At 44.9% G+C, this 226357-nt stretch overlaps 4 protein-coding genes across 25 annotated transcripts; 1 reads left to right on the top strand and 3 right to left on the bottom strand.

Moving 5' to 3' along the window:
- Nucleotides 1–4251: 4251 nt before the first annotated feature.
- Nucleotides 4252–145942, bottom strand: HOMER2 (homer scaffold protein 2). 16 transcript variants are annotated; one of them, XM_084968545.1, is made up of 15 exons: nt 145737–145942; nt 122224–122617; nt 117449–117492; nt 110322–110486; nt 106747–106816; nt 100347–101384; nt 99894–100050; nt 44110–44266; nt 32017–32148; nt 16428–16520; nt 12484–12590; nt 9354–9510; nt 7059–7169; nt 6316–6396; nt 4252–5144 (listed from the first exon to the last, which is right to left on the bottom strand). In XM_084968545.1, the coding sequence occupies exons 9-15, from the start codon at nt 32116–32118 to the stop codon at nt 4956–4958; spliced, it is 840 nt and encodes a 279-aa protein (XP_084824671.1). In that variant the 5' UTR covers nt 32119–32148; nt 44110–44266; nt 99894–100050; nt 100347–101384; nt 106747–106816; nt 110322–110486; nt 117449–117492; nt 122224–122617; nt 145737–145942; the 3' UTR covers nt 4252–4955. The 16 variants fall into 16 exon arrangements, with proteins under 16 accessions (XP_084824671.1, XP_084824674.1, XP_084824672.1 ...); XM_084968548.1 differs by having other exon boundaries at nt 101046–101384; XM_084968546.1 differs by having other exon boundaries at nt 101255–101384.
- Nucleotides 145943–145972: 30 nt separating this feature from the next.
- RAMAC (RNA guanine-7 methyltransferase activating subunit) lies at nt 145973–151513 on the top strand. 6 transcript variants are annotated; one of them, XM_084968563.1, is made up of 6 exons: nt 145973–146032; nt 146224–146439; nt 146836–146884; nt 147607–147722; nt 150061–150239; nt 150972–151513. In XM_084968563.1, exons 4-6 carry the CDS (start codon nt 147717–147719, stop codon nt 151156–151158), a joined length of 372 nt encoding a protein of 123 aa, XP_084824689.1. In that variant the 5' UTR covers nt 145973–146032; nt 146224–146439; nt 146836–146884; nt 147607–147716; the 3' UTR covers nt 151159–151513. The 6 variants fall into 6 exon arrangements, with proteins under 6 accessions (XP_084824689.1, XP_084824688.1, XP_084824690.1 ...); XM_084968562.1 differs by having other exon boundaries at nt 146224–146455; XM_084968564.1 differs by lacking the exon at nt 146224–146439.
- A 12265-nt stretch (nt 151514–163778) lies between these two features.
- C7H15orf40 (chromosome 7 C15orf40 homolog) lies at nt 163779–170129 on the bottom strand. The gene is made up of 4 exons (XM_001929182.6): nt 169989–170129; nt 168772–168898; nt 165587–165714; nt 163779–165144 (listed from the first exon to the last, which is right to left on the bottom strand). The coding sequence occupies exons 1-4, from the start codon at nt 170100–170102 to the stop codon at nt 165049–165051; spliced, it is 465 nt and encodes a 154-aa protein (XP_001929217.2). The 5' UTR covers nt 170103–170129; the 3' UTR covers nt 163779–165048.
- A 3497-nt stretch (nt 170130–173626) lies between these two features.
- On the bottom strand, nt 173627–222887 carry BTBD1 (BTB domain containing 1). Of its 2 annotated transcripts, XR_014810411.1 has the most exons (9): nt 222406–222887; nt 210696–210852; nt 205122–205227; nt 196789–196986; nt 186881–187073; nt 184898–185006; nt 179725–179812; nt 176217–176363; nt 173627–175733 (listed from the first exon to the last, which is right to left on the bottom strand). XR_014810411.1 is itself a non-coding variant. In XM_001929165.6 (8 exons), exons 1-8 carry the CDS (start codon nt 222810–222812, stop codon nt 175575–175577), a joined length of 1455 nt encoding a protein of 484 aa, XP_001929200.1. In that variant the 5' UTR covers nt 222813–222887; the 3' UTR covers nt 173627–175574. The 2 variants fall into 2 exon arrangements, 1 of the variants encoding a protein (XP_001929200.1); XM_001929165.6 differs by lacking the exon at nt 184898–185006.
- Nucleotides 222888–226357: the final 3470 nt, after the last annotated feature.

The following is a 226357-nucleotide window of genomic DNA, read 5'->3' as shown; positions in this document are numbered from 1 at the left end:
AAAGGTAGTAAAACAAATACAGCTGCATAGAAAAAAGTCTGAAAAGAGATATACCAAAATGTTAACAGTGGTTATAATCAGATGGTGTAATAACAGGTGATGTTTTTCCTTTTCACGCATGTGCAGTTTCTTTTTTTTTTTTTTAAAAAAAGCATATATTAGTTATGTACCAAAAAGGCATTTTAAAAAGGAAAAAAAGAAACAAAAGAGTGTTCTTCAGAGAGTCCACTTATCCACCTCATACAGATCATTCAGGTCTTAAATTTGATGCAAGAAATGCCTACTTGTCAGTCACAACATAAGACATTGCTACACCTATTTAAAAGTCAGGACTTTGTACGAAAAGTGGTACAACAGGGTAAGAACAGTGACACATTCCCCACAGCTGCATATCATCAGACCTGTCAATCATCTGCTGAAACGTTCCCCACCCCCGTCTGGGCTCCGCCATGGCTTCTCTGGGCTCCTGCCAGGTACACTAGGGCCGGTGGCCCAGGGGCCACTCTTCACAAGGCTCTGCATTTGTCAGAGAGAGTAGGGCACTGGATGAACTCCACTCAAAAGATCCACAGGAGCTTCTCAAAGATGGATTCCAGAACATACAACATCACTACCTGGATGATTGCAGACTCCTCGTAGCTGTACATATTTTTTTATTAACATCCTCTCTTTGTTGTTTCTCCTGCATCTCTCTGCTGCTTCCTCTCCTAACACACACACACTCTTCAAAGTTCACTAGACTGTTTCATCCAGCTGCCAAATTCTTACCAGAGTCATCTGTTGCCTGGCTGGTGTTTAAAGCGGAACTGGAAAAACCCATATTCTTGAGATAGGAGCATGAAAAAAGACAGAGAAAACAACACACATTCCTATACGGGATTCCCCTCCATGCCGTCACCCCCACCAGCCCCAGAATATGTAATATTTCTTTAGGGGAGAAACCATGTACTCAGAAATCAGGGTCCTTTAAAACCATGCAAGTCACTTAAAAGTATATATGGACGTTGATTTGCAAGCTTTTCATTTAAATCATCTGTGCTTCAAAAGCCAGTGCCGTTTCAAGTGAGTAAAAGAATCCCAGCCTTCTGAAGAGCATGCAGCTACTTTCCGGGATGAGCAGAGCACCATGGCCGGCTCTGTCTTAAAGGGCAGCCTCTGCTCAATGCCATCCCGGCTGCCTGCCTTCTAAGGCGCACTCAGCCACACCAGACGTCCCACAATAAGGTCCCTGGCACGCCCTGTGGTTGGCTCTGGCTCTCACCCAAAGGCGCCCCAATTTCTACAGACAGCAATCTTTTCTATAGAAGGGGAGTCCTTTAAAAATGGGCAGGTCCGAATGCCTCTGGGCAGCACATTCACCACATCCCAGCCTTTCCTTGATGGTTTCTGTCAAATGCACTGCATACCAGTGAGGCATCAGTCAACCACCATCCAGGCTGTGTCTGTGGGCTGCTTGAGTCTAGAGACATCCATGGGGAGCTGGCGGGACAGGGACCAACTGCCCGCTGTGGACGGTCTTCCTAGGGGCTGGTCAGGTCCCACTCAACCTGCTCTAACCACTGGCTGGCCTGCTCCTTCCCAGAAAGGGGGTGGCAGGGACCTGTGATCTCTCGGCCAGCACTCTGTTGACCATCTTGAGGCCTCTCGCTTGTTTGGAACAAACTGCTCTGCCTCCACAAGAGCCATCCACGAAGACCTCAAAATGTGTCTCATTTCTCTGGCCTCTCACAGCACCCACAGCATTTTAACCAACAGTCTCTTGGAAAGATCCCTGTGAAACCAGAACCTTTGGAAAGTGGAACTTCCCGCAGTCATCAAAGTAATTCTGATTCACTCATTTCTAAGCTGTCATTTGCTGTGGACACACGGCAAGATGGGATAATTATGATGTGCTCTTAAACAGACATGAGATTTTTTTCCCTTGGCACCTAAAGGTCAGAGAAGAGCGCATGGCTCACGGAAAGACACTGGACCAGGGTCTAGAAGACCTGGGTCTGGCCCACGTCGCTGCTTCTACCAGGCTACCTCTGGGGCGTGTCACTTGTCTCTGTGGCCTCTGTAAAGTGAGTTCTGCTCTCTCACCAAAGTGAGATCCAAAGTGACAGCGTGCAGGAGAGTGTGGAACAGAAGGAGCACACAAGTTCCAGGCGCATGTGGATGTGGGCTCTCTTTTAAGGCCTGACCACACTGTCCCAGCCTGTCACTTGAGTGGCTCTCTGTGCCCCGGACTTCCCCTCGCTGCACCCAGCAGGTCTTGATTAGGAAGAAAAATTACTTTTAAGGGTTATTATGATTAAAGGACTCCAAATTTCACTTTGCTTCCTTTAGCCTCAGGTGTCACGGACACAGGGACAAAAAGCTAATCAAGGCTGAGGCAGCCAGTCTCGGAGATGTCGGCTTAGGAAATGTCACGTGGAAATGACAACACAGCCCTGGCCCTAAATCCTCCAACCACACAACGTGGCTGGGGTGTTTGTGAGTGACAGGTTTATGCTCTGCCTGCACTTGGCTTAAGATAATGACAACCAGAGGGCATAGTGCTGAGACTGGAGCAGGACTTCTGAGAAACGAGAGCGTCGGAAACTGGCTCAAGGGAGACGAGGATGAATTCAGAGGGTCATTCTCATTGCAGCCCCTGCAGTGCCAGAAGCTGTCAGACAGGACCAGTCTCTCAAATGTCTAGGTTGTCCTGGGCCTTTTTTTTTTTTTTTTAAGAAAGAAAATGAAGAAAAGCAGGAGGAACTGAAGGTCCAGGGCTTTTGTAAAGGTGCACTCTCCCTGCTGAGCCCAACTTAGCTTCCCCTTTAGAGGCTCCCCTACTGCTCCTAGTCCCTGGGCTGCAGAGTTTCGGGCCAGCCAAGGCCAGGGAATGTGGGGCTCTCAGCTCCTCACCTGCTACCCACAAGGGCTCCCCAAACTCTGCAAGGGTCGGTGAGTGGGGGTCACAGCTCTCGATCACACAGGGACTCAGCAGCCCACCGCAGTAATGGCTCTCCTGCTGCCACCGTTGTCTACAGCCACAGCTACGGCACGTGCAAGTGGCTTTGGCAACTCTATCCTCGAGGAATAGGTCCCCTGAGTCGGTTAAGATGGCCCCTTCTGGATGAAGAAGCCACCTGACAGGGGTGCTGGGCATCAAAAGACCCAAGGTGAGGTTTCAGAATCCCAGTGTCCACTGCTCCTGGGCAGCAACTTGCCCAGTGTGCTGACGGGTGGACTGGCCTGGCCGGAGAAGACTCCCCATTAGACCGACTCCTCCCAGCCGGCCCAGCTCTCTGGTCTCGTGGTCAGCAGGGAGCTGCTAACCACTGTCCTGAGAACCATCTGGAGCTCTGGGGAAAGGGCAGGGCCAGCGGTGCCCAATCTCAAATCACCAGGAGGGCTGGCCAGGCTTTCCATTTCAGCGTGCGGGTCTCCCCTACATGCCCCTGTGCTCCAGATCAGCAGCCTTCCCTCCTTCCCATCCTCCCAGAAAGACCTCCCTGCTCAGGGGGTGGTCTCAGCCAGACAAAGGAGGGCAGCAGGACTTGTAAAGTCCACCCAGGGCCTGGGTCATATCCCCAGGCTACTTTATTGTCTATGGAAAACCAGCAGAGAGAAATCCTAATGTGTGAGAGGTCTCGAAGCCAGGAAGGGGTACCAAAGCCTCCCCCCACCTCCTCCAAAAGCATTTAGAAATGCCCACAGCCAGGGATTCAGACCTTCTGGCCATGCACAGGGCAAACCAAATGGCCACTGGCCCCACTGAGAAACTTGGTGACAGAGGAGAAGTGTAGGGCTCTGGTTTCTTCAGAGCAGGAGGCAGACCTGGGCAGAACACCTTCCTCTCAGGCTGAGGCTCAGCCACGTGGAGCCAACTCTCTCCCTCGTGGGCCTGTGTGATTTCATTTTCAACTGACTAAATCCAACAGAGGATCCCACTTTAGATCTCAAGCCCTGGGTAGCCCCTGGGTCAGGGCCCGTCAGTGGTCCTGGAATCCCCAGGCCACAGGCGCCCACCTGGAGAGGAAGGGTGGCTCCAGTGTCAGGGGTCCCCAGGGACAGAGCACCAGGGATGGGCTCCTGAGGGGGCCTCAGACCAGCTCCTGCTGCTTCCACTGCCATGTTCCCAGCCTCAGGGCCACCTGAGCCAGTCCGTGAGGTGGACCACAAAGTCACATTCATGCCTGATAATGACCCAGGGCACCAGAGCAGTGGACTGTTCACCAGGAGCTTGATGGGGGGGGGGGTTGATTAAAACACTAAATTCTGTTTATATGTTTAATTGAACAAATATTTATTAAGCACCTACTTTGTGCCAAGCACTGTGCTAGGTACCCTTACCACGTGCTGTCCCCACAGCAGGGTCATCTGCTCAGAAATGAAAACCCAGAAAAGGAACATTGTTGCAACCCTACAAACCGGGGTGGGGGACAGGGGGGAGGGAGTGGATGCAGGTGATTCCTGCGCCAGAAATCGCACTCATCAGAAACTTGTTTTCCTTCTCTGGACAAACCTCTCCTAAGTGGTGGCTGTAAAGCATCTCTACACACAGAGGGAAGCTTCTCTCGCCTCGCCCCACACACGCGTGCCTGGCGGACGTTCGCATACTCTGGACGCTACTCAAAAGGAGCTGGAAAGGGTATTCATATTTGGATTAGAAAATACTTTTTTTTTTTTTTTTTCAGTTCTTATGGTTGCAACAGCCCTTAAGAAAGATAGAAACATCCCTGCCCTGACTGCGTAAACGTTTTAAGGTAGACCTAGTTCTGGATTCCTGAGTCAGCATCGTCCAGGCGTCCACAACCCCGCCAGGCCAGAGAAGCGAGGGCGGATTTCGATTCTGGGGAGGAGAGAGTGGACGGCGTCCCCCGGTTTGGAAACACGACAAACGGCGCCTGCGTTTACAGAAGCCACGCGAACAGGAGGAGGTCCTAGTGCTACCAGCTCACGCGCACCCCAGGGACTCCCGAGCCCTAGTTGTCGGCGCCCAGCTTGGAGAGGCCCCGGCGGAAGTCGTGCAGGTCGTCGATCTTCCCGTCTAGCACCTCCAGGAAGCTCTTGAGCTCCACCTTCAGGTGGCGCTGTCGGTACCTGCTCTCCTCGATGTCTGTCTTCAGAGACCGCACTTTGTCCTCCAGGTTCTGATTGTCTCTCTCGGCCGCCTGAGCAAAGCGAGAGAGAAGGGGCTGGGCTACCGAGCGGTAGGAGCCCCGCTGAGACCCAGGACAGCCGGACTGTGCGTCCCCGCGGGCCCGCCTCCACGGAGGTGTGACATCCCCGGGCAGCAAGCCTATGCTCTCTGGTCCCCGCTGTTCTCCCCCGCGGCCGGTGCCAATGGGCGGGGCGCATTGCCCAACATCTGGCCTAAAAATCGATGTTCCCCGCTCCTGGCCTCAAACGGAAGGCAGAACTGCCTAAAGGACGCCTCCTGCCCAAAGGAGCCTGCTGCTAAGCGACACTGTCCCAAGTGCCCAGCAGAGGAATTCTGAAAGCCTAGCACACCGGCTTTTCAGCCCCAGCCCCAGGCTGGTCAGCAGAGGGCCCCCTTTGGGTTCTGATCTGAGACAGGGAGAAGCAGCACAAAGAGGAGAGTGACTTGATGCTAGGGGTCACACAGGGAAGGCGAGGCCTCCTCTGCCCCAGGCCAGCCCCAGCCCCAGCAAGGGAGGACTGGCCCGGCCAGACACAGGGACAGTGGGTCTGTGCACTGGCTGTCCTGCGGGTGCCGTGGAGACGTTCAAGCTCCCGGGGGCCGGACTGCTGTGCGTCCTTCCATGAGGCTCAAGCCCTACTCTTCATACCAACCAAGAGCTTCCATCTTTTGGGTACAAGACGAGATTTTGTGAACATGTGTAAAGGAACCAGTACTAATACTGAATTGGGAACCTGAACAAAGTGCTCTTTGAAGCAAGGAGACCCTCCAAGGTGAAAATGGAGCTGAAGAGACTCCTTTCCTTTTATGGTCAGAAATCTGATGCTTGCAAATGGGGGGCCTGCCTAAGGACATGTCCAAGGTCACCGGGTGGGGAGATGGAATAGCCCTCGGGTCTCATGCCCTCAGCCCTCCCTTCTGTCATTTGCTTCTCACCCTTCTGTGGTTCTGTAGGGACGTCTATGGGTGGGAAACAATCACCCACACCACGTTATACACAGGATACCTTCGTGCAAGGGGATGAGCCAAGAGACAAACGCCAGGGGGCAGAGCACACAATCACCCTGGCTTTTTAGGAACACAAAGTCACTTGTCCTTAGCCAGCAAGGCGTGAAAGGGAGGGGCCTCAAAGAACGGGGTAACCCGACAGATGCCAAGGGGGATGTGTTCCCCGTCCTTACCTCTAACTTCTCAGAGACGTACTCACACTCTGACATGAGCTGAGGTATGATTTCACTTTGTTTTCGGAGGTCTTTCAATTCCTGCAGGAGACGGAAATTTGAAAAGAATGTGAAAGCACGTCAGATAAACACGTATTCTTGAAAATCCCCAACCTGTGCAGCTTTTGGAACCAGTGTTGTCTGCGTAAATGATAAGATGACAGTGCTTAACACACATCAGGTAATTCCAGAGGCTGAGTAGGTTACGTGCGTTCATGCCCCAACTCTGTACCCCGCCAGGCATGGCGAGGTCTTGGTATGATTCTTGCTCTGCAGATGGGGAAACCAAGGCTGAGAGAGGACCGGCTCCTTGCCCTGGGTCTCCATCCTCTGTGTACTGAGCTGCCCAGAAAATAAATGACTGTGTGACTGGGGGTTCGGGCAGCACCGGAGAGCAGATTTCAAATTCTGATGAGAGACCATCTACAAAAAGTCTCCAAGTGTTTTTGCAAAAGTTCCACTGCCTCTTGGATCTGAGTGACTGACTATATACGTACAATGAGGAGGCTGCAGAGGGTCGTCAGGCCTTTGTCTGGACTACGTGTGCCTTGGTGTGACTCTCGGCTTTGTCTGTGTGCTGATGTCCTGGCAGCTGCCAGGGCCGGTCACATGCGCCACAGCCATCTGCCGTGTCCTTGGGCGGAGATCAACCCCCAAAGGCCCCGGGGACACCGAGTGGCACTGCTCAGCGCTGCTCCACTCACCGTCTCCTTTTCTCGGAGTTCCGACTCCAGGTCCTCAATTCTTCTCTTCAGCTGGGTGTTCTTCTCCTTCTCTCTGTTGATCTCACTGCACTGCTCTTCCAGCTCGTCGATCTTTATCACATGTTAAAGCAGGGATTTAGTCATTAAACAAAAACATCACCGCAGCTCTGTTGGTACTTTCTTTTAAAATCAACCATAAATTAACACTTAGAAATTCTTCCTTGTGGCTATGAACAAACTCTCTGAGGCTCCCCTGAGCTGCTTGCCCCTGCGGGCAGATAGCTTATTTAATACCAACTGAGTATAAGTCATAAAACCTGGCTTCAGGATGCTCTGGGCTTCTGGTCTGCTCTCAGTCACAGGACAAAAGCTTCAGGTTTGCTTTAAGGATCCGTCACAAACAGGGGCCAGGTGTCCCATGAATCCAAATGCTTCTCCCCAGAATGATTTTCACATCATTTGAATCATGCCCTGAATGATTCTGTTGCATCTCAAGGGTTTTTACGCCAGCAGGGTAGAGAACTGAGCAGCTCTGTGAGACAGGGGCCACCAGATGGGGCGCAAGGACATTTCAAACGTTTTAAATCAAGATGACCTTTCCCCACTGACGCACGCAGGAGTCTGGCCTGTGGGCCTCTTCCTAGAGAGATGATGCGACCACAGGCTGACTTGGCAAATCCCCAGAGCGTGTCTTTCTCTCCTTCCCAAGCCTGACCCCCTAGAAGGGATCAAAGGCCTGAAAACCTTGGCACGGCTGTCAGACGCCAGGCATTTCCCAGGGGCCAAGGTGCGGGTGCCGAGTGGATGTCAGGACCAGAACCAACAAGTAACACAAGAGCATCACAGTGATGGGGTCACCCCATGCAGGTGGCAGCCCTCGCTCAGGGTGAAGGGCCCTGGGCTGGTACCACGAGGATAATTCTCAGAGGTGACCTGCACCAACCCTCAGGGTCTGAACCCCCGGCTGTAGGAGCTGTGGGAGGTCCCGCCCACTTCCACCTCCCCCTGGAAATGACGTTTTCAGTTCTTCCCATCCAGGGAAGCTGATGCTCCTCTCAGGGATCAAGCGCCATGAGATGCACTTCCTCCACTACCCCCGCTCCACTCTTGGGTTCTTAGACACAAAGCAAGAAACCCAGCTCTCTGCTCAGAAAAAGAAAGAAAGGGCAATGGATCCCTCTGGCAGGCGGATCAGCCGGGCCTCCAGAAGGGAACCCGCAGAGTCAGCTCTTGGCCTGTGCCCCTTCCTGTCAGCACTTTCTGCAGAATCGACACGAGGCAGTTTTACGTGCCATCTGCACCAAAGTAACACGTGAAACAGGGGCGTGGTTTCCAGAGGCTCCACTCAGGACATGGGGAGCAAGTACCAATCTCAGCAGGACATGGACCCTGAAATCCTGCACCTGCAAAGCAGACTGTGCACCAACTGGGGGGATAAACGTGCCGGCCACCAGACGTTCTCTCGTGGCTCCGCGGGTTAAGGATCCAGTGTTATCGATGCAGAGGCTTGGGTCACTGCTGGGGTGTGGGTTCGATCCCTGGCCCCAGAACTTCCACATGCCGGCAGGCATGGCTGACGACCGAAATGGCACAGCAACCTCAGGACCTCACTTGGGGATTTTGTGGTCACCCCAAAACTTCCTCATCAACTCGGCCCAACACCAGAATGTGAGTGACTAATTACAGGAAAGGGAGCAGGTGAATTCTGAACCAATCGAAAAGCTCAGGTGTGAAGGTGAGAGGGCAGAGGGCACATGACGGCAGTTGGCACCCACCCACTACCCACCTCACACCTCAAGTGCTAGGTTCCTTTCCGCACTGCCAGATTCACGTTTGTAGAAATAGCGAACTACACATGGAAGCGAGGGTTCTGACCCATCACTCCTCACCATTTCCTGAATCTGTTCTCCTCACTCACCCTCTGGCTCCCTTTCCTCTACTGAAAATCACTGGACCACAGAAAATGCCGGGGGAGGCCGCCCACAAAAGGCCAGCCCATAGCCGGCATCAGAGGGAGCTTGTGGTACAAGGCCAAGCTGAAATCTCCCACCAATCTGTCTTCTTTGCAATAGGAATTATAAAACTTGGTTCAATGTGTGTACTAAGTCAGTTCTGTACGTGGTTGTGTTCCTACTAAGGCGGGCAGGAGGTGGGGGGGGGGTTGGTCAAAGGGAGACGGCAGGGGTCATCCTCCTGCCCAGGGGCCAAGGGCCAAGTGGAGGCAGTGGGGAGAGGAAGACTGGGGTGCTCCCACCCCCTGACCAGGCTGCCATCCCCATGGCTCCCCGCGCCCACCTTGTTCCGGAGCCGGTCATTCTCATCCCGGCAGAGGGAGAACTGCCTCTTCCACTGCTCCACACTGGCCGCCGACTCCTGCAGCGCTGTGGTCAGCCGGGCGTTGCTCTCCCGCAGGGTCTGCAGTTCGATCTCCCATTTCTTCACGTTGGCAGCACTGCGGAGCGGGGGACAGGCGGTGACGGGGATGGCAGGCACTGCCACCCCACTGGGAAGGGGGAACCCAGCCGCCCCGTCCACCCGTCTCCTGGGGCCACAGCCTCTCCCACCGGTGGCCTGGCTCTGAAGACCACGTGCCACGCGGGACCAGCGCTTCCCTTCAGGGGGAGCGTGTCACCTTGCTGGGCCACTTTCTCATGGCACTGCTCTAGAAGAGAGCAGCACTCAGAGAGGGAAGACATGAAACGAAGAATGAAGCCCCAGACGGCGGTGGAGACCCCCGGCCGCAGGACGCTTCTCTCCTGCTGCATGTCCGGTTCCGTCCTGAGATGCGCCTCAGGGACAGAGGCTCTGAAGTGCCAGGGGTACCTCTGAGACCCTCGTGAAGGCTGAGGACCCATTCAGCAAGCTCTGACACCCTCTCCCCGGAGCCCAGTGAACTGGATTGTCCCAGCCTGACCCCAGGTGGCAACAGTCTCAGCACAGCTTGTGCCTCCTCAGGTCTTTCAAGGAACCCAGGTTTGAGAGCCGAGGACTTGAGGACAGAGGAGGCAGTGGCTGGGAGTCCTGTGGGCAGAACTGGGGTTCCAAGCATCCCTGGTGCCGAGCGTGACCTGCATCACAGCTCATAGCAACGCAGGATCCTTAACCCATTGGCGGGACAGGGCAGAGCTGCACAGCACAAGCCCATCGGAAAGTAGCTGGCCTCTCATCAATATTGCCTGGCCAAGGAGAGTTCTGACTCTAAAGGCTTCTTCTTTTTCTCTTTATGGAAATACAACTGTATTTGAAGAATCTGTGTTATCTTCTATCACTGGAAAGTCACTAGGAATGTGACTGGAAAATACATACTTTGGGTTTCAAACACGCCAGACTGAAAAGATAGAAAAATACTATTATGTGATGAATTTCAGAATTGACTGAGAATTTGAGCTAATTTCGGGAAACGGCTTGCACACTGCTTTCTGTACTTCACTGGTCCATTAAACTGGGACTTCTTTTTTTTAATTTTAAACATTTATTTTTAGGAGTGAAACGTTTTCATCCAGGCAGCCCACTGTGAGTTAAACAACCAAAAATAGTCCTCACAAGCATCTGATGAGTAAGAAACAAGACCAGCCACAGCTTTGTCCTGTGAAGTGCCTGACAAAACCCACAGATCAAAGAAGGTGGCTGGATCTCAGGGTCCCATGTTCTTCCTGGAATTCCTAGGTTAGGGCCCAGGAATGAAGCTCCAAGCACTGGTAAGGCCCGCTGGTTGCAGAGGTAGGTGCCAACCCTTTGGTGTCGCCAGCTGTGGGATGAGACTGGCTGCCTCTGGGAAGGTTCTGAAAGAGACTGCAGCTGCAGCTCTGAGGAAAGGTAGGCAGTGGGGGCCAGTGGGAAATTTACCAGCCATGTGACCTTCGGCAAGGACTCACTGTACCACCTGGGACTCAGTTTCTTCCTGTGTAAATGGGGAAAGTGATACGATAGAGCTCTTAAACAAGGCAACTCTTAGGAAAACAGCTTCTCAGTCACAGAGAGGCCGGGGGAGTGGCTGAGTCCCCTGCCAGGTGAGCAGCTTGACCCCAAAAGACAGTGGCTCTGAGGGTACTCATGGACCAGTCTACACCATGAGGTCCAGACCAGCTTTTGGGAAAGGGGCCATGCTCTCAAGACATGAAAACACAAGCACAGCTAGAGTAGTCATTAAAAATTAAAATCTTGGAGTTCCTGTTGTGGCTCAGCGGTAATGAACCCAACTAGTATCCGTGAGGACGTGCGTTCGACCCCTGGCCTCACTGAGGGGGTTAAGGATCTGGCACTGCCACAAGCTGTGGTGCAGGTCACAGATGCGGCTCAGATCTGGTGTGGCTGTGGCTGTGGCATAGGCCGGCAGCTGTAGCTCTGTTTCGACCCCTAGCCTGGGAACTTCCAAATGCCTCAAGGTGCGGACCTAAAAAAAATTTTTTTTAATTAAAATATTGTTGCCATCAGGGAGTTCCCATCGTGGCGCAGTGGTTAACGAATCCGACTAGGAACCATGAGGTTGCGGGTTCGGTCCCTGCCCTTGCTCAGTGGGTTAAGGATCCGGCGTTGCCGTGAGCTGTGGTGTAGGTTGCAGATGCGGCTCGGATCCCGCGTTGCTGTGGCTCTGGTGTAGGCTGGTGGCTACAGCTCTGATTGGACCCGTAGCCTGGGAACCTCCATATGCCGTGGGAGCGGCCCAAAGAAATAGCAAAAAGACAAAAATTAAAAAATAAATAAATAAATAATAAATAAATAAATAAATAAAATCTTGTTGCCATCAGTAGAGGAATTGTGTGACATTTATAGGTCAATTTAAGGGAAATTGATATGTTTTTAAAATATCAAAGCTTCCTACCACTTCCCAGCAGATTTCATCTGTTAAATTATTCACTATGGTCCGCAGAATCCCTGAGTTTTCTGCGCAAAGATCATGTAACTTTTTATGTTTTTTATAATGACTTTTATTTTTTCCATTATAGCTGTTTTACAGTGTTCCGTCAATCAGATCTTGTAACCTCCTTAAATTTATGGTTCTAGTCCATATTGTAAAGAAAATCTCTTTGAATATATATCCTATGTGAGGTTTGTGTGTATATAGAAAAGCTGTGGATTTTGTGAGACTTTGTATTATTTTAAATAGTTTCTTTGGTTTTTATAGTTTTCTTGGATGTTCAAGATGCAGTCTTATTATATATAAATAAATGATAAATCTGGCTTCTCCAAAAACAAAACATAAGCACAGGGACATAGCTCTCTTACACACACACACACACACACACACACACACTGGTGTGGACAGAGAGCAGCCATGAAGGCAGCTAGCCAGGAGTCAAGACTGGATGCTCCTTCTCGCACCCCAGCTTCTTCTCCCAATTTCCCGAAACCTGCCCAGCGGGAAAGGCCGCCGGGACACGCAGACCTTGGAGAAAAACCGGCACCTGGATCTTAACACCCTCACCTCTGCGTCAAAGCGATCTTCAGCTTGTCATTCTCCGACTTGAGGTGTGTGTCGGCAGGACCCGCACAGGAGGCCTTTTCATCGTCCGTCCCGTTGACACTGGATGGCTGAGTGGAAGATGGGAATGACCTTCATGAGTTACCGCTGGCTGTCTGGGCGGCAGCAAGTCAGGTGGAATGAAGACCTGGGTGTGCGTGAGTGCGGGAGAACCGCACGTCCAACCACAGCGCAGCAAAGACTAATACCCAGGTGTGCCCTGGGCAGAAAGTCTGTGCTTTTCACTCCCAAGACAGCCCCTGGGGCCACTGTGCAGAGCCTTTGGTACTCAGGCTTTACAGATAAACTTAACAAGCCCAGCCAGATAGCTGGTTTCCTTTAATAACACAGAAGCCACGGAGGAAACGAGGAGGAGGGGTTTATAGTAAGAAACAGTGAATGAGGAAAAGAGAAGGATCGGGAGCTGCGATGACTTAAAAACCCAGGGGCTACAGAGAGGTCAACACATTTGAAAAAGCAGGAGTTGGATACGGATGTCTGCTGTCCCCGTTACTATTCAGCTTTGTTGTGAACATTCTGAGACATCTTCTACAATAAGGCATGTCACTCGGAGGTGATATCGCATCGGGTCTTGGATAAGATCTTAGAAAGATCTTATTTAGCCTCCAATAAGTATAAAGGCACAGGAAGGAATCATGAAGGGAATGACGTATGACTAAATTTCTACATTGAAAAAAAAAAAAAGCCACCCATTGTATTAGAATGCAAACAATGTAGGGAAACCATTTCTGCAGTAGATATGGGGAAAAAATGCTAACACCTATCCTAGATTAAAAAAAAATCTCATTAGAATCCTCAACTTTTAGAGCTCCACACTGAAACAGTTGGGGATGAAATGATAAGATGTCTTAGATTTGCCTTAAAGATGGAGGGAGAGGAGGGCGTTAAAGAAACAATTGGTCATAGGTTGCTAATTGCTAAAGTTGATCTCTGGGTCCATGGGGGGTTCATTTACACAATTCTGCCTAGTGTTGTGTATGTTCAAATTATCCATGTTAAAAAAATAAAGTTCTTGGCAATAACACACACACACACACACACACACACAAAGGGGGAAAGAATACGCCACTGACATTTAGAGAAGAAGAAATGCAAAGACTCAATCACCAAAAAAATGTCATTTCACTTATAAAGAAATACAAAACTTAAAAAGCCAATAAAATACATTTGTCTTCTGTCAAATCAACAAGGCTTTGTTGGGGAGGGTGTGGGAGGAAAAACTGTTCTCACGCTCTGCTGGTGGGAGTCAGAACTGTGCATTTCTGTAGGGATGTTTGCAATACGTGGCAACAGCTTTTACAATATCCCTACCTTTAACCCAATGTGCCGTTTCAAGAATTTACCCTGCAGAAACCATCAAATGCACAAAAGGTGTGCAGGAATGAGAAACAACACAGATGTCCCAAATGACAGCAGGTTAATGCGCTAAGGTGTGATACCAACAAACACGAGGATACTATCTAGCCATTAAAATAGTTTTGAAAACATGAGGAAATGATCATAACATGTAAGTTTTTTTTTTTAAAGGGTTAAAAAAATTACAAAAATTAGGAAAAAAGTTAGAAAACTATACTAGGAAGAAACACACCAAAATACTAACAAAATATCTTTGGTAGGAAAATAGGTAATTCTTATTCCCTTCTTTAGAGTATGGTATACTTTTTATTTTTGCAACAAATATGTATAGCTTTTATAATCAGAAAAAACCTGTATTAAATGTTTTTGTAATTAGGTTGTTTAAAATCTTCAAGTATTTGGAAAATTTGGCCAAAGTATTCATTCTCAGGGATTTTTTAAAAATCAACCAATGGTATGATTTCAACTAAAAAGAAAAAAGGACAGTGATCTCCATTATCTGGGGAAATATCAATAAGGGTAAATAAAAATGAAAACTTAGGGACAAAAAGCCATTTATAAATAATTAATACACATAAATAAAATAATATCTGAGTATACTTGACTTTTTTAAGGTTTTTAAATACTTTTGGGGACAAATGTAAAACAAAAACCTTAGGTAAAGAAATTCAGGGAGTTCCCATCGTGCCTCAGTGGGAACGAACCCAACTAAGATCCATGAGGCTATGGGTTCGATCCCTGGCCCCACTCAGTGGGTTAAGGATCCAGTGTTGCTATGAGCTGTGGTGTAAGTCACAGAGGTGGCTTGGATCTGGTATTGCTGTGGCTGTGGCGTAAGCAGGCAGCTGAAGCTTCCATTCGACCCCTAGCCTGGGAACCTCCATATGCCACAGGTATGGCCCTAAAAAGCAAAAAAAAAACGAAAGAAATTCAGACATTAGAGATATCACTATAAATGTGGTATTCTGAAAAAGATGGTACATTAGAAACTTTTTCGATCATGGACCATTTCAAGTACCCAATTTTATATATCCTCTGAGATTACTAAGTACTGTAATTAGTACAGTAAATTAACAGTATCATTTAGATAATATTAGAGATTACTTATAAAGATTCAGGGAAGTTCCTGTCCACCTGAAGTCTAATATTCATTCATTTCCATAAACCCACAGGGGCATTTGTTTATGCGATTCAGTTTCAGCTGCTGCTGACAGTCAGGTCTGGAGGGTTGATCTTTACCGCTCACGATGCCCAGGCCTCCTGGGTCTCTCCCCACGAACTGCCCTGACACCTATCCCTCCCTCTTTACCCCCATGGCTGTCCTGGCCTGGCCATTCTCCACCCACAGTCTCCTCGCCCATCTCCCCGCCCTCAGCTGCTCCCTGACCGCCTCACCACCCACACGCAACCTCCGTATCAATTCTTGATCAGTACCCATAAAATATCTCCAGGGTCTTGCAACTATCCAATGATAAATAATAAGAAACAATGCACCAATGAAGAATTCTAGGTCCCTCACAGTGCCTGAGTGCATCTCTGTTCCTCCCACAGGACACCTGACCCCCAGCCAGTTAGAGTCCTGGATGTTGGGCTATTACCTCATATTTTTTTTCTTTTTTGCTTTTTAGGGCCGTACCCCCAGCATATGGAAGTTCCAAGGCTAGGGAGTCGACTTGGAGCTGGAGCTGCCGGCCTGCACCACAACCACAGCAATGCAGGATACGAGCCTTGTCTGCAACCTACACCACAGCTCATGGCAATGGTGGATCTTTAACCCACTGAGCAAGGCCAGGGATCGAACCTGCGTCCTCATGGATGCCAGTCAGATTTGTTAACTGCTGAGCACGACAGGAACTCCACCTTCATGCTTCTTCTAACCCCAGATCCCTGCTCCTCAAGTCTCCCTTTTTCTGTTGTTCTACATAAAACTCTGTTGGGAGGTCAAGGCTTCTGCCTACCACTCCCTATTACCAATCTGGATGTCAGGAATGCAGGTGTTTTTATTTCAGGTTAAAATAGGTCCCTTTGAGTCATTAATCAGTTCTTGGCAAAGCCATATTTCCTTTGGCTGAACCAGAGCTGCTGTGATCCTGCCCCCCACCCCCGTCTTTGTTATAATAGGAAGACAGACGAGGACTCGCCGACGTTGATCAAGTTTCCCATCATGGGCACAGGTGCCCGCGTTTGTCCATGAGCATCCTTCCTGCAGACTTCACCACCCGACACAGAAAGAAAACACGTTACCCTGGCACTGGGATTTAAACAGTGGCCAGAGAACATCCCAGCCCAGGGACCTGCATTAACTCGCATCTCATCAAATGTTTTCCATCCAACACACATCACCACATCCTGAAAAATTCAAGAGTCTCATAAAAACATGTCACATTCATCTCACTGCAAGCAGGCTAATCGTTGAAAAAGCCTTCAAAATGCCCTACTGTGAAAATGTCTTACTTCTGTCAAAAGTAACAGGGAACAAAGAGGCTCAATCACGGGTCACACTCATTTATTTTACAGGCAAAATGACTTACCTGGGAATGATTACTTGAGGTCTCGATTTTCTCCTGGGATTTGTCTCTGGCTAGTTTGGCAGCTTCTTTCACCTCCAGGAATTTCTCTGCAAACTGAACATGAAGAAGAGTTATTAGAGATTTCCTTACCACTATACTTGGCTGATTCTCAGAACCCACTATTATTATTCTGCATTTGTTTTAAGACAATAAATTCTGTATAAATCCAGAAGAAGGACTTTATTTGAGATGAAAACGAAATAACTATAAGGAATCCTTTTCCAAAAAGAAACCCCACTATTGGCCCAGGTTAGATCTGAACGAATTTCTCAAACACTGAAGCTGGATTTGATGGTGAAATATTAAAAACACATACTTCTGATTAACAGTACCGAATACAAATGCAACAAAAGAAATTCACTTATAGCACAGAAGGAAAAACTTCACAATCCCTATTAAAAGATCCAAGAACTCTTACAAGCCAATGTCATGAAAAACAAAAACATCTAGAAAGTGGTGGTGAAGAAACTGTCCTAGATTTTAAAAGCCTAAGATATAAAACAGCGAAATGCAATGTCTAGCCTAGGACTGGATCCTGTTTTGAACAGACCAATTAAATAAGAGTTCTGGCAAGTTCCCGTTGCAGCTCAGCAGTAATGAGCTTGACTAGTACCTATGAGGATGCGGGTTCGATCCCTGGCCCTGCTCAGTGAGTTTAAGAATCCGGTGTTGCCATGAGCTGTGGTGTAGGTCGAAGACGCCGCTCGGATCCCACATGCTGTGGTTGTGGTGCAGGCCGGCAGCTGCAGCTTCGATTTGACCCCTAGCTTGGGAACTTCATATGCCACAGGCGCAGCCCTAAAAAGAAAAAAAGGGCGAGTTCTGAGCAACAACTAGGGAACATGGACTGGATTCGATGACATCAGGAGTTGCTATTAATTTTGTCAGAAGTGCTAATGATGTTGTTATGTTAGAAAACGTCCTTATTTAGACATACTGAAGTATGTAGGTGTGAAATGTCTTGATGTCTGTGATTTCTTTTAAAGTACCTCCACAACAATAAAACAGATGAAGAAATGGGGCAAAGTGTTGGCCGTTTAATCTATGTGAACATGTGGCTGTTCATTATACTGTGCTCTCTGCTTTAAAAACTATTTTAAAAAATCCTTAAAATTCCAGAAAATCACATCGATCACTGTTTAAGAGTCATTGACAAGGCAACCGATTCTTTTTGGTAAGTGTCTTTTTAGGGCCACATCCGCGGCATATGGAGGTTCCCAGGCTAGGGATCCAATCGGAGCTGTAGCCGCTGGCCTGCACCACAGCCACAGCAATACAGGATCTGAGCTGCATCTGTGACCTATACCACAGCTCACGGTAATGCCGGATCCTTAACCCACTGGGTGAGGCCAGGGATCAAACCTGCGTCCTCATGGATGCTAGTCAGATGCTTTCCAATGAGCCACGCCAGGAACTTGGGCAGCTGAGAACAGAGACCATTCTGTGGTCGCTAACACTGACATCGCACGGCAAGACAGACCAAACGTGGCTGCCGAGAAACAAAAAAAAGCTGGTGAGTGGCAAGCCTGCCAACAGTTCTGTGACTTTTGCTGAGAACTTGATTTCTGAGCACAGGCCACTCTCAGAGTGCTGCACGGTGCCAACAACAGTGGCCTGCTTTGGGAAACCCTGCCTGTGATCGTCGCTGGTGAACCAGGCAACTCGATGGAAGCAGAAAAGGTCAGCTTTGCGGTTCTGGCCTCTTTTGCTCCTGCAGGTCTGTAAATAAAACCACAGCCACAGGGCTTCACTTAACCAATCCAGAGCTCTCCGAGAATAACCACATTACCTGTTGCTTAAAACACATGAGGTCCAGCAGGGATGGACAAGGCACGCCCCCCTCCCCCTTTCGGAGGCCCCCTAAGTTAAAAGGGCCTGTCATGAACTTTGTGATAGAACGGTCCATGCTTCTCCTCTTTGCACCCTCCCCCATCCCAGCAGAAAGCAGGCACAATTAAGTTTGTTTAGTGAATGAACGAACTCTGGGTTCCAGATTTGCATACTGCCACTTACTTGGGGAAAAAAACTACAGCAAAGTGCAGGCTGATGCAGTGCCCTTGTGATGCAGTGGGTTAAGGTACTGGCGTTGTCACTGCAGCGGCTCAGGTCGCTGCTGTGGCATGGGTTCAAACTGGCCCGAGAATTTCTATACACCGCAGGTGCAGCCAAACAAAAGGTACAGGCTGAACCTAAGGACCTGGGGAGGTCTTGTGTCTAGGAGTATCCTGCTCCGTCTTTTTGATTCCTAAGCGTACCTGACTGGATCAACCGAGGAACTAGAGAAAGCATCACCTGGAACATGAACATTATCCCAGAAGAGACTTCATGCAGGCACCATGAGAGGCCTTTAAAGCTTATTAACATATTACAAGATGCAGCTTTTATTCCCTATGTATTTTTACTGATTTTTATTTTTTTCCATCATAGTTGGTTTACCGTGTTCTGCCAGTTTCCACTGTACAGCAAAGTGACGCAGTCATACATATATATACATACACATTCTTTTTCTCCCATTATCCTCCATCACGTGCCATCATGAGTTACTAGATATAGTTCCCTGGGCTATACAGCAGCATCTCATTGCTTCAAAAGATGCAACTTTTAAAAGGTATTATCTTGAAAGTTTTTGTGCCTCAGTGTTCATTAAAAGCCAAATATGATTGGAAGAAAATAGTAATGCTTGTGGTTCTCAACAGACATCCCGGCTCATGGAGTCCACCGGAACCGTGCTCAGGAAGGTGGGGGCTGGCGGGCTCCCCACAAGCATCTCAATCCTTTACCAGGCTCCCAAACCAAAAGCACTGTTTCATTTCATTTTGTTTTGACAGATCCTTCTTATCCCTATCAGGGACTTTGTCTCTCACGGGTTTTATTCAAAGTCGCTTGTCAACTAGATTAGAAATGTCATCAGCCAGAGTCATGCTCCTTCATTCGACAAACATGGTCTGGGCACCACTCACTCCTCCAGTGAGCACGTGTTTTCACTGTGAGCTGGGCTGTGCCCTCAGCTGGCTGCTGGCATGTTCTTGCCTCCCACGAGGCCCAGAGTTGGGTGGCAGGAGACAGTGGAAATGAGTCAATAAATAAAGCTCCACCACGACGGGACAGAACAAGCTACTTCTGGCTGCAGCCTGGGGCCTCTATTCTGTGGGTCTCCTCCTACCTGGCCCCGAACATCCCCCAAGGGATGACCCTTAGCTCAACTCTTGGAGACTCCTAGCCCAGAGCACAAATCTTCCATTCCAATGGGCCCTTCTCTCTTTGTCCTCTGACACCTGCCATGACACCCATCACCCTTCAGGTGTCCCACACTTTTGCCCTTGGGGGGCACACTCACCACCCTCTTCCCCGAGACCCTCAGCAGGGCCACATCTACATGGTAAGCTTGACGGCTTCTGAATACACATCTTCTCATTTGCTCCTCACCACCCTCTGAAGGCTGGAAATTTTTAGGATATCATTTCCAGAAAAGAAAATGGAGCCTTTGGAGTTCCCGTTGTGGCATGGCAGAAAAGAATCTGACTAGTAATCACGAAGATGCAGTTTTGATCCCTGGCCTCTCTCAGTGGGTTAAGGATCTGGCGTTGTCATGAGCTGTGGTGTAGGTCACAGATGCGGCTCGGATCCTGTGTTGCTGTGGCTGTGGTGTAGGCCGGCAGCTACAGCTCCTATTCGACCCCTAGCCTGGGAACCTCCATATGCCGCAAGTGCAGCCCTAAAAAGACAAAAAAGAAAAAAAGAAAGAAAAGAAAAGAAAATGGAGTCTTAGGTCAAAATTTGCCCAAAGTGCCGTGCATAGGAAACAGTAAGCCTGAGCCCAGATCTGATCTCCACACGATCATCTACACACCAGTTACTCTCTTGTGCCAACAGGAATGCCTAGAGTCTTGCCCACAGCAGGTGCTAAATATTTAGTGACTGGATTTTCCATGTGCAAAGAGATGCCCTTTACCTTAAAGGAGAATTGTACTCAGTTCCTCTAGAAGAAAATTATCGATAAAAGATTTAACGCCAAAACAGGCCACGGGAAACCTGAAGGCAAAGACGAGGCCTGAGGATTAGAGCGTCCGACATGGAGTGAGGGGCCTGGAGACAAGGTCTGACTGCTGAGCTCTCCTCCTTCTCAAGGCAGGAGGCAGGCAGTGAGCACCTGTCACACATATGACGAAACACGCGTCCTTACAGGACCTCAGGGTAACAACGCTATTACACAGCCATACCTCACTTTAGGGCGTTCCACAGATACTGTGTTTTTGTTTTTTAACCAATAAAAGGTTTGTGGCAACCCTGCAATGAGCAAGTCATGGCTGGAAAATTTCTCCAGCAGCATTTGTTCACTTCATGCCTCTGTACCACATTTTGGTAATTCTTGTAAGATTTCAAACTTTTCTTTTTTTTTCTTTTTAAGGCTACACCCGCAGCACATGGAAGTTCCCAGGCTAGGGGTTGAATCAAGGCTGCAGCTGTTGGCCTACCCCTCAGCCACAGGAATCTTCGACTTGCACCACAGCTCACAGCAACACTGGATCTTTAACCCACTGAGTGAGGCCAGGGATCAAACCTGAGTCCTCATGTTACTAGTTGGGTTTGTTTCTGCTGAGCCACAACAGTCACTCCTAAAGACATTTTTTTTGTTTGTTTGTTTGTTTTTTGTTTTGTTTTGTTTTTTTGCTTTTTAGGGCCACACCCGCAGCATGTGGAGGTTCCCAGGCTAAGGGTCGAATAGGAGCTATAGCTGCCAGCCTACACCACAGCCACAGCAACACCAGATCCAAGTGGTGTCTTCGACCTACACTACAGCTCACGGCAACACTGGATCCTTAACCCACTGAGCGAGGACAGGGATCAAACTTGCAACCTCATGGTCCCTAATCAGATTCATTCCTGCTGTGCCACCAAGGGAACTCTCCCTAAAGTATTTTAAAATTAAGGTATGTACATTATTATTTTAGACATAATGCTGTTGCATGCTTAATGGACTACAGTGTGGTGTAAACATAAATTTTATAGGCACTAGGAAGCCAAAAAGATTTGTGTGACTTGTTTTATTGTGATATTTGCTTTATTTCAGTGGTCTGTAATCAAAGCCACAATACCTTGGAGGTATGCCTATCAACAATAACAGCCTAGAACCCTAAAAAGGGGGGAGAAAAAGGAACATGTATTCCTTTTTTGTTTTGTTTTTTGTCTTTTTAGGGCTGCACCCACGACATATGGAGGTTCCTAGGCTAGGGGTTGAGTCAGAGCTATAGCTGCTGGTCTATACCACAGCCACAGCAATGCCAGAACTGAGCCATGTCTGCGACCTACACCATAGCTCACAGCAACACTGGATCCTTAATCTACTGAGCAAGGCCAGGGACTGAACCTGTGTCCTCATGGATACTAGTCAGATTTGTTTCCGATGAGCTGCCACAGGAACTCCCCAGAACACATATTCTTGAGTGCTAGGGATGAGTTTAAGATAAGTGGTGACAAGATATAGTCTTACCCTGCACCCACGGCTACCCCTGGGTCCTCTTACCACTGTCACTATACAAATGGGGTATAGATGGGTTCCTAACTGGCCAAGGTCACACTGGGACCGAATACAGGCCATCTGACACCCATGCTGGACACTACAGAATCCTATGATTTACCTGCTTTACTGCTACCTTAGCTAAGATGCCCAACTCTGACCTTTATCAGCCTTTCAAATGCAGGCAAATGAACCACTGTGGACCTTGGTTTCATCGTCTATAAAATGTGGATAATACTACAACCTCCATGGATTGTTGGAGGAGGAGAGATGGGGCCTTGCTGGGTATATGATAGGGGTTCGACAAAGGGAAGCACAGCTTCTCTGGCCTTGATTTGACTTAAAATCATGGACTTAAGGAGTTCCCGTCATGGCGCAGGGGAAACGAATCCAACTAGGAACCATGAGGTTGTGGGTTTGATCCCTGGCCCCACTCAGTGGGTTACGGTTCCAGTGTTGCTGTGAGCTGTGATATAGGCCACAGATGCAGCTTGGACCTGGTGTGGCTGTGGTTGTGGTGTAGGCCGGCAGCTGTAACTCCGATTCGACCCCTAGCCTGGGAACCTCCATATGCCACAGGTATGGCCCTAAAAAGCAAAAAAAAACCAAAAAACACCATGGACTTTAGTAAACGAGCTCCACAGAAGGGTGAATGCATGTATTTAAATATATTAACTAATTATCTATATGTTAGGGAGTGTGCTGCATACACTGAAATACTTAAGAAAGACTTGGTTCCTGTCCTCAAAGGAGGAATTCTGTTTTATAGAGGATTGTTTTATATTCACATGGGTGAGAATCACAAGGATTTTTTTTTTTTCCCAGAAAATAAGCTTAATGGAGTTCCCACTGTGGCTCGGCAGTAAAGAACCCAACTAGTATTCATGAGGATGTGGGTTTGATCCTTGCCTCTGCTCAGTGGGTTAAGTATCCAGTGAGCTGCGGTGTAGGTCACAGATGTGGCTTGGATCTGGCGTTGCTGTGGCTGTTGTGTAGGCCAGCAGCTGCAGCTCCAATTCTAGCCTGGGAACCTCCATATGCTACATGTGTGGCCCTAAAAAAAAGCACAAAGAAAAGAAATTCAGCTTAAAATGTAATGAAGTAGGATAAGCCCTATCAGATAAATTTTAGGTAAATAAATAATCATTTTAAGAGAAGTAGTGTCAGTAGATGCATGATGGGAATAGATCCCACCATTTATATAAAAATTAGCTACGACAAAGGAGGAATCATAAATTAATGGGGAAGATCATTCAAAACATAATGATGGAGATCATTTTAGTAAACTGAGGGGAAATGGATTTTCCTTACCACAATCCAGTAGCATGATAAATTATGGATGCATTCGTTAAAGGGGTATTTCTTAAAAATCTGGATGCAAACAATTGAACATTCATCAAATTTCTGCATGAGGGGTGAGAGGATAATTTTCTAAACTTGGAAGAAATCAAAGAAAATCACAAAAGTGACAGACTTGACTGCCTAATTTAAAGCTTTTGAATATTAAAAAAAAAAAAACCCACCTAAATCATAAGGGAGACAACAGCCTGGGGGAAATATCCACAGCTAGGCTAGAACAACAGAAAAAGGGCCATTATTTAGCACAGAAAGGGTTTATACAAATTGAAAAGGAAAATATGAAAACCCCAATAGATAAGTGGCAAAACCCACGAATAAAAAAATACAATAGGCAACATATAGAAAAGATTGTTCAGCCTTGCTGGGAAGGCAAATCGAAATAATGAGGGAGCATTCTTCGCCTGCTAAATTAGCAAACGCTAAATACAATGCTCATACCTGATGCGAGCAAGGTATTCCCGGTAGCGCTGTGCACTGGTACAGCCCCACGGAGAAGCAATTTGGAGATACACAGCATAAGTGCAAAACAAATAAAAAATGCTCACACCCACTGCCCTAGTGATAGCACTTCTGGGAAACTATTCTACAAAAAATAATTGAGAAGATGAAAAAAATGGCCTTAGATACAAAGATGTTAATCATAGCCGAGTCTACCATGATGAAAAGCTGGAAGCCATCCAGGAACACTGGCAGAGGATGGGAGAATGATCCCCAGCCTCCTACCTGTTAGGGGAAAGGCACTCCTCACCCAGACGTGCCGGGTGATGGTCCTTGGGTGGAACATCCCCTCTCTCCAAGACTTAAGCTTTCTACTCTTCCCCACGTAGTATAAAAAAGCACATAAACTTGCCCATTTAGTAAGTATAGCTTAGGAAAAACAAATTTGTTTTAAACCCATCACTCAGAGATTAGGTACTAACCACCTCAACTTTTTCTTTCTTTCTTTTTAGGGCCATACCCGCAGCATATGGAAGTTCCCAGGCTAGGGTCCATTAGGAGCTACAGCTGCTGGCTTACACCACAGCCACAGCCACGCCAGATCCCTAACCCCTGAGCGAGGCCAGGGATCGAACCTGCATCCTCGTGGATACTTGTTACCGCTGCACCACCACGGGAACTCAACGTTTGATTTTTTTTTCTACCTGTATATATGTACCCACTACACATATGCCTTTTTAAAAACAGAATGACGCTGTGCGTCTCATTTTAAGGCTACTTTTGACATTAACAATGTGACTATATTTTCATGCAATTATGTGATCTTCTATTACATCCTCTGAATTGTAGCCCAATATTACCCTGAAGGATATACTGGAGTTTATATTTAACTAATTTTCTACTGCTGGACATTTAGGCTGGTGTTTCTGTCGCTTTGTTTTTGCTGTTACAGATGACGCTGTGAGGAAAACTCTTGTAGCTAATTCTCTGTACGCAAGTTTCAATTATTTCCTTAGAATAGATTCCTATAAATAAAACCCAGGGATCAAAGGACATTCAAACCATAAAGATTTCTAAGTATGTGCCAAATTCTCATGTCTTGACTTATTAGGATCCTTTTTGTAGTTTTTAAATGTGTGATAATAATTTTAATCAAAATAAAAATCATTATCATATGACGGAAAAATCAAAGATTACTGTTCTCTTTTATCTGTGTTGTTGTTGTTGTTGTTGTTGCTGTTTTGCCTTGGCCATTGAAGACCCTGCGGCAGATACCACCTATTTGTTTTTTCAAGATTCATTTCTTCTTCTTCCTTAGCATAACAGAATCTGAAATTTGTCTGGAGCAGAACATTTCCTAGGTGGCAGAGAATGAGAACTGATCTAAGCTGATCATGGCATTCCCCGCTTCCTGCCTTTTTTTTTCTGCCTGTGGGAGGGTGGCCTAGGGACCCACAATTCACAATGGAACCCTCCCCTCAAAAAGGGAGCTTACAGGGACCCTGTTATAGTACCACCCTTCTGTCTCTTCCCTCTTGAATCTGTCACAAATGCAGATGTGATGGACAGAACTTGTGCAGCCACCTTATCACCATGAGGGAAAAGGCCACTCAGAACACACAGAGCCCTACACCCAACATCATGCAGCCAAGGGACTAATGTTGGCAACCACCTGCCTCAGGACTTCCTTTTTGTATGAAAAGAATAAGCACTGTGATGTTGTTACTTTGTTTTGTTTGGAGTGTTTTGTTACTTTGTTACTTGCAGCCCGAAGCATTCTAACTAAACCATATCAAAAGGATGATCCACATGCCCTACTGAAAGAAAAATTGGCCTTTTAAATCAGAAAGATAACAGACAGGGCAATATTCTTACAACTACACTGAGTTAATGAAATGAGCATAAGGATAGGGATTCGAATTAGGGGCAAAATAACTGAAATGGGTCAAAGCAAATGCCATGTACGGGTCAGGGTGTAGACAGATCAAGCACAGGGCACTAGCAACTCCATCCTGGGCCACTCTCCCTCCCGGCAGACTGTGTTTCCTTCTGAATGCAATGAGTGAGCTGGAGCCAAACATCTCAAGGTCAGAGGCCAGAAACAATCTGAACCTTAACAGCTGGCTCATCCCTCCACTGGGTCCTCCTTCCTTTTGTCAAAACAGGCAAGTCCTTTTCTAACATTCTTGAGGAGGCTGAGTCTGATGGCCTTTCCAGTGGGTGTCCAGAGTCCCAGCTGACCTCTGGGAACATGCAGCTCCTGTTGTTCTGGAAAGCCTGCAGAAAGAGCAGGAACTATCCCTGTAATACCTTCTGGATTGGGGTGTAAAGGGGTTCTTATAATGGGACCAGCAGAGACCCAGATATCTATTTTCCTTCTGAGGGGGGGTTGATGGGTAAGAACAGACGTGTGCATAAAGCGTTCTGAAATGCAAGTACCTGCCCTGGTGCTCCTTTTTGTAGCTTCATTATAGTGTGTCATTACCCATTCCCCTTTCAGGTGGTGGGGGGGTTGCTCTGTGCAGAATACTGAGCCACAGCTGTCCCCTCAGCCACACACCCTGGGAACCCATTAGGCCCAAGTTCCTCTTAGCTGGCTGATTGCCACTTGTCAAGACTGCTAGCCTCCCTCCACGGTATAATTTATCAGTGTGTGGTTAATCGTGCCCTTCAAAGAGAAGGGGAGACATTGATGGGCAACGTTCTGAACAAAGAAGACATCTGAGGGCTTATTTGATACATCTTTGTGACAATGGCAGGTTACAGGCACAGAGTGGGACTCCAGCACTGCTGCCGGAGGAGGCCGAGTGGCTTGGAAGACGGGCGCTCCTCCCTCATGCTAGGACATTTGCTTCCGTCTGGGAAAAATGAGAAGCGGCCACGCATGGAAGCAGGTGCAAAGCTCAAGGCTTCTCCAGTTCTCAGAGGCACAGAGGACGAACTCCAACAACTTGTTCTCATTTTTGTTTCTGAGTTCTCCTTTCTTCCAATTCTTTTCTGTGCAACATTCCCCCGGCATCCTTCCCACCTTCTCTGGCTCCTCCAAAGACCGAAGCAATTGTTCCAGGCAGCTGAGAGTAACCCTCAAACCATCCAGCGCTTCCACGAAGAACGCCAGCCACGGATGGGGTCCGGGCGAGGACCCTGTCTCTGACAGAACGCCCCTACCTCGCCCTTCCGAGGCTGCCAGCCCTTTCAGTCTGGACGTGGGACACTTGGCAGAGGGGGCCCTGATCCCATCACCCTTCTTCTCCCCACCGGGCACTTTTTCAGAGGGAAAAATACCTGCAATCCCTACCAGCCCCTTCAGAGATTCTGGTGAATTCTTCTTTCAACAAATCACCATCACACTTGATTCCACTTTACCGAAATTCTCTCTGGTCCTCACAGCACCTCTTCCTCATTTCAGCAAATGGCATCACACCATCCATCCATCACCACCCCAAAGCCTCTGCCTCCCACACCTACTCACCAAGTTCTGCCAATTTAGCTCCTCAATATTTCTTAAAGCTCTCCAACTCTTATGCAAGCCCTCATCATCTCTGATCTGGACTGAAACAAGCTAATCTGTCTTGATGCCAGAAAAAAAAAATCAACCTAAAATGCAAATCTGATCATTTCCTTTCTTGGCTTAAAATCCTTCACAGGCCATAGGATAAATTCCAGAAACTCTGGCATGCCAGTACACGGCTTTCCAAGAGCTAGGCTCTATCAGCCTGACTCACCCCAGAAACCTTGGTGCCCTGCTCAGAGAGAACGGTTTGCAGCTTCCCTCATACAGTGTCAGGGTTTTGCTCGTGCTCCTGCTTTCTGGAGAACAATGGAAGAAGGAAATCCTCCCTGTGGCATGACTTGGAACATCTCATTGTCTGGTGTGCATGGGGGAGGTGGCCTGGAGCTGGGATCCACGATGAACCATGGGAGAAATGTCTAAGGGCCTAGCTGTGCAGGAGGGACTGGGAGGGGACTGGGAGGAAACCGGGTTGGAGGGGTTAGTGACAAAGAGGTCTGGGAAATGGCTACAACAATGGGCCCAAATGGAAGCAGAGCCGAGAGACATGCACATTCCCCATGAGACCTGCAATGGACTGCAAGTCTGAAAACGGAAATGACACCGCAAGTCTGTGTCTCCCTCAAACTCACATGTGGACATCTCAGCCCTCAATGTGATGGACTGGGAAGTGAGGCCTTTGGGAGGTGACTGGGTCCTGAGGGGGAAGCCCTCATACGTCGGCACAGTGCTCTTATAAAACAGACCCCAGACAGCAATGGTGCCCTCTCTCCGCCACGTGAGGACACAACGAGAAGTTGGAACATGCAAGCTGGAAGAGGGCCTTCAACTGAATGTGACCATGCTGGCACCCTGATCTGATTCCAGCCTCCAGAACTCTGAGTGGCTGTTGTTTATTAATGTAATTATCTGTGTGCTTTTTAGGGCTGCACCCGTGGCATATGGAAGTTCCCAGGCTAGGGGTCGAATCAGAGCTACAGCTGCCAGCCTACACCACAGCCACAGCAACGAAAGATCTGAGCCTCGTCTGCCACCTACACCACAGCTCGCGGCAATGCCAGATCCTTAACCCATTGAGTGAGGCCAGGCATTGAACCTGCATCCTCATGGATACTAGTTGGATTCACTTCCACTGCACCACAGTGGGAACTCTGAGTGGCTGTTGTTTCAATACCCATCTATGGTATTTCACTGTAACAGCCTCCAGCAACTAACATACTGCTTTTCTGAAGTCTCCACCCTTGAGCAAAGAGACTTCTTAGAACCAGGGCCAAGAAGGCTGCTCTATGGATACCCAGTCATTTTCTTTCCCCCGGCAGCCGGGCACTTGCTCAAAAGGCTTATGGACACACTGGCCCTGGTGCCAGGGAGAGAAGGGTGGCATGGCCTTGGCCACACCTCCTCCTGTTCCCCAGGGCCACCCTGACTTCTGGCCCTGCTGAGTGTCAAATGCCACCAACAGTGACCCACCCTGGGGCCCTGATTCTGCATCATGCCTTTAAGTGACCCGCCAGCTCCCCGGTGGAAATCTGTTTACACCGGGCCCTTCTCCCAGAGCACAGTGATTTACTCTCAGCAGACCAGACATGCGCCGTGGATCGTCAGGCCCCCTGGGCCCACAAGCCACAGGCTTACTAAGGCCTTCCGTACCACACAGTGCTGCCTCAGGTCAACCAACCTCTCTGCAAAGGAGACGAAGCAAGGGTCTAGTTGCCACAGGATTCCCAGTCCTCCCAGGGACCTCAGCAGCAGGCCTTCCAGAGCTCTGCTGGGCTGCCTGCTGGCACACTGCATCTTTCGGACCTGTGGGATGTGACGCTTCTCCTCAGAGCCACAGTCCAGGGACTGAGGGACCAGGGCTGGAGAGGTCGTCTCTCATGCTCATACCTAGTGAACTGCCCTTAAGGTTTCTGCCTCCTGCCCCATGCTTCTGAACCCCGGTGACCTGGGGAATTTCGTACCCAGGAAAGGATGCTTCTATGAGCAGGGGCATAAGAAGCTGTGCAGAGGGCCACCAGGCCACCTTGGGTTCCCTGGGCTTTTAGGGAGCAGCATCCACAGTACCTGGGGATGCAGAGGAGGAGAGTCTGTGGGGTACCCTTCACTGGGGGGTTCATTTGTGGCTGGTGCAGGTTGGCTGGGTCTGTGGGTGGGAGGCCTCCTTAGAAATAGGGGTGTGCGTGTGTGAGAGAGAGAGAGTGTGTGTGTGTACTGGTGCACACACCCAGGTGCACACACTCTGGACAAATGAAAGGTACATTAAGCAAGTCCCTGCCACGGCAGCCACCTGCCTCCATCTCCCTCTGGGAACCTTGTCCTCAGTGCACCCAGGGAACCCAAGCAACCAAGTCTGTACTGGGCAGCTCTGTCCACCTCCCAGGCATGTGGAGCTCTGTAAGGCCCTCCAGGGACGGGACCGCGTCTCTGCATCCTCGGGGCCCGGCACAGCAGGAGCTCAATACACACCGGCCCAGCAGTCGGTCGGACACTCAAGGGAATGGTCAAAAAACAGCTCCCTTAGCCGAGCTTCCCAAAACCAACCTGGCTGCAGCTCTTCCCAAGGCCTGGATTTTCAACTCCCACTTGGATTCCCTGAGACATTCTGATATTCTTCCAATAAGTTTTTTGTTGTTGTTGTTGTTTGTTTGCTTGCTTTTTTAGGGCCACACCTGCAGCATATGGAAGTTCCCAGGCTAGGGCTCCAATTGGAGCTGCAGCTGCTGGCCTCCACCACAGGCACAACAATGCAGGATCTGAGCCATATCTTCGACCTGCACCACAGCTCATGGCAATGCTGGAGTCTTAACCCACTGCAAGACCAGGGATCGAACCCACATCCTCATGGACACTAGTCGGGATCGCTTCCACTGAGCCGTGTGGGGGAACTCCCCCACGAGTTCTTGTGTCGCATAAACTAGCCAGTCTTGCTTGTACCCAGTACATTCTCAATACCTACAGAGGGCTCTCCATCATCCCAAAAGGAAACCTATTCTCCTAAAACAAGCTTCTGGCTCCTCAGTCAGCTGTGTGAGGCCTCTCAGAGGGGTCAGTTTGACCTCTCCGTCCCTGGGCTTCTCCAAGTCTGTGGTCACTCTCCTTCTCAACACTTTTCTATCCATCCATAGAGGGCATCCCCAGTGCCTTTAAGAATCAAAGCAAAGCTATGAGTCCTCTCCCTAGAAAAAAGGCAACATGCACACAAAACACTGTGTAACATTTTAAGGGTTGTGGGGACTCCAGGTTGAGAACCTGTAATAGTGTGACATGTAAGAAATAAAGAGTTTCTATTGTAGCTCAGCAGGTTAAGAACCCAACAAGTGTCTCTGAGGATGCAGGTTCGATCCCTGGCCTTGTTCAGTGGGTTAAGGAGCTGGTGTTGCTGCAAGCTGCAGTGTAGGCTCCAGATGCAGCTCAGATCCCGCGTTGCTGTGGCTGTGGTGTAGGCTGGCAGCTGCGCTCCGATTCCACCCTTAGCCTAGGAACTTCCATGTGCCTCAGGTGTGGCCCTAAACAAACAAACAAACAAACAAAAAGACATATATACCTGGTCTTCTTCCATGCTTCCTGGCTCACAGCTCCTGAGTGATGAGAGTGAAGGGAGCATCTTTTATCATAATATTGGGTCTCCTGTCCTCAGTTCTGAGTTCAGAGCCATAAAGATGAAATGGGTGTCCTGTTAGTCATAACAAGCCCCTTTCCATCAAAAAATGGGTTTACGTCCATGAGGTGACTTGGAAAAGACCAAGGATGGGGGCTGGTTGCCAGGGGAACCAATCATGATGAGAGGGCTGGAACTTCCAGTCCCCCTGGGGAGGAGAGTGGGCGTGGATTAATCAACCATGCCTCACCAATAACACCTCCCTAAAACCCCCAAAGCATGGGGTTTGGAGAGCCTCCAGGTTGATGAACATGTAGAGATTTGGGGAGAGTGAGAGACTCAGAGAGGACACGAAGCTCCATCCTTTTCCCACACTCTGCCCATACGGCTGTTCCTGCACTGTACGTACCCTTTTATAATACACTGGTGGTCTAATAAGTAAAATGTTTCTCTGAGTTCTGTAAACAGCTGTAAATAGCAAATTAACTGACTGTTCAGAGGGGAGTCATTGGAATGTCTGATCTGCATCTGGTGGGTCAGAAGCACAGGGGACCCCCGGGCTTGCGATTGCCTTGGAAGTGGGGAGGATCTGAACTCTTCCCCTGCAGGATCTGATGCCACCTCCAAGCAGATCAGAACTGAGTTGCAGGACATCCAGCTGGGGTCGGAGAACCCCCCAAGCCCCGCCTGCATGAATGCTGGAAAGGGGGAACAGACCCCTCTTTAAACTCCTACTGAGCATCACCTTACGCCCCCTCTCTGAGGGCTCCACCCAGACAGTCACCAACATTGATGGCCGTCAGAGACACGTGGGGCCCAAGGAACAGGGTGGTCCCCTGGGGAAGGAGCACCGGCAAAGCCACGTCGAGAGGCTGTGCCCTCAGGCTCTGAGCAGCATTATTCGAGATGTTTTCCTTCTCCAAACAACAGCTCCATTTTCAAGCCACCTGGTATTTCTAAAAGGTCCACTGGTCTGGCAGCCCTGCCGTGCCAGAAGGCGAGAAACTGAAGGATCGAGAGGAATCTGTACACCCACGGCAGCGCGTGGCCCCTCGGCGGGCAGGTACCGAAGGAGGGGAGCATGGGGCGCGCGCCTCACCATACAATGTGGGAAGGACCACGTTACCTTTGTCAGCTGCTGCTCCGAGGAGAACCCCAAACCAAACACCGTGTTGGCCCTGCTGTCGGCCCACTGCCCAAACTTCTGCGACGTTTTGGTGAAAGTCATATTGGGTGTGATCGTGCTGTTGATGATCACCTGCGGCCAAACAGCCCAAAGAGCAGACATTCAAACACTGAATTAGACACCAAAGTAACTCCTGGCTAGTAAAGAGAGCCTGCATCCCCACCGCCGTTCTAGCTGGCCTGGCGTGCTTCCTCTTCCGGCTCATCCCACGCTGAGTCATACATGCAACCATGAAAAGGGGCAATTTCAGAGACTTAAAAACAGCCAGCCAGCCTAAAATAGGATCTCACCAGTTATCAGTGGGAGAAAGCCTCTCCCAAGCAGAGAATAGTTTCCAAAACTGCTATTTATTTCCCCAAAGCTGCCGCACATCCAATTGTCCTTAACGGCCGGTCACGTCATACATCCTCTGAAGAAACGCGCTGCACACCTTTTTAAGTACCTGGAGCCCCAGTGTCCAGCTCAGACCATTCATTCACTCATTCATTCATTTGTCTTTTGTCCTTTTTAGGGCCACTCCTGTGGCATATGGAGGTTCCCAGGCAAGGGGTCCCATCAGAGCTGTAGCCACGGGCCTACACCAGAGCCACAGTAACACCAGATCTGAGCCGTGTCTGGACCTACACAGCTCACGGCAACACCGGATCCTTATCCCACTGAGTGATGCCAAGGAATCGAACCCGAAACCCCATGGTTCCTAGCTGGATTTGTTTCTGCTGTGCCACAATGGGAACTCCAGCTCAGACCATTTAAAATCTCCATGAGCAAGGGGGGCTTGCTGCTTCCCCAGAGGAAAGAAAAGGTACACTCCAAGTGGGATACCTGGTGGAGGTCCATTTACAAACAGACTAATCAGGCAGGTGTGAGCTGAGCGCAGGGACCCTGTAAGGGACAATGCAGGGACCTGGTGCTAGCTGCTGCCACCACACCTCGGCTTTAGAGGATGAGGGGACAAGAGGCTGTGGGACGTGGGAGGAGAGGGCTCTAGAGTACAGGCTGCCTTAACGAGAAAAGGGAACTTCTATGGAGGGACACACCAGCACATGGTGACCTCATAGGAGGGGCAGCCAGCAGAACAAATGCCCTCACCCTCTGTCCCTCTGGTCTCCTGCCATTGGCCAAACCCAACCAGAAGGCAGAGGTCTCACGAGCCCACTGACGTCATCTATAGGTCAGCCTCTCAGGGACCAGAGGAGGGTGAGGAGGAGCAGAGAATGAATCTGGAGGGATACATGGATGATGCCCAGCACATGGTGCATTCATTCATTCAACAAACATTTACTGAACATTCCCTATATGCCTGGCATTCTGCTAATCAAAGACACAAAGATGAAGGAGTCAAGATTTCTGGTCTTCATGGTGCAGACAGTCAGGAAGAGGGCAGAGACCTGTAAGTAAGTAGTCACTACACAATTGAAAAGTGTTATAAAGTATCAACACTAGGTTCACTCGGCAGAAATTGCTGGAAGCCTGAACACTAAATACTAAATTACTGGGAGTTCCTGCTGTGGCTCAGCAGAACGAGCCTCACTAGCATCCACGGGGACGTGGGTTCAGTCCCTGGCCTTGCTTAGTGGGTTGGGGATCTGGCGCTGTTGTGAGCTGTTGGCGTGGGTCGCAGACGAGGCTCAGATCTGGTGTTGCTGTGGCTGTGGTGTAGGCGAGTGGCTGTGGCTCCAACTCGACCCCCAATCTGGGAACTTGCATATGCTGCGGGTGCGGCCCTAAAAAAATAAAAAAATAAATACTAAATTACCAAAGACTAAAAAACCACTTATATCAGTTCACAGAAACCTCATAACAAACCTATGAGGGAGTTCCCATCATGGCGCAGGAGAAACAAATCCAACCAGGAACCATAAAGTTACGGGTTCGATTCCTGGCCTTGCTCAGTGGGTTAAGGATCCGGCGTTGCCATGAGCTGTGGTGTAGGTCACAGACATGGCTTGGATCTGGCATTGCTGTGGCTGTGGCATAGACTGGCAGCTCCATTAGACCCCTAACCTGGGAACCTCCATATGCCACTAAAAAAAAATTAAAAAAAAACCCAAAAACCTGTGAAGTATGACTACTGCCTTCATTTCATAGAAGAAATTGAGCTGGCCGGTGGCAGAGCCTAGAGATAAAATCCAGGTTGTCTGACTCAAATCTCTGTGTTCTGAACTTCTTTATGACGTGCTTCCCATGTTACACTGGATGACTCCTGTTCCCGCCCTAGCTATGAAATGCTAATGCTCTCACCGCACGCCAGGCTGATTTTTCGGCCCCGGGTGAGCTCCTCTGATACCCAAGTCCATGTGAATAAAGACACGTTATCAAAATTAATAATAATTCAGTTATTCAGGAGTTCCCGTTGTGGTGCAGCAGAAAGGAATCCAACTAGGAACCATGAGGTTGAGGGTTCGATCCCCAGCCTCGCTCAGTAGGTTAAGGATCCAGCATGGCCAGGAGCTGTGGTGTAGGTCACAGACACAGTTCAGATCCTGTGTTGCTGTGGCTGTGGCGGAGGCCGGCAGCTATAGCTCTGATTGGCCCCCTAGCCTGGGAACATCCATATGCCGTGGGTGCGGCCCTAAAAAGACAAAAGACCAAATAATAATAATGATGATAATAATAATAATAATAATGCAGTTATTCAGATAACTGAATGCAAGAGTAGAGAGTTCTGCCCGATCTCACCAGACACTATCAAGAAATGGGGGCGTGAGGTATGGAAAATGCAGATCTAAACCAGAGGGAAGTACAGAGGGAGGCTTCTGGGACCTGGAAGGGTGGCTGGGGTCTGATAGAGCCCCAGGCAGGACCAATACAGTGGAACCAAGGCAGGCTGAGGGAGCTGGATCAGAGTGGATCACTTGATCCAGCGTTGCTTTAGCTGCAGTGTAGGTGGCAGCTGTGGCTCAGATTCAATCCCTGGTCTGGGAACTTCCATATATGCCACTGGTGTGGCTTTAAAAAAAAGAAGAAGAAGAAGAAGACAACTAAACTTCAACATGCCAATAGAGTTTATCAGTATAACTTCAAATGGGTAGCTGAGATTAATTAGCTGCAGTCATTGCCCCAGTCCTCAGATCCCCCCGTGTTCACTCTAAGCAGTGATTCCAGAGTGACTGCTCATCTCTCCTCCCCTCCCGTATCACATGTGTGTTGGTGGCGGGTAGAAGGTAGGTCGGAACACCCAGCCTGGAATTCAGTCTGTCAAACCCACCCTCCTTCATGTTCTCCTGTCTCACAAGAGAAAGGTCCATTCACCTGCCCCGAACTAAGCCTCCCTCCATCCCCTAGGTCCCACCTTCTCACTCCCATGCCCAGAATGGCCCTCCTACCCATACAAATGCATGAGGTGCTCACCACCCCCAGACCCAGAGCAGGCAAAAGGTCTATTCACTTCCAGAACAAAAACTCCCAGTCCTGCAGAACCTCTTCATCAGAACTTGGCCGTGGGAGTGCCTCTGTCCTCTTCATTCTCTACTGACATGCCTGCTCTGCAGGGGGATGGCTTTGATTCTGGTTCAACGCAGCTACCTCTCACTCTGCCACTGGCATCAAGGTGCCTGGGCATTTACCAAACACAACCTATGGGATCCCACAGGCTGCAGGTCAGCCAGGAGGAAGAACAAAGAAAGCCTGCTCCCTTGCCTGGGCTGCTTCTGCAACCCCTCTACAGACTTGGCGATGCCCCGGCTGCTCCTGCAACCCCCCAGGCTGCTTCTCTGCAGACCTGGCAATGCCCTGGCTGCCTCCTAATGATTCACCAAAGGCTCTGGGACATCTGGAACCTTCAAGATCCAGAAGGGAGGAAGTAAGGGGAGGAGAGAGAAGAAAGGGGCAAGAAACGCCATTATCCACTCCTACAATGTCCTTTTCACGCCATGACTCACCAGAGGTCACTGGTCTGCACAATCTCAAGGTCATAACAGTAAACCCATCTCTACGATTAGTGAGATGACTGACTGCCTGGCTGTTCTCCCAAGAAATCCAGGGCACTGACCTTCTCAAAAGCAGCAAGACCGACAGCTGGGCAACCAAGCTGTCAAAAAAAAGCCATCACTTCCAGGAGCTTCTCCCTTCATTTCCCAGTAACATGGGAACTCTGCCCTGTGCTACTGTCGGCTCAGCCCACCAAGACCAAGTCCCCCGAGAAGCTGGGCAGACGGAAGCTGCTAAGGACACATGTCCCTTCTGTGTCTGTTCCTCTTGGTACCCAAATCAGTCCTGGCTAACTGCTCTTGCACCTGGAATCCACCTTCTTGCCTCTGTTTTTCTTTGAGGCTCTGGCTCATTGCTGACCTTCACCCCCCTCAGGCATGCATGAAGGACAGAAAGGAAGTGGACACATCTGAGAAGACCTCCGGTCTCCGCTGAGTCTGCTATGGTGAGTGCCCAGTGCAGCTGTGTGAGCAGGAGGGACATTCTCAGGGGTGGGGGTGAAGGGATGGGGCCCCAGGGAGGCTTAGTTCTGGGCAGGTACATGGACCCCTGTCTTGGGAGACTGGAAAGAATGAGGTCGGTTGAACTGGATGGACCTGAGCCACAATTTCTCCAGTAATGTGGAGACTGCATCACCATTATGTACTCGCCAAATTCGAAACACGTATGGAAATACCAGGGGCGGCAGTGATGATCCACAGCAATGAGGGCAAAATAACTTTGGAAACCCATGTGGGGAGTTCCCGTCATGGAGTAGCGGAAACGAATCTGACTAGCATCCACGGGGACCCAGGTTCGATCCCTGGCCTAGCTCAGTGGGTTAAGGATTCTGTGTTGCCATGAGCTGTGGTGTAGGTCACAGACACGGCTCGGATCTGGCGTTGCTGTGGCTGAGGTGTATGTCAGCAGTTAGAGCTCTGATTTGACCCCTTGCCTGAGAACTTCCATATGCCATGGGTACAGCCCTAAAAAGACAAAAAAAAACAAAAACAAAAAAACAATGTGGCTCTCTCTGATAAAGTTTCAAATGCACACTCCTTACCACCCAGTAGTTCTACTCCTAAGTATATTATCTGAAGAAACCTTTGCACAGGTATACCGGGAGAAAGGTACAAGAATATAAGAATATTTGTAGTAGCAGTGTTTGTAAAAAATAAATGTCCATCACTAGCAGAAAGGATAAACTGTGCTTTCTTCATATAATAAAATAACTCATGCAATGAAATGACTTTCACAGCTGGACAGCCAAAGCTATAGGTATCAGCATGGATGACCACAAAACCTTAAAGTTTAAAAAGTCACAAAAGAAGACTTCCAGGATGGGTCTCTGGTGTGATTCTATTTATGTAAAAGAATCAAAGCCAGGCATAACTGAATAATACATTTAGGGCAAGGGCCAACAAACTAGAGCCCTCCGGTCAAGTCCAGCCTGTTTTTGTAAATCAAGTTTCATTGGCACAGAGCCACACCCATGCTGTACAATACTGGTCTCGGGCTGTTTTCGTGCTACCAGACAAGAGTTGAATAGCTGTGAAAGAGAATGTACAGCTCAGAAGACAATGACTCTCAGGCCCTTTAGAGAAAAAGTTTGCCAGCCTCTGGTTTAGGAACATACATACACAGGTGGCAAAAGTACAAAGACAAGCAAGGGAATGCTTAATACAAATTTCAAGAGCAGTGTAACCTTTTGTGGCAGGTGTGTATATTCAGGAGAGGCCCAGCAAGGGACTCGTGAAGGACTAGCAGAGGGCAGACCTCCTCCCCTGGGTGGTGGGCACATGAGTGTCTGCTTTATTATCAGACATGAAACGGCACAGGTAAACAGTTAAACATAAAGCACATACGACTACAACGAAGCTATCAGGGAGACTCATCCGCAGGGCGAGCAGAAGCTTAAGAAAGAGAAGGTGGTGCCCTGAGCCTGGCGACGCCAGAAACCTGTGCTGAGGGTGGGGGGAGGGGCTGCACCTGTGGGCTCTGGCCTCTGGGGAGGGGGGTGCTCAGCAGACCCTGGGGTCACAGAAGTGGAGGATGTCACCCAGCAGGAGGGGACAGATGTTCAAGAGAAGAGGCCTGGGTAGGAGATGACTTTAGGCGGCCCCAAGAAGGGCCAGAGAAGGGATGCAGAAATGCAAGGAGGCGGTCAGCCAGTCAGGAGGAACAAGGAAGACTGAGGTCCTGGAGTGGGGAGAGGGCATGGGTGGGGGCTAAATGTGGCAGACTGACTCAGCAGGACCACAAGTGGTGCCTCCCTGGGGACAGGGGACAGCTGGGGGGGGGGGGGAGTGGCGGGGGGGAGTGTCTTCAGAAAGTGAAACCCAGGAGTTCCTGCTGTGGCTCAGCGGTAACGAATCCGACTAGCATCCATGAGGATGCAGGTTCGATCTCTGCCCTCGCTCAGTGGGTTAAGGATCCAGTGTTGCTGTGAGCTGCAGAGTAGATCACAGACGCACCTCAGATCCCGAATTGCTGTGGCTGTGGTGTAGGCCATCAGCTGTAGCTTGGATTCGACCCCTAGCCTGGGAACTTCCATATGCTGCAGGTGCGGCCCGAAAGGAGAGGGAGAGGGAGAAAGAGGGAGAGAGAGGGAGAGAGAAAGAAAGAGAGAAAGAAAGAAAGAAAGAAAGAGAAAGTCAAGTCCAAAAGGGCGAAGCGGCTGCTTGAAAGCCCAAATTTTAATATGGGCTTCCCATCCCCTTCCTCTTTTTTGTAAATTCTGAGATTTTTGTGCAGAGAAAAAATACTCTCTAGTAAAAGACTCAGTTCCTGCAGATCACTGGGACCAAGTTTTTTAAAAATGCACAAAACATATGCAATCAAGAGGTATTTGGAAGAAGCAAAAAGCTAATAATCTTCTGCAGGCTCCAGTCTGGCCCTGGACGTGAGAGAAACCTGCCTATCCAGAGACAGGCCCCCCAGATGCCTCTTCAAGGCAAATTTTCCCAAATCCAGGGAGATAGAAGTTGGAAAAACTTGGAAGTTTTCTACAAAAGAGGCTGGGAATGAGTTAACAGCAATTAAAAAGACTTGTTGCCTGCTTCCAGAGTAGGTATTAATAGATGCATTTAGTCTCTTTTTTTTTTTTTAATACCACAGTCAGGGAAGGAAAAAAAGGGAGCCTACTATGTGCTGAGAACCTTCCAAGTGTTTTCTCCCTGCACAGAAGGTGCTCTGTATTGCTCCCAAAGAGGAAACTCTGACGCTGGGGCGGAGGGACCCCTGACCGTGTTCTTGAGAGCAAGCTCACATTCCCAGAAGCAAAGGGCACGCACGTCAGGGTTTCAGAGGCTTCCATCCTCCGAATCATCGGAGGCAGGCAGTACCCAGTGGGTGCTGCTAAATATTTGTAGAATACATGGTCTCGAAGGTCTCGCCCAATATAGGTTCCTGTGATCCTATAAATAACTGAGCACCAAGGGCAGGAGAGCCATCCAGAGCGCCGGGGAGAAACACCTGCTCCAGGCAGGTCTCGTCCACAGGCGAGGGCCACTTCTCCCAAGGACGGCAGTGATGAACATGGCCTGTGAAGAGTGCCAAGAGCGCGATGACATCCAGTGCTGCGATGGCTCAATTAACAAATGCTCTGGAAATGGAGTGCCTGTGTAGGGGAAAGGGCTGCCCTGCCCCCAGACTCGCCATCAATCACACGGCAGTTGGCTGCGGCTGTCAGTGATATGCTGGTTCACATCAGGGCTCCGGGAAGCTGGGAGGTGGGAGGGTCCCTCGTGTGGCTGCCATCTGTCTGTGAGCGGGGTCGACCCTGGGTGACTTTCTGAGGTTTCTGTCCTGGTGCCCTCGTGGTAAGGACTCCACCCTTGTCCTTCTGTGGACCTGGCATACCTACTACAGGCCTGAACACATCACTCACTCCTTCCCTACCCCTGCCCCGGCGTCTGTGGTGCCGCCTACCCTGGCTTGGTGCTGGGACACCAAAGATGAGCCCAGTCCCCAGTCCTCAAAGGGCACAGTCTCCTAGTAGCCACATGCACACAGAAATGGCTGCAAGGAACCCCCAGGCAGTGCTGGAGCTACGCACCACAGCATTCCTACCCACTGTGTCTTTAGCAGGGGCTGGGACTGACATGTGAAATACTTTCCCAGAGAAGAAGGAAATGCCTGCGTGTTTCAGGAAGACTGAACAAAAGGTCTGAGCACAGATTTTCCCTACGATGAGCAGCGCTGATGGCTCCTGAGGGCAGGAGAGGGCTTGCCTGCACCCTTGCTCCCAGGAAAGCATGATGGCAGGGCTTGGACAGGGCAGAGGACCTCGCTGCGCTGGGTGTGGAATGACAGCTGCTAAAGCTTCCTCCCCCTTCACGGGAGCCTGGGCTCTGCCGGCTGCCCCTGGTTGACTCGGCGGCTGAGTCTGCTATTGGCCTTTGCTTGCAACCACCTCCGAATCCCTTCCACGCCGGCAACTTGTTCTGAAGCACATCCACTCCTCCATTTGGGAAGGGAGGAGCAGACTTCACCTTCCAGGCTGTAACAGCCTCCTGCCTTGGGAGGAACAGCTAGCTCAGAAGCACCAAGCAGAAGCTCAAGGTCGTGCACTTGATGTGGCCAGACCAAGAGAAAGAGGCAGGACCCAGAGTTGCTCAAGGTCAGAGGTGCAGCCCATGGGCCAAGACATGGCTCCAAAGGCTAAAAGCATCAGATAACATTGGGCTCAAGGGCCTAAAACAAGATTTTTAGGTGGCACACAACGATGGGAGGCAGGGGTGGGGTGAAGGGGCAAGAGGCCTGCAACAGGGCGGCTTTGGCATCAGCCCAGCACACTGCACCCTGCCCCGGGCCCTAGCAGCTGGGGCTGGAGAGATGAGGAACTCAGTGTGGGGGGTGGGGGGGAGGTGCATGAGATCAGGGGGTGGCAACAGCTACTACCACCCTGGGGAAGTCATTGTCCTGGGGTCCTTCTCCATGTCCCACCCAACCTGCAAAGCAGACAGAGGCACAGGATCTGACCTGGACCTGGCCTGCTGGTTTGCACGTTGCTGCTCACCAGCTGGCGGAAAGGTCCAGCAGGACTGAGATGGCCTTGGGACCACTGCCTGGTATTCTGCGCTCCAGTTCTCAGAGCAGGACACCTGCCCCCGCCCTCAGCCTCAAGCGCCAGCCACAGTAACTAAATGACTAAGGCCCCTCTCTACCTCCCCACTCCCCTGGGCCTTCTGCTCCATCACAGGACGTTCCCTTCTGCAGAACAAGGCCCTGTTCCTGTGCCCTGCTGGCAAGGCGGGACCTCTGGGGGAGCTCCTGGAACACCAAGTGGCCTGGTGCCATAGGAGGGGTGGCCAGAGATCCTCAGCTCCATCTCTGGATTCCAGCAGCACCCCACAGCCTAAGGTCCAATTCCCACTTTTTTTTTTTTTTTTTGTCGTTTTAGGGCTGCACCCGCAGCCTATGGAGGTTCCCAGACTAGGCGTCAAATCAGAACTACAGCTGCCAGCCTGCACCACAGCCACAGCAACACAGGGTCCGAGCTGAATCTGTAACTTAGATGCCACAGCTCACAGCAACGCTGGATCCCTAACCCACTGAGCGAGACCAGGGATCGAACCTGGGTCCTCATGGATACTAGTCAGATTCATTTCTGCTGAGCCATGACAGGAACTGCCCCAATTCCTATGTTTTAGGTGACCACATAACTTGACAGATCCTCACACTTAGCCTGAACTAACTCTATTCTGCAGCTGGGAGCTGGCCCACCCTCCTACACCCTTCTGACTTCTTAGAGCCGGCTCATCTGCCTTGGACCCCACTGCTGTAAGCCTTCGGGAACTGGGGGGCCCTGCAATACAGTGGCTGACACGCTGACAAATCACTAAAAGCCCAGCTAATAGGACTAAAGCACTTTCTCCAAGAGAGTCATTTTATCTCTACTTAAGTCCCCTGCATCCTTGGATAACTCAACTGACAAAAATGCCAGCCCATCTCAAGGATGGCAGATGAACTGACAGCACCTCTAGATAAAAGAAAGCAGGTCAGTTTGATTTACCGCCCTGGCAGCATCCTCGCAAGACCTGAGGAGAGTCTAGCTCAAAAGCACAGAGAAAGAAAGCGTTACTACAATTGCAGTGTCACCACGTCTCCCAGAAGATAAATAAATCAATCAATAAAGGCACCTGGGAGTTCCCGTTGTGGCTCAGCGGTAATGAACCCAACTAGTATCCATGAGGATGCAGGTTCGACCCCTGGCCTCGCCCAGTGGGTTAAGGATTCAGCATTGCCGTGAGCTTCGGTGTAGGTCACAGACACAGCTCGGATCTGTGGTATAGGCCGGCAGCTACAGCTCCGATTCGACCCCTAGCCTGGGAACATCCATACGCTGCAGGTACGGCCCTAAAGAGACACAAAATAAGAAAAAAATAAAGGCACCTTTCAGATCATCAATCCTCAAACACAAAGTGCCGACCTATTATGTGCCAGGCACTTTCCTACTTCCTGCACACCTCCAGAACCCTGCCATGCCTGAGCATGCTGCTGGTAGGGGAAGCCCGCCCCAATCCAGAGAGTTAGGAGCTGGTGTCCGGGGAAGTGGGTTGCAGGCACCTGACCAGCGGAGTGTACTCAGCCAGGCACCATCTCTCTTTGACCCCTGCTATAAAATAAGGGCTTCTAGACTGCCTTCCTAGGTAGGAGGAAGGGTTGTGGCAACTGGAAGGGAGAGAAAGAGGACCAGAAGGCCAAGCTTCTTCATCTGCAAGCCTCCACGGCGCTGAGAGTACAGAGGAGGCCCTTGGAGAACATAGGCTGAAGGGAGAATTTTGCCTTCAGACAGGGGGCTCATCATGGGATCTGGAGGTACCACAGGCTCTCATGCCTTTCCTGGGGGGTCTTCAATGGAGGCTTCCCATGCCTTCTGCTCTGTGGTTGTGGGGGTTGTGGAGGGAGAAGCCTACAGCCAGGCCCCATTCTACTACTCAGCACACCCCACAACTCTCCTGCTTCTGACTGCCTAGGAACGCTGACCTAGAGAGAGTGGGCAGCACAGACCGGAGAGGAGGAGGCTACTGCAACAGTCTAAGCAAGATGTACCAGGATGGGAGTCGTGGCCCCAAAACAAAGCATTTAGTATAAATACGAGACACTTCAAAGGCAGACTCTTTTGACCAACTCAAGTGGGAATGACTGTGCTTTTTCATTTTCTTTCTTTGAGACCAAATGACTGGGAAATGAAAATGGAAAGGTGGTTTAGAGGGCAAATGGGGAATTCAGCTTCAATACGCTGAATTTCAGGTGACAGCCGATAATCCGTGGAACGATGTCCAGCAGGATGAACACAGACTGAAGACAAAAAAGCAATTATAGAGCATCAGGTCTACCTTTTTTTTTTTCCTTTTGTAAATCCGGTGTCTGTCTATTGATATCCCTTCTTTATTCTGCTCTCATAATAACGTGGCAAAAACACTGACGAAGACAGTCGAATAATGAAAGCACTAGGAAAAAATTATTTTAAGAAACACTCCAAAATCATTTAATAAAATTCGACTCCCAGGCCTAATAACACCAAAATGAGACTAGAACTAATGCCCGAAGCTGGTGAGAGAGAGTACAATAAACTGGTATCTTCATTCGTGCTGGAAGAAAGAACTCTTTGGAAAGCCATTTGGCAACATCCTAAGGAGCCATAAAGCGTTACTCTCTTGACCTGTAACTATTCTTCTAGGAATCTATCCCAAGGAAATATCCAAAAGGAAGCAGCAGGCATGGTCAACACGAGGGTTATCTGCTTTATGAAGGTGCTCTGGATCTCCGTAGTCAAAAACTGGAAACCTCTTCCGTATCTAACCATAAGGGGAGAGACGAACAAATTCGAGGCCCCGATGGAATTATTAAAATGGCATTAAAATGCTAGTTATGAAGACAACATGCTAGTAGGGAAAGCTTTTTTTTTTTTTTTTCTTTTCATTTGCCATAATTTTAAACAAAAAAAGAAAAAAGCAGGATCTGTGGTTATAAAGGCATTAATTATAACAATAACATCTCTGTGGAGGTGGCAGGATTTGGGGTGCACTCTTTCTCCTCCACTTTTCAAACGTATCGTATTCCTTTTGAGGGGAAATAAGTGACCAGAAACGCGAAAGTGAGCCCGAGGGACGGTACCTTGGCTCCATCCACACTGATGATCCGATAGCTGTTCCTTGTGACATCGTAGAAGTAGGAGACGGTGACGGCCTGCTTGCTTGCAGGCACCCAGTTCTTCTTGGTGCTGGGGTCGATCTGGAACACATGCGCTCGGGTGGTGAAGATGGGCTGCTCTCTGCAAGGGGAGAGGGAAGGATGCGCGTGTAAGTTGACGGAACCCGTCTTTACGTGTTAACTGATGATTTCTGCGCCACCTAAGAGTCTAATTTTTATGGGAAAAGATCCACATGCATGAAAACAGTTAAAATAAGAAAAAGGAAGACAGGCGAAGAAAAGACACACCAGCGGAGTAGTTACTGAAACCCAACACCCTGAGGCTGCTGGGGGCCCTTGGCCTAATGAGCCATTTGCTTAAAAGGCAACTTGCTGTGTGCAGTGTGTCTGCAGCGAGTCAAGGGTCCTGTTCTTTTTCTGAAATCCTGGTGGCTCTTTTAGGATTTTTGCAATGAATTTATTTTGGGGGGATTCTGCAACAGTTTTTGGATTCTGCACACCATTTGTGACTTCCTATTAGATTTCTATTAAATACTTCTCAAATTCACAGCATTTTATGAATAACACATTCATTCATAATGGACCGAGTACTAGTGTTATGTTTCCAATGTACAAACCCTTGGGTTTTATGTAACATTCATCAAATCTATCTCTTTCGCTATTCTTGCCTCTGTATTGTTCTTGCTTTTTCACTCCACATGCCTGTAAATTCTTAATGTGATTATGAACCAAATTAGCATAGTATCTGTGTTTCTTTCTCTTGAGTGGGGAATTAATTAGATCTTGACAATAAGCATTAAGAAATAAGGCAGATGGATAAAAATTGTAATAGATTTCACTGCATTTTTCACAGTTTAAATGTCCTTCACAAAGTAATACAAAAGGAATTACAGACTCATTACAGAATATAATTATTTCTGAAGAAAGGTTATTCAGGCAAACTGGCTCAAAAATCCTTTTTTGGGTTCAAATAAGACAAAACGGGGGCAAAAAAGCCACCAGAATAAAATAATCCCATCATTCATAAAATGCTATTGACTTAATAAGAACTTGTTAGAGATAAAAAATCAAAATTAGAAACATTAATTTTTTGGAGTTCCCATCATGGCTCAGGGGAAACAAATCTGAGTAGTATCCATGAGGACACATGTTCGATCCCTGGCTTTGCTCAGTGGGTTAGGATTCTGGCGTCGCTGTGAGCTGTGGTTGTGGTGTAGACCAGCGGCTACAGCTCCAATTCAACCCCTAGCCTGGGAACCCTCCATATGCTGCAGGTGTGGACCTGAAAAAAAAAAAATGAAAAAATGAAAAACTACTCTTTTAAGCCTCACAATGAGAAGGAGATGACATAAAAGAATAGGACTCAAGTGGATACAAAATAATAAAAAGGGAAAGGCAATTTTAAGTGTTCTAGTCTTTGCATGGAGAGGTTTTAGGCAAAGCCATCTTTGAACCCATCCTGATCATAGAAGGCTCATTAGTGAAAGAAAGTGCTGTCTTAGGAGAGCAACTTTTTCTTAGAAATGCAATTTACTATGTATTTGAGCCTCACTCAAGAGATACTGAATAACACCATGAATATCAGCATTAACCATTGATATTGGTTGTGGATAAATGCAGAAATTTCTTCATGGCTACTTCTCCGAATGAATAAAAGCCAAAGGCATGCCTTTCATGCAACCTTGATGCACCTGTTCTAGAGTCCAGCCTTTCCAGAAGAATGGACAGAGCCCAGCATTCCTAGCCCCCTGAATCTTTCACTTTATGTCCTAGGAGCAGAGCAAGAGCCCCTGGGATGTTCATGACCGGTACGTTTGTCTTTGCTCAATAGCGACCAAGTTCTTCCTCCCACTCAACGCTAAACTGACACTCTTCCAGCCACAGGGTGACAGCCATAGAAACAAAAGGAATATTCTCACTGCAATTTCCTGCATGTGTTGTCAAGAGGGGCCAGCCTGTGGGGGAGCGTGTGAATTGGAGCCCTCCTAATCAAGCCACGTGGGGAAGCCTGACATCTGCGTCCCACAGCTGTGCCACTGCAGCCCAGGAGCCACGTTCTGCTAATCATCTAAGAACACCACCATCAGGGCAAACACTTGCTCACATGGCATTCTCCTGCCTCTGTAAGAGGAGGAAGCAACTGACAGGGCAGTCAGACAGAAAAGGTTTTCAAAAGAATCGAGTTATGCAATGTAGACAAATATCAAGTCATCAAGTTGTACAACTGAAGCTAACATCATGTTATTTGTAAATGACGCCTCCTAAAAAAAAAAAAAAAATGAATTGTGCTAAAATCTCTGCCTCCCTTGCACAGAGCACTCCCAAGCTGGGCAGGGGACATCGGTCAGGCAGGAGCCCTCCCAGCGGAAGGGACCAGGCTTTTGGGTCTTCCCTCGTATACTCTGTGCCAAGGAAGAGGGACTAGGTCTGGGTTTTAGGACCTGAGACCAGCGTTTACTAAACCTCTTGATAGGAATTAGCTGGGGCACTTAGTAAAAACACAAGTTCCCAGGCCCCATCCTTGCCCCACAGGAACCTGGATCCAAGAAAGGGTTCTGGGTAGCTCTACTTTTAACAAGAGCTACAGATGATTTTGACCTCAAGGAAGCTGGAGAGAGACGCACGTCAACGCCATCATATGACCCAGCAATAAGGGAAGAAGTCACCCCTATAATTGGCATCTCTCCTGCAGAATGACACAGAAATGACTCCAAACACCCCTCCACTGCTCAAAGGGGCAAGAACAGAGGGACCAAGAATAGGCTTTTGGGTGCAAAGGAACAGGGAGGCAGAGGTGCTCCGGTCAGGACAGAAGGCAGCCCGTGGTGGCCAAGCAGTGACCTCCTGGAAGCACTGTGTGTCCCTGAGGCCTCCGGGAGTGAGGAAGTGAGGAAAGCAAGGTGGAGAGACACAAGAAGGAGGTAGAGCTATCTGGCCAGAGATGAACACAAGCCACAAGTCATCAGCCTGGCATGATTCAGGTCAAGGTGAGCATGCAGACAAGAAGGGCCCATCCCACAAATATCCAGACAAAACTGTAATTCAAAAAGATACATGGGCCCCTGTGTTCACAGCAGCACTAGTCACAATAGCCAAGACATGGAAACAACCTAAATGTCCATCGACAGAGGAACAGATTAAGAAGATGTGGACATATGCACAATGGAATACGACTCAGCCATAAAAAAGAACAAAATAGTGCCATTTACAGCAACATAGATGCAACGAGAGATTCTCCTATTAAGTGAAGTAAGTCAGAAGGAGAAAGACTAAGACCACATGATATTTTATGTATGTGGAGTCTAAAATATGGCACAAATGAACCTATCTATAAAACAGAAACAGATTCACAAACATGGACAACAGACTTGTGACTGCCAAGGGGGAGAGGGAGGGAGTGGGAAGGACTGGAGTTTGGGGTTAGCAGATCAAACTATTACATTTAGAATGGACAGACAGTAAGGTCCTACTGTATAGCACAGGGAACTATATCCAATCTCCTGGGATAGACCATGATGGAAAATAATATTTTTTTTAAAAGTGTGTTTGTGTGTGTGTATATATATATATGCATGTATGACTGAATCACTCTGCTGTAGAGCAGAAGTTGGCACAACACTGTAAATCAACTATACTTTAAAAATAACTTTTAAAAAAGAAGGGCTCATCTCAAATCTGTCTGCTCAGCTCTGGGGGTGGACTGATGCCATGGTGGGACCCTGATCAGAAATACAAGGATGCTGGGAGGGCACTATGGGATCACTGGCCACATCCTCAGTGGCTGCAGTCCTGGTCTCTGGGGTCAGGCCCCAGAAGGGGAAGGGGCTGCTCCAGCATGGAGAGAGCATGGAGACCCAGGGAGGGAGCCACATGCAGGGAGTCCCACGGACCCCGGTCTGAGGGTGGGTACCACGGGAGGAGCCACGGCTCTGCTGGTGTGTGTTCCTCAGGCCTGGGGCCCTGGGCCAGCCTGGCACAGATTTGAGCCCAGGAAACTACCCATAGTACTGGGATTTCCACCTGAATAACCAAGTCTGAGGCCACTGGAGAGAGTACTATTTTATTCTTCTAAAATTCAAAAATAGAACAGTATTTTTTTTAAAGGCAAAAAAAAATGGTAAAAAAAAGCCAGTTAATATTTAGTTAATATTTATTAGCTAATATTTATTAATAGTCAGCTAATATTTAATGACTTTACCATCTATAAGGCTTTTTTTTTTTTTTTTTTTGTATTTTTGTCTTTTGAAAGCCACACCCATGGCACACGCAAGTTCCCAGGTTAGGGGTCAAATCGGAGCTGTAGCTGCCAGCCTACACCACAGCCACAGCAACACCAGATCCGAGCTGCGTCTGCAACCTACACCGCAGCTCACAGCAACGCTGGATCCTTAACCCACTGAGCAAGGCCAGGGATCGAACCCGCAACCTCATCGTTCCTAGTCGGATTCGTTTCTGCTGTGCCACGATGGGAACTCCCCCATCTATCAGGCTTTACATACGAGCTCTCATTTAGGATCTCCAGCAGTCCTAAGGGGAAGGTGCCATACAGGTGAGGAAACAGAGGCTAGAGAGGACCTGCCTTGGGTTACACAGTTAGTAAGTGGCAGATCTGAGACGTGAAGTCGGTTCTAATTGGCATGGACACCCTCCCTCTTAATCTTACACTCTTTTTCTAAAATAAAAGCCATATGTAGGGAGTCCCCATTGTGGCACAGCAGAAATGAATCTGGCTAGGAACCATGAGGTTGTGGGTTCAATCCCTGGCGGTTCGATCCCTCAGTGCGTTAAGGATCAGGTGTTGCTGTGAGCCGTGGTGTAGGCTGCAGATGTGGCTTGGATCTGATGTTGCTGTGGCTGTGGTGTAGGCTGGCAGCTGTAGCTTGGATTAGACCGCTAGCCTGGGAACCTCCATATGCCATGGGTGTGGCCCTAAAAAGAAAAAAAGCCGTCTGTAGTAGGCAGCTTCTGATGGGACTCCCTGTGATCTCCACCTCTGTGTAACCCCTCCCTGTGGGCATGGCTGGGACCTGTGACTTGCTTTTAACCAACAGAATATGGTGAAGGTAATGGGATGTCACTTGGGAGAGCAGGTTACAAAGGACTGTGACTTCAGTCCTGCTAGCAGACTCCCTCAACTATCTTCTCTTGCTCACTTTGATGGAGCAAGTTGCCATGTTGGGGAGGACTCACCCCAAAAGAACTGGGGGTGGCTTCCAGCCAGAGGAACAGAGACTCTTAGTCCAATATCCTTGAGGAGCCGAAATCCTGCCAACAACAGCTTAGAAGCTTATCTTTCCACATTCAAGCCTATGGATGAGACCTCAGTCCTGGCTGACACCCTCTAAGGGACCTTGAAGGAAAGGACCCAGTTAAGCCATCCCCAGACTCTGGTACCACAGAAATGTGGTTTAAAACAAAAACAAACAAACAAACAAACAAAAAAAGGAGTTCCCGATGTGGCTCAGCAGAAACAAATCTGACTAGCATCCAGAAGGATGCAAGTTCGATCCCTGGCCTCACTCAATAGGCTAAGGATCCGCTGTTGCCATGAACTGTGGTGTAGGTTGCAGACACAGCTCTGATCCCGAGTGGCTGTGGCGTAGGCCAGCAGCTGCAGATCCAATTACACCCCTCGCCTGGGAACCTCCATATGCTGCAGGTGTGGCCCTAAAAAGACAAAAGACAAGGAAGGAGGGGGAAAGGAAGGAAGGGAGGAAGAGAGAAAGAAAGGAAGGAAGGTGTTTTAAGCTACTAATAAATCTGTGGCACTTTATAACATAGTGTTAGGTAACTAACATATTCACCTTCACAGAAAATTTACCGCACTCCAAGTAGATTGTATATATTCTCATTTAACCCTCTGGACAGAGCTGTGAGTGGGCGCAATTCACCACATAGAAAACCGAGGGTCACAGAATGACTTCAAAGAACCTGGACAACAAATCATTACTTTTTTTTTTTTTTTTAATGGGTCACACCTAGCCTAGCTCCCAGGCGAGGGTCAAATTGGAGCTGCAGCTGCCAACCTATGCCCACCGCCACACCGGATCTGAGCCGCATCTGCAACCTACACCCCAGCTCACAACAATGCCGGATCCTTAACCCACTGACTGGGGCCAGGGATCAAACCCACGTCCTCATGGATACTAGTTGGGTTTATAACTTGCTGAGCCACGATGGGAACTTCCACAAATCTTTACATTTTTATGGGCAAAAGCAGAGTACAAACCTCAGCACAAAATCCAGACAGCAGACCCCAACTCTGAAAGAACACCCTGCCCTACCTGACAAAGTAAAAGAGCTGGAACTAGGACACAGAAGTCAGTTCCTATAAGTGTGCAAATCAATATAAATAGAAAAATTCAAGAGAAGCAGAACTTTCTAAGCCAGGAGGCCACGTTTCCTTCCCAGCAGGGAGAAGCTGCAGAGAGTTTATATCAGAGAACAGAAACTACCTTCATACCCAATTTTATTCTCCTTTCTTTGGTGTTTGATGCTTGGGGAGTACATTTCAAAAATACTCCCATTCCTTCTTCAGTGCTTTAAATAGAAAGCAGATGTTTTCCGGATGGCAAAACGTTTCTTTAAGCAGACAATATAACCTACCGTTCCCTTGTACGGTCTTTTTAGAGCTGAATAAACACCAATTGCTGCTCATTGAACACATTTGGGAACCTGACAGTAATTGTCCCCAAGAATAATTAGACACTTTGTGCAACATATGTATGTTTGGAATCTGAAAACTACTCGGCAGAGACCACTCCCGCTTTGAATGATTTCTGGCTCCATGTGAAATGATTCTGCAAAGAACTGGCATGACTACTATTTGCAAGGGAAAAAAAAAAAAAAGAAAGAAAATGATAATTTATCGTAATCCTTGCAGTGCTCACCAGGCTCTTCCTGATACGAACCTATAAAACCTCAGCATTCTTCTTATTCCTATTTCTATCTGATTTGAACGAAAACAAAGCATTCAGACATTATTTTATAGCCACTTAAAACAGTGTTGCAAAGTCTCACAGGATGCCCTAATTAGTTTCTCGGCCTTGAGTCCTGAATCCTTCCACATGGCACTCGGACAGCACCAGGAGAGAGGTCTGGCCCCAACCTTGATGAGCCCGGCACTGCTCGCCTGGCCTCAAAGGCCTTGCCTGGCTCTTAGCCCAGAGGACCAGCTCCAGGTGCACCAGCATGATCCTCAGGCCCCTGCCCACCTGGCCCTGCCCTCTCCCCAGACAGGCTCTGCTACTTCTCTGCTGGCACTTCCAAAGCACCTGCATTTTCACATGACCCTGCCCATGGCTTTCACTGGGCCTAAAATGCCCGTCCCCCTTGGCTGGCCAGAAGGGCTCTCATTGGTCCTCTGAGTCCTACCATAGCACCTTGAGTCATCGAATCCATGTCCTCGGGATACAGGCCCGGGACTGAGCCCCAGTCATGAGGAAATGGAAGCATGAGCTCACCAGGCTCTTAGCCTTTGGTCCAGGTGGTCCAGAGGCCTCTGGCTGGCAGGGTCAGATCCCCAGAGCCTAGGACAAAGATCTGGTGGGGGGTGGGGGTGAAGGATACAATGGAAAACAGATTCTAGCACATTCTTTCTTGCAAAGAACCTAACTCGTGAATACAGTGTAATTCTACTTTCATACAAAATCTCCATTAAAAAGTTATCATTATTTGCAGATAATAGGATTGCACATCTAGAACACCCAAGAAAATCCACTGAAAAAGTGAATATGAATAATAAAATCCAGTAAGGTGGCTACATATAAAATTACTAATAAAAAATAAAATCAGTAGCCTTTTCATATATACAAACAACCAGAGAGAGAATTTTTTTTTGGTTATTTTATTTATTGTTATTTCCCTCAACACAATTTTTTTCCCCACTGTACAGCATGGGGACCCAGTTACACATAGACATTTACATAATTTTTTTCTCCCATTGTCATGCTGCGTTGTAAGTGTCTAGACATAGTTCTCAGTGCTACACAGCAGGATCTCATTGTTAATCCATTCCAAAAGCAATAGTTTGCACCCATTAACCCTGAGCTCCCAATCCCTCCCCCTTCCCTGGGCAACCACAAGTCTATTCTCCAAGTCCATGATTTTCTTTTCTGTGGAAAGGTTCATTTGTGCCGTATATTAGATACCAGATATGAGTGATACCATACAGCATTTGTCTTTCTCTTTCTGACTTACTTCTTTCAGTATGAGAGTCTCTAGTTCCATCCATGTTGCTGCAAATGGCATTATTTCATTCGTTTTTATGGCTGAGTAGTATTCCATTGTGTATATATACCACATCTTCCGAATCCAATCATCTGTCAATGGACATTTGGGTTGTTTCCATGTCTTGGCTATTGTGAATAGAGCTATAATGAACATGCGGGTGGCATGTATCTTTTTTAAGGAAAGCTTTGTCCGGATATATGCCCAAGAGTGGGATTGCTGGGTCATATGGTAGTTCTATGTATAGTTTTCTAAGGTACCTCCATACTGTTCTCCATAGTGGCTGTACCAGCTTACATTCCCACCAACAGTGCACACCCCCTCCAGCAATTGCTGTTTGTGGACTTATTAATGATGGCCATTCTGACTGGTGTGAGGTGGTATCCAATGGTGGTTTTGATTTGCATTTCTCTAATAATCTGTGATGTTGAGCATTTTTTTCATGTGCTTATTGGCCATCTGTATATCTTCCTTGAGAGAATATTCTGAAAGATCCCACTTATAGTAGCAGCCCAAAAGACACAACTTCTAGGAATCTATTTAAGAAGTAAGCAAGATCTGTACTAAAAAAGAAAAATAACGTCACAGACGTTATCAAAAGAAAACTTTAATAAGACATCCTGTTCTTAAATGGGTAAAGATGTCAATTATCCCTAAATTAATACATACATTTAACAAAATACAAATATCAGCAGAATTATTTTTAGAATTAGCCAAGGTTATTCATGCAGAAAACCCTCCAAGAGAGGCTAGCCAAGAAAATTCTGAAAATGAAGAGCAATGCAGAGGTTTAGCCGTATCAGATATTGAAATATATTATTATCAAATACAGCCAATGGAACAAGGAGGTATTAGCAAATAGACAGGCTAATGGAACAGAAGAGAGTCTAGAAATAGAAGCCAAAGGAATTAAGTGTACGATGTAGCAGTAATACCCATCCAGGGGGACACAGAGATCATTCCATTAGAACAATGGGCCAGTAACTCCCTGGGCAAAACCTGGACCTTAACCAGAAGTCTGTCTCCTTGCCTGGTCTGAGCCCCTTCAAGTGGGTCACTGCAGACCCATGCCATCAAAGTTATTTCCACCTGCCCCCAAACTGCCCAGACTGACAAACCTGATAAATGAGAGATCTCACTGAAGTCACACTTGTCACGAATCTTCCTACTCCACTGCCCGGGGAGTCCCTTTTTGGGTCACATTTACATCAAGGAATAGAATGAGGCGAGCACCCCTGATGAAGGCCGACAGGCGTTCTTGATGACCGCCACCTGGTATCGTAGAGGGCTTGCTTGGCAGCTTTTCAGGAGCTCTCAGCCCACATTCTCCTGAGCGTCCCCTGTGACGTGGGTTCGCTTAAGTTCTGGGACTGGTTCTCAGGCTGAGGGCTGCCTCAGAGGGTCCGTCTGGCCCGCTGCTGCCTGTGTCTACACTCTGAAAGGGGTGATGAGTCCAGAGCAGTGGGTGAGGATCCCACCAGCCAGGAATGGGGAAAGCAGAATTCCAGAAGAGTGAATCTGTGCTGGAAGATACACATTTGCATGGTGGGGGGGGAGGTACTTGGGGGCATCTCCGAGGATGCGGGAGAGGTAAACAGATGATGGGAGGATGAGACCAAGAACAGGATCGAGGGAGAAAATAAAACAAAACTCACCAGCAACATGGCACTGCCATCTCGTGTTCAAATGGCACCCTTGACACCTGCACAGAAACCCCTCTCCCTCCTCCATCCAGCCCCCCTGCCCCAGCCCAAAGCCCAACAAATCTGCTGGGTTTATCAGCAGGTGAGGGGAAATGACTCCAGAGTGAGAGGTGTGCTCAGGGACCAGCCAGTGCAACTCGTGGCTACAGGAGACAGGTGGCAAGAGACGAAGCCTGAAGGTGGGCTAAAGCCAGAGAGCCATGGACTCTGAATGGCACGCTACGGAAACTGGGCTTTATCTTAGGGGCCAGCATCTCCCACTGTGAAAATTTATGTCAAAGCTATTTTCTCTTCCAAATACATTCCAAGAAATATCTATGCAAGCAAAATGTTAAATGCACCTGGACAGTTGTGCTCATAATTATGTGATACGACTGCTAAGAAACCGTGTTCTCTACCCAAGACCGCTGGGAAATCACGTGTGACCGCATCAACGTCTGTCATCTGAGCCGCACGTGGGCAAATAAAGTGTGACCCGCACTTACAAACTCGGCCACCGCATCAACAGGCACTTTCTGTGCCTGGATGTTTCATCTATGGAAGGTATCTTGTCTTAAGATTTCAACATGTAACGAATCCGACTAGGAACCATGAGGTTGCGGGTTTGGTCCCTGCCCTTGCTCAGTGGGTTAACGATCCGGCATTGCCGTGAGCTGTGGTGTAGGTTGCAGACGCGGCTCGGATCCCGCGTTGCTGTGGCTCTGGCGTAGGCCAGTGGCTACAGCTCCGTTTAGACCCCTAGCCTGGGAACTTCCATATACCGAGGGAGCGGCCCAAGAAATAGTAATAAGACAAAAAAAAAAAAAAAGATTTCAACATATATTTGTGATGTTATTCCATATGTGGCATGTTGAACATTTATGCTGAAAACTCATTCCACCTGAATTTATGGTGAAAAATAGGAGTTTCAAACAACAACAACAACAAGCAGAGCTCAATGATTCACGTGCTGTGAACACCAAAAGCCAAAAATCATCCAAATGATTTCTAAAAAGCCTTGTGGCAAGCCGCCAAGTCATAACGATTAATGATTCCTGGGACAGCTAATTCAAGAGAACGCAAAATATTGCCGAAGGAGCAGTTTGCATCCTTCCTTTTGCTGTAACACATCTGTGCACAGAGATTTTCCTGTTACACTGCAATGAAAACAAAATACAGAAGATTTTCTGCCATAACAGCTATGAGGATACGGCTTGGCAACCTCATTCCTAATATTAAGCAGATACGATTTTCTCACAGGACTGGAAAAATAACGTTCTCAGTTTTAACTGCTGAAGGCTTTTGTAGTCATCGACAGAAAGAATGAAATGGGGAAAATGGGGAGTGACCGTCTACAGGTTCTGGGTTTCTCCGAGGAGGGAAATGTTCTAAAATTAGATCGCGCTCTGAAGAAAGAAAATCAATGAACTGCATGTTTGATATGCGTAAATTGTACGGTACTTGAGTTCTATCTCAGTAGAGCTAGTTAGGTTTAGGTTTTGGGTTTTTTTTAAGAGATCAAATGTGGAAGAGAATAAGAGGAGAAAAAAGACCCAAGCTTTTTGGCTGGCAGTTGAGAGGACGTGTGAGTCATGGCGAGTGAACCTTGCCTATAGACCGTCTGGGAGAGTTGCTAGACCCGCTTTGGGGGTGACTCTGCAGGGTTACAAGACTAGACTGGGGAACCCACTGCGGCAGCTGAATAGGAATCACCGGTGGACCAAACTGCTCAGGCGGAGTCCACAGGGACAGAGGAGGAGAGGGACAAACTAAGGGGCACGCAGGACATGGGCAGGAAGAGAAGCCCCCTCAAGGATGAGGGACAGGACCACGAAGGCAGCACTGGAATTCACGAGCCCTCGGCTTCAGGGCTGGTTGAGCTTTCCAAAAAGCCACCTGGATCCAGATCCTATGGAATGCCTACCCTTAGCAGAAAAGGAAAACCATGCGATGGATATCTGAGGTTTAGACCAAAATGAACTGACTGTCCTCATTTCGTCTCAGGAACATAAGAGGGTTTGGTTTTTTTACTTTTGTCAGAGCTGTTTCTACCTGTCAGAGACAACGCTGAAGAAGAGGGGGCTGCTCCACAGAATCATGTTACTTCTCTTCTTTAAGAGTAAGAGGGAAGTTCCCATCGTGGCACAGCGGTTAACAAATCCGACTAGGAACGACGAGGTTGTGGGTTCCAGCCCTGGCCTCGCTCAGTGGGTTAAGGACCCAGCGTTGCCGTGAGCTGTGGTGTAGGTTGCAGACCGGGCTCAGTTCCCATGTTGCTGTGGCTCTGGTGTAGGCCGGTGGCTACAGCTCCAATTCAACCCCCAGCCTGGAAACCTCCACATGCCGCAGGAGCGGCCCTAGAAAAGGAAAAAAGACAAAAAAAAAAAAAAAAAAAAAAGAGTAAGAGGGACTGAGGTCCCACTGTGGCTCAGCGGATCAAGGACCCAACATAGTGTCTGTGACGTTGTGCGTTCGATCCCTAGGCTCGTTCAGTGGGTTAAGGATCCAGCAATGCCATGAGCTGTGGTGTTGGTCACAGACGTGGCTCAGATCCCAAGTTGCTGAGGCTCTGGTGGAGGCCGGCAGCTACAGCTCTGATTAGACCCTGAGCCTGGGAACCTCCATCTGCCTCAGGTGCAGCTGTTTAAAAAAAAGAAAAGAAAGAAGAATCTGACTGCAGTGGCTCAGGTTGCTGGGGAGGCGCTGAGCTTAACCCCCAACTCCGCAGCTACAGCTCGGATTCAATCCCTGGCCCCGGGAACTTCCATATGTCATGGGTGTGTCCATTAAAAAAAAAATAAATGTGATAATGTGTACCAAATGCTTTTTCATTATTAATAGCAACCCCTTCAAGGAATATTACAATTCATTATTTACAGGCCTGAGACGCCACTGCAGGAAAGACAATGCCCTTTTCCAGCTCAGACAGCTCAACATGCCCAGAGAGATTTCGCTCTCCCTTGTCACCATCAGCAAAGGAACCAAACATCTTCAAAAAGAATAACTGGGCAATTTAAAAAATTTTTTCATAGTTTAAAAAATTTAGAAGCCTGGGACTTATTTGGTCCTCTCCTGGCAAATTAGTCCTAGTTATGGAAAATCGGTTTCGTGGTTCATTTTTCTCTTTTGGGTTCCTGGGGAGCAGCAAGGAGGATGCTGGCACCAGTTCTAGAAGCCAACCCTGGTTCAACATGTAGTTCACCACTCTCAAATTTGGGTTAAGGGGGAAAAGCTCTTTTTGTTTTCCTAGGAACCACTCGTTTAAAATTAGAAGCCCGCGGTGTGAAGAGGCTGATAACTTGCCAAGTCAATTACAAAAGGTGTAAAACACAAAACCAAAGGTGCAGACATACCTCAGAAGAGTGACTGTGATGTTTTCATTTACACTATCTATCAGTTGGTCTCTTGGGCTAATAGGCATTTTATGTGTGTATTACAATCAAACTATCGACAAAAAATAGGTGGCAAGTATAGAGTTGCCAGATTCGGCATCACACACACACACACACAGAGTCAGAACTTCTGGCTAAATTTCATATAAACAATGGATAATTTTATATTATTTCTATTGTGCTATAACTCAGATACCATAAAATTCATCCTCTTAAAGTGTACAGTTCAGTGGTTTTTTAGTTTATTCACAGATTTGCACAACCCTCACCCCCCCCCATCTAACTGCAGAGTATTTTCCTGGCCTCCTAAACCCAATACTCCTCAGCAGTCACTCCCATTCTCTCCCCACCCCAGGCAACCTCTGCTCTCCTTTCTGTGTCTATGGATTTGCCTGTTCTGGACACTTCATAGAAATGGAATCATACAATATGTGGCTTTACTGTGTCTGACTTTGTTCACTAGGCACAATGTTTTCAAGGTTTATCCATGATGTAGCATATTATCAGAACTTCATTCCTTTTTATGGCTGAATATTAGTCCACTGAATGGCTAAATCACATTTTGTTTCTCCACCCAACAGTTGATGGACACGTACTGTTTGCACCTTTTGGCGATTATAAAATAATGCTGCTACAAATATCTGGGCACTAGATTTACATGGACATATGTCTTCTTGGCTCTTGGGTTTGCACTTAGGAGTGGAATTGTCATATGGTTATATGGTAACTCAATGTTTAATTTTTGAGGAACTGCCAGGTTTATTTCCAAAGAGGCTGCACCATTCTGCATTCCCAGCACCGTGTGAGAGTCCCACCTTGTCCGCATCCTTGTCCAAACTTATTATCTTTTTTTTTTTTTGTCTTTTTAGGGCCGCACCCACCCCATATGGAGGTCCCCAGGCTAGGGGTCCAAGTGGAGCTGTACCTGTTGGCCTATGCCACAGTCACAGGAACACCAGATCCAAGCCAAGTCTGCGACCTACACCACAGCTCACGGCAACGCCAGATCCTTAACCCACTTAGTGAGGCCAGGGATCGAACCCATGCCCTCATGGATGTTAGTCGGGTTTGTTAACTGCTGAGCCATGACAGGAATTCCAACAGCAGAATTTTTTAAATGCTTGTAGAAATACTAAAACTTCAGACAACTGGGGATTAGTAAGAGGCAAGAAGAAGTTTAGTAAATACCAAAGCAAGTGGTTTTTATGTAGGGAAACCTTGGGAGATACAAGCAAACCTGTAGATTGCAGGCGGGTCATACTGCAGGAAAATGCCCTATTGGGCTCTGCCATTCTCTGCTTGTCTGGAGGGGCCTGGACAGAGTGCCTGAGGATGGGGGTAAGAGAAGGCTCCAGAGCCTCAAGAGCACGTCCGTGTTCTTACTTTGCCTCCAAATTACTCTGACCCCGACTCACTGAGGTTGACTCACAAGAAGAGAGCTCTAGATCCTTCTGAAGCTGAAAGCCCCTTGGCTTCCCCCTGGCAATGGTGCCTACTGGTAGGGCCTGAGAGTCTGACCTGGGACCTACAGCCCAGAGCACACCGCCTTCCTGCCCCTTGTCTTGGCCACTGTCCTTGCCTCTGTGGTCTCGTCCCTCAGGCCACCTTCCTTAAAGCCACAGAAGCCACTGCTCAGAAGAGTCAACCATGACAGGCAGACAGCGGATTACACAGTCGAGCTCTGCACGCCTTAGGAACCAGCTCCCATCCCAGGCCCTCTGCCTAAACCCTTTCCTCTGGACTCTCAGGTCCAGGCTCCCCGCAGGCCAGAGTCCCTTAGCCTGGCTCTCTGGGGAGTCACAGGTGCCATCTCTTCTGCTCACTTGTTCAAAAAGTGTGCTAACTGTGGAAGACAGTTAAACACAGAATTACTATATGATCCAGCTATTCCACTTCTAGGTACATCCCCACAAGACCCGAGATCCAGGGTGCAAACACACACTTGTACACTAATCCTCACAGCGGCAACACTCACAACAGTCAACGGCAGAAACAACCCAAATGCCCACCAACGGATGAATAGAAACAGAATGAGTTACAGGCACGTAATGGAATATAGTGCTCAGATGTAAAAAGGAATGAAAAAAATTTTTTTATCTTTGTCTTTTTAGGGCTGCACCCCGCGGCACATGAAGTTTCCCAGGCCAGGGGTTGAATCAGAGCTGTTGCCGCCGGCCTATGCCACAGCCACGCAGGATCCGAGCTGCGTCTGCGACCTACACCACAGCTCACGGTAACGCCAGATCCTTAACCCACTGAGCGAGGACAGGGATCAAACCTGCAACCTCACGGTTCCTAGTCGGATTCGTTTCCACGGCACCACAGCAGGAACTCCAGGAATGAAATTTTGATATATACTGCAACACAGATGAGCCTTGAAAAACACTATTCTAAATGAAATAAGCCAGACACAAAACGTCTCTACAATTCACTGATATGAATCAAACAGTCACATTCACAGAGCTGGAAAGGAGAATGGTGATTGCCAGGGACTGGGGGCAGAAGAGAATGGGTGTTACTGCTTAACTGGTCCAGAGCTTCTGTTTGAGATGATGAAAACATTCTGGAGACGGACGGCAGTGGCAGGTGCACAACACTGAAACATTCTAAACGCCACTGGATTGCAAAGACATCTAAAAGCGGTTAAAACGCTGAACTCTAGGTTATGCGTACTTTCCCATGACAGCAGCAGGGTGTGCTGGGAGCGGCTCCTGGGGAGTGAGGACAGAACAAGCCTTAGGGGGACGCGGCAGGGAAGAGCAACCTTGAAGGATGGCTTGATGGCGCCAGAGGGAAACTGCAAAAGGTGGGCATTGAAAGGGCTGGTGGAAAACTAAAAATAGAATTACCACTTGGGAGTTCCCATCGTGGCGCAGTGGTTAACGAATCCGACTAGAAACCATGAGGTTGCGGGTTCGATCCCTGCCCTTGCTCAGTGGGTTAACGATCCGGGGTTGCCGTGCGCTGTGGTGTAGGTTGCAGACGCGGCTCGGATCCTGCGTTGCTGTGCCTCTGGCGTAGGCCGGTGGCTACAGCTCCGATTCAACCCCTAGCCTGGGAACCTCCATATGCCGCGGGAGCGGCCCAAGAAATAGCAACAACAACAACAAAAGACAAAAAAAAAAAAAAAAAAAAAAGAATTACCACTTGATCCAGCAATCCCACTCCTGGGCATCTATCCAGAGAAAACCACGACTTGACACATGTACTCTGATGTTCAATGCAGCACTATATACAGTAGCTGAGACATGGAAACAACCTAAATGTCCATCGACAGAGGAGTGGATCAAGAAGACGTGGTGTATGTGTATATATATATATATATATATATATATATATATATATATATATACACAATGGAATATTACTCAGCCATGAAAAGGAATGAAATAATGGACATAGAAATTATCATGCTAAGTGAAGACAATGAGACACCAATATCAACTGTTATCACTTACATGTGGAATCTAAAAAAAGGACACAATGAACTTCTTTGCAGAGCAGATAATGACTCGCAGACTTTGAAAAACTTATGGTTTCCAAATGAGACAAGCTGGGGGGGTTTGGGATGGAAATGCTGTAAAATTTGGTTGTGATGATCGTTGTACACCTATAAATGCAATAAAATTCATTGAGTCATTTTTAAAAAGAGTACTAGTTTTTTTTTTTTTTTAAAAAGGAAGGGCGGGGCAGGTGGAGCAGAGGTGGGAAGCTGGGCGAGTGGGAGGGAAGCCAGCAAAGACTGCCGACCCCAGGCCTGGGCCGGCAGAGCATCAAGGAGGGAGCTGTCCACTCCATCAAGTGGCTGAAAGGAGCAGAGGTGGCTGAGGGCTGCAGAGAGCCGGAGAAACAAACATGTCCACAGCACTTGATGGCAAGTTACACCTCAGTCTAAAAGAACTGTGAGAACTACTACAAGAGGCTTTTCAGCATCAAATACCAAAGACTCAAAAAAAAAAAAAAAAAAAAACTAAAAACAACAACAGCAGCAGCTGCCTGCTGAAAAAGTTCTGGAGATGGATGGTGGTGGTGACGGCTGCACGGCAATGTGAAAGCACTTATACCAGTGAAATGCCCACCTCAAGATGGTCCATCATATGTTGTGTACATTATTCCACAATAAAAAAAAAAAAAGATTTAAAAAAATCCAGCCTGCTAGAGTGGAATGCATCTGTCTCTTTTACAGCACTAATGGCGTGTGACTTGATAGAACTCTCTGGGATGCAATTTATCATGTGAATCAAAAGCCTTAAAATGGCATACTCCACAAAAACCAACAAATCCACTTTAGGAGGCTACTCGAGGGCACATAATGAGGATTATGCCAAGGTACACAGACAAAGGACAGTCACTGCAGAATTTTATTATTATTATTACTTAATGAATTTTATTACATTTACAGTTGTACAGTCATCACAACCAAATTTTAAGGCATTTCCATCCCAAGCCCTCAGTGCATCCCCCCACCCCCCAACCTGTCTCATCTGGAAACCATATATTTTTCAAAGTCTGTGAGTCAGTATTTCAGAGTTGTTGATTAAACACACACACGTAAAATACACACACACACAGCCCCTGTAAATAATCAAAATGCTCCAAAGTGAGGGATTGTTTAAGTATAATATACCAATGCAGGAAATAAAACTCGGCCTATACAAACTGTAGCATTTACCAACATAGAACGGTGTTCTTTTTTTCATTACCCGTTATGATTTATCCTCTATTTCGTTAGATTATTACTCAATGACTTACATCCAGAAGTTACAGGACAAGGCGGTCACCAAGTGTTAATGAGTCCAGTCCGCATGTCCCTTTCCCGCTGAACAGAACTACTGCGGCCTTGAAGAGTGTCCATGTTGCTCAAAATCTTTTTTCAGAGAAAACAAAAAGAAAACAAACAAAAAAAAAAGAACCCACAGGTTCCAGAATTCCAACAAGAGCTCGCCAACACTAGGACTGCGGATGTTAACAAGGACCTAGAGTGTTAAGGGGAAATGAGAAGGTTGCCACAAAAAGCATCAGACTGGGCTTCTATTCTTATAAATACGTATGCTCATGTAAGCATATGGTCACTTCACAAACATTTACTTTGCAGCTCCGGAGGAGAGGTGTGCTGAGTACTACGGACACCCCGGGAACATCGCCAAGGCCTCTGCCTTGGTCCCAGAGGCTCCATGCCTACCTATGTCCAAGCACCTGTGTGCACGAGAAACTGTATGTGGAATGGTGGCCACAGAGCCGGGCCTTCCCCTGGCAAGGGAGGGGCTAGGTTTACTGACCGCAAGTGAGGTGAAGACAGCGAGCCTTGCTGCAATGCGAAATCATGTCTGGGCAACCGACAGGCCGGTGCCGCTTGCTTCCCAGGCTAGAGGGCAAGTGTTAGAACCACCTGGTCCAAATCAGACAGGTGTGGGAGGGCTGACAGAGGGAGAGGGGAGGGCTCTCCAGAACATTACACGGCACAGTGCCCAGAGTCAGTATGATACAGTATGCTTAAAATTTTGCAAAGATGGAGTTCCCGTCATGGCGCAGTGGTTAATGAATCCGACTAGGAACCATGAGGCTGAGGGTTCGATCCCTGCCCTTGCTCAGTGGGTTAAGGATCCGGCGTTGCCGTGAGCTGTGGTGTAGGTCACAGACGTGGCTTGGATCCTGCGTTGCTGTGGCTCTGGTGTAGGCCAGCGGCTACAGCTCCGATTCGACCTCTAGCCTTGGGAACCTCCATATGCCGTGGGAGCGGCCCAAGAAGTGGCAAAAAGACAAAAAAAAAAAAAATTTTTGCAAAGAGGGTAGATCTTCTGTCTAGGGTTCTTAACACACACACACACACACACACACACACACTAAGCAAGGAGGGCAGGAGGAAGCTTTTGGAGGGAATGAATTTGCTTACACCACAGATTGTGATGATGGCTTCACAGCTCTTCTCTCCAAACTCATTAGGTTGTATATACGAAATACAGCCAGCTTTTGGGGTGTCATTTATACCTCGATAAAGTGGGTTTTCTTATAAAGTTCAGACAGCAATGGGACAGAAATGACGGGAGCAGAGTTCCCATCATGGGGCAGTGGAAACAAATCTGTCTAGAAAAGACAAGGTTGTGGGTTCCAGCCCTGGCCTCGCTCAGTGGGTTAAGGATCTGGCATTGCTGTGAGCCGTGGTATAAGTCGCAGACGCGGCTCGGATCCTGTGTGGCTGCGGCTGTGGTAGAGGCCGGCATCTGTAGCTCCGATTGGACCCCCAGCCTGGGAACCTCCAGATGCCGAGGGAGCGGCCCTAAAAAGACAAAAGCAAAAACAAAGAAACAAACAAAAGAAATGTCAGAAGCTGGATGGGGCTTTGGCACAACAGAACTGAGCCCCCGAGGAGCCCTCTCAGCACCCAGGTGCCTGGCTGGACAGCTCCAAATCACAGGATGTCCTGGAGAGAGCCTGGGCCCTCACCTTTAACGGTTGTCTGGTATTTAGTGGTTGTTTGGGCTTTGGGTCTAGCTCACAGTTAATCCACTTATTTCCAACCTACTGACCAAGAAGTGGTCATGTATTATTATTCCTGCCTTCCCTGTGGACCTCATTTATTGAAAGATTTTGGCCTTTCAGGCAGCAGGTATACAAGAATAATTTGTTTTCTTACTTCTTAATTGACTGAAGTCACCTATCACTACCAAATAGCTTTCTAATCAGCAGGGTTTCACCAAGGTGGCCTCAAGAATTGATAGGATTCCACCCAAAGAGGAAGGGACATTGGTTACCTGCTCAAGCAGCCTAAAGCGGAACAATTGCCCTTTGTCTTAGGGAAATAATAAAACAGCTTGGGCACCAGTTCCCACTTTCCCAGGCTCCTGTGTGGTAAGTGCTGGACAGTCATTTTCTTTGTACCCAAGGACACTGCACACGCCACTAAAGACACACATGAGGGAGTTCCCATTGTGGTTCAGCAGGTTACAAACCCAACTAGTATCCATGAGGACGCGAGTTCGATTCCTGGCCTCGCTCAGTGGGTTTAGGATCCGGCGTTGCCATGAGCTGTAGTGTAGGTCACAGATGCGGCTTGGATCCTGTGTTGCTGTGGCTGTGGTGTAGCCTGGCAGCTTCTGCTCCAATTAGACCCCTAGCCTGCCTGGGAACCTCCATATGCCACAGGTGCAGCCCTAAAAAGATGGCCCCCCAAAAAAGGCACACTTGAGAAAGCACAAGCAGGGGGGAATCTGATCCCCGGGTGGGGATGGCGCAACAAGTCCCATCACCCTGTGGGGGAGAAGTGACGTGTCTGTCAATTAACACTATGAGGCTGAAGCATTGTATGTCTTAAGGGAAGGAAACCTAGTAAATGAAAATAAATCCACTGTTCTAGAGCCACAGTGAGTTTACTCGGACAGCCTTTTACCTGCTGAAGTCCCACACACACAGGAATAAGTCCAAAATACTTGCTCAATTATTGGGCTTTGCGATAACGTAGAAACTGAATCAGAGGTGCCCAGCAAGGCAAAACTGCCTCCTATTATTTTCCACAGTAACAAGGGAAAAAGTATAACCAGCTCATCTGGTCCAAGAGGACAGGCGTGGGGACCCCAAAGAGGCTTCCTTCAGTCGCTGAGAGTGTTCCTGGGACAGCCATGGAGACCAGGGCTCCACGGGACTGGACCACACACTCCGAGGAGCGCTCAGAGTCAAGGTCAAGGAGAACACCTATGCACAGGATTCCCAAGGACACCCCAGGCTGAGAGCAGGCAGGGCTGCCAAAGCCCTGCAGCAGCCAGGCATTCCAAGTCCGGACCTCTGAGTACACTCATAAAAGCCCTTGAAATGTAAACACTCGGCCCAAGGGACAGAGAGATGAATGAGACGCCGCACAGGCTGGCAGTGACACCGAGTGAGTGCCTCGCGCAGAAAGGGTACAGGGCACTGAGGGTCGATGCCCGGGATCCTTGATCTTGCTGGAGCAGAGCAGCACCGAGCTCAGACTCCCCTCCCACTGGAGCCTCATGTGCATGTTCTACCTGAACACCAGGCCCCGCCTCAGCAGGGGTACTAGGTGGTTCACAGGGGCTTGCTTGCTCGCTCCCGAGCGCTTCTCCATGGAGCTTTCCCACAGGCTTACTTCCACCTTTACACGGTGATACCCAGACCTCGGCCTCCAGCACTGGTGTCTCTCCTGCACACGGAGCCCATGCCTTACCTCCCTACAGCCCTAGTTTAAGCACTCCCACCTTCGGATCAGTCAGCACGGCGGAACCCTGGGAGTCTCAGGCAAGCAGGACTGTCTCTGGTCTCTGTCCACTCACAGCAGCTCAGGCCCTCGGGCTTCCTCAAACGGGCCATGGGTGTGCTGAGCCAGGTCTGCACGGGCCAGAACTCGGAGGGTGTCCAACACAGCGTTCTCATAAAAGATCTGTACACTGACCCTGTCAACTGCCTGGCAGAGAGCAGACGTATGGAAGGTGCTTTGCGAAAGAAGCGGCTTCTTTCTCATCTGTAGAAAGATGTCATTGGGTGGGGAGGAAGCAGCTTGTGGAAAGGGGGATCTCCTCCACCCTTAGGTGCAGAGAAGAGGCCGGGGCAACTAGAGTCGTGCCCTGACCACGAGCAGAGGCTGGGGCAACCAGAGTCCCTCCTGACCACGAGCTGTCTCGTCCACTTACCCCTGTGCTACACAAATATTTCCCATGTGTTCATGACATTAAGAAGACCGGCAAACTCTGGCCTCACATACAACAATAGCATCTCATTGTTTCTGGATCCTTCCCGTTGGCATATAAACAAGCTCAGGCTTCTCCCATTTGTACCAGACCTGAAAAGCATCATGCCTGCCCCACCCACCATCCCTTCTGCCCACAGGCCACTGCTCAGGGAATCAGCACCAGGCTGCCTGCCAATACAGAACCCAGGAGGACCAGGGCCTGGTAATGGGGACTGTCTGGGTGAGTCAAGCAAACGCCTCCCTCCAGAAGTCCACTGTCATCCTTGCAGCCGGGGTGCCTCCCCCCATTACACATAATTATCCATCACTAGTCTAATAATTCAGATCTTTTTTTTTTTTTTTTTTTTTTTTTTTTTTTTGCTTTTTAGGGCCTCACCCACAGCATACAGAGGTTCACAGGCTAGGGGTTATCAGAGATGTAGCCGCCAGCCACAGCCACAGCCACACAGAATCTGAGCTGCATCTACAACCTACACCACAGCTCATGGCACCACCGGATCCGTAAACCACTGAGTGAGGCCTGGCCAGGGATCGAACCTGCATCCTCACGGATGATAGTTAGATTCGTTTCCACTGAGCCATACCAGGAACTCCTAATTCAGTTCTTTAAGTCTTCTGACCAAGAGGCTTCATGAGTCAAACTGACCTCAGACTCCAGCAATAGTTACCCAAAAAAGTCAAAAAGTCAACCAGAAATTAAATGGGACGTCCAGTACCAGGAAGCGTTCAGTCAATACATTAACACAATAGAGCACTTTGTCATCAGGTAAAAAGAGAACATTATTATGACTATATAAATATTATTCCCTGCAGAGCCAAGAAAAGTGCTGGGATCCTATTTCCTTCTGTACAGTTCCAACGTCAAGAGCCAAGCGCTCCTTCAGGGGAAAAGCTCCCAGCTTCCAGCTCAAAGGAAGCCTCTCCTCTCTGGTACCCTGCCCATCGCTCAGAGCACGCGGTGTCTTTGTGTGCTTCGTATGCGGAGCACAACACGCTTGGTTTCGTCTTTAGGTCTTGTGGCGTTTTTCTGTTGCCTTCTTCTTCCTCCAGAGAACAGAGACACAGCCCAGCTTCCTATAACCCTGATGTCTTCCAGCTTCTTGTTCACTTTGAACACTGCCTGGAATCCGTGCCAGTCTCTGCCCTGGAGATATTATTCTTGGAGCCAACAGCTTCCGGTTCTAATTTGGACTGGGTGCTTCTGAGGCCCACTCACAGCCGTCTGTCTGTAAGTGCTCTCCTCTGGGCTCCCAGAAGCTTCCAACCCTCTTTTCGCCTCCAACTGCCTCCTCCATAGACTTCACCCTTGTTTTGCTGGCGCAGACCCTCAGAATGAGTGAGAGGTAAGCCTTTGGTCCTTGCATACCTGTAACGGCCTTCACGCCCCCGCCCACTTGATTGGTTTGGCCAGGGCTAACAAATTACCTCTAAGTGGATGGCTTAAAACAACAGGATCTTATTCTCTCACACTGTGGACAGCAGAAGTCTGAAATCCGTTTCAGTGCCCTGAACCTCCCCCTCCCCAAAGGTTCTAAGGGAGAATTGGGCTCTCGGCCTTTCCCCGGTTCTAGGGCTGCGTTCCTTGACTTCTTCCCCCTCCATCTTCAAGTCTCTCTCTGCTGAGTCCCTCACAACGCCACCTCTCTTCTGTGTGCAGTAATACCTCCTCTGCAGCTCCCTCCTAAGGACCCGTGGGGTTGCATAAGGTCCTGCTGGGATAACCCAGGATAATCTCAAGACCCTTCCCTTGGAGCTCCCGTCGTGGCTCAGTGGTTAATGAACCTGACTAGCACCCATGAGGCCACAGGTTCGATCCCTGGCCTCGCTCAGTGGGCTAAGGATCTGGCGCTGCCGTGAGCTGTGGGTGTAGGTCGCAGACACGGCTTGGATCCTGTGTTGCTGCGGCTGTGGTGTAGGCTGGCGGCTACTGCTCCAATTGGACCCCTAGCCTGGGAATCTCCATATGCCAAGGATGTGGCCCTAAAAAGATTTAAAAAAAAAAAAAAAGAAAAAAAAAGAGAAAAAAAAAGACCTTGCCCTTGACCACATTTAGAGACCCCCTTTCGCCAGAAGGTAACACTTTCAGGTTCCAGAGGTTAGGGCCTGATATCTGGGGGGACATTTTTCAGTCTACCACACTGGATAGACACATTTTTTTCCAGTGGTTAAAGACATTATCTTCCCTCAGAGCCTTGAAGGCCTGGCTTTACTATTTATTGTCTTGTGTCAATGTTATCTGATTAGACGTTTATTTTGCTGGCTCTTCCTCTTCCTGACTCCTCAATATCAGAACACTCCACATTCCCTCCCTAGCTGATCTTACCTAGTGGTTTTAAACACCACATGCGTCAACCCGAATCCATGCCAGACCAAGGAAGGCTTTATCTTAGAACGCCAGCACCCACAATCCCAGCTCTGCCTCTGTCAACCAAGTTCACTAAATCTACAAATAATACATGCTGGAGAGGGTACAAAGAAAAGGGAATCCTCTTACACTATTGGTGGGAATGTAAGTTGGTGCAGCCACTATGGAAAACAGTATGGAAGTTCCTCAGAAAACTAAAAATAGAGTTACCATACGATCCAGCAATCCCACTCCTGGGCATGTATCTGAACAAAACTATAATTCAGAGAGAGAGACACACAGAGCTCCTGCTATGGCGCAACGGGATCGGCGGCATTTTGGGAGTGCTGGAATGCGGGTTCGATTCCCCAGCCCAGCACAGTGGGTTAAAGATCTGCTGTTGTAGCAGCTGCGGCTTAGGTCACAACTGCGGGCTTGGATGTGATCCCTTGCCCAAGAGCGCTATATGCTGTGGAGTGGCCAAAAATGAAAAAGGAAGAAAAAAAACACACAAAAAAAGATATATATGCACCCCAATGTTCATAGGCAGCATTATTCACAATAGCCAAGACAGAGACGCAACCTAAATGTCCACTGACAGATGAATAAATAAAGAAGATGTGGTATATACACATACAGTGGAATACTACTCAGCCGTAAAAAGAATGAAATAATGCCATGTGCAGTAGCATGGATGGACCTAGAGATTATCATACTAAGTGAAGTAAATCAGAAAGACAAATATCGTATGATACCACTTATATGTGGAAGCCAAAATACAGCACATATCAACATATCTATGAAACAGAAACAGACTCACAGATAAGAGAACAGGCTTGTGGTTGTCAAGGGAGAGGGGTGCTAGGGGAGGGAAGGACTGGGAGCATGGGATTAGCAGAGGCAAACTATTACATACAGGATGGATAAACAACAGGGTCCTAGAGTAAAGCACAGGGAATTCTATTCAATGTCCTGTGATAAACTAAAATGGAAAAGAATATGAAAACATATATGTAAAAGCGAGTCATTTTGCTACACAGCAGAAATTAACCCACCAGTGTAAATCAACTAAACTTCCATAAAATTAAAAAAAAAAAATAAAGTTCCAGCTTTCAGCACCACTCCTCATTACTGCCCTGGGATGGACCCACTGGCTTGGTCATGAGGCTCTCCGCGGTTCTGAAGGGCAGACAAGGTCTCTCCTCCCACCCCCCAGGCTCCCTCCACTTGGGCACCACTGAGCTCTGGCCTCCTCTGCTGCACATCTGACATGGCCAATGCCTCCACTTGCTTTCTAGAGTTCAGAAATTTGTTGGAATCTCTCAGCTGCTGATAATTCCCTCCCATTCACTTTGCTGTCACAGGATTACACTTTTAATCATCTCTTTATTATCATTTTAATGGGTTCTGGGGAGACAAGGTAGAAATAAGCACATGGGCTGAATCTTCCAGCTTGAACTCTAAGTTAATCTCATTAATTTCTCAGTTATAACTTCCATATGCTTCAAAGGTAACAGATGTTCTATTCTAAGCCCCTTGACCGTGGGCTCCTCTTGGTGGGATGTGGGGGTGGGTATCAGGCTTGCATCCCAGCTTGTCACCTTCCGCCCGCCTCCATCACACGTAGCCCTTCCTTGTCTGGCACACTGCTCCGGACACAGATCTGCCAGCACGAGTTACGGGACTGGCAAACTGCATGTGGGTTTCTTCTTTCTAGGATTTTTTTAAACAGCAATTACTTCCGTGGCCTTCCCTGTAATGCTGGAACACATGCGCTGGGACACGAAATGAAGAGAAAATACACCTTTAAATGCGGAACATTTTTGCAGGCTCCATCAGTCCAAGAGAACCTTTTTACTCAAAAGCAAAGCTTTGCATGATACATCCCTGCTTTACAAAGGCTCAAGTTTAAAAATAAACACGGGCATTTGAAGGAGCACAAAAATAGTTTGTGCCCGCAGCTCCACAGAGCCCCACAGCGCTAGGTGTGCGCTGGCTCAGAGGAGTTGAGAGAGGCCACGTTCAATCGAAAGTTAGCCCTTGGGGACCTCCAACAAGCGATGCCTGAGTAAAGGGAGCCTTTTTTGTGCTTGATTCCCTTAGACTACAACAGTGTCAACTGCACCCCATTCAGACAACCACAGGCGTCCACCCTGTCTAGTTATTCACACAAGGGCTGTGAAGGTTGCCCCCAGAGCTGAAATCCAAGACCTCCCCTGGCCTTTGTCTCCTCCTGACTTCGTGGCCTCCTCCCCATCAATCCCTGTACCAACTGACAGGATTAACAAAGAGAAGTACCTGCCCATCCATACCTGTGCTTTCACATGAGCTCTGCCTTTCCCCAGAATGCCTCTCACTCATGTCCCACCGCCCCCCAACCCAGCCCACCCCCACTACTCAGAATCCCACCATCTATCAAGGCAAAGTGCACACTGGTCCCTCTTCTAGCAGAGGCACCCAGTCCACCACCAGACCGATCCTCTCCCTGGAGCCCAGCTTTCCGTTATCACCTTTGTGGCCTTTGTGATTTGGCCTTGCCCTTGGGTAGCTATAGGTATACTGCATCCCTTAAGTTGGGCTGGAAGCCCCCCTGGGCAGGAATCAAGTTTCTATCTCCAGAGCCCCCACAGCACCTTGACAGAGGAAGGACTAGAAGTTGTGACCAGAAGCTTTGAGCGAACCCAAGTCGCAGAGGGCCAGAGTGCCCAGCCACCAGCTAGTGGGATGCTGTGAAAACAGGGCAAACAAACAGATCTTTGCCAGACAGGGGTGGGGACTCCTCTCTACAGCAGAATTGCTGGGTAACATCCTCCTCCTAGGTCCGCCCAAGCATGCGCGCACGCACCCACAGAGACGGCCCGCCCCTCTCAGCTCCAGGCTGCACCAGGACAGCTGGAGGCCCAGCTTACGGCTCCTCCACCAGCAACTCCTCCCTCTACCCCAGGTGCTGCACAAATGACCTTTCCCAGGGCGCCCTGCCTGGCCTGAAAGCACAGCTCAAGGGTGAGCTCAAGGACTGAGACCACGTCTCATGTGCCCTGACACAGCCAGAGCCCAGAGCCCAGAAAACACATTTTAGCAAAGAAATGAGAGAGTAGGGTGCACAGACAGAGAGCAAAAGGGCCAAAGCCATCACTCAGTCAGGTTTCATTTATACCTCCTGAGGTCTGGAAGGAAACGTACAGAACACTGGTAGGTCTTTAGCAGAGAGAAATAAGTGACCATTAGAATGACGTGTTTTCCTATTGCTCTGTGCTCCGGCCGTGGGTCACAGGTTATGATGAATCAGATGGGGGGCTAGCTATCACACTGGATCTTCTATAGCTTCTTGGAAAAAGTCTGACGCTCAACATTCAGTAGCATGAGGCAGCCAGCAGGTGTCCGGACGGTCGGGACCTACGTGTGCAGACCCAGAACGGCCTGTGCTCCTTCTCGTGAACCAAAGACACACGCTCCATCCTCACTTCTTTTTTTTTTTTTCTCTTTTTGTCTTTTTTTTTATGGCTGCACCCATGGCATACAGAGGTTCCCAGGCTAGGGGTTGAATAGGAGCTGGAGCTGCCAGCCTATGCCACAGCCACAGCAACGCACCATCTGAGCCAAGTCTGCGACCTACACCACAGCTCAAGGCAACACCGGGTTCCCAACCCACTGACAAGGCCAGGGATTGAACCCACATCCTCACGGATACCAGCTGGATTCGTTAACCACTGAGCATGACGGGAACTAGCCCTCCCCCACTTCCTTTTTTTCTCCTCCAGGTGCTCTGCTTCAAGCCTCCATCCTCAGATTCTCAGATTCATGGGTTTCCATGCACATGGGTATCTTTAGTGCAATTCGCGTTCCTCTCCTCAGGGATCTGTTTTATAAATAGGAAATGCCTTTCCATGTCATATAGCAGCACTGAGAGCCACTCACCAGGTCTCAGCGGTACCCTGGAAAAGGTATTTCCTAGGGGTGCCGGCACAAATCGATCGTCTCTCATTGCCTGGCATCGCGCTGGGCGCTGACATAACATGGCTCCTCTCATTTTCTCAGCCACCTTGAGAATCAGTGTCTGTGTCTCTGATGTACGGAGGAAAACAGGAGGAAAAGATTAAGCATCTTGCCCAAGGGCACACACAGCTGTTAGGTGGGAGTCGCCGAAGTCACCTAAACCCAGCACGCACACGCTTCAGGCTTCTTCACGCTTGCTGTGTGGGCCCAGTGCCCAGCCCACACCCGTGCTCTGCTGACCCTCCTCCCCAGGCCGCCTCAGCCGCCTTCCTCTCCCCCGCCACCTCATTCAGCCAGAAGCCCCCTTGAGGACCTCAGCGGGTCTCTGGCAAACAGGTTCATCCTTATCCATCTCTGACCAAGGCTGTCAGGCCTGAGGAATGACCCAGAATGACCCAGTCTCAACAATCAGCAGGAAACCCGGAAAATACCTCCCCAGACCTCCTTCAGGTTCCTGCCCAAAGCCTCACAGCTCCTGGTGCCTCTGGGGCCCATCTGGACCACACTGAGGAAACAACCACAGACAGGAGGATGGGGCAGCAGGCAGCAGCTGGCTCACCTGCTGCTTCGACAGCCAGCCTCCTGGGCGGCCACGGAGACTCTCCATCTGGCCCGCCTCTGTCTCTCTGCAGCTACCAGACCCCAAAACGGGTCTCTTCCCACTGGCGGCACTAAAGAACCAAGTTAGGAAAGCCCTCTCCTCTCCGGCTCCCGGACCACATGCACCCCTGAGCTGTGCAGCCATGGAGAGAGTTCGTGTTCCCTCGTGACCTCCTCTGAACCCCGTCTACCCACCTGCCACCTTCTCAAACAGCACCACCTCAGGGACGCTGAGATTCCGCACCCAATTCCAACGTGGGGGCTTTCTCCCACACCACCAGGCGGCTCTCCAAGACACCAGCCAGTTGCCCTACAATTCAACTCACCTCTGACACGATCCACCTGGAGCCAGCGTCAGATCCCACAGGTGGGGGCTCAGTCCCACCAGACCCCCTCCCACCCCCACTCTGCATGTCAGTCACAAGTCCAGTCCCCACCTGTGCCTCTGACCAGCTGGCTGCAGATTCAAGCTCCAACTATCCCAACCTTGGGTTCAACTAATTTGCTAGGGTGGTTCACTGAACTCGGAGAAACATTTTACTTACTAGATCACTGGTTTGTTATAAAAGGAGACAGCTCAGGAATAGCCAGAGAGAAGAGATACACAGGGCAAGGTATAGGAAAAGGATTCAGAGCATCAGGCTCTCTGAGCGGGCCACTATTTCCATGCCTCCATGTGTTCACCAACCTGGAAGCTTCCCAATTACTGTCCTATTGGTTTTTTCATTTTTTATTTTTTTGCTTTTTAGGGCCGCAGCCTCGGCATATGGAGGTTCCCAGGCTAGGGGCTGAATCAGAGCTGCAGCTGCAGGCCTACACCACAGCCACAGCAACGTCAGATCCAAGCCATGTCTGCAACCTACACCACAACTCTCGGCAAAGCCAGCTCCTTAACCCACTGAGTGATGCCAGATATCGAACCTGCATCCTCATGGATCCTAGTCCATGTTCTTAATCTGCTGAGCCACAACGGGAACTCCCCTTTTGAGGTTTCTTGGGGGGTTCCTTACACACACCTGATTCGTTGGTTACCTCACTGGCCACTTGGTGAATGATTCAACCTCCAGTCCCTCTCCCCCTCGAAGGGGAGAGGGGGACTGAAATTCCAACCCTCTAATCCCGTGGTGTTCCCCCCCCCCCAGTATTCTTTTAGGTGCAGTCCAAAAGCCACCTCATTAACATAACAAAAGATACCTCTTAGGCTCTCACTGCAGAAAATTTCAAGGGTTGGAGGAGCTCTTTGCCAGGAACAAGGAAGATCAAATATATGTTTCCTACTTTTTTTGTTTGTTTGTTTTGTCTTTTCTAGGGCCATACCTGCAGCATATGGAGGTTCCCAGGCTAGGGGTCGATTCGGAGCTGTAGCCACCAGCCTACGCCAGATCCAAGCCTCATCTGCAACCTACACCACAGCTCACGGCAACGCCGGATCCTTAACCCACTGAGCAAAGCCAGGGATCGAACCCGCAACCTCATGGTTCCTAGTCGGATTCGTTAACCACTGCGCCACGACGGGAACTCCCGTTTCCTACTATAAATCACAGTATCACAGAAGCCTTCCCAGGCCTCGTCCAGGGCAGACGCCCTCCTGGCGCCCTTTGACTCCCCCTTCAAAGCACTTTTCCAACTGGACTGCGGGGTTCCTCGCAGTCCCCTCAAGATGATCCTCTCCCCGCCTCCCTCAAAATCCCCAGCCTTCCATCGCTTGTCATCAGACTCTGTCACCCATTACCCCTCACTGCCGTCAACCACCAACCCCCATGTCACTCCCCCTCATTTCCTGATGATTTTAGCTCCTAGATCACAGCCCCTCTCTCCTACACTACTCCTGCCCTGATTCTCAGTCACCTCAGTCCTCGCATAGACGGTCCTAGCCCTGGTCTCCCAGTGGCTTAAACCTCCCTCAGCCTCTCCCTTGCCCTGTCATTACCTGCCACTTATCAGTAACTCCAAACCCATCTGCAGTCTTCACTTCACGCATCCCACTCTGCAACTGACACCCACTCACCCACCCCGGCCCGTTCCTACTCCCGATCACCTTGACAGCTCTACTGCCCACAGCATGGATCACCTCTAATATGTCATAAAATTTACTTATATTTTTCTTTACTGTGTCTCGCTGGACCGTAAGCTTCAAAAAGGCAGGGATTCTTGTCCCTCTGGTTCACCAGCATCCCCATCACCATGAACAGAACCTAGTAGACCGGACACTCAACACTCGTTGAATGAATGAATTTTTTTTTTTTTTTTTTTTTTTTAAGGGCCACACCTGCGGCATATGGAGGTTTCCAGGCTAGGGGTCGAATTGGAGCTGTAGCCGCTGGCCTGCATCACAGCTCAAAACAACGCTGGATCCTTAACCCACTGAGTGAGGCCAGGGATCGAACTTGTGTCCTCATGGATTCTAGTCAGATTCATTTTCCACTAAGCCATGACGGGAACTCCCTGAATGAATGAATTTTAATTATTTTTGTCATTACTCAAGATCCATTTTCCCTGCTATATATACTGTAAGCTCTATAAGGACAGAGGCCAAATCTGTCTCAGTTACCTCAAAAAGTGCTCAGTAAATACTACTTAACTGAGGGACTGATGGGGCCTAGTTAGGATGCATGAATTGTGGTGTTAGCTCTTACCTCCTAAGGGCAAAGCTGCCTGCAATGGTGACCGCCACCTAGACTGCTTGGATGCAGCTCTGTTTCCACGGGCAGCCACTCGAATACAGGTGACCTAAATAAAGCTGTTGACTCTGATAAGCACCAAGCAGCAGAAGCCCTTAGACACGGAAATCTGAGCACATACAGTGCTTTCTGCCGCCGCCATGCAAATACTTGATCCCATGGACCTGGAAGAAACTAATTTTATCTGTTACCAAGAATAGTTTCAGAGACCACCTGAAAATTTTCAGTCAAAAACCGATTACCTAGAATACCCGCAACCAGGAACTTCCTCCTAGCAAAAAACACCTAACAAGATCCTATCTAGGTTTCATAATTTTCAGTCTGTGACTTCCTCTTCAAGCTGCACTCATGATTCACTCCGTTAGCTTAGTCCTTCGTGGGTAAGATTTGCTCTAGGAAAAAGGACATATAAATAAACCCAACAACCAATTTTTGTAAGATGCACAAAGGGAACCAAAGGTCACTATTTCAGACTTAGTCTGACTTCTTGCCTAGGAGAGAGGGGCTTGAAAATGCCTCTCTCCTACAGAGATGAAGTGCTGGTAGGGAAACCAGTCCCGAAAACCACATCAAACACCTTCCCGCTCAGGTTCCCAGAAGGCAGGTCCTTGGATCACAGACAGGAGAGCTCCAGCTACAGCAAAGCCGCTACAACACACAGGGGGAAAGTTCTCTCGGGCCTCTGACGCAGGCAATCACCAAAAGTGTGAACCCCTGCCGAGTATGGGAACAGGCCCTGATTTACAGCCACAAAGCAGGTGAGAGCAACGAGGGCTTTGGCGTCCTTCCCACCCTGCTCTGCGTCAGGTTAATAGCGATATAACTCATCAGCTGTTAGACCCGGACTAACAGGTTTACTTACTGGAGACTTAAATTTCTATTACGTGATCTGAATAGTGTCTTAATAGATGTGATGACAGCACACAACTCAACAAGACTGAAGGGTTAAGTCATTCTGAGCACCTCTACTGAAATCTGAGTAATATAAAGGACCAGGGAGAAACTAGAAGAGAGAAGGATGACAAGGGCAAGACCACAGAATGGTTCAGTAGATTCAGGGCAAAAGAAATCTGCAGCGGAGTTCCCTTCGTGGCTCAGTGGTTAATGAACCTGACTAGGAACCATGAGGATGAGGGTTCGATCCTTGGCCTCTCTCAGTGGGTTAAGAATCCAGCGTTGCTGTGAGCTGTGGTGTAGGTCGGCAGCTGTAGCTCCGATTTGACCCCAGCCAAGGAACTCCCACATGCCATGGGTGTGGCCCTAAAAAAGCAAAAAAAAGAAAAGTAAAAAGAAATATCTGCAGAAAACTCACCTGCGTGAATGACCAAGGTGTTCACAGCAGAGTAAATACCTACTTTTGACCCCTGCCCTCTGGAAGGTGTGCCAACAGAGCTCCCTTAAAGCACGCCTCTGCTTTTCTTCCAGACCTCAAGTTGTACTTCTGAAACATTGTTTTTCTCATGGAACTGTAGAAGTCTCAGAGTCAGACAACAAATATAACCACCAACCCACTCAGTGTCCTGGCTGTGTGATGTTAACCAAGTAACTTAACCTCTCTGAACTCATTTCCTCATCCATGAAACATGAAGCTTAAATGAAATAATGCCTATAGATAATCAACACACATTAGTTCCTCTCCAGCTGGCAGAACTCAATCTTCGACAGAAACCAAATAAGACACCACAATGACTGTCTGGCATAACCTCTGTCTGTCCAGCAGACCATTCTATGGCCTCAGAGATAAAGAGCCTGTATAATCACAGGCTGACAGCTGGGAAATAACTGGCCAGTTCTGAGATGCCGCCATGGGTCATCTGCCAGAAGACAAAGCAGCCTTCTCTTCCCTGCACAGAGTTTCCAGAAATTTCCACCAAGTACATACAGAAACCAGTGCCAATACTACAGCGGCTGGGAGGGTGCAGGTGTGGCCCGAGGCCACAGTCACCTGACGTGGGCAGTCAGTCACATGGCCAGGAAGGGACAAATAAGACCAACTAAGAATTCAGGGGGCTGATACAAACAGCTCCCGGGGAAAAAACATGCATTTTGGTCACATGACACTTTTATCCTTTTTCGTGACATTTCCAGAGTTGTACCAATTTCACCGATTGCTTGAAAGGCAGCTCTGTGAAGCTGCATCCATTTCTCTACAAGGACAGCCGCCTCCGGCACCCACTCAAGCCCTCCCCTTGAGACAGTGGCTCCCAGGGGTCCAGTGTGACCAGGCTGCCAGCCTGCCCTTCGCTGTGTACTCTACTTAATTATTTAAGGAATGAGCCATTGTTTCCTTTGTGGGCAAAGCTTTCAGAATATTTAAAATTCATGGGAGAAGCCAAGGAGTGGCTTTTTTTAGCTCCCTCCCTGGAAGCAAGTGATAGGGCTTTCAATCAGGTTGTAGGATTCCAATTCCAGTTTTCCAGAATATTCCACCCTGGGTGAGACATGCCTGCTTAAAAAAAAAAAAAAAAAAAAAAAGGGAGGAAGCTCTGAAAAAAGTCTAACTCAATTAATCATCAGTTTTGTCCCATGGGAGTCACTTTCAAATTTAGCAGATCAGATTCTGTTGCTACCAAAGCAAGGAAGGACCCCACCGGGGTCCCAGGAACACACTGGGCCACAGGGGCCCCTCCAAGAGAGAAAGCTGTGCTCCACCTCAGGCCCAATTCAGGACTCGTCTTACCAACTCCATCCACGTCACAGAAAAGATGCCACAGACCATCTAAGTGGGCAACTGAGGGCCCTCGAAGGTGGGGCTCACCGCCCTTGATGAGGTGTGGGGGCGGGGCACGCCCTGGGGCAATGCCTAAGGAGTACTGTTCCCACACCACAGAGGAGCCACCTGAGGGCCCACTCCCCAAAAGGACAGTGAATGCACTGTCTCCAGAAAGGCAGGCAGGCCTCTGGGGACCTCAGCAGCCCAAAGCCACACCTCTGAGCACCTGCCGAGGCTTCATCTCTCCCAGCAAAACTCAGCCCACAGCCCGGTCTCCCTGAGGATGAGGAACACCTGGCAACGCCCAGAGTGGTTTGTTCTTCAGAACAAGAAGGTTTAGACAAAGCTTCCGCCCACATCACAGGCCACCTCCTTCCGTCCCTGCCCTGTGTACGCCCCACCCATGACAGGTGCTCTCAGCCTCCCTCAGACACCCACTGAGCCAAAACAGCTCCCTGTACCTCCCTCCCACCTCTCAGAGTCCCACCAGACGTGTCCACAGGAGCAAATCCCCCTCCTCCAAGTGGCAGCTGGGCATCTACGGGGAAAGAGCTCTCTCCTCCCCCTACCCTCACCTCCTGGCCCAAGTTCTCCCTTCTCAAAACCAAGTCCTTTAAACAGGTGGTTCTAACCGCTTTGGGGTCAAGGACCTCCCTTTGAAAATCTGGTAACAAAAAACTAAGGACATTCTCCCCACAAAACTACATACAGATAGACCGTTCTCTGTACAATTTATGGGGAGGGGTCTTCACAGACCCCTGGACTGCATGGAGAGACCCCACTTTAAGAAACCTCCCTTCAGGAACCCTTCTACACTGTTAGTGGGAATATACTAACTGTTAGTGGGAATATACTGTTAGTGGGAATATAGCTGGTGCAACCACTATGGGGAACTTGAAGGTTCCTTTAAAAACTAAATATAGAACTACCATATGATCCAGCAATCCCACTCCTGGGAATATATCCGGAGAAAACCATAATTTGAAAAGACACCATACACCCCAATGTTCACTGCCAGGACTATTTACAATAGCCAAGACATGGAAGCAATCTAAATGTCTATCAACAGAGGACTGGATAAAGAAGATGTGGTGCATATATACAATGGAATATTACTAAGCCATAAAGAAGCATGAAATAATGCCAATTGCAGCAACATGAATGGACCAAGAAACTATCATACTAAGTGAGGTCGGACAGAAAGACAAGTATCATATGAGACCACTAATATGTGGAATCTAATAAAAATGATACAAAAGCATTTACGAAACAGAAGCAGACTCACAGGTTTTAAAATCAGGAGTTCCCACTGTGGCGCAGCGGAAACAAATCCGACTAGGAACCATGAGGTTGCGGGTTCGATCCCTGTTCTCAATCAGTGGGTTAAGGATCCAGCATTGCCGTGAGCTGTGGTGTAGGTCGCAGACGTGGCTCAGATCCCACGTTGCTGTGGCTGTGGTGTAGGCCAGCAGTAATAGCTCCGATTTGACCCCTAGCCTGGGAACCTCCATATGCTGTGGGTGCAGCCCTATAATGCAAAAAAAAAAAAAAAAGGTTTTGAAATCAAACTTATGGTTCCCAAAGTGGAAATGTGGGGAGAGGGATAAATTAGGGGTTGGGATTGATATCGACACACTACTACATATAAAATACAGAGGGAACAAGGACCTATTGTACAGCACAGAGAAATCACCTCAATACTCTGTAACACTCTGATTGGGAAAAGAATCTGAAAAGGAATGGATATACATAAACGTATAACTGATTTACTTTGCTGTACCCCTGAAACGAACACAACTTTGGAAGTCAACCATACCCCAATAAAATCTATTTTAAAAAAAGAAGAAAACTTCCTTCAAATTATTCTCAGGGAGCATGCATCCAGACCCCTCCCACTCTGCTCTCCCTCCTCCAAATATCTTTCCAAGGTCTAAAATTAGAAGAACTGGCCCCCAGAACCAAATACAACATTCTAGACACAGAATGAAGCAGAGCCACCACCTCTACCACAGCCATCTCATACTTTGATTAAAGTCTTCAAAGTTTTAGCCGGCCTTTGAGACAACCACACCACCTGGGCTGACTCCCCTGAAACTCACCATCAACTCGAAATCCCACACGCTCAGAAAGATCTGCCCCACTTCCCACCCCTTTAGCTGGGGGAGAGCCAGGACAGCACATCCTCCCGGTCACTCAGCAGCATTCGGCCCTGGGTCCTTGCTGCTCTGTTCATTCCCAAACCAGAGCCAGTCCTTCCCTCCTCCCTCCTCTCTCCAGTCCTCAGGGGGCTTCACTGAAGTCCTTGAAATCAGCAGGGCACCAGCAGCCCAGCCAGAATATTCCCTTCACCTTCATGCCTTAAGGGACCCCAGGCTGGTCCCTGAGGACAGCCCTCACCCCCACACACAGCTCATCCACTCCTCTCGCCTCCCACAAAAGCAGAACATCAGAGGAGACGGGCAACTGGCATCCTGGTGGCCCCCCAGTGTGTGGCTCTCTCCGTGCCCTTGGAGGCTAGGCCATTCCAGCCACCTGCCAACCACCCACTGTCACCAGCCTCCACATCATTTCCTGCCACTGATCAGGGGCTTCAGCTCCAAGTCCAGCTTCCTCCCCCACCCACCTCCCGTCACCACCACCACCACCCACTCGGATGACCCTCAACACCCTGGCTGCAGCTCCCTGAGCTCCTCCAGTCCAAGGCCTTCTCCCCCTTGCCTGCGGGGACTTCACCTTCTTCCTTGGAAGGCCCAACGGTCTATCGCTGTTCCCAATCCCGGAAGAATACCCTGCCTCCAGCCTGGCAAAACCCCACGGATACACCCTGACATCCGCCTCCCCTGTGCCTGCACCCAAGCAATTGAGCAACATCACGAAACGGGGTGGACGTGTTTCACTTTAAATGCACATTCTCTGACCCCGAACTGTCACTATGAGATGGCCCACAAGCCTGGGTTTCTCTGGGAGGTTGGTCACCTGCTCCCAGACAATTTCACACCTTTTTCTTCTCTTTGAGCTTCCCATCCCCGAGCCCCCACCCTTGCTGTCAACTGAAGATCTGGCCTCGCACGTCACGGAGAAAACGGGAGCCTAGGACTGGAGCTCATGCATCTTCTACCACACCCAGACCTGCCTTCATCTGCTCCGACTGTGGCCTCCTACCCACCTTGCCAGCAGAGGGTGCCTCCTTCTCAGCACGCCCAGGGACAGACTCTGCACTGGTGCCCTGAACCCCACCCTGTCATCTTCTCAAGGCCCCAGCTCCCCCTGGGCAGAACTCCCATTAGCATCCACGATGCTTAAGTACCTTCCCCTGGTTCCCACAGCTTCTCACGATGTCTTCTCTCTCTGCAACTTCTTGGAAAAGTGGTGCACACATTTCCCATGCAACTCCCTTCCCAGCCTCCTATTTATCTTCCAGTCCACCTGGTGCCCCGGCTCACCTCACCAGTGATGGGGCTCAGGCCCGGGGCCACCAGGCTACCCAGTTCCAGGCTGCACCCGCGGCACATGGAGGTTCCCAGGCTAAGGGTCAAATCGGAGCTACAGCTGCTAGCCTACAGTCACAGCAACGCAGGATCCGAGCCACACCTGGGACCTACACCACGGCTCACACCAACACCGGAACCTCAATTCACTGAGTGAGGCCAGGGATCAAACCCGCAACCTCATGGTTCCTAGTCAGATTCATTTCCGCTGCGCCACTACCGGAACTCCTGAGGCCTCCTTCTTGAGACACAGGGCCCGTTCCTTCCAGTCCTGAGCATTCCTCCTCTGTCTTTCTCACCAGCTCCTCCTCTGCTACTGCCCCCTCAATGATGGGCACTCCTGAGCCCTCTCCTCCTCTGCCTACTCCCTCCGTTGTGACCTTGGCAATCCATCTCCAGTCTGACCTCTGCTGAGCCCAAGATGCATGTAATTAACTGCCTTCTGCCCAGCTCCACCTCAAGCCTAATGTTTGGCTACTTGAACTTGGCCCCTGCACTCCCCTCCTAACCTGCTCCTCCTGCCGGCTTCCCCACACCTACTACCTGCTTAATGCCTACACCAAAGGGGTCCTCTTTATTTCCTCCCTCTACCTTACCCTTGCCCCACAGCCAATCCCTCTGAAAGCTCTAACAAAGCCATCTCCACACCATGTGTGGAATCTACCCACTTCCCTCCCTCCCCTCTGCCCCTTCTCAGGCTCAGCAGCACACTCTCTGACCTGGAACCCAGGAACCCTGTCCCTTCTCCTTGCTTCTGGCCTTGCCCCCTTCCAATCCATCTCCAAAGAGCACCAGACAAGTCTTCTTAAAACTGAAGAAGGGATGGAGCTCCCGTCATGGCTCAGTAGTGAACGAATCTGACTAGCATCCAGGAGGACGCAGGTTCAATCCCTGGTCTCGCTCAGTGGGTTAAAGATCCGGTGTTGCCGTGAGCTGTGGTGTAGGTTGCAGATGCAGCTCAGATCCCACATTGCTATGGCTGTGGTGCAGGCCCGGTGGCTACAGCTCTGATTTGACCCCTAGCCTAGGAATCTCCATATGCCGAGGGTGCTGCCCTAAAAAGCAAAAACGAACAAAAACTGAAGAAAGTCTGGGCCACAGTCCCGTTAAAACCCTCCCATCTTATCCAATCACACGGCACCTCGAATCAGAGCCACAGTCCAGGCCACAGCCTTGAGGTCTCGTCTGCCCTCATCCCTGCCTACTGCCCTCCATCCCCAAACTGGGCGGGTGCCCTCCCCTCACCTGCTGCCAGCCAGCCACGCAGGTCTGATTTCAATTTCTCAAACATTCAGGGCAGCTCCTTCCCACGCTGGGTCTTTACATCTGCTCCTCCCTCCGCCTAGAATGGTCTGCTCCCATTCTTCACACGATGTAGCAGCTTAAATGTCACCTCTACAGAGAGGCATCTCACAAACACACGTTCCTAAAGCCCTTGCTTCTCTCCCTCATGGCACTGAACACAACTTGCAGTTATTTGTGGATGCTTTTAAGAGGGTGTTCTGGGGGGTAGGGGGTGGGGCTGGGAGGAGGCAGAGACAGGTGGAAGCTGTCTCCCTCGCTAGAATGTAAATCCATGGGAATAAGAAGAACCATGTCTGATTTTATCATTACATGTTAAAATGATAATATTTTGGATAGGTTTGGTTAAAATACATTAAAATTCATTTCACCCATTTCTTGTGCTTTTTTAATGGACAACAGAACAACGTAAAATTACCTACGTGGCCTTGGTATTTCTATTGGACTGTGCTGGCCTGGTTGGCAGGGATGGGAGAGCAGATGATGATGTGCTGACACAGCCCTGTGTTATAGTCAAATGTTTTATGCGATAAACAACATAAAGTGGCATGAGCCAAGTATTGAGGTGTACAGAAGACAGGTAGGTCAGGCTAGGTTGGAGCAGGCTTGAAACGCCAAACTAATGGGGATGAAGTCATGAATCGCTGCTACTTAGCTGGCCGCCCTACAAGGAGCTTATGCCAACTATCCAGTACCTGTGCAAATGCAAAGGCCAATGTTGGAACAACAGAGGATGTGTTTCAACATGGTCATAGAGCACATATCCTAATGCCCATCCCAACTCCAAGGGATTCCCAGGCCTCTGCGAATGGACCTGCTGCATAAAAACTTGTCTGCATAAAAACTCAAAAGTCCCCACTTCTCCTTTCCCCGTCTCATACTTAGAGAATTAGACTCGTCACAAGCAACGAGGTTCTGCGATGGCCTGGTTTTTCTGGACCATCTCAACTTCAGGCCACTGCAGGACTCAGAGCGGGGCCAAGGAGAGAGCGCTGTGCAGAAGGACTCAGCCCATTGTCCGTGGACACAGGCTAAGTCAGAGGGTGGGAATAGGGAACAGACAAGCCGTACCCACCTGAGCCTCTGCTCTCTTCAGGTCACCACACTAACATTCATTCCCTCCAAGAGATTATCTGCTCCCATGGAGCAAGACAATCCACTTCTCACAGAGGTTAATAAACTTACAGATCTCATTACTCAAAGAGGTCATGCTGGCAAGAATTTTAATGCCTGTTTTAGAAAAAGTCTGGAAGAATTATTAACGACAAAGCAATGGCTGGCTGTTCAGAGAAGGGAGGGCAGAAAGGTGACTGACGGGGATGAAGCAGGCTCTCCCGCCTCCCACACAGCATCCCTGAGGGCTGCAGACAGCAAAGCACCTGGAGTCCAACCAGGGTGGCCATCTCTACGGCCCACTATCTGGGTCTGGGGCTGCTTGCCTCTGCTCCTGCCTCCTCCCCCCCGCCGCCCCACCCCCCCCCGTCACCTGGCAGGTAGGCAACCTGTCTGGCTGTGGCAGCTAGCACCTTTACAACTCACGCTCCTGAATCTCCACCTCCCCACCCCCACAAGGTTGGTCATCAATCTGTATTTGCCTCAGCTAACTCCCTGCCCCAGAGCCTCACAACCAGCTCTATCAAACCATCTCCTTTCTTCCTGATCTACCACTTGGCTCTCAGATCCATTCCTTAGCTCACACTGAGAAGGAAAAGCCAGTCGACCCAGCTGCTTCATTCCCCCTTCCTACCTCAGCCTCAAAATGCCTCCATACCTGCACCTTGCCTGGTCTCTAAGGAAGGAAAAGCTGGTCCACCCAGCTGCTTCATTCCCCCTTCCCACCACCGCCTCAAAATGCCTCCATATCTGCACCTTGCCTGGTCTCTAAGGATGATCCTCCCAGCCCTCTTTGGGAGGTTCACTTCTATAAAGCTCTTCTTCTAGTGCCCTCCTGACTCCACACTCACTGTACCAACCTCACTGCCTCTCATCTTTCAATCTCCTCCTTGTCTTTCCCCTCAGCCTCCCAACATACTAATTTTATAAAATGAAAATCAGCCTTTCTTCTACCCTGACTCACTGTCAAGTTCACCTTCATCCTCAGCCAGACTTTATTCCCCTACCGCACACTCACTCCTTAAACCACTGCAGGTGGATCTGTGCCTTCACATTTGTCTGGAACTGCCCTTGAAATCTGTCAGTGTCCTAATACTCCCACCCCCACGCCGGGTTTTAACAGCCTACACCGGGGGTCTCCACCCTGCTTGAGGTTTCTGAGGCTTTCTCTGCCCCGGCTTCTGCAGCACCTCTCTCTTCCAGCTTTCCTCCCATCTCATCACCTCTCAGTCTCATCCACTGGCTCCTTTTCCTTCTCTTTAACTATAGTCCTTTCCCAGATTTCCATCTTCATCTTCTTGACCCTCTGTCTCCTTGAGTGATCAAATCATCTCAGGTGGGACAGCTCTCAAATCTGAATCTCTGATTCTATCCAAAATAGAATGGCTGAGTGCCAGAAGTGAATTTCCACCAATAGAGGCCACCCCATCTGACCCACCATGAGAAGAAATTCACAATATCCACTCAAGACTAAACTCTCATCAATTCCTCTCCCCGCAAAAAAACTGCATCTCCTCTTCTTGAGACTGGTGTTCCCAATCTCAGTCAATGGCACCACCACCCATGCAGTCATCCAGTCTAGAAATATCCCAATTGCTGGCAACTCCGCCTCTCCTTTTCTCATTCCAACCATCAAGAGCCATGGGTCCACCTCCCACATGACTCTCGGGGTGTCTTTGCACTTTCCAGAAAATGCATTTTAAGAACATGGATTCTGCTCTCAAACAGGCTTGAGTTTGGTTCCCAATTCTGCCACGTCCTGGCTGGGCGCTTGAACAGATTACTGAACCTCTCGAGCCCAGTTTCTCCAACGACGAAAGTGAGGGTTAACTGTGAGGATTACATGAGAAAAGGTAACAGACACACTCTGCCTAGTAACTCCAACCCACTTAGTCCTCAGTAAATGACAGTTTCATGTGCGTCCTGATCTAGCCACTCTATGGCAAAGGCCTTCAAGCTTTCTACCTCACGTCTCCAGCAAGGTGCCTTACATATATTTTTTCTATTTTCTGTATTTTAACATTCCTAAAAACTGTCTCAGATCTAGCAGAGAACAGGGCCAGGGTGTACGTTATATAAATTGATGCCATATCTGCGTTTGGCCCTCAACATTTCTTGCCTGGACTGTAGCTGGTGCTACTCTGCAATATCATCTCTGGAACAGTTTTCCTAAGGCAAGTATCATTCTTCTCTTCAAAACGGAAAACATTCCCTCCCTGCCTATGGACTGAAGTCCAGATTCCTTGCCATATAGCATGTTTCTGCCTCCTACCCCAAGTCACCTCTTCTCTCTGAGCCCACTGCCGGCCACCGCCCAGGCCTCATTCTTCGATACCAGGACCAACTGCTCCCGTACCTCCAAGCTCGCCCACAGCCAGCTCCCTGCCCCCCGACAGGATGAGGTCCCAACAACTTGGCCCAAAGGCCCTTCCTTCATGCCTATGCCTTCCTGACCCCTTCTCCTCATTCACCCTTTACTCCACCGCTCTTTCTCACCTCCCTGCCCACCACGAGCAGCTAACGCACATCCCAAAATGTGTTTCATTTAATCCTCACAACCACACTACAATGCTGGTACTGTTATTATTTCCATTTCATGGACAAGGAAACTGAAGCTCAAAGAGGGTCAGCATCTTGCTCCAAGTCAAAGAGCCAGCGAATGGCCAAGCCAGGCCTGAGTCCAAGGTCTCTGTTCTTGACCTCTGTGGTCCACTGTCTCCCAGGGGCAGCTCTCTTCATCTAAATGCTCCCCCTCACCCTGGAAAACTCCTCCTCAACGTTCAAGATCCAGTCCCAAGGTCACCTCTTTCAAGAAGCCTTCTCTGGAGTTCCCGTCGTGGCACAGTGGTTAACGAATCTAAGAACCATGAGTTTGCGGGTTCGGTCCCCGCCCTTGCTCAGTGGGTTAAGGATCCGGTGTTGCCGTGAGCTGTGGTGTAGGTCGCAGTCGCGGCTCAGATCCTGTGTTGCTGTGGCTCTGGCGTAGGCTGGCGGCTACAGCTCCGATCAGACCCCTAGCCTGGGAACCTCCATATGCTGCAGGAGCGGCCCAAGAAATAGCAAAAAGACCAAAAAAAAAAAAAGAAGCCTTCTCTAACTTCTTGCAGAGTTAAGCATTTCATCTGTGTTCATATTTCAAGAACAAGGCTTATCTCATTACCCTAATTACCAGCCCACCATCCATCTCCCTCAGGGGAGAGCAGGGACCCTGTTCTAGCAATCTGTCTTCCCGGTGCCTGGTCCAGAGAAGGTGCTCAAGAGCTGGGTGATGGTCACTGGCTAAAGAGTCAAGAAAGCTACATGAGCTGATGAAGAGAAGAAAGGTGACCGGCTGGGTTTGGATCCATACGAATGGATGGAAGTCAGAGGTATAAGACCCTGAAACCAACTACTGTGTAGTCTACATGGCCCCTGGTCCCATATCCTCCCATGTTAACCCATTAGATCAAGTTTGTTTAAAGTCCACATCCCCCAGTAGACTGCAAGCATCATGGGACCAATGATGTTCATCACTGAGTCTGTTCTTGCTGTAGGTGCTGCCTTGTGTCAGGTAGACACAAAGTAGATGGCCACTATTTCTTGAATGAATAAGTGAAAAATACATAAATAATCAAACAAAGGGCTCCCTAACCAGCAACACAAATCCCCATTCTGATGTTCGCAATGGGGAGAAACCCCTTGGGACTATTTTGCCTACACTTGTATCTCTCCATGAATCCAACAAGGCGGCACATTGGCTGTCTTGCTGGCACAGGTGGGTCAGCTTCCTGACCTTCCCCATCCTTTGCCCATACTACCTGCGAGGCTTCGTGATATGCGGGAAGGCTTCAGAGGGCAAACCTCACACTGTCTGGGTCACTGAATGACAGGGAACCAATTCTGGCACTCGTGAGGTTTGGGAGTAAGCCTCTGAGGACTCGGGGAGTGCCCAAGAGGATTAAAGATGAAGAAGGGAAACTCATGGACTTGGAGAACAGACTTGTGATTGCCAAGGGGGAAAGGGGAGGGAGTGGGATGGACTGGGAATCTAGGGTTAATAGATGCAAACTACTGCATTTGGAATGGATAAGCAATGAGATCCTGCTGTATAGCACTGGGAACTATATCTAGTCATTTTAATGATGGAGCATGATGGAGGATAGTGTGAGAAAAAGAATGTATATATGTATGTGTGACTGGGTCACTTTGCTGTAGAGGAGAAAAATGACAGAACACTGTAAACCAGCTATAATGGAAAAAAATAAAAATTAAAAAAAAAAAAAAAGATGAAGCAGAGACCGCTCCCAACCACGTACTCTGAAGGGTACCTCAGGAGTCACCTTGGATGCCCATGTCCCATCCAAGGCAGAAACAAGGATGAGGATGATAATGAATCTGACCACCGTTCATGGAGTATTTACGTGTCAGACATTGTGCTGAATGCCTTACACACACTGTTCTTATTAATCATCTCAGTCCTTTAACAAGATGAAGGCAGGGAAGCTTAGAGAGAGAAAATGATGTGTCCAAGCTCACACAGCCAGCCTGGGGGGTAGGGTAGGGTGTCCTGCACTTAGCCATCCTCCCAGGCCCCCTGACAGGTGGCTCTCCATAACAATGAACTCATCCTGCTGAGGCAGCCAGCTGTACCTTAGGTCCACTCGGAGGGGCTGGAGAGGTCCTCATCCTAGGACCAGCCTCACTGCCGCCACCTTCACCGGGAGCTCCTTTTCCTGCCCTTTGGAGCCTTGGGGAACAGGCTCCGTTCCTCTTCGCCAGGAGGATCTTCTTCGTCACCCCTCTCTCTCCCCCAGGACAGCACAGACCCAAGCATCTCTCGTGTCCTCCATCTAGCTGAACGATTCCAATTAAAAGCTTTCCCAATTAAAAATCCCAAAAGGAAGCCAATGCCCAGGGAGCAGGGTCTGCAATATTCCTCACTAATTGGATCCCTGTGGACAAACCCCTACCCCATAACCTACAGACAAGACGTCCCCCCAGAGCGCAAAGGCAGGAGGACGACAAAGGGCTGGCTGGGCGGGCCTGGATCTGGACCAAGAGCTCCTGAGGGCAAGGCCAAAAAACGGGGCCTGGCAGAGCCCCTGCTGCAGCTGGGAGCCAGCCTCGACTCGGCTGGGAGGCACCTGGAGACTTAAGGGGGGGTCTCCCAACGCGCAGCTCTCAGGCTACCTTATCCTAACCTCTTCTGCACAGGGTGGGGGTGCCACGGGCCACAATTCCCCAGCAGAGGACGACGACTATCAACCAGGCTTGTGAATAAAAACGTTTTTTTTTTTTAAATCTGTCTCTAGTCGTTGACAAATGTCTAAATGTGTTCCCCACACGCATATTTTTATTCTAACAAGCTAATTTGAAATATAATTTAAATAAATTCTACCAGAATGATACCATATGACTAACAGCACCCGGCGGCGGCAGAACTACTGGAGACTTCATCGTACATTCGGCAGAGGTTTCCAACCTGACACTCTTCCCACACATCGCACACACCCCGCTAGGAAACTGGCTGGCGCTGCCAGCGCTCACCTCCAGGCCTATAAATACGACCCGGGGCAGCCTGTGTGCGCAATACCTAGAAATGCAGATGTATCCATGCGGGGCTTGGAGACCAGTGTGTCCAAACCAATTCAAATTAGCAGCACTTTGCCCCCATTCCCACCCCCACCCCTAGGCTTCTTTTCCCTTAATTTATTTTCACGCCAGAAAAAAAAAAAAAAAACAAAAACAAAGTCTAACTCTCAAGATCCATAAGGACTTGGTATACCTGAGAGTTCTGAATATTCTGAAAAATGCCTTTTTTTTTTTTTTTTTGTCTTTTTGCCGTTTCTTGGGCCGCTCCCACGGCATATGGAGGTTCCCAGGCGAGGGGTCGAATAGGAGCTGTAGCTGCCAGCCTACGCCAGAGCCACAGCAACGCAGGATCCGAGCCAAGTCTGCGACCTACACCACAGCTCACGGCAACGCCAGATCGTTAACCCACTGAGCAAGGGCAGGGATCGAACCCGCAACCTCATGGTTCCTAGTCGGATTCGTTAACCACTGCGCCACGACGGGAACTCCTGAAGAATGCTTTTTCTCTGCTGCACACCTGCCTGGGGGCTGCTGTTCACTTCACTTTTGACAACCATGAAGGAAGTTCTTCTTTCCAAATGGAAGAGGAGCGCCCATCTTCATGCCATACCCCAAAAGGAAGTCTTTTCCCAAAGCTTTCAGGCGCTGATGCAGGCTGCCATAACATGTCCCAGGACTCATCCAGGTGGTTTTTGTTTTTTTGTGTGTGTTTGTTTTTTTTCTCTTAATTGCCTGACAACGGGAACAGGGACTGTACCATCCTTCCTGTAGTATGTCCCTCCCAATCCCCTCGCCAGAGGCAGCCTCCCTGAAGGAGGGACCTGATGCCCACCAGACAAAGGATTCTGCAGCAGAAGGGGCGCTCAGGAGTGGGCACAGGGGGCTTTCTAATTGCAGGGGGCCTTCTCACCCGGGTCTTAAAGCAGAATCGCTCTGCCCTGCTATTTCCAAACAAGCAGGAACAGTTTGAGCAGCTGGGTCCCGGTCCACCAACCACCCTTAGCAACGACGACGAATCCTTGGTGTTCTTACCGAGATTCACTAAGGAGCGGTGACTCACCCAAAATTACACAGTCACCGCAAATTACCCAATGTTCATTGTGATCTTGGTCTCCCCTACCATTTCTTCCCTTCAGTAATTCATTTAAAGCAAACAATTGCTTTAAAAGATGATCAAAATGTCTTTTTTTATTTAAATTATAGCCTGCCTTGTTCTAGAAAGGGTTTGAAGCAGGTTAGCAAAGATGTAGCAAATTCAGCAAAACAACAAGTCAGAAGTAGGTTTGGATTTAAGTGATGACATGTATTTATAGCTACGGGCATGGAAAGATGTCCATTCAAGGTATTTTAAGTTGAAGAACTTATGTTACAAAACAGATGTATGATATGATTCCATTTTGATAAAAATAGACTTGCACTATGTAGACATCTCTCTAGACACAGAGACATGTATACATGGAAAAAAAACTGCACAGACATCCGTTTGATGATGGAGGTTATCCCTACGACGTGCGATGACAAGTAATTTTCACTTCCTTCTCTCCGCTGTTATTTTCTAGGATGAACATGTAACATTGTTATAATTAGAAAAAAGCGAAGCTATTTCCATTTCGTTGTTTTAAAAGGTGGTAGATGAGAAAGGATGAAGGTAAAACAAGGGTAGGACCATAAAACTGAACGAGGAAAAAAGGTAAAGGATGATGAGGTCTGATTAATTAGCTAAGGGTAGCTCTTAAGTTCCCCGGGAGCCATCACAGAAAGGAAACTTAGTAATTTACACAAATCCCTGAGTCCATCAGACAAAAACAAACCACCTGTCCTGCCCTGCAACCTCCTTCAGGGGACTGTGTACAAGCAGCCAATGTGCCCTCGACTGCATCCTGAAACCTGCAAGGCCAGGAGTTTCAGGACTGCTTCCAACAAGAATGATGGCATCTCCCCAAAGTGAAAGTCCACCCAGAGCATTCATTCATTCCTGAACACTCATTCATTCAGTACATACCTCTGCAGTGTCCACCCCATGCCATGTGTATTTTTATAACTCTGACACCAAGGGTGACAGTAAGGGCTGTCTATATAATGAGGGTGATCCGAAATACTAACAGTCCCCCTAGGCATCTGCCCACAGTGTTCCCCAAACAGTTCCTCTGACACCCTACGGATTGCAGCATTTTGTGTAAACTCACACATAAAGCTCGAACTTGTATATGTGGCTTATCTCTTCTTCAAAAATATAAACTCCACAAGGGCAAGATCTTACTAGTAGGTCTGCTCATCCAGGATCCCCAACAGACTCTTCAACTGCCAAACATCTGAAAAGATTGTGTGAACCTGAGAAAGTGAAGTTTTTAAAAACCCACAGAGGGAAGTTCCCATTGTGGCTCAGCGGTAACGAGCCTGACTAGTATCCATGAGGCTGTAGGTTCTTTTTTTATTATTATTTTTATTTTTTTTATTTTTTGTTTTTTTTTTTTTTTTGGAATGAGGATGTAGGTTTGATCCCTGGCCTTGCTCAGTGGGTTCAGGATCCAGCATTGCTGTGAGCTGTGGTGTAAGTCAGGGATGCGGCTCGGATCTGGCTATGGTGTAGGCTGGCAGCTGCAGCTCCGATTGGACCCCTAGCCTGGGAACTTCCATATGCCACGGGTGCAGCCCGAAAAAGCAAAAAAATAAAAATAAAAATAAAAAAATAAAAAACTCGTAACAGGACCAAGAGAAGACAAGTTCCCTCCATCCGAGAGACTGCCATCTATTTCAGTCAACAGAAACCCCAAAGAAAAGTCTGTAATTTGTAGGAACTATGTAATTAGGTGTGATTCAGGAGAAGTGGAAAATTAAAGGAGATGGAATAATCATCAAAAGAAAGCTAATCAGTATAGCTTTACCAAGAGCAGGCCCATGGTGTTAGATAACCAAGATTGTGGCATCTGTACATTGCAACATAATCTCGGCCGAACAAAACAAATGAATGTAAGCTGAAGCCAAACAGAAATACAGTAGATCTTGTTTGTAAACAGTGACAAAATCATCCAAAAGTCACCACGGCACACAAGCTGGCTTTTCGGTTAGCCTTCCGCAGGCGGGTAAAAAGATAATTTACAACCCCAATGCGCGGATGACAGCCGACAGCCTGAAAATTAACCCAAGTCACAATAAAAGCTACGTGGCTTGCTTTAGCATTAAAAGAAAACCACATCCAAACGTGGCTTCTTTCTCTCTTGGCCCTTGCAGCTCTCATTAAGCATGCTCTATAAAAGGTAATCCAAAAATTATCACAACTTCCAGGCCAGCATCCAAGCGAGGCTGCCCACCACTTTCAAGCATTACCTCAATCGAAAAATATTTATTGGAGGCCTAGACACTGTGCTAGGTGTTGGGATACCCTGGTGGGAAGGGGAGGCTCCCCTGTGGGATGCTATCAGGGAAGGCAGATGATAAACAAGTAGACAGAACCCAAACAACAGCAGGTGTGCTGGGGTGAGCAACTGTGGGAACAAAGCATGGCTGCATTCGAGTTTAACAGGGGTGGTCAGGAAAGACCCTGAGCAGGTGATCCTGAGATCGAAATGCCAAGGAGGAGGAGGAGGAAGGTACCTGCAGAGCCAGGGCAAGAGCTTTCCGGGCAGATAAAAGAGGACGTTCAAGCCCCCCCCCCAACCACCACCACCACGGGCAAGGAAAAAAAGGAGGCCGATGCTAGCAGAAGGCGGTGAGGGACGGCCAGAGTGGTTGGGAAGATGGGCCACAAGCCAGGCCCTTGTCGGCTAGAGGGTGTTTAAGGAAAAGAGTGATGTGACCTGCTGTAGAAGCCCATCACTCAGGCTCCCACCTGGAGAATGGACTGGAGACACCCCAGGGTGGAAGCCGGGGGGCCTGTTGGGAAGTTAGTCCAGGAAGGAGGCAACAGTGGCCAGGACTTGAGGAGAAGCTATGATTACAGGGAGAGGTGAATGCACTCCAGATAACATCCCAGAAGCAGAACACCCCCCACCCCCACACCAGACCCTCTGCCACCCTGGATGTGGCAGATGAGGAAGAGAAGAATCAAGATATCTTACAAGTGGGTGGGTGATGGGGCCGTGGACTGGGATGGGGAAGACAGAGGGAAGGAGAGAACTGGAAGGGTATCTAGAGTGCCCTGCACGGACAAGAACAGGAAGCCCTGAGGAAGGGCTGTGTCCGGAAGCACAAACATGGGAGTCACTAGCATTCAGACAGGACTTAAAGCCATGGGGGGTGGGTGGGGTGGGTAGGGGAAATGAGGTGCCAGGATGGGATCATATTACCTAGGAAGAGCGTGTTGACAGAGAAAAGGAACCAGGACCAGTCCCTAACCAACCCCATCACTCTGAGGTCAGACAAAGAAGTCATCAGGAAGGGGAGAGGAAACCCAGAGGAGAGGGGTGTCGAGGAGGAGGGAGCGGCCCTGGGGAAGGAAGGCTGCTGAGAGGGGGAGAGAGACAAGGACAGAGATCTGGTGACTGGCGACGTGTCCCCAGGCTGTGCCGGTGGAGAGGTGAGGGCAGAAGCTAGACTGGAGACTGTCAAGGGCTAACAAGTGGAAGGTGAAAGATACAAATGGACACGGTGTGTTTGGACATCTCTTTGAGATGCGTTCAGGTGAAGGGCAGCGAAGAAGGGTAAAATGAGAGATGCTGAAGCTGAGCTGTCCAATATGCGGCCCCCAGCCACTCATGGCTATTTACGTTTAAATAAATTAAAAATTTGGAGTTCCCGTTGTGGTGCAGTGGTTAACGAACCCGACTAGGAACCATGAGGTTGCGGGTTTGGTCCCTGGCCTTGCTCAGTGGGTTAACGATCGAGCGTTGCTGGGAGCTATGTGTGGTGTAGGTCACAGACGCGGCTCGGATCCTGTGTTGTTGTGGCTCTGGCATAGGCTGGTGGCTACAGCTCTGATTTGACCCCTAGCCTGGGAATCTCCATATGCCGTGAGAAGCGGCCATAGAAAAGGCAAAAAGACAAAAAAAAAAAAAAAAAAAAAAAAAAATCCCTCCATGAAATAGTATGTATACATGTATGTGTAACTTGGTCCCCAGGCTGTATACAGCGGAAAAATAAATAAATAAATAAAAATACAAATCCCTAAGACTGAAAAAAAAAAAAAAAAAAAAAAAAAAAGCAACAATAAATGCTGGAATGTGAAGTTGAAAAAAAAAGTGCCGCTTCGGCACGCCAGCCACATTTCCAGTGTGGTTGGTGGCAGCCGTCTTGGACCGTGCAGACACAGAACATGCTCATCAGTGTGGAAAGTTCGACTGGACAGCACGGAACGAAAGCATGTTTGCACACTGATGGGAAAGACCTTGGACAGAGAGGGAGACGGAATAGTGAGAAATGCGCCCTGCAAGAGGGATGAGATGGACAGTCCCCCAGGAGGGGCGAGCCTCTGGAGGGACAACAGGTGGGAAGGAAAGCACAGGGGCAGCGGCACGCGGGACTGCAGGCGTGGCAGGGAGCAAAGATTTTTCCTTGGTCTGTGGCTATATTTTGTCAATGAACATGTGTGTGCTGAGGAGAGAGAAGTCTGAGGAGGGGAGCAGGTATGAAACCGCTTCCCTGGGGAGGGAGAGCACAAGCTTACCCGGGAAACCACACACTAAATGCAAATGACTTCCCAGAAGCGGGAAATAGCAGTGAACATCTGAATGGGGAAAAGCATCTTAAGTGGGGAAGAGAGAAATTTGGAGTTTTGTTTTTTTTTTTTTTTTTCTCTTAAGTCTTGGTCATGTCTACACAGTAGAGCAATGACAAAGCTGCAAGGTTTCCTACTGGCTGCCCTTTTTGGTTCATCCCCCTCCATCCTACTCAACTCTCGGAAAGGATGACATTGGTTCTATTTTCGGTTAATATGGCTCCCTCCACCCTCCTCTGTCTGAAAGGCTTATCCAGCCCTTAGCTCCATCTCAATTTACAGCTATGGTTTGTACGTTCACATAAATTATAGAAGAGGTAGATATATTTAAAATGGCAGAAGTAGGTAGGAGTTACAAACCAGCGCTTTCTTACAAGAGTGAGTAACAGACATTTATCGGATGATGTTAAAATTACATGAAAGACATATTCTGTGTTTAAACAAAATCCCCAAGCTACTCCTCCCTCCCTCTCTACAAACAAAAATTATTTTCTGACATTTTCTTTAAGCTTTTATGAGTAAACATTTTCATTTCCACAGAACTATTTGATCTCAACCACAGAGTTTCAATATTTGTTTTTTGATCATGCAAGTGTGTTGGGCTGCTTTGGCTGGGGGGAGGGGTTCAGAGACCGTTAAAATTACCAAATTCCTTTTATCTTCCATCTTGAGACCTACATTTGCCAACTCTTTCTTCCCATACATTTTTTTTTTTTTTTAAATAGGAAATCTGAGACTCTCAAAGGCTCCTACTGTACAAAGAGCAGCCCTTTCATAGACAACTAACAGGTCACTGGAAATGTTACAGAAAAACTGCTTCCCAGCCAGGGTGCGCCTCTGGTAAAATCGCTCACAGCTTCTGTACATGTGAAAACTGGGCTGGCACCAATGCCTTAAGCAAATCTCCTGGCCCCTCTCTGTCCCCCATGATCTGTCCATGTTGGCCTGGAGTTCTCACACTTCCCTTCTCAGAATTCCTCTTGGTCTGCCTCTGGTTCCTCCAAACACTTTACAGACCCCACAGATAAGATTCACTGGGTAAGTAAAGGGACCTCAGAAACTTATCTGGAGTAAGGACAATAAAGCCACTGACCCATGGCAGGCCACCAGGACAATCTTTTTTTCCCCTTTCCACTCCTCACCAATGCCACACAGCAAAGCAAGCTCTCTAGACTCACCCAGCAGAAGTCTTTGGGTCACAAGAAGGTCTGTCTGAAGGGCACTAAGCTCAGCGGCAGGGCACAGAGAAATTCAGGGACTCTGGTTCACTCACCCAGCCCCACCCCCACGCCCACTGTCAGGCTGCCGATGGGCTCAAACCCTCATCAGTTGCCCAGCCTGGGAGAAGGTACCCAACCACTTCAGGCCTCGGTTTCCGCACCTGTGAAATGGGCAGAACAACCATTCCCTGAATATGCACAGCGCATCATCAATATGCGCTCACATCAGGAAGCAGATGTAAGGAGTTAATTGTGTTATTAGCACCGCGGCTCCCTGACTCACAGCACCTACTGCTCAGAGAGACGCCAAGGAGAAATCAATCCTGCTTTTTAAATTACTTTATATACTCAGAAGCATTAGTCACTTCGACAGAGTACTTCAACTTCTCTGAGCATCTACTCAGTTGTTTCAAAGACTGAAGCCTTACCTTGACTCCTCGCAGACTTCCATCATCCTCAGCCATCTCAAAGCAGACTCAAAGTCCACTATTCCTACGCTGAGATTATTATTACGTGGTTTGTTCCCTTTCCAGGAAAACTTCGATTTCCATTTTGTTTGTAATAAACCCAATTGTAGAGAAAGACAAACTGCTTCTTGGACTCCCAAACACAGGCCCTGGAGTTGATCGCGTCCGGAGCAAGGGGACCGCGGAATGGCCGAAGCACCGAGGCCGGCCAGGGTGCCTGTCCCCGCCCGGTGCCCCAGCGGCTGGGCTGCTTCGGAGGAGAAAGGCCACGGGTGCGGGGCTGAAAGTCCGCGCTCAGGCCAACGTGTCCCTGCCCCGTGCCCGCGAGCCCGGGCAGAGGGCGCGGGGTCGGGCGGCCCCAGGCTCTCCGGAGCCGGCTGCGCCCCGACTTCAGGCTCCCGGCTCGGGGCGCAAGGGCCCGCCGGCTCGCTGGGCTCCGAGCGGGGAGACGCGATCCGCGGCCCCGCAGCCCCTCTGGGGCTGCGCGCGGGGCGCGCGCGGCGCGGGCTCACTCACCCCATCTCCGGCGCTGCTCCGGCGGCCGCTCCGACGGGGCCTCTCGCGCTCGCTCTCCGCCCGCTCTGCAGCCGCTCCCGGCGCGGCACATGCGGCGGCCCGTGCGCGCCCGGCTTAGCCCCGGCGCCGCTCCATTCCGCGGGGCTGCGCGGCTGCCGCTGCCGCCGCCGCCGCCGCCGCCGCCGCCACCAGGCGCGGGCGGGCGGGGGCTGGGCCGCCGGGGGCTGGGCGGCCGCGCTCGGGCGGCGCCCGCCCCGCCCCGCTCCCCCCGCCCAGCTCCTTACGTAACCTCGTGGCCCCCGGGCCGCGGCGCCCAGCCTAGGGGCGGGGGGCGCGGCCGTGTGCGCGTGGTCACTCGGCGCCCCTGCTGGGTCGTGCGCGCCTCCGGGGCAGCCCCTTTACGTTTAGGTTTGGTCATTGGCGCGCCCCCGCCCCTTGCCCACCTGGGGGCTTGGCGCCGCGCCTCAAGCGAGCATCCGGCCTGTGGGACTGAGTCCGGCTCGCAGCTGCGGGGGGAGGGGGCGTGGGCCTGGGGCGACGCTTAGTTTGCAGATGCGGGAAGGATGCCCCCAAGAGAAGAAGCGATTTGCCCAAGGTCACACATTCAGATCTGAGCTCAAGGTCTTCAGAATCTGAGATTGGCAGGGCCCCCTGTCGGTCCTTGAAGCCCAGTTATATTTTGCTGTCCATTGCCAGGTGTGGGTGGTTCAGGGTACCCCCGCCAAGAAATTCTGGAAACCATCGTGGCAGGGAGATCCTACACCCACAGCAGGTGTTCTGGGTTCTTCTCTGGGTAAAGATAGGATAGAGGTTCCCAACTAGAGGGTAATCGCTTTTCAGGTGGCTTAATCACCTTGGCTTAGAACAAGGGAAATGGAGATGGCAAAAGTGGAGCTTAAAGAAGAGCAGTCTCTTAATCCCCTTTCTGCACATCAGGTCCTGATCCCCTCCTAAAGGCCAGCAATGGGACTAACCTAACCTTCATCCTCTTTCTGGGCCTTTCACGGGATCATTTTCTGCTGAGAACATACTGCTCACCTGAGCCTGGGCAGTATTTTTTTTTAACTCGGGACAGTTAAAAAAAAAAAAAGTCAAGGAACAAGCCTATGGAGCAGGACTACCACTCCAACCTTACCCTCATCTCTCCTGGGACCCCAACTTGGCCTTAACCCTCAAGGTCTCCTCGTGGGGCTAGCAACCCCTATGTGTATTTTTCTCAATTACAAATCTGATCATATCGCTTTTCTTAAAATCCTGCAGTGGTTTCCCTCCCACTGTCTTTGGGATGAAGACAAGATACAGACATGCCTCCAAAGCCTTGCCTGTCGTGCCTCATCGCCCTCTCCAGCCATTTCTCCCTCATTCTTGCCCTTTGCTTTTTCGCCATCTGGCCGCCCTCTCTTCAGCCCATGCTGTTCCCTCAGCCTGGGAAGATTTTTTCCTCTCTTGTCTCTGACACCCCACCTCCCTTGCCTAGTAAATTTCTACTCATTTTCAGATCTCTGTTAAACTGTCACTTCCTTGTGGAACCTTTACTGCATGCCCCAGACAAGACTGTGAACTCTTGTACTTTCTCTTCATTGCACTTAACTGTTTGTAACCTATATTTGTGAAATTATTACTTTACTGTAGTCTCTCAGGCACATGTGCACACTCTAAGAAGCCATTTTTACCCATCATTGTATCTCCAATGCCTAGAATTGTGGCGGAAAGTCCTCCATAAGCATCTGTTGAATGAATGAATTAGCCAATAGGCCAGGCCACGGATACTCTGAATTGGTCAGGGTCTGTAAGCACAGATGAATCTGTTTATAGAGCCAGGACTGGATAAGCATTTGGTCCTGGAGGAAACTTAGCTGAATTCCAAAGACCAGGTGAAGCCAGTTAGGGGTGGGGGTGGGGGTTCCTGGCAGCATCAAAGGGAGAAGCCAGCAGAAGGAGAATAAAGGGCAGAAGCCAGCTCAGCTGGAGTAGGAGTACCAGGCGAGAGAGTCACAGCGCAGTTGGGCCAAGCAGTGTCCCTAACCATGTATGGGAGTTTCCTTTTGCTCCATGGATGGAAAGGGCCCGCCCAAGTTACCTTGGGAAGATGTAGGGAGGCCAAACAGGCGGGGCTGGTGAATCACTTGGGCTGCTTCACGCAGTCAGCAGAAAGCAGGCCAATGCTAGAGGCTTGAGCCCACGCGAGATTAAATCCTCTGTGATTAAAGTGGCTGTCGCTCTGGGCAAAGCCTTCCCTATGGGGAGAGGAAAGGGGAGATGAGACAGGATTTGGAAATGGATGTCCTGCTTTCCTCCAATTCTGGGCTGCCATTACTGTGGGGGGTGGCCTCCATGCTTCTCCTTCAACCCCCACACCAGGCCCAAGTCAGGTCCTGCCTCTCGGGAGATTTCCCAAGTACTCAGGGCCCGGTCTAAGCTTCCACGGTAGTCCTTACCAGCAGTATTTCATCACCTTGGAATTCTCCCTCAAGAGGAGCTGCTTAATTTCCCTATTAGTGCCTCCTCCCTCCATCAAAGCCAGTATAATCACCCTGTTTCTGTGGAAAATCTCCCATCAACATGGTCTCCGTGGCCCCGTTGTCAAGGGATGTGATTGGTTAAGTCTCTCCAGAGTCCCAGAGTCGGAGTTCCCATCGTGGCACAGCGGAAATGAATCCACTAGGAACCATGAGGTTGCGGGTTCAGTCCTTGTCCTCGCTCAGGGGGTTAAGGCTCTGGCATTGCCGTGAGCTGTAGTGTAGGTCACAGACGTGGCTCGGATCTGGCATTGCTATGGCTCTGGTGTAGGCCGGCAGCTGTAGCTCCGATTCGACTCCTAGCCTGGGAACCTCCATATGCTGACGGTGTGGCCCTAAAAAGACAAAAAAGGGGGGGTCAAGGGGAGAGACTCCGTACTGGCAGGGTTTGAGGTGAGGTCACGGAGAGTCTCTTTAGGCCAAGAGAGGATCCTTTTAGACTGAGCAAGAGGAGCCAGCGAGCGGAGATGAGACTGAAGATGTGGGAAGGAAAGGGAGGTCATGGAGAAAGTGGGAGAGGATGGGGTCCAGGCCAGCGAGGAGCTGGCCTTGGAGAGGCGAGGACGGTCCAGAGGGGAAGGTGAGAGAGGCTGAGGGAACCCTTGCCTGGTGGGCTCCTTTTCTGAAGGATGCAAAGACACCTACTGAACATGTGTGATAGAGAGGAGGTGGGGTAGAAGCCAAATTTGAAACATCAGAAAAGAAAAACTGGCCTTTGGATAAGTGCAGAGTTGGGAATGAGCCCCTAGAAGTCTAGAAGGCCAGACCTTGACCAGCTCAACCTCAGGGACCTGGGATTCCTGCCATTCTGTGTGGGCAGCAGAGGCTCCAGAATCTGATCACCAGGCACAGAGAGTTGGTTTGAGCACCCTAAGGGGGCAGATCAGATGACTGTGGTGGCTCAGCGGAGAGCTGTACAAGCCTGTGAAACGAAGGAAACAGAGCAGCTCCACGTGTGTCCTTCCTCTGCACAGTCAAGGAATTCTCCCCAGCATCCCGGCCAGAAAAGCACTGTGCACATCTCTGGTTTCTTGTCTGGTGAAAGCCAGCTCCTGGAGAAATGGCTGATTTTAGTCTGGCGCAGGGAAAACACAAGATCGGCATAAAGCATAGTACCAGAGAGTAAAGAGGTCCTTAAGACCATGAAAGCCTGGGGGCATGTTTAATCGACATAGGCGCTAACTGAAAGAGCTCCCAGTGGCCAGAGCTGGAACAATTTGAGCAACCCTCTAAATAACATTGTGTAGGATCATAATACAAAATATAAAACACAAAGACACACATCCATATGGATATAAATTATTAAATACGTGGAGAAGAGACAAGTCTGCCCTACAGAAGAATCTCCAGTTATGTGTGTAGGTAGTCTCCCCCTCCCCCAGCTCCTTGAGAATCGGCTGCTCTTAGTGCTGAGGGATTTGCTTCTAAAGAGTAGAGACTGGAAAGGGGAAAGCAATAACTTTACAGTGGAGAAACCTGGCAGACACTACCTTGACCAAGCCATCAAGGTTAATGTCACCAGTGATGTGCCCTGTTGGTATCACATACCCCTCTGAAAGGAGGTGATGAGAAATGTACTTTGCCTGTAGGTTATTTTTTCCCTAAGCCCATAACCCAGTCTAATCATGAGAAACACACCAGATAAATCCACGCTGAGGGTCATTCTACAAAATACTTGATCAGTGCTTCTCCAAAGTGTCAAGGTCATGATAAAGAAGGAAAGGCTGAGGAGTTCCCGTCATGGCGCAGTGGTTAACGAATCCAACTAGGAACCATGAGGTTGCGGGTTCGGTTCTGCCCTTGCTCAGTGGGTTAAGGATCCGGCGTTGCCATGAACTGTGGTGTAGGTTGCAGACGAGGCTCGGATCCTGCCTTGCTGTGGCTCCGGCGTAGGCCGGTGGCTACAATTCCGATAGACCCCTAGCCTGGGAACCTCCATATGCCTCGGGAGCGGCCCAAGAAATAGCAAAAAAAAAAGACCAAAAAAAAAAAAAGACAAAAAAAAAAAAAAAGAAGAAGAAGAAGAAGGAAAGGCTGAGAAACTCATAGATCAGAGGAGACTAAGGTGACATGATGCCTACATGCATCTGGGATCCTGTATTAGATTCCGGAAGAGAAAGAAAGACCCGTGAACCCCAAATAAACTCTGGAGTTTAATAATAGTAATGTACCAGTGTTGGTTCCTTACTTATGCCACGTTTCCGTTTCATGGTGATGTAAGATGATACAGTGGGGGAACCTGGGTGAGGGTATATGAGAACTTTCTGTATTGTCTTTGCAACTTTTCTGTAACTCTAGAATTGGTCTGGGAGTTCCCACTGTGGCACAGTGAGTTAAGGATCCGGCATTGTCTCTGTGGCGGCTTGAGTTCCATCCCCACCCCATGCAGGGGGTTAAGGATTTGGCGCTGCCGAAGCTGTGGCCCAGGTCGCAGGGTGGCTCAGATTAGATCCCTGGCCTGAGAACTTCCATATGATGCAGGTGTGGCCAAAAAAAGAAAAAAGAAAAAAATTGGTCCCAAATAAAAAGCTTACTAAAAAGAAAGTAGCCCTGGGAGTTTCCTGTATGCCAAAATCCTTCAAGCGATCTAATCATTAGCCATGTCGGAAAGGTGAACATGTGGAAGGAAGACTGAACAACTTATGCCCCAACTCATCAGGGAATGCCTTGGACTTGTAATTGTTTGCATAACTCCAAAAGCAAGCCATTGAAATTCTTCCTTTTCAGCGTTCCCATCGTGGTGCAGCAGAAAAGAATCCGACTAGGAACCATGAGGATTTGGGTTTGATCCCTGGCCTCGCTCAGTGGGTTAAGGATCTGGTGTTGCCGGGAGCTGTGGTGGAGGTCGAAGATGCGGCTCAGATCCTGCGTTCCTGTAGCTGTGGCGAAGGCAGCAGCTGTAGCTCCGATTCGACTCCTAGCCTGGGAACCTCCATATGCCAGAGCTGTGGCCCTAAAGGGCAAAAAAAAAAAAAAAAAAAAAAAATGAAAGAAAAGAAAAGAAATTCTTGCTTTTCGATTTTTTTTTTAAACTGCAACCCATAGTAAGAAATAGATTTTACACTGCAATCCAGTACATACTTGAACTTTATCTACATTTATATCTATACAAAGTGGAAATCAAAATAATATATATATAACTGAAAGTTATACAAAACGATTCTTATCTTTTCACCTGCAAAGCATTCATACATTTTCCATTCTGTTCTATTTTTAAAAGCAATGCTTCTCATAACCCACTAAATTGATTTCAAACCTATAATTCATATATTTTTTTCTTTCAACAGAAAATTAGGCTCCCCATGTACATGTATAATATTATTAGTGTGTTCAGTTTCTGATATTGCTGATCCATGGACTTAAAACATATTTTTTTTTTCCTAACCATAAAAGGTCTGTTCTCTCAACTGCATATGAAACAAGTGTCTTATTAAAGCCATTAATTAAATGGAGAATTATCAGGTATTGTTCAGCTATTAGATCACATTTGTGAAGATTATATAGTAATGTAGAAAAATATTTATTCTTTCAACAATTTTTTTTTTTGCTTTTTAGGGCCACTCCTGCGGCATGTATAAATTCTCAGGCTAGGGGTCTAATCGGAGCTGTCGCTGCCGGCCTACACCAGATTCACAGCAACGCCAGATCTGAGTCGCATCTGTGACCTACACCACAGCTCATGGCATACTGGATCCTTAATCCACCACATGAGGCCAGGGGTCAAACCCGAATCCTTATTGATGCTAGTCAGGTTCATTACCACTAAGTCACAACAGGAAGTCTCTGCAACAAATATCGATCACTTCCCCTGTCTGGTGCTGTGTTGGGCAATAGGGGTAAAGTGCTCAGCAAAAGAGATCATGGAACTTTAAGACTGAGTGAAAAATCTTAATGAAATAATCTCACAAATACATCTGTGATCTGTGTAATAAAACCGTCCTAATGTAGGTTGAGAAGGGAAGTCACGGAATGGCTTCTTTGACGAGGCGTTTAAGAAGAGGCCTGAGGGACAGAGGACTTATCCGGGATAGGGTGGAAGGACGAGCTCCCAGGCAGAGGAGCTCACAGAGGCACCGAGGTGAGAAGTTCTGAGGAGCTGCAAGGTCAGTGTGGTCAGAATGCAGTGAGTTTAGCATAAGATGAGGTGGGAGAGGCATATGGAGCCCTGACAAGGGGTTAAGGATTTGGGATTTATCCAAATGCACTGACTGGTTGGGAAATGCCATGATCTGGTTTACCTTTTTTTTTTTTTTTTTTTTTTTTTGGCTTTTTAGGGCTGCACCCACAGCTTATGGAAATTCCCAGGTTAGGGGTCAAATTGGAGCTGCAGCTGTCAGCCTAGACGACAGCCATGGCCACTGAGGATCCTCAACCCACTGAGGGGGGCCAGGAGTGGAACCCGCATCCTCATGGATACTAGTCAGATTCATTTCTGCTGCGCCACAACGGGAACTCCTGGCTTACTTTATTTATGTATTTATTTATTTATTTGTCTTTTGTCGTTTTAGGGCCGCACCTGCAGCATATGGAGGTTCCCAGACTAGGGGTCCAATCAGAACTGTAACCACCAGCCTACACCATAGCCACAGTAGCTCGGGATCCGAGCCGCATCTCCGATCTACACCTCAGCTCACGGAAACACCAGATCCTTAACCCACTGAGCGAGGCCAGGGATCGAACCCCCAACTTCATGGATCCTAGACAGATTCGTTAACACTGAGCCACGACAGGAACTCCCCAATGGTTTATATTTTTTAAAGCTCACTTTGGCTACCGGGCAGAGAAGAGATATGAAAGAGATAAGAGTGAAAGCAGGGAGACCAGTGAAGAGGCTCTAGCAGAAGCCCAGACAAGAGATAAGGGCATGAAGGGAAGTTGATTACAGATGAGGGATGCATTTTGGAGGTAGACTCAACAAGACGTGGTGATGCACTGGGTGTGTATTACGATATAAAGTTAAATTCAGAAAATAACCCTTGTTACACTCACTGCACTGTGACTATAATTAGGTAAAAACTATTAGTGCACATGGACAAGGCCTGGAAGCCTAGAAAATGAAAAGTTTGATTTGTTGGGGCAGCAGAAGGAATATAAGGAAAAAAACACAAACGTTGGAGTCAGACAGACCTGAACTATGTCCCAGCTCTGCCACTGACTATCTGTGATGTTGGGCAAGCTTTTTATCCTCTCTGAGCATCAGTTCTCTCATTTGTAAAATGGGGATACTTCCTCAGACTGTCAGGAAGATGAAATGAGAATACATGTAAAGTGCTTAGTTTAGTCCCTGGTATGGTGTGTTCTTAATACATTGTAAGTATTACTATTATTACTGGGAATAATGGTGGAACTGGGGTGAAATTTTCATTACCATAATTGAATTAATACAGTGATAATGGGGAGTTCCCATCGAGGCACAGTGGTTAATGAATCTGACTAGGAACCATGAGGTTGCAGGTTTGTTCCCTGGCCTTGCTCAGTGGGTTAAAGATCCAGCATTGCTGTGAGCTGTGGTGTAGATGGCAGACACAGCTCGGATCCTGCATTGCTGTGGCTGTGGCATGGGTAGGCAGCTATAGCTCTGATTAGACCCCTAGCCTGGGAACTTCCATATGCCTCGGGAGCGGCCCTAGAAAAGGAAAAAATATATATATATATATACACACACACACTGTGATAATAGTATTTCTATATCAGTAACTTGAAATTTAGTAGAGTCAATTTGAAAATTCTGAAACTGTATGGGGACAGCTCATGCACTTCCTGCCCAGTAACATTTTGCCAACCTGCATCCAGAGCTCTTCATAGCATCAGGATTTCTCTGCAGGGCACCTGAGGGTCAGAGAAGACTAAAGACCATCTCTTTAAGATGCCAGCTCCAGCCCCTCTGTTTCCAGTCTAGTCGAGGACAAGCTCTAAATGGTTTCCAACATGCTTACTGTCCTCTGCTCTTCCCATTTAGGGCTCTCCTAAGTCTATCTGTCCTGGATGTTTCTGGGGGTTCTGAAAATATTCCTTCATTCATTTAACTTTTTTTTTTTTTTTGTCTTTTCTAGGGCCACACCTGCAGCATATGGAGGTTCCCAGACTAGGGGTCCAATCAGAGCTGTTGCTGCTGGCCTACGCCAGAACCACAGCAATGCAGGATCCAAGCCGAGTCTGCAACCTACAACACAGCTCACAGCAATGCCAGATCCTTAACCCACTGAGCAAGGCCAGGGATCAAACCCAAAACCTCCTGGTTCCTAGTCGGATTCATTAACCACTGGGCCACAACAGGAACTCCTTTTTTTTTTTTTCTCCATTTAACCTTAACTAAGCACCTATTCTGAGCCAACCCATGCCCTCAAACCACCAAATAAGCAAAATATAATGTAACCTAGGTATGAATAAAGTTCCATGAGAAACTGACTTTACCTGGGGAAGGCGTTGAAAGGGAGACATCTTAGCTGGATCTTAAATCATGCATGAGAGAGAAGACCCATTCCTGCAAATAGACCAGCACATGCTAAGTAAGACACCAGGGCATTAAAAGGCGTGACTCATATAGGGAATGACAGGGAATGTCCATGTGATTTGCTCAATAGTGTGTGCTAGGAAGTGGCCAGGCATGAGAGACAGAGCTCTATCTCAGGGTAGCACATCATGAAAGACCTCAGGAGCACATTAAGGAGTTTGGACTTGATTCTGAGGGTCACATGGAGTGGGGGAAAGTTTTGAAGTAGGAGGCTGGTGTGATCATATTAGCATCTTACATCCTCTGGCAACGGTTGGGAGAATAGTCTAACAAGGAAGAGACAGAAGGCAGGAGAAGCTTGTTAGGAAGATCTAAGCGAAGTTTCAGCCACGGCCAGAAAGGGAGAAGATGTGTTTTGACCAGCCTTCAGTAAGGGATAGGAGCCTGAATTTGGAGGGAGGGACCACCTATCTCCTGCAATGCAGGGTCCTGGGAAGGTGCAGCTGCTGGGCAGATGGGCCAATCATCAAACAACCCAACAGCTTTGAGGAGAGGCTGGACCTCACTGGCTGCCTCCTTGAAAAAAGAGGTAAACGTGGAAATGATGCCCTGGGAAGCCCAAACGGCAGCAAGGGCCCTCCAGTGACAGGGCAGTGATTATCCCTTTACTGCCCCTTTGGGATGTGTCAGCAGGTGAGTCTCCTCTACTAGGCAGTCATCTTCCAGGGCAGAGCCCCTCCCTGGGTTTTCCTTGCTCCATCCTCAGGCAAACTCTCTCTCTCTCTCTTTTTTTTTTTTTTTTTTTTTTTTTTTTTTTGGCTTTTTAGGGCTGAACCCGCGGCATATGGAAGTTCCAGGCTAGGGATCAAATCAGAACTGCAGCCGCCGGCCTACACCACAGCCACAGCAATGCCAGATCTGAGCCACATCTGCAACCTACACTACAGCTCATGACAATGCCAGATCCTTAACCTACTGAGCAAGGTCAGAGATCAAACCTGCATCCTCATGATTACTAGTCAGATTCGTTTCCGCTGAGCCATGATGGGAACTCCCCCCCAAACTCTCTTCTTGGCTCTAGTCGCACATTAATATGTAGCAGAAAATGAGCAGATTCCCACAGTTTAAACCGTCTGAGTTGCGCTGTATCTGACTGGCCTGCCTTGGGGCACAGGCCCATCTCTGAACCAATCACTGTGGTGGGGGCTGGTGGTAGGGGGTTAAAATACAACCTCCTGGCTTAGTCTGGGTTTCAGGAAGCCCTGGAGTGAGGTGTGGAGGCAGCTTCTCATAGAAGGCAATGGACTGGGAGTTGGACCAGAGCAGATGCCCAGAGGAAAATCAAGGGTTGAGAAAATCAAAGTACATGGATAGAGGATATGGCCAAAAATAACAGATGCTCACTATAAGCTAGTTATATTTGTTTCCCAATGCCAGGTACATGGATGAATTATTGGATGAATAAATAGTCAAGGATGAAGTAGAATCATCCTAAGTTAAGCTATTCCCTGGAGAAGAACTTGAAAGGGCCAGTCTGGAGAGCTGGATAGTGGGCCTAATTCTGAGCCCCCAAGTCACAGAGAGTAGAAATAGATATTTTAAATCAGTCATTCACAACCTTGACTGAGGATTAAAATCACCTTGAGAGCCATGACAAAATGCCAGTGCCAGGGCACCACCTCCAGAGAGAATGATTTAATTGGTTTGGTTGGTGCCCAGGCATCAGTAAGCTTTTTAAACTCCCCAGGTGTTTCCAACTTGCAGCCAAGCTTGCGAGCCACTGCTCTAAGCCTCACAGTGCCCCAAAGAAGTAGATGTGAGACCCAGAGCTCCAGGAGCTTGGGAACTGGCTGGAACAAAAGGGAACACACCATCCTGAGCTCATTGGCTAGGCTTTCTTGAGATGTAGGACTCCAGAGAGCAATCCAAGAGATTTGTGAAACCCAAGAAATTTGTGGGGCCGATGAGGTGCTGTACTGCCTCTGAGGACGGGGCAGAAGGAATCAAGTCTAAAGTCTGCTAGATTTCCCCAAGAGGGGCTAGAGTGATATGGATGAGATGCCTCTGATTGGCAGCAGCAAGACAACAGAGAGGTGCCTGTTTGTATCTGGAATAGCTGGGGTGGGACAGGCTCAGACCGGTGAGGTGAGATTGGAGTCGTGTCTGAGGTAGACTTGACAAGGCTGAGGATGCATTAAGATGACATTGGAGTCATGTGTGGCACTGAGGTTTCCAACCAGTGATGTGTCCATGATGATGTGTCTCAAGGATACATGGAATCCTGGAGGGAGAAGGGAAGCAGTAAATAAGAGAGGAGAGATGAGGCATGTGATTTTGGACATGCTGAGATGCAGAATACTGAGGAACAAACAAGAGGAGACATCCGGTAGGTAGTTCAATATGGCAGGCACAGAGCTGGGAAGGGAGGCTTGGGAGCCATTAGCAAGACAATATCTAACCCCAGGAAGAGCATGTTAAAGGAGTAGATGTGGGATGCAGGAAGGCACAGGGGAGGAAAGGGAGCTTGTGAGGATGCAAGAGTGGCCATTAGCAGCACCCGGAGGGCCATTCTCTTCTAGATGTGATTAACCCCCTTTCAGCTTGAATCAAATATCTTCTCTTTTTAAAAAATGTAATAACCCTTCACCAGAAAACTAAGAGCAAAATAAAAATAAACACAAAGCAGATAATACAGAGTAGAAACAAGTGGGTTTTCAATTCACTTCAATATTGCAAATATTTACTGAACGCCTACTATGTGCCAGACCTGCCCCAGATGGCTTGGCTGGCATGCTTAGCTCACCAGACACAGCCCCACTCCTACTCTTTCCCCAGCCCCATCTGGGAGGCCACAGTGGCTCTGCTTCCTAGCATCTTTGCCTCCAATAAAGCTCAGCTTGTCTACCAGTTGTCCTAAGTGAGGCCCCCCCCCATCAAATCTGGGGTCCTCCAGGTTAATAACACCTTTCCTGAAAGCCACCTGTTTCACATCAGCTGCCCAACAGGTTTTTGGCTCTGTCTGCTCCACAAATCCCTTGTCTATGCTGGGCCCCCTGGTAAGAGCTGGCTTCTGCTCCAATGCCCATCTCAGCTCCTTCCCAGCTCCTGCACAGGCAGAGATGCACAATCTGGCAGTGGGCCCAGAAAGGAGCACACATTTTCTGGCCATTTCTAACCATCTCTCCAACAGCTCAGCCCACAGGGGTCTCCAGGAGTTTCCTTTTGGTAACATGAATTCAACGAGAATATGCAGCAGAAAATCCCTCTGCATCGAGACAACACCTCTCTACTCACTCCCAGCAAGAGGCCTGTTTATCCCTCAGTCACCAGCCACCTGCAAAGACTCCTCCTCTCACCATTTTCTCTGTGATCCCTCATCGCCTCATTCCCTGAGCAAACACTTCCCATGCCCAGGCTGGCCAGTGGTGTGAGGGCCAACTCTGACAGACTTCCTTCTATTAGACAGGCTCGACTGTTCTCTTTGCACATGCCACCTCTTTCAGTTTCATAATTCTCCAGTCCAGCAATTCTTTACCTCCTTTGAAACCAACACAAAAGCTGTCTGAGTGTTTCGTTTACGTCACTCAGGTATTCCTCTAAATTCTCGTGCTCCTTTACATTAGCTGGTTTATCCCTTTGGAAAGTCTTCCTCAGTTGCTTTTTGGGTGTCTTGTTGACGGAACAAGGTTTTTTTCCCCAGCTGTGGTAAAATATACAAAGATAAAATTTACCAATTTCATAAATTTTTAAATGAGGTATAGTTTATTTACAGTATTCTGTTAGTTGCAGGTACACAGCAAAGTGATTTGGATATATACTCTTTTCCATTATATTTTATTACATGACATTTAATATAGTTTCCTGTGCTATACAGTAAATCTTTGCTGTTTATTTTATACATGGTAGTACCTATTAATCTGATACTCATAATTTACTCCTCCCCTTTTCCCTTTGCTAACCATAAGTTTGTTTTTGATGTCTGTGAGTCTGTTTCTGCTCTTGTAAATAAGTTCATTTGTACTATTTTTTAGATTCCACATACAAGTGATATATGATAATTGTCTTTCTCTGTCTGACCTAACTTCACTCAGTATGATATTCTCTAGGTCCATCCATGTTGCTGCAAGTGGTAGTATTTCATTCTTTTTTATGGTTGAGTAATATTCCACCCCCCCACATCTTCTCTATCCATTCATCTGTTGATGGACATTTAGGTTGCTTCCATGTCTTGGCTATTGTAAATAGAACTGTGGGGTGCATGCATCTTTTCAAATTAGAGTTTTGGTCTTTCCTGGATATATGCCCAGGAGTAGGATTGCTGGATCATGTGATAACTGTTTTTAGTTTTTTGAGAAACCTCCATACTGTCATCCATAGTGGCTTTGCCAATTTACATTCCCACGAACAGTGTAGGAGGACTCTCTTTTCTCCACACCCTCTCCAGCGTTTATTATTTGTAAACTTTTTTTTTTTTTGTCTTTTGTCTTTTTAGGGCCACCCCCATGGCATATGGAGGTTCCCAGGCTAGGGGTCTAATCGGAGCTGTAGCTGCTGGCCTACACCAGAGCCACGGCAACGCCAAATCCAAGCTGTGTCTGCGACCTACACCACAGCTCATGGCAATGCCGGATCCTTAACCCACTGAGTAAGGCCAGGGATCGAACCCACAACCTTATGTTTCCTAGTCAGATTCGTTTTCGCTGTGCCACGATGGAAACTCCTATTTGTAAACTATTTAATGATAGTGATTCTGACTAGAGTGAGGTGATACCTCACTGTAGCATTTTCATACTTTTTTTTTTCTTTCTTCTTCTTCTTCTTTTTTTTTTTTTTTTTTTTTAGGACCACACCTGCAGCATATGGAAGTTCCCAGGCTAGGGGTCATATCAGAGCTGCAGCTGCTGGCCTATGCCACAGCCACAGCAGTGCCAGATCCAAGCCACATCTGCAACCTACACTGCAGCTTACAGTAACACCAGATCCTTAACCCACTGAGTGAGGCCAGGAATCAAACCTGCATCCCCATGGATACTATTTCGGTTCATAACCCACTGAGCCACAATAGGAACTCCCATTTTCATACTTTTTTAAATGTACAGTTCAGTGGAATTAAGTCCACTCACATTGTTGTGCAACCATCACCACCATCAATTTCCCAAACTTTTTCTTTATCCCCAATCCAAATAAGTTTTTCAATGCCCAGAAAGTAGGAACATATTTAATTTACTTTTTATTTCTAGTTCTGTGCATAGCATGTGTTCCATGAACACTCTTGGTTTAGAGGAAATAACATAAACGAGGAGGTTCAGGAGTTCTCTGGTGGCCAGTGGTTAAGGATTTGACATTGTCACTGCTGTAGGCTCAGGTTCGATACCTGGCCTGGGAACTTCTATATGCTATGGGCATAGCAAAATAATAAAAAAAGAGGAGGTTTAATATAAGGCACCAAAAGGGCACCAAGAGCCATGAAAACACTTCTTCTAAAATTAATTCTTATTTTAAAAGATGGGGAAATGATGACCCAAGAAAAGGAATAAAGCATATAAACTTATTCTAACTGGGGCCCAATAAGAGGCTCCGACCTGGCCTCAGCCAAAGGGGCTAGAAGTCCAAAGCCCCTGAAGATGAGAAGGTCCTTGCCATCTCTTCTGAGAGAACACAAGGCCGGTGTAGACTCCTAAATCAGGCCTCAAAATGAATTGATGATGTAGGGGCAGAAAGCTTTTCCCTTCTTCCCTTCTAGGTTCCTTGGCCAGTCTAATATTTAAATTGATATAAGACAGATGAACAGGAGAAACAAATTTCATATGTACAGGAGCCCCAAAGACATGAGACCCCAAGACAGTCAGGCCATTGAGGCTTACATGCCATCCTGAGCTAAGGAGAAGGGGGGTAGGGGTCAGGACTTCAAAGTGGAGGAGACAAGCCCCAGAAAAGTAAGAAGAGCAGGTGTCTGATAATGCCATGCGGATAAGTTTCTGATACAAAAGTTCTTTGATATTCACTCTCTTCCTGGTAAGGGAAGGTATACAGCTCTTCCTGAGTCTGTCAGGCCTTGATTGTCTTCAGCTGAAAATAATCCCTTTTCCAAAGTGGCATATTTTGGGGGTGGCATATTCTGCCCTCCCTTGATCCTGCCCCGAGGCATCCCCAAGAAGTTTCACCATCCAGAAGTTGAGTTGGAAGATTGTTCCATCTCGCTGAATCAGTCTCTTAGTCCTGAAAACAGGTTAAACACATTTTCAGGAGGTGGAGATGTAGGTGGGCCCCAAAGTTAGGTCTCTATTGCACAAGTAATCAGGTCTTTAATCAGAGGCATTTCTATGGAAACAAAAGAAAAACAATGGTTAATGATTGAAGTAGACTATAATTCCAGTTTCTGAGTTCTAAAGGCAGTCAGTGGATAAGATTTCAAAACGCTGGGCTCAAAGCATCTTCAGAATGAGGACAGGCAGTGGCGATGACAGGTTTTCCTGGTTTACAGTTTGAATGTCTCTTGCGACCTTTTTTTTTTTTTTTTTTTTGTCTTTTTGCTATTTCGTTGGGCCACTCCCTCGGCATATGGAGGTTCCCAGGCTAGGGGTCGAATCGGAGCTCTAGCCACCGGCCTACGCCAGAGCCACAGCAACGCAGAATCCGAGCCGCATCTGCAACCTACACCACAGCTCACAGCAACACCGGATTGTTAACCCACTGAGCAAGGCCAGGGACCGAACCAGCAACCTCATGGTTCCTAGTCGGATTCGTTAACCACTGTGCCACGATGGGAACTCCCTCTTGCGACCTTTCTACGTGACCACACATCAACAAGCGTGAAGACTGTCCATACATGAGCTGCCGTGGTGATTTCTCTGAAGTTATATCAAGTTGTCCCACTCCAGCTTGCATGGCTTTGCAAAAGGGCAGTTTTCATTTTCAATGTTTCCAAGTCAGAACGGTGGGAATAAATTGGAAATGTGAATTTGTACAGTTGTAGCCAAATATTGGAGAAACTAGAAGAATCCCAGATCCAGTTAGTTTCCAGGTAGAAAGCAAAACTTTAAAGACAACTAACACCACTAGAATCTGATGTCCATCAAGATGTATTACTGAAGCATAATTTTTCTCTCTACAATTAGTCCCATTTCTATCAGTGATAACCATAGAGAAACTAATTTGTTTACATATTAAGTCTAGTTTCAATAAACCTAGCTTGTTTTTTTTTTTTTTTTTTTTTTTTCTTTTTAGGGACACACCCATGGCATATGGAAGTTCCCATGCTAGGGGTTGAATCCGAGCTGCAGCTTCCGGCCTCAGCCACAGCCATGCCAGATCCAAGCCACATCTGCAAACTATACCACAGCTCACAGCCACACCAGATCTGTAACTCACTGAGTGGGGCCAGGGATTGAACCTGCATCCTCATAGATACTAGTGAGGTTTGTTACCGCTGAGGCACAACAGGAACTCTCATTGGCTTGATTATTTACATACATGAAATGAGATAGTGATTGACCATATAGGCTCTCTCTTTTTTCTTTCTTTCTTTCTTTCTCTTTCTTTCTTTCTTTCTTCCTTTCTTTCTTTCTTTCTTTCTTTCTTTCTTTCTTTCTTTCTTTCTTTCTTTCTTTCCTTCCTTCCTTCCTTCCTTCCTTCCTTCCTTCTTTCTTTCTTTCTTTCTTTCTTTCTTTCTTTCTTTCCTTCCTTCTTTCTTTTCTTCTTTCTTTCTTTCTTTCTTTTCTGCACCCGTGGCGTGTGGAAATTCCCAGGCCAGGATAGAACCTTCCCCACAGGAGTGACAATGCCAGCTCCTTAACCTGCTGCACCACAAGGGAACTCCCATATATGTTCTTTTAAGTCTGCTTTGCTATAACTTTTCAAAAGGAATCTCAGATTGAACTTTCAAAAGCCTCTGGAGATTAGGAAGCCAAGACAACAACATGCTGTCAGATTTCGTCTGTTTTATATACAGATTTGGGTGAAATCCTCTCTTTTCAAGGTCCCCAAAATATCCTGAGGTTCCTGGGTCTGGCAGGAAATGACTCTCCTTAGTCATTTGTGAGTGCTGGGATCCTGTAAGTAAGGTACCAGGCCAATTTTTCCAATCAGCTTTTTTTGGGATAAAGTCAATTTTAGTTCCATAAAGGTGTGTGACCATATCTGAATCTATGCATATCTCTCTCAAAGATGACATTCCAGACAAAGCCTTGGTAATACAACCAAAGTTTCCAATAGGTCTTATTACAGAGAGAAGAGATTCCTACTGAACTTATGCAGATAACTACAATGCCATGAAAATACGAATGATCACTAAGAGTCTGAATTCTGAAGGGATCGGGTAAAGAGAAAAAGATAAATGTTTCATCCGTAAATATTCCTTTAACGGTATATTTTACTAAACTGCTGATACCTTAAGGGAAAAAGGGTTCCTTAAATCAGGAAAAACAAAAGAACCAGCAATATTTCAAACAAAAAGTCATAAAAATTCTGATCTTCATGAGTTCGTTCAGTTGAATGTACTTAACTTTTATTGATCTTGATCTTTTTAAAGCAGTTCTATGAAGCCATCGGTTTTTCCATTAGCATTCTGCAAATTCTTATCCAGTTTAGTGGTATGATTCCAAAGTTTCAGAAACCTACTTAGAGTCCTTTCCATGACTCATGCTGAAGATGAAGCACTTCTGTGAGAACACTTTTGCAAGAGCATCAAAGTAAAACAATACCCATCTATAAATGGCAAAAGAATTAAAAATGGCCATGGTAAAAGGTATGATGAGCGTTCATTATAATGGTATTTACAAGAAAATTTGGTTATTTTTGTGATAGACAACATTTTAATGTAGTAACCAGAATTATGACTGATAATATTATACTAGGACATATCAGATTTCTAAGGGTTTCATGCCATTTCTGGAAAACTTGTATTGATAACATATACCCATACAATATAACCTAAGAAGGTTTAGCATCACCTATTTGACAGTGCTTCCCATGTAATTTAACTTATCAAATAAGCCTCAATGGTTTTACTTCTCTTTTTATAAGGGGAGAGAACAAATCTTTTGAGATGTTCCAGGGGCCCTCTAAAAAAATTCCAAAGTTAGTTCAAGGACAAAAAGACATCATTTAGAAATTGATTTTTGGGATGATTGCCAAAAATCAGAAGGCTTTAAAACACATTTTTTTTTTTTTTTTTTGCTTTTCAGGGCCAAACCTGAAGCATATTGGAAGTTCTTAGGCTAGGAGCGGAATTGGAGGTGCAACTGCCAGCCTACAACACAGCCACAGCAATGCCAGATCCTTAACCCACTGATTGAGGCCAGGGATCAAACCTGTACCCTCATGGACACTAGTCAGGTTCGTAACCCGCTGAGCTACAACAGGAACTCCTAAAACATTTGATAAATAGGATCACAGGTCAGTTTGAAACAATATTTAGTTATCCATTTAACCAAAGTGATGATTAGAGATGTCACAGGCATCCCAAGGTAACAGAAATAAAAGCAAAAATAAAATAATGGGACCTAATCAAACTGACAAGCTTTTGCACAGCAAAGGAAACCATAAAAAAAAAAAAAAAAAAAAGACAGCTTACAGAATGGGAAGAAATTGTTTTAAATGATTCAACTGACAAGGACTTAATCTCTAAAATATACTACTTATACAACTCAACAGCAAAAAAGCCAACAACCCAATTGAAAAATGGGCAAAAGACCTGAACAGACATTTCTCCAAAGAAAATATACAGATGGCCATCAAGCACAGGAAAAAATGCTCAACATCACTAATTATTAGAGAATTGCAAATCAAAACTACTATGAGGTACCACCTCACACATGTCAGAATGGCCATCACTAATAAGTCCACACATAACAAATGCTGGAGGGGGTGTGGAGAAAAGGGAACCCTCTTACACTGTTGGTGGGACTGTAAATTGGTACAACCACTATGGAAAACAGTATGGAGGCCCCTTGGAAAACTAAATATAGAACTACCATATGACCCAGCAACCCCACTCTTGGGCATATACCCAGACAAAACTTTCCTTAAAAAAGACATGTGTACCTGTATGTTCATTGCAGCTCTATTCACAATAGCCAAGACATGGAAACAAGCCAAATGTCCATTGACAGATATTGGATTAGGAAGATGTGGTATATATACACAATGGAATACTACTCAACCATAAAAAAGAACAAAAGAATGCCATTTGCAGCACATGGATGGAACAAGAGACTCTCATACTAAGTGAAGTAAGTCAGAAAAAGAAAGACAAATACCATACATCACTTATACCTGGAATCTCATATACGGCACAAATGAACCTTTCCACAGAAAAGAAAATCATGCATGGTCTTGGAGAACAGACTTGTGGTTGCCAAGGGGGAGGGGAGGGAGTGGAATGGACTGGGAATTTGGGGTTAATAGATGCAAACTATTGCCTTTGGAGTGGATAAGCAATGAGATCCTTCTGTATAGCACTGGGAACTATATCTAGTCACTTATGATGGAGCATGATAACATGAGAAAAAAGAATGTATACATGTACGTGTGACTGGGTCACTGCTGTACAGTAGAAAACTGACATAAACTAGCTATGATGGAAAAAAATAAAAACCATTTAAAAAAATAAAGATGTCACAGGCAAATACAGAACATTGCACAGCTGTAAAACAAACTTACCTCCTTTAATAGAGAAGACTCAGTTTTCTTAAGCAGTCAAAGACCTAATAAGAGACAACCATAAAATATAGGAAATTACTTCAGTAAAACACAAACTCTTGATTTCCTAGGCAGATTACCTACAAGAAAACTTTTCAGGGTTCCCACTGCGGCGCAAAGGGATCGGTGGCATCTTGGGAGCGTTGGGACACAGGTTTGATCCCTGGCCTGGCACAGTGGGTTAAGGACGGCATTGCTGGGCAACTGCAGCTCGGATCTGATCGCTGGCTGGGGAACTCCATATGCTGTGGGGTGGCCAAAAAAAAATAAGAAAAACCTTTCTCGGTCTCTCTCTTATCAGGAACAAACCAACTGCCAAAGAATACTTTATCCTTTTAGCAAATGAAAGAAAATTAAGTTCCAGTTTTATGCAAGTACATTATTGATAGTTAAGTTTGTTTTTAAACCTTAAATAACAATTCAATGTTAGCCAATTTCATTGCATAGGTAAAATTCTCTCTCTCTCTCTCTCTCTCTCTCTCTCTCTCTCTCTCTCTCTCTCTCTCGGTTCCTAACTTTACATGCCATTTTGTCCTTTATTTTCCTCTTTCCCATTCTGAAATAACCAGTTTTACTTCGGGAAGGATTACTTTCATTTCCCTTAACAAAAATACATCTCCATGCTTGATACCTCTTCTTTCTTTAAATTGAAGTACACTTCATTTACAATCTTGTGTTAGTTTCTCGTCTCTAGCATAATGATTTGGCTTTTTATACACACACACATACACACATATTCTTTTCCATTATACTTTATTACAGGATATTGAATTGTACTCTGTGCTATACACTAGAACCTTGATTGTTTATCTATTTTATATATAACAGTTTGCAACTGCTAATCTCAAATGCCTAATTTCTCCTTCCTCCACTCCCTTTCTCCTTTGATAATTATAAGTTTGTTTTCTGTATCTGTGAGCCTGTTTCTGTTTGTAAATAAGTTCATTTACTTGCGTCATATTTTAGATTCTACATATAAGCGATGTTTTATGTGTCGAATCGGAGCTACAGCTGCCACCGCAGGCACAGCCACAGCCACAGCAACACCAGAACCAATCCGCATCTGCAGCCTACACCAGAGCTCACGGCAAGGCCAGATCCCTGACCCACTGAACAAGGCCAGGGATCGAACCCACATCCTCTTGGAAGCTAGCAGGTTCATTTCCACTGCACCACAACAGGAACTCCCTGTCTTTTTCTTTCTTGACTTCACTTAGTATGGCATTCTTTTGTTCTTCGTTATGGCTGAGAAGTATTCCATTGTGTATGTATATCACATCTTCTTAATCCATTCATCTGCTGATGGACATTTAGGTTGTTTCCATGTCTTGGCTATTGTGAATAGTGCTGCTATGAACACTCGGGGTACTTTTTTCTTTACAAATTATAGTTTTGTCTGGATATATACCCAGGAGTGGGATTGCTGGATCATAGGCAACTATATATATTTTTTTGAGGAAGCTCCGTATTGTTTTCACAGTGGCTGCAGAAGTTTACATTCCTACCAACAGTGTTGGAGGGTTTCCTTTGCTTCACACTCGCTCCAGCATTTGTTTGTAAACATTTCAGTAATGGCCACCCTGACCGGTGTGAGGTGATACCTCATTGTAGTTTTGATTTGCATTTCTCTAATAATTAGTGATGTCTTGTAGTGTTGTCTGCAGTATTGCCTAAAGTCTGGAAACAAATGCCTCCAGCTTTGTTCTTACCCTCAGGATTGCTTTGGCAATTCTGAGTCTTTGATGGTTCCATATAAAGTTGAGGATTATTTTGTCCTGGTTATGCATTCCTTGAAAGCTATCTTTAAAGAATTAGGTAGCTGCTCCCATAATGCTGCTTAGAGGCTGACACCCAACAACACTATTGTGAATTTGCCTTTTCATGTCAGGGAGAAAATTTCCTACTAAAGAGGAAATGAAAAGATTTTTTTTTTTTTGTTCTGGAGCTGCAGGGTTTAGTAGGGCATGCCTTTGAAAAGTCTGTGCAAAGCCTTCAGCAAAGGTCTTTGGAGCTTCTCCTTCTTTCTGAGGGCACTATTTAACCTTAGGCCAAGTCACCTTAGTGCAGGAAGACCTTTACTATTGCTTCTATCAGCTCCTGAACATTGGCCTCCAGTTGATCTATTTTCTGATTGTTGGTAGGAGGGCCTGGGAGAAATTCTGGTCCTCTGTCTCCTCTGTGAAAGGGGTTCCCCCCAGGGGACCGTCTGGCTTTCATGTTAATTACAGTATAATCATGCATGGGAAGAACACCCCTTAGTTGCTGATCAAGGTCCCTGTGAGTGGGGCCGTGGATGGCCACTAATCTTTTCAATTCCTCTCTAAATTTGGTACGATCTTCTGAAAGTGGAGGCAAAAGGGCTTTATAATTTAAAAGATCTGCTGCTGGAGTTCCCATCATGGCTCAGGGGTTAACAAATCTGACTAGGAACCATGAGGTTGCCAGTTCGATCCCTGGCCTTGCTCAGCGGGTAAAGGATCCGGCGTTGCCATGAGCTGTGGTGTAGGCCAGCGGTTACAGCTTCAATTAAACCCCTAGCCTGGGAACCTCCATATGCCATGGGAGCGGCCCTAGAAAAGGCAAAAAGACCAAAAAAATAAAAAATAAAATATCTGCTGCTGTCCATGGGACATGACTTCTTTGTGACAGAGGTCCAGGATATACAGGACAGTGCCTAGGAAGGTCTGAAGCTGGCAGAGCATATGTACAGAGCCCTGGCAAGTAGGAAGAGTTGGAAGGAACAGCAAAGGGAGCCCTACCACTTGTCCTGGTGCTTCTGCAAAATTTATTTCCTGGCTTTCAGCATTTATATGAGAAATATGTAAATGCTGGGCCTAAAGATCAGGCCAAGTGCCCTCTGCAAATCTTGCAGGGAAAGAGAAGTTAAAACAAGCAGATGGGTGCTTATGGGATTTCTGGGGAAGGTGGAGGAGCTTTGAGAGTTAGGGGAAATTGCTGAGGAGATGGGGCTGAATTTTAAGAAGGGGAATGTACTTTGGATGTGGACAATAATTTCTGTTCTTTCACCATAGAAAGGGAGTCCCTAAGGCTAGCCATTATAGTCCTTTATGTCTTTTTTTTTTTTTTCAGGGGCACACCCACAGCATATGGAGGTTCCCAGGCTAGGGGTCCAATTGGAGCTGTAGCTTCCAGCCTATACTACAGCCATAGCAACGCCAGATCCAAGCCACGTCTGTGACCTACACTACAGCTCATGGCAATGCCAGATCCTTAACCCACTCAGTGAGGCCAGGGATTGAACCTGCGTCCTCATGCATGCTAGTCAAAATCATTTTTCCCCTGAGCCACGACGGGAGCTCCCTTTGTGTCCTCTTTGTAATCTGACTTTCCATAAGTACCAGTGAGACAACTGACTGTTTAGGATGAGAGCTCTCTGACTTTCTTTTAATATAGAAGTGTTCCTAATTCAAAGGAGCCATCATTTGGCCACTGATGAGTAGGATCTTATATTAATTCAAATAGTGACTCAACTCAATAAACCTATTTATGGCTTAACCACGGGGCAAGAGAGGTCTCAAAAGGGGGTGCAGAAGATGTAGCTTTCACAAGGTGCAGGAAGTTCACACCCAGAGTTAGCCTAAGAAAGCAAAGATCTTCATTGTCACAAGCAGTACGGATGGTATAGTGAAAACGTTGTCTCTGGTTTCCCATAAGAATATGAGATGCCTTTAGTCACAGACTCATTATTCCATGACACCGGGCAGGCACTATTGGAATAGGATTTTTCCATCACTAACAAGGCAATGGAGCTTGAGACAACAAAGGCTCGTTATGGACTGGGACCCCTTATGACAAATTCACCTGAGAGCTGGCATGGATGGACAAAGAGACTGCTGCTTGTGACATGTCTTGGAATCTCAGTGTATTCAACTGACTACCAAATGCAAGTGGGTACTTGCACCTTCCAGCTGGAAAAGACCAGAGAGAATATTTTTGCTGGCCACAAAGCCAAGCTCCCAGTACACAGAACGAGACAAAAGGAAAACCTTATCCAGTGTTACCTAGGGGACCCATGGCAAAGTTTGCCTAAACAGACACTGGTCTGGTGAGAACCATGAGTTTACTGGTCTGGTGAGAACCATGAGTTTACTAGTCTATGAGAGCAGCTCAAACAACAGGCTTATAGAACCTATGCCTGTGTTTTATGCTATGATTTTCCTCCTTATGACAAATGACACAAAAAACAGAGAGTCAAAAGAAAACAACGTCCATTTCAAAAAGGAAAGAAAATGGGTTGAAAACAAGAGTACTTGTGGCTCAGTGGTAACAAACTAGTATCCATGAGGATACAGGTTCGATCCCTGGCCCTGCTCAGTGGGTTAAAGATCTGGTGTTGCCATGCGCTGTGGTGTAGGTCACAGATGCAGCTCAGATCTGGTGTTGCTGTGGCTGTGATGTAGGCTGGCAGCTGTAGCTCTGAGTAGACCCCTAGCCTGGGAACTTCCATATGCCACAGGTGCAGGGCTTAAAAAAAAAGAACAAAGAAAAGCAAAGAAAGAAAGAAAAGAAAAAGAAAAGCAAAGAAGAGAAAAGAACAAGAGTACTCATAACAAATCTTTTTTTTTTTTTTTTTCATAGCAAATCTTTATCAGAGTTGCTATACACAAGGAACTAATTCACACAAGTATTTTCTCCTGCTCTCTGAATTTTGAAAAAGAACTCTCTCTTCCACTGGAAACTGGAGGCAGAGACTTACGTGGTAAGAGGTGACTTACATGGTAAGAATTCTTAACTTCTGCCGGCATCTATCCCAGGGTCCAGGATCTCTCAGCTGCAGCAGCCCCAGAATGAGCAGAGCCCAGGTCTCTATCCAGTAGAGGGCCCTGAGCTAAGAAGGGGGTGGGGGTCAGGACTTCAAAGCGGAGGAAGACAAATCCCAGGAAGGTGAGAAGAGCAGGTGTTTGGAAAACAAATTTCTGGTACTAAAAGTTATCGTTGGTCTTTGCTCTCTTCTTGGTACATGCCCTCCATCTAAAGTCTATTAATCCTCGCTCCGCGGGTCCGGGATGGGGCATGAACTGTGGTGTAGATACCACCTTGCTGTGGCTGTGGTGAAGGCCAGCAGCTTCAGCTCCAATTCAGCCCCTTGCTTGGGAACTTCCATATGACCTAAAAAGCAAAAACAAAATAAAATAAAGTTTATTTTCAGGTAATGGAAGGTAAATAGCTCTTTTGGAGTCTATTGGACCTTGATTGTCTTCAGCTCAAAATAATCCACATGCCAAAGTGGCATATATATTTTTTTAATTTTAATTATAGATTTTATTTAATCCACTATTCAAAAAATATTGTAATTCAACATATTGTCAATATGCAAAATTATTAATAAGGCATTTTATATTTTTTTCAAGGTCTTCAAAATCTTATCTATGTTTTATAGCTACAGTTATAGTTACAGTATAGAGTAGATCCCCACGGAGTTATTCCATACCTTTTTTTTTTGGTCTTTTGTCTTTTTAGGGCTGCACCCGTGGCATATGGAGGTTCCCAGGCTAGGGGTCTAAATGGAACTGTTGCTGCCAACCTATGCCAGAGCCACAGCAATGCCAGATCTGAGCCTCATCTGTGACCTACACCACAGCTCACAGCAATGCTGGATCCTTAACCCACTGGGCAAGGCCAGGGATCGAATCTGCAACCTCATGGTTTCTAGTCAGATTCATTTCCACTTTGCAAAGTGGCATATTTTGGGGTGGCATATTCTGTTCCTCCTCAACAGGAAAGGAAAACACTTGGAGGAATGGACTGGGATCGTTACTACTACAATCCCTTGAACAGCTAGAGCAGGGTTTCCCAAACTTGCCTCATCATATAGATCACGCAGAGCATTTATTAAACAAACCGATTTAGTATTTCCGGGGTGGGGTATGGAAACCTGCAAGTTTAGTAAGTGTTTGGAGTGATTCTCCTGAAAGGCAAATTTGGAAAAGAATGAACCAGAGTGTCCCATCAGCAAGGAGGAGGTGGGCAACCTAGCTGCCTAGGGCTATATAGGTAAAGGCTCCCAGCGGGACATACTTCATGCTTCCAGAAGCTAAATCGGGCTACTTTCCCAAACCACTGCAAGCCCAGTGGGTCCCCAGACTTCTGTGCGCCTGCTGCCTCTGCACACTTGGCCCCTCCTCCCCCTGCATCCTCCAAGCCAGACCCATATGCCGCCTCTTACTTTTAGCTTGACTACTGAAGACCTTGGATGATCCCAAGTGCTGGCAGCCCTGTCCCTGTACCCTGGCTTGGTTCCCTGCAGTTGTGGGATGACAATGAGACGTAGTCCCAATTTAGAACAAAGCGTCAGGTATTCACTGGCCAGGTATTAATGAGGGAGTGACTATAGATAGCTGGTGACATCATATCCTAGCTTTAGACCCAGCTGGGTCATCGTATGGAAATAAGTCAGAAGCTTATATCTACCACATCCAAGATCAGTGTTTGCAGAGGGAGACACTGGATACCGACCACACTGTCGGAGCTGAAATTTCACCTTGAGGCCTTTCCGATACAAGCCAGCCGAATGAAGCCTGGGAGCCTCATCCATGGTCTGGTTGTTCTAGAGGGCTCCCCACCTCCATACAGTGCAACCATAATATGATTCCCCCAGACTACGGTACAATGGGTCGGGGAGGGTTATGGCAAAAAAGGCTAGAAACTCAGAAGTGTCTTCCTCTTAAAAAAGCAGATAAGGCTTTAATTAAAAGGCAATTTCTGGAGTTCCTGTTGTGGCTCAGCAGGTTAAGAATCTACTAGCATCCATGAGGATGTGAGTTTGATCCCTGGCCTTGCTCAGTGGGTTAAGGATCTGGCATTACCGTGAGCTCTGGTGTGGGTTGCAGACGCAGCTTGGATCCCACGTTGCTGTGGGTGTGGTGTAGGCCGGCAGCTACAGCTCCACTGGACCCCTAGCCTGGGAACTTCCATATGCAGCCCTGGGTGCAGCCCTCAAACAAAAGCAAATAAATAAATAAATAAATAAAATTAAATAAAGATACTCTCATCCAGAGCCAACTTGACCTGTAAGAAATAAGCACTTGATACTTTGCTTGATCTCAGGAATATCTCTCCTCCTTCTGAAGTACTGTTCTGTGTAACCACAAAAATCACTTCTCAGTGTTAAGTGGTACAAACAGTGATTAAGTGAGCAGGCTGTCTGGAGTTTTATCTGGCTTCCCCATTTATTAACCTTAGGCATGTTATCTAACTTCCCTGTGCCTCAAGATTCCCCATCTGTAAAATGGACAATATTTGGACCTTCCTCTCAAAGACATTACTGAGGATTAAAGGCACACACTGTGCTCTTATTGTTAAACCACAGAGGCACTGTCTTCAGAAGGAGGGTGGGTCCCTCAGCCCATTTCTGGGCTTCACTTTCCAGCAGGTCACTTTAGAGGGCACAGCACACTTGGCATTAGGAGTATAGGAGAACTGAGGGGCAAATGAAAGGATATATGATGCTAAAACTCAGAGCATTAGAGAGGCAATATAGAGGGGCAGACCAGGGTGATGGACCCAGGATGAAGGGAAGGATTCATGTAGGGGAAAAAGAAAATTAAAAAACCAAGTTAACTCCAAAACAGGTTATAGAGAAATATGTCCTCTGCAGGTCAATCAATGCATTATAAACACACAAAAAAAGAGACAAAAGTGAAGGAGAAAGAGTTAAACTTCATAATTTCTTTTAAGACAGTGTTAGCTATAAACAAATGGGACCTGATCAAACTTACAAGCTTTTGTTTAATAAAGAAAACCATTAACAAAACAAAAAGACAACCTATGGACTGAGAAAAAATATCTGCAAATATTGCAACCAAAAAGGGTTTAATTTCCAAAATATACAAACACCTCATACAGCCAACAACAACAACAAAAAAACCCAAGTAAAAAACGAGCGGAAAACCTAAACAGACATTTCTCCAAAGAAGACATACAAATGGCCAATGGGCACATGAAAAGATGCTCAACATTGCTAATTATTAGAGAAATGGAAATCAAAACTACAATGAGGTATCACCTCACACCAGTCAGAATGGCCACTGTCAAAAGTCTACAAATAGGAGTTCCTGTCGTGGCTTAGTGCTTAACAAATCCAACTAAGAACCATGAGGTTGTGGGTTTGATCCCTGGCCTCGCTCAGTGGGTTAAGGATCCAGTGTTGCCATGAACTGTAGTATAGGTCTCAGATGAGGCTCAGATCCCATGTTGCTGTGGCTCTGGTGTAGGCCAGCAGCTACAGCTTGGATTCGACCCCTAGCCTGGGAACCTCCATATGCTGCGGGAGCAGCCTTAGAAAAGGCAAACAAACAAACAAACAAAAAGGCTACAAATAATAAATGTTGGAAAGGATGTGGAGAAAAGGAAATCTTCCTATACCACTGATGAGAATGTAAGTTGGTGCAGCAACTATGGGAAACAGTATAGAAGTTCCTCAGAAAACTAAAAATAGAGTTGGCATACAATCCAGCAGTCCCACTCCTGGGCATATATCCAGACGAAACTATAATTTAAAGAGATCCATGTACCCCTATGTTCATAGCAGCAATATTCACAACAGCCAAGACATGGAAACAACCTAAGTGTCCACTGACGGATGGATTAAGAAGATACAATACACATACACAATGGAATACTACCGAGCCATAAAAAGAATGAAATAATGCCATTTGCAGCAACATGGATGGACCTAGAGATTATTATACTAAGCAAAGTAAGTCAGAAAGACAAACACCATATGATATCACTTATACGTGGAATCTAATACGTAATACAAATGAAACAGATGCACAGATATGTGGAGGATAGGCTGTGGTTGCTAACAAGGAGAGGGGGAAGGATGGATTGGAAATTTTGGATTAGCAGATACAAACTATTAAGTACAGGGTAGATAAACAACAAGGTCTTACTGTATAGGATAGGGAACTATATTCAATACCCTGTGATAAACTATAATATAAAAGAATATGAAAATGAAGAATATGTATATGTATATATATATATATATGTATGTATAACTGAATCACTGTGGTGTATAGTAGAAATTAACCCAAGATTGTAAATCAACTATACTTCAATAAAATAAAACTTTTTAAAAAGACAGTGTTAGCAGAGTTCCCACTGTGGCACAGCGGAAATGAATCCGACAAGGAACCATGAGGTTGCAGGTTCAATCCCTGGTCCTGCTCAATGGGTTAAGGATCTGGTGTTGCCGTGAGCTGTGGTGTAGTTTGCAGACTTGGCTCAGATCCTTCGTTGCTGTGGCTGTGGTATAGGCCGATTGGTTGTAGTTCCCATTAGAACTACAGGCAGCTGTAGTTCTGATTGGACCCCTAGCCTGGAAACCTCCATATGCCACGGGTGGGGCCCTAAAAAGCAAAAAAGCAAAAAAAAAAAAAAAAAAAAAAAAAAGACAGTGTTAGCTGTAACCTGTGATACTCTTTTGTACCCCAGTTGCTCCCTGACTCTCTCTACTACTTTGGACAATATGGAAAAGATAGACTTACTAAGGAGTCTCCAGAGCAAGGAGGGTCATGCAGAATTCTATTCAAGATGGGAATTGTTAAGATAGTAATAACCAAAGGGAAAATGAAGAGGTTCTTGCTGGTGAATTCCAGTGCTAACCTGGGGCCTCTCAAATTAGGGTTTTGATCATCTCCCTGGCATTTCATTACTGACATCTACTGCCACACAGCAATGTGGGCCATGGCAGGCAAACGAGTTCCTCAAAAACTTTTTAGAAAATGTTTGAATAGGAATGGAACTTAAATAGCATCTTGTCCAACTTCAATCATCTTCAGATTAGAAACTTTAACTTCTTCCAGATCTCATTATGGCTAAGAATGAACTTACCAGGTCAGTTCTGGGAAAAGTAATTTGGTCTCTTTAAATCCTCAAAGCAACAAGTCAACTCTAAAGAGGGCATTTGTGAGGCAGTCTGGGAAATGCAAACACTGCTCTTGGATGATATTAAGGAATAACTTAATTTTTAGGTTGCTAATGCATTATGCTGTTTTTTTAAAAGAACCCTTAGCTTTTCAGAGATGCATTCTATAATATCTACACTTTGCTTCAACATAATCCAGGCGGAGTAGAGAACAAGTGTTCAGGTATAAATGGAGTTAGACCTGCCATGAGTGGCTAATTGTTGGAGCTGAGTGGTAGGTAAGTGAAGTTCATTACACTGATCTACTTTTGTATATGTTTGGAATTTTCCACTAAAAATTTCACAAAGCAGAAATATCTCATTGTACAGAGAGGCCATCTAAAATAAATCTGTAAATATAATAATAGGCATTTTAGTTATTCATTCACTCATTAAAAAATATATGTATAAAATTATGATAAAATTGATGTAACATGAAATTCACCATTTTAACCATTTTAAAGTGCACAATTGAGGGGGATTTTGTACATTCATAATGTTGTACAACCATCAGCACTATTCGGTTCCAGAATATTTTTATCATCTGAAAGGAAAGCCCAGAGTTCCCGTCGTGGTGTGGAGGGAATGAATCTGACTAGTAACCATGAGGTTTTGGGTTCAATCCCTGCCCTTGCTCAGTGGGTTAAGGATCTGGTTTGCCCTGAGCTGTGGTGTAGGTTGCAGACGTGGCTCGGATCTGGCATTGTTGTGGCTGTGGTGCAAGCCAGCAGCTACAGCTACGATTAGACCCCTAGCCTGGGAACCTCCATATGCTGTGGGTGCGGCCCTAAAAAGCAAAAATAAAAATAAAAATAAAAGAATAAATAAAAAGAAAGCCTATATCAATTAAGCAGTCACTCCCCATTCCCTCTTCCTCCCAGCCGCTGGCTGCCACTAACCTTCTGCCTCTGCAGATTTGCCTTTCTGAATATTTCAAAATAAATTCAACATATTTTTTAAATTTAAATTTATTTTATTTTTATCACTAAAACATTCAACAGGGTTGAAATTCAAAAGGTACAAAAGAATTTGAAGTGAAAATTTTCCCTCCCACCTTTCTTCCCCTAGCACACAGTTCCCTTTTTAGAGGCATTCAGTTTCTTATACACCTCCCAAAGAGCTCCTTTCCCCCTTCTTTACCCAAATGGCAGTATTCTGTACACACTGATTTGCAGTTGGTCTTTATTTTTTTCATTCTATAACAGTACAAAAAAGGGTCCCTCCTTTTTACAGCTGCATAGTATTCCATTATTTCAAACTGCTTTACACACTGTGTTTTGGGATTACAGAAACAAATAAAAATGAATAAAAATACAGTCTTTTTCTCAGGCAGCTCAGAGTCTAAAAAGTATTTTGTTTTGAGAAAGTGAGAAAGGCAAATCAAGACTTCAGTTTAAATACTGACCATAATCTCAGCTATCTTCACAGCCAGGCACTTGGAAGGGAAAGGAGAGGCCTAAACAGAAGTTTTCTAAGAAATCTTCACGGATTAGCTAGGTGTGGCTGCAAAAGTGAGAGCAAATTGCTGCCTCTCTTCCACCTTCCCCTTTAAGACATAAATGATGATCTTGTTTCCTCTCTTCTTTCCAGATTAGAAAAGAAAGGAATTCTCACTGGAGGAAATTAGAAAGAACAAAGAAAGGCAGAAAGTATCCATAGTTGTTTGTAAGCATTTTTTAAAAATATGTTATGGCTGTGCCCACGGCGTATGGAAATTCCCAGGCCAGGGACTGAATCCGAGCCATAGCTGTGGCAATGCCAGATCCTTTAACCCACTGTGTCTGATTGGAGATGGAACCCACTCTTCTGCAGCTACCCAAGCAGCTGCAGTCGAATTCTTAACCAATTGCCCCATTGCAGGAACTTCTGTAAGCACTTTTAACAGTTGCTTAAAACTGCATTGCATTGATAAATCATAACTTACTAAATTATCTCCTCATTTACTGCATTTTAGAAATCCAGAGACCAAAGTCACAACAGATGTTTATTTTATTTATTTATTTATTTTTGTATTTTTGCCTTTTCTAGGGGCTGCTTCCCGCGGCATATGGAGGTTCCCAGGCTAGGGGTCTAATCGGAGCTGTAGCTGCTGGCCTACACCACAGCCACAGCAACGCGGGATCCGAGCCGCATCTGCAACCTACACCACAGCCACAGCAATGCGGGATCCGAGCCGCATCTGCAACCTACACCACAGCTCACGGCAACGCTGAATCTTTAACCTACGGAGAAAGGCCAGGGATTGGACCTGCAACCTCATGGTTCCTATTCGGATTTGTTAACCACTGCACCACGATGGGAACTCCCAGAGGTTTATTTTAAAGAGACCAAGGACATCTAACTGCATACACTAAATGAGGCAGGTGAGACAGCTGCAATCAGATATGCATATTTGAAAGTGACCTCTACGAAACTGAAGCCATATTAACAATAATTCTAGGCAGCTTGCAGGGAGAGAAAGAGAACAGTGGCTGATAGTTAAGACTTCAGTGATTCCTACAGTTACTGATAGTAAGAAAAAAAATAAAGAACCCTGCAAAATGAAATAGAGCAACATTCGCTTAAATAGAATGGAACCTCTGTATCCTTGACAACTACAGAAGATGCCTGCCAAACACATGTAATAAATATTTGTTGAACTGAACTGAATAGGCAGCCTGATGGATAGAGACTTGGGATGTCCAATGGGGGAATTGAAGAGGATTCGTGTACAGAATGTCTACCAATGTCTAAACACAGTCACACACCATAACCAGGGGTCAGCCATGACCACAAAGAAGTGGCAGTGGAAACCATAGGAAAAATACAGTTCATATGAAGGACATGGAAGATGACAAGAGGTCAAGGGTTGAGATGTGGGTATACTGACCTCAGAGAGGGTAGGGTCACAGCAGCCCAGGGTTTTGAGCAAGACCTCCTCAGTCTCAGACCAGAAACTCTTCCTGCCCATGACACGGGGAGGACAGAGCTGCCATCAGGGCCAGGGAACCTTCAGGAGTCTGTGTCAGCAGAGGATCTGAGAGGGACCGAGAGAAGGGGAAGCCTGTTTGGGGACCTGAGAAGAGGTCCCTGTCACCAGGGACCTTAGTGCCAGGGCTCCGACAAATGCACAGGACTCTTCTTTCCCTAACAATGTAATTGTCCCTGAAAATGGACTTAATAATGTGCCTCATGCTACAATCAAGGCTAAATTGGACTCCAATGACTCATAAATCTTTTTATGTCTTCAGTTCTGACCCCTGCTTCTCATACAACTCAGTAAATGACAGCACTGTTGTTCTTTCTACCGAAGAATCTATTTCAGGGATACAGTGGACAGTGGACAGTTGTGTGTGCTATTATTACCTGTGGCATAGTGGGATCCTTTATAGCATTCATTTCAAATGTAAAGGAAAAGAGAAAACACAAAATGAAGTAGAGCAATATCTTGCTAGGTAAATCCCCTAACAGGAATTTCTTTATAATGAAGTCAGTTGTGTGGAAAAAAACAATCAAACAAATGGCTGCTTCATAAATCTTGCCATGCAGTGTCTGCCTGGATCCCTGTGGCTCAGGAAATAACATTTGACTAAGCCAATATATGGGGTAAAAATATGTCTAGGTCCTGTTTGACTAAAAATGGCTGAAGATACACACATCTTATCCTTAACAAAACTCAATTCAGTTTGGCAAATATATATTGAACACCAACTGTGTTCCAGGGATGCAGAGGCAGAAAGCCAGAGTCCATGGTCCCTGGCAGCCCCCTGATATCCAAACACAGGAAAGAGGCACCCTGAATCACTGATGGGAAAGAAGCAGTCCATTCAAAAGGAAGGTGTATTTCTCATTGTAAATTCATAAGCTGGTATCTGATTTGTGAGAAACAAGTATGGTGGCATGGTTAAATAAGCTTGGTTAACACAGCCAATTCTTCATAAAGAGCATGTCTGATTTCTGGATGTTTCAGCTGAGGCCTGGGCTCTGGATCATGCAGCAGGTGCATGTAACTAAAATCCTCTGGGAGGGTAGAGGAGGCTCATGCACTCCTTCCTGCTGTTCCAATTTCCCCCAGGGCACTAGGGCATGGTTCTTGAGTCTAATGCTGGTGACTCCTGTCCCTCCTCTCTCAAGAATACTGAACCAGGTGAGGGGAAAATGTGGTGGTCAAAGGCAGGAGGGACAAGGAGGGGTGGAGGTGGTGGTGGAAAGAAAGTGGCAAACAGACACACTCTCATACAGGGAGAGAAGGAGAGAGAGAGAGGGAGGGGGAAATGGACAGAGGCTGTTGGAGATACAGAGCCACTAAGGGTATTTTTTTTTTTTTTACATTGAACCATTTTCAAATAAATTTTAGTAATTCTGGCACTGAGAGTCCCTAGCCTGGGTGGCTAGCCAGCCTTAACCTGACATTTTATTTTATTTTATTTTTTGTCTTTTGTCTTTTTAGGGTCACACCCATGGCATATGGAGGTTCCCAGGCTAGGGGTCGAATCAGAGCTGCAGCCACAGCAACGCCAGATCCAAACCTCGTCTGCGACCTACACCACAGCTCGGGACAACACCGGATCCTTAATCCATTGCGCGAGGCCAGGGATCGAACCCGAAACCTCGTGTTTCCTAGTTGGGTTCGTTAACCACTGAGCCACGATAGGAACTCCTAACCTGACATTTTAAATGCAACAACCTACTGTGGGGAATTTATTTTAAAATTCAAACAGATTTTGCAGAATTCCTGGAAGCAAAAAATGATGGCTCTTGCTACTAAACTCTGACTCTGCTAAAGTCAGTCCAGCTCTGGACCAGTGCCTCAAAACCATCTCTACTGTAGAAGAAGAAAACTGATATAAGTGTGAGAGAGGAGCCATTAATAATGGCTATGTGTCTGCCATAGCCATTATTAATATTAGGGCTGTCACTTTTCCAAGGGGTACATCAGGAAGGCAGACTACTCAAACTTGATGTTTGGACACAGACATTTTAATTACTAACTCCTTCCCTTAACATCTTCTAGGCCAAAATAGTCTCTTTTGTGCTCCATGGCCAGTTACACTGGGGTTCCACGAAAGTGCTAGCCATATATTCAAGCAGGTCGGGAGCAGCTTTTTATTCTTCCCCTTGCCTCCTCTCACATAAATTTTTTTTTTTTTTTTTTTTGCTTTTTAAAAAAAATTTTTTTAGGGCCACACCTGAGGTATATGGAGGTTCCCAGGCTAGGGGTCTAATTGGAGCTACTGCTGCCGGCCTACACCACAGCCACAGCAACGCCAGATCTGAGCTTCATCTGTGACCTACACCACAGCTCACGGAAATGCCAGATTCGCCACTCACTGAGTGAGGCCAGGGATCGAACCTGCAACCTCATGGTTCCTAATCGGATTTGTTTCCACTAATGCTACGACGTTTTTGGAACTCCTCTCACATAATTCATATATAATAAAGTTCACCTATCATAAGTGTAGAGTTCACGAGTTTTAGCAAATTTATGGAGTTGTGCAACCATCACCACAATCCAGTTTTAGGATATTTCCATCACCTCCAAAAGATCTTTCATGTTCATTTCTAGTCTATTCTCTGCCACTCCAAACCTCAGGCAATCATGTACCTGTTCTTTGTTTTTGTTTCAGCTTCCTTTCTGTACAAAATTTTGGCCATGAACTCTTATACCTCTACCTGAAGGCAAGGTGGCCCTCTAGATAAGGATACAAATTGCATTCTTCAGTTTTTACAATAGAATATTATGCTTGTGTGTCTGTAGTAGGCCTTGGCCAGGCCTGCCCATGGGTACCATGGACATTAAGTGGACATTAAGTGGAAAACCCTTAGGCCTTGCAGCATAGGTGTAAGGAAAAGGGAGACTGCTTCAAGGGCAACACACATAACAGGAAGTTTAAGGTCTAGATGATGTTCCCTTTTCCTGAGGAACAGAACGGCTGCTTTATTGGGAAGTGCAGTTGTTTCTGGGGGCTGAGCAGTAACCCCACACTTCTTTACACTTTGGATCTGTGGACATCCCACTTTGTATGGGCTCTCAAGACGCACCAGACTTTGGCCACACTTCCACGGGATACAAAAGAGGCAGGCACCAGGGAGCCTGCTGCCTCACTGATATCCCTTGCACTGCTTCTCTTTCCTTATTCTCCTATTCAGGAATAAGCCAAAGTCTCAAACTGTGAGCTGAGTCTCAGCCGCCCCTCGAACCCTGACAGACTCCCAAGTTCTGGCTTCAGCAGTGTCTGATATGAAAACAAATGGCTCTTGCTTCAATCAAAACCACAGGACATCTGCACTCTACTCTCTCACTACAGAGGGTAATCTTGACTAGCCTGTCATGCAGCTACTTTTCAAAACTCCAGCTCAAATATGTTGCTGTTCAGGTTCTTTGGTGTTCCTTCTATGGGAAGGAGAGTCAAGTTCAAGTCTCATTTGTCTCGCTTGCTTGTGTAACCTTGGACAAATTACCTGCCATCTCTAAGCCTTGTTTTGAAAAAGAATTATCTACCCAGGTGGGTTTCCGTGAGGATAAAATGAGGTAACATAAATATAAAGCACTGCCCAGGGCCTGGCATGTAAATGCTCAGTTAATAGCAGCAGTAATAATGGGCATATTTTTGTTGTTGTTGTTGTTGTTGCTATTTCTTGGGCCGCTCCCGCGGCATATGGAGGTTCCCAGGCTAGGGGTTGAATCGGAGCTGTAGCCACCAGCCTACGCCAGAGCCACAGCAACGCAGGATCCGAGCCGCGTCTGCAACCTACACCACAGCTCACGGCAACGCCGGATCGTTTAACCCACTGAGCAAGGGCAGGGACTGAACCCGCAACCTCATGGTTCCTAGTCAGATTCGTTAACCACTGCGCCACGACGGGAACTCCATAATGGGCATATTTTGACATGGCTGTTTCCACAGGACTATTGTGAAATGTTGGCATCAGAACTTCTCTCTATTCAAATCAGCCAAGTCAGGGTGTTCTACTTTGGCCTGGAAAACAGTGAGGACGGAGAGGGGGACTAATATTTGTTAATTCTGATAACGTAGGTGTTTCAGAAACGAGGAAACTGAACTCTATCTTGGCTAAAGTCCGGGTTGATTGGTCTGCATTTAAAGCCAACTCCCCTTCCACTTGAAAATGGTGAAAATCTCCTAGAGCAAAAAGCACTCTACCTGCCTGTGGGAGAGGCCCCAACTCCTACCTGCCACAGGAAAACGGAGGCAACCCTCAACGGTGTCTAACTGGAATATGCAGAAATCTGAAGACAGACAGGCATTTCCCCGAGTGAGCTGGGATCACAACTCATATCCCATACATGACAGGGACAATATTACACAGGGACTCCAAGGGGACTTGGGAGAGAGGAGTAAAAAGCCCAGTGAGATGTTCTGAAGGCAAGTGGAGCAGCTCTGGAGTCTTTCTCTGGAGAGCATTCCACAGAAGAATGTCCAGTCTCCACCTTCCTTACCACAGAATCCAGATTACACACCAGGTCCCACTTCTGGCCGTCCATATATATATATATATATTGTGTGTGTGTATATGTGTTTATTGGAGAGTCATACCCTTCAGTAAATTTCTCCTGGTTAATTTCACTTGGTACTGACAGCTTCCTTACTCTAAAGCCTCTCTGTATTTAGATATCTAGTTGGAATTAACATTGCCTGCACTCCATTGGGTTACCATGCACTATTTCATATTTTGCATCTATGATCTTAACTATCTTCTGCTTGACTCTTCAATTAGATTTTAAGATTTGTATTCCACATTTTAAAATGCTTTTTATTGCTGCAATTGTGGCAACTGTGGAAGTTCCCAGGCCAGAGGCTGAATCGGTGCTGGAGCGGCCAGTCTACGTTACTGCCACGGCAGTACTGAATCTGAGCCACATCTATGACCTATGCTGCAGGTTGCAGCAATGCTGGATCCTGAACCCACTAAGTGAGGCCAGGGATTGAACCCACTACTTCACAGAGACAACATCGGGTTCTTAACCCACTGAGCCACAATGGGAACTCCTGTGTTCCACATTTTTAAAATTCTCTCCACTACTCCAACACTAAACCTAGAAATTCACTGGACATTGATAAAAGTCTGTGGAGTGGAAAAAATCAAGTCACGAATCCTAAGAGTCTTCTTCTTCTGCTTTTTTTAGGGCTGTACCCTTGGCACATGGAGGTTCCCAGGCTAGGGGTCGAATCAGAGCTGTAACCGCTGGCCTACACTGCAGCCACAGCAACGCTGGATCTGAGTCACGTCTGTGACCTACACCACAGCTCACTGAAAGCTGGATCCTTAACCCACTGAGTGAGGCCAGGGATCGAACCCACATCCTCATGGATCCTAGTCAGGTTTGTTAACCACTGAGCCACAAAGGGAACTCCCCTAAGAGTCTTTAGATTATGGCTTTTTTTCCAGAGTTCTATCTGAACAGAAATAAAATATTAAATGACTCAACGTTGTGGTGGTTTGTTTACAAAAATGAGCAAATTAAAGTGAAATGCTGAAGAAAAAAAATTTAATTTAATTTTTGCTGCAGAGAAATAATGTGCTTTCAGCTCACTTCCAGCCAGTGGGAGTTTAAGTCACAGGGAGGCTGTCAACCACCCTCCTGAGACGCTCTCAAGGCATATGTGTCATATGTGTCATATGCCTTGAGAGCAGCATATGGAACCCACCATCAGACACAAAGGGGGTGCCTGTGATGACATGGATGAGCTGTTTTGCCAATGTGCCCACTCCTTTTGGAGGATTCACCTTCACTCTGACTCACTTTCTTAAATGTTTACCTTCATATTTGCCAAATGTCTGAATTGGTGTTTCAACTGTTCTGACCATCTGCTGGGAGAAAACTTTGAGATTTATGTCACGGTTTTTGAGAGCCCAAATCATATAAGTTTTGAGTTGGAGGAAAACTTAAAACTCAGCAAGTCTAACTCCTTCATTCATATGTTTGCAGTGCTTCTTCACCACCTCATGTGTGTCAGTCCCAGTGTTAGGTACTGGAAAGCCAGAGCCATAGCACGTGATTCCTGGACTCCTGGCTCTTATGCACTAGCAGGAAGATGGACATGAAAACAGATTCAATAATGTGATGCAGATGCCATTAGAAAGGGCTGTCCAGGGACTCTATGCAATGGAAGTGAGCTGAGTCTTTAGATACGGTAGAGTGTGTGCTAAGAGAGGAGGAAGTGGGAAAAGATTAGTCAAATACAGAACTGGAGGGGAAGGTAGGGGCCAGATCAATAAATATTTACTGAGCACCAATTATGCATCAGGTTGCCAGACTCTATGCTAATTGCTAAAGACATGAAAGATACAGACTTGCTCTCAAGGAGTTTATAACTTAGATGGATGTTAAAAATTATAAGTTATTAAATTGTATTGTATGCATTGACTACATATGTTAAAGATGTGAAAGAAGAAATAATCAGTTCCAGTCAGAGGTGGGGGGGAGGATACGGACGACCACCTGAGGATGACATAACAGGCTCAGGGTTACTGGCTAAGTAGCCCAGAGTGGGGAGGGCATCTCAGGCAGAAGCAACAACATATACACAGCACAGCATGAAGTTTCCTGGGAACTTTAAACAGTTTGAACTTTAAACACTCCCCCTTAGTTCATTTAGAGGGAGTGGCAGGAGATGAGACGGAACAGATAGTACAGAACTAAATCTTAACAGGCCGTGTGCTACACTAAGCCCTCTAAGGGGCTTAGAGTGCCTTCTAGAAGCAATTAGGGTCCATTGAGAAGTGGGCAGGTAAAGCCATAAATGGAATCAGTTTATGTTTTAGAAAGAGGCTCCTCTGGGCTGATTGGTAGATACACAAGAATCGGCTAGATTATCACCACCAATTCTTTTCTGTACGTCTTGTGATAATCAAAGAATACTCAGGGTGGAGGGGGCCAGGAGGGGGAGCAGAACTGGATACAGGGACCAGTTAGAGGGTATCACCATGGTCTGTATGAGAAGTGATGAGGGTCAGAACTAAGACAGTGGTGGAAGAAAAGATGAGAGGACAAACAGAAGAGAAGGTGAGGAGCGGAAATCCACAGGACTTGGGGAGGGGCAGGGTGGGTAGGATGAGAGAGAGGGAGGCGTCCAGGATGACTGCCAGGTTTCTGATGTGGGTAACTGGGAAGAACCATTTTCCAAAAATGGAGACAGAGGTGGATGAACAGGTTCAGGAAGAAAGGTGAACTCACATTTAGACACATGCTGGAGATGCCCGCCCCACATCCAGATAGAAATTTCCGGCGTGCGGGCGTATTTATAAGGGTAGAGCCCAGATATGATGGATGGCTAGAGATATCCATGATGGCAGCATTAGCACAGAGCTGGAAGCCAAAGCCATCAAAGCATTTGCACGGGCAACACAAGGAGGTTACGGACAGGGCCATGGGGACACCAACATTTCGGCACAAGCAGGGAAATGAGGAGCCAGCCAAGGAGACAGGGAAGAAACAACAATTCAGGGCAGAAAAGAACAAGAAACCTGGATATTAAATAAACTGAAGATTTTAGATGGACAGGAGTTGAATTTGGCCCTAGGTCAACTTTGTCTTAGGGAACTTTGCCAGAGTGGTTTCAGTGGCATGTCTGGGGGCAGAAACCTGACTGCAGAGGTGTAATAGTGGGTACTCTTTGTAAGACACTCCCCATGCAGGGAAAGGAGATCCGAGATATTCAGAGGACGACACAGGATCGAGGGCAGGGTATCAGTTTTGTTTTGAAAATTGGAGAAACTGGAGCAAGTTTACATGGTGTGGTGGGTGTGAGTGAGAGTGTGGGAGGAGCCATTAAAGAGGGAGAACCGAAAACAGAGAAGAGGAAAGAGTAACTGTAGGAGCAATGTCCAGCAGAGCAGAGGGTGCACTGACTAAAGACACAGTGGCAAGAGAATGGAAAACAAAAAGGTGAAAGGAGGCAGAAAGAGGTCACAACTACAAGTAAGACTGGGAAATAAAGAGATTTGATGCTGAAGTCTCAATTTTATCTGCAAAATAAAAAGTGAAACAACTAAGACCTAGCGAGGTGGTGACCTGCATGATAACCTGCAGGGAGTAAGATTTTAACTCAGGTTTCCTGACTCCTTGCCTCGTGCTCTTTCTTCTCCCTAGATGACACTCATTTTCAAGATACTTGGAGCACTTGAACATGCTTGTTCTTCTTTTTAGGGCAAAACCTGCAGCACATGGAAGTTCCCAGGCTAGGGGTTGGATCAGAGCCGCAGTTGCTACACTAGAGCCACAGCAATGGAACCCACATCCTCATGGATACTAGTCAGGTTTTTAACCTCCTGAGGCACGATGGGAACTCCTGGATATCTTTTAAAATGGGGTTTTGATACCTTTAAAAAATTAATTAATTAATTAATTTTTCTCTTTTAAGGTACAGCATATGGAAGTTTCCAGGCTAGGGGTCGAATCAGAGCTACCTACATCTGCCAGGCTATGCCAGAGGCGCAGCAACGTCGGATCTTAGCCGAGCCTGTGACCTACACCACAGCTCGTGGCAATGCCAGATCCTTAACCCACTGAGCCAGGCCAGGGACTGAACCCGCATCCTCATGGATCCTAGTTGGGTTCGTTAACCACTGAGCCATGATGGGAACTCCCTATACCTTTCTTTTGAAAGATTATTAGGCAAGGCTGGCTTCACACGAGGGTAGAATAAATCACTTGTCACCAAGGACAGTAAACCTGCCAAAACCCTGGATTGGGACCCAGAAGACCCCACCTCTTAAAATGGGTAAGAGAGCAGTTCACCCTCCAAGAGGGATCCTGACTTATGCCGCTTCCAATGCTTAGAAAATATGTGTAGCACTCAAATCGTGACTATCATTTCACTGAAAAATATTCTAAGGCATCAGGAGAGAGTATGATGTTATGGAGGAAGGAGTGGTTAACAGTAAACTCTGGACAAGTCTCTTGGTCTCTCGACACATTTCCAAGGTCCCTTCTTAGCGTAACACATATAATCTGAGGAAAAGGTGGGTAGGACCAAGACACTGAAGTCGGTGACAAGAGTTAGCCAATGGAGCAAACAGAGAAAACAGCCACCAAACAAGGAAAGGAAGGATAATAAAGATTAAAGCCACCATTTACCTGTGGATGGGGCTGTCCAACGTACTAGAAATAGACAGTTACGGAGTTCCTGTCGTGGCGCAGTGGTTAACGAATCCGACTAGGAACCATGAGGTTGCGGGTTCGGTCCCTGCCCTTGCTCAGTGGGTTAAGGATCTGGCGTTGCCGTGAGCTGTGGTGTAGGTTGCAGACTTGGCTCGGATTCTGCGTTGCTGTGCCTCTGGCGTAGGCCGGTGGCTACAGCTCCGATTCAACCCCTAGCCTGGGAACCTCCATATGCCGCGGGAGTGGCCCAAGAAATAGCAACAACAACAACAACAAAAAAAAGACAAAAAAAAAAAAAAAAAAGAAATAGACAGTTACTACGCAACTTAAGTCCAAATCACATCCACTTAGAAAACAGTTTGTGTTCTGACTTATGTAACACTAGGAAAAAGGTGGAAAATACCTTCATATCATAGTCACACATTTTAGAACTTCTTTTCTTCTTTTAAACCAAGCTATTAAGACCAATTCATAGCTTTTCCATGCCCCAAATTGCTTATTTTTCCTCCTTCTGTGATTTCTTTAATGATATCCTCTGGCTTCTATGGTAAACAGAACTCGGGTAGCAAACAAACTTGCAACTAGCACTAGCTTGCTTTCTGCAGTCTCCTGAAAAAAAAAAAAAAAAAGGCCTCTACACAAAGGACTCCTTATGGGGGAGGGTGACGCTGAGGTGGAGAACTAGATTAAGATCTTGTAATTTCTGATCCCAACAATTCCATGTAATTAAAGCCACAGAAGTACAGATGTAAATCTAAACCAATGCCTTATATAACGTGAAACATTTTCTTCTTAGAGAAAATTAGTTATGTAACATATAATAACTAATTATTATTAGACATCACATAGTATCTTTCTTCACTTGAGCCTGAAGTGCTTTACATATGAAAAAATTCATTCTTACAATAACCTTATGAAGCCAGAGACGTAGCAAGAATTACTATTTCCATTTTGCAGAGGATAAAATCAGGGCAGGGAAACATGCTGAGATTTGTCCAGATGAGAAAAATGAGTGGAAGGCTGTCAGGTTTCAATTCTCTTTTAGAAACTTATTTATTGAGTTCAATCCATGTATTCTGCTTGTGAAAGACGGTGTGTTTGTGAAATAGGGTGGGTGGTAAGGGGAAAGTGGTCTGATAGCACAAATACAAAGACGAAAGAACATTTGGGAGCCTGTAATTCCAACTCACGCTATAGGGATAGAAGTTCAATTGTGCCCCTGGGCACAGGCTAGAAAGGATAAACTCAGCAAATCTGCCTTGTCCCAGAAATGACAGAGATAGCCTTTTACTCCCTTATGAAAGGTATGGATATGTTCAATTTTTATGTTCCTGATAGGAGGGCAAAGAGTGAGGGACTTCACCATATACGGAAATCAGCTGAGATGAAAACTCTTATCTCACACGTTTCCTGACCATGCTATATCCAAAGCAGCAGCCTGTTACACTCTGTGCTCTTCCTCCGCTCCATTAGGCTCACGGCACATACATATTTACTTTTTTTTTCTTTTTGCTTTACATATTCACTTTCTTATCATCTATCTCCCCCACTAGAATATAAGCTCTATGTGGGCAGGGCTTTTATTCTTATCCAATGGTGTTTTCAGGGCCTAGATCAGTACTTGGCATCTAACAGATATTCAAAATCTATGTTAAATTAACGAAGACTGAAGGTTACATTTCTAGTTCTACCACTAATTCTATGACCTTGGAGAAGTCATTTTATCTCTTGGGATGTTTGCTAAGAAAAAAAAAAAAAAGACATGCAACCAGATAATCCCTTTCAATGCTTCAACATTGTGATTTTATGTATGCAACGAACCACAGTACAAAGCAAAGTATGGTAACTGGTAAACTAGACTACAGTGGGTAACTCATATTTTCGGCTGTTGAATATCTTTCTTCTATTCAATTTACTACTTTATGAGTCCTCCTTTTCCAAGGAGGATACTAGAAGTTCACCTGTCCAGCTTTCCTTTTAGCTAAGGGACAAGACATTTGGACTTGGGTTCTGCCGATGAAATGCACCTTAAGAGATTTGTTTCGGGGGTTGCCACTGTGGCACAGTGGAAAAGAATCCAACTAGGTTTCAGGTTTGATCCCTGGCCTCCCTCAGTGGGTTAAGGATCTGGTGTTGCCGTGAGCTGTGGTGTAGGTTGCAGATTTGGCTCAGATCTTGCGTTGCTGTGGCTGTGGTGTAGGCTGGCAGCTGTAGCTCCGATTGGACCCTTAGCCTGGGAACCTCCATATGCCACGGGTGCGGCCCTAAAAAAGCAAAAATAAATACATACATAAATAAATAAAATTTTATTTATTTATTTTTTTAAGGTGAGCCATGTGAGGAAACAGGGAGCTTGCGGAGTTTACTTGTTTGTTAGGAGGCTGCAGGAGTTCCTGCCTTCCAGGGTTCCCATCAACCATGGAGTGGAAAAGTCTGGATTGCAGAGCAGCAGCAAAGATGTTTAATGTGGCTCAAGATTTGTGCAGCAAAGAATGAAAAGGAGAAAACAGTGCTTTACTGAGGAAAAACCAAGCTGTTTTGAAGTATCACAGACTTGATCCAAATCCTGCTCTGCCACTTACTGGCTGTGCCCTTGAATAAACTTTATAACCTCTTCAGTCTCAGTTTCATCATTTTTTAAATGGTTATGTCTAAGGTCACTCATAGCCTCTGAAAGCAGGGCTCTACAGATGCCAGGACTCCCCAGGGAGTTCTGTTAGTGTGCCTGCCTTTAGATTGCTGGGTCAAAGTGAGGTTTTAAACGACAGGTAAAATTAGGTCAATTTATAAAGTTGCTAGAAGATAAAACACTAAAATATAACACTATTAACAGAAATAGCAAAGTCAACTAATAAAAGGCAATCTTCTCCAAATGTATCTATAGGCCCAAGGACATTATTATCCAGCAGAATATAATAATCGATGCTATAACAATTACCTTTTAGTTGCCAAACAAATATTAAATTATGACCCATTTATTCTGGTTATGGTAGAGAAGTACTACATCTTATGTATTTTTTTCTTTCTTCTTTTTTTTTCTTTCTTTTTTTGTATTTTTAGGGCCACGTCTGTAGCATATAGAAGTACCTAGGCTAGGGGTCAAATTAGAGCTGCAACTGCTGGCCTATGCCACAGCCACAGCAACGTGGGATCCAAGCTGAGTCTGTAACCTACACCACAGCTCATGGCAGTGCCAGATCTTTAACCCACTAAGCGAGGCCAGGGATCAAACCTGCGTCCTTACGGATATTAGTCGGGAACTCCCATCTTATGCATTTGTAACAGAAGTAGTTCCAGTGAACATGTTATGGTGCTTAATGGCTGATAGATATCTGGAAAACTCCTTTTCATGGAAGAGATTATTTTCTGATGATATCAGAATATGAGAAAACATTACAGACATAAGTAGTTTCATTTGAAAATTGGCTGGAATACCTAAACTTTTTCACAGAAACTCTCTAAAGCCTAGGAGCTCCTAAGTGCCATTTATGAATTTAAAGAAAAGAAATATACTCATTTCTATGTAAGTCTTCATTACCTAGTAATAACACCATAATAACGTCACAGGAAACCAGCAAGCTGGCCTCAATAACCCTTTTGCCAAATATCCTCTCTGACTCCTGATACCAAGTAGGCAAGCACTTGTCTGAGTTTCTCAACTATTACATTGCTGCCCATACTTATTCCAATTTCCTCTTCAAGTTTCTATTTCCTATTCCTGTTTCCTAAATAGGAATTTCCTGAGGCGTAGGCCTTGGCCTTCTGCCCTTCTCTATAAATACTTTCTCCTTTGGAAAGATCATATACACTGATGATTTCAACTGTTGTTTCTTCACGGATGACTCACACATTTACATATTTAGGCATAGCTTCTCTTTCCTCTGCTTTAGTCTAAAAACTCCCTATAATTTTTCTTTTGAATACATCACTTCCATCTCAAATTCTTTTTGAGCTCAGCTCATTTTTGCTTTAAAACCAACTCAGGAGTTCCCGTCGTGGCGCAGTGGTTAACGAATCCGACTGGGAACCGTGAGGTTGCGGGTTCGATCCCTGCCCTTGCTCAGTGGGTTAACGATCCGGCGTTGCCATGAGCTGTGGTGTAGGTTGCAGACGCGGCTCGGATCCCGAGTTGCTGTGGCTCTGGCGTAGGCCAGTGGCTACAGCTCCGACTGGACCCCCAGCTTGGGAACCTCCATATGCCGCGGGAGCGGCCCAAAGAAATAGCAAAAAGACAAATAAAATAAAATAAAAAAACAAAACAACAACAAAAAAAAACCAACTCACACTATGGATATCCCGTTTCAGTCACAATTTCCAGGACTTAAAAAACTGGAATCTTTCCTGACACCTTCTGACCCTTTTCTCCCATTAGCCACTCAGTTACTGTATCACCCAGTTATTGAAACTTTGGTCTTGTGTGCTCTCACCTTTACTACCCAACAACAAGATTATTATATCTCCCCATCCATCCTATCCTATACATTTCAACTAGGTTAGTGGCTTGGACCATTCGCAGTTCCATCATTCATTCCAAAAACATTTACTAAGTGTTTACTTTATACAAAACACAGTGTTACACCCTCTAGGATGTAAAAATGAGTGCTTATAGTCTAGCAGGGGGAAAGACTTGTACGCAAATTATTATTATTATCATTTTCTTTTTAGGGCCGACCTGCGGCACATATAAGTTCCCAGGATAGGGGTCGAATCCAGCTACAGTTGCCGGCCTACACCACAGTCACAGCAATTTGGGATCTGAGCCGCGTCTGTGACCTACACCGCAGCTCATGGCAATGCCAGGTCCCTGACCCACTGAGTGAGGCCAGGGATCGAACCCGCAACCTCATGGTTCCTAGTCGGATTTGTTAACCATTGAGCCACAATGGGAACTCCAAATTATTATTATTATTATTATTTCCTTTCTAGGGCTGCGCCTGGAGCATATATAAGTTCCCAGGCTAGGGGTCGAATCAAGCTACAGCTGCTGGCCCACACCACAGCCACAGCAATTTGGGATCTGACCTGCATCTGTGACCTACACCACAGCTCAGGGCAATGCCAGATTCCCCACCCACTGACGAGGCCAGGGATCGAATCTGAATCCTCATGGATACTTGTCAGATTCGTTTCCATTGCACCACAGTGGGAACTCCTACACAAATTATTTTACTTCTAAGTTAGAAAGTGGTAATACCTGAATGAATATATGAAGAATGTTCAGAAAGCACAATGGACAATAAGTAGAAGGAAAATTTTTTCTAGAGGGAGATGTTACTTCATTCAGTTTTAATGGATAGAATTTCAACATCCTGAGATGAGCGGGAGAGGAGGGTATTCCAAGCAGAGACATGAGCCTTTACAGAAAGGTAAGGAGTAGTTCAACAATGAGGTGCTTCACATGGTCTGGTTCGTTACGGGTGAAAGGAGAATGAAAGGTGGGCAGCAGAAAAGAAACTTAAAATTCTGAATCCAAAGTTAATAAATTTGGCCTTTAATCTACAGACAACCGGAAGCCAGTAAAGATTTTCAATCACGAGTGTACCTGAAGATGACTACGCCTGCAGCAAAGTGTAAGATGGGCAAGTAGGCGAGTGAGGCTAGAGGAAGGGCATTAAAAAGACAGGAATTGCATTCCTTCGTTCCAGGGGATGATAACGAGAACTTTGAGTAGGCGGAGGAAGTAGGTAAAGAGAGTGTTTGGATACTAGAATTACTGCCGGGCAGAATCGACAGTACTTGGCAACCGATGGGAACAAGGGAAAGAAATAGCATCAGATATAGACCACCAACGTTTCCAAGCTGTAAACTGATGAGAGTATTAACAGAAAGGGGTGCAGAGGCTGGAAAGTAATTTGGGACGGAGGAGACCAAGCTACATTTGGGAATATTCTGCTTTTATACACCTACAAAACATCCCAGAAGAAATGGCCAAGTCTCCTGGAGGTAGCCGGATACCGCCCACTTAAGCTGGAGCAGAGTGAGGAGGTTGAGGGGCGGGGTTCGGCAAAACCACATTCGAAACGGACTAGAGAAGTCTTACTACCGAGACCTGACCAGGCAGGGGTGAAAGGTGTAGGACCGCTGAAGTAATCCACTTTGTGGCCACCTTCACGGCCTGCACTCTCATCGCCTTCTTCAAGACTCCGGGAGCAGGCGGCCGGAAGTACCCTTTCTCTCCCTTCCAGGCACAGCAGTTCCAAAACTTCTGTCCCTACCCGTCACCAGCTCCCCGTCAAAGGGGCTGAAGAGACAGCGCTGCATCTCTTCCTGCACAGTCACCAGGCAGGCTGAAAGCGTGCCGAGGGCATCATCACCTTCACGTGCCACCTCACCAGCTTCGTGGAGCTCCGCGTGAGGATCAGAGCTGGAAAAGCTGGGAAAAATCCTCAGGGCGAGCTGAAGATACCGCGAGACCTCACAGGCCCGCCCCTGCGTTTGCGCGCCGGAAGCGGAAGTGAGGGGTGGTCGGACTCTGGCCGTAGTAGCTCTGTTGCCTTGGAGAGCTGAAGTGGTGAGTAGTCTGTGTAAAGAGCTACCCGGCTGGCGGTGGATTTCTTTGCATGTGTGGCGGGCGGAGCTCGGTCGGAGATGCACAGACACAGCCCTGGGCGGCGGAGTCTCCTTTCGGGGCCACGGGGAGGAGAGAGCCAGGCGGGCCCAGCACAGTGGCCCGCGAGGCATCCTCGGGCTCTGCCGTTCCAGGGCTGGACTCTTTCGCAAGACGGGAAGCTACACGGCCTCCGAGTTCCCGCGCGCCTGGCGTTTTAAGAAGCTTCGGAAAGGAGCACATCAATCAAAGCTTTTCATAGACAAGCACTGATGTGCTGTGAGAGAGGATGAAAAACGCAGTGGTTTTCGCAGTATCTTCGTCTCTTAGTTCTCTGGGTTCATCCCCCAAGGCAGCAAAACTCCATTCTGGTTAGTCATTTCCAAGGTTAGTGGCCCGCAGAGAAAGTTCTGTGTGGTTTTATTATAGAGTCGAGAAACTAGTAGTGTTCGAGTATACATCTGAAAGGCTGTACTCCTCCCCCGCCAAAGGAACAGTACATGTCTTGTGAAATTATTATTCATGGTCAAACTAGCTCATTGATTTTGAAGGCCCTGAGGACAAGTCTTGTAGCATCTTCTAGCTCTTCGCTGTCATTTTAGCTCCAGTTCCCTTTTCCAAATTAGCATTGGGAATCTTTGGAGCACTTTTAATCTAGCCACTTCCTTATTTAAGACCCTTATGGTTCCCGTTCCCAGGACACACATCTTTGAGAGTTTTCTTCAAGGAAGTAAAGGGTTTTTTTGTTTTTTATTTTCTTCTTATAGATCTAATCAACCTAAATATTAAATAGAACAGCTGCCTCAAATTCCTAGGGTAAGTAAAACTTGGAGCAATTAAAATTCTATTTAAATTTCATTCTCACGGGTAATGTTAATGATACACATTTGTTTATTTGTGGAAGGGGAGGTCCTGGGAGAAGGTATGCGTTGACTTACGATTCTCACTGCCTCTCTGGTTAGGTATGGGTCATCTTGCTGGTGATTTCCGTGATTCCTATAGAAATCTGGATATTATTTTACTTTGCTGAATTTATTTTAAATCTTAACTTGGATTGAGAATTTGACATGTTTGCCAACCCTAGACACATCAAAAGCCTGGTGTGTAATAAGATATACTCTAAGAGGGCAGAGGCCTCAAACATCTAGGTATTGTCTCTTGCATCCAAATAATAATCTTTGGTTTTGTTGGGACAAGTGTAGTATTATAAATATTTGCATATGTTTTGAGGGATTTGGAGGAAAGACAGACTAATGAAAAAGTTGTTTTCCAATATCATGTCTCTTTACCAAAGACTTTTTATTATAAACTGAAGTGTACAGGGAGAAAAATAATTGTAGGATGTCAGATAAGAGAGAGATTTGGCTTTAAAGTTTTAGCATGATGTCGCATATGGCCCAAATCATAAAACAGGTTTAGGAGTCTTGAGGCAAAGAGCAGAAAAATGGAGTTTAGGTTTGGAAAGGTAGGGCATGGGAATACAAGAAAGGACTGGGAATTTGGAGCTACATACACAGTACTTCTGGGCTTGTTTCTAGGTCTTGGGTGAAAATGAAAAGAAGTGAACTCTTTCTCCCCAGTTCCTCAAGGATTAGGCCTTCTGCAGCCTAAACCAAATCTCTTCTCAGAGGTAGAGGGCTCTCTGAAAATGTGGGTAAGAAATTCAACTTCATGAGTGAATCCATAATTGGGCCGAAAAACCTAGCTGATACAGATTTTATTTTTTATAGCCATTAAACAATATATACATATATACTATATATACACATTTATGTACACACACACACACACACACTATATAATGTATATATATTTGGCTGCACCCTTGGTATATGGAAGTTGCTGGACCAGGGATTGAACCCACGCCACTGCAGTGACCCAGCTGCTGCAGTGACAATGCCAGATCCTTAACCCAGTGCACCACAAAAAAAACCCAGATGATATTTATAGTAGTTATTTTTCATTTGTCACCGAATATAGAACAAGAATATATTGGATACCATTATACAATAGTTACCCTAGACTTCAGTAGCTGTGTGTTTAAAGCCCTTTTTATTTGCCCTTTCTGATTTCATGTCTTTACTGTATTTTCATTCTTTTTCTTTATTGGATCTTTTTTTCTTTTCCTATAAGCAACTTTGGGTGTTTTTAGCCTGGTGAAAAAAAGAGATAATCTTCCAGTAACTCCTTAGCTACTGCACTTTGTGTTTTCACTCTTGTTTGCAAACTTGAAAGTTTAGTCTAATCAGTGTAGATTTCTACTTCCTTACCTTCCAGTTACTTTTTAATTAGTTGTAGTCCTGCTTTAATCTCTGCTACTCTAATCACCTCCTAAAGGCTAAATCCAATTAATTTTCTCTTCTTGGTTCTTCCTGTTCAACACTGATGACCTTTCACTCTTTATTCGCTTGCCTTCTATTATCATAGAATCTTTTTTGGTTCTCTCATCTGTGTATGCTGTCGTCGTGTCTCTTCTTTATCTTCTTTAACTTCTTTAATTCTGGATGTTCTCCAAAATTCTGTTTCTTGGTAACTCTTATTCTATAGCCTTCCTGAGGAGTCTCATCCATTCTCACAGTATTGTCCACCAGCAATATTCCTGTCTCCCATATTCATCTTCCACCCTGGTCTCAGTCCCGGATAGTTACCTGTGAGCTGACGCTCCATGTGGATGTTCGCACGGTGGCTAACTTGAACTCAGTGTGGATCCTCACCCACCCTTCTTCCTGGAGTTCCTGTGACATTAACATGTCCAGTTGTTCAGAAGCCTGGGAGTTATTCTTTACTCCCCTGTCTCCTCATAACATCTACTCAGCAACTGATTCCTCTTGGGATTCTTTTAAAATTATTCTCACAGTCAGTGCCTCAGATTAAACCCTCAGTATGTCACCTGCATTGTTGCAGTAATTTACCTTTAGTCTAATCTCACTAATCTGTTCTCTACTTTGTTAGAAAAGTGGTCTTTCTAAATAGTAAATTTGTTCTTGAGATTTCCCTGCTTAAACCACCTATGACTCCCCCTGCCTAACAGAAAAAGTGCAGAGTTGTTTGCATTGAACACAAAGTTTTTCACAATTTGATCCCTGCCCACTTTTACAGCTTTGTTTCTTGAAATTTGCTCTACCTCCTTTCCTATTTATATCATATCTGTCTCTTCTGCTAGACTCAGAGCTCTTTGTGGGGAGGGTTCATCTTTGTATCCCAGGCTTCTAGTTAGCCTAATGCCTATTTTATAATAATCAAGAAATACTGAATTGAATCTAATGTATCTTAGGTTTAAAAGTACGCAAATAGGAGTTCCTGTTGTTGCTCAGTGGGTTATGAACCCGACTGGTGTCCATGAGGATGCAGGTTCCATCCCTAGCCTCACTCAGTGGGTTAAGGATCCAGCATTGCCAGCGTAGGTTGCAAATGTACCTGGGATCTGGAATTGCTGTGGTTGTGGCGTAGGCTGGCAACTGTAGCTCTGACTTGATCCCTAGCCTGGAAACTTCCATATGCCACATGTGCGGCCCTAAAAAAAAAAAAAAAATCACAAGTATTTTAAAGCTATGTACTTATAGCCCATGGATAAAGAAAAAAGAATCATGAAAATTAGAAAATATTTTTTGGAGTTCCTGCTGTGGTGCAGTGGGTTGAGAATCTGACTGCAGTGGCTCGGGTCAGTGCAGAGGCATGAATTCAATACCCAGCCCAGTGCAGTGGGTTGAAGGATCCAGCATTGCTGCAGCTGCAGTATAGGTTGCACCTGGAGGTCAGATTCAGTCCTTGGCCTGGGAACTTCTGCCACAGGTGTGGCCATAAGAAAATAAATAAATAAATAAATACAGCCATAAGAAAATAAATAAGTAGATATAGACAGACAAATAATAAAAGTACAAAAGGACTTTTATGAATACCCTGCCTCAAATTATTTACTTCTTTTTTTTTCACTATCTGGTATGATAAGTGTTACTTTAAAAAAATTCTAATAGAAACATTAAAAATTACAGAATTTCAGAATGACTGACAATTCTGAAGCTGTTCCAAATTTTGAAGAGATGTTTGCCAGTAGATTCACAGAAGATGACAAAGAGTACCAGGAATACCTGAAACGCCCTCCTGAGTCCCCTCCAATTGTTGAGGAATGGAATAGCAGAGCTGGTGGGAACCAAAGAAATAGAGGCAATCGGTATGTATTCCTTCAGAAGAACAAATGCAGGTGGCTGACCTGGGAGAGGATAACTTGAATCTGCTAGTCCCTAAAGCTGCTGAGGGCAGGGATCAATGTTTGTTCAGTATAATATACCAAGTACCTAGCAACCAAGGCACAGAGTAATTGCCTGATAAATATTTTAATACTTTGTCAGCACCATATTTTTTTCCCCTTACTGTGCAATTGTGTGTGTGTTTTAATGGGTTTTTTAAAAAAATGGTTTTTTTCCTGTGGACTAATATTTTCTTTGCAAATATACTTTAAAAACCTAGAGTCTTCCACAAAACTTTTGTGTTAAATTCCATAAAGAAGGTTTTGTTTTGGGGCTTACCTTAGAGAGTAAATTATACAATGGAAATTACTTCTATTTATTTCTACAGTGGAAATTCAAAATATATAAAAGCATTATTACCATACTGCTGTCAAACAAGTGAAGAAAGTTTGAATTGAAATCTTGTTGTTTTGGGTTTGGTGTTTGAGTCTCTACCTATACTCTGCAAAGTGTATCCAGTATAATACTGGATCTGAAGCTTAGGAAAGGTTTGAATAACTGGTGCTACAACATTCTGTAGAGAAAAATGTTTTTTTTTACTCTTGTATACTGAGTATAACATTGAGACATGAAATGCACCAGGATAGATTTGTCATGTGCTTCTTTTTTTTTTTTTTTAAGGGAAGAATAAAAATCTTTTTGTTTTGTTGTTGTAGGTTGCAAGATAACAGACAGTTTAGAGGTAGGGATAGCAGACGGGGGTGGCCAAGTGACAGTCGATCCAATCAGTGGCCTGGACGATCCTGGGGTAACAGTTACCCGCAGCACAGACAAGAACCTTACTACCCCCATCAATATGGAAACTATGGTCACAACCAGCGGCCTCCCTATGGCTACTACTGATAGAAATGTCAGCAGCTTTTAGGAAAACCATTTACTCTGTTAACATGACAAAAGTTGATGTTGTATCTTCTGTTGGTCATAGTTTTACATTGATTTTAGAGAATGGATTATTAATTTTGGGGAACTTGAGGCTTTTTTTTTTTTTTTTTTTTTTTAAATTAGATCTGACTAGAGAGATGTGATGGTTGCTGGAAATAAATACTCTCCCAAAAAGGTTGTGGATTATATTGCTTGACTTCTACCTCAGATTCTTTGTTTCATGACTTAATAGTGCTTTGAACTTGGTTTATTTTTCCCTTGCTTGACCTTCAAGAGTTCTTTGTTTTACACAGAAATAAAAATTTTGAATAGAAAATGCTTGCTTTTATTTTGTAAGATAAGGAAGTATCCATATACTCAGATGTGCTTATTCCTGAAATTTTACAGAGGTAGTACAATAAGCTTTATACAGTATGGTAGTAGTTGAAAGATAAAACAATTGTATATTTCTTTTGGCTTTTGTTGTTATGTCACTGTGGTACTTTGTAATTTATAGGTATAAGTCATCTTCACAGTCATTTTGGTCTCTTTTTAGAGAGAGATCAAGAGCAAAGGTGTAAAATAAGGACTCATTCTCAGTTTCAGTGTCTTGATCTAGTGATTGGGTAGGATTAAGTCACATGATAATTTTATACAAACTAAGGCTTTTTGCCAACTTAACAGGTTAAAATTCACACATTATACAAAAGTTCAACTCTCCTGTCCTTTTCAATCATATGTAAATAGTGCTGCATTTTGACTTATGGTATTTAATGTGGGTTGATTTTACAATGTCATATTCACCTCCAAATGTGCACCTTTGCTGCTTCCTCTTCTATAAATCCAGTGTTGCTATAACTTCCTTTCAGAGTGATCATTATATTTCACATCATTTTAATGGCCATTATAATGGCTTTGTTCAAATAAAATATGTGTAAGTAAGCAATTTCTCTCAAATTTTGATAGTTGGCCCATTCATTAATATGGTGAGGTGAGCTTTTTGATTTTTTACTACTCTGTCCTCCATATGTGTTAAAAAGGTTTATTTGGTTTAAGAGTAATACTGAGAGTACAAGTGTCATCATAGACCAAAGGAATTAAAAGGTACTTCCTAAGTCTGCCTTCTGCTGCCTTCTCTCAGCACTCCACTCTAGGCCCTCCAGGTACTTTGTGCTCTGGATCCAACTCTCCCCTCCACTTTCCCCTTCCTGAAGAGCCATCCTTTCAGGTAACTTTTTTATTGGAAAGGATTTCATAAACCACGTATTCATGCTCACATGTAATAGAATTTTAACATGACGATAAGGGTTTTCCCTGTATCCCTCTAATTACATCAGTAAACAACAAGCCAGTGCTGGCACATTGATAGGTCTTGATACTATAGATATTTAGCTCAGAGTTAAGAATAGGCTTGAATAGGGAGTTCCCATTGTGGTGCAGTGGAAATGAATCTGACTAATGACCATGAGGTTGCCGGTTTGATTCCTCGCCTCGTTCAGTGGGTTAAGGATCCGGTGTTGCTGGTGTGGTGTAAATCACACACGCAGCTTGGATCCTCTGTTGCTGTGGCTGTGGAGCAAGCCAGCAGCTGTAGCTCCGATTAGACCCCTAGCCTGGGAACCTCCATGTGCCACGAGTGCAGCCCTAAAAAGCCAAAAAAAAAAAAAAAAAAAAAAAAAAAACCCAGAACAAACCTTGAATATACCCCAGGATCTTCTGTGAAAGCAGATGTGTTGTTAAAAATACCTGTCAACTGATAAAGCACAGCCACTGACCATTTGGGACAGTAACTGACCACAACTTTGGAGCAGGACCTTGGAGGCCCTCTGCTTTGCCAGAAATTGTCACTAGAGAGAGCTATGGGTCCAAGGGACAGGGCTAGAGTGAGGGATGCCTCTCAGAAAGCCCAGAAGAATACAACTACAGATGTGATAAATTCATTTGAGTAATTAAAAAAAAATGAAAAAAAAAAAAAAAAGAAAGCCCAGAAGAAAAGTATTTTCCAGTAGTATTTAAATCTTTTCACACTGATACAGTAGGGTACATATGGCCTGAGTATCAACTCTGCTTAAAACTATGGTAAGAGTCCTCCTTTGTAACATGAGTTATTTCTGCATTCTGCATGAGTAATCTGCATGTTGGTAGTTTTTCTTTTTTTTTTTTTAAACAACAGTCACTATCAGACTGCCCCTTGTGTGCCTAAAACAGAAATAAAAGGCATGGTTTCTGTTTCACGTGGGGGAGACAGAAAAGAACATCAAAACAATTTAAGGATAGGAATTGCTGCTGTGACACAAGGAGATGGAATTAATCTCATATAGGCAGTTTGTTGTAATAGCATAATTAAGCATGAGGAATCCTGGCTCCAGGTCTGTCCTTACAAGGTATGTGACCTTGAGAAAACCACTTAAACTTTGTGCTCACTGCAAAAAATATATATGGGGAAAACACCTACCTTTGCCACTCTGACAGGGTTATCATAAAAATAGATGACCAAGCATACAGAAGCTTGAGAATAGGAACTGAAGCTTGACCATTAAATCCCCAGTGGTACATAATTGGTGCTACATAAACATTTGCTTAGGAGCTTCCATCCTGGTGCAGTAGAAACGAATTTGACTAGGAACCATCAGGTTGCAGGTTGGATCCCTGGCCTTGCTCAGCGGGTTAAGGATCTGGTGTTGCTGTGGCTGTGGCATAGGCTGGCAGCTGTAGCTCTGATTAGACCCCTAGCCAGGGAACCTCCATATGCAGCCCTAAAAAGACAAAAGGCAAAAAACAAAAACAAAAACCCACCAACAAAAAAACCACTTTGCTTAATCAATGGGAGGGAAGTATTTGATCAATTGTTAAACAGTATTGGTTTAAAGGATGTAGAGTAACGGATAGAAGGTGAGATAGGCAGATGGGGAATTAAAGATTTGTGATTGTTTCCTTATATGAATTATATGAATTATAATTCAAAGAACAAGCCATTATATCCTTCAGAAAATAACAAACACTTGATATATGAAAGAAAGAAAGTTTATATAAAAGTTGGGCCAAAATTATTGGCATTTGCTCTTTGGAAATTGGTACTGACTTTAGAATGTTGAATGCTGATTATGGAACACATCAAATTAATATCCTTTTGAGACCAGCTTCCTAGAGATTTAAGATAGATTATTACTATTTTTTTTTTAGGTGCTAGAAGGATTTGTGGTTATCCAAACTGTAATAACCATGGATCACTGCTCTAAGAGTAGTTTTTAGGTTCTTGAAACCATATAGGAAAAAGATACATGTTAAGATTTCTAGCACGGTTTTGGTTTCCAAAGGTGTATTCCTTATACTGCTTAGCACAAGGATGCCCTTTGTAATTTAGTCTCCTAAAGGAAAATCTAGAACTTATGATAGAATGGACAGTAATGAAATGTGACCTTTAAGTTTAGAAGACCAAAAAGAAAGGAAATGTTTTGCACTGAAGATTACTGATATCACTGATTTTGAACTCTGAAGCACTATACTTTGTTTCCAAATACAGGTTTTTAACACCTTAAAATTCTTCCTAGACTTTCTTTTCTCTGTGACTCATTCAATCCAAACACAGATTTGGCTGTGTATATTAATCTACAGTCTGGGCCTTTGACTTCTTTTAATTAGCACCATTGTTAATAGTAAAAAGGAATTTTTGTTCTTGTTAGGAAATGTAGGGATTAAATATTCCCAGCTTAAGGTGGCTTGTTGGATAATTTTAATTAGCTGGAAGTGTTACTTGTGAAAGCACTTAATTGGTAATGTTAGACAAATTGAGGTATTATATATAAACTATACACTGAAAAGCTTGTTTGGGCTTTAACTAACGTTTTAACCAAAGAAGCATATTTGAGATATAGATGATAGATAGACAGATAGAAAGGGAAACTTTGAAATACTAAATAGGCTTTGGTTAATTCTGTGTGCAAAATCTAATTATATAGATCACTCAATGTCTTCTCTATAAACTTAGGTATGCCTTTAAAATGGCCTAGTTTGTAAGAAATAAAAATTAAAAAATGGTCTAGTTTGTAATTTAGAATGAATTAAGACCAACAGGAATAAATATTCTTGACATTGGTAGATATTAATGATGTTAATTTTTAGATTAAAACTTAAGAATTTAGTTACATTTAGATGTGACATCCCATAATATCTAAACAAAGACTTTTTCCTGGGTCCTGCTATACCAAATTATTTTGGGGCCAAATCAACTGCTCCATCCAAGTAGTAGACTATACCGCTGGACTCTAAAGTGGCCTTGAGAGCAAATATTCCCTCCTTTCTAGAAGTCTGACCTCTGCTGGGACCAGCCTTTGGGGAAAACAGGGGTGGGAGGAGAGATCCCAGGACCTGTGGAGGTTCTGGGAGGATGGCCCTGGGCTGTGCTGGCTGCACAGGCCGGTCAGTAGGGCTGCTCCGTTAGCATATGCCAGGGTTGAAGAGGAAGTAACCTCAGCTGCGCTAACACTGCTGAGGCCTTTATTTGCCAAAGACACATTCTTACCTGAGTATTTAGTCATCAGTGCTGGGAAACTGGGAATGAGGCTTTAATAATGCCCCTCAGATTTGAAATTTTACAGGGTGGTATGGGAGGAGCAAGTTAACAAAGAGGAGGAGTCATCTTCATCAGGACTGCTAAGAGGTGATTTGACTGCTCCCTTGAAGGATTAAGTGAACATATTTGCATAAGTACCCATCACTGGGCTGGGCACATACTAGGTGTCCAGTCAGTGTCAGGTTTGTGCCTCCAGAGTCGAGTGGGATGCCTCTGGGCTGACTTGGGTACAAAAAGTGCAGCTCACAAATTTTCCACCAGTGTCTCCCTGTGCTGATGGGCTAATTCAGTTGTTTTCATTCCTGTCCCTATGGGGCACTGAGAGCCCCACATATTAATTATCAGTTAGATTTTCTCCCGGTTTCAGTGACTTCTCCTGAGACATCCTCAGGGGACGATGTGATGATCTCATGGTTTTTTTCCACCACCAGTGCCTTTAATTCCCAAAGGATCTTCAGCCTCTTTGTCCCTATCAGGTAAATAAAGCTGCTGTAATTGCTGAAGGCCTGAGCTGTTTTGCTCACGCATGTGTTTCTCTCATTTCAAAGTTTCCTTCACTATATATGTTTTGTGTGTACACGAATACTGTAGAAAGTGAAGCAATACTAATATGTATATTCTGTACCCAGCCAGATGTGGCCTGTTGTGTATGCTTCTGCTCTTTTACTGTGCTCACACAAGTACATATAAATTTGATATATGTATATGTTTTTCCTTTTTTTACTAAAGTGAGGTTTTATATATATATAACATGTGTATATTCTTTGTTCACACAACAGATTATAATAGACATCACTCCAGGGCAGTAGCTAAAGATCAAAAACTAACGTCTTAATTTTAATAACATAATATTGTATAGTATGGATATACCACTATTATAATTTTGCTTCTATAGTTGGTCACTTAGGTTGTTTCCTGTTTTGCCCCTAACAATGCTGTGTTGCTTTTGTCCATATATCCCTTGATGTTTTTATGTGTTCTGTGGGGTAGTCCTAAAAGTAGAATTGTTGGGTTAAAAAAACTGTCTTATTTAATTTTATTCAAGGCTGCCACATTCTCTAAAGCACTGGAGCAGTTTACGTTCCTATCAGCAGCATGAATATGTGTGTCTGTGTCTCTTCTCATCCTCCCTATGACGTCAACTTGTTGTCTAGATGGCCACAGGCTTTTTTATTTTTTAAAGAGGAGAACTGTACTAGGTTGTATTTCATTGCTGAACATTATGTTTCACATAGTACACTGCACCTTTCATTCTGTAAATTTATCTTTTATTTTTCCAGTATTTTCTTGATTATACCTTTAAGTCTTTGTTCTGTTCCATTCCTTTGGTTCTCTTCTCCAGTTATGTGTTGGCTTTCCTTTGACTTCCGCATCTGTCATTTTCCTTTCTCTGCTCATCTTTCTCTGTCCTGCTCTCTAAACTCCAGGCAGTATTTTCAGCCTCTTTTCTGTTGTGTTGTTTCCAATAGGGCCTTTATTTCTGATGCTTCTATTCTATTACATTTGATTAGGCACATTTCAGGTGCTCAGTACCCACGTGTGGCCAGCAGCTACTATATATTTCTTTTTTCATATATATATATATATATATTTTTTTTTTTTTTGTCTTTTATTTTTTTGTTGTTGTTGTTGTTGCTATTTCTTGGGCCGCTCCCGCGGCATATGGAGGTTCCCAGGCTAGGGGTTGAATCGGAGCTGTAGCTGCCAGCCTACGCCAGAGCCACAGCAACGCGGGATCCGAGCCGCGTCTGCAACCTACACCACAGCTCACGGCAACGCCGGATCGTTAACCCACTGAGCAAGGGCAGGGACCGAACCCGCAACCTCATGGTTCCTAGTCGGATTCGTTAACCACTGCGCCACGACGGGAACTCCCCTACTATATATTTCTATTGGCAGCACAGTGCTAGAAGAGGACTGAGATTGGAGTTCTGTTGACCTGACTCGCTCCCTTCTCCACTGTGCTCCATTTCCCAGGTGTCTCTAGGGAAACCTAAGGCTCTGAAACAATTTGATAGTAAAACCACACCTTAGATGAATTTCATGTAGGAATCACCACAGACTCTAACTTGTGCTGCAGAGTTTGGGGATTCGCCCCTGCCCACACTCTAATACCAGGGGGACTAGATGGACCCTGTGGCACAGTGCTGAAGAAAGCCTATGTAGGCAGAGGTGGGTGGTCTTCTGGAGCCTAGACAAAGGGAGCTCCTCTGTTGTAGGAGAGGGGCTGGTAAGATATAATGGGCTTGTCCCTGCGGCAGAAATGGGAGCTCGAGATGGTCATAGCTGCCTGCCCTTAGCCCCTAATTTCCCTGGCTCTCCAAGCTTCAAATAATGACTGGCTCTTGACAAGACTTCCCAAAGGGACAGAAGGTGCTCACTAGAGGATGCCACTACACAGTCTATTTGGCAGGTATATTCTTCACTCAAATTAATAAATTGGCATCCTTTTAGAAGTTAGTTCCTTGTCAATTGTCCAGCCCAATGGCATTTTCAAAAACACTGACTAAATGGGATTTCTGAAAGCTGAAAAATTAAAGATAGGCACTCAGGACCACATGGACTCCATCAACGTACTGCCTTGGGACTCCGAGTCCTCAGCCAGCTCTGGTTAATGCCACATTCTGGGCTGCACTAAATTCAAGGTATGAGGGGGCGAAGTCTAAGGAGTGCCTCTGAGAAGACAAGACCAGACAAGAAGGCCCAGAGGGTGTGACGTCAGGCACTGTGGAAAGGATTTCCTAACACTGCTCACTTCAAAAGGAATTAAGAGTCATTTTTATTCCCTAAACTATGTGTTGCTTTCTCTTACTGCATTATAGTGCCACCTCTTGGATATAAATTGAAAATCTAGCTTTAAAAAATTTTACTCTCTCGGAGTTCCTGTTGGGGCACAGTAGAAACGAACCCAAACAATATCCATGAGGTTGCAGGTTTGATCTCTGGCCTTGCTCAGTGGGTTAAGGATCCAGCATTGCAGATGTGGCTTTGATCCTGAGTTGCTGTGGCTGTGGTGTAGGCCAGCAGCTGCAGCTCTGATTGGACCCCTAGCCTGGGAACTTCCATATGCCGCAGGCGTGGCCCTAAAAAGCCAAATAAATAAATAAATATTTTAGTCCTCAGTCATGTGCATTAAAAAAAATCTGAAGGGGCCACAACAATCAGACAAACAAATAAAAGGTATACAAATTAGAAGAGGTAAAACTGTCACTCCATGCAGATGACATGATACTATATATAGAAAACCCTAAGAACTCCACACAAAAACTATTCCGACCTGATCAATGAATCCAGCAAAGTAGCAGGATACAAGATTAACATTCAGAAATCAGTTGCATTTCCTTATACTAACAATGAAATATTAGAAAAGGAACATAAAAATATAATGCCTTTTTAAATCTCACCCCCCAAAATTAAATACCTAGGAATAAAACTGACAAAGGAGATGAAATACTTTTATGTTGAGAACTATAAAACATTAATCAAGGAAATTAAAGAGGATTCAAAGAAATGGAAAGATAGTTCATGCTCCTGGATTGTAAGAATTAATATTGTTAAAATGGCCATACTATCCAAAGCAATCTACTTATTCAGTGCAATCCCTATCAAATTACCCATGGCATTTTTCACAGAACTCGAACAATCCAAAAATCTGTATGGAACCATAAAAGACCCAGCATTGCCAAAGCAATCCTGAGGAATGAAAACCAATCAGGAGACAACTCTTCCAGACTTCAGACAATATTACAAGGCTACAGTAATCAATACAGTGTGGTAATGGTATAAAAACAGACATACAGACCAACGGAACAGAATGGAGAACCCAGAAATAAACCCAGACACCTATGGTCAATCTTTGAAAAGGATGCAAGAATGAAAAATGGGAAAAAGATGGTCTGTCTCTTCAGCAAGTGGTGCTGGGAAAACTGGCAGCTGCATGGAAATCAATGAAACTAGAACACACCCTCACACTGTGCAGCACAAAAATAAACTCACAATGGCTTAAAGACTTAAACATAAGGAGTTCCCATCATGGTGCAGTGGAAAGAAATCTGACTAGGAACCATGAGGTTGCAGGTTCAATCCCTGGCCTCGCTCAGTGGGTTCAGGATCCGGTGTTGCTGTGAGCTGTGGTGTAGGTTGCAGACGCAGCTTGGATCTGGTGTTGCTGTGGCTCTGGTGTAGGCTGGTGGCTGCAGCTCTGATTACCCCTAGCCAGGGACCTTCCATATGCTGTGTGTGTGGCCCTAAAAGGACAAAAGCCAAAAAAAAAAAAAAAAAAAAAAAAAAAAAGGAGTTAAACATAAGATACCATAAAACTCCTAGAAGAGAACACAGGCAAAACATTCCTTTTTTTTTTTTTTTTTTTTTTTTTTTTGGTCTTTTTGCCATTTCTTGGGCTGCTCCCGCAGCACATGGAGGTTCCCAGGCTAGGGGTTGAATCAGAGCTGTAGCTGCCAGCCTACGCCAGAGCCACAGCAACACAGGATCTGAGCTGCATCTGCGACCTACACCACAGCTCACGGCAACACCAGATCCTTAACCCACTGAGCAAGGGCAGGGATCGAACCCACAACCTCATGGTTCCTAGTCGGATTCGTTAACCACTGTGCCATGACGGAAACTCCCATTCTCTTGATATCAACTGTAAAAATGTTTTCTTAGGTCAGTCTCCCAAAGCAATAGAAATAAAAACAAAAATAACCAATGGGACCTAAACAAACTTACAAGCTTTTGCACAGCAAAGGAAACCATTAGGAAAAAAAAAAGACAACCTATGGGGAGAAAATAGTTGCAAATGACGCAACCGACAAGGGCTTAATCTCCAAAATATACAAACAACTCATACAAAACAAACTATTACATTTGGCATGGATGAGCAACTCAACAGCAAAAAATCAACAAAATGGGGAGTTCCTGTCGTGGCTCAGCAGAAATCTGACTAGCAACCAGGTTCGATGACACAGGTTCGATCTCAGGCCTTGTTCAGTGGATTAAGGATCCAGCGTTGCCTTGAGCTGTGGTGTAGGTCGCAGACACACTGGGATCTGGCATTGCTGTGGCTGCAGTGTAGGCCGGAGGCTACAGCTCCGATTTGACCCCTAGCCTGGGAACCACCATATGCCACAGGTGGTTCGGCCCTAAAAAGACAAAAAACAACCCAAATGAAAAATGAGCAGAAGACCCTAGACATTTCGCCAAATTAGAAATACAGATGGCCAAGAGGCACATGAAAAGATGCTCAACATCACTGATTATTAGAGAAATGCAAATGAAAACTACAATGAGGTATCACCTCACACTTGTCAGAATGACCATCATTAATAAGTCTACGAAGAACAAATGCCAGAGAAGGGGTGGAGAAACAGGAATCCTCCTACACTGTAAATTGGTACAACTACTATGGAAAACAGTGTGGAGGTACCTCACAAAACTAAACATAGAAATACCATATGATCAAACAATCCCACTCTGGGGCATATATCCAGACAGAACTTTCATTCAAAAAGACACAGACACTGTATTCATTGCAGCACTATTCACAACAGCCAAGACAAGGAAACAAACTAAATGTCCATCAATAGATGGATGGATTCATAAGATGATATCACTTAGCTGGCATCTTATATACAGCACTAATGAACATATCTTCATAAAAGAAACAAACTCATGGACTGGAGAACAGACTTGTGGTTGCCAAAGGGGAGGGAGTGGCATGGCCTGGGAGTTTGCTGTTAATATATGCAAACTATTGCATTTGGAATGGATAAGCAATGAGAGATCCTGCTGTATGCCACAGGGAACTATATCTGATCACTTGTGATGGAACATGATGGAGGATAATGTGAGAAAAACTATGTATGACTGGGTCACTTTGCTGTGCAGCAGAAATTGACAGAACATTGTGAATCAACTGTAATAATTTTTTTTTAAATCTGAAGGGGGAGGGGTGTGTTGGGTTCTAAAATTTATATTCTGCATTACAGTTAAGGAACTACTTAAGTAAATCCCTAGAATCTCTAAGAGGAAGAATGCTGGTAGCCGACAGTCCAGAAAAGAACTACTTCCTAAAGTTTGTGAGTTTTTAGCTCTTTGGAATTTTAAATACTGCAAAGGTGCCACCTACATGTTCTGGTTGTCTCTCCCTCTCCTGACTGGCAAACAAATGAGGGAATGGACCTACAGGAATCAGAAGTTCAAGTTCTGTTTCTGCCTCCAGTTCTGTCAATGTATAGTGTAGGCAAAGCACCTAGCAGTGTGTGTCAAGTAGTAGGCACCCAAGTTATTAATAAATTATTGACAAATCATTCATGAATCATCTCTGCAGGTGTTATTACCATAAATCAAGGTGCGGACGATAGATGGCAGATGCAGTGCTAGAACGTCACCGTGACACCATTCACCAAAGTTGGCTAAGTATTTTTCAGAACTCATTTCATGGGCTGCCTAAAAGGCTGGACCCTCAGGACGAGAAAGGCAGTGAAATCAGGTTACTTTACAGACTGTTTCAAGTATTCACTTAAAATGAATGAGGGTGGGCAGGGCTAGAGAGACAAATGTTACAGAGGTTGGGGATTTTGTGTCCTTGTCCTAGGTCACTGGGCCTGCCTTAATATTCTTGCAGGAAGAACATGTCCCAGCTGAAGAAAGTTGCATTAACTAAACTTTCACATCAGGTCAGGGTACAAAGGCCTCAGGTGGGGAACAGCTGTGTGGGTCAAGAGAGCACGAGACTGGTAAAGGCAACCACGTTTGCTGAGAAGGGAAAAAATGTCCTCAAACACAGCCCTACATCTGGCAACAATTCTTGATAACAAATGGGTATTCTTTTTTAAGAGATACTGTGTGTTTCTCAAAAAAAAAAAAAGTGCCTAGGCAAAAAAGTTCCTATGTTAAAATATGCCATTTAAAATGATATAAATAGGAGTTCCTGTTATGGCTCAGGGGAAATGAATCCGACTAGGAACCATGAGGTTGTGGGTTTGATCCCTGGCCTCGCTCAGAGGGTTAAGCATCTGGTGTTGTTGCTGTGAGCTGTGGTATAGATCCAAGCTGCGGCTCGGATCTGGGGTCGCTGTGGCTCTGTCGAGTAAGCTGGAGGCTTATAGCTCCAATTCGACCCTTAGCCTGGGATGCCCCATATGCTGCGGGTGTGGCCCTGGAAAGCAAAAAAAAAAAAAAAAAAAAAAAAAAAAAAAAGTGAGATAAATAGGTTATTGTGATGAATATTTGTTGATAATTATCCAGTGTCCATTCCTAACTTTACCCAATTTTTAATTCAAGAACCGTCACTGAGTAGGCTGAGCCCATTTCCAGCTCCAGGATGGGCCTTGATTAGTCTGAAACAGTTAGAGTAACTCTCCCCTCTAGTCTCAGTTTAGGTAACTTGTGTTATAATACGGCATTTCCTGACAATAGGGGCTGATTTAGAAACTTCGTGTGGCCTGATCTGGGCTGAGATACAAGGAGAAGCTGATTGAGAGCTTTTGGAAAAGGCCTTTTTTCCTTCTGGAGGAGGTGAAAGGTGAACAGACAAGAAGCCCGAACTGCTGCCTTTTGGCCTCCATGAGGGAAACAGGCCTGAGGAGGAAGCTGGCACTACTAAATAAATCAGGTTAAGGGAAGAAAGTGGATCCTTTATGACATTACGGAGCTGCTGAGTCAAAATGACCCCTATGTAAATCCTGCCTCTGGACTTTCCAGGTATGTGAGCTAACAAATCCCTTTACTGTTTGAGCCAGATTGAGTTAGATTTCTGTTACTTATCAAGGAAAGCATGCTAACAAACAGTGATCCATGTAAAATCCACAAGTAAATGCCTGTAGAGCACACACCGGAACAGTGCTGAAAGAGTAGAAAAGGCCGTGTGAAACAGGCACATATGCAGGCAGTATGGCATCATGGCCTAGAAGAGACAGCTGAGCGTAACCCACACTCTGCCCTTAACATTTACCCTGATTCTGGATGAACCACCTGCCTTTGCTTGTCCTTGGCTCCTGTCAACAGAGGAAGAGTTGGACTAGACAAGTAATTCCTAGTGCTCTTTATTATCCATAATTTTTATTATTGGTCCTTTTTGTGGATTTTGTATTTAATAATATTTTTACTCTAGACAAAGCACCCAACTGCAAATCAGCTCTTCTATTAGCAGAGGTAATCAAATTATTGTCATTTACCTTAACAAATTGCCATAATTTGTACTGAACATTTAAAAACAAAATATTAGCTTTCGAAGCTGCAGTATAGATAAGACTTCTGATAGCCTTGTACAAATACTGAAGATAGCTTCCAGATCTTCTCTCTTCTTTTAAGGATCTTTGGAGATTCATAAGAACCACCAGATATGATGATGACTCCATTTACCGTCAAAGGAGGAAGAAAATTCAGTGGCTTCCCAAAAATGAAAATTAACATTAAAGTCTTTTTTTGTTTTTTGCTCCTCAGGGCCACACCTGTGGCATATGGAAGTTCCCAGGTTGAATAGGAGTTTCGGCTATTGGCCTACACCTCAGCCACAGCCAACAGCCTCACCAGATTGAGCTGCGTCTGTGACCTACACCACAGCTCATGGCAACACCAGATCCTTAACTCACTGTGTAAATCCAGGGGTCAAACTCGCACCCTATCCTCATGGATACTAGCTGGGGACATAACCCACTGAACCAAAACAGGAACTCCCAAGTTATGTCTTGATTATTCTCATCTACTTTTTAACAACATGCTCAGTAAAGTTTTAAAAAGACACAAAAACATTTTTGCACTGAGATAGGCATTTTAAAATATAAAGCAACACTACAAAGCAGGTTGTCTCCTTGGTACTTGTAAAGTGGGTTAGAAGGCAATTCCCAGAATTCCAGAAGTGTTGTGGAAATATTTCATTATCAGGATAAACTGCATCCAACTAGGAGTCAAGGGATCTAGGTTCCAGCTGCCATCTTGCACCATGTGACCCGGAAACCTCTCAACTTCTGGATCTCAGAAGCCCCATCACAGTTGAAAAGGGCTGAGTCAGGTCACCTTGAATACCCTTCCCAGCTCTGTTACTTTGTAATACCATGAAATCAGATTAACATGTTCCAAGCCGTTTGGATTCAGGAATTTTAGAACCTAAATTCAACGTATGGTACCTTTAAAGCTTCATTCTTCTTTTTTGAGTCCTGTTCTTATTAAATATATGTATGTATTTTTCAACTTATTAAATATATGCTCTGTATATTTAAATATACTTTCCTTTTAACAGCCTCTTCAACATTAGCAATGAAAAAGTTTCTCAAGGATGTATTTTTCACTTCTTGCTTTTATTTTTTTTCAACTTGCTTTTTCAATTTCTCCAAGATCTCTTCCGGAGTTGTGGAGGCCAAAAGCTTCACCACTTTTTCACGAGATTTACCACCCTGGACCAAAAGGAAAAAAAAACGGTGTCAGGATAACACACTAAACTTTCCAATGCTATTGAAGACAGCAGACTTCAGCTGTATCCCCACAGCCGTGTCCTTGTGGGACTGTCACAGGTGGGCTGGAGCTTTCCTGACAGCTTAGCGCCTGCCTTCTCCTTAGCCGTTTCTGTTCTAGACAAGACTGTCTCTTAGATGCCATCTCACTACAGTTTTTCACTACTCTCCAGAGTTTTTACTTTCCTTTGTCAATTTCTGTAATAATAAAACTAGACATTACATTTTCAAAATGAATATGAACTAAATAGAATTCACAAATTTTAGCGATTAAATGAATATGAGTTAAAAAAAAAAAACTGGTTTTTCAACTATTTGGAAAAGAAAAAAAAAAAAACCTATGATTTTAAAATAATGACCGATGTTGAGTGAGAGAGAGACCTACCTTATCCAAAACCACATCGCTCTTCCTGAGTTCAAAGACCTTGGAAAGATACCGACAGAGCTCAGCGTTCGCCTCTCCTTCGGATGGAGGCGCTGCAATAGCTACACTTACAGCCTCAGTGGTCAGATCTGGAATGAAAACAGTGTAGAATTGACCCTCATGGAGTTCTTTTTCTTCATGAAGTGAGGATCTTTTGTAAAAGTGTTTGCATCTGCTGACATATAGGAGGTTTGAATTTAATAACTCTTGAATGAAGAATGATTAAACTAATCACAGTTAAGGGAGCATAAACATGTCTCTGCCATTACAGAAAAGAAATCCAGAGAAGAAAATCGGTATTTATTCCACCCTGCTGACCAAGATGAGTCTAACCTCGATTTAGGAACTGAAACCGCACTTGGTCTGATAGGAGGAGCCCAGGCAGGGAGTCAGAGTTGGGCTTTAGCTCCAGCTGTGTCACTGAGGAAATGAGTGAAGGAGGCAGCTCCCAGGATTGTACAGGGTTGTTCAGGGTTTCCTCACCAGGGAAATGTGGGCACTGGACTATATGCATTTATGTGAAATGCCTCTGTTAATATTTTTAAATGTATTTATTTGTTAATCTTTAGGTAGCACTTATGCTAATTTTAAGGACATACAAACATGTTTTCAGGGCCTTACAAATACTAATGTGTTTAATCCTATGCTTTTATGATGATATTAATACCTTTATTATCTCCATTTTACTAATGAGGAAACTGCAACCAAGAAGTAATGTGTTCAAGGTTACATGGCTAGAAAGTGATTCAAAATAAATGTGAATGCATGCTTTGAAATCCAGGAACAATGAACTCTGCTTTTTGAAGAGTGGTCCTGACTCCCTCATTAATACAGCCTTTATAAAAGAGCAGCCAACCCACAGTCCTCCGCTGTGACTACTGAGAAAGAGAAGCATATACTCAGGGCAGTCTGCACATGAGCTTGAGCTGCTCTTGCATCTGGGGTTACTTGTGTATTTCCACACACATACATCTTGCCTGTGTAAACATGGCCACAGAATCCAGAGGAGTGAGACAGTAAAACAGCCCTCCTTCTATCCTGTCACTTATTCTAACATGCACAGTTTTTCACATTTTAATATCTTTGAAATCTACATGTATCTTATAATAGGTGGAAAAGAAAGTGTTTAGTTGATGTGGACTTTGTCTTTCCTCCTGGGACATAAAATTATGTGTATCTTGTAGTTGAAGGCCAGGTAGATCTGATGAAACGTGGTATTCCAACAGCAGACAGTGCCCACTGCAACTACTTAGAAAATGCTGGCCAAGGAGGGTATGACCAACGAATAGCCAAGCTAACATGACCATTAGCACAAACCAGGCCCGGCACCCAATTCTGAGGTCTTGTTTGCAAGATATTAAAAACATTGGAATACAGAGCTTTGGCTCTAGTGGTGAAAGAGACCTTTAGGATTAATTTAGATCAATGGTTTTCAAGCTTTTTCCCCACTCAAAATCCTCGCCACCCAATTTCTTCTGAAACCCCAACATTTAAAACAAATATAAACACAGTTACTCAGGAGTCCTGCCTACTGACCACCCCCTTGCTCACTGCAGAGATTCCTGAGGCAACTTTTGGATTTCAGGGAATCTTAAAAGATAACAGTCCCACCACCTCATCTGAGAGATGAAGAAGCTGGGCCCAGAAATATTTTGTACTGTTTTGATTTAAAACAAGTTCACAGAGGTGTTGATGGTAAGGTTCCCAGATTTCAGGTTTCCTCTCCCTCCTTGGACCAATGGTCATTGAAAATCAATCGAAACATCTTTCTTGGGAGTTCCTGTTGTGGCTCAGTGGAAACAACCAGACTACTATCCAGGAGATTGTGCTGGCCCTGCTCAGTGGGTTAAAGATCCAGTGTTGCCACAAGCTGTGGTGTAGGTTGCAGACATGGCTTGGATCTGGTTTTGCTGTGGCTGTGGTGTAGGCATCAGCCACAGCTCCAATCTGACCCCTAGCCTGGGAACTTCCATGTCACAGGTGCAGCCCAAAAAGCAAAAAACAGGAGTTCCTGTCGTGGCTCAATGGTTAATGAATCCGAATAGGAACCATGAGGTTGCAGGTTCGATCCCTGGCCTTGCTTAGTGGGTCGGGGATCCGGCATTGCCCTGAGTTGTGGTGTAGATGGCAGACTTAGCTCAGATCCCACGTGGCTGTGGCTGTGGTGTAGGTCAGTGGCTACAGCTCCAATTAGACCCCTAGCCTGGGAATCTCCATATGCCGCTGGAGCAGCCCTAGAAAATGCAAAAAAAGACAAAAAAAAAAAAAAAAAAGGCAAAAAACAAAGTCTTTCTTTCTCTGGCCAATGTCCCCACTTCTGGCATAGGACAAACTAAGAATAATATAGGCTACATATATTTCTATATGTGTTCTTTCTGAAACACTTTTATTAAAAAATTGAGGTATAACTGGAATTCCCTGATGGCCTAGCAATAAAGGATTTAGTGTCATCACTGCTGTGGCATGGGTTTGATCCTGACTCAGGAATTTCCACATGCTGCAGGTGGGGCCAAAAAAAATTGGGGTATAATTGATATATAACATTAGGTTCAGATGCATGACATAATTATTTGATATCTGTATACATTTCTAATTGATCATAGTAAGTTTGTTTAATAAAATACCATATTAAAAAGGAAAATATACAACAGTTTTTCATCTAATTTGATATTCTATTCTTTATCTACCTATTTACCTACCTATCTATCTATTGTGGTGCTCATGGCATATGAAGTTCCCAGGCTAGGGGTCGAATCAGAGCAGCAGCTGTCCATCTACGCCACAACAAAGCGAGATCCAAGCCATGTCTGTGACCTACATCACAGCACCACAGCACGGGATCCTTAACCCACTGAGCAAGCCCAGGGATGGAATCCACATCCTTATGGGTACTAGTCAGGTTCTTAAACCACTGAGCTACAGTGGGAACTCCCTAACTTGGTATGCTGTAAATATGGTATATTCACTTTTAAACACCAGATTTACACGTTTACATTAAAATCTAAGAATGAAGAAGCCTCTAACTGCAGATGCAAAAAATACACTTCACCATATAGGATAAACTTTCAGCAAACCAAGACAAAGGGAGGATTGGGGGCCAGGGCAACTGATTCATACAAGACTCCCACCCCAGTGTCCAGATATACCTGTCACAGCATTTTGCTTGGAACCAGGTTTGGCATGGATGGCTATGGTGACACAACCTTTAGGATCAACTGTCACAGGACCTAAGGGAGGAAGCGGTCTCTCTTGTTCCTTGCTCTGGCTTTTACCCTAAAACGACAACAACAACCACACTACAACCTTACTTTCCCACACATTTGATAATTCCACAATTCCTTTTCATCCTTAACCAGGACAAACTAGGCAAATCTGTTCTGTCCAGGTATTTCCGGGTCCCTAGAATGATCTTCCAACATCCTTCATGGCTCAAATCAATTCTGCCATGAAGCCTTGCCATCAACCCCACAAAGTGCTTTTTTTCCTGCCCTGGAAAACCTGACTTAGAGCTGGTTCCTACCGTCTGCTTTGTATTTCCTATTCCTCAGGAGTAGATACCATTTATTACTAATCTTTGTATTTCAAGCAGGATAAGTTAATACATGTTTGTGAGCAACTATGGCTGGAAGCGGTGTGTTTGCGGGGGATGGAGGGGGGAAGAAGTGGTATTTAAAGGACTACTATGTGCCAGAAGCTGTACTATGAACTTTCCATTCAACAAACACAAACTAAGCACCAGGGCAGCACGCAGGCAAAGGATAGATAAAGATAAAAAAGGACACATGGTCCTTGCCCTCAAGGAGCTTGGACTGCAGAGAGAAAGAATAAATCTACTTAACACACGTGCTAAGAGTGCCGACGAGATACGCACAGGCCATCACTACGCAAAGAAGGGCAGGCAGTCGGGCCTTTGGGACACCAGGGAAGCTCCCAGCAGGAGGCAGTCTTAGAGTTATTGGAGTCAGCCCCTCAGAGACGGCGGAAGGGAAGCGGGAGTAGTGTATACTGGACTGAGAGGTGCGAGAACCAGTCCAGGGGAATAGACAGAATGCAAGCTCCCAGGGAAGCAGAGGCCGCCCGGAGCAGCCGAAACACGAAGCGCTGGCCTGAGAGAGAGGGAGAGGCCGGACAGATCAGCAGACGCAACTCAGGGAGGGCCTCGCGCACCGCCGGCCCGGGCGCTGACCTCCCCCGCTGGACCGGGGCGCGGCCGAGTGAGGCGGGGGGCAGGAGCCCCGGACCGCAGAGACAACAAGCAGCTGGCGGCGCTCCCACCCACCCACGGATCCCTCTTCACTCCCGCGCTCCCCAACCAGCATTCCAGCCGCCCCACCCTCCCGCTGCCATGGGTCTTGCAACTGGCCTTGTTTGTCGCGCCAGCTTTCTTGGGCATCTCGGCGCCCAAGGGTAGGCTGGCGGCAGCTCGAGTACCAGCTCCTGCTGGGAACTGCCTCAGCCCACAGCGGAGGCTCAGCATCCCCGGCAAGGAGGGGGCGGCGAGGGCAGCCCGGTGCCGGAAGAGCCCTCTGCGCCTGCGTGCGCTGCGGGTGGGTATATCTCCGCTGGTCTGCGCCTCTGCTCTGGCGCGAGGGCGACACCTTCCGGCCGGCGGGGGTAGGAGTCTTCGTTACCCCAGGACCTGCACGGGGGCCCTCTCCACGTAGAAAAGGGCTCAGGAGATGGAGAGATGGGGAGCTGGCCTCTGATCGAGTTGGTGACCACTCCCACCCCCTCCCCCACAGAGGATAGGGAGGTTGTGTTACCTCATGGGAAGAAAAGATTGGACTGAGCGGCAGAGTGCACAGGGCCATGCATTCTCGCTGCTGCAGCCAACCAGCAGGTGCAGACAGAGCCCCACCCTGCTTCCTATGGCCCACAAGTGGATATAGAACCTCGTGCTGCCTTAGCCTTTTGGTATCCATGGAGCACCTACCTTGTGCTAGGCGCTGAGGATGCCACAATGCAAAAAGAGAGGAAATCTATTCTGATGTGTAATGTGGCAAGAGAGGCAACTGAAGTCGGCAGAGGCATGATCAGTTATTGAACTGTTTGAAGCGAAGGATAGGTGGAGTCAAATTTGTTGTGTTTAGAAAGATCACTGGCTGCAGTGTGGTCAATAGAGGAATAGAAGCAGGGAGATCCGCTATTTAAGTGGAAGATAGTGGCCTCAATCAGAGTAGTAGCAGTGGGAATGGAGAATTGGGAGCTGATCATTTTGAGGATATTTAGGAGCTGGAATGATTGGTGTTTGGGGAATGACGAGGTGGGAATGAAGATGAAGATTCATGGAAGATGCCCAGGTTTGGGGCCTGAGAAGCAGGTTTGGGAATTGGTCAGTTTGGAACATAATGAGTTTGAGATATATGTGGGACACTAAGTAGAAATATTAAGGGTGACTGAATGTCTAACTGAAGCTTGAGAGATCTGGGCTGGTGATGGATTTTGGAACCCTCTGAAATGGACGGTAATTGAAGTCATGGAAGTGAATGAGAGAAAGACTCAGAGAGTGTGCAGAGCCTGAGGGCCCAGGACAGAACCCTAAGGGAAAGTAAAGAAGAGAAGGCACCAAATGACACTGGCCAGACATAGGAGTACATGGTAAACTAGAAAGGGTACTTCAGGGCTAAGTGGTCAACAGTGAGAAGTGCCACAGAGAGAACATGTAAAATAGACATCAGAGGTGTTGGTGACCTCAACAGCAGCAGTTTCAGCAAAGAGGAGGAAAGAGATAACGTGTAGGGAATAATTTGATTTCATTATGGAGCAACTGGTGTTGGAGGAGCAGATGACATTAAGGTGGTTTTATTTCTTTTATAAGCTGGATGAGAATTAGCCATATTTGAATATTGATAGGAATGATCTAAGAGAGGAGTTGTTAACACCAGAGGTGCAGGTGGAGACTGGGTGGTCGACAGGAAGCCTTACTCACACGCCCCTTCCTTCATAAGAGAAGGGAAAGTTTAGTTGCACATGAGCTGTGTCTATAGGTTTGGTGGGAGGAGCTGGAGTTAATAAAAAGAGCAGACGAAGTATTGAAGATATGAGGAGAGTGGAACAGGTTTAAATGTGCTTGAGAATGTCAAAAAGCTAACTAGTGAAACCCTACCTGGCAGCACTGATGGTCCAGGTGAACTTGGAGATGGTGAAACCATCAGGGTCCAATCTGTTCACTTACATCATTTTAAATGCCTGGACCCAACAGCCGGGAAGCTGAAGACAGACAACTGGATTCATTCAGGTGTGTTTGAGGGGGTTGAGGGTTACTGAAGTGGTTAAAGTGATCGAAGAGCAAAAGTGGAGAAGGAAAAAAAGATCACAGATGGAGTCTAACAGGGTAGGGAAGGAAGAGGGTTAACTGAGAGGTTAAGGGAATGGTGGTCTTGAGGTTCAAGAACGCAAGTCATTGGAGTAGGAGTGAGAGCTGCAGAGGCATGAAGGTTGTGGTCAGAGAGCAGAATGTGAATTTACCATTTCAGAAGTAGTGTGATTATGATGACCAAGTGCACGGTGTAGTCATAAGGAGGAGTGACTGACATGAAATGATGGTTACTGGAACTTAGGATGCAAATGGAAAGCTAGCACCCCATGTGGACACAGGCCACGATCACGGCTCTGGTAGAAAAAGAAAGTGAACCAGATATTAAACCAAAGCGAGATTTTGTTTGAAATCAATTAAGAATTGGGGCACACAAGCTGAATCAGCATTATGTAGAATTAGTTTTGGGTAAAGTCATGACAGGCTCACCTAGAGCCTTGACAGTTATAATGGAGATAAAGGAAACTTCTAAGGGTGAATTATTAATGGTTTCTGGCACGTGACTAGATGAGTGAAGACAGAGAGGTCATTATACTATATCAGAGTAACAAGGACAGTTTTCTTTCTCTCACCTAAGAACCACCTGAGGAACAGAAAAACTGGTCACAAGCAGCAGATGGCAGCAGTTGCTATTGCTAAAGGCCACAGCAAGGTTTTCTTATTTGGGGTTGCATTGCTTTCATAAATTAAAAATAAGTTTATATGGTAGTTCTATATTTAGTTTTCTGAGGTACCTCCATCCTGTTTTCCATAGTGGTTGTACCAATTTACATTCCCACCAACAGTGTAGTAGGTTCCCTTTTCTCCATATCCTCTCCAGCATTTGTTATTTGTGGACTTATTAAATACACAATGGGGAGTTCCCATCGTGGCACAGTGGAAACAACTCCAACTACGAACCATGCATGAGATTGTGTGTTCGATCCCCGGCCTCGCTCAATGGGTTAAGGATCCAGCATTGCCATGGGCTGTGGTGTAGGTCGCAGACACGGCTTGGATCCCACATTGCTGTGGCTGTGGTGGAGGCCAGCAGCTGTAGCTCCGATTGTACCCCTAGCCCGGGAACCTCCATATGCCACTGGTGCAACCCTAAAAAGCAAAAAACCAACAAAAAAAACAAAACCACACAATGGAATACTACTCAGCCACTGAAAAGAACAAAATAATGCCATTTGCAGCAACATGGATGGAACTAGAGATTCTCATACCAAGTGAAGTAAGTCAGAAAGACAAATTCCATATGGTATCATTTACATCTGGAATCTTAATAGATGGCACAAATAAACCTCTCCACAGAAAAGAAACTCATGGGGTTTGAGAACAGACTTGTGGTTGCCAAGGGGGAGGGGGAGGGATTGGGGTGGACTGGGAATCTGGGGTTCATAGATGGAAACTATTGCATTTGGAATGGATAAACAATAAGATCCTGCTGTGTAACACTGGGAACTATATCCAGTGACTTGTGATGGAGCATGATGGTGGATAAGGTGAGAAAGTGTGTGTGTGTGTGTGACTGGATCACTTTGCTGTACAGCAGAACATTGACAGAACACTGTAAACCAATTATAATGAAAAAAATAAAATCTTTTTTTTAAAAGGTTAAACCTCAATTAACTAGAATTTTTGTTCCAAAACGGTGTCTTGCACTCAACTTTTAGAAACGACAAATGACCAAAAAAAATAAATAAAAGGATAATAGGTATTTATTTTTTTTTAAATTCCAGGAGATGTCCCGTATCAGTAAACAGTTCCCTTTCTTGTCCCTTCTGTGAACTCCCTTCAGTTACAATCATTCAGTGCCACATATCTGAAGCATCTGAAAGGCCTCAAATATCAAAAAACAGTAACTTATCCCTGGTATACCATACATTTTAAGGCAGAAGTATTTTCCATAGTGGTAACTACAGAATGTTTGCTGGTTAATCTTTAGTTAACCAGAACCACACATTCTGTAGCTATTCCAGTTAACTGAAGTTTATTGCCATAAGGTCATACTACCAGAGATAGAGAAGTTTCCCTTTTCCTCAGCAGTTTTAAGAAACCTCTGGAACCAACACACCTCACTACCTTCTTTGAAAATATCAAATGAAATACTACTTTGGATGAAAAAAAATTTATATCCTAATTGCCATTTAGAAAATACTTTTTAGGTTGATACTTAAAAGAATTGTGATTTTTTTTAACCCATCTTCCCACAACCATTTGACATACCTTAATTACACACACACTTTTAATGAGATAATCATTTTCAAGGGGGAAAAAACAAATGTTATTTATATAAAACCTTTGCTTTATAAAAGTATAGAAATATCATTCTGCTAGACATACTTCCTATCCCCTCCTAATACAGTGGTACCGTGACAGTGAGGTCATGAATATTTTATTTCTTGGATAGAACTGTGTAGGTGACAGAAAGTATACTTTCAGCAGAAGTGATTCTGTTGGATATCTTTAAAATTTCGAAGTAGTTGTTAGAAATATCTGTATTTTATTCCATTTCTTCGCTGTGTGAGATTATCGCCACCATGTTGAACTGAGGTCTGTGTTCCTAGTCACTGTCATTGTCATCATCGCCATCATCATCTCAGTCTCGGGAATTCTCAGCAGCATCCCCCATACAGACAGACAGGTAGAGTGGTGCAGTTTAGCAATAAAGAATCCAGTCTTAGATTATACCTTTCGATCCTTTTGCTTATATCAGATTATTGCGAATTTTTTTTTTTTTTTTTTTTTTTTTTTGTCTTTTTGCCATTTCTTGGGCCGCTTCCACGGCATATGGAGGTTCCCAGGCTAGGGGTCTAATTGGAGCTGTAGCTGCCGGCCTACACCACAGCTACAGCAACACGGGATCTGAGCCGCGTCTGCAACCTACACCACAGCTCACGGCAACGCCAGATCCTTAACCCACTGAGTGAGACCAGGGATTGAACCCACAACCTCATGGTTCCTAGTCGGATTCGTTAACCACTGCGCCACGACGGGAACTCCAGATTATTGCGAATTTGTACAAATTCCATTTATAGTTTAAAACTGTACTATGTAACCTATTACCATACTATTATAAAATACCCTTTTGTAAATGCATTGAAAATTTCCTTAGGCATTTGTTCAGCTTATTTTTAGCAATATTCCAAATGCTGACAGCCAGATATTTCAAAACTCCAAAGATGAGGTCAGTTTTCTTAATTTTCTGAAATTAGTTATTTGAGTTAAAAGGAATTCTGTAGGAATACTGACCTACCTCATCTTAACGTAACCTTCAAAAGAGTTAAACAGAAACAAAAAACAAACCACCTTTATAAAACAAGGATCTTTCAATTATAAAACTTGCTCAAAGATCATGAGTCAGCTGATCTATGAAATTATACAAGATAAAGCTGAAATAGCTGTTTTTTTTTAAAACAATTAAACCCTGTTCTTTTTTTTCCCTAAGGTTATAAGAAAATGGAAAATCTCCCTTTGAATCATGCAGAGATTTAAATCAACATTTATCTATTTCCTCTAAGAAACTTAAGATGTCGCTTATCTTATAAATATTCATAACACTCAAACTCTTTTTTTGTGGCCAGTTTTTTATGCCTTTGAGACTAGACTGTATGGTACTATTTAGCCAAGATGTATTATAATGCTAAGTTATGTATAAAATATTATTTCTGGTATTTGTCCATCTTCTATCGAAGTGCCATTATTATTGCCAGGGGAACTGAAAAAGAAAAAGACAGTCTTGCTAGCAGTAGGTGTTTCATGCACGACTTTCTTCAGTCCTTTTGTGCCATAGTGGGAATCTGGACCCTAAATGAGAACAAAAGGTTCATTAGTAATTTTCATTGAGTAAGCGCTCACTTTAATGTGATATTCTAATTAGAATAATGATCAACTGTATTTCATTATAGCTCTTGTATAAAAACTTATGCCAAGTCATTTAATGAAAAATGTAGTTTTTGCTACAAGCTAATTAATGACTAAAAATCCTGAATATTGAGCTCAGCTAGTAGAGAACAGTGCATCGTTTTAAGGAAACAATTATTTTGTCTTCTGTCGAACTTTCAAGCTCCTACTCACACAAAGGGCTACTTCTCATGAAGAAGCATGTCTTTCAGAGCAGAGCCGTGCTAAGCTGTGCTCAGAGCGCTCCCAGCTTCCCAGCTTCCCCCTCCCCACAAGCCTGCACCATCAGTGACCTCAGCTTCTGCCCAGAACAGGCTCTCTGTACCATGCAAGAGGAGAACCAGGGCCCCGCCAGCTGGCCTTTGGGAACATTGGGAAGACTCTTACTTTGAGTGTTGCGCACGCCGTGTAGCACACATTGGGCAGGATCTCCACAGGTTCTTTGAACATGACCCTGAATGTGTTAGCAGTCCCGTCACAACTAAATCCAGTATCATTTTGCCCCAGGGTCTGTTTTTTCTCATATTCAATGATCTGTAATTTTAAAAGAGAAGTTAAATTTAAGTTAAATCAACTGAAACGAAGTTTCCCAGAGAAGACTATGAAGCCCACAGGAACAGCAGAGCGGACTACTATATCTCTGTGTTGTCATTTTCCTCTACTATCTCTAACCACCGAAGATGGCTTTACATATGCCGACAGAAAATGCATTCATTGCGTTAAGGACGGGAAGGAGGTCAGATAACTGGGCCTTGGCTGCAGAAGAGCAGAGCTTGGGGTGAGAACTGGTATTTTAGAATGTGTGGATTTTAGATTCCTGAGGGAAATGAGCCCTTACTCCTTGATGGCCTATGTCCTGTTGCTGGGAATTCCTGTAGCATTTCTTACGTAAATACATAAGAAATGAAAATTCTGTCTTTTTGATTTAGTTCCATAGTCTGTGCCAGCCACAGAGGGACACCCAAGGAGTTTCCAGTCATTAGAGAAGACACGTGAACAAGGACAATTCTGTACAGCACCTGCAGGAGGAGAGCCATGGATAAGACGAGGAGGAGGAGAAGAAAAACTGATTTTGTCAGGAAGGAACGAGGCTCCACAGAGGAGGGTTTTAAGATCTCAGGTTAGAGTTTACCAGGTTATGAGAGAAAAGTCTTCCTGCGAGGGGACAGTATGTGCAGAGGCCAAGGCCCACAAAGCCACCTTTTTGCATGTATCAGATAAAAACAGTAATAGTGAAATAGGCTGAACGAGCACATGCAGTGAGAGGTCAGGACAGTGTTTACCCCTCCAGGGACAGTGACCAGAAAAGATCACAAGGGGGACTGCTGGGTTCCTTGACCTGGCTGTTGGTTACACAAGTGTGTTCACAGTTTGTGAAAAGGGAGCCATATGTACCATTTATGGAAATGTGCACAGTTAGCCATCCATATACTCAGATGCAGAACCTGTGGATGTGGAGGGCTGACGGTATATATTTCATATAAGGGACCTGAGCACCTGCAGATTTTGGTATCCATGGGGATTCCTTGGTTGTAGATACTGAGGGATGACTATATATGACAGATCAATGAAAAATTTTTTAGGAGTTCCTGTTGTGGCGCAGCGGAAATGAATCCCACTAGGAACCATGAGGCTGTGGGTTCGATCCGTGGCCTTGCTCAGTGGGTTGAGGATCTGGTGTTGCCCTGAACTGTGGTGTAGGTTGCAGATGCAGCTCAGATCTGGCGTGGCTGTGACTGTGGCTGTGGCTGACAGCTGCACCTCCGGTTAGACTCCTAGCCTGGGAACCTCCATACCACAAGTGTGGCACTAAAAAGCAAAAAAAATAAATAAAATAAATAAATTTTTTTTTTTCTTTAAAAAGACATGATGATTTCCTGGAATAAAGTAGTAAGACGCAGGGTTTAGTTGGGGGAGGATAAACTAGAGCAAGCTATTTTACTTCTCTGAGCCTGTTTTCTCTTTTAATTTGGGAAAAAACCTGGTTTGCCTTCTTCCTAAGGATATTATGCAAATCAAAATATAAACTACAGCAACCATGTTAGCAGCAGACGTTAGACACTTTACATGCATCGTCTCAACCAGTCCTGCAGAACTCTAAGGGAGATACCACTATACCACAGCAGACGAGGAAACCGAGGCCTGGAGAGGTTACATAATTTGCCCACAGTCATACCCTGGAGGAGGGAGAGCTGAGATTCCAACCCAGGCAGTCTGTCTGGATGGTGCATGAGACTGGCTACTACTAGGGGGAAGAAAATGAAGAGAAGTCCTACTTGTCTTCACTCTAGAGTGTTTATGTCTTCTCACTGTAATATGCTACAACCATGATACCCTCCCTCAGTTTGTACACAAGGAGTCTGGTGGCTTTGCTGTAATACATGTGAGCTGCCCTGAAGGAAGGGTGGGGTTCCACAACAAAAGACGCTGAAGTAGGTCCTCACTCCTTCCCAGGCCTGCAGCTTATACAGTCAGCTTAAGTGGGTTTGTGGGTCTTACTGTATATCTTGGAAACTAATGAAGTATTTTGGTCACAGAGTTCACCAATGTTTTTACTATTAAAAATGGTATATTAATAACATTGTTTACTTTCTCATTTCTGTTTTTATGTTTTAAGTACATAATACATCATAAGTACAGTATTACGTAGGTATATGTGTATAGTTTGTAAATAAAAGTACAATGTAGATGTGTTTCAAAAATATTTTTTTTTTTTTGGTCTTTGTGTCTTTTCTAGGGCTGCACCCACGGCATATGGAGGTTCCCAGGCTAGGGGTCTAATCGGAGCTGTAGCTGCCGGCCTATACCAGAGCAATTTGGGATCCAAGCTGCATTTGCGAACTACACCCTGTTCACGTCAATGCCGGATCCTTAGTCCACTGAGAGAGGTCAGGGATCAAATCCACAACCTAATGGTTCCTAGTCAGATTCGTTACCCAAAGAGCCACAGCAGGAACTCCTCAAAAATAATTTTAATACCTTGATTGTGCAATCAAAAGTGAGGAGAACACTGGCTGACTAGACTAGGTAATGGTGCCATCTCTGAAAGAACTGAGGTGGAGCGGCCCTAAAGAATGGGCAGGGTAGTCAGACAATCAGAAATCAGAGGTGTTACTAGTAGTGTTAGCAATTGGGGGGTAGGGGATGGATTAGGGTTTGGGATTGGCATATACACACTGAGGCATATGGAATGACTGGCCAGTGGGGACCTGCTGTATAGTACAGGGAACTCTACCCAATATTCTGTGATCATCTATGTGGGAAAAGAATCTGAAAGAGAATGGATGTGTGCACATGTATAAATGAATCACTTTGTTGTACAGCAGAAATAATCGCAACACTATAAATCAACTATAATTCAATATAACTTCAAAAAAGGAAAAAAAAAAAGAAATTTAGACAATTTTAGGACCTAGAGTTCAAAGTACCATGAAAAAAGCAGGTGAGTATTTTGAGACAATCAATACACAGCAGGAATGACTAACAGAAGGGTTTCCTGGACAAAGGAGAGCTCCTTGTATGTTAATGTTTCTATTAGACATGGGACGCCAAATTTCTGAAACTACATGTTTTTTTTTTTTTTTTTTTTTTGCTTTTTTTTCTTTAGGGTCTCACCCACAGCATTTGGAGATTTCAACTCACTGAGTGAGGCCAGCGATCAAACCTGTGTACTCGTGGATGCTAGTCAGATTTGTTTCCACTGAGCCACGACGGGAACTCCTGAAACTACATTTTTTTATATCAATTGTAAAACAGATAAATCCCTCTAGATTTAAAATGCTACTAATAGGCTTTTTGATGCTTCTGATAATTATACGAAAATTTGGATTTCACTGAAAGTAAAATTACACTTGTTATATATTTCAGATGATATATAGAGGGGAAAAAAGTGTACCTGTATATTCACTTGATAATCCGTGGGACCATGAATAGATCCATATAAACCAAATCCAACTATAGAGATTCTTCGATTAACTGTGAACCTGAGAGAGTGAAGCCAAACGTAAAACATGAATAACTCAGTAAAAAGCATTCATATTCTGAAGGCTTATACGTTTCAAAGTGCTACTCAAGACACCTAACTTTGCTTACAAAAAAGAAAATATTACACAGCCTTGGAAATATCATCTGCTTACCAAAAAATTCTTGCTAGAGTAAAACTTACTGGGAACTTAAGGAGAATCTTTTTTTGTACTGTACATTTTTGAGCCAAGGAATTTATTTAACCTAAATAAATTACACTTTTGCTGTAATAATCTTATTCTAAATCTGACTTTGTATATCTCCTTCATGAACAGAGACTCGTCAGCCGTCAGGCCTGAGGTGCAGCATCCCAAACTATGATGATTCATTGGCTTGACAAATACTTCCTGAGGGGCTGTCAGCCTGAAGAACTGGGCCTGGCACTGGGGAATTACTGGTCAACAAGACAGCCTCTGCCCCTACTGCACCTCTGGCCTAGAGGAGGATCCTGATAATAAACAGTAAGCAAAGTAATAAATCATTAATTATAAATTACGCTAAGAGTTGTGAAGGAAGCAGGCTGCTATAACGGAATTGGTGGCAGAGGGCTGGGGACAGGACCTAAGTTACACAGGTAGATCAGAGTGAGGTTTCATACTAGAAATCACAGTTAAGAAATGGATCTACCTTACTTCGTTTTATAAAAACTAGCATCAAACACAAATGGCACTGAAAGACTTGTAATAAGGAGTGATCTATACTATTAAGCATTGATCTCTAACATTTCATACTTTGAGAACTAAAGTAACAAGTTCAATTTTTATTATTATTACAACTACACCATTACCACTTTATGAGCACTTCCTGTGCGAGGCACTGAGCTTCAGTCCTTCACACATTATTTCCTTTAACCATCATAGCAGCTCTATAAACTAAGTAACAGAGTATCATTTTTATTATCTTCAGTTTTTATAGTTGATGAAACTGAGGTTTAGATTAACCTGCCTGGATTCAGGCAGAAATTAACCTGCCTGAATGAGAGCCGGAGCATTCCAGGTCGGCGCGGATCTAAAGCTCACTTTTTTTTTTGTCTTTTTTTTTTAGGGCAGCACCAAGACATACGGAGGTTCCCAGGCTAAGGGAGGTTCCCAGGCTAAGGGTTGAATCGGTGGTGTAGCTGGCCTACACCACAGCAATGCCAGATCCAAACCACATCTGAGACCTACACCACAGCTCACAGCAACACTGAATCCTTAACTCACTGAGTGAGGCCAGGGATCAAACTTGTGTCCTCATGGATGCTAGTCAGATTTGTTTCCACTAAGCCACGATGGGAACTCCCTAAAGCTCACACTCTTAACCACTACATTAAATCCCCAGTATGAGGACCACCTTAGAATTTTTTACATTATTTATATTATAGATTTTTATTATAGAAAACCAATATATTCTGTTTAAAAAGTTAGAAAATGCAGGTAAACAAACAAGAGGAAAAAATTTAAAGCATCCCTAAATCTGCCATCCAGAGATAACTCCATCTTCAGTGTAGTGCATTTCCTTTTCAGACTTTTAGTTCTATTTTTTAACAACAGAAAAACAGACTTTTTCCCCCCATGTCTGTATGTGTATTTGTGTATTATTTTTAAAAACCATGCCGGAAAAAATATATATTTGTAACGTCTATTTCATATAAAAAGGTAAAAGATTACTACTGATTAATTATATTTAAATAATTCCTACTTGTTAAGATAAACTAAGTTATTTGCATTTTTGTTGTTAAATAACAATGCCATAATGAACAATCTTACAGCTACATCTTTTTTTTTTTCATTTTAGGGCCACATGTGTGGCATATGAAAGTTCCCAGGCTAGGGGTCAAATCTGAGCTACAGCTGCCAGCCTGCACCTCAGCCACAGCAATGCAGGATCTGAGCCTTGTCTGCGACCTACACCACAGCTCACAGCAACACCAGATCCTTAACCCACTGAGCGAGGCCAGGAATTAAACCTGCGTCCTCATGGTTACTAGTTGGGTTCGTTATCACAAGGGGAAAGACCTTGTGGTTCACTGAGCCACCAGGGGAACTCCTAGCTAAATCATTTTGCAAAGCCTTAATTGTTTCCTTAGAATAAATTCCTGGAAGTAGATTTTCTGAGGAAAATGAGAGGCATAATCCTAAGGCTTTACAAAAACTTTCTCAAAATGCTTTCTGGGAGGATTATAAACTTTATACGTAACAAAGAATGGCGATCATTTCTTCTCACTCTCAACAACTATGAGTATTTTCATTTGTTTTTGCTGTTGAGAAACTGATGAATGACAAATTCTATTTACATTGTGTCAACTATGAATGAGTTAACATAATACATTTGCTCCTATGCTCAACTGTCTACTGGATTTTCTCTTCAATGAAAAATCCACTCAATTTCTTTTCCCATTTTTCTCTGCCGATGAGTGTCTTTCTGTGTGGATTTGAAAGACCATGTTATATAGTTATTACACATTTTTCTAGGAGTATCCATTACAAGAAGTTTCCTATTTGCCATTTATCTTTTAACTTTACAATGGTTTTGGATGTAAAATTTTTATTTGTAGTCAAATTATGATCTATGCCAAGTTTAGAGAGGTTCATGATAAATAAACATCCTGTTTTGGCACTGAGGTTTCATTTTTTTTAATGTTAAAATTTTAATTTATAAAAATATTGGTAGATGGCATTGGTAAAGATCGAACTTTATTTTCCCGGTGGTTAATCCTTCCCTCACATTCTAAATATTCATTTATGTTAGGTTGGTTCCTGAACGCTAGTATTCTATTAACTTATTATAGTTTTATAATACTTTTCAGAAAGTTTGATCCATACCACTCTTTTTAAAAAAGAAATATTTACTCTTATAGATTAATTTTAGAATAATTTTGCCAACCCTCTCCCTCCCTTCCAAAAACATGCCACTTCTACAAAGAACTGCACAACATACGGAAGTTAGTTGAAAGACACTATCTGATTCTGGTTGAAGTTCTTCAGTTCTTTATACAGATACCATACTCTACATTTCCTATAGGATATAATCCTGCTAGTCTATGTTGTTACTGTTAAACAAGTGGGATCTGTTTTTACTCAACATAACTGAAAATTTAAACATTAAAAATTTTCTTATTGTGGCAAAATATATAAAAAATATACGATTCAATGGCATTAAGTACATTTGCGTTGATAACCATTCACCACCACCCATCTCTGTAACTGAATTCTGACAACATACAGGACATTACTGGTTTTTGCATTTATACTTTGTAAATGGCCACGATTCCTTTTTACTGGTTTTAACAGATTTGTGCTGATCCTGAGGCTGTTTGGGTGGACTAGCTGCTCTCAAAAGAAGTCCTAGCTCCAAGGAGGCTTGCTGTTTCCACTAGGATATGGGGAGCTGCCGGGAGGGAGATAGGGACACCAGCTCTACTGCAATACTCAAGACAGTCTCCCAAAACGAAGAATCCCAATTAACTTTCAAGTGTCTTGTCAGAATTCACGTAGATGAAAAACTTGTTTTTAACTACAAGACTTGAGCCTAATTTCATTTTATTTATAAACCAAAGATTTTTAGGCAATTTTAGTATTTACTGACTTTTATAAGAGGCAACTATTATGTTTTATAAACAGAGGAAATAACATGCAGTAATGCTCATTATTTGTGGTAGTTATAGTCTATAGTTGCTGCTGACACAGAATTAGCAAACACTAAACTACTGTTCTTAGGGGGACTATGTACATAAACACACCCCCCCCCCACTTATATGGATTATAATCTTAAATCCTAAAGTATCTCATTCTAGTATATTCTGTTTTATTTTACAAAAGAGAAGATGGAACTAAGAAGTGTTAAGTGATTTGCATAAGGCCACCCCACTAACACATGCCAGAGTTGGGATTCAACCTATCCAAACAGCTCGAGAGCTGCAGTGTCTTGCACTACACTGCCCGCCGCTGTCTCCGTCTATGTAGGAGAGCTCAAATAGGAGGGCAGAGGATTGCCTTGTTTGATCTCACAAAGAACATGCGGCTGGACAACTCAGATCTTTCCTGTGAACAACTGAGAAAGCATTGCTGGTATTGATCTGGAGGTTAACCATAAATTTTACTGAGTAGATGAGTCCTCAAATATAGAAAGTGGATGAATAGGATTTATTGTACTTTGCTTTATTTGAAACCTTTAAAGAAAATGACAAAACTGCCAGCAGTGCTGCTCATGGAATTTGCGACATGAACACACCCTGCACTGTAGCCGTCTAGGCGGGCTGGTGTGTACTGCTTGCTTGTTTGTCTTCTGGTGCTGCACAAATATCCACCTACTGAAATATGTATTTCATTTTACTATCAGTTACATTTATTGTCCTTTACATTACAACTAGGTCATTATATCACTTAACAATGAAATATATTATCTATGAATTTCATCCCAGGTTAGTACAGGGAGAATACAAAATATTTATTATAAAAGAGAGAACTAGGTCTGATGGAGTACAGAACTGCTAATGTAAATAACGTTATCTGCAAATAATGAAAAAGACTTCTTCCTTTTCAAGATTTCTTTTTCCTTTATGCTCTCATTTCTTTATCCCTTACAACTACATCAATCAGAATTATAGGAACACTGCTGAAAAAGCAGCAAGGTTAGCAGGCATCCCTATTTTGAGGTTTCAACAGTTAAAGAAGTATTCTTCTAGACCTAGCCTATTAACGGCTATAGCGGGACCAAGGGTGAAATTTTATCAAGTCTTTTTGACACCTATTGAAATAAACTGGTTTTTTCTTTGACCTGCTACCATGGTGAATTACAGTAATACATTTCTTAGTATTGAGCCATTCTTTCCATTTCCAAATAAATTCTATTTGCTTTTATAGTATTATTCTTCTAAGGTACTGCTTGATTCAATATGCTATTTTACATAGAATTCCTTCCTGTGAGACTGACCTAGAAAATTTTTTGTCTTGTCAGGTTTCTGTATAAGGGTTATGCTTCTTTCAGTAATTAACCAAGAAGTATTTTTCTTCTTTTAATGCTCAAGGAAACAATCTGTTCCCTGAAGGTTTGATAAAACTCACCTGTCAAAACCACCTTGAAGGGACAGTTCTTTGATAACTTTTAATTTCTTCCATGGTAATTGGTCTATTCAGGTTTCTTCTTCAGTCAATTTTGATAATTTATATTTGCCTACAAAATGATCCATTCCATCAAGATGTTCAATTTATTAGCACAGAGTAAACCCAGAATCAAAATAAAAATTTCCTCAGTATATAATTATATTCCCATTATGATCTGCAAATGTATGTTTTCTTTTTTATTTTTGTCAGAGGTTTACTTATTTCATTTTTTTTTCCAGGAAAACGGCTTATGGATTTAACAATTCTATTTTTAATTCATTAATTTCTATATTTATCTATTTCCTTTCTCTTCTTCTTCTTTTTTTTTCTTTTTTTTTTTGCTACCCTGCTGCACCTGGGATTTCTGGGCCAGGGACTGAATCTGAGTCAGAGTTGTGACCTACGCCACAGCTGCGGCAATCCCAAATCCCTCACCCACTGTGTCAGCTGGGGATCAAATCTGCATCCCTGCCGCTGTTGAGACACCACTGATCCCACTGCACCGCAGTGGGAACTCCATTTCCTTTCTCTTTTCTTATGGTTCTTTTGCTATTCATTTTCCAGCTTCTTGGACTAAATGCTTACATCATTTATTTCTATTCTAACTTACTTAGTAAAAGTAGTTAATTATTGGGAGTTCCCTGGTGGCCTAGTGGTTAGGACTTGGCACTTTCACCACAGTGGCCCAAGTTCAACTCCTGGTCTGGGGAGTGAGATCCCACATCAAGCCACTGCTGGCCATGACCACCCCCCCCCCCCAATTATTGCTAATTCTCTGTGTGACACTTATAGCCTCATCCCATAAGTTTTCTTTTATTTATTTATTTATTTATTGCTTTTTTAGGACCGAACCCTTGGCATATGGAGGTTCCCAGGCTAGGGGTCTAATTGGAGCTACAGCTGCCAGCCTACGCCACAGCCACAGCCACACAAGATCTGAGCCGCGTCTGCGACCTACACCACAGCTCACAGTAACGCCAGTTCCTTAACCCACTGAGCAAAGCCAGGGATCAAACCTGCAACCTCATGGTTCCTAGTTGGGTTCGTTTCCACTGCACCACGATGGGAACGCCAAGTTTTCATTTATAGTATTCTCCTTACTAAATATTCTACAAACGCATTTTTATTTCCATTTTAACTCAATATTTCTAAGAGTTTTCTCTTCCCTGGAGTTCTAATTTTAAACAAATTTGTTGTTAGTTTCTCATTTTATACCAAAGTGCTATTAATACTAAATAAGTGAAAATCCAAAAGGCCTGTCTTAAGGTAGTATGTAGTTGTTAATCCCAAACTCCTAATTTATCCCTTTCTCCCATGTTTCCCCTTTGGTAACCATAAACTTGATTTTGAGATCTTAAGTCTGTTTTTGTTTTATAAATAAGTTCATTTGAAAAAAAGGCATTTTTTAAAAAATGTAAACAAGTACTTATTCTATTTCAATATTTAACCTAAGGAAACACAGTAGGGGAAATATCATTTCCACCAGGATTATATGCATGCATCTTGTAAGATTTAAATTTTTTCCATTCAAAGTTGTTACAAACGTATAGTAAGATATTTTCCATGCAGTGTCTGTACAAAGAAAAAACTCACACTAAACAGAGCAAGATTAAATGTCTTAAATTATAGCTCTAAGACTGTAAAAACAGTCTTTGATCAATCAAGGTCTAGACTTCAGCTCACCAACAGTGGCAATCCAAACAAAACTCATGTACAAGGAGGCCCAATTCGATCCTTTCTAATGTCTCCTAAGAGATCCCCTCACTCATAATTCAGTGGGGAGACAAATAAGCCTCACTGACTCCCTGACTACTGTCCTAAGTTAGAAACATATTAAACAAAGTATAAAATAAAATGTGGCTAATTTTCTCCCACAGTATGAGCATAAAAGCCAAATGCTAACTACTAGCCCACCGCACCCCAAGTCTATAATAAGACAGATACCTGATTCGATCGCTTGTTCCACTGTAACCCCAGCGGCTCTCTACTTGCTGGAATCTATTGATGCAGCATTCCTTTCCTCTGAGGCAGCATCTTGGTCGATCAATGTATTCAACTCGGGGCTTAGGGTTGACAGTAAAATGAAGGAAGAGATTTACTACTTCACGATCTGACAGAATTCCAGACTGAGCAGGACCTGTACAAATAAAAATATAAACCTCAATTAAAGCTACTTCATTGCAACTCCTAACTTTTTTATTCCACATAATAATATGAACTCAAATCTGGAAAGTGTAAAGTAATAATGAGGTAGAGAAATTTTACCTTGTTTTATTTTACTTTTTGGGGACACACCCACAGCATATGGAAGCTCCCAGGCTAGGGGCTGAACTGAAGTTACAGCTGCCGGCCTATGCCAAAGCCACAGCAACGCAGGATCCGAGCCATGTCTGAGACCTACATCACAGCTCATGGCAACGCCGCCGGATCCCTGACCCACTGAATAGGGCCAGGGATCGAACCCACAACCTCATGGTTTCTAGTCAGATTCATTTCCTCAGCGCTACGATGAAAACTCGAACATACATAATTTTAGCATCTATTTAAAAGTTTCACCAAATTCATCTGAGGTTAACCTAATATGTAAGTGTTAAAATCATTAATAAATCAAAGCTTAGATGAATCCCTGAGATCACAGAAAGATCTCTAAATCTTTTCTTTTTCTTTCTTTCTTTTTTTTTTTGTCTTTTTGCCTTTTTAGGGCAGCTCCCGCGGCATATGGAGGTTCCCAGGCTAGGGGTCCAATCGGAGCTGCAGCCACCAGCCTACCCCACAGCTCACCGCAACGCTGGACTGTTAACCCACTGAGCGAGGCCAGGGATCGAACCCCCAACCTCATGGTTCCTAGTTGGATTCATTAACCACTGCGCCACAACAGGAACTCCAGATCTCTAAATCTTTCTATCTACTCACCTTCTCTGAATATTCTGTTTACCAAAAAGAGAAGAGGTGGAGAAATGTTCACAGTGGAAGCTAGAGTTATCGTTACCTCTCCACCCCCATCTGTCTGAGGCTATAATCAAACGATGGAATATTTAGAGGTAGAAATAGATGGTACAGTGCTTCCACTGAGGGATTTAGAAATCAGCAGAGGGCAGGAGCTAATATTGGAAGAGCTGTGGAAGCAGTATATCCTATGTTACAGTTTTCTCATTCACTGTTTCTGGGAAGAGAAAATTCCAGACAGCTTACATTTATCCAGGAATAAATACTGCTCCTCATAAAAGATGACAGGAGATCCCATCCAAGGCTAATAAAAATGATCTAAAAAAAGACTGCAGAACTCTAGAAATTTGATTTAGGAAGCCATAAATCAGATTTAATGTAAAATGCCCTCATTTTTAAAGTAAAAAACATTTAAATGCGACACACAAAATCTACTGATCTGCCAGGCCTGGCCTCATAGTTCATTTGCAATCTCTAGAGAAGGAAAGATTGTAAAGAGGAAAAAAAATAAAATTACAAACTTAAAACCATGCATTTTAGCAAAGAAAGAACAGAACTGGAAGTGCATAAGATCAAAAGACAGAGATAAAAACTCATAACTTTCTCAGAATGACAAGAAGACAAAATAATTAAAATTTTAAGGTGATTAAACGGATGATTAAAAAAAAAAAAAACAGAGACCAACATATAGGTAACTAGTATTCCTGAAGAACTAACAGCAAGAAATAGGATGATGCAATAATTTAGGACTACAGGTATACCTTGCTTTATAATGCAATAATTTAAGACTACAGGTATACCTTGCTTTATTATGCCTCACAGATACTACATTTTTAAACAAATTGGAAGGTTTGTGGCAACTCTGTCAAGCAAGTCTGTTGCTATTTCTCCAAAAGCATTTGCTTACTTTGTCTCTGTGTCCCATTTTGGGAATTCTAGCAATATTTTAAACTTCTTCTTTAAAAAAAACTTTTTTTCTCTTTTCACAGCCACACCTGCAGCATATGGAAGTTACCGGGCTAGGGGTCGAATTAGAACTGCAGCTGCTGGCCACAGCCATGCTGGATTTGGGTCACATCTGCAACCTATGCTGCAGCTTGCATCAATGCCCAATCCTCAACTCACTAAGCAAGGCCAGGGATCTAACCTGCATCCTCACAGACACTATGTCAGGTTTTTTTTGTTTTTTCTTTTGTTTTTTTAGGGCCATACCTGCGGCATATGGAGGTTCCCAGGCTAGGGGTCTAATCAGAGCTATAGCTGCCAGCCTATGCCAGAGCCTCAGCAACATCAGATCTGAGCTGTGTCTGTGACCTACACCACAGCTCATGGCAACACCAGGTCCTTAACCCACTAAGTGAGGCCAGGGATCGAACCCACAACCTCATGGTTCCTAGTCGGATTCATCTCTGCCGCGCCACGATGGGAACTCCTTACGTCAGGTTCTTAACCTGTTGAGCCACAACCCCCAAACTTTTTATTATTATATTTGTTGTGGTGATCTTTGATCTTTGATGTTACTATTGCAGTTGTTATGGGCCCCACAAACTGTGCCATATAAGACAGCAAACTTAATTGATAAATATTGTTTATGTTTTGTCTGCTCGACCTACTACCATTCCCCCCTCTCTCTTCCTCTCCTCAGCCTCCCTGTTCCCTGAGACACAATAATATAGAAGTTAGGCTAATTAATAGCCCTTTAAAGGCCTCCAAGTCTTCAAGTGAAAGTCTTTTATCTCTCGTTTTAAATCAAAAGCTAGAAATGATTAGGCTTAGCGGGGAAGGCCTATCAAAAACCAAGAGAGGCTAAAGTAGGCTTCTAGCACCAAGAAGTTAGACAAATTGTGAATGCAAAGAAAAAGTTATTGAAGGAAATTAAATTACTTCAGTGAATGCATGGATGATAAGTAAAACAGCTTTATTGCTGAAATGGAGAAAGCTTGAGTATTCTGGACCACCCACAACATTCTCTTAAACCAAAGCTTAATCCAGAGCAAGGCCCTAACTCTCTTCAACTCCATAAAGGAAGAGAGAGAAGTGAAGAAGCTGCAGAATAAAAGTGTGAAGTGATCAAAGGGTCAGGAGGTTTAAGGAAAGCAGCTCTCTCCACACAGAAACGTGCGAAGTAAAGCAGCAAGTGCTGCTGTACGAGCTGCAGCAAGTTATCTGGAACATCCAGCCAAGATACTCAGTGATGGTGGCTGGTTTTTGGTAAAAAACAGATTTTCAGTGTAGACAAAACAGCCTTATATTAGAAGACAATACCATCTAGGACTCTGATAACTAGAGAGAAGTCAATGCCTGGTGTCAAAGATTCAAAAGGAGGCTGACACACTTGTTAGGGGCTAATGCAACTGGTGGCTTTAAGTTGAAGCCAATGCTCATTTACCATTCTGAAAATCCTAGGGCCCTGAAGTTAAATTTTACCATTCTGAAAATCCTAGGGCCCTGAAGAATTAAGCTAAACCTACTCTACCAATGCTCTATAACGAGAACAACAAAGCCTGGATGACAGCACATCTGTTGACAATATGGTTACTAAATATTTTAAGCCCACTGTTGAGAACTACTGCTTAGAAAAAAAAAGATTCCTTTCAAAATAGCACTGTTCCTTAACAATGTTCCTGGTGCCCCAAGAGCTCTGATAAAGATGTACACGATTAATTTGCTTTTGGAGTTCCCACTGTGGCTCGAAGGTAATGAACTCGACTTAGTATCCATGAAGATGCACATCCGAGCCCTGGCCTCACACAGTGAGTTAAGGATCTGGCATTGTTATGAGCTATGGTGTAGGTCGCAGTCATGGCTCAGATCTGGAGTTTCTGTGGCTGTGGCTTAGGCCAGCAGCTGCAGCTCTAATTCAACCCCTAGCCTGGGAACTTCCAATATGTTGAGGATGTGGCCCTAAAAAGACAAAAAAAAAAAAAAAAGGATTAATGTTGTTTTCATGCCTGTTAACACAACATCCACCCTGTAACCCAGGGATCGAAGGTTAATTTAGAACTTTCAAGTCTTATTATTTAAGAAATACATTTTGTAAGGCTATAGCTGCCATAGAGAGAGATTCCTCTGATGGATCTGGACAAAGTAAACTGAAAACCTGGAAAGGATTCTTATGCCATTAAGCACATTTGTGATGTTCTTAAGGAAGAGGTCAAAACATCAATATTAACAGGAGTTTGGAGGGGGTGGATTCCAACCCTCGAGGATGACTTGGAGGGGTTCAACTCTTCAGTGAAGGCAGGAACTGCAGATGTGATGGAAACAGTGAGAGAACTAGAATTAGAAGTGGAGCCTGAAGATATGATAGCAATCTCATGATAAAACTTAAATGGATGAGCTGTTTCTACAGATGAGCAAAGAGTGGTTTCTTGAGACAGAATCTACTTCCGGTGAAGATGCTGTGAAAACTGTTGAAATTAAAACACAGGATTTAGAGCTACATAAACTCAGTTGATAAAGCAGCAGCAGGGTGTGAGAGGACCAAGTCCAATACTGAAAGAAATTCTACTGTGGGTATGCTATCAAACGGCACCGTCTGCTACACCGAAACTGTTCGTGAAAGAGTCCATCAACATGGTAAACTTCACTGTTGTCTTATTTTAAGAAACTGCCACAGCCAGCCCAGCCTTCAGCAACCATCACCCTGATCAGTCAGCAGTGAGGCAGGGCTCTCCACCAGCAAAAAGATTACAACCCAATCAAGGTTCAGATGATTGCTAGCATTTTTTAGCAATAAAGTATTTTTTAATTAAGGTGTGCACTTTGAGGGTTTTTTAAGACATAATACTTGTACACTGAATAGCCTAGAGTACAAACTCATATGACTTTGATATGCACTGGGAAACAAAAAAAATTTGACTCACTGCTTTATTGTGGTGGTCTGGTACTCAACCTTAGGGGTATCTCTAAGGTACCTCTGTACAATAAAATTTTCTTAGTTGGAAAAATAAGTCTGCAGATCATGGAAACCACTCTTAGATATGTACCATACACCTACCTAAAGAAAGTAATCAAACTATACTCTCCAGTTAACAACAAAGGAGTGAATCAAAATAAAGGATTCAAGAGGTGTGTCATGAAAGAACTGGTGATGATGAGCACTAAAACCAATACAACCTAGAATTAATTCTAACATAGTTGAATTATTGTAATATGCTGTGTGGGTGTATAATCAGTTACCATGACACGGTCTGGAAAGGTTGAAAAGATGAAATAGCATGCTAATATTCTTGTCTTAAATAGGGAAGGTCAATAAATATTGTTTTATTATGAAATGGAGAGTTAAGAAAATTGAAGGGGAAAAAAGTAAATATAAAATTTATTATTTCCTAAACTCTAGACAGGAAAAAAAAAAGCAAACACATTCAACAGCAAAATAAAGAGCATAAAAGGAATTCTTGCTAAAAACATTTTTGAAAAACTCCATACAGAGATAATATGCATAATAGAAAAGAACATACATAACAGCAAGAAAAGAAACATTATTTGACTACATAAAAATAATAAGATGTAGGACGGAACAGCCTATGTTAGAAAAAAACAGATGAAATCATACATAAAACAGCTCTTTCAGGTTAACAGAGAACAAGTGAGGCAGTCAGTGCTTGAGAATGGAAATGTATTCAGACGAACACCTATATTTGTCACCCCTTTTCTCCTTGGATGTTTGATGATTTGCTTCATAGGGCATAAATGCCAAACAGAAATTGGCAACCTAGAAAATGGAGTAGGGAGTTCCCGTCGTGGCGCAGTGGTTAACGAATCCGACTAGGAACCATGAGGTTGCGGGTTCGATCCCTGCCCTTGCTCAGTGGGTTAATGATCCGGCGTTGCCATGAGCTGTGGTGTAGGTTGCAGACGTGGCTCGGATCCCGCGTTGCTGTGGCTCTGGCGTAGGCTGGCAGCTACAGCTCCGATTCAACCCCTAGCCTGGGAACCTCCATATGCCGCGGGAGCGGCCCAAGAAATAGCAATAATAACAACAAAAAAGACAAAAGACAAAAAAAAAAAGAAAATGGAGTAGTCCTCACTTGATTGAAAAGACAAAAACTGGAATTCAAAGCTAGCAAAGCAGTCAGCCAATGATCCGAAAAAGAATACTTAATAGAGAAACAAGACCAACATTTTGTGCATAACTTCTCCTTGAGGTATTTGTCAATTCTAAAGCCATGCACAACCAAAAAAAAAAAAAAAAAACTACGAGGAGTTCCCGCTGTGGTGCAGCGGATTAAGAATCTGACTGTGGTAGAATGGCCATCATTAATAAATAACAAGTGCTGGAGGGGGTGTGGAGAAAAGGGAACCCTCCTGCACTGTTGGTGGGAATGTAAACTGGTACAGCCACTATGGAGAACAGTTTGCAGATACCTTAGAAATCTATAGAACTTCCATATGACCCTGCAATCCCACTCTTGGGCATCTATCCGGACAAAACTCTACTTAAAAGAGACACATGCACCTGCATGTTCATTGCAGCACTATTCACAATAGCCAGGACATGGAAACAACCTAAATGTCCATCGACAGATGATTGGATTCGGAAGATGTGGTATATATACACAATGGAATACTACTCAGCCATAAAAAAGGATGACATCATGCCATTTGCAGCAACATGGATGGAGCTAGAGAATCTCATACTGAGTGAAATGAGTCAGAAAGACAAAGACAAATACCATATGATATCACTTATAACTGGAATCTAATATCCAGCACAAATGAACATCTCCTTAGAAAAGAAAATCATGGACTTGGAGAAGAGACTTGTGGCTGCCTGATGGGAGGGGGAGGGAGTGGGAGGGATCGGGAGCTTGGGCTTATCAGACACAACTTAGAATAGATTTACAAGGAGATCCTGCTGAATAGCATTGAGAACTTTGTCTAGATACTCATGTTGCAACAGAAGAAAGGCTGGGGGAAAAATGTAATTGTAATATATACATGTAAGGATAACCTGACCCCCTTGCTGTACAGTGGGAAAATAAAAAAAAAGAATCTGACTGTGGGAGTTTCTGTCCTGGCTCAGTGGAAACAAATCTGACTAGCATCCGTGAGGACAGTGTGTGCACTGGGTTAAAGGGTTAAAGGTTCTGGCATTGCCACAGATGCGGCTCAGATTCAGTCCCCGGCCTGGGAACTCCATATGCCCCAGGAGTAGCCATTTAAAAAAAAAAAGAGGGAGCTCCCATCGTGGCTCAGTGGTTAGTAAACCCGACTAGCATCCATGAGGATGTGGGTTCGATCCCTGGCCTTGCTCAATGGGTTAAGGATCCAGCGTTGCAATAAGCTGTGGTGTAGGTCACAGATGTGGCTTGGGTCTGGTGTTGCTGTGGCTGTGGTGTAGGCCAGGAGCTGTAGCTCCAATTAGACAGGGAGCTTCCATATGCCGCAGTTATGGCCCTAAAAAGCAAAAAAAAAGAAAAGAAAAAAGAAAAAAGCAGATATCAATGAAGTGGAAAACATATGCACAATTGAGAAAAATCAATAAAGCAAGAAGTTATTTCTTGGAAAAAATTAATAAAATGGATAAACTTCTAGGTGAAGCTGACTGAAAACACAATATACCATGTCAGAAATGAAAAGGGGACATAATTTAGAGACAGGGGACATAATTCACAAACACCGAGACAGTAAAAGGATATTATGAAATTCACGTTAACAAATAAAAGTCTAGATGAAACTGTTACAAAAAGAAACAAAATCTGAAAAGTCCTACTCTACTCAAGAAATTGAATCTCTAATTAAAATCTTCCACAAAGAAAATGCTAGATCTAGAGTAGCTTCACTGATGAATTCCCCTAAACATTTAAGGAAAAATAGCACCAATTTTTCAGAAACTCTTCAAAATGGAAAAAAGAAATATTCTTAACTTTTGTATTAGACCAGCATAAACTTGATAATCAAAATCTGACAATTTCATTAGAAGAAAGGAAAATTATGGACTAATTTCTTTCATGAAGTAGTCCTAATTTTTTTTTTTTAATTTAGCAAACTGGACCTAGTAATATATAAAAAGGATAATGCATGACAACCAAGTCTGGTTTACATAAGGATTTCAAAATAGGCTTAATTTGGAAAATCAGTCACTATATTAAGAGAATAAATGGGAAAAGTATATCAATAACTCTGAAGAAGAGAAACATTTGATAAAATTCACGATAAAACTCTTAGCAGACTACTAACAGAAGGAAGCGTGCTTAATCCATTAAAGGGAATCTACAAAAAATTTATAGCAAGCATACTCAGTGGGGAAATACTGAAAACTTTCTGCCTAAGACTAGAAGAAAACAAAGATGTTCACTGTCAGTACTTCCATTCACTAATACGCTAGAGGTCCTAAGGCATACAATAAGGCAAGAAAAAGAAATGTCTAAGGATTAGAAAGAAATAGAATTATTATTGTTTTCAGAGAGCACGACTGAACATGTAGGCTAAGCATAATGACCTACAAAATAAATTACTACAATTTGTGAATTTAGCAAGAAACACAGGAAAATCAACTGTATTTCTAGATACTGGCAAACAATCAATTAGGACACGGAAATTAAAAAAAAAATCATTTGCAATAACATTTTAAAAATAAAATACAAACAGAATAAGCCTCTCAAAAAATATAAGACCTCTACCAGAAAACTCAAAATATTACTAAGAGAAATTTTAAAAGACTTAAATCATGGATTTTAAAAGACTTAAATCATGGATTGGAAGACTCAATATTATAAAAATGTTAGTTATCTCCACATCAATCTATGGATCAATGCAACTCCAATCAGAATCCCATGAAATTTTTTTTTGGTGGAAACTGACAAGCTGATGAAGACATTTATTTATATGAAAATACAAAAGACCAAGAATAGCCAAGATAATTCAGAAGAACAACAAAGCTAGAGGACTTTCACTACAAGATCTCAAGACACAGTATAAAACTATAGAAACAAAAAACACACAATTGGTACAGGGACAAACAATAAATATTCCAAAAACAGATTCATTCTTATTCAGTCACCTGATTCACAATTAAATCATCAGCACTGCAGGGTGTGGGGGCAAAGACAATTTTTAATATACAGCTAAATGGGAAAAAAATGAACCTCTACCTCACACCATACACATGTGTGGAAAAACAACACAAAAGGCAAAAATCCAACTGGATTACAAACTGAAAAGTTAATAAGATTTCTAGATGAAAATCTAAGAGAATATCTTCATAACACTGAGGCCAAAATTTCTTAAAGACATAAAAAGCCTTCGCTTTAAAGGGAAAAGATAGATAATTCATTAAAATTAGGATCGCCAATTATCAGAGATTAAAAAAAATAGAAAAAAATCAATATGAAAGGGCAAACAAAATTGATAAAACTCTGGCCAGACTCACCAAGAAGAGAGAAAACCCAAATAAATAAAATAAGAAATGAAAAAGGAGAAATCTCAACTGATACTGCAGAAATACAAAAAAAAAACATAAAAGAATACTATGAACAATTATACACCAACAAATTTGACAACCTAGAAGAAATGGACAACTTTCTAGAATCATACAGCCCACCAAAACTGAATCAAGAAGTAGATCATTTGAACAGACTGAACACTAGAAATGAAACTGATTATGTAATAAAAACACTCCCTACAAACAAAAGTCCAGGACCAGACAGCTTCACAGGTGAATTCTACCAAACATACAAAGGAACTTCTAATTTTTATATATTTATAATATATAAAGTATTTTAAAAGATATAAAGTATATATAATTTGAAATATATATTATAATACATATATTATTATCTTGAAGGGCTATTAGGAGAACCTAATGAAATTATATTCACAAATGCTTCTCCCCCTCTCACAGGAAGACAGACCACTCATTAAAATAGTTTAGAATAGATTTTGGACGGATTATGCCTTACCAGCTGCAAACTCCTCAATGGTCATCAGTGGGAACCGGATCAATGACAGTGCTTTCCCTAGAACTTTCTGTTTATTTCCAAAAGTCACAGGCAATTGTTGTCTTTGACACTCTGCTTCTGCCCATCGCACAACAGCTCCAAAAAGTCGACTTTCTCTGATACTAAGAGTGTCTCTTTCTAGAACTGCACAGAGTGTGTCTATAGGTAAAATAAAAAAATAAGTCAAATTAGGAATATTTTGCTTTTTAACAAAAATACTGACAAACATATTAAAACTTCCAATTTAGAGAAATAATAGGTTAGATATTTAAAATGATAGGCCTTATACTTAAAATACTAAAAGCATTAAAAGGAATTAAACTGCAAGTTTTCTTTAAAAATTTGTACTGTGAAGTTATACTTTTTACATATCATACATGGAAGCTTAGATATAGGATCCCCTTATATATTAATGCCATTTATCAAACTCAAACATTCAGAACAAAAACAATAAGTCAGAGAAAAAGGCTCCTAATCAGTAATGAACAAATTTATAAAGTCTACAGATAATGATTTATCCATTCATTCAGCAAATTTGTTTTTGTTTTTGTTTTTTTTTTTTGGCTTTTTAGGGCTGTCCCTGTGGCATATGGAAGTTACCAGGCGAGGAGGTCAAATTGGAGCTGCAGCTGCTGGCCTACACCACAGCCACAGCAACCTGAGATCCAAGCCACACCTGTAGCCATAGCTCATGGCAATGCTGGAGTCTTAACCCACTGAGTGAGGACAAGGATCAAACCTGCATCCTCATGGATACTAGTTGGGTTCACTACCGCTGAGCCACAACAGGAACTCCTCAATCAGCAAATACATTTTTTTTTTTTTTTTGCCATTTCTTGGGCCGCTCCCGAGGCATATGGAGGTTCATAGGCTAGGGGTCCAATTGGAGCTGTAGCCGCCAGCCTATGCCAGAGCCACAGAAACAGGGGATCCGAGCTGCGTCTGCGACCTACACCACAGCTCACGGCAACGCCGGATCCTTGACCCACTGAGCAAGAGCCAGGGATTGAACCCAAAACCTCAGGGTTCCTAGTTGGATTTGTTAACCACTGAGTCACCATGGGAACTCCAGCAAATATTTCTTATTAAGCACTCACAATATACCAGGCACTTTTAGACACTGAGAATACATCACTGGACAAAATGTTAAACATTCCTTGCCTTCATGGAGTTTACATTCTAACAGGGGAAACAGATTAAATAAACATAAGCTATAATGTTAGATAATAAAAATAGGAAAAAAGAGCAGGGTAAGAGGAATGAGAAGTATGGTTTAAACTAGGATGGTCTGAATAGGCCTTGCCTGAGTTCAGACCTGAAAGAGGTGGGGGGGGGGGCGGTTAGAAGCCAAACAGACACCCTGAGGGAATGAGCACTCCAGGAAAGGCCAAAGTGACAGTGCCTGGCATACCTGAGGGACAGCCAGAGTGGCAGGAGTGGGCAGGAGGGAACAACAGTGGGTGATGAGGCCAGAAACATGGGGGGAGGTAGGGATGATCATGTAACAGGCTATATAGATCATCTGGCTTTTACTTTGAATAAAAAAGGGAAGACATTCATGAAAAAGAGGGTTTGGAGCTATGACATTTGATGTTCTAAAAGGATCACCCTGGCAGCTGTATGACAAGAGACGGCAGTGGAGAAAAGAGTGCAAATAAGATCAGTTAGGAGGTTCCGGCACTGATCCTGGTCAGAGGTGAAGGTGGCCTGGACCAGGAAGAAGTAATGAAAACTCAGATTAAGGATATATTCTGAAAGAAGACTTGAGATTTCCTAGCAGACTGGATATAGGGGGTGAAAGCTTGAGTCAAGGATAATTCCAAGTGTAGAGTCTAAGCAATGGAGGGAGAATGGTGGCACCAACTGAGATGAGAAAGACTACACAGGAACAGAGCTGGGGGTGATGGGAGGGGAAATAAGAGGTTTAATTTTGGACATGTTAAGTTTGGAAGCTCTATTTGACATCTAAGTATAAATGTCATGACTGTAACTCAGGCCCTCCCTCAGAATCCTTCTCCTCTTATCACAGGCAAAATTAAAATAGGCTGAGTTATTTTTAAGCTACAGTAGACCAATTAACAGTTAGTTCAGAAATGGGCTTCAGAAGCCAACACACTGAAATGAAATGATAAGCTGCAATCTAACAGGGCCTAAGAAGAAAAGAAATTTGTGAAAAGCAGACATAAATACTTGAAGAGCACTGCAGTCAAAAGTCTTTCATACAAAGAGATTAAAAAAACAAACCAAACCCAGGAGTTCCCGTCGTGGCGCAGTGGTTAACGAATCTGACTAGGAACCATGAGGTGGCGGGTTCGGTCCCTGCCCTGGCTCAGTGGGTTAACGATCCGGCGTTGCCGTGAGCTGTGGGGTAGGCTGCAGACGCGGCTCGGGTCCCGCATTGCTGTGGCTCTGGCGTAGGCCGGCAGCTACAGCTCCGATTCCACCCCTGGCCTGTGAACCTCCATGTGCCACGGGAGCAGCCCAAGAAATGGCAAAAAGACAAAAAACAAAAAAAACCAAAAAACAAAAAAAAACAAAACCCAAAACTTCAGAGACCTAAGCACTTCATTGTACAATAACTGGTACTTGTAATAATGAGCACTGATAGTCACAAGAATTCTAAATTAGAGTCAATATGTATTGTTTAACAATGGCAAATAAAGTCAACTGTATTTTTCAGGTATTTTTCTCAAATGGCCAAAATAAATGCCTTAGGTCTTAAAAAGGATTGTTCTAGATGTACAGAAAAATTATTTACATGGAACCTGACTTTCTGAAGAACCTCAATAAAATAAACACTACTATAAAATACGTAACAGTTACACTTTAAGTTAAATTTAAATAAAAATGAGGATGCTATACTTACATATAGCAGAAATCAATGAAAACATTAAAATATAATTAAAATGCCCAGAAACACACATCTAAGAATTTATTAAAAACAAAATTCCATGGAAACAACCCAAATGTCCATCGACAGATGATTGGATTCGGAAGATGTGGTATATATACACAATGGAATACTACTCAGCCATAAAAAAGAATGACATCATGCCATTTGCAGCAACATGGATGGAGCTAGAGAATCTCATACTGAGTGAAATGAGTCAGAAAGACAAAGACAAATACCATATGATATCACTTATAACTGGAATCTAATATCCAGCACAAATGAACATCTCCTCAGAAAAGAAAATCATGGACTTGGAGAAGAGACTTGTGGATGCCTGATGGGTGGGGGAGGGAGTGGGAGGGATCGGGAGCTTGGGCTTATCAGACACAACTTAGAATAGATTTACAAGGAGATCCTGCTGAATAGCATTGAGAACTTTGTCTAGATATTCATGTTGCAACAGAAGAAAGGCTGGGGGAAAAATGTATACATGTAAAGATAACCTGACCCCCTTGCTGTACAGTGGGAAAATAAAAAAAAAAAAAAACAAAATTCTCTTCTGCAATAGTCTATACACTCATAATATTTGTTTAATAACAAACATATCTATCATTCCAGCAAAGACATCAACCCCCACCCCCACCCCCCAGAACACAGAAAGGACTCAATAATATGTTAAAAATGAAGAGATTAGGGAGTTCCCATTGTGGTGCAGTGGAAATGAACCTGACTAGTATCCATGAGGATGGGGGTTCCATCCCTGACCTTGCTCAGTGGGTTAAGGATCTAGTGTTGCCAAAAGCTGTGGTGTAGGTCACAGATGCGACTCAGATCCAGAGTTGTGATGTAGGCTGGTGCTGTAGCTCCAATTTGACCCCTAGCCTGGAAACTTCCATATGCTGCAGATAAGGCCCTAAAAAGCGGAAAAGAAAAAAAAAGGTTACACATAATTTTTTTTAAATCTAGTTTTTTTTTTTTTTCCTTCTCCTACAGCTGAGCAGAGGAGTATAAACTAAGGCTCCAGGAAATCTTTTCAAAGGTAAATGAATGTAAGTCAATACACCTCAACACTTGAAGGGATTACAGATATACAATGACCATAACATTTAATCATTAAATAGAAAAACAGAGGACTTGGACCTACATGTCTCTACCTTGTATGCTAATAACTTCAGTAAAGACAAATGTGAAAACTTAAGACTCAAAAAAAGTGCATTACACTGCTCTTGGCATAATGTAAATTCAATTTGTTCTAGCAATGTGGCTTATCTTCCTCCTCCTTTGGAAAAAGCTACAAGAAAGAAACAGTATCCCTACTTGGAAAATGGTAAGCACATCCCTCTGGAACACAGATTCAAATGTCAGAGAAAAGCACCCCCAGAATCTAAAATAGCTATAAAAAAGCTCCTGAAACCAGGTGCTCCTTTCCCTCAGCTCCTAGACTTCCCTTTCATTCCCAATTTTTAATACAGACATTTGAGGAACACTACACTACAGGGTGGAAACAAATAGGTCTTCTACTGACAGATATGTTATAATAAGAAATTACAGCTGAGAGCCTAATAACGATCATAAAACACATATGATTATGTTTCATTAAGATATACAAGACTGGATTTTAATATAAACCACTGCAAGTCAAATCAAATCAACAAAATATTTGCAGGGTCTTTATCCTGCGCGAGCACCTACGTCAAGATTCCCAGGATCCAGCGGCATGCCTAAAGTAGGAGCTATTTACAGAAAACCCTTCTCAGAGTGAGTCACCCAGATGCAGGCAGTATTATTTCAGATGAGAGTAGACTGAAGTATAAATCGAGCACTTGACAGCCCCTTAAAGGGAGGGAAATTAGGATTAAGCAATGCTTCATTACCGACATGGGCAGCGTTTAGGGCTCTCAAACATCCAGTAACTCAACAAAAATTCAACAGCACACAATGTGCAGGTTCTGGTAAGGGACCCAATCTAGCCCCTGCCCTTTAGGATAATTCAAAATGAGTATAAATCCTTCCCAAAGTAACGTTCAGTAGACCGGCCTGCCATGAGCTATAGTGTAGGTTGCAAGTACAGCTCGGATCTGGCCTTGCTGTGGCTATGGTGTAAGCTCCGATTTGACCTCTAGCCTGGGAACATCCATATGCAGCAAATGTGGCTCTAAAAAGAAAATGGAAAAAAAAAAAAAAGGACAGGCACACTAAGAAAGGGATGTTATTGTACCAGAGGAATAATTTTAAATGTCACGGAGGAGGGTGAGTATCAGTTCTTAAAGAAAGGAGTCACTGCAGAGGTCTAATCTGAGCCAAGCCATTAGACTGAGAACTAGTCATGGTGGGAAGGAAAGGCCATATCCTAGACACAGCCAGTCAGTCTACTTGGTCAATAAACATTAACTGTACACATGCTACATTCTAATGTTTTCAGTGCTGTAGACACAGCGGTAAACAAGACAAAGTTCCTGCCTTCAAGGAAAGGGAAGGTAGACAAGCAACACATACACATAACAGACAAACAGCAAGATAAAAATTTCAGAGAGTGAAACATACTATGAGAAAAACAAATCAGAGTAATGCAATTGTAATGGAACAGGGATTATTTGAGGGAATGTGGTATCTAACTTTAAGTAGGTGTAAGATGGACTGTCTCAGGTCTCCCGTAATAGGGAACTGAATGATTAAAGGGAGGTAGCCATACAGATTCAGGGGGAAAGGGACTCCAATCAGAAGGAATACTAAATAAAAAGGCTCAAAAAAACAAACAACAAAAAAACCCCTGAAATAATCACAGCCAAAGTATATGGCTAACATGGAGGATGAGAAGAATAGGAGATAGGTCAGGTGTAGACAGAGGCAGGTAGGGCCTGCCCACTCTATACAAAAATTCTGTTTTCTCTTCTTCCTGGGATATGATTAGTCTGCATCTCCCAGTCTCCCCAAAGTGAGGTGGGACCTTGTGACTGAATTCTGTCTAGTGAAATAAAAGCCAAAATGAGGGTTCCATTTCAACATTAAAGCATTTTAAGTGTGGGCGTTTTCCCTACCCATGCTTTTGCCTGTCTGCCGGCAAGAAAGAGATAAGAACTAGGCCATAGCGAATGGCAGAGCCACAAGATGGAAGAGAGCTACTCACTGGCCAGGAACACTATCTCACACTGCTCTGTGAGTATGAAATAAACTTCTATTGTGTTTGAGCCAGCATGCATTTTGGGGTTTATTTGTACAAATGTGTTGAGCTTAATGTTGGGGTCTAGCATGGCCAAGCCTGACCCACCGTGACTAATACAAGACTTGATTAGTTTTGTAAGGAGTTCTGTAAGGAGTTTGCATTTCATTCTAACTGTAGTGGGAAGACACTAGAAGCAAGGAAATGATACAATTTGCTACTGTGTAGAGAACAGACTGTATGAAAGCAAAAGTGAGTGGAAGCATGGAGATAAGAGGCAGAAAATTGAAAGGAACAGTGGCTTAGACTAAGGTGAGAGCAGTGAATCTGATAAGAAATGGTCAGGTTCAGGATACTTTCCCAACAAAGAGCTGAGAGCACTTGCTGATTAACTGTATGTTGGGTATGAAAGAAAAGAGACTAATCAGGAGTTTCCGTCGTGGCTCAGAGGTAACGAACCCAACTAGTATCCATGAGGATGTGGGTTTGATCCCTGGCCTCCTTGGTTGAGGATCTGGCATTGCCATGAACTGTGGTGTAGGTCACAGATGTGGCTCAGATCTGGCATTACTGTGGCTGTGGTGTAGGCCGGCAGCTGTAGCTCCGATTGGACCCCTAGCCTGGGAACTTCCATATGCTGCAGGTGCAGCCCTTAAAAGAAAAAAAAAAAAAAAAGAGAGTAATCAAGAACAATGTCTAGGATTTTGGTTATACACAGTGGTAACATTAAGCAAAAACAAACAAAAACTGGAAAGGAACAGAAAAGATGTGTCCCAGAGTGGGGTGTGGGGGGGGGGTCAATGGCTTTTTTTTTAGCTGAGTTGTTGGAAATGTCTATAAAATCTCCAAACGAAGAAGTCACTAGTTGGGTATGTAAATTTGGAGCCCAGAAGGAAGATAAGATTAAAGATATATATTTGGGGTTCATCATGCTGCTGATAATATTTAAAGTCACAGGCCTGGATCAGGTCTCTGCTCTCCTGCAAGACAAAATTCAAACTCCTTAGCTTGTTATTACATGTCCTCCACAACCCGGCTTTAAGCTGCCTAGCACTGCCCTTCCTCCACATTCTCTTTATCATGGGATTCCACTCGCTCTAATCTCCTTCATTATCCAAATGCTATCCATTCTTTAAGGCCCATGTCAGAACGTCCTCTGTCAAGATTCTACTAACACTACTTCAGTTTGAGGTGCTCTCCAGGCTTCGGATTGGCATAGTAATTATTTTCTATGCATCTCATTCAGAAAAGGTAAAAGTCACATTTTGCAGTACACCTTCTATTCTGTGTCTTAAATCTTAATTTTCACATATTTATCCCGACTCCCCAACGAGATGATAGCTTCCTTAAGAAAAAAGGAACTCACATCTTGGAGTTTCCGTTGTGGTGCAACAGAAATGAACCAACTAGGAACCATGAAGTTGCAGATTCGATCCCTGGCCTCGCTCAGTGGGTTAAGGATCCAGTGTTGCCATGAGCTGTGGTATACGTCGCAGATGACGCTTGGATCTGGCATTGCTGTGGCTGTGCGTGTAGGCCGGCAGCTGCAGCTCCAATTCCACCCCTAGCCTGGGAACCTCCATATGCCACATGTACAGCCCTAAAAAGCCAAAAAAAAAAAAAAAAGGAAAAATCATATCTTGCCCTTCTCTGTCTAGGACCCGAGTATACTGCTATGCCTATGGGGAGCATTCAACGAATATGTGTTTGATTTGACATCTTTTAAAAGGCAATGAGGGAGTTCTGATTGTGGTTCAGTGGGTTAAAGACCTAATGTGGTCTCTATGAGGATGTGGGTTCAATCCTGGCTCAGTAGGTTAAGGAACAAGCACTGCTCCAAGCTGTGGTGTAGGTCACAGATAAGGCTTGGATCCAGTGTTGCCGCAGCTGTGGTGCAGGCCTCAGCTGCAGCTCTGATTTGACCCCTGATCTGGGAAATTCCATATGTCACAGGTGTGGCTGTAAAAAGAAAAAATTAATAAAAATTAAAAATAATACAAGGCACTGAGGTAGTTAAGACTCTTAGGAATATTTCAGCAAAAAAAAGAAAGCGGAAACTCTTAAAGAGGTAGAATGAAATCATTTGGAAAAACCACTTATTTAAAAACAGCTTGTCCTTTGCACAACACTGTAAATCAACCAAAAGAAAAAATAACAACAAAAAGCAGCTTGTCCACCAACAGAGCTGACTAGTAATGTATTAACATTTGAAGGTAACATTTTAATTCACGGTGAACTTACCTATATCAATATCAGTAAACCCTTCTGCACTTATTGCATCCATTGTGCTTTTGTCTATTGTGTCTAGACAAAGACTAGCAAGCTGAGGTTCATCAAATAATCGGGCCTAAACATATAAAAAGATAGATAAAATAAAAGATATTTTATTTTCATGGTTATTTTATCTTCAGGCCATACATATTCAAAGCTAATACTGTAAACAGTTATAATTGTTAATTATGTAAAAAACATCTACTTAAAATATAATTATAATGTTTACACATTCTTTTCTTTTCTTTTCTTTTTTAATGGCTGCACCCAGAGCACATGGAAGTCCCGGGGCCAGGGACTGAATCTGAGCCACTGCTGTGGCCTCTACCACAGCTGCAGTAATGTCAGGCCCTTTAACCCACTGCACCTAGCCAGGGATTGAAACCATGCCTCCACAGTTGGATTCTTAACCCATTGCACCACAGCAGGAACTCCTGTCTATACATTCTTAAGACTTTTCACTCCACAATCAGAAATAAAAGCTAAAAGTGAAAATGCCGTGCTGTGATAATAATAAAGTCATATGTTACTTTTCTTTTGCTATGCAGAGAGATGTACTGCCTAGTTTCTTATACGTTACTTATTTTGATCTGTAATGGACACTTTAGGTTAAACAAGGCAGATGTTACTCCCTTTTCCAAATGAGGAAACAGGTTCAGACTTGCCTAATATCATCTAGCTAATAATGTTCCAAAGCCAGTATTTAAATCCAAGTCAAGGCGATAATATTAATTGTCAAGCATACCAGTACAAAGAGATCAGATTTTTTTCCCCATTTCCTGTTTTGATGAGAAATGAGGGGGATGAGAATAAAGAACAAGAATTTTAGAGCATGAAAGCTCTGGGAATCTAAGCAAAAACTAGTCTGACAACAGAGGAGCAAATAAATAAATTCACATGATGGTATACTAAACAATAACGAGGATGAATGATCCACAACTACACACAACAATATGAATGAATCCCACAAACTTAATGATAAGCAAAAGGCAGCACAGTATAAATCAAGCAAAAGACTACACGGCTGACTCTTGAACAACTTGGGGGCTAGGGGCACTGACCCTCTGTGCTGTCAAAAATCCACCTACGACTTACAGGTGGCCCTGGCCCTCTGTGTCTGAGGCTCCTCCACAGCCATGGATTCAACCAACCACAAGCTGTGTAACGTAGTGTTTACTATTGAAAAAATTCCAGGGAGTTCCCTTGTTGAGCAGCAGTTAACGATCGGGCATTGTTACTGTAGTGGCTCAGGTTGCTGCTGTGGCATGGGTTTGATTCCTGGCCTGGGAACTTCCATATGCTGTGGGGTGTGACCAAAAAAAAAAAAAAAATTCCACATACAAGTGGGCTCATGCAGTTCAAACTTGTGTTGTTCAAGGGTCAAAGGTATACTTACTGTATGATTTCAGCAAAGCTAATCTAGGCCTTTAAAAAGTCAAAAGTCAAACTTGTGTGCTTTATCAGGATGTGTATTTTAATTCAAAAAAACACATTCAAAAGTTGGGAATGGGATTCAAACACAAATGAAATTTTTAAAAACCTTAACACTGAAAAAGGAGATATGATAAGTATGCTAATGACCAATCTTCATCCTGGTCTAGGATCAGCTCTGTTTACATTTAATAGCATGGGCAAAAGCCTACTGTTTGTATTTTATTTTATTTTATTTTATTTTTTCAATTCTACATGTTATTTTTCCTTTTCGGCGACTACCGTGGCATGCGGAAGTTCCTGGGCCAGGGATCAAACCTATGCCACAGCAGTGATCATGCTGGATCCTTAACTCTCTGCACCACAAAGGAACTCTTAAGAAAGTGTATTTTAACTGTCAAAATTTAATTTAACCCACTGCACCACCAGGGAACTCCTATTTGTATTTTAGTTTTTTCAACTGACTTGGTAATTTTTTCGTAACACTGTTTCTTCTAGCGTAAGATTCAGTTTAGGATCATAGTTCATGTTTTTTGGGTTTGTGTGTGTGTGTGTTGTTGTTGTTGTTTTGTTTTTTTATAGCCGCACCCAAGGCACATGGAACTTCCCAGGCCAGGGGCTGCATCAGAGCTACAGATGTAGCCTATGCCACAGCCATCACAACACTGGATCTGAGCCACATATGCAACCTGTGCCACATCCTGTGGCAATACCAGATCCTTAACTCATTGAGTGAGGCCAGGGGTCGAACCCACATCCTTACAGAGACAATGTTAGGTCCTTAACCTGCTAAGCCAAACAGAAGCTCCTGTGTATTTTTAAAATACATAAACTAGTACATTTTTAACAAGTGAAATTCTTATGTCAGCAGGTATCTTAATTGGCCAACCTGATTTTCATAGCTGAGTTAGTGTGCATGCAAAAATTGACATTTTATTCTAAGAAAAACAATTTTGGTAAAAACTATTTTATTCAGAGTAGCAATATTTCTGTCACTCAGATACAATGTCAAATTTCCTTTGGAATCTACTGCTGTTACTTAAGAATAAAATTAATTTTCTCAAAATTTAGTCTGAGTCTGGCATTATGTGATAAAACAGCACTATTTTTTATGACTGTACCACTTCATAGAAAGTGTTCTTCCCTGTGCAATCCATGCTGGTGTAGAACATGGCCCTTTGTTTCAGAGGGAAGAAGCTGGCATAGGTCTTCTCAAGTAAATGAACATGCTCCATTCAAATGACTCCCTTGGCAGGAACAAGAAATTCACATGACAGTTTGTGGGCTAATTCACATGACCCACCAATGAAAAATTTGCAGTAATGTTGAGTTCTCAGATCAAGGCACTGAAACGTTCCTTTTCTTCTCAGTGATGTCTGTTAACCCTTGCTACTCAAAGTGTGGTCCAGAAGCAATGGCATCATCTGAATGCCTGTTAGAAATGCAAACTCTTGGGCCCCACCTCAGCCTACTGAACGAGAAAGTGTATTTTTTGGCCATACCTGCAGCATGTGAAAGTTCTGGGGCCAGGGACTGAACCCATGTCATGGCAGTGACCCAAGCCGCTGCAGTGACAACACTGGATCCTTAACTCTCTACACCACAAAGGAATTCATAGAAAGTGTATTTTTTTTTGTCTTTTTGCTATTTCTTTGGGCCGCTCCCGCGGCATATGGAGGTTCCCAGGCTAGGGGTGGAATCGGAGCTGTAGCCACCAGCCTACTCCACAGCCACAGCAACTCGGGATCCGAGCCGCGTCTGCAACCTACACCACAGCTCACGGCAACGCCGGATCGTTAACCCACTGAGCCAGGGCAGGGACCGAACCCGCAACCTCATGGTTCCTAGTCGGATTCGTTAACCACTGCGCCACGACGGGAACTCCAGAAAGTGTATTTTAATTGTCAAAGTTTAATTTATTCATTTCTGAATTTTAAAAATAAAAGTAATTAAATGACCCTCTCTATGCACAATAAAACTCCTTAGACAATAAAGGATCTTTGGATCATCAACTTCTTTTGTTAGATTTTCACCACAAATTCAAAAGAGGAAAAAAATGCAGGGAGATATCACTTATTAGTTATATAATCTTGCTCAGTTTATTTCGCCTCTCTGTGCTTCAATCTCCTTATCTATAAAATGAGAATAATAAGTCTTCACCTAGAAAACCTACATCTCCTAAAGTTACTGTGAAGATTAAATGAATCAATCCATACGAAGTGCTCAGAATGGTACCTGGCACACAATAATCACTCAATACATTCTGCTTTTATCATCATCAATACCTTACTGGTTAAGGTGGAGACCTTACTTTTACCACTTGCTACCTAATGTTATATAAGATATTCACCTCTTAAAGCTTCCATTCCTTCATCTTTAAAGTGGGAATAATAGTAAACAACATCACAGCTATAACGTGGGGTAAACGTGATAAGATATACAAAGGGACTAGCTTAGTGTCTGGCACACAATATATATAGACATGGAGTTCTGTGATTATGTCCAAGAGGAGGTGATATCAGTATGTTCTTTCTTCTGTAACTATAAATACTTGATGACAGAAGATTAAAAAAAAAAAAAAGGTGCCATCAGTCATTTTTGGATATGACAGAATAGATGCAGAAATGAGAAACATGGGCTCTGAGCTCTGGCCTCACAGAGCCTGTTGTCAGACTTTGAACATGGAGTTAACTAGCCCAGGTTTTAGTTTTTTCATTTGGAAAATGATAAGGTTAAGCTAAGGAATATCTACTACTAATTATCCATTACTAAACCATTATTTCTATTACTAGTATTCAATAAGATTATATATAATCAACTTAAGACATCCCCCCTCCCCATTTTATTTTATTTGTATTTTTAGGGCCATGTCTGCAGCATATGGAAGTTCCCAGGCTAGGGGGTAAATTGGAGCTGCAGCTGCCGGCCTAGACCACAGCCACAGCAAGGCCAGGGATCAAACCCGTATCCTCTTGGATACTAGTCTAGTCTGGCTTGTTACCGCTGAGCCACAATTTAACTTGCTTACATCTAGAAAGACCCTAGCTCCAAATGAGCTCACATTCTGAGGTAGTAAGGATTATAATTTCAAAATGTGAATTTTGGGGGACACAATTCAACCCCTTAACATGGTTACAGATTAGCTTAGCATTTTCAAAATAATCTGTAAAATGATATCATAACACTGTCTAAAAAGAAAAACAACAATCTATATCTAAGATATGAAGCTCAGATTATAAGCATTTAATAAATGCTAAATAATATATGCTAAGGACTGGCTAATGGTTCACAGATGTGTTCAGTTTGTAAATATTCATCAGACTATACACTTAGGATATATGTGCTTTTGTGTATGTATACTACTCTTAGTGAAAACTTTTTTAAATGTCAGAGAAACAATATTCTTTAACTCCTTCTGAAGTGGGTCAGCAAGCTTATAGACAGAAGACTACTTTTTAGACTTGACATATGTAATCTTTATTTCAGATCTAACAGAAATTGAGAACAAAGACATCCAGAAAATTTTATGCTATCATACTCTCAGTCACAGCAGGAGCAATGCTAGATACTAATCCCAACTTCAATCCTAAATATCTATATAGCTGAGTCATAAGAGTACTTCTATAAGGCTTCAGTTTCTTTTTTTTTTGGCTTTTTGCTATTTCTTTGGGCCGCTCTCGCGGCATATGGAGGTTCCCAGGCTAGGGGTCTAATCGGAGCTGTAGCCGCCAGCCTACGCCAGAGCCACAGCAACGCGGGATCCGAGCCGCGTCTGCAACCTACACCACAGCTCACGGCAACGCCGGATCGTTAACCCACTGAGCAAGGGCAGGGACCGAACCCGCAACCTCATGGTTCCTAGTCGGATTCGTTAACCACTGCGCCACGACGGGAACTCCCGACTTCAGTTTCTTTACCTATGTGATATGTTAACTCTAATTTGCTTTTCTATTCTAAAATTATATGCATCTGATATATTTCCCTGAATGATAAGATTTCATATTCTTTAAAATAATGATCTAGGACTAATTTTCCAGGAAACATGAAATATTCATACATAGTTACACCCAATTTTTAAAGCTTCATGATCATACCTTAGCTGCATTTACTTACCTGAGTAAGTAACATAAAGGCATTATCTGCCCTAAGATGTTTGGTGAGAAATTCCACACAATGTGCTTCCAAGGCTGGGACTGCATATTTCTTCGCAGTATAAAGAGTGGTCATAACTGTTTCTGGGCCAATCTGAACTTCATCTGAATACAGAAATCTGGAAAGCAATTGGAAATGCAGAGATAATCAGAGGTGTTGGATAAGTAATCAATCAGAGTCAAACCTCTGAAGAATATTTTAAAAGATAATAAGCAAAGTGAAAAATAACCTGAAATGTGCATCAGATTTTCCAGGGCCACAGGGCATTTGCACATACATCATGGCATTTTATTCTTACTCAATCCTGAGAGGCAGGTAGTTTGTCTGCTTATGGAAACTAAAGTCAAGTGAAAATCATGAGATCTTCATGTCTCTAAGTCAAAGTTAAGCAGTCTTTTAGCACCCCACAGCAGCTTAGAATGACAATGGTTCACTTGTCTCTCTTCATCAAAGGAAGTTTACTTAAACAAATCTACAGATGGCTGAAGGTCCTATCTCTAAATACCAAAATATTCATTTATTTCCTGATAATGGTGTCGTCTTATTCTGCATATCTTTTAACTTTTCATTATTACCCCAAAATTTACATTATGACCAAAGAAGACTAGCATACTGTGGCTTTGGCAATAAACCAGTTTAATGATATCTGAAATGACCCCATATGCTATGCGCTTTTGGGTATTTAGGGTCAAGTTTCTCTTAAAATACCATCAAATCAATATCACCTTCCTTCTAGTTGGCTGCTTCTCACTTCTAGGTCACTGGACAAATCTGCTTCCTAGGAGTATGGATTCGGGGAAGGCCCAGGCAGTTCTTGCTGAACTAGACTGAAGCTTCTGCATATCCACTTCAGGCCTCCTTTGTGGCTCCTCAGAGACACTTGCACTTACTGCTCAGTTCTCAGCTACACTCACAATAGCTGAGGGTGCTGAAGAAATAAGGCATTATAACTGGTATTTCATTTTAGCAATATTACAGACTTAGAACACTTATTACAGCAACTACTTATATTCCCAGGACCCAAGTCATAGCATAAGAGTTTCAGAAAAGCCCTCAACATCTTTCAGAACACTATACAGTGAAGTGAATAAGGAAAGAAGTTCTAGTTGATGTCTCTACCTTCTACTTTTCAATTTTTCCTTTTATTCCCATGTCCATAAACACTGCCTAAGGTGAAACCCTGGCCTGTTACCCTTGCCCCCCAACTTCTTCCTCTAACCAAATGCTGACATTCCTCAATAATATCACCATCCTTACAACTACCTCCAGTGGATACTGTTCATTCTTATACTCCCCAGTATCTCCGGGTCAAAGTGAAGGTTGCTGTTTTTTCAACATTATATTGTTTTCTTTTTTAATGATTTTTATTTTTTCCATTATAGTTGGTTTACAGTGTTCTGTCAATTCCTACTGTACAGCAAAGTGACCCAGTCACATATATATATACATTCTTTTTCTCACCTTATCCTCCATCATGTTCCATCACAAGTAACTAGATATAGTTTCCTATGCTATAGAGCAGGCTCTTTTTGTTTATCTACTCCAAATGCAATAGTTTCCATCTATTAATCGCAGATTCCCAGTCCATCCCACTCCCACTCCCTCCCCCTTGGCAAGCACAAGTCTGTTCTCCAAGTCCATGAGTTTCTTTTCTGTGGAAAGGTTCATTTGTGCCGTGTATTAGATTCCAGATATGGGATATCATATGGTATCTGTCTTTCTCTTTCTGACTGACTTCACTTAGTATGAGAGTCTCTGGTTCCATCCATGTTGCTGCAAATGGCATTATTTTGTTGTTTTAATCTTCCATTGAAGATTACACTGTTTTCTTTTCTTTTCTTTTTCTTTTTGTCTTTCTGCCTTTTCTAGGGCCACTCCTGCAGCATATGGACTTTCCCAGGCTAGGAGTCTAATCGGAGCTTCAGCTGCTGGCCTATGCCACAGCCACAGCAACTTGGGGTCCGAGCCGCATCTGCGACCTACACCACAGCTCATGGCAACACTGGATCCTTAACCCACTGAGCAAGGCCAGGGATCAAACCTGCAACCTCATGGTTCCTAGTCAGATTTGCTAACCACTGAGCCACGACAGGAACTCCTACACTGTTGTAAAACAGTGTTTTCCCCAACCCCCTCAAGCCAGCCATCTCTATCACTCTCATAATAACTCACTTAATATTATTTGCCACTTGGTGATGAGTACAGGGAATTTAAAAACCACTGAAGGCACACTCCCTTCTAGGTAGGGGTAGGAGATAAACAAAAAGAAAGAAAATGAACATTTGTTGAGTATCTATCACTTAACAGATGCTTATTCATCTAATCCTTCCCACAAGGAAGGTAGGTGCTGTTCACTACATTTTATTTAACTACATTTTAAAGATGGGGAGACAGAGGCTGAAGAAACACAAGCACTGTCTACCATAACACACCATTTCTGAGCCTCCAATAGGCCAGCCAGGTGAGGGCTGTTTTAATTTGCACAGACTCAGGAAGAGATAGCTTGGGTTTGAGCCAGTCCCATTACTTGCTAGCTATGTGATTTTAAACAAATTATTATCATTGTGTTCCTCTCTGAAAAGAGATGTGAAGAACAGTATCTACTTCGTAATGCTGGTGAGGATTAATATTACAATATACAAAGTATTCTGAATAATGCCTGACAAATACTTAGCCTCAGTAAATGTTAGCTATTTCTTTTTATATTGTCTCATTTTTTTAAAAAAGTCTATTATTTCCTCTGCATTTCAGAAGATGTCCTTGCCACTGTCTTCTGGCCCTTCTATTTTTCTCCCCAGCAATCACATGTTTAAATTTCTAGGAATTCTTCCTTCTTTCTTGGGTGTCCTTTTTTTTCCCCCTCAACAGCAACATGTCTTAGTTTTATGGATGTGAAAACGTTCTCAGGTCTCCAAGTTTTAAATGTTCCTTTCTGTTCCCTGAAGTACTTATTTCCTTGAGGACCAGCTGTTCTGAGGCTCTGTCATTCATATTCTGAGATTCTTTATATGTCAAAAGATTAATTATTACCTCCAGTTCAGTATTCCAGCAGCTGGTATGTTTTCTTTCCTGTTGTGTAAGAAGGTCTGCTTTCCAGCTAAAACCTTCTCCAAGATGGAAAGGTTGGCTGGGAGCTGTGCCCAGGGGTGGCCTGTTGACTGGCACCTGGCATCAGAGTGGGAGGACAGCCTTTAGGCCAGAGAACCCCATCCCCACCCCAATGACACTAACCCTGGAGTCTCTAAGCCAAACTGCATCCCAGTTTTCTGCAGGTGGCTGGTCCAGTTTATTTAAAGAGAGCCTGTCACTGTCACAAGAGCTGGCTGAGGGGATGATATATAAATTAATGCCCATGTTTTAGCTCTACCTTCTTATTTTCACCCTCCTCACTACCAGCTCTCAACCTAGAACGGTGCTGGGGCTCAGCCAGGAAAGGCAGCTCCCACCTCCACTGCAGTTCCTCAGAGCTCTGGATTCTGGGCTCCTGACCTGTCCACACTCCATTTGATCATCCATCGCTTTACCCCTTTTCTGCACTGGCTTCTAATCCTTCTCCCTTTTTCTTCTCCACTGTAATGAATTTATTCTCTTTTGTATTTCTTTATGGTCACTTTAACCAAGAGGGAGAAAAGGGTAATACCATGTTTATTCCCTTTTAAGCTAGAAATCTATGAAGTTTTTATTTCAAGGACAAGATAGAAAGAAGTCTTTACATATGTTTTAATTTTTTTCCAGGCAAAAATTACCACAAAGTATACAGCAGGAATGTGGGGTCTTTACTACCATTTGCCTTTGTGTTTGAGTAGATTCAAACTCAAAGAAACCACTTCCACCAAGCTGAAGTACATGGTTCTGTAAGAATCTGTAACTGGGGGCTCTCAAGGAGATCTGGAAAAGCTTTCTAGAAGACTTTCTACTTGAGATCTAAATGATGAAAAGAAGACTTTCTACTTGAGATCTAAATGATGAAAAGAGGGTGGCATTCCAGGAACAAAAGAACTGTGTTTTTAGCCTATATGGGACCACAACCTCATTCAAATTGCTTTTATTAAATTATACTTTGGTAATATACCTTTGGCTCGAATCAAGGAATATATTTTTTTGATAGTCAAGAAGCAGATTTATTAGGATAGGACTCTTGTGGGGTGGGCAGGCAAGGAAGCTCTGCCCCTCGAATCAAGGAATATTAAGAAACATCTGTATTTGTATCTAAAGATGTAGACTGAGGATACCAATCATTTTTTTTTTTCTTTTTGTGGTCACACCTGAGACTTATGGAAGTTCCTGGGCTAGGGGTCAAATCGGAGCTGTAGCTGCTGGCCTAGGCCACACCTTCAGCCACACCGGATCCTTAAACCACTGAGCAAGGTTAGGGATCGAACTTACATCCTTAAAGAGACAACGCTCGGTTCTTAACCCACTGAACCACAACAGGAAATATGAGGATACTTTTCATCTTAGTAATGCCTTCTTTATGAAGGGCCCGCATCAGGAATTTTTCTTTTAACTGATCTTATTATCAAATAGAGCTGTGCATTTTCTAAGCAGTTGATTTGTTTTAATCTGACAAACACTGACTAGCCAGGTTTCTCTTTTGCATCAGCTTCTAAAATGATCCAAATTAAGTTTGTAGGGTACATATGGCATGCATTTTTATATTAGCTTCGTGTTGGCTCTGTTTCATTTTTTACCCTTGTTCTTCTCAGACATTTTACATTCTTTTTGGAGCAAAGCAAGTTATAAATAAATACTGACTATACTCAATAAAAAAGGGAACTGTGTTTCTTACACTTTTTTTCCTACATCTTTCCTAAAGCATCAGGCATAGTGTGGGCACCTGGCTAAGTTTTAATGAATACATGTTAGTCGATTAGTCAATTCAGTACAGGCTTCTGTCTGACATTGATAGGGAAATAATTTTCATTTCTAATCATTTTCATTTCCTTTCATTTCACTTCTTAAAAATCCAAGAATCGGAGTTCCCATTTGTGGCTCAGCAATAACGAATCTGACTAATATCCCTGAGGACATGGGTTCCATCCCTGGTCTCACTCAGTGGGTTAAGGATCCAACATTGCGTGGGGTAGGTTGCTGATGTGGCTTGGATCCTGTGTTGATGCAGCTATGGTGTAGGCCAGCAGCTGCTGCTCCCATTCAACCCCTAGTCTGTGAACTTCCTTATGCCATGAAAGCAGCCCTAAAAAAACAAAAAAACAAACAAATGGAAAAATCCAAGAATCATCTTGGTTCACATCCTACTTACATGCTTTCTCTACATTCTATTTAATTACTAAAATTGATCTAATAAAAAACCATACAATGTAAGCCAATGTTTACAAAATATAATTTAAATATAGTATTACCACACTACTTTGTATTTTAGAGTGAACATCTCAGCTCTGATACCCTACCTCTAAGGACAAGAACAGAGAAATAATTACAGGTCATCAGACTATCTGTTTTCTCCCCAAAGATTATGGCTTTCCAAAAGATAAAACTTAGATTACATGTAATCTAATTTAAAAAGTTAAAAGACTAAGGTGAAAACTTCATTTTAAATTAGAAACAGCAGGAGTTCCCATTGTGGCTCAGCAGAAACGAATATGACTAGCATCCATAAGGAACATGGGTTCAATCCCTGGACTTGCTCAGTGGATTAAGGATCTGGCATTGCTGTGAGCTGTGGTGCAGGTCACAGATGTGGCTCGGATCGGGTGTTGCTGTGGCTGTGGTGTAGGCCAGGGGCTATAGCTCTAATTCGACCCCTAGCCTGGGAACCTCCATATGCTGCGGGTGCAGCCCTAAAGACCAAAAAAAAAAAAAAAAAAAAAGAAAGAAAGAAGGAAAAGAAAAGAAAAATCCTAAGATCATGTACAAGAAAGTGTATATTACTACTGATTCATTCATTTTACTCAAAAACATTTATTGAGGCATTTATACAATAATAGACACTGAAATAGGTTCTGCCCATACAAATCTACGGTTTGTTAATAAAATGATTAAGTAGTAATGTCATAATTATAACAGCATTACACATTAAGCATGGTTTGATAACTAATCAGTAAAGATGGCCCTGAAAAATCACCTTCTATTACCCATACCCTTACATAGGTCCCGTAATGAATCTGGCCTGGTTCTGTTTGACTCCCTTTAACCAACAGAAGTGGTAAAACACTATGCCAGTCCGGGTAAACGGACTGCCAGAAGTGGTAAAACGCTATGCCATCCTACACTTTGAGGATGCCTGGCAGCTTCTGCTTTTGTCCTTTTAGGAGACACGGGCTGCCGCTATCCAAGAACTCAAGCTACCCTGCTGGAAGCCATTAAGAGAGAGAAAAAGGCTCAGTCATTCCAGAATCTCAATCAAACCTTGGGGTGAAGCAGCCCCAACTGCTATCAAACTATGACTGCAAGGGAGACCTGAAGAATATTCTCTTAAGAACCTCCCACACAACTGGAATGATAATAAAACCATGTTTAAGCTGCTAAGTGTTGGAGTGGTTTGTTCTACAGCAAAAGATACAAATTTGCTACAAGGGATTAGATATGGCAGAGAGCAAATCTGTCAGAAAAAGTGCTGGCAGGTGAAATTAGTGATGTTTCATAGAAAAGATACAGCCGGAAGTATATCTGAGGGACAGTAATTAAGTGTGGAAGTCTTCTAGGCAAAAAGACTAAGAAGTACAAACCCCAGGAGGCTTTTTTTTTTTTTTTTTTTTTAACTTTATGGCCACACTCATAGCATATGAAGTTCTTGGGCCAGGGATTGAATCTGAGCTGCAGCTGCAACCTGCAGCAACAGCCAGATCCTTTTAAACCACTGCCTGGAGCTGGAGATCAAACCTGTGCCTCTGTAGTGACCCAAGCCACTGCAGTCAGATTCTTAACCTACTGTGCCACAGCGGGAACTCCACAAAGGCAAGGAGGCTTTAGAAGGCAGGTATCAAGAGAAGGTGAGGTGTTCCCTGAAAGCTCAGCAGGTTAAGGCCCTAGGACTGTCACTGCTGTGGTCTGGCATGGGTTTGATCCCTGGTCTCAGGTGCCACCAATAAATAAATACATAGAGTAAGAAAAAGGCCATCAGAAGAGCTGGGGTAGATGGAGAGGAAGGGGACTAGATATTGAATCATAAAGGTCTTGTGTATCTGGTAAGATGAAGTCATTAAGAGATTCAGGGGAATCACGTGATAACATCTGGATATTTGACAGATAACTTTGTTAACAAGGCGAAGAATGGCAAGGGCTAAGTCTAAGGCAGTAGTCTGTCTGAAGCAATGCTGAAAAAATTAAGAGAAGGGGGTAGAAGCCTCAAGATTGGCCCAAAGAGGATCAGAAACAGGTGGAACCAAACTACAGCTCCAGGCTCACCCAAATCAAAGCCCAACTCACCCAAAGAATAAGAACACTCAAAAGAAGATTAAGTTTTTTTTTTTTTTAAAGCCCCTGAGGTTTGGGGGCTTAAATAGCATTACTGTGGCAAAAAATGACTGATAGGGCATAAGAAGAGTGGATTCACCCAAGGTGCTCAGAAATGGTAAGTGGCACACAGCAAGCACTCATTAAGTGCTTTTTATTGTTGACATGTCCCTCTGCACAGGTATCAGACATTCTAGCAAGTGTCCAGTTGGAAATTGGGTTTGGGCTGAGTATAAGTCTGGCAATATAGCTGGGGGAGTATGTAGTGCCATGGGTTGACAGGAGAAAACACAGAACCTGAGGAATAGTTATCCCATGCCTCCTTCCAGCCACTGCTCCATTTCGCTGTTCTCTTTGCAATAAAACTCCATGAGGGGATTATTTATACTTAGGTGGTCTCCAGCTCATCATCTCGTATTTTCTCCCCAATCTACTCTAATTCTTTGGTTGAAATCATTCCTTCCAGGGTTACCAATAGCCTCCACCTTGTCTAAAGCAATAATCAGTTCAGTGTTCTCATTTTACCCAACGCTCAGCAGCACTTAACAGACTCACAACTGCCTCTTTGCTGTGCTACTTTCTTCAACTTGACTTTCAGGATACCCTGTGGGCTCCTTGCTTTTCCTTACTGGCAGCTGTCTCTTAGTCTCATTCCATGCTCCTCCTCCTACGCTAGCTAGATCTCCACCTGCTGGAGGATCCCAGGACCTATCCCTGTATCTCTTTCTCTTCACAATCTACACTCCCTTCCTAGGTCATCCCATTTGGTCTCATGGTTTAAGTAACCATTTACTCTTAACTTTCAAATTTACATTCAACAAGAAGTTGTTCCCTAAACTCCAGGTTCATATTTCTGTCTACTTTTATGTCCCTCCTAGGATGTCTTATAAATCTTCTTGGTTCCACCTTCAAAATCTATCCAGAATTTCACCACTTCTCATCACATCCATCACCACCACTGTCAGCGTGTGCCTGGATGACTGCAAAAGCCTCTTATTCAACTCCCTGCTGCCCATTTCACTCCTTCCACAGTCTAATCTCCAAACGACCACCAGAATGAGTTTTAAATGTAAATCAGGTATCACTGCCCCCTTCAAAACTCTCCAAAGGCTTCCCTCCATACACCAGAGGAAGTTCAAGTCCTTCCATGGCCTTGTGTGATCCTGTCCCGCCTATCTTTTGAACTACCTTGCTACTACCTTCCCCCTTACTCTACTGCTCAGGTCACACAGGTTTACTCTTGCATCTCCTCCAACAGGATAAATTTAGGGCCTTAAACATGTTTTTTTCTTGCTTAGAATGCTCCTTCCCTTGATCTTTTTTTTTTTTTTTTTTCCTGAAAATACCTATCAGTACTTGACATTATATCTGTTTCACCTTCCTAGATTATAAACTCCATGAGGGCAGGGACTTTCCCTTGTTCACTGCAGTAACCAACAGTGCCCTGCACAAGGGAGGCAGTGTTTCTAAATGAATAACTGAAGAACATCACTTAAAGGTCTGGCAGATCAAAACGAGCAGTTTCTTAAAGTGCTTCAAACTCAAGTTCAAAAGCCTTTAAGTAAAGTCAACTACTTCAAGTTGTCAACATAATGAAAGAATGCCCAAACTAACCTGCTTTTCCATCTCAGCAAGCACTACGAGATATCTTTTTGTCACTCAAAAACAGGTAAGTACAGCATCATGTTTCACAGCCAGCCAATAACCTACGTTTAAAAATCAGTCCAGTTAACACTTTTAGAATAGAACAATGGCTAGAACCTGAAGAAGGACAAATAACCACGACTACACCAAAAACAAGAAAATTTCAACATCTCAAATTAATTCACTTATTTTCTATTGGGAAAAGATCGAATGATTAACAGCTTTGGTAAAGGTATGAAATCAGCATTTTCTCTCTACATTCTCATCTTAGTGATTGCAATATTTTAAATTTTTTTATTATTATTATTATTTTTTTTTGTCTTTTTGCCCTTTTTTTTCTAGGGCCACTCCTGGGGCATATGGAGGTTCCCAGGCTAAGAGTCTAATCAGAGCTGTAGCTGCCGGCCTACACCACAGCCACAGCAACGTGGGATCCGAGCCGCATCTGCGACCTACACCACAGTTCACGGCAACACCGGATCCTTAACCCACTGAGCAAGGCCAGGGATCGAAGCCGCAACCTCATGGTTCCTAGTCGGATTCATTAACCACTGAGCCACGACGGGAACTCCTGCAATATTTTTTAAAGGAAAAAGATACCCAACAATATTTTTAGATCAGTGGCTCTCAAATTTAGCTGGTATCATTATTTTGGGAGAATATTAAATAAGCTCTCAAAATCTCACCTCTAAACATTACAATACTGTAAGGAGGGAGGAAGACATCTACAAATTTAACAAATACTCCAGATGATGACAATACAGGTGAACCAACAGATCATTTAAAATACTTTTGGGCTAGAAAACCTGAACGAACTACAACCAGTCCTCTGGGGTCAATTTCAACCCCCCAAAAACCCCAAAATGACCTAGACCCTACCTTTTGAGTTATGTACTCCCCCTTTTATAAATGTAACTGAACTAAATTACAGAACGTATGAGAAACAAAGAGAAAAGAGAAAAAAGTCACTATTATTTTACCACTCCAACATGACTTAGCCTTTAGGTATGGTTAGCCTTTAGGTATGTTTCCTTCTATCCTTCTCTCTAGGTAGACATTTGCTTTGTTTCTTTTCAGAGTTTTTCATCATAGTGAGTAGTTTCAAATGCTATTTATTATACACATTTTCCACATCAATGTTATTACCTGGTCTCCGTAAGTATCATACTTAGTAGCTGCACTACATGCCATCAGATGGACCTACCATTGTTTATCTAACCGCTCCTTCTGCTTGACTACTTCCTCACTTCTATAAATAATCTTCTTGCCTTAAATATTTTTGTGTGGAATATTTTTTCAGTTCTTGAATACTTCCTACCTGTGGGGAAGACAATCTACAGGGCCAGACTGTTTTACCACCATCTTGGTCAGCGCTCTTCAGATGTTATCTTATTGGAGGGCTTCATAGAAAAGTACTTCCCTTTTAATTTGCGCTCCTTTAATTACTAATGAGGTTAAATGTTGGTTAATTATATTTTTTTCTTTCCCTAAGTTATCTATCCTGTTCTTCATCCATTTATTAAATGCATCTAAGTCTTTTTTTTCTACTTGTGCTAATTTTGTACTCAATCTCACTGATCTTCCTGATTGAGCTGTGAACCCTGGAGAATTTATCTGTTCCACTGACCTACCTGATTTTTCTCTCAGTACCACCCAAGACTGCTATTTTATTCTATTTTACTTGGCCATGGCTCACAGCATGAAGAAGTTCCCCGGCCAGGGATGGAACCCAAGCTACAACAGTGACAACCCGGGACCTTTAACCCACTGAGCCCCAAGGGAACTCCAAGGCTGCTATTTTAATAACACATTCTGCTCAGGCTGCTAAAACCACCCTGATAGAATGAAACACACCTGGTCTCCGGTATAAGTTGGCTCTGTTACCTTGTCAAGTTAGCTGACTTCTCTGGGCCTCAGTTCCATTTGTGAAATTGTAGAAAACAATACCTATACCTTCCTAAATGGACGTTTATGAATAAAAGCTAATAATGCCAAACTATTAGTTCTCCTCCATTAAATAAAATCAATCAGAGGTCAAACTTCTATCCTCAAATAATCAAAAAGGAAACTTCTAACACCGATGGGGAGATTCCTTTTTAAGCAAATGTGACCTTGCCTGCGAAACGCAATGTAGGTAAAGCCAAAGTCACTTGTTTTGATATTCACTGTCCTGGATCTTGACAACTAACACTAATGAAAAAGGCGTCAGAGGTGGGTTTTTTTTTGTTTTGTTTTGTTTTTCCCTTCAAGACTTTCCAACTATCCCTCTCCCCCAGCAAAACCCTAAAACGCTGCCAATGAGCAATCAGGAAAACCTGACCCATCCTCTATCTTTACAACTTCTCTAATTCCCAAGCCTGGGCGACAATCCACTACCGCTACCGGAACGTGAAAGCGCCTTCCCACCGCAAAACGCACGCTAATTGCCCGCAGACACTGTCATTTACTCTAACAAGCCCGCAGCTGTCCCAGATGACAGATTTCAATCTTGACCTTCCCTAGCATCACCTGCTCGGGAGGAAACTGAGGCCCTGTGGCGGGGGTTGGGGGGAGCCCTGCCCAAGGTCACCGCGGAGCCCAGCAGGAGGCCAGCCCGTCGCCCAGTGCTCACCTCAGCAGCGCCAGGAAGGCGGCGGGCTCCACGTCGGGCAACTCGATCTCGGCCGAAGTGGTGGCCATGCCGCCGTTGAACATGGCGTCGAACACAGCGCTGCCGGCGGCCAGTACGAAGCGGTGGGCGGGGATGCGCTGCGGACCCCCGGCTGCGGCGGCGGCACCGCCGCGGCCCTTGCCCAGCACGAAGCGCACATCGCTCAGCAACTCCGAGTTGAAGAGGAAGGCGAAGCGCTCCTTCAGCGACGCCTTGGTCGCCTGCCAGTTGTACAGCGGCTCCCGCTGCAAGGGTAGCAGGGGCCCCAGAGAGGATGGCGGCGGCGGCGGCGGCGGCCCCAAGCCGCCCGGCTCCGCCTCAGCCCCAGGGACCTGCTCGCCCGTAGCGGGCAGCCCAAGCGAGGCCATCCTCCAGCGGCGCGGCTCCACGGGCTACTGAGAGCGCTGCCGCCGCCCAGCCGCCATCGCCGAGGCCGCCCCCCCGAGGCCGGCGCCGCCTGGCCACCTTCCGGGAAAGGCGCTTCCGGAGGCCGCGCGCCTCCGCCGACCCCGCCCGAGCTGCTCAGCGCGCGTCCCCGCTCGGCCGGGAGGCGGAGGCGCGCGCGACCGCCCCCGCTGGGCCTGGAGGGGACGGTTCTCTAGGCGGCGTCCGCGCAGCCCTGGGCGTCCTAAGCGCGGCTGAACCTCGCACGCCTGGACGTGGGACTTCTGCGGGCTGCAATGAGGCAGTCTGTGCAGGCGCCTCCTCGAACCTGCAGGCCTTCTGCCTTTCCTCAGGCCCCTCTTCACCAGCTTCAGCGCCTCTTCAAGGCTCTCCTTCAAGGTTTTCTGCCTGGAAGTGGAGGGGCCGGAGGACAAGGAAGCATGTGGGAGGGGACGACGTGATTCTACCTGCGCCCACCCCACCCCGCCCCAGTAATGTCCAGGTCACCACTCCAGAGGGCCGTTGCTCCCGGGAGCGATACAGGAGCACAGCTCGCACAGCTCGAAACCCCTCTACATCTAACAGATAGTGTTATGTAAGGAAGAGCCTTCCCTTTTCCTCCTTCTTCCTCTTCTGGCTCAGTTTTTAGTATCGCTGTGAACTCATGGATTTTTTTTTTTTTTTTTTTTTTGGGTTTTAACCCATTACCAAAAACTGACCTTATTTTGAATCTTAAAAATAACTAGTTCCCGTCGTGGCTCAGTGGTTAACGAATCCAACTAGGAACCATGAGGTTGTGGGTTTGATCCCTGGCCTCGCTAAGTGGGTTCAGGATCTGACCTTGCTATGAGCCGTGGTGTAGGTCGCAGACGCGGCTCGGATCCCCTGTTGCTGTGGCTCTGGCATAGGCCTGCTGCAGCTCCAATTGGACCCCTAGCTGGGAACCTCCATGAACTGTGGGAGCTGCCCTAGAAAAGGCAAAAAGACAAAAATAAAAATAAAATAAAAAATAAATCTTAAAAAAACCCACCACCACCAACAAAAACCCTCAAATGCACCAAAGCAAAAATAGTACATGTCATATAGGCTGCGTTACCTGATATGGGGCAATAAAAATCGTAATTTGATAGCCAAAAAATATGAAGACATTGCATTATCAAAACCTGTAGAGGAGTTCCCGCTGTGGTACAATGGGATTGGTGCCGGTGGTGTCTTGGGAGCGCTGGGATGAAAATTCCATCCCAGGAGTTGGATCCAGCGCTGCCACAGCTGTGGCTTAGGCAGCAACTGTGGCTCAGATCTGATCCTTGGCCAGGAAAACCCATATGCCCTGGGTGGCCATAAAATAAAAAACAAAAAAATTGAATGCAGTCAACATTGAGCGCAAGGGTAAAGCATAGCCAAAAAACACTACTTTATCTAAACTGAAGACAAAAAATAAGTGAAGAGGATTCTGGGAAAATGGCAGAGTAGGATGCACCCGGAATCTGTCTCCCCACCTAGACAACAATCCCACTAGCAGAATCTGCTAGATGTACAAATTTTGGGACTCTGGAATCTGTTGAAGACTTGGACAGTAAATTGCTGTTGATTTTGGTCAATTTCAGCTCTTTGCATAGTACCAGCTACCCATTCTCCACAAGCTACATGGCAGTACACATGTTCCTAGAGCAGTTTGCACACACCCTGTAGGAGCCGAAAGCTTGCACACACCGTATACAGTCCACAAAAAGACACTATCCTCCAATTACTGGAGATCTAAGCTCTGATTTCTTCTTCTGAACACAAAGGTGCAGACAAAGAGAGGGCGGCTATTGTTGTACTTCTCTCAGTTGCAAGACGTTTTAGCTGAAGTGACTTGCAGGGGATTTTAAAGAACCCCCTCTTCATGTTTCACTTTTTCACTTTGAGGACCTAGCTATTAAAGGCCACTACATTTAAAAGCAAACACATACAGGGGGAAAATTAGAAAGTGACTATCCATGCTCAGGGAAATGCTGAGAAAAGGTCTGAGGAGATCTTAAGTTGACACCTTAGGCTGATGCTTGGCGAAGAGACAGCTTACAACAATCAGAAAAACAAAAGTAACAAAAAACAGCAAGCCCTGGGAGAGAAGGAGAATCTGATTTTCACAGTTGCCACATTACTAGATTTGAATGTCTAGTGTTCAACAACAACCAAAAAATTGCAAGGCATACAAAGAAATAAGAAAGTTTGACCCATTCAAAGGAAAAAAAACAAAATCAGCAGAAACTGTTTCTAAAAAAGACCTAATGACAGATATACTAGAGAGACTTTAAAACTACTATCTTAAAGATACTCAAAGAACTTAAGAAAGATGTGGAGGATAATGTGAGAAAAAGAATGTGTATATATACACACATATATATAACTGGGTCACTTTCCTGTACAGCAGAAATTGACAGAACATTGTAAATCAACTATAATAAAAAAAAATAGGGAGTTCCCTTTGTGGTGCAGCATTTGACAAATCTGACTAGGATCCATGAGGATGCAGGTTCGATCCTTGACTTTGGTCAGTGGGTTGAGGATCTGGCATTGCCTTGCGATGTGGTGTAGGTCGCAGGTGTGGCTGGTATCCTGCATTGCTGTGGCTGTGGTGTAGGCCGGCAGCTGTAGCTCTGATTTGACCCCTAGCCTGGGAACTTCCATAGGCTGTGGTTGCGGCCCTGAAAAGCAAAATGATAATAATAATAAAGTCTTTAAAAAAAAAAAAAGATGTGGAGGAAATCAAGAAAACGATGTGAAAACAAAACATAAGTATCAGTAAAGAGGCAGGAAGCCTGAAAAGAAACCAAGAAGAAATTATGGAGCTGAAAAGTACAATAACTGAAATGAAAAATTCACTAGAAGAATTCAAAGGCACATTTGAACAAACAGAAAAAAAAAGAATCTTGACGATAGGAAGATAAGACGGTAGAAATTATCTTGGCAGAGAACAGGAAGGAAAAAAAGATTGAAGAAAAGCAAACAGAGCCTAAGAGAACTATAGCCCCTCATCAAACAGACAGCACGTGGGAGTCCTAGAAGGAGAAGAGAGAGTGAAAGGGGCAGAGAGAATATTTGAAGACATAATGGCTGAAAACGTATAAAGCAAAAACTGACAGGACTGAAGGGAGAAAGAGATGGTTCTACAATAACTGGAGACAGCAAAATCCCATTCACAATAATGGATAGAACAACCAGGCAGAAGACAAGTAAGGAAATAGAGGGCTTACATAACACAGTAAGCCAATTAGATCTAACAGACAGATACAGAACACGCCACCCAATAACAGCAGAATAGGTGTTCTGCTCACATGCACACGGGACATGTCTTCTCTGACCACAAAAAGATGAAGTTGGAAATCAGTAACAAAAAGAAAACTGGGAAATTCACAAAACTGTGGAAATTAAACAACATACTTAGCAGCTTAATGATTTGTTTTTTTCATGAATCTGTCATGTGGGCAGGGCTGGGTGGGGAAGGCTCGGTCCTCTCCACGCAGAGGCATCTGGCGGGGCCTGA

The sequence above is a fragment of the Sus scrofa genome, chromosome 7, assembly GCF_054392235.1.
Source record: "Sus scrofa isolate SSC_HxYL_T2T_F1_AM1 chromosome 7, Sscrofa_HxYL_maternal_Yorkshire_Landrace_v2.0, whole genome shotgun sequence".
NCBI classification, from domain to species: Eukaryota; Metazoa; Chordata; class Mammalia; order Artiodactyla; family Suidae; genus Sus; species Sus scrofa.
This window is presented reverse-complemented; position numbering and strand designations above follow the sequence as displayed.

Excerpts from the sequence above, each read along its gene's own strand:
- RAMAC (XM_084968564.1), top strand. Across the intron at positions 150,240-150,971 it reads CAAAGAAATAGAGGCAATCG|GTTGCAAGATAACAGACAGT; the intron begins GTATGTATTCCT and ends TTGTTGTTGTAG.
- BTBD1 (XM_001929165.6), bottom strand. The coding sequence starts at position 222,812 with ATGGCCTCGCTTGGGCTGCCCGCTACGGGCGAGCAGGTCCCTGGGGCT. Across the intron at positions 210,853-222,405 it reads GCCTTCCTGGCGCTGCTGAG|ATTTCTGTATTCAGATGAAG; the intron begins GTGAGCACTGGG and ends ATTGCTTTCCAG. Across the intron at positions 205,228-210,695 it reads CCTTTATGTTACTTACTCAG|GCCCGATTATTTGATGAACC; the intron begins GTAAGTAAATGC and ends TTATATGTTTAG.
- HOMER2 (XM_005666110.4), bottom strand. The coding sequence starts at position 97,284 with ATGATGGAAGTCTGCGAGGAGTCAAG. Across the intron at positions 44,267-97,258 it reads GAAGTCTGCGAGGAGTCAAG|AGAGCAGCCCATCTTCACCA; the intron begins GTAAGGCTTCAG and ends CTCCCCTTGCAG. Across the intron at positions 12,591-16,427 it reads CCTCAAGTAATCATTCCCAG|CCATCCAGTGTCAACGGGAC; the intron begins GTAAGTCATTTT and ends TCTTCCACTCAG.
- C7H15orf40 (XM_001929182.6), bottom strand. The coding sequence starts at position 170,102 with ATGCTGAGCCTCCGCTGTGGGCTGAGGCAGTTCCCAGCAGGAGCTGGT. Across the intron at positions 168,899-169,988 it reads AAGCTGGCGCGACAAACAAG|GGTAAAAGCCAGAGCAAGGA; the intron begins GCCAGTTGCAAG and ends TTGTCGTTTTAG. Across the intron at positions 165,715-168,771 it reads CAAGCAAAATGCTGTGACAG|ATCTGACCACTGAGGCTGTA; the intron begins GTATATCTGGAC and ends TTTTCATTCCAG.